The sequence below is a fragment of the Styela clava genome, chromosome 13, assembly GCF_964204865.1.
Source record: "Styela clava chromosome 13, kaStyClav1.hap1.2, whole genome shotgun sequence".
In the NCBI taxonomy this organism is placed as follows: Eukaryota; Metazoa; Chordata; class Ascidiacea; order Stolidobranchia; family Styelidae; genus Styela; species Styela clava.
In genome coordinates, this window is record NC_135262.1 from 12,542,530 (window position 1) to 12,746,700 (window position 204,171).

A 204,171-nucleotide genomic window follows, 5' to 3' on the forward strand; every position below is an offset into this window, starting at 1 on the left:
ACTGGAAATAAATTGAGACAAAAGCATCGTCACGCCACGTACCTGGAGTGCATGTGGTCTCGGCTCATTCACCCGTAGCCCTGAGACGAAGCTCGATAACTCTATACCAGGGGTCACCAACGCGTTGCCCGCGGGCACCAAGTCGCCCGCGAAGACCATATGAATCGCCCGCAGGTCTGTTCCAAACTAAGCTTAATAACGGCTCTTATAAGTAAGCTACATCAATTAAATTTTGTCCTGCTATTTTAGTATAAATCACACTTATATGGAACTGAGAATAACACTATATTGATTATTGTAACCATCAACTTTATTTTTATTTGACCCCAGTAATGTGACGGGTCAATTACCACTCTTCCAATTATGACATCACACTGAGATCACTTTCCACGAACCTGCGCTTTTTCTTGTCCGTTGGTTAGCGTAGCAGTAATAATACAATTATTGATTCCAAAGAAAAATCCATCATTTTCACGATGAATGGTAGGTGGATATATTTATACCACCATAAAAACAGCCTGCGTGTGTCTCATTAGTGGGGCGATTTTAGCGACGGCAAAGCGGAGAGATATTTCACATCTTGTCACGTAATCTTCCGCTCTAACTACCCACTGGTCAGCACAGTACGGACAGAAAAAGCTCGCGATTCAAATCATACAGCAATCCTATTTTACGAGACCATCGTTTGTTTCAACCTATCCTTTCGAATCAACATTTTTGACAAACTCAGGATAGGAGGAGATTTACATATTTATCCCGGATGAGAAGATAGCCGATAGGACGGCTTAACCATATGACAAACCACGGCTTTTCGCCGGTTACCATTCGATGTCGGGTATGGAATTATTTGTTTCCGGAAGCCTGGACTTGATGGCGAAGGAAGCCTTAACCGACCAGCGGTTACCTGAACCACCCAACGGCGGCGAGGAGTCCAGCAATCCTTTCGCACATAACTATCCCCGCATGGGATTCTAACCTGCGAACCTAACGCTTAACACGATGGGCCATAGCGCCGCGACTCACTCCACCAGGAACAAACATGGAACACGCCTCACTGATGAAAATCTGCAAGACTCGGTCAGAGTTACAGTGTCAAGTTACACGTCGGAGTATAATACTATGCAACATTTGATAGTACAACTGTTAAGTCCATTTTATCTTCGACTTGTGCAGAGTGTTTGTAAATAATTCAAGTACATTGTTGTTTCCTATGAAAATCAATTCAACACTCAGTTTTGAAATACAAGTGTTATTGATGGAAATTTATTTACAACGTTGTGATAATCGTTTGATTTCTTGAAGAATCCTAAAGTTTATTAATAATAATTGAAGCTTAATCGAGCAACTGATTTTTTTAGAAGTGTACGTTGAACTGGTAGCCCGCAGCTTAATCTGTACCCTAAAAGTAGCCCTCGGCTTCGAAAAGGTTGGTGACCCCTGCTCTATACCGTCCCCTCGGTCCCACATCCAACGTTCATATCCGGTTCTGTTAAATACAAATCCTAGATCTGTTTCAAATGAGCTTCATACTCTGCTGCCACTACCATTCTATGTTTTACTTTACACGCTAATATCTTACTAACCTCCTCATCCAGCCACTGGCTTCTGCATCGACGTATCTGAGTATAGCTAAACGGGGTAGTGAGCGTGATAAGCGGATTCCGGTTCGTGGATAGGTTTTGTAGTTGATAAAACAGAGTTGAGGTTATATTGGCGATTGGTAGAAAGGTAAGTCTGTTGAAAAACAAACAATATTTGATTTTGCATGACTTTTTGTTCTAAAACAGTTTATATATCTTATCGTATAGTTAGATTTTTTGTATAATTCATTGTATGTAGATCATCGACTTGTGGTTTGAATTTATTAAACTTTCGATAACGTTTCAGTAGAATTTTAAGATAGCGTTTCAGATTGAATCTGGACGAAGTTTATGTTTGCACTGCAACGGCTGTCATATTTTTTGATGATTTGTCATTCTTCATATTTGTCCGAATGTATAGTCAAAGGTATTTGTTTATAAGACATTGGTTCCAAAGCAAATTACTCTAAACATACCACGGCGCGACCTTATAGAAAAAAGGTTTGATTTCGGGGATGGCATTCGACACTGAGAATTTCCACATGGTGCACTAGAAATTTGATGATTCATATGCACAAGCAATGAACTGCAAGACAGGCAGTCAAGCAGAGTGTCTCTAAACAGGTTCAATATGTCAATATATTTGGAATCAGTAATGCTATATTTCCCGGGTGTTATAAAACAAACGGGTATTATATATTATGTAAATAAACCTACAACCTGCAGATATTTGTTTTTTCAAACATATATAAACTTGTCTGTAATTATACATGAGTTTTCTGCAAAATGTTTGGAGCACTTCAAACAAATCAGTGGTGCTCTGCCACAAGGAATTAAACTCTTTATTGTTGAGCTAGCTACGGTATTTAGTTAAAACCCTATATTTCCCACCAATTTGAGCCCATTTTAACACCCTTAATTAAAATAGTCATTTCTCTTTGTTCAAACACGCTAGAAACATCACTTAGGTCAGTGCTTTTCAACAGGGGTTCCGCGGACCCTAGGGTTCAATAGTACATGCAGTGGGGTTCTGTGAGTTTATATGGTTCCTTAGGGGTTCCGCGTTTTTTTTTTTTTTTTTCAGGGGAAATCATTTCTTGCTTCCAGCATGTTGATGCGTCATTATAAATATTCTTAGACCACCGCGTCGCATTCAAACTCCAAGTAGGCCAGTTCGTTAAACATGAGGTTTAGTCCCAGTGCAGTTAATAGACAAAACAGAAATATTCTCGGTTTTTGCGTCACTTTAGTCATTGTTATGGAACTAACAAGAACGCTATTGTTGCACCATAGTTACATGATGTTCAAAATATGTAGATATTGCTCGAGACTAGAGAGAATATATACTAGAAACTAGAGCTGTTGTTCAGCTTTTGTTGGAATATATTATAAATAGTGTGAAACCCAACTTTCTAAAATTTAGTCAATACAGATGAAGCAAAATAGTATATTTTCTTATGTGAGGCGAAATAATAACAACGGTGACCTGCTCCTCCTCCGAAGCGAACCAAATGTAATTCAATTGCCAAAGTTAGAATTTTTTTTTTTAATTGGGGTTCCATAAAAAACGAAAAATTATATCAGGAGCACTGACTTAGGTATCTCTAAAAAGATTGTTTTGTACGTATTCTGGCAACCGTTGCTTAAAATACGTAACCGGTCCCTCTAATATACATACGAACATACATGAAACTTTACAAAATTTGTACACATAAAAATCACACTGTTGTAAAAAAATAGATAAATATATACAAAGGTAACACGAAGTTTTTATCTCCAATATTCCACTTTCTTGCGGTAATCTTCAATTCAATTTTTGCGAGTTACTGATACACGTCACTTTCAACGCAAATGATCGTGCTTCGCGAAACCTTCGTACATTTTTGTTGAAAGAACGTCGGCCGCCGATTCTATATCTGAAATATGGAAAACAACATGTAAAACATGTGCATTCGCATATGTTATGAATACTTTCAAAACCAGTAGAGTTTCAAAACCGAATCTTGCTTTGTCGGTTCCTCATCTCATAATGACACATCGTTGTCATCGTAATTTTACCCCTCCACGTCAGACCGAAATACGGCTCAAAGCTTCATCGGCATCGAACTCAACTCGTAATCGCCATTTTTCCATATTTGGTTTTGTTTCAGTGAAAAGTTATGCGGACACTAAAACGCACTTGGTATAATCGGATATGCTTGTTTGACCTTTCTTTTCTCGTCGAATGTTTCCCACAGCGCGAATGATATAGCCCTGACATGACATTGTTATACGCAGCGAGAGAAATATAAGCGCAAATATACGCATGATATGTCATCTACATCGACAAGGAAAACAAACACAAAAAAAGCAATGACAAACTCGTCGCCGGACTCTAACTTGCAACAAGGATGGGCCAAGAATGAACCAAGGATAAACACACACTACAACGCTGTTGTAGGTCGGACGACTCTGAAATACTTTTAACATTCCAAAAAACAATAAGTTAGCAACCTATAGCTAGATTATGGCTTGGAATAACGTGCTCATCTATAATTCACTTTCTGGAACAAAAAAGAACTGTTTAGCGCTGTTTTGATGAATGATGATTCCCGGTATACAAATTGGATATCTAAAACATTTAAAACAGGTTTTGTACCATACCGTAAATAACATCTACCGAAACATGTTTGAATACACATCCCTTCAGGCAGAATACTGTTCCAGTCGTTTTTGAGTAAACAGTAAAGAAATAGCAAACACATGTAAGTTCGGAGCCTAACTTGACTTGATAAGATTGTTTACTAATCTGGTGGATTAACCTACAATATTCGTAGCAAGCAAGTAATGAGTATGTTACATCAAAAAAAAAAAAACAGTGGGCTGTATAAACATATCTTGAACTGACAAGGTTTAAAAATTCCATTTGCTAACTATTGGCATTTGGATATAGTGATAAGCATCACAAGCAAAATGCCTTTGAGATCGAAGCATGGAAATTTTGATATTCCAGAAATATCGTTGAGCGACTTTTTTCTCGAGCGTATAAAAGAATATGGTGACGATATTGCTCTGGTAAGTACCATAATTGTATTTGCTTGTATATTTCTAAACTTGTGCCGCATGCGGATTGTATATATATTATAATTTTTATATAATGTTGATCAAACCCCACAATTATGCAGAATTGAGGTGTCATCTCTACACCCTGAACAATGAAATTGATTTATTACCCAAATACATAGTATATCTAATATATATATATGTAAATTTCACAATAGGTCAGTTGAGGCACAAAAGTCGCTTACTTTCTACATGATTCTGATCAATCGATTCTCGGAATCTGCACAAAAAAATCATCTGTTCTGAGACAGTTGTAACTTCATTTTTAGTTGCTTCACAAAAAAAAAATTAACGTAGCAATGAAAGGCAAAAACCGCTTGTTTTGTGTAATTGTTTAGACACATTTTTTTAATATTTCCTTTTTAATTCAGATTGACAACACCAACGAAGAAAAACAGCTTACTTTTAGACAAGTTTACGAACAAATACAATCCTGTGGGAGATTTTTTCAAAAGCAAATGATAGGCAAGGGAGATGTTGTGTGTCTGATCACTCAGAATTGTGTAGAATATATAGTGGCAACGGTTGGTGTGGTATCTTGTGGGGCGACCATATCACTTTGTAATCCGTCGTACAAAGAAGGTAACTCTTTTTCGTTGAATATTTATTAGCTTCAACATTATGATAGATATGACTGATGAGGGATTGTTTCAGTCAACTATTTGTTCTCATTGACTTGTGGGGTATTGTATGCTACGAGTGCTACTCCTGAATGAGGAGGCTTCGTTGGTCTGTATGCCCGGAAAACAAATTGGAACAATTACTTCACCAATGGTTAATTCTTTTGCTTGAATTGTATTACTTCAATGGTCAGGTTGAGAATTTGATTATGAGAATGCTATTCGCACAGTTCGCTCTGAACAAGGCTATGCGGAAACATTCACTGATATTGAATAATAAGTAAGGAAATACAATTCTATTAGAAGGACCGGAATATTTCGGGTTCGGGATTGCCGCCTGATTTATTATAACTCGGGTGAGGTGGTGGAATGAAGCTATATGACCGAAAAATATTCAAATTCGAAGTTGGGAGCCGAATTGAAGATATCTGTCAATCGTATACAGTGTAGACGTTCTGATGGACAGAAGGATGTTACCTGCGCGAGACCATGAAGCGCAATAAAGTTCCGTTTGTGTGCTTTGGATTTAGACCGATATTTGAACAAACGAACACAATGGTTTTGTTCAAAGTAGAATCATTTCATTGATATGAGTTCTTTCACGAGTTAATTTTGAACAATTTTTTTTGTTTTGCAGGAGAAATACAGCATATCTTCAAAATCACCGAACCAAAAATAGTTATCGCATCTGAAAAAAGCATCGATACTATAAAGCAAGTACTCAATAATAACCCAGAGAATCAAGTTCAGGTATCCTGATTTTTAAATTATAGATATTATTAATAATAAAATACAAGATCTTTTATATTGTCCATGTATTTATTCTATTTTAAATGTGTTAAGAGGCAAATTCATTGACTTAGAATATCGATCGCGGTTGTTTGAGCGTACTGTGTAAACACAATTTTCACTTTTAGAAAATCATAGTCATTGGAAAAAGTAATGAATTCGAAACTTGGGATGACATTATAATCTCAAATAAAAATAACAGAGGTAAGAAATTATTTCTAATTGTAAAAAATATTGATTTCAAATTTTTCTTGATTCAATAATTTTTCTAGAAAACATTGTTCCGACTTGCAAAATATCACCAAAGAAAGATTTAGCGTTCCTACCATATTCAAGTGGAACTACAGGAATGCCGAAATGTGTTATGCACACTCATTATGGTACGATTGCGATGATATTAGCCAGTTGGTAAGAAGAACTTTTCTGATATCGTATCGTTATTCTGCTTAAACCAAAGCACGGAAAATCACTTTATAACAATTAAATTCATTACGTTTGGAAATTTCAATACAATATTTATTAATATACATAAACTATCTCATACAATATATTTGAAATGTGTACTTGTAAGTCATTTTTCAATAAACCTTCGCACAAAATGTTGATGCCAAAGTATTGCTTAGTCGCTTCATTTCGCAAAACTAGATATAAGTATGGATAATTGCATCTTTAACTCAGACAAGTTTTAGTATTTTGTATATAAAAATTTATATGAATAGAAAACGTATTCCTAACTTATGAGCATATAAGATATTTTTAGTTGAGTGATATGTCATTTACTTCATTTTTGGTGTTACAAAAACTATTTCAAAACTTGATATGGATTATGGCAGCGTGGTATGTATCTTTCGCGACGCACGATTGTAAGTCGATGTGATATGTCTAAACATTTTGAATTCTTTTGAGGCACCATTTAAACTATCAACGCGGAGATGTGTTCTACAACGAACGGCCTTTGTATCACGGAGGTGGTTATTTTTTCTTACTTGTTGCACTGCAAGGCGGGTTATGTGTTATCATGGATCAAAAGTTTGACGTTGAAGGTACACTGGCTGCGATACAAAAATACAAGGTAAAAATATCTTTTACCATATACCATTCGTTTGCTATATTATTTACTCTGGTGATAGTAATATGATATTGTAGCGATTTCAAAATCAGACTTCAATGTGCCAGTACATGACCACATATTTGAACGTCGGAAAACATTTGAAAAATTTGGTTTTCATTTGATGGGTATTTGATGCGGATGTATACGTGCATGTTTTCCAACTAAGATCTTTTTACAGTATATTTGGTTTTCATTGAACGCTTCGTCGGACACCAAGGCTTCCAAGGTTACATTATGTTGGAGGAAGAATAATTCTCGCTGCAATTTATTCATATTTTTCTTTATATTCATTCATGTCGTCAAGGCAAATCATATGCTTCTGGTGCCACCAAATTTGCTAAAACTGTCCCAGACAGAGTTACATCACAAGTATGATACCTCGTCGTGGAAATCGTCATTTATTGGAGGTGCATCAATTCCACCCACAGCATTGAAAGAAGTTATCGATAGGTTCAACATTAGAATATTTCCATGTTAGTTGACAAATTTTTATAAACTTTTATAGTAAAGGTGAAAAACAAAGTCTAACTTTATCCAATCAGGTCGGCAGGCAACGTTTCAAGCCTAAAATGGAATGAATTGAGTATTTGGAATAACTCGATAAACGACCGTTTATTACCTTTGGCAGCTTGTGTAATTTGTAGGTTCAACATTAGAATATTTTCATGTTAGTTGACAAATTTTTATAAACTTTTATAGTAAAGGTGAAAAACAAAGTCTAACTTTATCCAATCAGGTCGGCAGGCAACGTTTCAAGCCTAAAATGGAATGAATTGAGTATTTGGAATAACTCGATAAACGACCGTTTATTACCTTTGGCAGCTTGTGTAATTTGTTTTATAAAATCGTTTACTATTATTTTGGAAATAGATATTATTTTAAACATGAACCCGAGCTTAAAGTACAAGTTTGTCTTGGACATAATAGCTGGCTGTTACTGGCGACATTCATTCTTAATTTGAAACTACCTGTCCAATATCACGCTCGTTCTTCTTGTATTTCATCTTGTATGTACATATATCAATTCCAATTCATATATCACCAATTCCGATGCATTCCTAACTTTGCAAGTAGATATGTACCTAAATCATTTAATTTTTAACGTGTTGGTATTTCAGGTTATGGGCAGACTGAATGCTTTCCTGTATCTTGGAATGACAAAGTAGATCAATTCATTGATTCAGCTGGTTCAATTGCAGTCAATTCTGAAATTATGGTGAATTAATTTAACGATTTTTGTAATACAAAAATAGAGTTATATAAAATTTACGTTATATAAAGTAAGACAAAAACTTGAAGATTTTGTTTATTCATTTTAAAATCCTTTGGGCTCTATGTGATTCGTTTTTCAATTCGAAATTGTGCTACCTTCCTATTACGCTTTGAAGTATTTTGACGGTACTGGTATTGTACAAGGTAAAGTAGACTACTGGTCTTCGTTTTCATATATTTGAGCATCGCTGTCTTGTTTTGTATGCGATGACGTCATCAACATTAAAAATTTCACACTGCGTTCGCGTTCGTTGCTATCTGGGGGTCAGGGGAAGTCGTTAAGACTACGGTACCGGTAATCTAAGCAGATTGCTTACCCGTACTAGTTCATTTTGCTCTTCGTGTCCATATATTTAAACAGAGCTCTTTTGTTTGACTCTTAAATGTTTTACAGATTGTTGATCCAAATACGGAAAAAGAGTTGAAATCTGGCGAAGACGGCGAAATTTGGGTCAAAAGTACACATGTAAGGCATGAGATTCTTTCGTCAATATTTTACCACATTTTCTGTAGAATAAATTAGTAGAAGATATATTCACACATTTTAATCTAAATGTATATAGGTAGCGATTCCAATTCAACTGTTAACAACATTTGATCGTAACGATCATCCTTAGAATCAACAAAGACATTGAGAATCAAAGCAATCATTCCAAACTATCTTATATACGTTTTGCTAGATGGCTGCTGGATATTATAAAAATTCGGAAGCAACAGAACAAGCAATAAATAAAGACGGATTTCTTCGTACTGGCGATATTGGACATATTGAAAATGAAATGCTTTTTGTGGTTGGCCGGCTCAAGGAAGTTATCAAATATAACACGTTCCAGGTAAAAAAAACAAACTTTCAATCACATATTTACCCGCCAATGTACGTTTTGATTTTCAAAAAAAAAAATTCGGTTTTCTTCAGAATAGTTTTTTTTTTTTAAATACGTTATTTATCTAAGTTAGTTCTTATGTTGAATTTTATGACTTCTCGATATATATCAAGATATATTTATGATCGTGTTTAAATTGTTTCGCCTTGTTTTATACTATGACATGTTTAATCATTAATATATTGTTAACCCACTGTTACTTAGAAGATTCGACACTTTGAATTTCTAACTATTTCATTTTTTTCTTCATGTTCAGGTTCCACCTGCAGAAATAGAGCATGTACTTATGAAACATCCTGGTTTAAAAGATGCTGCAGCGGTTGGTGTGCCAGATGAAGCATGTGGGGAGTTACCAAAAGCATTCGTTGTACGGAAAATGGAATCGGTCACAACAGATGAACTGCATGAATTGATTAAAAGTACCAACTACATATAAATTTTACTTTATTCCACATGTTCTGTAATAAAAGTACAATTTTATTTTTCTAGATGAACTTGTCGATTACAAACATCTTCGTGGCGGGATCCAATTTGTCAATCATATTCCGAAATCTATACTTGGCAAAATAGATCGCATAGAATTGAAGAAATGGGCGATGAAAAACGAGAACCTATAGCAATGTCCCTCAAGAGATAATTTGAACCCCCAAATGCAAAAATGAAATTTTCTGTAATATTGCCGTAATTTATAATATTAGGATGATTTTGATTTACTACTGAGTATTTTGAAAAAAAGTTTCGAACAAGTAATTAAAATTGTTCATATTATTAATAAACTAGGTTGCATGCATTTTGTTCACTTTTCTTAAGCAACTCATATTTTTGTTTGTATGTTTGAGAAAATAACTGAAGGTGATGAATTTCAAAATCATGGTCAGAAATATTGATTTCAATGCAAACTCGTATATATACTGTTGAATGCGTGTTCAAATGTACTGCGACGCGATCGACCGCGGAACAGATGAAGAAACTATTCAAAATTAGTCGCCGAATGAGAATCTACCAAGATATTAGTATTATAGTCTGTAGTCATATTAGTCTGGTTCTGGGTCACTGGATGAATACGACTTACATTAAAGGATTTCATGGACAAAAAACAATAATCAAACTAGACGTTAAAATCGATGTTCAATCAACATTTCAATATAAATTGTAAATAAAATTATATATGAACAGGTACTGGAAAATGAAAACGTAAATATCAAGCTTGCAAGAGTATGGTATTCCTAAAATGTAAGTATTACAAGGGAACTGTCGACCTAATTGGCGATTTGGGAACCAATCGTTTCTCAAACACAGTCCGCGAATAAGTTGATTGTCTTTATTCTCTGCTAGCGTAACCGCTTGGTTATCGATAGCTATGGTGTTACCGAAAACTCGAAGTTGCGAAGCGCAATGAGACGTTTTATTCTATGTCTTCGAATTGGGTGTTGGACATTGTTTGTTCTTGTTCGACCGCATACATGAAGTCTCTAAAATAATCTACGCGTTTAATCTAGTCCAAACTCGCACAAAAATGGTAATTTTATAACTAACGATACAGTAAACGTATTATCGGAACTGCATGACAAAGAAAATATTTCAAGAAACAAAAAACAATAGTATGAAGCTTGTATATTCACCATTTTTGATTAACACAGTACTAACATAAGTATCTGAGTACTAAATAAAACATATAACATCCTCGTGAAGTACATGTTCACAAATATAATTTAGACATACCGGTATATACTTCGAGAAAAAATATTTGCTTTGAAATTACTATAACTTGAACTCGACCGAATTGCTTATCGTGGATTTGTTTGTTCATGCTTGACGTTAAATAGTTGGTTGACTGGAAAATAGAAGACATCCATCTCTTTTTTTATATATTTACCAAAATGGTTTAGTTCGTAAAATTGGCCTATATACCTGAAATATTTATTAACCACAATCATAAATTCTGAGCGGGAATTACCTGCAGTGTAAGCAAAGAATCGGTTATGAGAAAACTTTAGGACTGAATCATCAGCCTCACTATCATATCAACCTTATGTTATTTCTATAATTATCCCTTATAATCCCGTTGCTTTCATACTATTCAACATTGAAGTTCGAAGACATTATCAAATCGTATTATCTACTAGCAGTATAATGGCTTTCCCGTGTAAAAGCAGTCGTGCTTTAAAGACGCACGCAATTACATGTGATTACACGATATGAAGTAATTTATAGCTTTCTTTTTAGGCATCATTTTTAATTTTTTCCCGATGATTTTTTGAGACAATGTTACGGTAAATAGCTATAGCGTGGACACCGCAGCGTTGGTAGTCAGACTTTCGAACTTCATAACATCTTAAATAGTGTCGTGATATTGCATTGAATATACACTATACACTTAATTTCAAATGGATACTTGAATTATAGCAAATAAGAATAAGGATTCTTCTTTTTGTATTAAATATATTTCTTTCTAATTAATCATAAAAAGTTGAATACAGATTGCGAACGACACGGTTAACGATGTTGAATTAGGTTCGTAGAAGATATAGCAAATCATCAGAGTAAAATATGCTTGAATACCCAAAAATATTTTAGTGCTCATAAAGTTGAACCATGTATAATTGTTGATATTCAATTAATTATAAAAAATCTATCACGGAACCACGCAGAAATATTCACGAAATGAATCTAATTATTCGTAGCGCTATGAGGTCAAATATGGAAACATGACCAATCGGAGTAGTTCAACAGCTACCTATAACCATACGATTTACACGTACGCGTTTTTGCTTCTTCCATCACGGACGTCACGGACTTGAGAAATTGGTTTTTAGTCCTTGACATATCATCCAGATTTCTTGAATCAATATAAAATTGAATTGGCCCCATCTCTGAAGAACCATCGCGGTGATCATTCAAAAATTCAGAATCAAGCAATAGTAATATAGATTTTGATTCAACTCAAATTGTTTAAAGTCATTGAAAGCATGGTGCGAATAACAGTGCATTTAAAGTTTGAACACGAAAGCTGAGGATTATTCTAATGACAGTTTACGAGTTCACACGTCTGTCTCTCACATGCTTTTTGCGGCTTGAGTGATTTATATCAATGTTCCTTTACATTCCTATCACATCATATTCATGTCCGGTATCCGATATGTGCACGTACCCAATGACTAGAATTCGAAGTGATATAAATTCACCGAAACAACTTATTTACAGTTTATGCAATGACCGAATGTTGTCCCATATCATGGACGGATAAAGCTGATACATTCACGGATTCAGTTGGCTCTGTTCTGCGTCAATTCGGAAATTATGGTAATGTTTTAATATGAGTGTGAATTATCATCAGTGAAGAAGATGTAGATAATAACCAGCACACAGACAAAATGACAAAAACTATTTTTCACTATCGAAATAATGTTTGATAATGTTTTACAGATTGTTGATCCAAATACAGAGGAAAAAATGAAACCTGGTCAAGACGGAGAGATTTGGGTCAAGGGACCACAAGTAGGCGAACTTTTTGTACGATGTACACAAGTCCATGTGTTTTGAAATACTATTAATGGCAATTTGCTCTCTTTATTTCTTTTTGAAAGAAAATAATTAAATTGAAAAAATCAATTACAATACATTTAATCAAAGAGATAATCGTCAGTCATGCAATCAAGGAGTCGATCATTTCGAAGTTGCAACTAAATTGAGAAAATGTGACAAAGTCTATATTTCAAAAGTAATTCCTAGTTGTGCCATTTACTAGATGAACGTTGGATATTATAAAAATGCCGAAGCAACGATGAAGTCAATCAATAAGGATGGATTTCTTTGTACAGGCGATATCGGAGTTGTTAAGAATGAAAGGCTATATATATGTTATTGGCCGATTGAAGGAAGTTATCAAGTATAACACATTCCATGTATCTGTTCTATATGGAAATGGGTCATCTAGACTAGACACATAAGTTAATTGAATCCATCAATCAGACAGTTTACTGGGCGTTCATATACGATAAGAAACATGTTTCATCAATAACTGACTAGCAAAAGAAGATTCTTACGACATTGTAAAAATATGAGGCCGATTTTTTTTTACCCACAGGTTAAATTGATTCGTGTAGCGATTAATTCGTATACTGTCTGTTTAGGTACCACCTGTCGAAATAGAAAATGTACTTTTGCGTCACCCTGGTGTTAAAGATGTTGGAGTGGTTGGTGTTCCAACCCCGTTTGTGGAGTGTTACCAACGTTTGTTGTAAAAAAAATCTTGAATCGGTCACAGCGAACGAACTTCAAACTCTGATAAAAGGTGAAAAAAAGTATATTAGTTTTACTTTAATCTACGTGTTCAATTAATATTATTCAAAGTATTTAGTTCAATTTCAGATGAGATTGTCGATTATAAACAGTTGAGAGCAAGTATCCAATTTGTCAATATGATACCAAAATCAAAACTCGGAAAAATTGATCGCATAGAATTGAAATAATGGGCTATGAAATAGGCGAACTAAACTACACAATCACTGTATGCTCAATTACAAATTCACGTCATCTTATCAAGTTTCAATTTATACAGTGATTTCAAGTAGATTTAAGAATGTGTATTAATTTAGGACTTTGTCGAAATCTCTATTTTATTGCATGCAAACAAAGAACAATGTCGTACATGGAGAACAACATTGAGCTCTAACGATAAATCTAGTTTCCCGAGAGTAAAATTACCCAATAAAGCATTATTAACATGACTAATAGCTAATTGTCTTTATTGGTGTTGAAAAAACTGCATTTTCATAAGCCGGAAGTACAAATAAAAATATCATCAAATTCCCTTTGTAATATTATTTATTAACAAATCATTATTATTATTAAATATAACATATGCCTGGGATGAGTATAATTTTCTGCATTCATTTCGGAGTTTGCCTACATTTATCATATAGTTGCTACTCATATAATTTTGTCATACTTGTATTATTTTATTTATATTCCTGTTAATTTGACAAGCCTCATCCAAAGATTGGCAACAAAATGAACATACGTTTAAAGCTATTCTTCCCTTTACCCGTGCATAATGCATGCTTTATAAAATACCATTTATATTGAATAATTTTAGTCCAGTCCGCAACTGCTTGGTTGAATACTTAGATGTGTTTCAGAGTTTTATATTAAATTTGGGTGTAAACATATATTTGTAAATGAATTGAGCATTGCTCGAATTTTTTGACACTATGCATTCGCGAGAGTTAATTCTGGAAATAAATTAGATTGTAAAGAGTAAAACGGCTTTGAGCCATCAGACGTTTAGAATTTTATGTTAAATATTTACTAGTCGTTTCAAATTAACTCGCGGTATTTTGCGAAGGACTGCAACTCACGAAAAAAAGTTTACGAGGTTACAGTCGGGCGCATTCCCTTGTACTTTTGATCTCACACAAAAATAAAATCCCAAGTATCCAAAGCGGGGAAAATATAATCTTTAAGCTCCAAATTTCAAACAATTGGTTCATTAGTTACGCAGAAACCTTTTTTTTAACAATAAAAAGGAAAAAGATACCACCAACAACATAATAACAGAACGGTCGGTCCATAGGTCTTTTCGTGTCGAAATAAATGAAGCAAATCACCTAAAAGGGATTCGATGAGATTATTTATTGATTTCGAAGAAACAAAAGACTATATTAAAAGACTATTGCAGACTATATTAAAAATTATAAATAAGTTTTGCCAAATGCTGCACCTGTATGTGGCTGGGTTCTTCAAGTCGTCAGGGGTTTTGTCTATTTGCGATTGATTAAGCATCCCATAAATGTAAATTTTAGAATTAGGTAAAATCTTCAGATGCGCATCAGTCAATAAAACAAAATTAATGTTATTTCACTTTTTAACTTAGGTTGTGAAACATGTTCAACAAAACGCATCGATATGCGTTATTGAAGGTCCCACGCTTTATCAGTCTTAGCCTAAAATAATAGATCGGTAAGACAGACAACAAGCAGCCTTGAGAAAAAGATTCCAAGGAATATATTACAAGCACGTCGTGGTGTCCGAAACAAAGAGGAGCGGAACTACGAAGGCCTTTCAAATCGATGATTTACCAATTCTGTTGAATAGACACGCAGGAGGCCCTTCAGGTACATGAAAAGAAATTCCTATTGCTACGCGTTGCATCATGTTGACATTGTAGAATTTGTGTAATTTGATTCCAAGGAATACATTACAACCACGTCATGGTGTCCGAAACAAAGAGAAGCGGAACCATGAATGTCTTTCAAAATCGATGGTCTATAAATTCTGTCGAATAGACCCGCAGAAGATCCTTCAAGTACATGAAAAAAAAACCTAAATTTAACAGAATGCTGATTGCTGACGTCTTGAAAAATTCTTGTTTAAAAGCATATTTTGTCGGTTGTGGTGATGAATTCTCTTTTTTTTTCAACTTGTGATAATAGCCGCAAACTTATTCTCAATTAGGTCTAATATCCGAAAGGAACAATAAAAACATAGTTATTATATTGGTTAGGATTGGGGGAGGTAGGTGATTGATATCACAATCATATGTACCCACTAAGTGACAAGCGTCTAGATCTCTTTATAAATAGGACGCACATCCATCGTTTTTGAGAAACATTAGTTTGAGTTCTAATTTTCATTTTGTATTTATGTTTAAACTTTAGTGGTCAGAAATATTAATTGCAGCTCTCATAATGTCGACAAAAAAACTGGTCTCAAAAGAAATTAAAAGCTCCAAAGATTTGGAAAAAATCAAAAAAGATTTGAATAAAATTAAGCAACCGTTTTTTCTCAAAGTCATCAAGTTGGATCGTATTGAATATCCAGAGTTAATTCTGCTGATTAATTTGATGAAAAGAAATCGACTGCAGGAAATAAGTGTACGAGAATGCTGTGAAACTGCGGATGATCTGGCAAGACTACTTCAGGCTATTTCAAGCAACCCGTACGTTGACACAACGGTGAGTAGTGATATTCGTTTAATTATTTCATTGTGTACAATTTCCCTTCAGAATCGTATTTATTCACACTGATCCTATTCCATGAAATTTCCATCTGCAGTATGAAAATGTAATCTTTTTTTCAAACAACAAAACAGCCGTTGTCATTGGATATCAGGGAAAATCAATGTGATGGTAGATGTGTCGAACTTCTCCGTGACATGATTGACCGAGGGATTATAGCAAGTTTGGAGCTTCCGTCGAAGCAGAAAGAAAATCACATTTTCACGTTATTGCGTTCCATTCGTTACTGCGAAAGTCAGGTTATAAAGTAATTAGTTGTTAAACGTGCGTAAACACTAGCTATCTATATGTATTCCCTACATGTATTCTTCTATTTGCAACAGATGCAACTACTTAATATAAATGACAATGTTATTGATGAAAAAAGTTTTGAATTACTGATGAATATCTTGATGGAAAATAAAGTTCAGAAGAAACTTTACTTGAAAGATTGTAGAAAACCCAAAGAGCAGTTTACTGAAGCAGACAAACAATCGCTGCAACAAGCACAATCTTCAAAGGTAGTGATACAAATTGAAACGTTTTAGATTCTTACCTTTATTATCTTTTCTAATGTACCAAAAGTCGTATCGACAAGTTATCCTGTCAGCGACATCTTTTGTAAATGGTCGAAGATCTAACTACAACCAAAAAAATTTCAGAAATTAGCGATCAAATGGTTCAAGACTAAGCCTGCAGTGAACAGCTCACTCATAGCATATCAGGTTTGTGGATTCAATGATGATTTTATATATCTGGCTAGGATAAGCATTTGCCAGTAACATCCGTATATAAAATACGTTTGGAAGTACAGAGCCACAAAATGGGTTTTACACTTTTTTAAACTTAAGCTGCAAGAAAAAGTCAGTAAAAAATCAAATAAGTGGGATACTGAATAACACATTTCAACGTTTTGAACAAATTCAAAATTTTTAACAATATTAGATTTGTTTTCCAGAAATCGAGATTTATTATGATTTTAATAAAATACTGTAATAAATTTATCATTAAGCACAGGTAAATGTATTTTCAGGATGGAAATAGATTACTTAGAAGAGTGACTGATAGATTGTTGTCATATGTACCTGAAAGTCACCGGGAAGCCGCAAAACTTTCAATTTCTAACCAATTCCGTCCAAAAGTATTAATTTAATTTTGTTATTCGAGCGACTATACTATACTATTTGTTGGCATTTATTGCGCTACAAAATGTTTATATATCCTCAAAGTGCAGTCACCATAGCAACTTCTTATTTTGAACAAAAGTTCCTATACAATTTCACACAAACCAAATATTTTGCCGTTTACACTCAGCTTAGAGATAAAGTTTAAATATACTTTATAATATGGCAATTATATAGATTACCATTCTTAAAATATTCATCCGATTTATCAATTCGGAGTACGCCATGTAAAAAAGTGGTTTGGAGTCGATATATTATGATGTTCCGTGGCTCACATGTTTAGATTTGATTATTATGAATAATACGTATAAATAAATGAAACAATCTGACTCTGACGTGCTTACATAGTCACATTTATGTACATTTCGTCTAATGCTAGTTGTAGATATGGATGTAAAGTGCGTTCATTTTTAGAAAAAACGCAACAAACACAGATATCCAGTTTATCAAGTAAGGTTTTTATTTATTTTTTCTATGTATGTGTGTAATATGAAATGCAATAAGCAATATTACATTTAAATTTTATAATTATTAAAGTGAAAACGATGCAGAAAATTAGAATTTTTATAAAATAAAAGTGTTTAAAACTTTCATTTCTAGTATTCAAGTACTTACCTATCGTAGTTATACTTGATTGAAACCGAAAAGATTCAAAATTTTCAACAAAAAAAAAACGATACAGAGAAGCAGTATTGTATTTCCTATTTATTACAGGACGATATTTCGTCAAGTGAAGATCAGTATTGTTCGGAGGACGAAGAAATGATCGATAATTGTATGTACCGATTACAACTAATTACCATATTTCTTTGTGAATAATACGCACCTGTGGATAATACGCACCCAGGTTTTAGTACATTTTTAACGAGAATTTTCCATGCACTCCATGTATGATACGCATATCAAAATTCCGTCCTCTCTTGCCTTGTAGGTATTTTTATATATATATATGGTAATATGTTTATTGTATTTGCCTGTGGAACATCTGCCAATCATGATGTGATGTTATTTGACATTAAGTATCTTGTAAAGTTATTTGTCCCTCCCCTTTATACGCGGAGAAATACGGTATTTTTGAAGTGCCCCATCACCGTAAGAAACTAGGTTTTAAGTATAAGGTCACTTACGTAGGCGTAAAATTACCGAAGCTTACCTGCAAATTTAAATAATTACTGGAAAAAGCTTAAAAAAATTAATGTGAGTGTAATATTAAACTTAAACTAAACAGTAATGAATTATTGTATTGTCTTGATTTGTTGAAGTTTGTCAAAATGAACACATTGCGACGACTCTCGCTTGTTCTCTTTACGGTTTTTTAAGAACGGTGTTCTGATATATTTTTATTATATCCAAAATTATATAAATTTAGCTTTTTGGTATGTACCGGTTTGGCTTGCACTCCTTTTTGCTTTTTGTTGTTACAATAGATGCTAATTAGTTTACCACATTATTTAATTCAATTTTTTTTTATTTATATGATAATCATTTTACTTCATTTAAATTTTTATACAAAAGGTCCCACTGACAGTGAAGACATGGATACTTCATCCGCCATTGATGCTTTAACAACGCCGAGATTTGAAGGTGGCTTAATATTATTGTTACCAATACCAAAATAATATAAAAAACGAATAGTCAAAACGTGAATTCCTATATATGAATGTTATTCAGTTTGAAATCTTCTGGTCTGGCATGACTTTATCTTACAAATTTCGACAATATTCATTGTCAAAAAATGTGAGAATAAAATCGTCAAATTAAATAACCATACAGAAAATATGAAGATAGCAGACTCCCAAAGAAAATAGTCAATTTGTAAGCCCTTTGGCTACTATTAACGCATCTGACATGATTATTTGATACGCTTTTCTGCTCTTTGAAATTCATTTTCGATTTGATTTTGCGTAGCGAATGAAAAATACCACTAATACCGAAAATATTCAAACACAAATAATATTAACACATCATAGTAAGAAAAAGTAACTCGTGTGTGAGTCTGGACAAATAATCTGATTATTTAGAAGTGACATAAAATATTTTGGGTGCAGCGCGAATTGACAAATCCAACGTAAATAAATTTTGATTTTTATAGAAGGGTACCCAATAAAAAATGACATTGGAAAGAACAACAGCAGAAGATGGCCAATGAATTACGGAGAAATGTATTATACGCCCCTAGGTAGGTCTGTCACATAACCTGGTACATAAATTTCCTATGATTATTATTACTATTTTTTATGTACTTTGTTCTCAAAAGCGGGTTCTCATGAGGGTTTTCATATCTCTCATGAGGGTTTTCATATCTCTAGAGAGTCCAGACACAGACTTGATCTCCGTGGGCACAACGAATACCACATAAACCATTTACTTTTTTAACATATGAATAAGAACAATCACGAGGAATATTAGAACAATCGTAAATATCCCACATGATGAATATTTATCATCATATTTTACTAAAAATTGCATTTTAATAAAACCATATATTTTTTTCCATATTTTCTTGGCGTGGTTCCTAAATTCAGTATACATTTCAAGTATATTATACGTTGACAGATGATCGTCAAGAAAAAACATTTTCAAGAAAATCCAGAGCTGGTATTTTTACAAACAACCCAGTCTATCCGAATTCGAACCAAGGTTGGTATCTAAATATGATTAAATATAATGTGAGTATTTGGATTTCTGCTTGGCAATTTTTACGTGTCATTCATATTGTACCGCGAATTTAAAATATTTTCCAACGTCTCTTTTAAAATCCTTTGACTTTTATTATTAATTTGAAAGGCTTTTGCCAGCGATTGGTGGGTTTCATTGATCTCATCTAATCTATTTACCCTGACTAGTAGTGGTCATGGTCGCAAAATAGATGTCTACGACGACTCAACATAGTTTAATCTCTAATTTATGATTGAACATTTTAACACAATTTTATAGACACGTACTCACACGAAAACATTAATATTTGCAGGTGAACAATATACGAACCAGCAACTACACTCGTCGTCGAAAGGTTAGTGGTTTGAAACATAAGAATTGTATCCCTGCGACGTAACACGCTTGTCACAAACATAATATACTGAATTATACACCAGATTGGGTAGTACAACAATTTCATTTTTTAACGCTTTATAATTCAGTTCAAGAAGAACCGAATGCTAGATATGTGCATCAACAATACTCTGATTACAATCAAAGCGAAGAGTACCGACGGAATCAATACGTTGCGAGAACAGGTGCGGGGAGATATTCAATGCCTTTACTTTTAGAACATAATAGCTTTTTATAATTTCACTCCGCTTGTATAATCATCCTTTTGGGAAGCATGACAATGAAGCAATAATGAACTTGTTTCATCAATAGATAGTCAATTATCTTCGCACTGAATTTGAGAACTCTGCTCAAAATTTAGCGTTGTATACCAATTCTTTACAAAAGAGAAAATGGGTCAAAAAATATGGCAGTACCTCAATTTATCATTGTATATTTACAGAATTTGATGCGCATGAAAGACAGTTTCCTGGATATCGTATTTCAAGTGGTATGTAAAATATAATGGTTGTATTTCTGTCAAATAGAATTAAGGAATTTATTTGTACCCTTTGTCTTCGCTTCAGACCCCCTCGTTCGAATTGTTATTCTGTTAAGTATAAATAAAATTAATACTCATACTATGTACCCAAGTTGTGATAAATATTGTCAAGTCGTCATAAAAATAAAAAGTAAATTGATGCCATATTGTTACAGTAGAATTTGAAAAGCTAGCAAAAGTGCGACAGATGTTTGCTTTTTTACGAATGTGATCAAACTGTTACATCACCATAACAAACACATTTTAATTTACTGATACGGCATCGATTTTTAACAGGTTTTCTAAATCTGTTAAGAGATTTTGAGAAAAAATTTTGGTTGAAGAATATGCTCAACGTAGAATCGTAGATAACAGTTAAGCGCACAAAAAGGAATAAGTCAAAATTTATTTTCAGTTTCTCCCGACTACCGCCAGGAGATGAGTCGTATTCCACCTCCCACCGCAGACTACACTGTGCCCCCAACAGTTGCATATCCATCAACTGACGGACCTGGTTAGATTATTTCATTTCTTACAAATTAATATTTCCATAAGTATAATCAAGTACAAAAAAATGGGTCTTTGATACGATTAAAACATTTTAGCGCGGGGATGGGGTAAATGAATCGAATATTTTACTCTATAATAGGTAGAACCATTGTGATGTAGCTGAATTCTGCCTACATCTATCGAATCACATACTCACAAGTTTATTTGAAAATGTAAGAGTTGAAGATTATGAGATATCCCATGACAAAGAAGTATTTAGGAATCATGTAATAGTGACAACAAAAAGATTTTATTTTCATATTGTGCCTGTATCTTATCAGTAACGGCATGACATTGTTCTATTTGATACCAAAATATTTCCCACCTCAGGTCCAAAACGAGGAACTCATCGGAGGAGACAAACTAGAGAACGCCACCATCCACTTGGTTGGTAATTCAATCTACTCCTCGAATTTATAAAATCATTATATGCATAAATAAATAAACACGTATTCTAACGCAGATCTATAGTTACATTTCCCTGTATTCAGCTTTTTATAATACGCCGTTTCTATAAGATCCTATGAACTGCATTATCAATGTGTGTGGACCAACTTATTATTACCTACTAAATCGTCGAACATAGCTCAACAAAATGTAGTCGGATACTTTTGATATCCACAATAAAATTAGAAAAGCAAATTTTACATTCTTGATCTATTCAATCTAGAGGATGGACACAACAGAGGAAGACGGGAAACACTAATGACAATGAGATTCGACGTTTCCAACAATGACAATGGATGAAAATTTTTTTAAAAGGAATAGACTGCTGAAAGAATGTTTTCCCGCTGTACATATATATATACTTCTTATTATAATGACATTCATTAACATAGCATACTTCGACTGTGAAAGCATTTTGAATTGGATTGTAAATAAGACTTGAATTAAGATTGAATGGGATAATGAGAAAATAATTCAAAACCATGTATGTCGACAATATATTGTTATGCGCAAAAACATGTAAGAACATCTACTTTAAAACTGTTAATTTATCATTTCAATGAATTGTCGTTTTGTAGTTTCTGTTAACGAAAAAACACTACCATATTTTGTCTATTAGGATAGCTAAATAGCGCATTATCAATGGAAACCCAAAAGTTACCCAAAATCGTTAAAAACTATTTATCTTTGTCATGAACGAATTATGCAATAAATTTAATTTCAACCATTTTGGCAAGCCGACTTCAACGAAACTAATATTATCCCACAATAGAATGTACATTTCCATGGCTACGACTTAAATAATTACTTTTCAATTAACCCATAATAGGATTTGTAGAATTTGTGTTGATGATCGTAAAATCAAAAATTGTCAGAAATGTATCAATGAAGCGAATTTACGATATCATGTTTGTTTTTAATAATTTGAGGTCGACGTAAATGGATATAATTTGCAATTTTTTTATTTTATTTTTTATAGTGTTAGTCATTGTAGGCATAGAGCGTTTTGATTGGAGTTTTGTATATACTATTCGAAATCTAAAATAAAATCAATGAAGGTGTCTTTGTCTACACTGTAAAAAATATTAAGGGCGATTTACAACCAAACGCGCGGCAGCAGCGATGCCATGCACTTCGTTGTGAACACAATATACAACTTCAGATGTATTGTATCGTTGCAAGCGCTTGTAATTTTACAACCAAATGTATGTACTAGGCAAAAGCAGTGGGTTGGATGTCTCCGATTTTTACAGCCGTAGCGATGCTAACCTTAACTACAAGAAGAAGTTGTAAAACTAAACAACATCCGCAAAGTAACTCGATTAACCCTCATGCCAGCACTTGAAGAAATGAAATACAATTGAAAAGAAATCACTTTTAATAAAATATGTGATCAAATATCAGCAACGAAATCATAGGCGTAGCCAGGGGGGGGGGGGCCAGAGGGGCCATGGCCCCCCCCAAAATTTTCAAGAATTCCATTCCTAATCCACCAGTTTTGTGGCATCTCGTCTCGTCACGCTTGTTGATTGTCATTGTTACGTCACAAAGACTTGACCGTTCGCTCTTATGAGCAGTATGGGAAAGACTGTTTCGCAAGCTTTCGGTCAGTTGCTCGGTCTTGATTTGTTCTCGCCGGATTTTTATTCGAAACGCTTGAATTTTGATGACCAAATTACTTCGATCAAATTACAAAATGAAATTCTCAAGGTAGCAAGCAACATGATAGTGCAAGATATCGTTATGGAGGCTAATAAATCGTTTGGGTCCGTAATAGCCGACGAATCATGTGATATTTCTGGGAAAGAACAACTAAGCATCGTTTTGAGGTATGTGAAAGGTGGTGAAGTGTGCGAGCGCTTCACAGGATTAGTGGAAATGGATTCTGTTTCTGCCGAATCAATTTCCTCAAATATTTTGACCCACCTCTCTGGTATAGGAGTGGATGTGCAAAAACTTGTGGGGCAAGGCTATGATGGTGCAACGACAATGGCAGGTCACGTCAGCGGTGTGCAAAAACGCATTCGTGATAAATATCCGCGCGCAATATTTGTGCACTGCGCTTCTCATTGTTTGAATTTGGTCATAAATGACCAAAGTAAAGTTGCAATCATCAGAAGCACCTGTGATATCATTCGTGAGACTATTCGTTTTTTCAGGGAGAGCCCTAAAAGGCGCGCGGGTTTAAGAATTAACATCCCTTTGTTCTGCCCCACCAGATGGTCTGAGAAGTACAAGAGCATCCGAATCTTCAAATGCAACTTCAAACGAGTACTTGAGGCTCTTGATTCTTTGGCGAGAGATGCTAACAGTGAGACGCGGGCGAAGGCTTTTTCTCTGAAATCTGCTCTAGAAAAGTCGTCGGTTATCTACGCCGTATGTTTGATTGGTCGATATTCGGCACTAATGGAGTCACTAGCGCGCGCACTTCAGGCGGTCGGAGTCAGTGTGCCGTCAGTAAAGAACCTCACATCCTCTCTTCAGAGCGTTATCGCTGAAGAACGCAATGACTCTGAAATCGCATTGAATATTTACAAAGAAGCTTGTGAAATAGCTGGCTTGAAAGAGTTGACAATACCCAGAGTAGTCGAAGTACAAGTGTATCGCGACAATGTCTGTGCTGATTCAGCATCCCAGTATTTTAAACGTTCCGTATATCTCCCATACGTCGACGGCTTGAGCTGCTCTATTCGGGAACGCTTCATTGACAACCCATCATTTTTTTCATTGCTATCAATTCTTCCACCGAACAAACCAGTTCACGTGGATGAGGTAGAGCATCTGTATTTATTGGATAACCTCCAGAATGAAGTGAGACTGTGGAGAACTTTTTTAAGTTCCGACGTTGACGACGAATGTTTGGAGGGGCTTCTTCTGAGCTCTCGAGATTATCCAAGCGTGTACACCGCAATACAGATCGTTATGACGCTACCAGCAACCATCGTTGAGGCTGAGCGGTCTTTCTCCTGCATGAAACGGGTAAAGACATGGCTGCGCTCATCAATGACGTCCAATCGCCTTTCTGATTTGTGTGTGCTTCACTGTCACCGTGAAATGGTCACCGAGGAGAAAATTAATCGAGTTGTGTCGAGCATAGTTATCGGGAAGCGAAGGATGGACTTTTAATCGGGGCGATGTATTTTACTTATTTAAATTGCGTTGTTAATATTTGTTGTTTCAAATAAAAAATTGTTTATTAATGGATTTTGTATTCACAATATCCAGCTGAGTAATTGAATCAGTTTGCTTGTTGACCAACTGTTGTTGTTTTGCGCTTGAAGAACGGGTGTTTTAAACTCAATATAATTTCTAAAATTTTCAAATTTGGCCCCCCCCAAAATTTTGGGCTGGCTACGCCACTGAACGAAATAGTATCAAATACACTCGAGAAGTGATCGTCTCCGCCAGCAAAATAGTTCATTTCATCTCTTCAAATAGGTGGAAACCATCTAAAAGATTCAACATTGCAGTGGCCCTCTGTCACTTTTTCTTGCACAGGCTGTTTATCTTGGCAATTCGGCTGAAAAAAAAGGGCATAGCTGGTATAAAATGTAAGTAGTTGAGTGAGAAGTCAACATATTTACATATGTTATAACTTGATCTGCTGGGGTAAAATGATTCCATTAGCAAAGTGGTAGATTCATAGTATATTCAATGCTCAGAAGAAGTTAAATTTATTATAGGCTATATCATTTCTGAAGCTCGCAATTATATCATTATTTCTCCAAACAATGAAAATTGTTATATAGAAAGACAAAAAACTATATTTGAATTTTTTTGTCTATTCATTGCACAAAAATCAACTTAGTGCAAGGAGGCTCACTATATACAGGTCAGTAACATGATGCTCATATTTATAAGCAAGGCTTTTTTTATTAAACAGTTAAGTCCATACCATTGCCATCGAAAAAAGAAACACCAATAGGCTACCAGTTCCTCATCTTTCCAGAAATTCTTTTGTAGTGTTGATACAATGACAGACTTGATAAGGGCCAAATGTGAATGCCCCAGAGGTAAAATGGCAGAATATGTTTGTCCACTTTCGAACTGAAAAGAATTAGCAGATTGAAGATGTATGAAAATGATATAGGCATGAAAAGTTCATGACTGTCTACTGCAGTAGCTAATCTTGCAGTTTCACTAGAGATGTCTTTCCAGATGCATTTTATTTTAGATTAGTCTAGTTCAAATCTCGAATCAGTCATTTCAAATCGCAGGGTAACTGAAATTACAATTTTACCAGTCTGCTAATAGGCTATTGTAAATCCTTTTCTGCTTTTTAAGAATTAGGCTAACATTGTCTGAAATTTTTAAAAAATAAGAGACCTTTCTGCATTGGTGTAGACTACCTTGGTTTAGAACTCCAATAAATAGAATACCGGTAACAAAGATTAAACATGAGCAATTAAAAGTAAAACAACAGAATATGGTACAGTACAGCAGTAGGCCTACAATAGCTCATTGTCTAAATGCAGGGATGGGACATCTAGTACGGCAATGCTGTAGTTAACAGGCCAATCCAATTAATGCAAAATTGATTAATAATGACAGATGTGGCATAAATTAACTCACCTTCCAAAACCTGAAGATCTACCGGTAGTCTACAAGCACCAGTAGTCCAGAGTTTACAACCTAGGTAACGGTACTTCTTTCTCCATACTTTCTGTTTTACAACCTTCAGATTCGCCAGTAGTTGGAGTCGTGACTGCCGTTTGAGAATGAGTGCTGTCAGTTGAATCAGAGCCATTATATAATGGCTCTGGTTGAATCACCAGTTTACATGATGCCTAAAATAAAATATCCTTCCACTCGATATAATATTAAGTGCAATATTAGGATTTTTTTTTATCGTAAGCTATAAATTCTATGTGGAGATGACATACGAAGCCGCAGGTTTACGTAGCATTGTATGACTTGCGCCTTATGACGCGAAGCCAAATTTGTATCAGTTTGGAACCAAATTCGTCGCACCAATGTATTTTTTATTGGCATGCATTTTGCTGATAATATGTGGAAGACTGTCTTCTGAGCTCTATGCTTTTGATTACTACCAAGTGGACTTATTTTAACATAACCGCGAGATAGCTGTTTTCAGTACAGCCGTTTTTGTATGTTACGTATAATTCATTGTATATTTAACAACCGTATGTTTGTTTTATGATTATGCAACAGTATATGTAATTTTACATCGTACAAGCGGTGAAATTACAACACGATGATGTAAAAATACGTATAAATAGTTGCTCGTCCAAAATACTGCCAAACCATCGTATTTTTTACAAAGAAATGGCTGTAAAATTACAAAATTTTTTACAGTGCACCAATTTGAGCCTATTTTAACACCCTTAATTGAAATAGTCATTTCTCTTTGTTCAAACACGCTAGAAACATCACTTAGGTCAGTGCTCTTCAACAGGGGTTCCGCGGACCCTAGGGTTCCATAGTACATGCAGTGGGGTTCTGTGAGTTTATAGGGATCCCTAGGGGTTCCGTGTTTTTTTTTTTCAGGAAAAATCCTTTCTTGCTTCCAGCATGTTGTCCAAGTCCAAGTAGGCCAGATCGTTAAACATGAGGTTTAGTCACAGCGCAGTTAATGGACAAAACAGAAATATTCTCGGTTTTTGCGTCACTTTAGTCATTGTTATGGAACTAACAAAAACGCTATTGTTGCACCATAGTTACACAATGTTCGAAGTATGTAGATATTGCTCGAGACTAGAGAGAGTATATACTAGAAACTAGAGTTGTTGTTCAGCTTTTGTTGGAATATATTATAAATAGTGTGAAACCCAACTTTTCAATATTTAGTCAATACAGATGAAGCAAAATAGTATATTTTCGGGGCTCCCGAAGTATGCGAACCAAGATGGCGGACATCGGAATGTAATATGTGTACTAGGTTAGGGTTAGGCCATAATTTTAGGTATAAATACTACGGGAGGCTCTTGGCTAGTCTTTGAACTGATAATAGGACTAAAATAAGAAAAATTGGAAAAAAATTATCGCCTAACCCTAACCTGTTACCCATGTTACGTTCCGATGTCCGCCATCTTGGTTCGCATACTCCGGGAGCACCATATTTTCTTATGTGAGGCGAAATAATAACAACGGTGACCTGCTCCTCCTCCGAAGCGAATCAAATGTAATTCAATTGCCAAAGTTAGAATTTTTTTTTAATTGGGGTTCCATAAAAAACGAAAAATTATATCAGGAGCACTGACTTAGGTATCTCCAAAAAGATTGTTTTGTACGTATTCTGGCAACCGTCGCTTAAAATACGTAACCGGTCCCTCTAATATACATACGAACATACATGGAACTTTAAAAAATTTGTACACATAAAAATCACACTGTTGTAAAATAGATAAATATATACAAAGTTAACACGAAGTTTTTATCGCCAATATTCCACTTTCTTGCGGTAATCTTCAATTCAATTTTTGCGAGTTACTGATACACGTCACTTTCAACGCAAATGATCGTGCTTCGCGAAACCTTCGTACATTTTTGTTGAAAGAACGTCGGCCGCCGATTCTATATCTGAAATATGGAAAACAGCATGTAAAACATGTGCATTCGCATATGTTATGAATACTTTTAAAACCAGTAGAGTTTCAAAACCGAATCTTGCTTTGTCGGTTCCTCATCTCATAATGACACATCGTTGTCATCGTAATTTTACCCCTCCACGTCAGACCGAAATACGGCTCAAAGCTTCATCGGCATCGAACTCAACTCGTAATCGCCATTTTTCCATATTTGGTTTTGTTTCAGTGAAAAGTTATGCGGACACTAAAATGCACTTGGTATAATCGGATATGCTTGTTTGACCTTTCTTTTCTCGTCGAGTGTTTCCCACAGCGGGAATGATATAGCCCTGACATGACATTGTTATACGCAGCGAGAGAAATATAAGCGCAAATATACGCATGATATGTCATCTACATCGACAAGGAAAACAAACACAAAAAAAGCAATGACAAACTCGTCGCCGGACTGTAACTTGCAACAAGGATGGGCCAAGCCTGAACCAAGGATAAACACACACTACAACGCTGTTGTAGGTCGGACGACTCTGAAATACTTTTAACATTCCAAACACAATAAGTTAGCAACCTATAGCTAGATTATGGCTTGGAATAACGTGCTCATCTATAATTCACTTTCTGGAACAAAAAAGAACTGTTTAGCGCTGTTTTGATGAATGATGATTCCCGGTATACAAATTGGAGATCTAAAACATTTAAAACAGGTTTTGTACCATACCGTAAATAACATCTACCGAAACATGTTTGATTACACATCCCTTCAGGCAGAATACTGGTCCAGTCGTTTTTGAGTAAACAGTAAAGAAATAGCAAACACATGTAAGTTCGGAGCCTAACTTGACTTGATAAGATTGTTTACTAATCTAGTGGACTAACCTACAATGTTTGTAGCAAGCAAGTAATGAGTATGTTACATCAAAAAAAAAACACAGTGGGCTGTATAAACATATCTTGAACTGACAAGGTTTAAAAATTTCATTTGCTAACTATTGGCATTTGGATATAGTGATAAGCATCACAAGCAAAATGCCTTTGAGATCGAAGCATGGAAATTTTGATATTCCAGAAATATCGTTGAGCGACTTTTTTCTCGAGCGTATAAAAGAATATGGTGACGATATTTCTCTGGTAAGTATCATAATTGTATTTGCTTGTATATTTCTAAACTTGTGCCGCATGCGGATTGTATATATATTATAATTTTTATATAATGTTGATCAAACCCCACAATTATGCAGAATTGAGGTGTCATCTCTACACCCTGAACAATGAAATTGATTTATTACCCGAATACATAGTATATATATATATATATGTAAATTTCACAATAGGTCAGTTGAGGCAATAAAGTCGCTTACTTTCTACATGATTCTGATCAATCGATTCTCAGAATCTGCACAAAAAAAATCAACTGTTCTGAGACAGTTGTAACTTCATTTAAGTTGCTTCACAAAAAATTTAACGTAGCAATAAAAGGCAAAAACCGCTTGTTGTGTGTAATTGCTTAGACACATTTTTTTAATATTTCCTTTTTAATTCAGATTGACAACATCAACGAAGAAAACCAGCTTACTTTTAGACAAGTTTACGAACAAATACAATCCTGTGGGAACTTTTTTCAAAAGCAAAAGATTGGCATGGGAGATGTTGTGTGTCTGATCACTCAGAATTGTGTAGAATATATAGTGGCAACGGTTGGTGTGGTATCTTGTGGGGCGGCGATATCACTTTGTAATCCGTCATACAAAGAAGGTAACTCTGCTTCTTGAATTGTATTATTTAATGGTCAGGTTGAGAATTTGATTATAAGAATGCTATTCGCGCAGTTCGCTCTAAACAAGGCTATGCGGAAGCGTCCACTGATATCAAATAATAAGTAAGGAAATACAATTCTATCAGAAGGACCGGAATATTTCGGGTTCGGGATTGCTGCCTGATTTATTATAACTCGGGTAAGGTGGTGGAATAAAGCTATATGACCGAAAAAACGAAAAATATCCAAATTCGAAGTTGGAAGCCGAATTGAAGATATCTGTCAATCGTATACAGTGTAGACGTTCTGATGGACAAAAGGATGTTACCTGCGCGAGACCATGAAGCGCAATAAAGTTCCGTTTGTGTGCTTTGGATTTAGACCGATATTTGAACAAACGAACACAATGGTTTTGTTCAAAGTAGAATCATTTCATTGATATGAGTTCTTTCACGAGTTAATTTTGAACAATTTTTTTTTGTTTTGCAGGAGAAATACAGCATATCTTCAAAATCACCGAACCAAAAATAGTTATCGCATCTGAAAAAAGCATCGATACTATAAAGCAAGTACTCAATAATAACCCAGAGAATCAAGTTCAGGTATTCAGGATTTTTAAATTATAGATATTAATAAAAAAAAAATACAAGATAATTTTTATTGTCCATGTATTTATTTTATTTTATGTGTGTTAAGAGGCAAATTCATTGACTTAGAATATCGATCGAGGTTGTTTAAGCGTACTGTGTAAACTCGTATTTTCTTTTTAGAAAATCATAGTCATTGGAAAAAGTAATGAATTCGAAACTTGGGATGACATTATAATCTCAAATAAAGATAACAAAGGTAAGAAATTAATTCTAATTGTAAAAAATATTGATTTCAATTTTTCATGATTGTCAATAACGTTTTAAGGAAACATTGTTCCGACTTGCAAAATATCACCAAAGAAAGATTTAGCGTTCCTACCATATTCAAGTGGAACTACAGGAATGCCGAAATGTGTTATGCACACTCATTATGGTACGATTGCGATGATATCAGCCATTTGGTAAGAAGAACTTTTCTGATATCGTATCGTTATTCTGCTTAAACCAAAGCACGGAAAATCACTTTATAACAATTAAATTCATTCCGTTTGGAAATTTCAATACAATATTTATTAATATACATAAACTATCTCATACTCGCTATATTTGAAATGTGTCGTTGTAAGCCATTTTCCAATAAACCTTCGCAAAGAATATTGATGCCAAAGTATTGCTTAGTCGCTTCATTTCGCAAAACTAGATATAAGTATATGGATAATTGCACCCTTAACTCAGACGAGTTGTAGTATTTTGTATATAAAAATTTATATGAATAGAAAACGTATTCCTAACTTATGAGCATATAAGAATATTTTAGTTGAGTGATATGTCATTTACTGCATTTTTGGTGTTACAAAAACTATTTCAAAACTTGATATGAATTATGACGACGCACGACTGTAAGTCGATGTGATATGTCTCAACATTTTGAATTCTTTTGAGGCACCATTTAAACTATCAACGCGGAGATGTGTTTTACAACGAACGACCTTTGTATCATGGAGGTGGTTATTTTCACTTACTTGTTGCACTGCAAGGCGGGTTAAGTGTTATCATTGATCAAAAGTTTGACGTTGACGGTACACTGGCTGCGATACAAAAATACAAGGTATTGGAAAAATATCTTTTACCATATACCATTCGTTTGCTATATTATTTACTCTGGTGATAGTAATATGATATTGTAGCGATTTCAAAATCAGACTCAAATGTGCCAGTTCATGACAACATATTTGAACGTCGAAAAGCATTTGGTTTTCATTTGATGGGTATTTGATGCGGATGTATACGTGCATGTTTTCCAACTAAGATCTTTTTACAGTATATTTGGTTTTCATTGAACGCTTCGTCGGACACCAAGGCTTCCAAGGTTACATTATGTTGGAGGAAGAATATTTCTCGCTGCAATTTAATCATATTTTTCTCTATATTCATTCATGTCGTCAAGGCAAATCATATGCTTCTGGTGCCACCAAATTTGCTAAAACTATCCCAGACAGAGTTGCATCACAAGTATGATACCTCGTCGTGGAAATCATCATTTATTGGAGGTGCATCAATTCCACCCACAGCATTGAAAGAAGTTATCGATAGGTTCAACATTAGAGTATTTCCATGTTAGTTGACAAATTTTTATAAACTTTTATAGTAAAGGTGGAAAACAAAGTCTAACTTGAAAGGAAATGAATTGAGTATCTGGAATAACTCGATAAACAATCGTTTATTACTTTTGGCAGCTTGTGTAATTTGTTTTATAAAATCGTTTACTAATATTTTGGAAATAGATATTATTTTAAACATGAACCCGAGCTTAACGTACAAGTTTGTTTTAGACATAATAGCTGGCTGTTACTGGCGACATTCATTCTTAATTTGAAACTACCTGTGCAATATCATGTTCGTTCTTCTTGTATTTCATCTTGTATGTACATATATCAATTCCAATTCATATATCACCAATTTCGATGCATACTTATTTTTGCAAGTAGATATGTACCTAACTCATTTAATTTTTAACGTGTTGGTATTTCAGGTTATGGGCAAACTGAATGCTTTCCTGTATCTTGGAATGACAAAGTAGATGAATTCATTGATTCAGCTGGTTCAATTGCAGTCAATTCTGAAATTATGGTGAATTAATTTAACGATTTTTGTAATACGAAAATAGAGTTATATAAAATTTACGTTATATAAAGTAAGACAAAAACTTGAAGATTTTGTTTATTCATTTTAAAATCCTTTGGGCTCTATGTGATTCGTTTTTCAATTCGAAATTGTGCTACCTTCCTATTACGCTTTGAAGTATTTTGACGGTACTGGTATTGTACAAGGTAAAGTAGACTACTGGTCTTCGTTTTCATATATTTGAGCATCGCTGTCTTGTTTTGTATGCGATGACGTCATCAACATTAAAAATTTCACACTGCGTTCGCGTTCGTTGCTATCTGGGGGTCAGGGGAAGTCGTTAAGACTACGGTACCGGTAATCTAAGCAGATTGCTTACCCGTACTAGTTCATTTTGCTCTTCGTGTCCATATATTTAAACAGAGCTCTTTTGTTTGACTCTTAAATGTTTTACAGATTGTTGATCCAAATACGGAAAAAGAGTTGAAATCTGGCGAAGACGGCGAAATTTGGGTCAAAAGTACACATGTAAGGCATGAGATTATTTCGTCATTATTTTACCACTTTTTCTGTAGAATAAATTAGTAGAAGATATATTCACACATTTTAATCTAAATGTATATAGGTAGCGATTCCAATTCAACTGTTAACAACATTTGATCGTAACGATCATCATTAGAATTAACAAAGACATTGAGAATCAAAGAAATCATTCCAAACTATCTCATATACGTTTTTCTAGATGTCTGCTGGATATTATAAAAATTCGAAAGCAACAGAACAAGCAATAAATAAAGACGGATTTCTTCGCACTGGCGATATTGGACATATTGAAAATGAAATGCTTTTTGTGGTAGGCCGGCTCAAGGAAGTTATCAAATATAACACGTTCCAGGTAAAAAAAAACTTTCCAATCACATATTTACCCGCCAATGTACGTTTTGATTTTCAAAAAAAAAAAATTCGGTTTTCTTCAGAATAGTTTTTTTTTTAAAAAATACGTTATTTAAGTTAGTCCTTATGTTGAATTTTATGACTTCTCGATATATATCAAGATATATTTATGATCGTGTGTAAATTGTTTCGCCTTGTTTTATACTATGACATGTTTAATCATTAATATATTGTTAACCCACTGTTACTTAGAACATAGGTTCTCAAAGTGCTCCGTACGGAGCCCCAGGGCTCCGCGAGAGGAACCCAAGGGCTCCGCGAGCTATTCGATTACTTTTTAAAATACTGGCTAATTTTGTAACTGTTCAAAGAAGCAAGAACAGCTTTGATAAAATTTGACAATAATATAGCCTTGAAATATGGTAAAGATGCGGAATTAAAAATGACGTTATTTATGAGCTGGAGCGCAGTCAGGTTTCTTGAAAGGGTTCAAAATTGAAATCGGAAATTTCCGCGCAACATCATTTAGCAATTGGAAAAAAACGGATAACGAGATTTCTGTTGCGTAAAATATTCATTGCATGACGATGCGAGTATTTAAAGTGTCTTGTCGTAATAATTTATTTCTGCTCAACTTTACTCACGTTTCATTCGAAATTACTATTAGGATTGCTAAAAGGAAAGAATACTTTTCTAAAATAACATAAAATACGTGATAAACTGCCAACTATGAATAAATTGGAGTTGTATTTTTGCGATTTGTCAAACTTGATTTGTTTTTTCGCACTCGAGATTATTTTTAAGCAAGATAAGATCGCTGTTTGAAAAATCACAAGATCTGGGCAAAATACGAATGATTGAAATTTATTTTATTGCATGCGGCTCCGTTGGTAGTTTCAGAGTGAAAAAAGTTACACCATGCGTACAATTGACTGTGTTTCAATTTCGCAGTTACTACGATGAATAACCAATAAAAAACTAACAAAACATCAAATTTTGTGATTTACAATGCCTATAAAAGCATTTTTAATCTGACATGAGTCTGCTGAAACTAAACTTATAGTGTGATTTTCCATTTCAAGTTTTAATATTTTAGAATACCGTTTTTCAATCAAGAAATTTGAGCTGCGGATTTACCTCTTTAATAATTATTATCTTTAGCATTTCGTCGCAGATGACTATAATACGGTAACATGTTTTTCACATTGAACTCATAATTCCCCACGAGAACAAATAAGCAATTATCGTCGTCATTGTAGAACAATACATGTATATATATGCCGAAGGAAATTTTTGATTTAGGGAGAATAAACACCGACGTAAAGATGTTTAAAAACACGCCATGCTGACGAAAACAATCGGCGATTGTAACAAAATGCAATCGCGCACATTATTAGTGGCCTTTCAAGTCCTCCGAAAATGTCAAAAAGTAAAAGATTCGACCCCCCAATTTATTAATATGTTTGTCAAGTGTCAAATTTACAGCTTTAGTATATTTAATTTATTTTTGAAATTGACATTTATATATGACTTGTATTACCCTATTAAAAAGGTTTAGCATTTAAGTTAGGTAAAGTACGTTTAACTTACTCAGGAATATTAATCGGAAAGTAACAATTTTAACATTTATTTTGGGGCTCCGTGAATGATAGTCAACTCTTCAAGGGCTCCGCAACACCAAAAGTTTGAGAACCCCTGACTTAGAAGATTCGACACTTTCAATTTCTCACTATTTTATTAATTTTTTTCCCCATGTTCAGGTTCCACCTGCAGAAATAGAGCATGTACTTATGAAACATCCTGGTGTAAAAGATGCTGCAGCGGTTGGTGTGCCAGATGAAGCATGTGGGGAGTTACCAAAAGCATTCGTTGTACGAAAAATGGAATCGGTCACAACGGATGAACTGCATGAATTGATTAAAAGTACCGACTACATATAAATTTTACTGTATTCCACATGTTCTGTAATAAAAGTACAATTTTATTTTTATAGATGAACTTGTCGATTACAAACATCTTCGTGGCGGGATCCAATTTGTCAATCATATTCCGAAATCTATACTTGGCAAAATAGATCGCATCGAATTGAAGAAATGGGCGATGAAATAAGAGAACCTATAGCAATGCAAGCAATGTCCCCCAAGAAATAATTTGAACCTCTAAATGCAAAAATGAAATTTCCTGTAATATTGCCGTAATTTATATTATCAGTATGATTTTGCTTTACTACTGAGTATTCTGAAAAGAAGTTTCGAACACGTACTTAAAATTGTTCATATTATTAATAAACTAGGTTGCATGCATTTTGTTCACTTTTTATAATCAAATCATATTTTTGTTTGTATGTTCGAGGAAAAAAGTGTCAAATTTTAATTTCATTATTAAAAATGTTGATTTCAATGCAAACTCATATATGTATACTGTTTAATGCGTACTGTATCTTCGTCATCTTCTCTTATTCTAAATATAGCTGCACAACTGACCTTATTTTTGGTTAGAGATCGCAACAAATATCCACCAATACACAATTACCGAAACATCAGCTACCGAAGCATCAGCTAATTACCTATCAGCTACTTCTATTAGGCCTGGCATATCCATTTTTGCATATGTTATTTGTAACTCGCACCTGACTAAGTCATCCAAAAATTACGTCACTACAAAGTCACAGTGTCGAGATAAGGCTTAAAATGTACGGATTGTCGTCTGAAACGCGCAGACGATCACCCGAAATCAAGCAAGCTATTTCTCATGTTTCTCGTCGGAACAGTTCCTATATGAGAGAGATTGCTGGCGTTGGCTTTTATTGCGGGCGATCGTAACTTTTTTTGGCAAGCTCTATACGTGATTGGGACGTTTCAGTGACGTAATGTTTGGATGACCTACCTAGTCAGGTGGGAGTTAGGAATACTAAATGCAGCAAAATTTGTGCCATGCTAACTAGAAGTACTTACAGCGTTTAGTGAACATGCATGCGCCTTCATTTTTGATAATGAAAAAGCTATCATGAGGCGAATTCAATTTTACATGGATTCACAAATCAAGATAATATGGCAAGGACTAAAATTGAATCTTTCCAGTCTAAAACAGCAAGACCGCGTATCGGGTAAAACGTTTGGCTGACTATTGGTAGCTGCTGAACTACTTTGATCGGTCATGTTTCCATATTTCCAACCTCATAGCGCTACGAATATTTAGATATTTTTAGATTCATTTCGTGAATATTTCTGCGTGGATCCCCCCTCTCTGAAGGGCTATCACGTTTTTCATTCAAAAAATCAGAATCAAGCAATAGTAAATCGGCAGATTTTGGTTCAACTCAAAATGTATAAAGCAATTGTGTTACAGCAGTTACGAAAACTGGAAGCATGGTCCGAATCACGTGGCATTTAAATTTGAAAACGGAAGCTGAGAACTAACCTAGTATATTCTGACACCAGTTTTCAAACTCAAGTTTCGTGTTTTTTTCATGTGCAGAAGTTGGGATCGGGTGTCAGTTTTCGAGTCTCACACGTCTGACTCTTACATGATTTTTGTGGCTTGGGCGATACATATTAATGTTCACTCTGCATTCCCATCACAGCATATCCATGTCTGGTATCCGATATTTGCATACACAATAACTTGAATTCAAAATGATATGAATTAACCAAACCAATCGTAGGCTATTTATAGTGAATGCAATGACCCAATACTGATTCATTCACCGATTCAGTTGGCTCTGTTTGCGTCAATTAAGAAATTATGGTTATAAAATTAGGATTTTATTATCAGTGTGAAGTTAAATAATAATAAGGACATGCTCTGGAGGAAGCTGTAACTAGTAACCAGAAAACAGACAAAATGAGTAACAGTTTTTCATAATCGAAATATTGGTTGGTATTTGGATGCTGTTTTACAGATTGTTGATCCGAATACAAAGGAAAAAATGAAACCTGGTCAAGACGGAGAAATAGGGGTCATGGGACCACAAGTAGACAATCTCTTTGTGCAATGTACACAATATGAACTGACATAAATGAATATTAAAATTCTATGTGTTATGTTATACTTTTAATGGCAATTTACTATTTATTTATTTTTGAAAAAAGAAATTGAATTAATTAAAAGAATCTCAGTACATTTTTCAAAGCGACATTCATACAATAAAGGAATTATCAATTTGTAGTTGCAACTGAATAAGAAAATGTGACAAAGTCTATATTTCAAAAGTAATTCCTAGTTATGCCATTTACTAGATGACCGTTGGATATTATAAAAATGCCGAAGCAACGATGAAAACAATCAAATAAGGATGGATTTCTTTGTACAGGCGATATCGGCGTTGTTAAGAATGAAAGGCTATATGTTACTGGCCGATTGAAGGAAGTTATCAAGTATAACACATTCCAGGCGAGCAGCATGTTTATCGTTTTTTCCTCCAGTACGTACTTAGACTCAAAGCGACAAAGCTGTTTAATGACAGAAATACTTGACTGACACATCTGGACATGGGGATTTTCTAGAACTTGATGATTTAAGAATTGAATAGAATATTTTTTATCAAATTAAATTGAATCTTCTCGAATACTGTTCAAGACGTGTAATTGTATCTGTTTCATATGGAAATGGGTCTACTAGACTAGACACACAAGTTAATTGAATCCATCAATCAGACAGTTTACTGAGCGTTCATCTACGATAAGAAACATGTTTCATCAATGACTGACTAGCAAAAAAGAGAAAATTCTTACGACATTGTAAAAATATGGTTGAGGCTGAATTTTTTTACCCGCTGGTTAAATTGATACGTGTAGCAAATATTGCGTATATTGTCTGTTTAGCTACCACCTGTCGAAATAGAAAATGTACTATTGCGTGTTAAAGATGTTGGAGTGGTTGGTGTTCCGATTCCGTTTGTGGAGAGTTACCAACGCCTGTTGTAAAAAAAAATCTTGAATCGGTAACAGCGAACGAACTTCAGACTCTGATAAAAAGTGAGAAAAAGTATATTAGTTTTACTTCAATCTACGTCAGGGGTCGGGAACCCATGGCTCGCGAGCCATATATGGCTCTTTTGGTGACGGCATATGGCTCTCAGAAAAATCTAATATTCTAAGACTAAGCTTACTATTGTTACGAGATCCCAAACTCTTTTATAGCCGAATTTGGCAGGAAATTCCCAATACGTTTTAAAACACGCGTCCAGCACATGTCTATGTTATGTAAGATATGTACTAGAGAGGCATTGAGACAAACAAGGGGATTCTGGAACATATATTGTGACATCACAAAGCGATATAGTTTAAAAACACTACGGAGATGTCTAAACGAAAAAGGGTGATGAGTATCGTAGATTTCTACATTGGGCTGCAGGTGAGCAACCGTTCAAGGCCCGCAGCGCCTACATGCAGCATCAGAAATCACATTAAATGTATATTGACATTGTATGTGTTGACTTTCGAGTAAACATTTCAGGTCTGATTAATTGAAGAAATGTTATATGGCTCGCACGGAAATGCAATTGAAAATATGTATATTTTATGGCTCTCTTGACCAAAAAGGTTCCCGACCCCTGATCTACGTGTTCAATTAATATTATTCAAAGTATTTAGTTCAATTTCAGAAGAGCTTGTCGATTATAAACAGTTGAGAAGAAGTATCCAATTTGTCAATATGATACCAAAAACAAAACTCGGGAAAAATTGATCGCATAGAATTGAAATAATGGGCTATGAAATAGGCGAACAACATGGAGCTCTAACGATAAATCTAATTTCCCGAGAGTAAAATTACCCAATAAAGCATTATTAACATGACTAATTAGCTAATTGTCTTTATTGGTGTTGAAAAAAATGCATTTTTATAAGCCGTAAGTACAAATGAAAATATCATCAAATTCTCTTTGTAATATTATTTATTAACAAATCATTATTATTATTAAAGATAACATATGCCTGGGATGAGTATAATTTTCTGCATTCATTTCGGAGTTTGCCTACATTTACCATATAGTTGCTACTCATATAATTTTGTCATACTTGTATTATTTTATTTATATTCCTGTTAACTTGACAAGCCTCATCCAAAGATTGGCAACAAAATGAACATACGTTTAAAGCTATTCTTCCCTTTACCCGTGCATAATGCATGCTTTATAAAATACCATTTATATTGGATAATTTTAGTCCAGTCCGCAACTGCTTGGTTGAATACTTAGATGTGTTTCAGAGTTTTATATCAAATTTAAGTGTAAACATATATTTGTAAATGAATTGAGCATTGCTCGAATTTTTTGACACTATGCATTCGCGAGGGTTAATTCTGGAAATAAATTAGATTGTAAAGAGTAAAACGGCTTTGAGCCATCAGACGTTTAGAATTTTATGTTGAATATTTACTAGTCGTTTCAAATCAACTCGCGGTATTTTGCGAAGGACTGCAACTCACGAAAAAAAGTTTACGAGGTTACAGTCGGGCGCATTCCCTTGTACTTTTGATCTCACACAAAAATAAAATCCCACAAAGTATCCAAAGCGGGGAAAATAGAATCTTTAAGCTCCAAAAGTTCAAACAATTGGTTCATTAGTTAGGCAGAAACCTTTTTTTTAACAATAAAAAGGAAAAAGATACCACCCACAACATAATAACAGAACGGTCCATAGGTCTTTTCGTGTCGAAATAAATGAAGCAAATCACCTAAAAGGGATTCGATTCGAAAATCTTCAGATGCGCATCAGTCAATAAAACAAAATTAATGTTATTTCACTTTTTAACTTAGGTTGTGAAACATGTTCAACAAAACGCATCGATATGCGTTATTGAAGGGCCCACGCTTTATCAGTCTTAGCCTAAAATAATAGATCGGTAAGACAGACAACAAGCAGCCTTGAGAAAAATATTCCAAGGAATATATTACAAGCACGTCGTGGTGTCCGAAACAAAGAGGAGCGGAACTACGAAGGCCTTTCAAATCGATGATATACCAATTCTGTTGAATAGACACGCAGGAGGCCCTTCAGGTACATGAAAAGAAATTCCTATTGCTACGCGTTGCATCATGATGACATTGTAGAATTTGTGTAATTTGATTCCAAGGAATACATTACAACCACGTCATGGCGTCCGAAACAAAGAGAAGCGGAACCATGAATGTCTTTCAAAATCGATGGTCTATAAATTCTGTCGAATAGACACGCAGAAGATCCTTCAAGTACATGAAAAAAAAACCTAAATTTAACAGAATGCTGATCGCTGACGTCTTGAAAAATTCTTGTTTAAAAGCATATTTTGTCGGTTGTGGTGATAAATTTTCTTTTTTTTTCAACTTGTGATAATAGCCGCGAACTTATTCTCAATTAGGTCTAATATCCGAAAGGAACAATAAAAACATAGTTATTTATATTGGATAGGATTGGGGGAGGTAGGTGATTGATATCACAATCATATGTACCCACTAAGTGATAAGCGTTTAGAACTCTTTATAAATAGGACGCACATCCATCGTTTTTGAGAAACATTAGTTTGAGTTCTAATTTTCATTTTGTATTTATGTTTAAACTTTAGTGGTCAGAAATATTAATTGCAGCTCTCATAATGTCGACAAAAAAACTGGTCTCAAAAGAAATTAAAAGCTCCAAAGATTTGGAAAAAATCAAAAAAGATTTGAATAAAATTAAGCAACCGTTTTTTCACAAAGTCATCAAGTTGGATCGTATTGAATACCCAGAGTTAAATCTGCTGAATAATTTGATGAAAAGAAATCGACTGCAGGAAATAAGTGTACGAGAATGCTGTGAAACTGCGGATGATCTGGCAAGACTACTTCAGGCTATTTCAAGCAACCCGTACGTTGACACAACGGTGAGTAGTGATATTCGTTTAATTATTTCATTGTGTACAATTTCCCTTCAGAATCGTATTTATTCACACTGATCCTATTCCATGAAATTTCCATCTGCAGTATGAAAATGTAATCTTTTTTTCAAACAACAAAACAGCCGTTGTCATTGGATATCAGGGAAAATCAATGTGATGGTAGATGTGTCGAACTTCTCCGTGACATGATTGACCGAGGGATTATAGCAAGTTTGGAGCTTCCGTCGGAGCAGAAAGAAAATCACATTTTCACGTTATTGCGTTCCATTCGTTACTGCGAAAGTCAGGTTATAAAGTAATTAGTTGTTAAGCGCGCGTAAACACTAGCTATCTATATATGTATTCCCTACATGTATTCTTCTATTTGCAACAGATGCAACTACTTAATATAAATGACAATGTTATTGATGAAAAAAGTTTTGAATTACTGATGAATATCTTGATGGAAAATAAAGTTCAGAAGAAACTTTACTTGAAAGATGTAGAAAACCAAAGAGCAGTTTACTGAAGCAGACAAACAATCGCTGCAACAAGCACAATCTTCAAAGGTAGTGATACAAATTGAAACGTTTTAGATTCTCACCTTTATTATCTTTTCTAATGTACCAAAAATGTACCAAAGTTATCCTGTCAGCGACATTTTGCTACTGAACCATATTGCACCCCAAAAAAACCTCATAGACCGAAAAAGCCAAAATATATTAATGAATAGTAGTAATATATGGATATTAAATATATGTAAAATGCAAAATCATATTGTTGAATATATAAATAGATATTGTAGAACGTTTGTAAATGGTCGAAGATCTAACTACAACCAAAAAAATTTCAGAAATTAGCGATCAAATGGTTCAAGACTAAGCCTGCAGTGAACAGCTCACTCATAGCATATCAGGTTTGTGGATTCAATGATGATTTTATATATCTGGCTAGAATAAGCATTTGCCAGCAACATCCGTATATAAAATACGTTTGGAAGTACAAAGCCACAAAATGGGTTTTACACTTTTTTAAACTTGAGCTGCAAGAAAAAGTCAGAGAAAAATCAAATAAGTGGGATACTGAATAACACAATTCAACGTTTTGAATAAATTCAAAATTTTTACCAATATTAGATTTGTTTTCCAAAAATCGAGATTTATTATGATTTTAATAAAATACTGTAATAAATTTATCATTAAGCACAGGTAAATGTATTTTCAGGATGGAAATAGCTTATTTAGAAGAGTGACTGATAGATTGTTGTCATATGTACCTGAAAGTCACCGGGAAGCCGCAAAACTTGCAATTTCAAACCAATTCCGTCCAAAAGTATTAATTTAATTTTGTTATTCGAGCGACGATACTATACTATTTGTTGGCATTTCTTGCGCTACAAAATGTTCATATATCCTCAAAGTGCAGTCACCATAGCAACTTCTTATTTTGAACGAAAGTTCCTATACAATTTCACACAAACCAAATATTTTGCCGTTTACACTCAGCTTAGAGATAAAGTTTAAATATACTTTATTATATGGCAATTATATAGATTACCATCCTTAAAATATTCATCCGATTTATCAATCAAGAGTACGCCATGTAAAAAAAGTGGTTAGGAGTCGATATATTATGATGTTCCGTGGCTCACATGTTTAGATTTGATTATTATGAATAATACATATAAATAAATGAAACAATCTGACTCTGACGTGATTACATAGTTACATTTATGTGCATTTCGTCTAATGCTAGTTGTAGATATGGATGTAAAGTGCGTTCATTTTTAGAAAAAACGCAACAAAAACAGATATCCAGTTTATCAAGTAAGGTTTTTATTTATTTTTTCTATGTATGTGTGTAATAAGAAATGCAATAAGCAATATTACATTTAAATTTTATAATTGTTAAAGTGCAGAAAATTAGAATTTTCAAAATAAAGATGTTTAAAACTTTTATTTCTAGTATTCAAGTACTTACCTAACGTAGTTATACTTGATTGAAACCGAAAAGATTCAAAATTTTCAACAAAAAAAAAACGATACAGAGAAGCAGTATTGTATTTCCTATTTATTACAGGACGATATTTTGTCAAGTGAAGATCAGTATTGTTCGGAGGACGAAGAAATGATCGATAATTGTATGTACCGATCACAACTAATTACCATATTTCTCTGTGAATCGCACCTGTGGATAATACGCACCCAGGTTTTAGTACATTTTTAACGAGAATTTTCCATGCACTCCATGTATGATACGCATATCAAAATTCCGTCCTCTCTTGCCTTGTAGGTATTTTTTCCGGACGTTTCAGGCATTCAGGCCTTTTGTTAACTATATATATATATATATATATATATACATCTATTTGCTGCATTTCGGTCACATGTTATTTTTTGCTGCAGTTGGGCTACTCGTTTTCTGTGGCATATGGTGAGCCACTCACAGCGTTATTTTTAGCGGTTTTCAATAAAAAATGGTATGACGAAATTTCACGCAAGTAATACAGTTCGTTTTAAATATAGTGGAGTTGGTGCCCAATCGTCGTCGCCCAATTCCGAGGGACTACGTTATTTAGCCTATTTGCGGGAATGAGGAACATCATTGGATATGGTCGACACCGCGAGCTGGCTATTTAATCATAGTCCATTATTAAAAACGTTCGCGCTTCCCCTAAATGCTTTGATTGTAAGCCACTGCCCACCCCGTTGAATATATTTGTGAAAATATAGTCTGCAAAACGCTCTGCCCGGAAACAGAGCTCAATGACCTGTAAACATTGAAATCACTCGAGTGTGACTAGATTGACGGGTACTCGCATCCGAGACCCAAAAACCCGATTTTGCAAAAAAAAAAAACTCTTCCTTTGGCCTGATCACTTTTGTGGGTTTTGTAGACATCGTGACAGACCTTCTTGCCAAGTTTGGCACGGATTAGTTCCCTGTAAAATGTTCGTTTGTTCCCGAAACCCCGAATATACTTTCGTATCAAGTTTCTTCGTGCGTAACGACATCTGACTCCGACTGCGCTTTCGAACTGAAGTGCTCTCGGTTGCCTAATCATAAATAACCATAAATTCTCGTGTAACAGACGATATTAGACCATGCACATGAAAATATGAGACTACTCATTTAATTATTTTTATACTCGTAATAGATGACACACATGGAAAAATAATAAATTGACAGTATACATACTGAAAAGTATTGTTCAGGAATTGTTCAGAACTAAAATCTCATCGTCTACAAAATTATATTTTGCGAAGTAATTGCAATTTCAAAAATAGAATAGACTATTTTATTGAGATCAAAGTGTAACCTGAAAAGAGATCTAATAGCGATTTTTTGAAAGTTGTTCATAGTGGAGTTTTGAATACCACATGACAAAATTTCCATAATTTCATAAATTGGATTATCTGTTAAATGACTTATTGCTGAAAGTTACGAAGTCGTGAGTTGAACTTCAAACACATATAAATGAGCGAATTTTCAGTCAAACTTAATTTTTTTTTGCATTAGTCGATGTGGGAATTTTATATTTATATCTTTATATTTGACCTCGGACTCCAAAATGGAAAATTTGTTCTATTGCATTTGGATTAAAATTTTTAGTATATTCGGATATATTTCAACATAAGAAAGCTAAAAATGTTATCATCAATGAAATTCGAAAAAATTGGATTTTGAATTTATTTTTTTATCGTTTTTTTCGGCCATCACTTTTGATATATTTGATGAAAACCAATGATGTCAATACCAATCACTTGGTATTTCAGAGACGCATTAAATTCGCAAATAAATGGGGTTAGAAAACTAATTATCGCATATCGAAGTTACTATAGGGTTTCATCGATTATCTCAATTTTGTGCGTTCGATGTCGTTTTTTGTTGTATTCAAATGTATTTGTCTATAATAAGTGCATTACACGTGCTTTACATCACTTTTAGGCAAAAGAACTAGAAAATATCGATTCATGATGTTAAGGTCTTGAAATCGCCATAATTATTAAGTTGTTTTGCGATAATTTATTGTATTAACAATTGGAAGTGTTTATATGAGCAAGTTAAAACTACACGTTGTATTATGGTACCTCCCACCATTAAATCGAACCATCACCTGAATAATTACCCGTTCTTTGAAATAAAATATATTCTTTCAAATATAGTTACCATTTCCAGAAAACTTTTACCATTACCAGAAACTTTTCCTAATAAATGCAATATTTCGTGTTCTGATGACCGTAAGTTGCATAATTATATATTTAAAACGGGAGAACAGAGGGAATGGGGGTGGAAAACGAAATAACTCGGCATCGTCAGGAGCAATTCAGACTTTCCGTACATAGACGTGTCCTAATTCCTACGTTGCCACAAGTCTCAGCAACAAATTGTAACCCATTTGTTTAATTAGGAATGCTGTCGCTAAAAGAATAACATGAGCTTTTAAATATGCCAGAGTTCCAGTTCGTTAGAAAAATTTCAAGAGCTAAGTAAATCTTTTTAATCTGAATTTCAATTTCAGGCAATATATATATCTGAGTGAGATGCGTCCAAATTAGTCCACAGTGTATAGGCCATTAACTGATTTGCTTATTTGATAGTCGGAAAATAGTTACGCCAGTTAATGTAATTAATATTATGTGTTTACAACAATGCGGAAAAATCCTAGTAAAAGTACACAGTAATCAAGAATAAATATCACGATGACCGCTATATATCACGCACCACACTTTTTCTAGTATTTCGTTGTCAGCGATTCAAAGTCCAGAAACGTTATGAAGGTATTTCGAACAATTTTTACAAAATGAATAAAAATAACCTATATTCATTTGCCGAAATGGGCATGGTTTCAGAATCCAGTTTCATTTTTAAGATAAGGGAAAATCAATATGTAGATCAAAAATTGGTGCGCGTGTTTCGTGCCGAAATTTTAAAGAATTTAAAAACCAATTGAAAGATGCATTATCAGAAACTTAGAAAAGAGGGGCGATATTACATATTAGAAAATAACCTGAGTATCTTTAAGAGAGAATGTAAGAGTAAATTTATTTCTCATTTACTTTTAGTTTCACACCAATCGCTTATTCACTTCCTCATAAAGCATAAGGTACATGTATAGGTACATAAATTTTGAGTTTGAGAATTAGATACAGATGTTAAAAAAAGACATTCCTTGTCGATCACCAACATATTTTACCAGGCTCGCACCAATTTCGATTGTAGTTTTGTTGGCATACTCAGAATCAACACTCACTTAGAGGCCAGCTTACAATGCTATATCACTTATATTCATGAATGGTAATAGATAAACTTTTATAGTGCACAAGAGGGGTTTGGCTGATAATTAACTTTCCAATCATACCAACGGTTTGTGGATATTCTGCCAATATGTCTTTTTTCCGATATTTGCTGAACAACTTCTTTTTTCAGATCAACCATATGATTTTTCTTGCGATATTTACTAGTTTTATCCTCAACGAATTCTTCATTCTCCAAATACCACCTTTCCTTCCACATGTTTTTGAATGACTCCGAATTATCTTATATACTGTACAATGAAGCACATATTTCTTCAATCATTTATTGAACCGCTTTAACGTCTTTCATTTATTAAACCCTCAAAATGGAAGCAAAGCGCTTTGTTTTTTGTCTGTTTTCTTGTTAGCATCGTAATTCACCACATCTGCGATTAGGAAAACCACGCTAACGTTATTTGATCTAAAATGCATCTTCAGCAAAAAAATGATTTTGTTGATTTGGTTTGGGAAAATATAAGTAGTATTTGTTCCTGAAATTATGGCCTAACCCTAACGTTGTACACATACAATGTTTCGGTGTCCGCCATCTAGGTTCACATACTTCTGGAGTACTGAATGTTTCATATTCATTTATCGATATAGATAGGTACCAGTTTATGGGACGACGTCGCCGCTTTTTTGTTAGCTTTAAAGCAAAATATAAATAAGGTCGGCAATAGTCAAGCATGTTGTTAAGAATATGGAATATGTTGCCAAATCAAAAATTGTTATCATATGTATTATGAGTTAATTTTCTGATTGAGCAATGCTAGAATGTACAGAATTGATTGGTTTGAAAAACTTAATCTTTAATGCTCAAAACAAAAATTAATCGGGTGTCTATGAAACTAATGAATATTCGACATTATGATAGTTGTTCAATAAATTATATTCACCTTCAAGTAACGAATTGAACTTTGGCAACTTCATTCCCAAGTTGTGGCAAAAAGTGATTCATATCCAGGAGTTCAAATAAAACTATTAATATGCAACTTACTAAATATTAGCTGGCAGAACAAAACAACATAATAAAGTTTTTATATATGGTCCATTGAATTGATATATCAGCAAAACCCTGAAAAGAAACTCTGTAAACACTCCTAATAATATCACGAAAAGACTCTATTCTGTCACTCTGGAGAGGATTATTATGTTTGCTCCATATATTCTCATGGCTGCCATAATTAGATAGTGAGATACTTTGCACACTTGAAGTGATATCCCCACCAATTCGATTAATTATGGGAAATCCTTACCAAGTACGGTAAGGCGAGCAAGATCCGACTGAATTTATCCTTTATTTGAATCGATAACTAAAACCGACTTCTCATCGCTCCTGACTAAGCAGATACATACTATATATGACGTAATAGGTCCAGTCTGCAAGTTTGCACATTTAGGGTGAAATTTACCATAACAGTATTCCAAGTTCCAGATATGTTTCCAGCGAATTATTGGAATACAATACGATAGCGAGAAAAATTTCCTGTTAATCCTCAAAATCTTGTCAAAAGATAACCGGGTCTAAAAAGAGAAATCATGATATATATTTGTAGCCCCAACTTAGCAAAAACAACTACAAGATAGATAGCTGGGCCTAGAAACTGTCGACAAGAACCAGAATCACAAAAAGTTTCACACTCTTTGCTCCTAGAGAAAATAAAGTCCAAACTATTTGTGCGACAGCAAAATGTGGCCCAAATATTACCGTCGCCCAAGTACAGCGAAAATAACCCCGTGTTGTCGATCAAATCGATAAAATAGGAATACATATATATAAATTGCATATTTGCTATTTTACAACCGACCGTTATGAATATTTTCGATGGGTGCATTGGTTTCACCACGTGTCACCACGTGCTATTTTTGTCAGGTTTTGGCGTGATCGTTTCAAACTAATTCCATAAGAGGAGAAGGCTGAAGTATTAATCGCAGTTCATGTTATGGATTTTCCTCAAAATCGCATTAATATATGTAAAGTTCGACTGGTTTCTATTATAGTAGCACAAGATACTATTTACCTCTGGAAATAGGAAATGTGATAACAATGATTAGCGTATTGCAAACCATGTCGAGTCAATCAGTACATTTGTGATCATGACCATTCCAAAAAATTGTATTCGAAATTCAAGTAATGTGAAAATTGTGGTGTAGTGTACGAATTATATCAAGAAAGGCTAAAACATCATCAATTTACAACTTTACTCGAAGAATATAAATCAGTACATAGCCATATTTTTTTTTTATTCAGTTGTTAATCTTGGGGATAATACAGGGCTTGGCATTCAGTTCCCGAGATAAATATAGCGAGAAGTTTAGAGAAATTTACGTCTGCTACTCGTGTATGATGATTAGGGTGCTCGCCGCACATGAAGTTTGTGCATTCCTTCTATATGCAATCAGAGCAAAGTGTGTGTGTTTGTATAAGCAAATCTACTGAAAGCAAAGTTACGCGCATCACTCAAAAATATAGAACAATGATCTCTGAGCAAAGTTACAAGAGACAAATGAAGTTGAGCGAACTTCTGATACATTTTTGCACTTTTTAGCAAGGTTTCTAGTGCTTTTTGACGGTTTTTTATTGTTTTTACACGTTTTAACAAGATAATCACGGCGTAGAAATAAGAATTGTAATTGGTTAGGACTGCAACACAAAATAAAAACTTCATCACAAAACTTAGATTTTGAAATGTTTGTTTGTCGAATTCAAAATTTACCGCAATTGTAAAATTTGAATTATTTGTTTGCTGAATATGAAAATATTTATAAAACTTCGAATTCTAAACCTTTGTTTACCGAATATGAGATATAATCTTCACAGCTGTTTGCAAGTTCACTAAATGTTTCGTTTCTGCACTTGTTTCAGTCCTATACATCGTTCAAAAGAATATGAGACAAAATAAGCATATGGTTTGCCTTGAAGTGGTGGGATTGACGGTGTCGTAGCAATTGTGTTCATTAGACAGTGGGTAAAAATTTATAATTGAGTACGTTGTGAACAATCAAATGGCGATAAACAAGAGAGTTATGCTCAAATTTATGAGCACATAGCTCAACATAGTGGCAAAATTGTGATGACGTCATATCACACGAAGAAACGAATCCCATACGGCACACCGGGATACTTGAAATAAATGAAAGTAATAGCGTTCTAGCGAAAAGTTTAGTTTCAAATTGATTAGACCAGTAATCAAAGAGTTTTTTTCTGCTACAAAGAACAAGTACAACAACAACATAATAACAAAACGATCGTTATGTCCACTAACGTGTCCAATAATGCAGAATGCAGCCAGCCTTGCACAATGGATATGACGGCAAATAAATGACATGAAAGAGGAAACACTTAAAAGTTAGATATCAACCCTAGCGGTCTAGATTCACGTTGGATGGATCGTTTACAACGTAACGATTTGTATATGTGACGAATGAGAATGTAGTTATGATAAGTCTCCGCGGTCATTTTCTCACGGTGTTTTGTATTTCCACTCAGAACGAGGCTTCACGGAAACTGTAACTCTTACGTAAAAATCTGAAACTTGCGGCTTGGTAGGAATATACTGCTAGACCAAGCAGGTTTCGAACCTAAAATACTTAATTCACAACAGCCGTGTGTAGAGGCAGGGTGTGTGGTAACTACATATGCGTGTTATTTGGGTTTTTAAAAAACTTCGAAGTCTTCTCAAGATCCACTGCATATTTTAATCCGTCTCCTGTTCATTTTAATCGGTTCATATATTACTCGATTCCACACTTTTACGCTTTAAATTGAGCAACTTGACATTTGAAATGTCTATCTTCATTATCTCCACGTTTTAGCAACGGATAAAATTACTTATCTAGAATTAAAAAAAAAATCGGTGATTTGACAACTATTTTCATTTATAAGTTTACCGCAATACTTCCCACTGAAGTTAAACTTTAATTACTTATTGTATTTGAGATGTTTTTAACAACTGATTAATTTCAGCATTTCAACCCATTTTTCCTAAATGTGTGATAATTATGATAAAAATACATTCGGTTATTATCGATTGTTCGAGCAAATATTCATTTCATCTTAAAAGTATTTCGAGATATTAGGAGGAAGTAAAAATCTACCACGAAGGGTTAATTTATACTTTAAAAAGGATACCTAAGTTCATAATATGCACCATTTCTTACGGCGATGAACGAGATCCGTCAAAGATTTTAGGCTAGAGCGAAATGTTAACAGGAAAACATGTTTCTCACTTTGGAAAGACCGTTTGCAAACGCGATGACCACTACACTACGGAAAGACATCAGGGTCGGTTTCAAGCCGATTTCACGAACCACTGGTGTATATGTTTCCCTATATAGAAGTCTCCCAAGAGTATTGTTCATTTCAATATGACCCACCGGCGTATGCGTTTCTGTAATGTAGTGGTCATCACGTTCGCTTTACACGCAAACGGTCCGCATCGTTTAAAAATTGGTATTTATCTAGTTAGTGTTAGGAATGATTTGAAAATTGGAATTTCTTGCGCAATCTTTTTTTTTTTTTTTAATTTTGAGTGGTAGCGAGTGTGTTTATTTTTTTCCCTAAGATCCGAAATTTTGAAACAAACGATTTCATGGCATTTAAAGTTAGACACAAAGTGGTAAGGACGTCTTTTTCAATACTATTTTGCTCTATTCTAGAGCTATTCAGTGATATTTGGCCGTTTTGGGGCTTACTATCAGTTCATCCTCCAAAGACTTACGCTCAGCGGCACCTAGTCGCTACCCCTGCGCTACGGTGACTGACGAGGACACCGCCGTCAAAATATTACTTATAGGCAGATTTTCCTCGAGGCAAATTCGGTAATTAACATGCTGCGTTTGTTCGTGCGGTTATATATGTTTATTGTATATTATTACTAAAAGTTTGTAAGAAAGGGATAGGATTTACATATTGGTCCGGTGTATGTATGTATGTTTATTCGTCTCGTAAAAGCAATATAAAAGAATTAGTAATTATAAATACTGAATACAGTATGTATGCACAAGATCATACTGGCCTAAAACACGAATGTGCGTCATACATCCCTTTTGATATGTATAAATTATATTACGGTACATCAAATACGTATAGTATGGTCCTTTATACAGACAGTTGTGCAAGGAGGGTGGGTGGCTTTGGTAACAGAGGTAAGAGTGGAGTATCCAAAACTGTGTGTACAATGGAGTTTGTATAACAAAACAACATCTATATAAATACAGACACAACACAACATGAAACACACTGCATGTAAATATAGTAATAAGATTAAGAATTTGGATGTAAGTACAATACCATTGAGTGATGATACCACATATATACTATAAAACGGGGAAATGGCCAAGTTTAAAGGATGTGTACATATATGGTATGCACCACACAAGGGTGATAGTGTTGTGAGTGGTCTATGGCTGTTCTGGCAAAAATGTGACCCTTTGGTGCAATGTGATAATGTTATGTATCAAATTACTCACTCTTCTAAGGTATTTTCGATTTTTGGATTCTGCCAAAAGCGATGAAGTTTCAAAAAAAACAAATATGAAATTTAATAAGAAGCATTTCCACACACAATCCGGTGGGGGTGATGAAAGCCGAAATGACTGCATAATCAAACCTGAGTACCACGCCCTTTTGCCAGGTTACCAGTCCGTGTGGGTTATGCGATTGAAAATCGGTTATGCTGTCCAGTTAGTCAAGTTATCAAACATGGAATCATTTATTGATGCAACCCAGTGGTTTTGAATTTTTTTTTTTTTTGGTGAAGCATAATCCCAGTGGAACATTTAAGGGGCCCGAGGAATCCAATAGTGCGATAGTTCAGTTGTTTGAATAGTAGGCTACATATAGAAAATATAATACTGGAGACACAAAATTATATTTATGCAAGTGTCGTAAGTTTTATAATATTGGCGAATCTAAATGGATTACGAGTTGGATTGCGCGAGACCAACTTACTTTACTTCCAACATGTGGTCGACTATGTCGAGTATATCATGTATTTTTTTAGTCTTTCTTGGCAGTTTAGTGTGTTGGCCTGTAACTTTGCTCAGATATCGGTCTCCTGTATTTCTGCGTGAGTGCGCGTGATGTTACCAAGTTAGGCTTTTTCAGCTCATCCTCTCATTGGACACTGAGTGTACAAATGGATCTTTACAAGTCAGTGTATTATTTTTCCATTTCCAACTGGAGATCCAGAGTTCAGACCTCAGTCCAGTCGCGCTTATATGAAGATCCTACCCAAAGCGAAACCCATAAAGGCACAAGTAAGCTTTCCTCACTGCTTCAACTTGTAATGGGCCGGAATCTATTCTCTTGCGTACTTCCTTAGCTTGGAAAGTTAGTAGAGAGCCTTCAAATGATCAATGAAATTGTGCAAGATGATTAATGAAATCCATCAGTCGATGTTATGGTTGACACGAACCATCCAACTGAGCGAAGTCGGGCCAATTTTGCCAACCAGTAAAATTTAGGCTAGCCCTACTCGCGGCCAAAGTTAAGAAGTTGAGACGTTGAGCCCTAGTTTCGTGGAGCTGATGACTTTATGTAAATGTTTAATCTATGGCTGCAAAAATTATACATAATGAGATTTTTTCCTCCGGTAGTGGGAAAGCCTACAAGAAAAGATCTTTTTTATATGGCGTTCGCTTAGGGCTAAATTGGTCGCCATGTCAATCACGTCATCGTAAAGTTGTCGCCCAACTAACGACTGTTGAATATCGCGTCACCGTCGACCTAAAGCTGACAAACTTTTTGCGGGTGGTGGCATTTTCGTTAACCGTCGGCCTAGCTTTTTGATTGTCAAGTTCAATATCAAGTTTACAGCTTTTGGTTTTGCTGTAGGTAAACATGTATGCCTAAAGGATAATGGCAAAAGATCAACTTTTCTTCCTCCACCTTTGCCTGGTTACACTTTAAAATGCGGAAAAAATTACCTTTGTTTGCTAAACTCGATTCAGTGGATAAATAATAATAGATTGAGCAGATAAATAAAAGTACTTCATTGTTACGTAACATTAAAGGCACACACTACGTGATGAAAAGTAATCGACATAGAAAGGTGAAAATAATTTATTAATTCATATACCCAGCATTTAAATTATAAAACAAAACAAAAATATCCAATCATATTTTAGGTATTCGCGGCGCATTTAGCAACTCGCTGCATTGCATCATTTTTCTTTATCAATTTCATTTTTGGTGTTCCGCGAAGCGACCTAAAAAGTGCAAGTGTTTTGTGGCTTGGGGTAGGGGTGGCGGGAGGAAGCCGCCAGCAATCCTCTGGTACTAAATTATCCCCTACGGGATTTGAACCTGCGAATCTAAGCGGGGTAGTCTTAGGTTAGAAATCAAGCGCATTCCTAGGGCTTAGCACGATGCGCAACTCAACGCAAACGTAGTCAGCTGCAGTGCACTGGCTGACATAGATACTAAATACATTAAAATACGTGTATACCCTTCCGCTGGATGTTGAAATCTCAGGAATGTTCTTTACGGCCTTACATTCCTGTATCATGATCGTTCTTTACCAAGAGGTCTAATCTAGAGACAGATTCAAAGTGCTTCAAACGGACCTAAGGTCTCCGCGATCTATTCGTCTACTCAAAATGGCATTAATAAAATTTAAGCAGCAGCAAATACATCCGAGGTATTAAATAGAGTAATTTCAATTCACCCATCAATATTGATCGCTAAGTAACAATTTGTTTTTGTTACCTTCTTATTGTGGGGCTACGTCAATAACAGTCCACCTCTTCACGAGCTCCATAACACCAAATATTTGAATGGTCTCGAATAGTTGATCTATATATCATCAGTTGTTGTCGTCGGTATGCTCTTGTCTTGAGCAGTCAATTATTTACTTCACATAGAACCGTGATTAATCTTGTTGCTGATATTAGGTCTCCGCCGTTTGGTTTGGGCGAAGAAATTACTATATAGTAGGCATCGAAACAACGTCACAATATGACCTCCCTTTTAACGACATCGCCCGCACGTTATAGTAAGAAAACTTAAAAGTATTCTTGGCTATGCGCCAGTTAATGAGCTAAGATTTGTACGCCAATGCAGAGAATGCATTGATATAACGCTGAACCTGTACACGCCGTTATTCTTTCATTGAGTTGTAGGACGGTTACATTTTTGATGGCATTCACGTGCGCGTTTACACTCGACAAATGTAAACAGACAAATATAATGGAATTGCTGGATTCTTTGTACTAAGCTCCCGTCACTGATGCAAAAATGTGTGATCTGAGCTAAACACCCCTGTCAAGTTTTAAAATAAAAAATGAGTAATTATGCAGTTAGGGTTTTGGGTTAGAACGATTCGAAAATTTGAATTTCCGGCTGAATCTGCATCCCTCACCTTAACTGAATAAGTACTATTTTTATTTAATTCGAGCGTTGGCGGGGTGTTGTTTTGGGGCGGGGCTTGTTACAAAAGATCCTGAGAATATTACTGTGAACTAGGTATTATACTACGAATAAAGCAAATCCAACCGCCATTTGCATTCTGCAACTTTGAGATCATGCGTCAGAAGCGTGATCGGCTCTTAACGACAACCTGGAGTAATTAAAGTAATCAGGTAAAAACATTTGATTACCAACAATCAGATAGCTTTTTTCGTCAGATATTTTTGCGCGGGAAGCCACAAGCGACATCGCTTTCAGTCAGTCACAAATGTTAGTGATAGGATAAGATTTGAGTTTGTGTAGGATGTATGGATAAGCTGCCTGTTGGGTTAGGACAGCGAGTTCGAAACAATATTCAGGTGAGTTAAATGTTCTTTATACCCATTGTTTTCATTGCTATTATATTGCTTTCATTTTACTATTGTATAAGTGGTAAATTAGAGGTTTTCGGGCCTATACGGATTGGACTTATTAACTAATACAGAAGTCTAGATTGATGGATGATTCTCTTTTGCACCCAACTCACTAACAGCGGGTTCCATCGTTTTCTCACAAATAGGCCAAACTTAAAACCTATATGACAATACATAAGCTTATCATGAAGAAACTTAAACTTAATACACTGATCTACGTAACTACGCAAGCTGCATTCAACATGGTACGTTTAACATGAATGTAATGCATTACTTTCAAAACTTTTCTCAAATGTAGCGCAAAATCCATGGTTTAATAGAGATTCGCCATAGCCTTTTTACTTTAATATATTATTGTGTATAGATTGGATCTTTGTACAAAGACCCTACCAACGTTCAAAATAAGAGAATTAGTAATTATCCAGTTTAAGTTAGGAATGCAGATTGCACTGGAAATTCAAATTTTTAAATCCTTCCTGACCCCAAATGGATAATTACTAATATGCCATTTTAAAACGTGGCGGGAGCTTTGTGCAAAAGATCCGATGAATTCAGTCCCACTGTCCATTGATCATGCTAGCTACAGTTCTGCGACAATTTATTTATCAATATCTTAACTTTTTTTCAGATGAAGAAATATTGAAGGTTAAAGATTCAAAGACACGAACTAACGAACGAGGAATATTACAAGTAAATATTATTTGAACATTTTATTTGACTTCCGACGCCTATTGATTCCTGTATACCACTGTTTTTGTTTAAAATGCTAAAAAATTCGATGCGAGCGCACCGCGTCTCTGGTCTTGCGATCAGAATCAGCATTGTTATGCCACTTATCTGATCATGTGTTTTCTCTCGAAATTGTAAGATTTATATAAAAAAGTCAGACCCACGTTCTCGTTTAAAATGCTAAATAGTTCGATGCAAGCCAACATTGGGTGCTCCTGATGTATGCGCACCAAAATGTCGCATAACCTGAATCCTAACCAGGTACACAACCTGAGTTCAGGTTGTGCGCCATCTTGGTGCGCATACTTCAGGAGGTCCGAACATTGTCATGCCGCTTTTTTGATCCTGTGCATTCTATCGAAATTGTAAGATTTAGATTTTGCACAGGCTTTAATAATTGTGTTTCGAAGCAGAAGTCCAAAAAAGTACTATAAATATAGTATATATCCCCAGTTTGCGATCTCTACCGTGAACAATGTGATAATGCTACAAATTACTGATCAGAGGTAATTAATTAGTCATATACTCCATGAAAGAGTTAAATAAATTCATTGAGTATTTTATTGTTATTGTAATATTTGCAATTTGTGCAGTTTGAAGACTACACCTGATATGTTATAGAGTTTATATTTGAAATTTAATGTCAATCGCTGAATAAATTTTATTCGTCTATTCGTCTAAATTTTCTAAATTTTAAATTTTATGAAATTAAATGTCGAAATTTACCCGTTACGTATTTTATTAAAACTTACGTATATTTTTAGAAGAAAATATTCAGAAAAGAGTCTCACTTTAACAATACAAAATGAGGTACAATATGATACACTAACATATCATTTTAACTAAAGGATGTAATTTTGGTGAAATCAGCGACATAGTTGAAAATGACCTCAATTGAATTACATAGTTGGTTTTTTTGTATCTTTAGCATAAGCATAGCTTTGTAGTGTCTCTGTCAAATAACATTTGTGTGAATTAACTACCTGAAAATGGCATAGTTGGCTCCACGAAATTTAGTTTAATTCAAATTTAGAATTGGCTTACACAAAATCACGATCTATATATTGATTTTCAGCGTTTTAAAACACTGCTTGAAAGTCGACAGAACAATTTATCATTGCACCAAAAAAAATTCGTGAAGTGTCAGATTTTCATCACTGAGTGAGATGGAGGCCTATCAAGTCTGAAGAGCAAGTATGTAATCATATCATTTGAAATCTTTCAATTTACATGTCTATAAATAAATAATATGTTGTATTTTTTTTCGGGAAATCGACAGACAAATTATTACTTTTAATGTTTTGAGTATAATCGCGAAATTAACTATTCTGTACTACAAATTAACTATAGCAATATCCGGTGAATAATGGCGTAGTCAGTATAGCGCTGCACGTTCAGGGGCTAACTGCTGTGTTGTCCCATCTGCTGTTGTTTCGTTTAATCGTCCAAACCGAAAGACCAATTACTATCTTGTAATGTCAGTTTAGGTAAAGTTCATTGGGTCAGCATAAATAAAAGGCGTTTCATCGCAATAGGGCGTCACGTTGTGATTACTACAAACAGTGAATTTTTTTAAAGTGATACTATAAGTTAATCCAGCAGTGTATAACTGCAGAGATACTGAAAAGATTTGAACTATGCCTCCTTAAGTGCAATTCGGTTAAAACACACCCCAACTTAATAACCATGCAAATATTAAAACTTATTGTTTACCTTGTTGTTTATCATGGGGTGCCTATATACACACTAATATGCCTAATTTCCCTGAAATCGTAGTCCTGGCCTTTTTTATTAATCTGATGAGCGTTTTTGCCACAAATGATAATGGTAATCAGACTAATGTCTTAAATTTAAATGTAGCTCATCGTGACCTGCACGCTCTGGTAGTAAACAGTTGATGTTCCCAACTATACTTCAAACTGAAATCGCCCCAAATTTCCAATAATGATATTATAAGAGTGAGTCATACTAAGTTTATTAAGATAGCCGTTAATCTTACACCTTAAAGAACTCGTGTCCCAACTAAAATTTTCAAAAACAATACTGTGTAAATTATATTCAACCAAGTGTAAACTTTTTTTGGTCCATATCCCCTTGGTAAAAGTGCTAAGTATTCATATGTTCATGACTGTTTAAATTTAGAGACATGGAAATATATGTCATATTTTCCCTATTGTTGGTGCGGGTCACGTCGTGTTATGCCTAATCACGTGTGAAGAGCTGAATTCATATAAACTCTCGTTTATAATCTCTACTGAATGGTGTTAGTTGGATCGTTTATACGGCACACGCCGTCAATATGAGATATAGTAGTTTCAAAACTCTGGAATTCTTATTTTTTGGACACGTAGTGGACATAACGATCGTTTCAATATTATGTTGTTGTTGTTCTTGTTCTTGTTCTTGTTCTTTGACACGTTTTTAAAAAGTCGCTTTTCTCTTTGATTACTGGACTAATTGCTTTGAAATTTTCAGTGGTTGAAGATGAAATTTTTCTCCAGAAGGCTATTACTTTTATTTATTTCAAATATTTCTGTTAGCTCTGTAAGATTTGTTTTTGTTTGCTATGACGTCATAGGTTCTGCGGATATCGGACGCCATTTTGTGTCCAACGGACCATCTTGCAATTTCAATTCACGCTGTCACAAGACAGGACCTTCTAAAGATAGAGAAGTTCTGGTACCGTAACACAGCGCGGTGACACTGAACTAACTCGTAGCTGTCAAAAGCTTGAAAATCCATACAAATATGAAAAATAAAAAGATGAAACTTGGCAGGTGGGTAGAGTTGTGTTTCTTTTAACCATATTTGAAAGTTTCGCGTTTCTACATTTGAAGGAGGGGGAATAGGGGGTGTGCATTTCCGATACGTCGATAATATCTTTGTCAACCAATTGGCGGCCACCGTGTTTTCGTCTGTTTGATTGCTGTGATAGGGTGCTTTGTTTATAATTTAACGAGTTTTGTTCGAAATAACCGTGTTCTTGAAATATATGACGGTCAGAAATGCAATTAGAAGCCCAATGTTTTCACGCTGTCACAAGACCAACAATTGTCAACCAATTTGCGACCACCGTGTTTTGTCTGTTTGATTGCTGTATGGCTGCGTATGCGATAGTCTCGACGCAGCAGAAACGATGATTAAGGCTTGAAATCGGTCGCACACTGGTCGTTCGGTCGCAAATACATCTTTCCAGTGCCGTACTTTGGGGATTTGTATAGCGTTAACCCTTTGTCGTAGAAATTTAATACGAGGTTTAGCGTGTAGAATAAATGCCGCCAATGCACCCACGGTGAAAAAATTAACGGGTTAGATATATTGGTTTTTGTTTTATAGCGTTTTGAATGAAATTGTCCGCAGACTGGCTACACCACCCTAGGCCTGGTGAGTTGTCCGTGTAGTCGAATTGTCCAGCAGCCCTAAACGGCTATGACAGTCACTGTACCAAAAATTGTACCCCGATTCGGCTGGTGTTAAGTTGACGCATGTTATTTAGTAACGTTTTTATGTGAAATGTTTGACTGTGGTTCGGTACCTGATCCGATAATACGGTACATAATTGACTCATATCACGAGATATTTCAACTGATGTTTCAATTGTCACAGGACCTAAAATATCTATGACAGTCCCTGTAACGTCACGGTACCCCGATACAGGTACTGGTAAGTCACCGCCGGTATGTTAGTCGTTGGTCACCGCATATGATTTTTGGGGAATTGTTCTGCGTGTCCATATATTTGAGCATTGCTCCCTTGTTTAATTAAATATTAGAAACTTGGGTGTCGCTGCTCGATTTCAAATTCAAAATAAGTAATATTTATAATATTGAAAATCTGCAAATAATATAGAATGAATGTAAATGGATATCAGTATGCTACAAGTTGTCGTCTTCGTATCTTTAGAATAAGCATAGCTTATCACAAGGGCGTGGACAATTTATTGAGGGGCGTAAAAGAAAAATTTGTTAGATTTTATCTTTCCCGCCTTATTTTCGATATTTTCCTTTCTTGAATATGTAGCCGTATTTTCAACGTGCCATTCATGAATATAAATATATTTTACATGATGTATTGCAATATTATACGCTGACAAATCATTCCAAAGTAATATTTGTAATTTAGAGGGAAATCTGTGAATAATTTGTCAATGAACTGAAAATTAATATTTTCATTTTTATGTATCTAAACTCTAAAGCATAAGCATAGTTTCTCTGTGCTCCTGTCAAATTACATTTTCTGTAACTTATAAACCTCAAACTTAATAATGACGTAGTTCGAACATCTATACATAATTCAAACCAATATCATACGAAATTTACCTACATTTCATTATCTCATACAAATTTCAGCTTTCTGAAACACTTCTTGAAAGAGGGAAAGACAATTCATCATTATATCTAAAGACATGCGGGGTTATTCGTCCGATTATGCATCACTGAGAGAGGTGGCTGCCTCGAGTCTAAAGAGCAAGTATGTTATTAAAATCTTTTGAATCTTTCTAATTTACATTCATCACCACTATTCACGGATTCCCACAATCAATTTTAAAATTGGTATCTATTACTATTCCTAAATAAGTTAAAATTACTTTACTTAATTTAAATGCTAAACATTTTAATAGGCTTAATACCAGGTGAATTCGCAACCCAATTTCTTAATTGAAAACCGGCATTATAAAATATTAAAACTAAAATCTAAAACGGAAGATATAACCATAAGCTTTGTATTAGCAGTCTCACAGCAGATTGAAAACGCTTTTCAGACATTGTAAATTTGTGTTATGTTAGGATTTCTTTAAAATGTATACCATATAGGAACTGAAATGGAAACACTGTAAATTGTTCGCGCGATGTACCTTTTGTCTATTTTGAAACTACCGATGGAGCCCAATACGACTTTTTCTCTGTATGTGACGATATATAAGATAATTAATGCAAAATATATCGAACATTTTTTTTTTGCAATATTTTAAATTACAATCGTTCGTATTTTGTCGATATCTTTAAAATAATTTTGAGTGCCGAAAAAACAAATCAAATTTGATTAACTTCAAAATACGATTCCGGTCTACTTATAGTTGGCAGTTTGGGACGTATTTCGTGCAATTTTCAAATAGTGATTTTTCATTTATTAAATAATCGTAAAAGTTTTCCCGACTAAAATTCGAGTAACGAAGAACACAAATAAATTACTATGACCAGATATTTTGAATGCTCGCACCGGCTATGAATTGAATATTTTACTCGAGAGAGAACTTTGTATCCACTGCGATCTTACTTATATATAATGTCACATTTGAATTTGCGCTCGTTGTCATATTTCGACACTTCTGATGTCAAATTTTATTAATGATGTTATTACTTCTTTGGACAGTCACAAAATTGGACAAGTCAGTATTTTATTAAGTAATCGGAGCGCCTAAGTTTCTTTCACGGAGCACTTTGAGAACCTATGCCTTAATAGACCAGAGTAGAAATTTTCGTAAAAGTGTTTGAAGTATCGTTGTACATGTTTATTGGCTGAGTTTTAGGCAGAATATTGTACAATTTTAAAATCTCTTTGAAAATTGCTGTTTGCATCTAATAATTAAATATTCACTCCAGCTCGCCCTATTAAGATTTTGTGGCAACGCTTCCGAATGGCCAAAAACTTAATATGGATACGCATTATCGCAAAGTTACCTTATGTCCAGGCTTGTCCATGGGAAACGTGCCATGAGATGGGATGGGATAACACACCTTTGTATTTCCCATGGGACGCGTGGGACACGAAAACCATATGATTTTCAGGGAAATGATGGTAAAAAATTTCGTTATGGATTTCGTGTCCATATATTTGAGCATAGCTCTCTTGTTAGTTATAAAGAGCAAAACATATTCAGCATTAACAATATACTTTGTGAAAGGGCTGATGGACACATATATAATAGTTATGAATAAAAAGTTAACTGAGTCCGTTTTTTCGGGAAACCTGCTGACAAAGTATTATTTTTATTATATTGAGTATAAGCTCAGCTTCGGTTTGTCTGTCAAATGGAATTTTTTCTGGTAAACCCCCCAAATACTTTATAATATCATGATTCGGACAACTATCGTTTTTTTGTGGCTAATGAGCGAATAAGACAAGAATGAATTTTAGCAATAAAAAAACGTGTTTTTGTCATATTACCGCCCAATATTCGGAATAAAACTTGCATTACTTTGTTCCAAATTTTGTCAAATTTTCGTCATTGTTGAGAAGGAACTTTTCCCCTTGTGTTTGCAGTAATACTGTTAGTTTAGGCACCAATGCGCGCTAATAATTTTATATGACAAAGTCTTTAGAACCGGACCAGTGTTCATTTCTTAGTAACGTTGGCATGAAGTTTAATAGTATCAGCAATTATTCACTGGGGAAATGGTATTCAAAGGGTGGGGCGCGCTTTGCAAAAGGGGCGTAGACAATTTTTGAGGGGGCATGTAGCTAATTAAATCTATTTTTTGTTTGTTGGACTTAATCGTGCATTTTTTGGATATTTACATTCCATCCCCGTCCATCCCCGTATTTTCAAGGTATTTTTGAATGAAACATAATATTTGTTATATGTAGCTTATTGCTAGCTAGTTATTTTTGAGTTGTTGCGAGCATTTTCATAACAAGAGTTACATTGTAATCACCACAATTCGTAAAAATATTTTCATAGTTATACTATACTTATGAAAAAAAATTATACTCAAGATATAAGTACCAGTACTTCTTTATCGATTTCTCCCTGAATACTCCCTTGAAAACGTCTACCTAACTGCTACAACAGCATTGTATCAATAATAATATAGAGAGGAAATCATTAATTCTAAAACATTGAAACTCATTTCTATGTATAATGAATTAAATTGAGTACACACTGAGTTTTGCGGATACAAGGATGTCTATATATCCTGTGTCATATTTATATGTATATTGCCTTCTTTTATTGATAGCATAGTCATTATTTTCTTGCATAGAATTTATTGATTTTATTTTCTGGGCCAATCTGGCTAATCTTATATATGTAATTTGAAAGTATCATGGTCTATGACCATGGTAGTAACCAGTTAACCGTGTCATTCGTGTTCCAAGCTAGAATTACATTAGCTTTCCAATAACGATATTATATAAGTAATTCCAACCGAGTGTATCAATGTGAATTCTATACCATTTGGCACTGGTTAACTACGCCATGCAAGCCCTAAACTAAAATATCGTTTCCAGTGGCGATACTGTAACGCAGTGGTTCTCAAACTTCTTCGTATTGTGACCCCCTCCAAAAAATATGCTCAAGTTGCGACTTTTTGTGGAAACCGTATTAAACCTTACCTTCCAATAAAGGACCTTTTTTGCAATGAGTTTTATTTAAACGATCAAAGAAAACTAAACCAACGTCAGTGAAATTGCATTTAATGGGATGGGAATACTTGGGTCTTTTTACAACTGTTACTAAACCTTGGTAAGATTTGTGAGAGCCGCACGCATTTCTCTCTCAACATTTACTCGAGATCGATATTTTGTTCGTATTACGACCATGGTCGCAAAACTTGCTTCGCATGAATACGAAATCGCAAAAGGGATCAGAGTGCGCAACGCTTTTTTTACCAATGAAGGATGATCCTTATTGAAGAAAATCCAAATTTCTTTTTACATCGATTTCGTTTAAAAACGACGAAGAAAAGCAGCAATGTTTTGTTGAAGCAAGATTTTGGCCAGTGAAACATGTTATCTAATAAGCCCAAACGGCATTTAGTATCATCGCATCCCCAGTTGCAACAAAATCACGGAGCTTTACTACTTGAACGATCCAAAGTCAATGTAGCCTACGTCGTACTTGCGTTTTTAGCCTTTTCTTGTTTAGTATCATTTTCACGCTTGTATTATTACTTTTTCTACGCGCCGCAAAAGAGATTCCGCAAAAAAAAAAAATTTACGACGCCCACTTTGAAAACCACTGCTGTAACATATCAATATAGCCGTAAATCCTATTGGTAATAGTTCGTTCATGTTCATAACTGTCTGAATCTAGAAATATATTTCCTATTGGTAATAGTTCGTTCATGTTCATAACTTTTTGAATCTAGAAATATATTTCCTATTGCTATATCGTTGATTGCAGGTACTAATATGTTAGGTTATTATGTGTGTACATCTATATAAATGATCCAATAGAATAAATACACGGATTTGTCTATATTTCTTGTGTTTTATTTATATGGGTATTACTTTATTGATAACATGGTTCTGAATATTCTGTGTAGAATTCACTTGTTTTTTTCCACAAAATAGTATCATACTATAAAAAAGAATCCGACTAAGCGCAGAAATGTATCTGTAAATTATCATGGTCTATATCAGTGGTTCCTAAACTTTTTATTCGCAGTAATATATACCCACCCAGTTAACAAAAACATTTGAGGTCAGAAACGAATATAATACAGAACAAATAAACAAGGTAAATAATAGTTTATAGTGTTTTATTCAATGAGATATATAAGCTTATTGGTCTTCCAGAGAGTATTTTTTTTTAAATTTTTGGTGACATTTTCGTCAGCCACAATCTCAACTCACCCCGTTTACTAATTGAATGGCGATGTTTTTTTTTTTGATAGCACTTGTTTCATTATTACAAACCCCTTCTCTACCACAAACGAGGTCGTAAATGAAAGAATCCAGGTTTCTGCCTTCTGCCATTTTTGCATGGGTTGTCAAATTATGAGAGATTTTCATTAAAAAGATACATCTTTATAAAAATCACGTATCGATGCATTTCTCAAATATAACATATGGATTTTATTTCCTCATTTCATTGCATTTCAAGGAGCTCCATTTCAATTAAATATTTTCTGCGCTATTGAACCCCTGCCCAGTGCAGCGTGTTCTCATTCGTCTTATTATATTTAAATTGTAGGCTTGTTAAACGATTAACTCTTCACTAAATTATCAGGTTATAATATAATTATAACCGCCCACTTTGGGAATCCCTGGTTTATACCACATGGTAGTAAACAGATAATAACCATGCCATTCATGTTCCAATCCAGAATCGCAATAAATTTTCAATACTGGTAATATTGGAGTGAGTCTAATCAATAGCATTAATATAACCGTGAATCTTACTACCTTCGGTACTGGTTAACCATGTAATTTGTGTCCCAAACTGAAATTTTCAATAAGGATAATATATAAATTAGGCCAATTGTACACCCGACTTATACTTCCCTTGGTAGTCCTAGTAACCAATAACCATACAATTCATATTGATAAGTGTTCGAAGCTGGCAATCGATGGTAGTCCAAGTAACCATACGATTCATATTGCTAAGTGTTCGAAGCCGGCAATCCTTGGTAGTCCAAGTAACCATACGATTCATATTTATGAATGTTCGAAGTAGGTTGATAAGTGTTCGAAGCTGGCAATATTCCTAATGCGCTGTTATTAAGTGCGAGTATTCATATCTTATATTCATGCGTGTATGTAATATGTATGACGCTTTATTATTGCAAATATTACGACTCTAAAATCGTTTATCATGAGGTACCAAAGCTAACATGTCCTTATCATTCGGCATACCATATACCATTTTTTTTTTATCTTGAAACCCGTTTTCACCAGAGGGTATTAATGTAGTTGTTAATCCCCTCTCCCAATATTCGTGTCTTAAAATTAAATTTCCTATGATATACTATAGCCGCAATTTATTGGACGTGGCGTGGACAATTTATTGAGGGGCGTAAAGGAAAAATTTGTTAGATTTTATCTTTCCCGCCTTATTTTCGATATTTTCCTTTCTTGAATATGTAGCCGTATTTTCAACGTGCTATTCATGAATATAAATATATTTTATATGATGTATTGCAATATTATACGCTGACAAATCATTCCAAAGTAATATTTGTAATTTAGGGGGAAATCTGTGAATAATTTGTCAATGAACTGAAAATTAATATTTTCATTTTTATGTATCTAAAATCTATTTTTATGTATCTAAAAATCTAGAAGTATAAGCATAGTTTCTCTGTGCTCCTGTCAAATTACATTTTCTGTAACTTATAAACCTCAAATTAATAATGACGTAGTTCGAACATCTATATATAATTCAAACCAATATCATACGAAATTTACCTACATTTCATTATCTCATACAAATTTCAGCTTTCTGAAACACTTCTTGAAAGAGGGAAAGACAATTCATCATTATATCTAAAGACATGCGGGGTTATTCGTCCGATTATGCATCACTGAGAGAGGTGGCTGCTTCGAGTCTAAAGAGCAAGTATGTTATTAAAATATCTTGAATCTTTCTAATTTACATTCATCACCACTATTCACGGATCCCCACAATCAATTTTAAAATTGGCATCTATTACTATTCCTAAATAAGTTAAAATTACTTTACTTAATTTAAATGCTAAACATTTTAATAGGCTTAATACCAGATGAATTCGCAACCCAATTTCTTAATTGAAAACCGGCATTATAAAATATCAAAACTAAAATCTAAAACGGAAGATATCACCATAAGTTTTGTTCTAGCAGTCTCACAGCAGATTGAAAACGCTTTTCAGACATTGTAAATTTGTGTTATGTTAGGATTTCTTTAAAATGTATACCATATAGGAACTGAAATGGAAACACTGTAAATTGTTCGCGCGATGTACCTTTTGTCTATTTTGAAACTACCGATGGAGCCCAATACGACTTTTTCTCTGTATGTGACGATATATAAGATAATTAATGCAAAATATATCGAACATTTTTTTTTTCAATATTTTAAATTACAATCGTTCGTATTTTGTCGATATCTTTAAAATAATTTTGAGTGCCGAAAAAACAAATCAAATTTGATTAACTTCAAAATACGATTGCGGTCTACTTATAGTTGGCAGTTTGGGACGTATTTCGTGCAATTTTCAAATAGTGATTTTTCATTTATTAAATAATCGTAAAAGTTTTCCCGACTAAAATTCGAGTAACGAAGAACACAAATAAATTACTATGACCAGATATTTTGAATGCTCGCACCGGCTATGAATTGAATATTTTACTCGAGAGAGAACTTTTTATCCACTGCGATCTTACTTATATATAATGTCACATTTGAATTTGCGCTCGTTGTCATATTTCGACACTACTGATGTCAAATTTTATTAATGATGTTATTACTTCTTTGGACAGTCACAAAATTAGACAAGTCAGTATTTTATTAGGTAATCGGAGCGCCTAAGTTTCTCCCACGGAGCACTTTGAGAACCTATGCCTTAATAGACCAGGGAAAAAATTTTCGTAAAAGTGTTTGAAGTATCGTTGTACATGTTTAATAGCTGAGTTTTAGGCAGAATATTGTACAATTTTAGAATCTCTTTGAAAATTAGCTGTTTGCATCTAATAATTAAATATTCACTTCATCTCACCATATTAAGATTTTGTGGCAACGCTTCCGAATGGCCAAAAACTTAATATGGATACGCATTATCGCAAAGTTACCTTATGTCCAGGCTTGTCCATGGGAAACGTGCCATGAGATGGGATGGGATAACACACCTTTGTATTTCCAATGGGACGCGTGGGACACGAAAACCATATGATTTTCAGGGAAATGATGGTAAAAAATTTCGTTATGGATTTCGTGTCCATATATTTGAGCATAGCTCTCTTGTTAGTTATAAAGAGCAAAACATATTCAGCATTAACAATATACTTTGTGAAAGGGCTGATGGACACATATATAATAGTTATGAATAAAAAGTTAACTAAGTCCGTTTTTTCGGGAAACCTGCTGACAAAGTATTATTTTTATTATATTGAGTATAAGCTCAGCTTCGGTTTGTCTGTCAAATGGAATTTTTTCTGGTAAACCCCCCAAATACTTTATAATATCATGATTTGGACAACTATCGTTTTTTTGTGGCTAATGAGCGAATAAGACAAGAATGAATTTTAGCATTAAAAAAACGTGTTTTTGTCATATTACCGCCCAATATTCGGAATAAAACTTGCATTACTTCGTTCCAAATTTTCGTCATTGTTGAGAAAGAGCTTTTCCCCTTGTGTTTGCAGTGATCCTGTTAGTTTAGGCACCAATGCGCGCTAATAATTTTATGTGGCAAAGTCTTTAGAACCGGACCAGTGTTCATTTCTTAGTATCGTTGGCATGAAATTTAATAGTATCAGCAATTATTCACTGGGGCAATGGTTTTTAAAGGGTGGGGCGCGCTTTGCAAAAGCGGCGTAGACAATTTTTGAGGGGGCATGTAGCTAATTAAATCTATTTTTTTGTTTGTTGGACTTAATCGTGCATTTTTTGGATATTTACATTCCATCCCCGTCCATCCCCGTATTTTCAAGGTATTTTTCAATGAAACATAATATTTGTTATATGTAGCTTATTGCTAGCTAGTTATTTTTGCGTTGTTGCAAAAATTTTCATAACAAGAGTTACATTGTAATCACCACAATTCGTAAAAATATTTTCATAGCTATACTATACTTATGAAAAAAAATTATGCTCAAGATATAAGTACCAGTACTTCTTTATCGATTTCTCCCTGAATACTCCCTTGAAAACGTCTACCTAACTGCTACAACAGCATTGTATCAATAATAATAATATAGAGAGGAAATCATTAATTCTAAAACATTGAAACTCATTTCTATGTATAATGAGTTAAATTGAGTACACACTGAGTTTTGCGGATACAAGGATGTCTATATATCCTGTGTCATATTTATATGTATATTGCCTTCTTTTATTGATAGCATAGTCATTATTTTCTTGCATAGAATTTATTGATTTAATTTTCTGGGCCAATCTGGCTAATCTTATATATGTAATTTGAAAGTATCATGGTCTATGACCATGGTAGTAACCAGTTAACCGTGTCATTCGTGTTCCAAGCTAGAATTACATTAGCTTTCCAATAACGATGTTATATAAGTAATTCCAACCGAGTGTATCAATGTGAATTCTATACCATTTGGCACTGGTTAACTACGCCAGGCAAGCCCCAAACTAAAATATCGTTTCCAGTGGCGATACTGTAACGCAGTGGTTCTCAAACTTCTTCGTATTGTGACCCCCTCCAAAAAATATGCTCAAGTTGAGACTTTTCATGGAAACCGTATTAAACCTTACCTTCCAATAAAGGACCTTTTTTGCAATGAGTTTTATTTAAACGATCAAAGAAAACTAAACCAAAGTCAGTGAAATTGCATTTAATGGGATGGGAATACTTGGGTCTTTTTACAACTGTTACTAAACCTTGGTAAGATTTGTGAGAGCCGCACGCATTTCTCTCTCATCATTCACTCGAGATCGATATTTTGTTCGTATTACGACCATGGTCACAAAACTTGCTTCGCATGAATACGAAATCGCAAAAGGGATCAGAGTGCGCAACGCTTTTTTTACCAATGAAGGATGATCCTTATTGAAGAAAATCCAAATTTTTTTTTACATCGATTTCGTTTAAAAACGACGAAGATAACAGCAATGTTTTGTTGAAGCAAGATTTTGGCCAGTGAACATGTTATCTAATAAGCCCAAACGGCATTCAGTATCATCGCATCCCCAGTTGCAACAAAATCACGGAGCTTTACTACTTGAACGATCCAAAGTCAATGTAGCCTACGTCGTACTTGCGTTTTTAGCCTTTTCTTGTTTAGTATCATTTTCACGCTTGTATTATTACTTTTTCTACGCGCCGCAAAAGAGATTCCGCAAAAAAAAAAAAAATTTACGACGCCCACTTTGAAAACCACTGCTGTAACGTATCAATATAGCCGTAAATCCTATTGGTAATAGTTCGTTCATGTTCATAACTGTCTGAATCTAGAAATATATTTCCTATTGGTAATAGTTCGTTCATGTTCATAACTTTTTGAATCTAGAAATATATTTTCTATTGCTATATCGTTGATTGCAGGTACTAATATGTTAGGTTATTATGTGTATACATCTATATAAATGATCCAATAGAATAAATACACGGATTTGTCTATATTTCTTGTGTTGTATTTATATGGGTATTACTTTATTGATAACATGGTTCTGAATATTCTGTGTAGAATTCACTTGTTTTTTTCCACAAAATAGTATCATACTATAGAAAAGAATCCGACTAAGCGCAGAAATGTATCTGTAAATTATCATGGTCTATATCAGTGGTTCCTAAACTTTTTATTCGCAGTAATATATACCCACCCAGTTTACAAAAACATTTGAGGTCAGAAACGAATATAAAACAGAACAAATAAACAAGGTAAATTATAGTTTATAGTGTTTTATTCAACGAGATATATAAGCTTATTGGTCTTCCAGAGAGTATTTTTTTTTAAATTTTTGGTGACATTTTCGTCAGCCACAATCTCAACTCACCCCGTTTACTAATTGAATGGCGATGTTTTTTTTTTGATAGCACTTGTTTCATTGTTCAAACCCCTTCTCTACCACAAACGAGGTCGTAAATGAAAGAATCCAGGTTTCTGCCTTCTGCCATTTTTGCATGGGTTGTCAAATTATGAAAGATTTTCATTAAAAAGATACATCTTTATAAAAATCACGTATCGATGCATTTCTCAAATATAACATATGGATTTTATTTCCTCATTTCATTGCATTTCAAGGAACTCCATTTAAATTAAATATTTTCTGCGCTATTGAACCCCTGCCCAGTGCAGCGTGTTCTCATTCGTCTTATTATATTTAAATTGTAGGCTCGTTAAACGATTAACTCTTCACTAAATTATCAGGTTATAATATAATTATAACCGCCCACTTTGGGAATCCCTGGTTTATACCACCTGGTAGTAAACAGATAATAACCATGCCATTCATGTTCCAATCCAGAATCGCAATAAATTTTCAATACTGGTAATATTGGAGTGAGTCTAATCAAGTACATTAATATTACCGTGAATCTTATTACCTTCGGTACTGGTTAACCATGTAATTTGTGTCCCAAACTGAAATTTTCAATAAGGATAATATATAGATTAGGCCAATTGTACACCCGACTTATACTTCCCTTGGTAGTCCTAGTAACCAATAACCATACAATTCATATTGATAAGTGTTCGAAGCTGGCAATCGATGGTAGTCCAAGTAACCATACGATTCATATTGATAAGTGTTCGAAGCTGGCATTCCTTGGTAGTTCAAGTAATCAAACGGTTCATATTGATAAGTGTTCGAAGCCGGCAATCCTTGGTAGTCCAAGTAACCATACGATTCATATTTATGAATGTTCGAAGTAGGTTGATAAGTGTTCGAAGCTGGCAATATTCCTAATGCGCTGTTATTAAGTGCGAGTATTCATATCTTATATTCATGCGTGTATGTAATATGTATGACGCTTTATTATTGCAAATATTACGACTCTAAAATCGTTTATCATGAGGTACCAAAGCCAACATGTCCTTATCATTCTGCATACCATATACCATTTTTTTATTATCTTGAAACCCGTTTTCACCAGAGGGTATTAATGTAGTTGTTAATCCCCTCTCTCAAAATTCGTGTCCTAAAATTAAATTTCCTATGATATACTATAGCCGCAAATACCTTATAACCAGTATAGACCTTCATTGGTAGTGTTCCTAGAACCCATGCCCCTCATGTCCATAAGTTTTCAAATCTAGAAATATATTCCCTATTTCTTCATAGTTTATTTTGAGTATTAATATGTTATGTTCTTATAATGAATGTAGAATGTCTACAATCCCTGTGGCTAATTTAGAGGACCTCAATATTAGGTAAATATAACGCACAATGCCTGTGGTACACAAACATTTTAAGCCGTCCAAGTTTGGAATATCTCGCGTCTCGTGTAAATTACTTGTATATCTATCAATAAATAATATCTGCAATTTTTTCGGGAAACCTGCTGACAAAGTATTATTTTTATTATATTGAGTATAAGGTCAGCTTTGGTTTGTCTGTCAAATGGAATTTATTTTGGAAAATCCTCTAGTCTAAATACTGTATAATATCATGATTCGGACAACTATCGTTTTTTTCTGGCTAGTAAGTAATTCCAACCGAGTGTATCAATGTGAATTCTATACGATTTGGCATTGGTTAACTACGCCATGCAAACCCCAAAATAAAATATCGTTTCCAGTGGCGATACTGTAACGCAGCAAATCAGAAAATAATTTTATTTAAACGAAAAATTAATATTTTTATTTTCTTAAACTTCTAGTATAAGCTTAGCTGTTAGCTGTATTTCTGGCAACTAGCATTTTCCCAGGTGGTTGAGCATGACCTTTGATGTCATCAGTTTCAGGTGACTGATCATGACCAACCACCTGTGAAGGTGATTTGGCCATGTGCACTGGGGAGTCGGTAGCACAGCTCAGTTGGTGGTGTTTATGTCTGTATGTGTTACTTTGGTTATTGCTTTGGACATTTATTCGCTGTATAATTAAGACATTTATTAAATATACTGGAGTCGCTTTAACATTAGCTACTCTGTGTCCCTGTTAATTACAGCTCCAAAGATTGATAAAGACATAGTTTAAAAGACTATGTCTTTAACCAAATCTCTTTTCTGTATTTCTGTTAAATAGCATTTTTTGTGATTTAAATAACTTAGTGTCTTAGGTCAACGAAATTTAGTTTCACCTAAAGTTAGATGGACTCGGTATACACATGAACATAACATTGGATTGATGTATTTTTAATATAAGTTTACCTTTGCTTTACCTCTGCCAAACAGCACTTTTTGTGATTTATAAATCCCAAACTTGATAATGAAACTATATATTTATTTTCAGTTTTCTAAAACACTGCTTGAAAGAGTCATTGCATCAAACAGAATCGACATTGTTAATAGTCTGGTGCATCACGGAGTGAGATTGACGCCTATATAGTCTAAAGAGTAAAGAGAAGGTATATATGTAATCTTATAATCTTTCAATTCATATTTTGTCACGTATAGACTGATATATATATCATGTTCAATCCCGCTAGTCAGGAAGAGCTGCAAATATTTCAATTATCGCACAAGATGTCCAAAATATTATCCATTGGGAACCACTACATTAGACCGTTTTCCTTTATCAATTTTACCCTTTCATTTTTGTTTCGCGAGGCGAGATAAAAAGTGTAAAAGTTCCGTGGCCGAAAAAGTTTGGGAAACGCTGGTCTAGAACAGTAGTTTTTTTTACCTGGGTTCAATCGAATTTTTGGTGTTCGTTGGAGCTGTTCCAGGGGTTCGACGAGGGTCCTTCAAATTAACACAGTTTTATATTATGGCACTTTTCTATCACATCGTCTACAAATTATGCAAATTTAGCTACCGTTCATCTCAGATATTAGAACTTACACGTTCAACAACTAATAAATTAGCGATCAGTAGAGGTTGCGCGAGACTAACTCCCAATCCTTTCTCTATGCCTTTGTGCTAGTGGAATTTACCAATGTGTTTAACATTTATCAATGTGTTCTAGGCTCAGATCTTGATAGCCAGGGTCCTTTTAATGTGATTCTTTTAAAGGCGTTGAATTATTTTTAGTATTGCTTCTAAATGCTTTTCTTGTGGTAGTTGTCGAGTTCGGAGTTTGGCAGGATCCATTCGGATACAGAAGTCAGGCGAAAAGACTAATATAACGATCAGTAGAGGTTGCGCCAGACTAACTCCCAATCCTTTCTCTATGCCTTTGCGCTAGTGGATCCGTATGCATGTAATGCAAGGATGCTGTAGCAAGAATAAAATACCATAATATGCAATTCAAGAGTCTGCTGTGCACACTAACACAAATATATTTCTGTAACGTTTCGTCTGCCAAACAGCATTTTTTGTGATTTATAAATCCAAAACTTGATAATGAAACTATATATTTATTTTCAGTTTTCTAAAACACTGCTTGAAAGAGTCATTGCATCAAACGAAATCGACATTGTTAATAGTCTGGTGCATCACGGAGTGAGATTGAAGCCTATATAGTCTAAAGCGTAAAGAGCAAGTATGTAATCTTATAATCTTTCAATTCATATTTTGTCAGGTATAAACTGATATATCATGTTAAATTCCGCTATTCAGGAAGATCTGCAATTAATCGAATTATCCTCACAAGATGTCCAAAATATTTCTCCCAATTTTATTTATATAATTTTGTAAAGTTATGTAATGCGGTGGCAGGGGCGTAGCCAGAAAATTTCAACCCGCAAAACCACCCCCGAGCTACGCCACTGTGCAGTGGGGTTCACAGTGCAGTTCACGGGCAGGTGTGCAGTTTTAGCCGGTATGCAATAAATTTTTCTGCTTTGTTAATTATATCCAATTCCAATATATCCAATTCATATCTAATTTATCAAATTACATTTTCTGTCATTCATAAACCCAAAACCTGAAATAGTTCATATAGTTCACATAATGACATAGTTCGAAAAATTATTGGTACATTCAAATTTTTACCCCCCAGCCGAAATTAGATCAAAATAATTAAATATTTTTTTGAAATTAATCACATTGAGCCACCACAACTTTTTGTTGAATCAAGTTTTTTATATTAGTGCTCGATTTAATGAAATATTCAAATTTTCCCCCGCTATTGTGTTTCATTCTCAATTTCGTTTGCACTGTATATTAAATATTTAAGTATATTACCACAGTTGAAAATGTTTCTTTGGAAAAATGAGATTTCGGAAAACACCCCCGCTCGCTTTAAAATAACAAAAAATAATAGTTGTTCAGCTTGGGTTATATGGTTCGGGTTAGGAATGATTTGAAAATTTGAAATCTGCATTCGGGTGTTTTTTTTTTGAAGTTGATGCTTCCATTGGATTGAATTTAAATCTGTCATTAACTTAACTCAATCTACCCGCCCTCCATTTGAGCCAAATCTCATCGGAAAACTTGATTAGGGCGCTTTGTGCCAGACGCTTCCGGATACGCGTGTGCCTTTCGCTCAGCCGTGTCGCGTTGAAAATGAGAGAAATTTTTTATTTATTTTTTTTTTAAAGTTTTGTTTTGGTACCGCTCTGATAAATACAAGCGAAATCGACTCGACAACAAAGTCTCTCACGAAAGAAAAAATTACGTCACCGTTCTGGCAAGCCCAAACCTTGCTTTTGAAGCAAAGTGAATATTCAATTAACAAAGGGCGCATGTTTTAGCGAGTAATTTCGAGTGAGCGCATTTAATGTTTGGTTATTATTGTGCGGGTAATGATTACTAGCTTATATACGCGCTGAAAACGATTGCTCGCTAGCTCAAATTACTTTCTTTCAAGTAATAACATATTCCTCTGTATATTTCTAACTTTGAAATACTTACAGACATAAAACTCGGAGAATTGAAAATATGATAAAGAGAAATTACGTGCTACCGTGGCCACAAACAATCGGACAAGCATATATCATGCTTGAAAACGACGCAAAAGTTTCTTATTGCTTTTGTTTTGATTTACTCTTTTGACTTAGTACACGATGAGACGTATACGTAAAGGATATTAACTCTTACTCAACAAACATATTAGGGTCACATTTTTATGAGCACCTAAGTGCTTTCCCGGCATAACAAATTAGTAGTTGTTCAGCTTGGGTTCGGGTTAGGAATGATTTAAAAATTTAAAATCTTATTCAGGGATGTGTTTTTTTTTTCTGAAATTAATTCTTCCCTTGAATTGAATTTAAATCTGTCGTAACCTAAATGCCCGACTCAGATTTGTGTTTGGTGAATTTGAATTTTTATTTAAATAGAAAAAAATTCTGATAAATAATAATTTATTTCTAAGTCATTGTCGCATGGATGTCTTAGCCGTACAAAAATACATTGGAAAATGCCCAATGATGTTTATTGTTCTTACTTGAGTAAAACAGTAAAGATGGAAAGTAATAATGTTAAGCTAAATATTGGAGAAATGCAAGCAAACGTATCAACAAAAAAGCGCTGAACGTTTCCACGAATTTAAGAAAGAAATGAAATGGTCACTTCTAATTCTCTGATAAAGCGTAATAAATTGGTAGATTTAAAAACACGCAACATGAGGACTTTTCTTTATTTTTCTAGAATTTTCTGATTTTGTCGTATTGATACTGATCAGTTTGTTTTTCATTAGAGCTTGCGAGTACTTTTGCAGAACAATGCTTTATTACACAATGGTATTTTGCGAAAATCTTAAGCTACGTGGTGAAGAGATGAAAAAGACTGCATAATTCTTGTTCCTAATACCATGTTTTATTTATACAAGATTCCCCACAGTCCAGTGTTAACTCTAAGCGAATTATGAGTGCGAAAGTGCTTCGCAGTCGAAAAAAAAAAGTGCGAAAGTGCATTTGCCGATTTTAACAAGTTAGGTGGATAATTTGTACAAAACCCGTGCAAAATAATTCCCCCCCCTCCCCCAAATATAAATAGCAATCAACTAATTACGGTTAGGTGCCCTGGAAATTCAACTTTTCGATTTATCACTAAACCTAATCTGATAATTATGAATTTGTGATTTTGAACCACTTTGAAAGTCGCCACCCGCTGTTGTAAAAGATAGGTTAACCTACGTTCCCTCCGAAATATTACGCAGGATACTCCCCTTTTAGGAGATAGGTTGACCTACTTTCCTTTCAAACTTTTTTCTTCGAAATATTACACAGATCACTTTGAAAATTCTCTCGTTTCGTGAGCTAGCGTGACCTAGTTTCTCATTTATATTATACTATTTTAGAGTTTACCCAAAGACCAGTAATTCTTAAATGTCGACATGCCTTGGCTTGCGTGCGATTTCGGGCAGAAAACATCATATATTGGCAAAATGTTTAGTATTGCCGTGTACTTTCAGCATTCATAAATAGCACTCTTTGTAATGCTGCTGACCTAGTATCAAATATTCGCATCACAACGCCACTTGCGAGGTTTCCATATATTTCAATTACACTAATAGGAACGATGACACCAAAGAGTTTTCTTTTGCGAGATACACGAAATATAACAGGGTGATTCTTGAAAAAAACATGAATATCGAAAATAAACGAATGATATGATAGTGGATCCCAAATAATTTTGAGAGTGTCTCGAAATACCAATCCATTTGATAAATAATTTTTATTCGACCACATGAACGCTGATATCCTGAAAATTAATGTTGAAAGAGAAGTACGCATTCTCAGATATCGGACATCCAGTCGCGATATTCTATCGTTTATATGCACAAATCTCACATTAATAGTAATTGCTACCAAGTTTGTAAAGTTTAGAAACCAACAAACAGAAAATAACTTACGGTATTCTAAAACACAATTACAATTCAGTCGGCAATAAATTGCGCCAAGACGATGCCATACAAAACGAAAAAGATTTGGTCGCGAGAGTTACGTTAGAGGGCTGCAAAACGACGTTGTTTTTTAAGCAGAATGTAAAACAATCAAATAAAAAAACTGTGTATTAAACCTCCCTGGTAAGTACTTTGGTTAGTACTATTATTATTGTACTTATACACCTGTTGGAGTATTTCGGACAGTTTCGAATTTAAAATAAATGAAAACCCGGCATACAATAAAGACGCAAAAGTAAAATGAACATTTATTGAAAAAGTTATTATTTAAGAAAGACAACATGATCGTACAATTCCGCCAAAACCTCGATGTTCGCAAGTGAGATGATAAATAAATAAATAAATAAAAAAATAAACTTTCCTGTATTCGATCAATTAACTTTAGCGTATCGTTGTTCTGCCAACAAACAGCGGGGTGCAAAATATTTCCGTCCTGTGATATGCTCACAAATATTCTCGATATTATTATCATACCCTCGCGTATGTACTTTCTATTAGCTCTTTAGTGATCCCTTTCATCCTTGGCCAAGTCATGTTTCGAATATGTGAACATTTTATTCGACCATACATGGCCGGCGGGATGTTAAAATTGTAAACAAGAGAGAGGTAAAATCAATCGCGAATTTCGTTATAACGGCTCGTTTACGAATTGTTGCGCTTGTCATTGTCGAAAATGATTACATTTGTTGTATTTTGAGGCATTTAAGCAGTAATAATTAGGGCATGACATCAAAATCGTCAAGTGAGATCTTGAAATTGCAAATTCCGTGAATAAAATTGTGAATTACTCGGTAACGAATTCAGCTTTAATGACCGTCGGGGTATTGTTTTGTTGAAAATTATTATTAATGTGAGAGCGCCAAAAAGATACAGTGCATACCGATGCGACTGCAATTTATATGGCCGCACTTGGTGTGGCGCGTTTATTAATAGTGTAAAATAAATTAAACGGATATCAATTATAACCAAGCCTGTCGGCGTGTTTATTTTCTATGGTCAAGAATCGTAAAATACCATCTTGAGACAAATTCACTCCTATTGCAAAATCTTAATTTTCAGTTATTATCGTTATACAAATAACGTGTGGCAACTTTTTAATTTATCGTCGACCAAAAAACCGCCCCACACTCACCCAAACGTGTGTCGAGCTTGAACGACAGGAACAATTTCATCGACTTTAATTAGGGAAAATATGTATTTTATTGGGAATGCAAAATAAATGTAACAAAACGCATTTTTTGTGATATAACTTTGTATTCTCGGAAACGGGTTGCCGTGAAAGGTAAAATTTGATCTAAATTAACCGCGTTAAAATCGTCAAGTGAGATCTTGAAATTGCAAATTCCGTGAATAAAATTGTGAATTACTCGGTAACGAATTCAGCTTTAATGACCGTCGGGGTATTGTTTTGCTGAAAATTATTATTAATGTGAGAGCGCCAAAAAGATACAGTCCATACCGATGCGACTGCAATTTATATGGCCGCACTTGGTGTGGCGCGTTTATTAATAGTGTAAAATAAATTAAACGGATATCAATCATAACCAAGCCTGTCGGCGTGTTTATTTTCTGTGGTCAAGAATCGTAAAATACCATCTTGAGACAAATTCACTTCTATTATAAAAACTTAATTTTCAGTTATTATCGTTATACAAATAACGTGTGGCAACTTTTTAATTTATCGTCGACCAAAAAACCGCCCCACACTCGTCCAAACGTGTGTCGAGCTTGAACGACGGGAACAATTTCATCGATGACTTTAATTAGGGAAAATATGTATTTTATCGGGAATGCAAAATAAATGTAACAAAACGCATTTTTTGTGATATAACTTTGTATTTTCGGAAACGAGTTGCCGTGAATAGTAAAATTTGATCTAAATTAACCGTAAAAATGTTTTATTTTAAATGTAACAAAACACATTTTGCGATGTAACCTTGTATTTTCGAAAACGAGTGTCCTGAAAAGTAAAATATAATCTGAATTAATCGCAAAAATGTTTTATTTTAAATGTTACGAAACACATTTTCGCGATATAACCTTGTATATTCGGAAACGGATGTCGTGAAAAGTAAAATATGATCTAAATTAATCGCAAAAATGTTTTATTTTAAATGTAACAAAACACATTTTTCGCGATACAACTGTATTTTCGGATACCGGGTGTCATGGAGAGTAAAATATGATCTGAATTAACCGTAAATAATGTTTTATTCCAAATGTATCGCATGGTTGCAAAACGCATTTTTTGCGATATAACTTTGTACTTTCGAAAACGGGGCGTCATTATTAATATAATGTTTTATCTATCGTCTGACTATCGTGTCTGGTACACATCATATTCGGGGGGAACTCTAGCCCGCGAAACGTCATTTAATTTAAAATAGAGAACGTTTCACCCATTCCAAAACGGAAAATCGCCAGTAAGTCGACAGGGATTCAACCCTCCGGATTCAGTATTCTATATCCCCCGTGTCAGAACTTTCTGAAGAATGGAACAAAGAACCCGTCAAACCGCCGCGGAAGAAGGGGAGTATTTTTTGCACGAATAATTAGGGCGTGACATTATCAAAATCGTCAAGAAACTGGTGAATTTGCAAATTCCATAAATAAAATTGTGAATTGCTGGGAAACATTTTAGCTATAATTATCGCCGGGGTATTGTTTTGTTGAAAACACGTTGAAACTTGAGGGAATCAGTTACAATTAGCGCCTGACCTCTATTAGGCACTCGAGCACTCGAAAAAAAAGCACTCGAGCCCAATCTTTTAGCATTAAGTCGCATACGTAAAATATCCTGTAAAAGAAGTGCTGTTCATTAACGTCATCTCGTCTTATGACCACGCAGAAATGCCTTTATTGCCGAATTATTCAATCACTATTTTAAATCAACATTCAGGATTGGCACAATTTCGGATTTGCGAACTTTATCACCATAGAAAAACATGAGAAAGTTAATTATCGCCTTAATAAATATCTGCATCACGGTATCGACAATAATATTACCATTTGCATAAAATTGGGACGGTAAATATACAAATCTTGATAGGTTTTAAAGCAAACGCAAATGTTAATTTGAGTCCTCAATGTCTTCAACAGCTGCTGCCGATGTGAACCAACGGGTAAACCCGAAATATAAAACTTCGATGTCCGCCGACCCCCAAGAATTCATATTTGTAAAAAAGAGAGGGCGGGAATATAGATTACCAAAACCTGGATATCGCCGCCAAAACGATCGGTTACAAGAACAATTAGCGATTACAACGGAATTAACCAGTAAAAAGGCTTTGTTGCAGATTTTTTACCGACGTTCCAAAAATATTTGTTATTCGGTACTCGGTTAAAAATATTCGATTCAAAAAAGTATTGAATTTTGCCCACCCGTACTCGTATATTAATGAGAAATAGTTGTGTAAATATCGCAAAATTCCGGAAAATGCCACGTGCTTTCAACATTGTGATTACAATAAAATGGCACTCAATGGTATTTTGTGAATTTGGTGATTTTGCAATTCTGTGACATGCAGCTAAAAGTTTCGTCTGATTTGAAAATCGTGCACTTTGGTCACAATTCATCCAAAGTGACTATAACACTTTACTGACACTTTTATAGTCATTTTGAATTCATCGATATCATTGATAGTCACATGACCACTCTCGTTCAAAGAAACGCACTATGTAGTATTCCAACATCTGGTTTCAAAGACGCCGGGAGCGTTTATGCGGGAGAAGCGGAATCCGTGTGCTTGTATAATAATCATATTATAAACAAGAATTTTGCCGTTAATGCATAAGCTTTATCTCCTATGTCTGCATCTCATAGGTTAGAATTCTGGTAAATATCGTTATGATATGCAGAATTGAGTTACAAAAGTACTAGTATGTTACTTATTTGTCAACTTAATACTCGAAAATATTTGTTAACTTTGAACTTTTATTCCATTCAAAATCGGAAAAAAGTGCTATTTCTCTTCAAAGTCGGAAAAAAGTGCTATTTCGCAGTCCCTAAAAAAAGTTGCGAAAGTGCTTCGCAATTTTCGCAAAAAAGTGCGCTAATAGTGAACACTGCCCCACAATATATCTCCGCCATAACAAAAACGCTTGATCAGATGTTTGAAAGCCATGCACAACAACAGATTCATAAAAAAGCCCAATTTATTGGTGCAAATATTTGACTGAAAACATATTAATTGAAAGCGAAAGTTTTTCGGATTTTGTATCCATTAGTAAATTCATTAGAACCGTTAAGTTTTAATGTCAGACACGACATAGTTTTGGTGGTAAAAAATGTAAATCAAACAGCTGGGGTGTACAAATTATAATACAGGAATAATAATACATACATTCATATAGTTTTTGATTGTTATCAAATTGTTGTGTTTGATTATTATTCGATCTGTTTATCCTGGGTTTGTGCGCTTGATATTCCAATGTTGATGTTTCTGACTCCTTTTCAAAAGGTGCAGTCTGTCGGGTATCTAATGTAGCAAAGAAAAGTGATTTCTTGTGATTGGTTGCTAAATCTGTTGAAGGCTGCAATGTTGCATATTTGACGCTTACACTGGATATTCATATTTTTGAGCGCATAGAAAACAGTTCCAAACAGGGTGGCAGGCCAGAAAATATCCAATTTAGACTGCACACATGCCGAGTCATATTAATTAAGCCCTCGCTCAATCGTTTGTTCTTCTATTTTAGCTGATCCTCTGCTAATAAGTGGACATTTAAAAACTTGTTTGAGTATACCAAGGGCATGCCACTATAATGTCGTATTACCATACAGTTCTTCAAATAGCCGCGTTTTCATTACTTTAACTTGTTTCTAATTTCAATGTTGGATAGTGTTAGATTAATTTAGGTTAAAACACGTCCAACTAACTGTTAACTGAAGGCGCTTATATTCACCCAATATGCTGGATAATGCCTCTGCTACAAATGCCTAGCACTGGTTAAACTTGTGCGTGGACTGAAAAATATACACAAAAGGAAACTAATTCATAATTTAAAGCCGAGATAAAATAATGATTATGAGACAGAATGTGCTTGGGCGCTAAACTGTGTTTGGAAAGACAAAGTTTTGGCGTTGGATAGTTTTAAATTTCGCCGACGGAAATGCTTTGCTTTAATTCATTTCGTATCACATTAATGAAATTTGAAGCGCCAAAAAATAAATAAAAATACGCTCGTTGCGTAAATGAGCCTTGTTGGTTGTAATTGTCACAAAATTATACTACTTTGAGCATTTGAAAAAATAGAAATGCGGATTCTACTTGCTTTCATGCAGAGGAAAATATGAAATACATGTAAAGAAGAAAAATGTCTGTCCATTCCACATTTTTTTTCTGTAGCTCCTTGCGTTTCAGACTTATTCATTTTTTGTTGTTGTCAAGATCGTTTTTGATTTTACAGTTTTTTTTCTCTTGGTTTTAAAAAGACCATTTATTGTGAATGTTTACACGCATTTTCTACTTGAGTCTCTTGCTTATCGTTTGTTCTCCTTTTCCCCCTAATAAGAGGTAATCTATGAACTTGTCCTGGAATCACGATGCCATGAAAATATAATGTAATTGTAACTTACGGATCGTCTTCTGATAGTCTCGTTTTTATTACTTCAACTTGGTTCCAATTTTATTGCTCGATTCAAATTAGAATAATTTTAAGTTGAAACACGTCCAAATATTAACTGAGGGCAGCTAAACTAACACAAATTGCTAGGTTGATTTCGCAATAATATCGTCTGGCTTGAATATTAATTTTTTAACGAATGTTCATACTACTATCGTGTATTGTTTACTTGTTTTATTTCATTATTAATTGAGGTATATTGGCTTTTCATTAATTTCAATTTCGGGTTGGAGTGGTTAAATGAGTGTTCTACCTTCTGCTTAAAACAAACATCAATGTCGTTATACAGTCAGTGCTGGTCAAAACTAAATTAAAAGGCTTTCGGTAAAAGGTATCGGGCATCGGTGATAATATTTGGTATCGGTATTCGTATTGATATCGGCTAAATGTAGACTGATATTTCCACGATAAGTAACTTTTCGATCAATTCCAGAATGTTTTTAAAAAGTAGCTCGAAATACTGATATGAAAATTATTTTTTGCTTTCCACGGTATTAGCCTCGTTAAGTATGAGCAATGCTGTTTCCCAACCGCGCGAATAGAAACGGGAATAGGATTATGACCTGATTTTAGCCATTTATCAGCCCAACTAATTTGGCTATTTTTGCAGCCCATTTTTTATATTGACATTTTTAACATTACATGGAAATTATGAGGAAATATATCAAATGGGAATTTTTAGATTTGTAAAATACAAAATACGACGTTATAATGACATAAAATTCTGCGCACGCAACTCGATGTATCAGTTAGATAGAGTGAGTAAACATTTATTTATTTTACCCCCCACAGTAGCCAAACCCGATGAGTTTTCTAACCGAACACCGATATTATTAGCGTCAGTGTGCAATGTATTTAAACCAAAAAACGTATCAGGATTCAAATATTAATTTCTTATTATCTGAAATATGTCTCTTTCAATCTGAAAAATTGTGTGGCATGAATAATGCTTGTAAACTGTTACTTCAACTAGTTTGGACTGCACACTTGAAATAATAATTACATAGCATGTAAATGTCGGCAATTTCTGCTTTAAAATATTGATATCGGCGTTTTATCGTTGTTGTCGGATCGGTATCGGCGACAAGTGGTATCGGTACATCTCTCTTGTTGGAATCTCTAGTATAATGTAATGGACGTTAATGTTATGTTTAAAATAGACATCCATCCCATGCGTTATTGTATCAAATGATATGTTGTGAAAACAATGTACTGTTTTACTGCAAACATCAAAAACTCGTATGATAACGAATAGCATCCTTTATTATGCCACAATAGCATCCCTTATTATGCCACAATAGCATGTAATTGGTTACACATACTAATAGTAAGATTCATTTCCTCAGCTACAGACAAAGTTTAATTGTTTTATTCCGTATATATGTTTGATCCGAGGTTATTTTGAAAGTTATCGGCCATTGTACTTTTGGTGAATGACCATTCATAGACTACTCCCTTTAAGGCAATTTAATCTCCTGTTCGTGGGACGAAAATAAGCATGTTGACGTAAACAAAATCTTGTATCGTCTTGTCTTCTCATATTCTTGTTTGTTTATTATTATTTCGGTATTTCGGATCATTGCAAGTCGGCTATTTAAGAGTTAATGCTCGCATTAGAAGTTTGTCGTTTAAGTAGTGTTAATTTGATTGCCGTAATAAACGGATTGTTTGCTTGTTTTATATTTTGGTTAAATAGGTTCATTCATATTACATAAAATTAATGTTGCTATTGTTTGCATCTTTTGAAATTAAGTATGTTGTCGACATACTTAGGTTGGACGTAAACTTTAGCAACCCTATACATCTACAATATGCGTTTCGACCTCTACAATAATCATTTTTATCACCACACTATTTGTCGTATTTCATCACATTATTCGTCTCTCGTACATTGTTCATGCAGATTGGATATTTCATTGCCAGTAATGGACTACAATCATATTCAAAGTTGTGGAGTTGTTAATATTGTGAAACTAGAAGGTTATGGAGTTGATGACGCGCAGCGTCACCGCCCAACACGTTATAGGCGCCTTGTAGAGCCTCATCATACGTAATAAGTTTCTCATAATTTACTTCCTCTACTATAAAAAGGCATAATAACTAAATGTATATATTTTTTTACAGGATTACTCAATTATGAAACTTGACGACTCTTTCTGTTTTTCAAAAGAAAATGAAACTCAATTATTCAAATAGGAAGAAGAGTTTTATTGAAGATAACTAAGATGTGCTAGCCACCAAATGCGTTGAGTCCACACACAAGACTTTGATATAGAAAAATTGACTGTTGGTTTGAAACTGTATCCTATTGTCCTACGTACTTTGAGATCGTATGCATGTGCACTGATTACCAATATGTGGTCGCAAACAAATGCACTGGGCAGTACACACGAATGTATTTATATCAAATAAGACTGTTGTTTAAAACTATACCCAAATGCCATACACACTGTAAAAGGATTATAAGCGGAAGTTCAAGATGGCTCGACCCGTGAAGAACTATTTATGTAATTTGAATAATTGCAAACAAACTCTTGATTATATATTCATTAATGAATTGAATAATAGCTCAGAAAACTAAATACAATTGTTATTTGTATTTTAACACCCTGTAATGCAATCGTTTATTTGATGTCCTGGTATGAAAAAATTAAAATATTTCTTTCGTTTTACGTTATACTTATATTTTTATTACTGTTATTGTATATTACTGATTTATTATTTATATTGTTGTTTTTCACTGATATTGTACATTTTTTAATAAGCTTTTTTTGAAAATATGCTACTTCCATGTTTGGCTATCTTATTTGTTATAATCATTATTTTCTATAGTATTTTTAGATATTTTTTAACAGGAAAACAAGATATCGTGAAGACAAAGGAAAAGTATTGACAGGGATTGCCATGGCTTAAATATTTGTTTCGTTATAGATAAATTTAGACCCATTCCCGCCATTAGGAAAAATAGGGTTTTTATTAGGCTTAGATATTTTTAATGTTATTCTAGCTTCTCAGGCACAGAACTATGAAGGGACCTGGAAAAATTAAGAAAAGACGGATACAAGGAAAATCTACAAATTACATGTAAATATCTTAACTGATTTTATTAGGCTTAGATATTGTTAATATTATCTTAGCTTCTCAGGCACAGAATTGAAGAAATTGAAAAAAGACGGAACCAGAGACAAATCTAAAATACCGGTAAATATGTTATTATTATTATTGAATAATTATTAATAAAGCTTTTTTCGATAATATGCTGTATCCATATTTGCCTATCTTTTTGTCAAAATCATTATTTTCTCTTCTATTTTAGAGATATTTTCAACAGGAAACAAGATATTGTGACACCGACAAAAGAAGAAAAGTATTAACAGGGATCGCCATGGCTTTTTCACTATTAACATTTTATTTGTTATAGATAGATTTAGACCCATTCCCGCCATTAGGAAAAATAGGGTTTTTATTAGGCTTAGATATTTTTAATGTTATTCTAGCTTCTCAGGCACAGAACTATGAAGGGACTGGAAAAATTAGGAAAAGACGCATACAAGGAAAATCTACAAATTACATGTAAATATTTTTACTAATTTTATTAGGCTTAGATATTGTTAATATTATCTTAGCTTCTCAGGCACGGAATTTTGAAGGCACTGAAGAAATTGAAAAAAGACGGAACCTGAGACAAATCTAAAATACCGGTAAATATGTTATTATTATTATTATTATTGAATATTTATTATTAAAGCTTTTTTAGTAATATGCTGTATCCATATTTGCCTATCTTATTCGTCATAACCATTATTTTCTCTTCTATTTTAGAGATATTTTCAACAGGAAACAAGATATTGTGACACCGACAAAAGAAGAAAAGTATTAACAGAAATCGCCATGGCCTTTTTACTATAATCATTTTATTTGTTATAGATAGATTTAGACCCATTCCCGTCATTAGGAAAAATAGGGTTTTTACTAGGCTTAGATATTTTTAATGTTATTCTAGCTTCTCAGGCACAGAACTATGAAGGGACTGGAAAAATTAAGAAAAGACGGATACAAGGAAAATCTACAAATTACATGTAATTATTTTTACTAATTTTATTAGGCTTAGATATTGTTAATATTATCTTAGCTTCTCAGGCACGGAATTTTGAAGGCACTGAAGAAATTGAAAAAAGACGGAACCAGAGACAAATCTAAAATACCGGTAAATATGTTATTATTATTATTGAATATTTATTAATAAAGCTTTTTTTGATAATATGCTGTATCCATATTTGCCTATCTTATTTGTCATAATCATTATTTTCTCTTCTATTTTAGAGATATTTTCAACAGGAAACTAGATATTGTGACACCGACAAAAGAAGAAAAGTATTAACAGGGATCGCCATGGCTTTTTTACTATAAACATTTTATTTGTTATAGATAGATTTAGACCCATTCCCGCCATTAGGAAAAATAGGGTTTTTACTAGGCTTAGATATTTTTAATGTTATTCTAGCTTCTCAGGCACAGAACTATGAAGGGACTGGAAAAATTAAGAAAAGACGGATACAAGGAAAATCTACAAATTACATGTAATTATTTTTACTAATTTTATTAGACTTAGATATTGTTAATACTATCTTAGCTTCTCAGGCACAGAATTTTTTGAAGGCACTGAAGAAATTGAAAAAAGACGGAACCAGAGACAAATCTAAAATACCGGTAAATATGTTATTATTATTATTGGATATTTATTAATAAAGCTTTTTTTGATAATATGCTGTATCCATATTTGCCTATCTTATTTGTCATAATCATTATTTTCTCTTCTATTTTAGAGATATTTTCAACAGGAAACAAGATATTGTGACACCGACAAAAGAAGAAAAGTATTAACAGGGATCGCCATGGCTTTTTCACTATTAACATTTTATTTGTTATAGACAGATTTAGACCCATTCCCGCCATTAGGAAAAATAGGGTTTTTATTGGGCTTAGATATTTTTAATGTTATTCTAGCTTCTCAGGCACAGAACTATGAAGGGACTGGAAAAATTCAGAAATGACGGATACAAGGAAAATCGACAAATTACATGTAAATATTTTTTACCAATTTTATTAGGCTTAGATATTGTTAATATTATCTTAGCTTCTCAGGCACAGAATTTTGAAGGCACTGAAGAAATTGAAAAAAGACGGAACCAGAGACAAATCTAAAATACCGGTAAATATGTTATTATTATTATTGAATATTTATTAATAAAGCTTTTTTTGATAATATGCTGTATCCATATTTGCCTATCTTATTTGTCATAATCATTATTTTCTCTTCTATTTTAGAGATATTTTCAACAGGAAACAAGATATTGTGACACCGACAAAAGAAGAAAAGTATTAACAGGGATCACCATGGCTTTTTCACTATTAACATTTTATTTGTTATAGATAGATTTAGACCCATTCCCGCCATTAGGAAAAATAGGGTTTTTATTGGGCTTAGATCTTTTTAATGTTATTCTAGCTTCTCAGGCACAGAACTATGAAGGGACTGGAAAAATTCAGAAAAGACGGATACAAGGAAAATCTACAAATTACATGTAAATATTTTTTACCAATTTTATTAGGCTTAGATATTGTTAATATTATCTTAGCTTCTCAGGCACAGAATTTTGGAGGCACTGAAGAAATTGAAAAAAGACGGAACCAGAGACAAATCTAAAATACCGGTAAATATGTTATTATTATTATTGAATATTTATTAATAAAGCTTTTTTTGATAATATGCTGTATCCATATTTGCCTATCTTATTTGTCATAATCATTATTTTCTCTTCTATTTTAGAGATATTTTCAACAGGAAACAAGATATTGTGACACCGACAAAAGAAGAAAAGTATTAACAGGGATCGCCATGGCTTTTTCACTATTAACATTTTATTTGTTATAGATAGATTTAGACCCATTCCCGCCATTAGGAAAAATAGGGTTTTTATTAGGCTTAGGTATTTTCATTGGTATTCTAGCTTCTCAGGCACAGAACTATGAAGGGACTGGAAGAATTCAGAAAAGACGGATACAAGGAAAATCTACAAATTACATGTAAATATTTTTTACCAATTTTGTTAGGCTTAGATATTGTTAATATTATCTTAGCTTCTCAGGCACAGAATTTTGAAGGCACTGAAGAAATTGAAAAAAGACGGAACCTGAGACAAATCTAAAATACCGGTAAATATGTTATTATTATTATTGAATATTTATTAATAAAGCTTTTTTTGATAATATGCTGTATCCATATTTGTCTATCTTATTTGTCATAATCATTATTTTCTCTTCTATTTTAGAGATATTTTCAACAGGAAACAAGATATTGTGACACCGACAAAAGAAGAAAAGTATTAACAGGGATCGCCATGGCTTTTTCACTATTAACATTTTATTTGTTATAGATAGATTTAGACCCATTCCCGCCATTAGGAAAAATAGGGTTTTTATTAGGCTTAGGTATTTTTAATGGTATTCTAGCTTCTCAGGCACGGAACTATGAAGGGACTGGAAGAATTCAGAAAAGACGGATACAAGGAAAATCTACAAATTACATGTAAATATTTTTTACCAATTTTGTTAGGCTTAGATATTGTTAATATTATCTTAGCTTCTCAGGCACAGAATTTTGAAGGCACTGAAGAAATTGAAAAAAGACGGAACCTGAGACAAATCTAAAATACCGGTAAATATGTTATTAATATTATTATTATTGAATATTTATTATTAAAGCTTTTTTAGTAATATGCTGTATCCATATTTGCCTATCTTATTTGTCATAATCATTATTTTCTCTTCAATTTTAGAGATATTTCCAACAGGAAACAAGATATTGTGACACCGACAAAAGAAGAAAAGTATTAACAGGGATCGCCATAGCTTTTTTACTATTAACATTTTATTTGTTATAGATAGATTTAGACCCATTCCCGCCATTAGGAAAAATAGGGTTTTTATTGGGCTTAGATATTTTTAATGTTATTCTAGCTTCTCAGGCACAGAACTATGAAGGGACTGGAAAAATTCAGAAAAGACGGATACAAGGAAAATCTACAAATTACATGTAAATATTTTTTACCAATTTTATTAGGCTTAGATATTGTTAATATTATCTTAGCTTCTCAGGCACAGAATTTTGAAGGCACTGAAGAAATTGAAAAAAGACGGAACCAGAGACAAATTTAAAATACCGGTAAATATGTTATTATTATTATTGAATATTTATTAATAAAGCTTTTTTTGATAATATGCTGTATCCATATTTGCCTATCTTATTTGTCATATTCATTATTTTCTCTTCTATTTTAGAGATATTTTCAACAGGAAACAAGATATTGTGACACCGACAAAAGAAGAAAAGTATTAACAGGGATCGCCATGGCTTTTTCACTATTAACATTTTATTTGTTATAGATAGATTTAGACCCATTCCCGCCATTAGGAAAAATAGGGTTTTTATTAGGCTTAGGTATTTTTAATGGTATTCTAGCTTCTCAGGCACAGAACTTTGAAAGGACTGGAAGAATTCAGAAAAGACGGATACAAGGAAAATCTACAAATTACATGTAAATATTTTTTACCAATTTTGTTAGGCTTAGATATTGTTAATATTATCTTAGCTTCTCAGGCACAGAATTTTGAAGGCACTGAAGAAATTGAAAAAAGACGGAACCTGAGACAAATCTAAAATACCGGTAAATATGTTATTATTATTATTATTATTGAATATTTATTATTAAAGCTTTTTTAGTAATATGCTGTATCCATATTTGCCTATCTTATTTGTCATAATCATTATTTTCTCTTCTATTTTAGAGATATTTTCAACAGGAAACAAGATATTGTGACACCGACAAAAGAAGAAAAGTATTAACAGGGATCGCCATACCTTTTTTACTATTAACATTTTATTTGTTATAGATAGATTTAGACCCATTCCCGCCATTAGGAAAAATAGGGTTTTTATTGGGCTTAGATATTTTTAATGTTATTCTAGCTTCTCAGGCACAGAACTATGAAGGGACTGGAAAAATTCAGAAAAGACGGATACAAGGAAAATCTACAAATTACACGTAAATATTTTTTACCAATTTTATTAGGCTTAGATATTGTTAATATTATCTTAGCTTCTCAGGCACAGAATTTTGAAGGCACTGAAGAAATTGAAAAAAGACGGAACCAGAGACAAATCTAAAATACCGGTAAATATGTTATTATTATTATTGAATATTTATTAATAAAGCTTTTTTTGATAATATGCTGTATCCATATTTGCCTATCTTATTTGTCATAATCATTATTTTCTCTTCTATTTTAGAGATATTTTCAACAGGAAACAAGATATTGTGACACCGACAAAAGAAGAAAAGTATTAACAGGGATCGCCATGGCTTTTTCACTATTAACATTTTATTTGTTATAGATAGATTTAGACCCATTCCCGCCATTAGGAAAAATAGGGTTTTTATTGGGCTTAGATATTTTTAATGTTATTCTAGCTTCTCAGGCACAGAACTATGAAGGGACTGGAAAAATTCAGAAAAGACGGATACAAGGAAAATCTACAAATTACATGTAAATACTTTTTACCAATTTTATTAGGCTTAGATATTGTTAATATTATCTTAGCTTCTCAGGCACAGAATTTTGAAGGCACTGAAGAAATTGAAAAAAGACGGAACCAGAGACAAATCTAAAATACCGGTAAATATGTTATTATTATTATTGAATATTTATTAATAAAGCTTTTTTTGATAATATGCTGTATCCATATTTGCCTATCTTATTTGTCATAATCATTATTTTCTCTTCTATTTTAGAGATATTTTCAACAGGAAACAAGATATTGTGACACCGACAAAAGAAGAAAAGTATTAACAGGGATCACCATGGCTTTTTCACTATTAACATTTTATTTGTTATAGATAGATTTAGACCCATTCCCGCCATTAGGAAAAATAGGGTTTTTATTAGGCTTAGATATTTTTAATGTTATTCTAGCTTCTCAGGCACAGAACTATGAAGGGACTGGAAGAATTCAGAGAAGACGGATACAAGGAAAATCTACAAATTACATGTAAATATTTTTTACCAATTTTATTAGGCTTAGATATTGTTAATATTATCTTAGCTTCTCAGGCACAGAATTTTGAAGGCACTGAAGAAATTGAAAAAAGACGGAACCTGAGACAAATCTAAAATACCGGTAAATATGTTATTATTATTATTATTATTGAATATTTATTATTAAAGCTTTTTTAGTAATATGCTGTATCCATATTTGCCTATCTTATTTGTCATAATCATTATTTTCTCTTCTATTTTAGAGATATTTTCAACAGGAAACAAGATATTGTGACACCGACAAAAGAAGAAAAGTATTAACAGGGATCGCCATGGCTTTTTCACTATTAACATTTTACTTGGTATAGATAGATTTAGACCCATTCCCGCCATTAGGAAAAATAGGGTTTTTATTGGGCTTAGATATTTTTAATGTTATTCTAGCTTCTCAGGCACAGAACTATGAAGGGACTGGAAAAATTCAGAAAAGACGGATACAAGGAAAATCTACAAATTACATGTAAATCTGAGCTTCTCAGGCACAGAATTTTGAAGGCACTGAAGAAATTGAAAAAAGACGGAACCAGAGACAAATCTAAAATACCGGTAAATATGTTATTATTATTGAAGATTTATTATTAAAGCTTTTTTAGTAATATGCTGTATCCATATTTGCTCTTATTTGTCATAATCATTATTTTCTCTTCTATTTAGAGATATTTTTAACAGGAAACAAGATATTGTGACACCGACAAAAGAAGAAAAGTATTAACAGGGATCGCCATGGCTTTTTCACTATTAACATTTTATTTGTTATAGATAGATTTAGACCCATTCCCGCCATTAGGAAAAATAGGGTTTTTATTAGGCTTAGATATTTTTAATGTTATTCTAGTTTCTCAGGCACAGAACTATGAAGAGACTGGAAAAATTAAGAAAAGACGGATACAAGGAAAATCTACAAATTACATGTAAATATTTTTACCAATTTTATTAGGCTTAGATATTTTTTATGATAAGAAGTTCAATTAGGTGAATTTTATTAATAAGTTCGATTTTATTGAATATTTTATTAAATGATATTTTTTTCAGAAGATTACTTACCAAGAAATAGAAGAAGCCGAACAATATCTGTGAAGACAATCACGATAAGGTATAATATAATGCATTAATGACTGGGTATTTATAATATTGGTAAAGTCTTGTTTCCCAAATTAGTTAATTCGTTTGGAATTTAAATATGGGCATAGGGCGTTTCAGATTTTTCTGGAGCGCGATAGGACCCCATCAACAAGTCCTAACGAGTGGAAAAACCGACACCTCTTGGGTCCACATGGAAGATCGGTATTTTATTTTGACAATTTAGAAAATACTTTTTTATTTTAATTATTACAAAATACAATGTTACTATTTGCAATGAGTATATATTACTTATTATTTCATTAAATATGTGACTACTGCACTTACTTTGCAATATGTTTTAGTTATAATTTGCATATATATAATAAATGAAAAAATAGATCTGTTTAATAAAATAACGATTTTGACTGTTTTGTTCTATTCCGTATCGAAATGGCAGATATAGTCGGGCTATTGAATAATATAAATCTACCCAGCATGCTAAGTTCGCAATTGATGAGGGTTCCCGAAAGACTACAAAAAGAAATGCATTGAAAGGTCTCCAAGAAAATGGGTGAATTTTACTTTTTTTTTTACAATTTACAACTTCATGAATGGGTGGTGAGCATAGTCAGTGTTACTTTGAAACGTGGGTGAGCATAGTTAGTTTTACTTTCCAACTTCATGCATAGCAGTTTTGTAACTTCATGAATGGGTGAGAGTTTTACTATGTATCTTCATGCATGAGTGAACATCACTTCATGCATAGATGAATGTAGTCAGATTTACTTTATAACTTCCGTCAATTTTACTTTGTAACATATAGTGAGCGTAGGCAGTTTTACTTTGTAACGTCATGCATGAGTGCATGGGTGAGCATAGTCATGTTTACTTTGTAACGTCATGAATAGCTGAGCGTAGTCAGTTTTACAATGTTATGTCATTCATGGGTGAGCGTAGCCGGTTCTACTTTGTAACTTCATGCATGAGTGAGCGTAGTCAGTTTTACTTTAAAGCGTCATGCGCGAGTCAGCGTAGTCAGTTTTACTTTGTAACGTCATGCATGAGTGAGCAAGTCAGTTTTACTTCGTAACTTCATGCATGGGTGAGCGTAGTCAGTTTTACTTTGTAACTTCAAGCATAGTCAGTTTTACTTTGTAACTGCATGCATGGGCGAGCGTAGTCAGTTTTACTTTGTAACTTCATGCATGAGTGAGCATAGTCAGTTTTACTTTGTAACTGCATGCATGGGCGAGCGTAGTCAGTTTTACTTTATGAGTCGGTTTTACTTTGTAACTTCATGCATGGGTGAGCATAGTCAGTTTTACTTAGTAACTTCATGCATGGGTCAGCGAATCAGTTTTACTTAGCAACTTCATGCATGAGTGAGCATAGTCAGTTTTACTTTGTAACTTCATGCATGGGTCAGCGAATCAGTTTTACTTAGTAACTTCATGCATGAGTGAGCATAGTCAGTTTTACTTTGTAACTTCATGCATGAGTGAGCATAGTCAGCTTTACTTTGTAACGTCATGCATGGGAGGGCGTAGTCAGTTTTACTTTGGAACTTCATGCATGGGTGAGCGTAGTCGGTTCTACTTTGTAACTTCATGCATGAGTGAGCATAGTCAGTTTTACTTTATAGCGTCATGCGTGAGTCAGCGTAGTCAGTTTTACTTTGTAACGTCATGCATGAGTAAGTAAGTGTATTAGGTTCAATTAGTTTTACTTTGTAACTTCATGCATAAGTGAGCAAGTCAGTTTTACTTTGTAACTACATGCATGAGTGAGCGTAGACAGTTTTACTTTGTAACTTCTTGCATGGGCGAGCGTAGTCAGTTTTACTTTGTAACTTCATGCATGAGTGAGCATAGTCAGTTTTACTTTGTAACTTTATGCATGGGTGAGCATAGGCAGTTTTACTTTGTAACTTCATGCATGGGTGAGCGTAGTCAGTTTTACTTTGTAACTTCTTGCATGGGTGAGCGCAGTCAGTTTTACTTTGTAACTTCATGCATGAGTGAGCATAGTCAGTTTTACTTTGTAACTTTATGCATAAGTGAGCATAGTCCTTTTTTACTTTGTAACATCATGCATGATTGAGCATATAGTCATTTTACTTTGAAACTTTATGCATGGGTCAGCGAATCAGTTTTACTTAGTAACCTCATGCATGAGAGAGCATAGTCAGTTTTACTCTGTAAATTCATGCATGAGTGAGCATAATCAGTTTTACTTTGTAACTTCATGCATGGGTGAGCATAATCAGTTTTACTTTGTAACTTCATGCATGGGTGAGCATAGTCAGTTTTACTTAATAACTTCATGCATGGGTCAGCGAATCAGTTTTACTTAGTAACTTCATGCATGAGTGAGCATAGTCAGTTTTACTTTGTAACTTCATGCATGGGTCAGCGAATCAGTTTTACTTAGTAACTTCATGCATGAGTGAGCATATTCAGTTTTACTTTGTAACTTCATGCATGAGTGAGCATAGTCAGTTTTACTTTGTAACTTCATGCATGGGTGAGCGTGGTCAGTTTTACTTTGTAACTTCATGCATGGGTGAGCGTGGTCAGTTTTACTTTGTAACTTCATGCATGAGTGAGAATAGTCAGTTTTACTTTGTAACTTCACGCATTTTGTAACTTCATGCATGAGTGAGAGTAGTCAGTTTTACTTTGGAACTACATGCATGAGTGAGCATAGTCAGTTTTACTTTGGAACTTCATACATGGGGTTGTACTTTGTAGCTTCATGCGTGGGTGAGCATAGTCAGTTATACTTTGTAACATCATGCATGAGTGAGCGTAGCCAGTTTTACCTTGTAACATACTCAGTTTTAATATAAAACTTCATGCGTCGGTGAGCGTATTCAGTTTTACTTTGTAACGTCATTCATGCATGAGTGAGCTTAGTCAGTTTCACTTTGTAACGTCATGTATGAGTGAGCGAAGTCAGTTCACATTTTTAACGTCATGCATGAGTGAGAGTAGGCAGTTTTACTTTCTAATGTCATGCATGAGTGAGCATGGTCAGTTTTACTTTGTAACGCCATGCATGAGTGAGCGTAGTCAGTTTTTCTTTGTAACTTCATGCATGGGTGAACGTAGATACACCAAAGAAATTGCTGACTAGCATGACGGAGTATAGCAAGGTAAAAACCATAAAGGGGGGATTCGTTTTTCGTGCTTTGGAAGAATCAGATAAAATAAATATTTGACGAGAGAGTCGTGCTTGAGGGGACCCAATAAAATTTATATTTGACAAAAGAGAGACACCACCATAAGTATATCTCATTCTGCATGTACACTTGTGCAAGTGATCATTTCTATAGAAAATTTTCTTTCTAGGGTCACTTTGGCGACGATCTCCACGTTTAAACCAGAAACGTGACAATTTATACCAACCAATTTCGACACGAAGTTTTGTACATATATGTTGAGCAATACAACAGAGTGTGTAAATATGATATGTAGGGTATAAGCGACTTAGTACTTATGATGAGGATCTACATTCTACAAGAAGCCTATGTTGAGCAATACAACAGAGTGTGTCAATATGATATGTAGGGTATAAGCGACTTAGTACTTATGATGAGGATCTACATTCTACAAGAAGCCTATAACGTGTTGGGTGTATAACCTGCCAGATTTCTCGATAATTAAAAACGCCACCAATTTGAATATGATTTAAATATATTGCAGTCGATGAAATACCGACAAGTAAATGTGATGAATGAAACAACAAAATTGTGTGGTGATAAAAACAAATGATTCCAGTATCGTAGATATAGACGTGTAAATAATTTTTGCAATGTAGAAGGCCCAATAAATGGATATAGTAATGTTGAGGGTTGCTAAAGTTTACGACCAACCCAACAGGCAGGTTAAAACATACTTTATTCTAAAATATGCAAACAATAGCAACATAAAATTAGGCAAAATAAATCAAACTTCTAACACTAAATAAATAGTAAACAGCCGACTGGCAATAATTCAAAATAATAAATAAACAAGAATGAGAGAAAAAGAAAAGACCTATAAAGGGTTTTGTTTACGCCGACAGGCCTATTCCTGCCCACAAACAGATGGTGAAATTGTTTCAAAAAAGGGAGTAATTTATGAGCGGTCAACCAAATAACAAAGCTCAATGACCGATATCTTGAAATAAACCCTGTCAAATATATACAAAATAAAACAAAGAAACTTTGTCTGTAACATGCTACGTCGAGATGGTAATCAATTAATTTTAGTCTCTGCTTAAGATAGTTATTTAACCCAATGTCAGGCATTCAAACTTGCCCAAGGTTTTAAAATGCCAGATCAAGCCCCATAAACGGCGGTCCAGAAGTGTGTGTACAAATATGAAGGTAACTAATTTTGTTGGGCCACTTTACATCAAGGACAAAAACCTATGTTAAGGAGTATATTTACTTGGCCAACACAGGCAGCCCGATTTCAAAATATAACTAAAATAAGGAAAATCGGAATGAAGGTATGGCTTAACCCAGTTCACATACTACGGAAATATATAACTTATAAACTTATGGCATTGTGTAAAATATGAACCAGCTTGCAATTTTATTTACAATTACCAGAATAATAATGAACGTGAAAGACTTCTAACATTTTCCCCCCATGTTTGTTTTTTGTCACAATATTCAAACATAGGTGAAGCAAGTATTTGCCTGAAGCAGAGGGCTAAGATTTTTTGCAATCTTGTAATTTCCATGTCATACGATGCATCAAATCGTACGGTAGCCTACTTTCAGTTGATTAATTTTTGCTGGCATAGTTTCGGAAGAATCACAAAGTTGCAAAATAATCGCAATAACGTTTGTAAATTAGATTGTAGTCTATTATTTATAGGTCAAGAGCAGTGGAATAAAACGTAATGAAGACTTGGATAATGCTGTCAGAAGAAAGAAACATATATAGTCCAGTACCGACAGGCTGTGGCTGCTAGGACGTGTTACCGTAAATGATTGGGAACCACTGCATTAAGTGATAGAATCAGGTGCTTCTGGCAATAATGAAAATGGGCACAACAGAAATATCTGCACTTTAGTAATTTCCATAGACGATTTTTCAATGGGCTCAGTGTTTAGAATTAGACTAATTGGCAGATTCGAATCAGTCAAACGACATATACCTCGATATTGGCCGGTTGAAATAAAATACTCAAATAATAACTTGAATCTGTTTGTGAAGGATGAAAAAGCTGACTGAACGTAAGAAATTTGGTTCGCGGATTCACTTCTCAAATTATCTTACGCATCTTTTCGCAATTATGTATTTTTATCGAAAAAACCAAAATGATCAAGAGCTAAAATGAGATATCATTTTATTTCCACGAATACTGTAAAAGTGTAAAGCAAACGCAAACGATAGTTTCAGATGAACGACTTCCATTCAGCTATAACAACACTTCCTTTAAAACAATCCAGTATGTGTATTGTAATTTTTGAGAGTTAATTAGCCTAGTCGTGGGTTGTCATGCGTGACGTCATTGAATAAGCTAGATTCTGATACACCAGGGCAGGGCAGGATCAGCACACGATACAGGTGGTCGTGGTAAAAAAGGGAGGGCATGACAGCAGGCCAAGAAACATAAAAATGGTGGTGGTAGAAACCTGGGTAGAGAATAGAAATCAGCGTGTGCGGCCCCGCGGAGGAAATTAATAAAAACGAGCAAGCAAATCGTCAGTCGATAAATAATACAATACAAGTAAAATGAAATATGGCGAACTCGGCGACCACATACACCACATAACGTTTGCACCTAATATATGACTAAGTATTCGACTTCGGTACTCCCGAAGTATGTAAACCAATATGGCGGGCACCGGGACGAAGTATGTGTATCAGGTTAGGGTTAGGCCATAATTTTATTCCAATTTTTCTTATTTTGTTCTATTTCAAGTCAGGGGACTAGCCAAGATACTCTCGTAGTATTTGTACCTGAAATTATGGCCTAACCCCAACGTGGTACATATACTACGTTCCGATGTCCGCCATCTTGTTACGCATACTTAAGGAGCACCGGCTATCGTGTCCATCTATTTGAGTATCGTTCTTTTATTATTTCAAATATAGTCTGATGGTGAAGATGAATAGAAGGAGGTAAAGTAATTGCTGACGTGTAAGTATGTCCATGGTGCAATATACTGCAAGGAAGTCTTGGCTGAAGTAATGAGGTAGCTAGTGGCACATTCTAGAGCCCATATGCTGTAGGCAATATGCTTTGTGTATGAAAAAAGTGCAAAGCGAAATAAAGATCGCAGAAAATCGACTTTCAAAGTATACAATGCAGTAAATGTCTACTAGACTCCGTATAGCGAGTGACTCATACGTTGAGTAAGTCTGTTGGCGCTCTTCTAATTTGGTGTTGGCATAATATAATTTGGTGACGTTTCAATGCAGACAAACTCAATCAAGGAATAATGATATGGTAAGAACGCTGGCGAATAATGAAAAATATTATCACAGGGTAAAATCAAATCTAGAAACACATTTATTTATAGAAGTGTGACATTCCTCAAATTCTCGTCTTTGTTCATGTGTCGCAATTCGAAAAATATTCTTTTCCTTTGATGTGTCTGAATAGCTGAGTCAATTAACTGGCCAAGTTTAATTTAAGTGGCCAATCCGAATCAATAAAAAAAGATAGTTCCCAGGTTATTCGTTCCTAATGCGAAGTCTTGAATAATTAGAAAAGCCATGGGCATCTCGAACAGTGATTATCAAAATTTTAATATATATCGTAATTTCTACAGTCTGTACGGCAAAGTATATTATATGTCCAAACCGCATAACTATATGACCAGGCTCATTGACTAGATTCGAGCATTGAATTTCCAACTTTTTCGCGGAATATATCGATTCAAGGCTCTCTCAATTCTTTTCTTACACAATTTAGATGAATCGTTTAACTTTAGAAAGTTAGATAAGTCTTCGGCAATATTTAATTAAGCAAATTCACAAAAGGGTAATTTACCCTGTACAAAGATCTGCATAATGAATTTCAACACTTGTGACAGGAGTCGTTGTAAGGTAGGTAGAAGTTGCCTATTTTCGTATATAATTTTTGATAAAATTATAACGCACTATAGTGTTTTTGTTTCTAATAATTACGTGCATCCCGCCCTTTCTTTACCTCATATATATTTTGACATTTCAGTTTTGTAATGCGAGAATTATCCTCTTTTACTTTTAAGTTGACCTGATATGACTCAACAAGGTATGTAACTATGATTTTTACAATATAATATATATTTTCCATTATTTGTTCTTTCAGGGAAAAAATGGGCTTGAAAAATATTCGCAAAGGGTTGGAGATATCGTTCAACTCTTCCTATCATATAAAGAGGTATTAAAAAAGCTATTGTGGACATTCCAACATCTTGTTCAATATTTGCATCATTGCGGTTGACATACAGACAAACGAAATTAATCAAAATTACATGAAGATTGTATTACAGGAACAAAACAAAACAGCACCATTTGTTTTGTGAATTATTGAGGAGCTTTAAAAAAATCATCCAATTAGTTTTTGATTTTCAAAAGAATTCTTTACGGCTTTATGCTTAGCAAGAGTTATTTGCAAACTTCAGAATGTGAAATTCAGCTACAGAGCAACAACATTAAAAAATCCAGTTAGATAGCAAGATTTCATTTTAGGTAAATAATGATGCATCATTCACTATAACAGATATTATTAAAGTTGTAGGAGCAATTTACAAGGTAAGGAAAATATTACATTTTGGATATTGTCGTTGAATAGCCATAAATTTGACTTGATAAATTCATAAAAAATATTTTTTTGTTATTATTTGCTATACACTATCAAATACATCTATTTTGAATCATTTTTAGTTTGAATTGAGTTTCAATTTGAAAAACAAACAAAAAAATGAAAATTTCTCCTGTTTTTCAGAATAGAATCTTATATTACACGCAATGGGTCAGTAAAACAGTTGAAAACTCCGGTCTGTGTTGTATTGTGTTCGAGCATTTTCTGGAAAAGGGCGAATGCTGCTTAATCTACGTTGTAATTGTTTGCACCAAAATTGTTCAGGGAAGAAATATTGTTGGCGCTGAAAATATCTTGAACTTGTCCCATCCAATTCGTTTTCAATCATTTCCAAAATCATATAATGCTGTCAGAGTTCATCAACCCTGTTAAAGATACTAATGACGTTATTTTCCAGAATTCGTATGACCCAGCCGATGAGGAATATATCATAAATGAATTCCTTCGGCGATTAAATGAGGCAGCGAATACAAATATTGAATAGAAGTTGATTTTTTGTCGGGAATATATGCTCACAAAGCCGGCTTCATAGAAAACTAAATTCGAATGAGGAATCTATTAGCGTTGGTTGGCTATGCCTGATAACTAAATATTACTGAAAATGAAGCTGACCAATTGAGACAGACAATCTTAAACGGGAACTTTCACAGGTATGAGTTTGAAATCTTACACTAAATGTAGATATAATGAGATTTTTGTACGTTTTAGTGAGTTTTTCGGTAGTTTTTGCATGTTTTAGCTTGATAAATGACAAATAACGATCAATGTGTTTGGAAAATATTCTATACAAATATTGAATAGAAAGTGATTTTTTGTCGGGAATATATGCTAACAAAGCAGGCTTCATAGAAAACTAAATTCGAATGAGGAATCTATTAGCCTTGGTTGGCTATGCCTGATAACTAAATATTAATGAAAATAAAGCTGACCAGTTGAAACAGACAATCTAAAACGGAATCTTTCTCAGTTATGAGTGTGAAATCTTACACTAAATGTAGATATAGTGAGATTTTTGTACGATTTAGTGAGTTTTTTGGTAGTTTTTGCATGTTTTAGCTTGATAAATGACAAATAACGATCAATGTGTTTGGACAATAAAAGTGCTTGTTTTGTATTGCACTGTTTACCTATACTTGGCACTATTGTGGCCCGCAAACAATACAAAACTAATTGTGGGGCCCGTGTGTACCCAGTGTATATAGAACACGTCAGCGTCGGAAAGTTCTCAACAACTTTTATCATTTTTTTGCTGTTCCGGTGAAGATATCCGGTAGATATCTTTTGTTAAGTCACTTTCATATTTCTTCCTATCTCTATTCATGAATCGATATTTTCTTCCGTCTATGTAATCAGAATGTAGAAGAAACGTTTTAAAACTGCATTTTTCGATATTGTAATCGTACAAATGTGAAGATACTCCACGTTCGGTTGATTTATAGTCGATGTTTACAGCACATCCTGCGATACTGTCGATCGTTATGTTAGTATTTAGAACATTGAACCATTCTCCGTTTGATATGTCAAAACTCAATTGTGCTGGATGCAAGAGAATAACATGTCGTTTTGCTTTATGTGTGTTTTCATTCCGATTGTAATGATATTGAAGACGTACTTAGGGGTAAACAGTACATCTCGCTTTTTATGTGCGATTCAAGCATGGATGAAACTTTTTTAAGCAAGGAATGTATATCGATATACCGTGAATTCACACGACCATCTGATGTATGTTTTCTAGGCATATATATGATAGAACCAATTTTAAGCATATCTTGAATGCATATTTCAAACGTATTTTGCGTATATTATGTAGTTTCTATAATCAGTATAAATAAATCTACATCTTATCTTAGAAAAAGTTTCGACAAGTTCTTTTTCAATATCTCGTTGTTTTGGTAAAATTTCATCTATACCGCCTTCAAAGCCAATTTCCATTTTTTCTAAATTTCTATTTATCAACCGATATTTTCCGTCGTCTATATATTTATAATAAACTGGAATTTTTTTGTATTTATTTCGTTCGATGTTGTGCCAATCGTATCAGCAAATCCTCCGCGCTTGGGTGATTTGTAATTGCCCATTGCCATACATACTTTTATCCTTAGTAATGCAGGTGACAGGGGTACCATCCAGACAAATGCAAAGGATAAATAGCAGCAAACTTGTGAATGATATATATATCTATTTTCATCATTAGCAACCAACGTTAAATTGTTGAATCCTTGCGTCTGTCGCTACGACAAGAAGGGCATAATCATGATATGTTCATTGTTTGCGCGTTTTATTGATTGCAAAAGAAACGTGAAATGATTTGTCGGCAACATTTTTTCGTACAGGGTCTGTAACCTCAAAAAACATACACTATCATCGCATACTTTTGTATGTAGCTAATCAATTGACACGCAGCCCCTGCTCACAGCAACTATAGGGTAATCTATGTCATCCATGCAAACCACGGGAATTTGCACTACAAATATGAATTTTTATTCTGAAATCTGAACGAATCTAGTTAGTGCACACACTCTCAATCTTAAGAAATGGATTGGAAGAGGCATCATGGATTTTGCATTACTGGATGCATTACAAAACGATTACAAGCGCGAAGGATTTGCGTATGAGGCTGACTATAACATCGAAAAAGAAAAATACAAAAAGTTTAGTTTATTACAAATATATAGACGCCGGAAAATATCGGATTATGCATAAAAATTTGGAGAAATTGGAAACAGGCTTTGAAGGCGACATTGATGTAATCTTACCGAAACAACGTAAAATTGAAGAAGAACTTGTCGAAAATTATTCAAAGATAAGATATAGATTTATCTATACTGATTATAAAAATTACATAATGAATGCAAAATATTGACAAAAACATCGAAGGAAACTCGAGAGGGGTTGGGTAGGCATGCGCAATCGATATCCGACTGCAGAAGATTTTTTGCGAGTCTTCAACAAAATGATCGAAATAGGAAATGGATGGAATGCCGTATAATATTGTATTTTTAAATTTGTATATGTAGGAAACTAATAAAAATAATTTTTCCGAAGAACGATGTGTTGTATGACATTACTCTCTCTAAAATATTCAGTGGAGTGTTAAAATATATTCAAGTCAACTTTTATCTTTGATGAGTAGTTAAATACTTGATATATATATTATACAGGGTGCCTCAAAGTAAGTAAGGGAAGGTGGGCCACGGGGCACAACAGAAAATCAACTCTCACACTCATACTATACCCGAAATCAGGTCTGCGGTTCAACATTTGAATCCGTCCTTCGTTGAGTTACAACGTCCTCGCAAACAGACAACGGCTGTGAGCGACGTAAGTTATGGGATAAAATTTGTTTGAAGGGTTGAAACTAAAATTTTAGCATTGAAGTTTTATTGTTTTTCTACCATAGCCTTTCCAACATGACAAACCAACGTCTGATATTTTTCAGCTTCAGTCCGCTGTAAAATATTCAAAACGTTGGCGTTTCGATGTGCATTCCTAATCTCGACGTGGGGTAGTCTGAAAATATTTGTTCCCTGTGGGAAACAATGGACCGGGGTTTAGTGGGACATGCTCCACTGGGCACAATTCGACAGTTTTTGATTCATCAAGTGCTTGGAAGTCTAGAAATGCGTTATGTTTTGAGCACTATTAGGATACCTTTTGACCCATAGCCCAATATGAAATGTAAACCAGATTCAATTTTTTTTTGATGCAGGTTCGAAAAAGTAAATAACTTGCCTTTGGCCGAAATTAGAAATTTTGCTTGGTAATATATAAATGCCGGTTTTATTTTAAATATTACATCATTGTTATTTGTTCTTTTAGAATGTCCCCAGGGCCTGTCCGAATGTGTCCCACAAGTGGAACACTTCACAGACGTTTTTAAAAGCATTTTGGTGAAAAGACGTGTGTCGCTAGGGAATTTCTTAGTTAATAATACTTTGCCTTCCTAATTTATATGCTTCTTGCCAAACAGCAATTTTTCACCTCATTTCTTGGGTCAATCTCCTTGTCATTCTGTGGGTTGTTGAAAAAGGCAAACAATATCAAATTTTTACTTTTAGGATGTTTCCTGATGAAATGAACGCTCTATGATGAGTACCTGAAAAGAAAATCATAATTAAAAGTGTATACTTACTTTTGAGACACCCTGTATATATATGCTTTATATTTAGGCTTACGTCCCGTTTTAAGCGGGACATTCCCACTATTTCACGTCTTGTCCCGGCGTCCGACCTTTCAGCCAAAAGTTCCGGTTTGGCGTTAAGTCAGCATAATACACGAACATTACCAATCAGCATGTTCTTGGTACTGTTGTTGCTGTGTAGCGTGCCGGAAGCCTATACTTACTGAAGGCGGTTTTGTTTGTTCCGTTGTTTTCCGCTAACATTGTTGGCAGTTCATTGGTACAATTTTGTTACGTGTAAGCCCTGTACGTCAAGAGGTTGCTAGTCAGCAGGACGTAAAAGTCGTACGCAAGAATGTAACATTGAACAACGTCTTTTTAAAGAAGGTGTTATCTACAGAACAATATGGTTGGGCGAATAAGTAAATTATCATTGCTTGAAAGCGTACATAAAAAATTCTGAATTCGAATTATTTTGTATCGTTAGTAAACAGTAATATAGAGTATAATGAGTAAATTCTCATTGCTTGAGAGCGGCAGGCAATTTTATTATTTTTTTTCTTTTTGCTGTACATAAAAAAAATCTAAATTCAAATTATTTTGTATCGTTAAAGTCAATTCCTTGCTATTTTCGAACTGAACCGGAAAATCGGTAAAATCGGAAAATGTGAAGTCAAAAAAATCACAGCTAACGGGTCTTGGTCTTTGGAGGCGTCCCGCTTTGAAGCCATTAAAATATGGTAACTCTATATATATTTCATGTGAATGTAATGAAACGGATAGAAGTAAATCACAGCTATTTGCTCGAATTCGGGGTGAGTTTGTCTTGAAGTAACACAGGGCTTTGTATTTTTTTTGTAAGAAAAGCAACGTATGGCAATGAGGAAAGTGTTCAGGGACATGATACTGCGTATCAGATAAACTGGGGCAGATTGGACGGTAAATGGTTCGATGTTCTGAATGCTAACCTAAGGATCGACAGCATCTCAGGGTGTGTTGCAGCGAACGAATATAAATCAACCGAACGTGGTAGATTCTTTTATCAGTTAGATTACAATATCAAAAAGAGAAGATTTAAAAAGATTCCCCCAATCTCTGATTATATAGGAGACAACAGATATCGAATTATGAATGGTGATCGGAACAGGTTTGAAAGTGAATTAACAAAAGATATCGACGCATCTTCGTCGGAACAGCAAACAACTGATGAAAAAGTCGCAGAGGATTTTCCGACGCTGATGTGTTCTATGCATAATGATTACGAAAATTATATAATATAAACGGGAAATCTTATTAACAATGATATCGAAGCAAGCTCGAGAAGTGTTTGGTTACAAATGCGCAATCGGCACCTGACAGCAGAAGATTTGTTGCGAGTCTTCAACAAAATGATTGAAATAGGGAATGGATGGGAAATTGTGAAATTGCATTTTTCCAAATGTGTTTATGTTGATAACTTAGACAATTATACCAAAGAATTAAATTGATGGCTAATATTACCCTCTCAAATATATTCATTATCTGGAGCGTTAAAATATATTCAAATCATGAATACAACGTTTTGACTTTGGTGTAGTTTAAAACTCAAAATATGTATATATTAGTATGCTGTGTATTTCCAATTAAATGTAATAAAATTAGTATAGATAAAAACACAGATATTAGCTCAAATTCTGGCTTGAGTTTGTATTGAAGTAACACGTTGAATCATTAGTCGCAGTCGCATGTTGAGAGATTTAGTTTTATGTTTTTGATAATACTACAAATATTTCGCGCGATACAACCACAAGTTAAAACAAGCCGACTTCTTGAACACGAACCGACTGTAAACAACATAAAAACACATATCTTTGAAGTTTGATGAATATGCGCCATATAGCAAAATATTTGTGGATGAGGATGATTTTGTGTACGATCATCTTGATATTTAGGCGTTTTTTGGTAAGTCTGATAAACGGTATTCTTGCTACTAAATGGTCTCTTTCTAACCTTGTACTGGCCAAATTCGAGAGAGACTGGTGCAGATTGGTGCGGTATATTAACTCCTTGAACTCTGAATCCCCAGAACGACGCTACACTCTCACCCTGACATCCCTCGGCGTCTCATCAATTCGACGCGTTAAAAATTTGTAATATTCCTAATTTTAAATCAATGTAACTTCTAACCCATTAGATATCAGATGGTATGTAATATGTCTTATAAAAGCTAATCTAGTCTTTTATTTATAACTGGCATCATTTCTTACGAGATGTTTTGATGAGATGTGTAAGCCTATTTTTAGCCCCATCTACTAATTTTTTGTATTTTGGTAAGATTTGACAACTTTTTTAGAAATGTGTCATCAATTTATATAAAATTTTGGAAAAGTATACTCAATTACCTATCAGGAGATATACGGATGACTTTCTTAAATTACGCATAACTCATTTTATTGCAGAATTTGTGCTATCGATTCCAATGGTTTGTGAACAAAATTGATCAACTATTTTGACGCCAAGTTTGCGTAACAACGCAAAGGGCGACGACGACTTTGTTGTGATAACGTTCACGCGACGTTTCGTGCGTAACGCTTTGCGTAAGGTAGATTGCGCAATTGCGCATTTGGTTGTTCACAACTTGAGTTCAGATTGTGCCATTATTGCATCAGTAAAATATCCTCGGACGCAGATGAAACCTCTATATTCAGACGAATCTTGATCGAACATAGATAAAATTGCTAAAAATTTAAAGGCCATTCTATATATGTTTATTATCTGAATATGGGACGCAAATGAATGGCCAAAGTGAAATATTTGATTCTCATGCATGTATGAGGTTCCGCCGGAAACACCAAGGCTAATTCTTCACCTTTGGATATCATGAAAATTGAAAAAAAAAATGCGAACGTGAAAGACATGGTGGCACCAGTAGCTCACCTGGTCAGTGTTTTACATTTTGCGGCCTCATTTGATTTTCGAAATTTATATTCATGAATTCGTTCATTGTGGGCATCGTCTATTATAGGATAAAATTCGCCTCATAGCTATTTGACATGAATACAAATAACTCGTGTCTGTTTATATAGGCGCTAATTATGAGGACCTAATTATCTAAGGAAATTTACTTTTGTTATTTTGACAACTTCTCTGCACATTCTGTCGCATCAACCCATAATCTTACCGAAGCATTGAATGAAAATCACAAAATGTATGCAGGTTTTCAAATTGAGTTGGCTTGTCTGACAATATTTCTCTTACGGAATATTTTTTATCTTTGCTTCAAGTAAAGTTATGATGTTTGACGACTATAACTAGATAAGTATAAATCACTATTTGTTTATTAGGCTATCAGTAAACAATGAATGAACAGAAAGTATATGGTGAATAACGAATACCAATAAATATATATACAAAAAGAAATGCATAATGCTACTGATAATCCACTATGCGCTCCCAAGTTTTTGGATAGCGTTTCAGTTTAGACAAAGACTGATATATAAATGAGCATTGTGACAAATAAATGTTTGACACAATTTTGCAATATCAATAATTGCAAATTATTTTAAATTTGTGTCATTAGTCGGTTTTCTTGTGTCTTAATGACCGAAGTGGTAGGTCTTTATTTGGCAAGGTATTAGGCCTGTGTGAAGGTATTCGTGGCTATTCGTGTAAACCAGGGTTGTTATAAGGTTGAAGCCTGGATAACGCTCTAGGTCATGGTGATCCAAGGTTGTCGGCTCCGCGGGCCACAAATTTATTTTTTTATTGTTTACGGGCCACAATAGTGACAAGAATAGGTAAACAGTGCAATACAAAATAAACGCTTTTTTTTATTGTGCAAACACATAGTTATCAGACATAGCCATTCCAGGCTAATAGAATCCGCATTTGATTTTCAGTTTTCTATGATGCCTATATTGTTAGCATATATTCCCGACCAAAAAGATAGAAAGCCACATAATAATTTAGACTGTCAAGCACATCATTCCACTTCGCCAATTGCCTCAGCTAGCCATAACACTTTAGTCAATTCAGTGACATTAATATGTAACAATATGTTTTTCTGATTAATTTGATTACAAAACAACACGAAATGCGATTTATTGATTACTCTCCGAATGTGACGCGGGCCACAGATAATGGAGCGGCGGCGGGGCTGGGTTTGGACCACCCTGCTCTAGGTAGTTTCTTATAGTTTGAAGATGTTGGTGTCATCGGGGACTCAGTTGTTGGTTTCTGCGGGTGGTTGGGTTCGCTCTCTGGTGTTTATTCTTTTGGAGTACGAATTTTTGCTTCATCATCGGGTGGTATTGTTCGTGACCGGTCAACGCTTTTGGACGTGCGCCATGTTGAATTTGTGGCATGTATGGGGATGCCATATTTTGAAAGAGGTCGATAATTGGGCTGCTAAGATACATTGGTACATATCGCCTAAGAAATTTTCTGTTCCTCAAGATAATTCGACCAGATCCGTCAACTTTAACCATGTATTGGTCAAACTGTTTCACCTCTATGATAATTCCAGTCTTATCCCATTTATTCGGATGTGTGCCAGTTCGATTTTGGATTCGGATATGATCTCCAAGGCAGGGAGTTGTCGCATGTGTTCAGTCCAGCGTTCCGCAGTCTTCATGTGACGATTCCTCAAGGCTTCCTCTCTGGCTGTTCTTGTTTCTCCTAAGATACATTGGTACATATCGCCTAAGAAATTTTCTGTTTCTCATGATAATTCGACCAGATCCGTCAACTTTAACCATGTATTGGTCAAACTGTTTCACCTCTATGATAATTCCAGTCTTATCCCATTTATTCGGATGTGTGCCAGTTCGATTTTGGATTCGGACATGATCTCCAAGGCAGGGAGTTGTCGCATGTGTTCAGTCCAGCGTTCCGCAGCCGTCATGTGACGATTCCTCAAGGCTTCCTCTCTGGCTGTTCTTGTTTCTCGCCATGTCTGTTGAGGTACGTATTTTCCGGGTGGAATAGGAATAAAGTCCCGAATTGGCCTACCAAATACCTGCATGGCCGGAGACATTTTAGTATCCTGATCTGGGATGTTGCGATATTGTAGCATCGCTCGCTGGAATGCATCCGTGTTTAATTCTCCATTTGTGAATATCTGTCGACTATGAAAGGGTAGGTAAACACTTTATAGTGAAAATAGTTTGCACATATAAATTGGAATGGATATACTGGTTGGATTGTGGGCGCAGGTGGGTTGCTTGGCTGAGATGGTGCCATACGATTGCAGTGCTTGCATCTTGTCTTCGCAGCTATGATACCATTTGGGATGCCTGGCCAGTAAACGGATGTCTCTGCTCGTGATGTCATGACATAGATCAGGGATGGCGAACCACTGACCCGCGGGTCACAAAGTGACCCACCGCGTTTTATTCGTGACCCGCCAAGGCCCTAATAAAATAAAAACTGCTAACATATCAGTGATAAAAATTGATAAAACCGGCTTTGAATTAATCTAACAATAACTAAACTATTATAATGTACCAGCAGTTGCACAGTCAGGGCTGCGATCGCTCATATTCAAATTGTTAATTTTCGGGCAGGTAATTTTCAAAACCCCTAATCTTGGACGCATGTATGCACTGCTGTGTACCATTATTCAGCTATTGGCTCTGACATCGTTTATGACATAACAATGCAATAGATCTGTTCATTTCTCGGTCTCTTTCAGATGTGCATCTGCAGTCTGTTTTAGGGGCTATACGAGAACTAGATGTTACATTACATTTTATTTGTTTCTAGCCTATAATTCCATTGAGAAAACAAAATCTTTCAGACTTGAAATAAAAACCTAGAAATCTGAAATAACAATGGGGCAGTGTAAAAGTGCCTTAATGTGATTGAAAGCTGATAGGATAATATAACTCTATCAAAGTGGAATTCCCTCCAAACTCTTTGGAACCGTGAAATAATTTGTACTGCATAAGTAAAGCCCAAAACTATACCAACTCCGACAGAAGCTTAGAAGATTTGTTTCAGAAGTTCCTTGTATAGATACTAACATTGATTAAATATCTGTGACCCACTCTCTTCTGTTCCGCGATAAAAATATAATTTTTGACCCATTCATTGAAAAAGGTTCGCCATCCCTGACATAGATGATACCCTTGATGGGCCGAATGAGTGGATTTTAGGATGCGTTTCCTGAGGTACGGTGGAACCACAATCCGGTTCTTGTAGAGCAGGGTGGGCCTTTTTCGGCTCGGGTGCCAAAATCGGCTGAATTTAACGACATAACTCTTCCGCGTGCCTACCAATATAGAAACAATGCTTTGCTACTGTCAAAACAAAAAACTTTTTAAACATGTACAGACAGATCCACTATTCGGTAAAATATTAGTCCGGCAAATAGATTTGATTACCTTTCTTATTCTATATCAGTGAGCCATCTGCTGCTGCATTACCGCTGATTGAGATTTTACATTGGTTTTATATTTGGTAACTTTCAAAAAAATAGACAAACTACTCGTTTCATCTTTTGGGATACTCCTGTTACAAGACTTAATAAAGTTCATAACTGAGAACAGAGATTCACAAGCATATGTAAATGAAAACATACATGAGTAATACAGTTGCAAAGTTTTTAAGACACGAAATATTTTTGGCAATGGCATTCTAATCATGCAATAATTCGTTTTCTGCACTTCTCTCTTGTATTCCCTTCCCTAATCGCTTATAGTTCTTTCGAAATCAATTTATAACAGTAAGGTAGCAAATAGTAACTCTAACCAACATGAGCTATACTTCATAAATCAGGCAGAAATGAAGAAAAAGGGCAGCACAGACGAACTATATTACGTAGGAATGTAGCCAAATGAATGCTGCGCTCTTCTCGACAAAATTTCTCGGGACCTCACTCTTTTGTTACGTCATAATATAATTCTTTGTAGTCAATTTTGGCACGCGTGCCAGGGGTTGCCCACCCCTGTTGTAGAGTATTATCCCGTCGTAAGTGTGGAGGTCGTTACGAAATCTATGATTTTCGCGTAGTTCCACGGGGAGTTCATACGGAATTCTGGGATGCCATCTTTGATCATAGTCATGAGTTTTGACATGCCTGGGTCGCTATTAGTGGCTACTTTTACGTCGTCCCATGTAACTGATTGTAGGCTGTTGAGAGCATGGATTGTGGTGGCATTTTCGCAGGATGTGAGAAACTTCTCTGATTCATTATATATGCAGATGTTAGCAATGAAAGAGCCAGGTAGAAAGGGTATCGATTGCGTTATCTAATGCAGATATGTCATCAATCAATGTCATCTTTGTTGCTTTACCAACTGGATGTCTTGACATGCTGTCAGCCGCTAGGTTTTTTAGGCCTGGAACGTGTATCATTTTGAAATGGTAGCGTAGCAACTTTTCTTTTAAGTTCATTAGGTGAGGGTTCGAAATGTTCTCCAGTGATCTGTCTCCAAATATTTTCAAGAGTGGTTTGTGATCAACAGCAACTGTTAGGTTCTCACCCAAGAACAAAATAGCGCGCTCTCTCAATGGCGTCAACAACAGCTAGGGTCTCGCCTTCTACTGACGCATAGCGTGATACCGACAAGTGTTATTTTTCATCCTGATTTGCAGCAGAATGGGTTTTGTGTGGGACATGAACAGTGTTTTTGAAGAAGCCGGAATCCTATTCCGGTTTTGCTCCAATCAGTGGTTAGACATGTGGGTCTATCTTTGTCATAGATTTCGATTCAATTTCTCTGATGATTGTTTTTTTCGATTCCTCGAAGAGCTGGTTGAGTTCTTCCGTCCAGACAAATTTGGTCGACGGCTGGAGCTATTGGCGGAATGGTAACATCTTTTTATCTGATGCAAAAGCGTATGATACCTGGTTCACCATGCCAAACCAGGACCGGGCATCGGTTAAGCTCGAGCCACTGAACAGCTTGGAAAAATGCTTTTTCAATGCTGTCCGACCATAATAATGTGTCATCGATACACTTCGTTTTGTCAGAAATATCAGAGGCGATTTCGTCAAAACGTCTGCTGTAGCCATCGCCAGATGCAATATATATCCCTGTGGGGCCGTTTTGTAACGGTATCTGCCCCAAGGTGTGATGAAACTTGTTAGATGGCGGTCATCTTTGTGTAGGGGTAGGCTATGGTAGCCGCTCCAAGCATCGAAAACTGTCTTCTTTGTGTTACGAGGTACCTGGTGAGCTTGGTAGAAAGGTGATAAAGTGTGATGTGTTTCGCGAGTAGCAAACTTGTTCAGGGGCTGTAGATCAACAGTTCGTCGAGGCTTACCATTTTTCTTTGCGCATATAACCAACCACCATGTGACCGATAGGGACAGGTTCGATTACTCCTAGTTGAGTGTTTAGGGAACAAATCAGTATTTTCTATTGTTTTTGTATTTGCGGTTGTTTCTGGCTATTTCTGTTGCTCTCTGATCTGATCTTATGAAGACATACTCCTGGTTCCGAATACATGTATTGCAATTGTATATTTACAAATACGAAGATCAGTTCAAGTCATGACTGTTAAATCTAAGTTTCACTGCAAGCCCGAGTTCGTTAATTACTTGTCTATCGTTATCCCCTTTTTCTCTCCTAACGAATGGTCGCTTTTATGCTGGTTTTGGTATCCTTTGGGCATGACGCATTATCGTCATCGTACCCTACAGCAAGGGTCCGCAACTACATTTTAGCGCGACCCAAAAAAAAAATTTTCAACTTCTCGCGACCCAAGCATTTGGTAAACATGTAATTAGTTATAAATTTTAAGACTATTGTCGACACTAGCATTTTTCTTGCACAAAATTATATGAAACTTATCACATAAAATTGTGAATAATAGCGTTTATTATGACTAATGCAAATTATAAGCTTTGTGTATAATACACAACATATCAAATCGAGGTTTAATTTAATAAACTAATCACTAATAAAATTTGACGACGGTGGTTTCGAAATGTGGTAGTGATTCAAATATAACATTATCTATAACTAAGGGCGCAGCAGCCATGGTTTTCTATAAGCAGGGTTGCCATCTACCCAGAGCCAAAAATAGGCATGAAATCATACACGAGTCTCCCACTTTTTATCATTAGAAGTCGCTTCGAACATGGTTGTACCGTAAATATATACTACTACGTTGTACGCAGCTCTAAAATTGCAAAAAGCTATGGAAAGAGACGAAGTCACTGCCACACGCAATCTCTAAGACAAGGGTCGGCAACTTTTGTCGCTCCCGAGCCAAAACCAAGTGTTACGAATCTTGGCGGGCCGCACATATTTTTTTAAGAAAGTTAAAAACTATTCATACAGATTAGAAATTCAAATTTCGGACTTTAATAGCAAGCGAACACTGCGACAACTCGTTCACTCAAGTCGTCTTATTATACAAAATATTTACAAATAATATTTAATGCGACACTAGATGACACACTAGATAAAATCAAAATTTTCTAAATGTCTATCACTAATCCTAGTTCTTCGCAAGGAAAATTTTATTTTGGTTAAGTAATTGAAAACAAAAGCGATTTTTTTTCATAAAGATTGGAAAACGAATTATTAATGAAGAACAAGAATAACATAATAACGATCCGTAGGTTTAAGTGAGCACTGTGGGCCGGATTATTTTACTCCGTGCGGCGGATATGGCCCGCAGGCGTCCGACCTCTAACCTAAAGTCCTCATACTTTGGTTTCCCACAATGCTTCTTGTGTTTTTATGGTAGTATTGTGGGCACCGATTACTGTTTTCTACCCTCGATGTCGCAATAGCAGTAGTTAACAAAAAAAAATTCTTTTCATGTTCGAAACAGAACTCATGGTTACGCTTACTCTAAATTGCAGTTTGTCCCTAAAAACAGTATTTCTAAAAACTAGCAGCAACTATTGTGTGTGTCACAGTTTGCCTGAAAATACCGCAAACCCCATTGTTGACAGAAAAAGTTCGTCCATCGTTTCCACGCAAGCTTTGTACGCAAAACAAGTATTGGTCATCCACGTTTCTAAGACCAAATAAGCACGCGACTCAAAAAAACGCACTTTACTTAGAAATAAGCACATCGTTACTTTATAAGACGCGGGCTTGAAAATAAGCAAAAATCTTAGAAATAAGCACGGTATGGCAACCCTGTCTATAAGGGAGGGGGTTCAGAATAGAAAATTCCCGAGCAACACTCATCGCTCAATCCATGGCCGACCCGTGAATTTAAAATGTCTTGTCATATCAATCCAATTGTGTTCATCGTTGCTCGCCTTTGAGTTGACTAATATACTACACTACGGCGACCATGGAATACTTTTTTAACCTTCTACTAGCAAGGAATGGATTGAAATCGTATTTTTGAGTTGCTCTTTCAGCACTTAGGATTATCGCAATGTTTCGTTGTTAAGGGAGAGTTTGCAGTTATGAAGCCAATCATATTTGATACTTTCATATCAAATTCGGTCTATGCATAAATGTATCAGTGAATTCTAGATGCAGTGATGAGACAAATATCGGCCGACACAGTAAAATGATCAAACGTTCATTGGAGGGTTTAAATATGGGGTCGGCAAACCACTATCGGATTCGGCCCGCGACGCTTCACTGAATTATATTAACAAAACAGCTTTATTGACGAATATATGCTTTACGTGTCAAAATTTGTTTTGAGAAACTAAATTATACTATAACCTAACAAGTATATAATTCACATTCACTCGTTTATTAAGCCTATAATTGATTATAATTAGAGAAATGGCAACAGAACGTAAAAAAGTTGATGCTGAGCGCAAATTGTTTAATGACGCTGAAAATATTCAAATAATCAGTCTTCGCGCACTGCTTGAAATTTCTGGGTGAAAAAATGTGAATCATTGGTCATTCCTTTGGTTTTTAACTTTCTAAAATACGTGCGGCCCGACAATGACTTGCAACCTTTATTTTGGCCAGCGAACGACAGAAGATTGCCGACCTCTGATTTAGACTTTAGAGCCAGTGAAGTTATACAGTCATTCCAACTCAAATCCTCGACCCACTGCCCTATCTCCCTCCACTTTCCTATCTTCGATCCGCTGCCCTGTCTCCCTCGCCTCGGCCAACTGCTCCACCTCCCTCAACCTTCCTATCCTCGACCCACCGCCCAATCTCCCTTAACCTTCTTATCCTCGACCCACTTTCCTATTTCCCCAACCTTCCTATCCCCTCCGACTTTTTTATCCTCGACTCATTGCCATATCTCCCTCAACTTTTCTACCCTCAATCCCCTGCACTATCCGCCTCAAACTTCCCACCCTCGACCCACTGTCCGACCTCCCTCAACTTACTTATCTTTGACCCACGACGCTATACCACTGAGTACCTAATCTAACGGCGCTAAAAATACGACTCGACCGTCAAAATGAACTTTACCACCTTGCGACCAACTCCCATGTGTTATACTGGTCGAGTATGCCAATGAGATGATTCAATTGTACGTCGACAAAACATGATTTACGGCATTCGTAAATGTAGGCTGGAATCTCAATTGGTAATCAATAACCATAATTAGTGGATTAAAAATGTGCTACTAATTAGGCTACTGATGGCATCGGGCTTGGAGTCATTGTTTTTTAAAATTTTAACAGGCCTTTCGATATCGAAATATCTGAGTTCCTTTTTCAGAAACTCATTTAATGTCGCCTGTATTTCCGTGCAGGGCAAAACGACGAGGAAGTAAGCACGCTTAGTCTTTTTCAACGAATGTTCTGCCATATCCTTGTTGTATATACAAATTTTTTTTACGTGGCTGAGGAGGCTGAATAGTCAAAAACAGTCAAAAATATAAGTCGCTCAGTGAGTGTAATTCCTTCCAAACTATTTTTAAGCCATGAAATGTTTTGTCGTAGCTAGCGTTGCCAACTGCCCTCCAATCCAGCGTGTAGTCCCAAAATTTGAGCTTATCTTATCTGAAACTTATGAAGCTGCAAAGGACGCAGCTTTTACTATAAAATGTAAAAGAAAAATACTTTATACGAACAGGAGCACTATTGCTCAAACGGCTTGTTAAAATTTAGAAAACTGTCATTCCCAGCAAGAAACCATCAGTAGCCCAATTAGTAACACATTTTTAAACTGTCAATTATGGTTATTGTTTACCATTTGAGATTCCAGCATACATATTATACGAATGCCGTCAATCCTGTTTTGTCGACGTGCGATTGAATCATCTCATTGGCATACACGACCACTTTAACCCATAGAAGTTGGTCGCAAGATAGTAAAGTTCAAACAATAGTACTGAATAGTATAGCACCGTAGGTCAAAGATAGGTAAGTTGTAGCAGATAGGGCAGTGGGTCGAGGATAGGTAGGTATGTTGAGGGAGATAGGGCAGTAGGTCGAGAAGGGAGAGGTTCAGGGAGATAGAGTGGTGGTTCGGGGATGCGAAAGTTGGGGGATAGGGCAGTGGGTCGTGGATAGGAAGGTTGAGGGAGATAGGGCAGTGGGTTGAGGATAGGAAAGTTGAGGGAGGTCGGGCAGTGGGTCGAGGATAGATAAGTAGATTGAGGTAGGGCAGTGGGTCGAGGACAGTTTTCAAGTGAACGAATAGCTCGCGGAGGTCTAAGTGTCTTTAACGGAGTCCTGAGGGTGCGTACGGAGCATTTTGAAAACCTAAAGTCTACGTAGTAGGATGTAACAATGCGAACAACTAAGTAACGAATGTTTCCTCGACTTTTGATCTCTTGAATTCTTCCTCTTGAATCTACACTCTACCATTGCAAAATTATTGGTTCCTATTTCAAGAATTAGGACTTAGTTATTTGATTAGGACGTATATTTACCAAAACACAACTAACTGTCTGAATGGAAAAAGTATCTGAGCGCTTCTGAAACGTTTATTGTTACTTCATTTTTGCAATTATGCTGATTGGCCAATGTTACGACAGTAAATAAGGAAGTGTATACTCGGGGAAACATTCATAATTATAATCAGTGATTTATAAAGTTGTTATACATAAATACGCTACACAGACGCAATGCTCATATTTATAGAAAATTTAAATTGTTTCGCGATCCAGAGCGGGGGGTTTCGCGTCCCAAATTTGGGTCGCGACCCCGTAGTTGCGGACCCCTGCCCTACAGTACGTCTAATTGTTACGTATTTTATGACTAAGATATTATTAGAGTGACTAAGTTTAAACACGTAACCTATTAACCATAAGCAGATAGTTTACCCAATATCCTATAGTCCTATAAGTGTCCCTGTCTAGGCCGGCTTTTACCTCTTCTTTCCAGTGGAGGGGTACTGGTACTGGTGTGTGATGAACGACAGGCTTTGCTTCAGGGTCTATCATAAGTTTTATTGGCGGCCCTTCCATCATAGGGAGCGGTTGGTGTTCGCAGGTGTTGAAAGTGCTAGATTTGTATTATTCGACGTTGGGATTGGTGGGGGAAGTTTGCGGCGGGGACATGTGCATCTTTATATGTCACCATTCTTAGTCCCTGTCAAAGTTTTGTCCGTCATGTTAATTGATGTCATTTCCCTGTTGACTCCGCCAATCTTTGAAAAATTAAACCAAGTTTAATGCATGCTTTTCTGCTCAAGAACAGCTTGTCCGAGCTGTCGGTAATGTAAATGATCTGACGGGTACGAACTATTTTCCCGTTATCAGTTGTTCCTGAAAATCTTGCAACTAAGGCGCCAAGGATATGTATCCATTTGTTATTGGTCGCAGTCATTGTTGTTGGGGTTTGAAATTCTTTTTAAACCCCAATTTAGCAAAGTCAGATGGTAGTATGTCGATCATAATATCAAAAAATGGCTGTGAATCTGACTTGCGTTTTTCCCATCTTTGGCACATATTGGTGGTGGTCCAGAGCCATTCCGTTGGATGAATTCTTGTAAACTGAGCATAATGAATTGGACATAGAGTTCTCCATGTCATCAGGTTCCTGTGATGGTTTGACAATTTTTGACGATGTTTTGCCTCTACAAACTGATTCAAAATGGTGTAGTTTCAAGCAGTGGTAGCAAGTCTGATTGAAAGCAGGACAGGAACGTTATTTGATTCTCAGTGGAGAACTTTTGCCGTGTCCTGTTTCTCCGCAGTAAGTACATGTGGCTTGCATCTTATCGGATGTGGGCTTGACTTGAATTTCGATATGAGCTGATGGCGTCTGTGGACTGGGAATCGAACAGTCTGAAGGCGGATCTGTTGCCCGATTCTTTGGCTTCGACGAATTTGAAGACTTCTTCCAGGGTCATGTTTTGGTTCGGGTTCCCAAGAAGATCTAGTTGAAAGTCGGAGTTACCTATTCCTCTAGAGAGGATGTCGCGCATAATTTCTTCTGTATAATTCACATCTTGACTGCATGAGGGACTGCATTACAGACTGTCGCTTGGCCACGAATGCGGGCGCCAAAGTTTCTTACAGGTTCGTCTCTGTCTTGTTTCATGTTGGCGAGCTTGACTCTGGCGATCATGGCATTTTCCTTTGATAGCGTTCAGTATGTCTTGTTCTGATTTTCCTGTAAGATTAGGTGAGGTGCGAGTTAGATCTTTGCGCAGTGGATCGCCACAGCATTCCAATAGTTAAAAAATTATGTCTTGGCCAGATATTTTTGTGGCAGCTTTGTAGTCTGTCCATCTTGATTCAAAATATGTCCATTCTTCAGGTGAGCTAGCAGATGTGATGGTTGGACGTTTTACTTTCTCAACTTGGGTTGTGGGTTGTTGAGTTTTTTGTGCGCTGTTTGTGGTAGCGTGTAAATTCAGCAATGCAGCAACAATAGAGGCCTCATCCTCTGTTTCAAATTCACATTCGTTGATTGGGCATCTGATCTTTGGCATCTTGATGTCACAAGGTATCCCACATAGGGTAAATCATAGATAATTATATATCACTATTTGTTTATTAGACTATCAGTAAAGTATGATTTACCCACTATATGAAAAGAAATATGGTGAATAACGAATACCAATAAATATATAAACATAAAGAAATGTACAATGCTACTGATAATCTACTAATAACTTTGTCTTTTTTTAGCTCTCATTCTAAAAATAAGTTGGCTCTGGTTTTACTTGCGAAATCCTGTTGACCAGACCGAAAGCTTTGTACGCAAAACAAGTATTGGTCATCCACGTTTCTAAGACCAAATAAGCACGCGACTCAAAAAAACGCACTTTGCTTAGAAATAAGCACATCGTTACTTTATAAGACGCGGGCTTGAAAATAAGCAAAAATCTTAGAAATAAGCACGGTATGGCAACCCTGTCTATAAGGGAGGGGGTTCAGAATAGAAAATTCCCGAGCAACACTCATCGCTCAATCCATGGCCGACCCGTGAATTTAAAATGTCTTGTCATATCAATCCAATTGTGTTCATCGTTGCTCGCCTTTGAGTTGACTAATATACTACACTACGGCGACCATGGAATACTTTTTTAACCTTCTACTAGCAAGGAATGGATTGAAATCGTATTTTTGAGTTGCTCTTTCAGCACTTAGGATTATCGCAATGTTTCGTTGTTAAGGGAGAGTTTGCAGTTATGAAGCCAATCATATTTGATACTTTCATATCAAATTCGGTCTATGCATAAATGTATCAGTGAATTCTAGATGCAGTGATGAGACAAATATCGGCCGACACAGTAAAATGATCAAACTTTCATTGGAGGGTTTAAATATGGGGTCGGCAAACCACTATCGGATTCGGCCCGCGACGCTTCACTGAATTATATTAACAAAACAGCTTTATTGACGAATATATGCTTTACGTGTCAAAATTTGTTTTGAGAAACTAAATTATACTATAACCTAACAAGTATATAATTCACATTCACTCGTTTATTAAGCCTATAATTGATTATAATTAGAGAAATGGCAACAGAACGTAAAAAAGTTGATGCTGAGCGCAAATTGTTTAATGACGCTGAAAATATTCAAATAATCAGTCTTCGCGCACTGCTTGAAATTTCTGGGTGAAAAAATGTGAATCATTGGTCATTCCTTTGGTTTTTAACTTTCTAAAATACGTGCGGCCCGACAATGACTTGCAACCTTTATTTTGGCCAGCGAACGACAGAAGATTGCCGACCTCTGATTTAGACTTTAGAGCCAGTGAAGTTATACAGTCATTCCAACTCAAATCCTCGACCCACTGCCCTATCTCCCTCCACTTTCCTATCTTCGATCCGCTGCCCTGTCTCCCTCGCCTCGGCCAACTGCTCCACCTCCCTCAACCTTCCTATCCTCGACCCACCGCCCAATCTCCCTTAACCTTCTTATCCTCGACCCACTTTCCTATTTCCCCAACCTTCCTATCCCCTCCGACTTTTTTATCCTCGACTCATTGCCATATCTCCCTCAACTTTTCTACCCTCAATCCCCTGCACTATCCGCCTCAAACTTCCCACCCTCGACCCACTGTCCGACCTCCCTCAACTTACTTATCTTTGACCCACGACGCTATACCACTGAGTACCTAATCTAACGGCGCTAAAAATACGACTCGACCGTCAAAATGAACTTTACCACCTTGCGACCAACTCCCATGTGTTATACTGGTCGAGTATGCCAATGAGATGATTCAATTGTACGTCGACAAAACATGATTTACGGCATTCGTAAATGTAGGCTGGAATCTCAATTGGTAATCAATAACCATAATTAGTGGATTAAAAATGTGCTACTAATTAGGCTACTGATGGCATCGGGCTTGGAGTCATTGTTTTTTAAAATTTTAACAGGCCTTTCGATATCGAAATATCTGAGTTCCTTTTTCAGAAACTCATTTAATGTCGCCTGTATTTCCGTGCAGGGCAAAACGACGAGGAAGTAAGCACGCTTAGTCTTTTTCAACGAATGTTCTGCCATATCCTTGTTGTATATACAAATTTTTTTTACGTGGCTGAGGAGGCTGAATAGTCAAAAACAGTCAAAAATATAAGTCGCTCAGTGAGTGTAATTCCTTCCAAACTATTTTTAAGCCATGAAATGTTTTGTCGTAGCTAGCGTTGCCAACTGCCCTCCAATCCAGCGTGTAGTCCCAAAATTTGAGCTTATCTTATCTGAAACTTATGAAGCTGCAAAGGACGCAGCTTTTACTATAAAATGTAAAAGAAAAATACTTTATACGAACAGGAGCACTATTGCTCAAACGGCTTGTTAAAATTTAGAAAACTGTCATTCCCAGCAAGAAACCATCAGTAGCCCAATTAGTAACACATTTTTAAACTGTCAATTATGGTTATTGTTTACCATTTGAGATTCCAGCATACATATTATACGAATGCCGTCAATCCTGTTTTGTCGACGTGCGATTGAATCATCTCATTGGCATACACGACCACTTTAACCCATAGAAGTTGGTCGCAAGATAGTAAAGTTCAAACAATAGTACTGAATAGTATAGCACCGTAGGTCAAAGATAGGTAAGTTGTAGCAGATAGGGCAGTGGGTCGAGGATAGGTAGGTATGTTGAGGGAGATAGGGCAGTAGGTCGAGAAGGGAGAGGTTCAGGGAGATAGAGTGGTGGTTCGGGGATGCGAAAGTTGGGGGATAGGGCAGTGGGTCGTGGATAGGAAGGTTGAGGGAGATAGGGCAGTGGGTTGAGGATAGGAAAGTTGAGGGAGGTCGGGCAGTGGGTCGAGGATAGATAAGTAGATTGAGGTAGGGCAGTGGGTCGAGGACAGTTTTCAAGTGAACGAATAGCTCGCGGAGGTCTAAGTGTCTTTAACGGAGTCCTGAGGGTGCGTACGGAGCATTTTGAAAACCTAAAGTCTACGTAGTAGGATGTAACAATGCGAACAACTAAGTAACGAATGTTTCCTCGACTTTTGATCTCTTGAATTCTTCCTCTTGAATCTACACTCTACCATTGCAAAATTATTGGTTCCTATTTCAAGAATTAGGACTTAGTTATTTGATTAGGACGTATATTTACCAAAACACAACTAAAAACTAACAAACAACACGCGAAAATTGCCAAAACGAGATAATATCCACAACCACGAAAGACTGTCTGAATGGAAAAAGTATCTGAGCGCTTCTGAAACGTTTATTGTTACTTCATTTTTGCAATTATGCTGATTGGCCAATGTTACGACAGTAAATAAGGAAGTGTATACTCGGGGAAACATTCATAATTATAATCAGTGATTTATAAAGTTGTTATACATAAATACGCTACACAGACGCAATGCTCATATTTATAGAAAATTTAAATTGTTTCGCGATCCAGAGCGGGGGGTTTCGCGTCCCAAATTTGGGTCGCGACCCCATAGTTGCGGACCCCTGCCCTACAGTACGTCTAATTGTTACGTATTTTATGACTAAGATATTATTAGAGTGACTAAGTTTAAACACGTAACCTATTAACCATAAGCAGATAGTTTACCCAATATCCTATAGTCCTATAAGTGTCCCTGTCTAGGCCGGCTTTTACCTCTTCTTTCCAGTGGAGGGGTACTGGTACTGGTGTGTGATGAACGACAGGCTTTGCTTCAGGGTCTAGCATAAGTTTTATTGGCGGCCCTTCCATCATAGGGAGCGGTTGGTGTTCGCAGGTGTTGAAAGTGCTAGATTTGTATTATTCGACGTTGGGATTGGTGGGGGAAGTTTGCGGCGGGGACATGTGCATCTTTATATGTCACCATTCTTAGTCCCTGTCAAAGTTTTGTCCGTCATGTTAATTGATGTCATTTCCCTGTTGACTCCGCCAATCTTTGAAAAATTAAACCAAGTTTAATGCATGCTTTTCTGCTCAAGAACAGCTTGTCCGAGCTGTCGGTAATGTAAATGATCTGACGAGTACGAACTATTTTCCCGTTATCAGTTGTTCCTGAAAATCTTGCAACTAGGGCGCCAAGGATATGTATCCATTTGTTATTGGTCGCAGTCATTGTTGTTGGGGTTTGAAATTCTTTTTAAACCCCAATTTAGCAAAGTCAGATGGTAGTATGTCGATCATAATATCAAAAAATGGCTGTGAATCTGACTTGCGTTTTTCCCATCTTTGGCACATATTGGTGGTGGTCCAGAGCCATTCCGTTGGATGAATTCTTGTAAACTGAGCATAATGAATTGGACATAGAGTTCTCCATGTCATCAGGTTCCTGTGATGGTTTGACAATTTTTGACGATGTTTTGCCTCTACAAACTGATTCAAAATGGTGTAGTTTCAAGCAGTGGTAGCAAGTCTGATTGAAAGCAGGACAGGAACGTTATTTGATTCTCAGTGGAGAACTTTTGCCGTGTCCTGTTTCTCCGCAGTAAGTACATGTGGCTTGCATCTTATCGGATGTGGGCTTGACTTGAATTTCGATATGAGCTGATGGCGTCTGTGGACTGGGAATCGAACAGTCTGAAGGCGGATCTGTTGCCCGATTCTTTGGCTTCGACGAATTTGAAGACTTCTTCCAGGGTCATGTTTTGGTTCGGGTTCCCAAGAAGATCTAGTTGAAAGTCGGAGTTACCTATTCCTCTAGAGAGGATGTCGCGCATAATTTCTTCTGTATAATTCACATCTTGACTGCATGAGGGACTGCATTACAGACTGTCGCTTGGCCACGAATGCGGGCGCCAAAGTTTCTTACAGGTTCGTCTCTGTCTTGTTTCATGTTGGCGAGCTTGACTCTGGCGATCATGGCATTTTCCTTTGATAGCGTTCAGTATGTCTTGTTCTGATTTTCCTGTAAGATTAGGTGAGGTGCGAGTTAGATCTTTGCGCAGTGGATCGCCACAGCATTCCAATAGTTGGAAAATTATGTCTTGGCCAGATATTTTTGTGGCAGCTTTGTAGTCTGTCCATCTTGATTCAAAATATGTCCATTCTTCAGGTGAGCTAGCAGATGTGATGGTTGGACGTTTTACTTTCTCAACTTGGGTTGTGGGTTGTTGAGTTTTTTGTGCGCTGTTTGTGGTAGCGTGTAAATTCAGCAATGCAGCAACAATAGAGGCCTCATCCTCTGTTTCAAATTCACATTCGTTGATTGGGCATCTGATCTTTGGCATCTTGATGTCACAAGGTATCCCACATAGGGTAAATCATAGATAATTATATATCACTATTTGTTTATTAGACTATCAGTAAAGTATGATTTACCCACTATATGAAAAGAAATATGGTGAATAACGAATACCAATAAATATATAAACATAAAGAAATGTACAATGCTACTGATAATCTACTAATAACTTTGTCTTTTTTTAGCTCTCATTCTAAAAATAAGTTGGCTCTGGTTTTACTTGCGAAATCCTGTTGACCAGACCGAAATCCTGTTCACCAGACCTTGCATATATATATAGCTAAGGCAAAACGAGACTGCTGTTCATGTCCACAATGGGTAGAGAACAAACGTTTGAACTCAATGGAAGGAGTATTTATATTCCGGTATTTGTACTAGTTCATGATGCAACAACAAATACTTCGACTTGGTAATTTAATTTACAATATCTTCCAGTACTTAAAAAGTTTGATATAAGTTTTCATACCTTTGTCGAGTGGACATAACAAAGCCGCAAAATAATTTTCGTAGTCAGAAAGAAAAACTATAGCTGCATTGTCTCAAAGGTTGTCTGATTAAAACAAATAGAATTAAATGAGTTTAACTGCAGACCAACAAAAGAATAATAATTTATCTATATATCGAATATTATATTATATATGTACATGTATTAGTAATTTTACCCATATTTGACACAGCTTCATTCTCAAGTCCGTTCATTTCCTCTCCGTGCTCGAGGTGAATAAATTCTGCAAACGTTCAATTTGTGTCAAAAAATTAACAAATGTCTTAAATTAGAAGGAAAATAATAAAAGAGTTTACTAGTACTTTTTATTGTTATGCTAATCAATAACTTTCCACGACGTTTTGAAAGCATTCAATTGGGATACATTTTGTGTACACAACATACCATCGTTTGATTTCCTAATATGATAAATTCCATCTCCTTCATAGTCAACATGAAATTCAAATTCAACATATCTGGCAAATAAAACGGTGTTACAAAAATTTTCCTTCTATGCAACCTGTTATCTAATTTTATAATTGTGTTTTCGAGAATTTATTGGAAAGCATTATTAATTAGTATGCTACCAGATCCGAGGCGATAGACTCGAAACTCTTGGACGAGTACTCAGGTAGATTTGGTAATTTAAACAACATATGAAAATGTAGAAGAATCACTATAGGTAAATAATTTATTTTTAATTTTAGCTATTTTCAACAATATTTTACTTATTGTAACACATTTATACTCTGTAGATTTTGCTTTTTGTTTTCATATATTTACCTGGACCCATTTTCCTTTGAAACAGCTTGGAATCCAGTTTCTGTAGACGTGATATTAGTGAATCTGGCACAAGAGACCATAGACGTTATTTCATCAGTCCAGAATACCACGTAGTTTTTGATAACTACAAAATGGAAAAAACTTAAATTACGGTGTTTCCCCGAAAATAAGTCCTTTAGCCTGAAAATAGGCCCTATCCCAAATTTAAAAATGATTTTAATCCAAGCCTTACCCTTAAAATAAGATCTAGCCGATAGCGTGAAATTTGTTTTGACCTAATCGAAGGCTAGAAATCTCTCTTACACGTTTCAAATGGTTAAACTAAAACGCGTGAGAAAGGAAAAGGTTCAATGAGTGAAATCTTCATTGGAATTTATGAATCTAGTGACTGGCATGACATTCCAGAGGATGATGATATGGTCAATTTTGAATAATGGCAGTTTTTTGTTTAATAAAAACGTGTTATTTTTAAGTAAATGGATATCGGGTTTCATATTTTGTATATTTGAAAATCTCGTAATTTTCTACTTCGTAATTTTGGTTTTGATAAATGGCATCCTCCCATATAAGCCCTAGTGTTATTTTTCGAAAGAAAATTAAAATAAGACCCTGTCTTATTTTTGGGAAACACGGTGTATGTTAGCATTGGTTGATTAGAATTTAATACTAGTTACACGAAAATGGTTTTGACTAATAACGGATTGGAAGTAATTACTTTAATATTAACTTAAAGAGTCATGTTTTTCTTTAAAATCAGCAAAAACAAGTGGGTTCAACACACTTCTCTTCAATTTAGTCTCAATTTGAGTTGTTATCTTCATCCCCACCGTACCTTTCCAGCATCGATTTCCATGCCCTCTGAAATACAGCTTTTCTGTAACTGACTTGCATTTGTTATCAGTGCAATTGATGACAATAGTAAGAGTAATTCAACAATTGAAATCATGCTCATTATGACCATAAACGCTTCGTGATTTTTCTAATTTACCTGTAACAAATAGGAAAACGTGTTGTTCGTATATGGGTATGCTTTGTATAAAAGTTCATCTGTATTATATGTATCAAACACAGGTTCTTTAAAACGCCTTATTCAAAACATCTCAACTATATTATCAAAAATTAGAAGTTTATTTCAATGAAACAACCAAAAATAGAATGAACTGTTGTTCACATAGCTGCAATGTGAATGCTGCTTTTATGCCTCCCAAGGCTCTTTTTCATTTCATAGTTCTTGAGTAGAATCTTACCCATTGTTTTGTTCTATCCTTCTATGTTTACTTGACGTCAAAATGAACTGTTTATAATTTGGGGGAAGATTCTCTGAGTCAGAGGACGCACAGGATACACGCAAAAAATCAATTCATGTTGTGACGATACAAATCTGTGGCAGTTCCACATAAAATATCCTGATTCAGTAACATTTGAATGAACTAGTTTGAATGAAATATATTTTATTCGCATTGCTCCAATTTTCTGTATATATATATATATATGTGGTAATATGTTTATTGTATTTGCCTGTAAAACATCTGCCAATCATGATGTGATGTTATTTGACATTAAGTATCTTGTAAAGTTATTTGTCCCTCCCCTTTATACGCGGAGAAATACGGTATTTTTGAAGTGCCCCATCACCGTAAGAAACTAGGTTTTAAGTATAAGTTCACTTACGTATGCGTAAAATTACCGAAGCATACCTGCAAATTTAAATAATTACTGGAAAAAGCTTAAAAAAATTAATGTGAGTGTAATATTAAACCTAAACTAAACAGTAATGAATTATTGTATTGTCTTGATTTGTTGAAGTTTGTCAAAATGAACACATTGCGACGACTCTCGCTTGTTCTCTTTACGTTTTTTTAAGAACGGTGTTCTGATATATTTTTATTATATCCAAAATTATATAAATTTAGTTTTTTTGTATGTACCGGTTTGGCTTGCCCTCCTTTTTGCTTTTCGTTGTTACAATAGAAGCTAATCAGTTTACTACATTATCTAATTCAAATTTTTTCTTATTTATATGATAATCATTTTACTTCATTTAAATTTTTATACAAAAGGCCCCACTGACAGTGAAGACATGGATACTTCATCCGCCGTTGATGCTTTAACAACGCCGAGATTTGAAGGTGGCTTAATATTATTGTTACCAATACCAATAATATAAAAAACGAATAGTCAAAATGTGAATTCCTATATATGAATGTTATTCACTTCGAAATCTTCTGGTCTGGCATGACTTTATCTTACAAATTTCGACAATATTCATTGTTAAAAAATGTGAGAATAAAATTGTCAAGAAAAATAAACATTCAGAAAATATGAAGATAGAAGACCCCCAAAGAAAATAGTCAATTTGTAAACCCTTTGGCTACTATTAACGCATCTGACATGATTATTTAGTACGCTTTTTCTGTTCTTTGAGATTCATTTTCGATTTGATTTTGCGTAGCAAATGAAAAATACCACTACTACCGAAAATATTCAAACACAAATATTATTAACACATCATAGTAAGAAAAAGTAACTCGTGTGTGAGTCTGGACAAATAATCTGATTAATTAGAAGTGACATAAAATATTTTGGGTGCAGCGCGAATTGACAAATCCAAACTTATGAATAAATTTTGATTTTTATAGGAGGGTACCCAATAAAAAATGACATTGGAAAGAACAACAGCAGAAGATGGCCAATGAATTACGGAGAAATGTATTATACGCCCCTAGGTAGGTCTGTCACATAAACTGGTACATAAATTTTCTATGATTATTATTACTATTTTTTATGTACTTTGTTCTCAAAAGCGGGTTCTCATGAGGGTTTTCCTATCTCCAGACAGAGACTTGATCTTCGTGGGCACAACGAATACCACATAAACCATTTACTTTTTCAACATATGAATAAGAACAATCACGAGGAATATTAAAACAATCGTAAATATCCCACATGATGAATATTTATCATCATATTTTACTAAAAATTGCATTTTAATAAAACCATATTTTTTTTTCCATATTTTCTTGGCGTGGTTCCTAAATTCAGTATACATTTCAAGTATATTATACGTTGACAGATGATCGTCAAGAAAAAACATTTTCAAGAAAATCCAGAGCTGGTATTTTTACAACAACCCAGTCTATCCGAATTCGAACCAAGGTTGGTATCTAAATATGATTAAATATAATGTGAGTATTTGGATTTCTGCTTGGCAATTTTTACGTGTCATTCATATTGTACCGCGAATTTAAAATATTTTCCAACGTCTCTTTTAAAATCCTTTGACTTTTATTATTAATTTGAAAGACTTTTGCCAGCGATTGGTTGGTTTCATTGATCTCATCTAATCTATTTACCCTGATTAGTAGTGGTCATGGTCGCAAAATAGATGTCTACGACGACTCAACGTAGTTTAATCTCTAATTTATGATTGAACATTTTAACACAATTTTATAGACACTTACTCACACGAAAACATTAATATTTGCAGGTGAACAATATACGAACCAGCAACTACACTCGTCGTCGAAAGGTTAGTGGTTTGAAACATAAGAATTTTTTCCCTGCGACGTAACACGCTTGTCACAAACATAATATACTGAATTATACACCAGATTGGGTAATACAACAATTTTATTTTTAAACGCTTCATAATTCAGTTCAAGAAGAACCAAATGCTAGATATGTGCATCAACAATACTCTGATTACAATCAAAGCGAGTACCGACGGAATCAATACCTTGCGAGAACAGGTGCGGGGAGATATTCAATGCCTTTACTTTTAGAACATAATAGCTTTTCCTAATTTCACTCCGCTTGTATAATCATCCTTTTGGGAAGCATGACAATGAAGCAATTATGAACTTGTTTCATCAATGGATAGTCAATTATCTTCGCACTGAATTTGAGAACTCTGCTCAAAATTTAGCGTTGTATACCAATTCTTTACAAAAGAGAAAATGGGTCAAAAAATATGGCAGTACCTCAATTTATCATTGTATATTTACAGAATTTGATGCGCATGAAAGACAGTTTCCTGGATATCGTATTTCAAGTGGTATGTAAAATATAATGGTTGTATTTCTGTCAAATAGATAAGAAATTTATTTGTACCCTTTGTCTTCGCTTTAGACCCCCTCGTTTGAAATGTTATTCTGTTAAGTATAAATAAAATTAATACTCATACTATGTACCCAAGTTGTGATAAATATTGTCAAGTCGTCATAAAAATAAAAAGTAAATTGATGTCATATTGTTACAGTAGAATTTGAAAAGCTAGCAAAAGCAGGAATCATATCGGATTATGCGACAGATGTTTGCTTTTTTACGAATGTGATCAAACTGTTACATCACCATAACAAACACATTTTAATTTACTGATACGGCATCGATTTTTAACAGGTTTTCTAAATCTGTTAAGAGATTTTGAGAAAAAATCTTGGTTGAAGAATATGCTCAACGTAGAATCGTAGATAACAGTTGAGCGCACAAAAAGGAATAAGTCAAAATTTATTTTCAGTTTCTCCCGACTACCGCCAGGAGATGAGTCGTATTCCACCTCCCACCGCAGACTACGAGGTTACAGTCGGGCTCATTCCCTTGTACTTTTGATCTCACACAAAAATAAAATCCCACAAAGTATAAGTTTTGCCAAATGCTGCACCTGTATGTGGCTGGGTGCTTCAAGTCGTCAGGGGTTTTGTCTATTTGCGATTGATTAAGCATCCCATAAATGTAAATTTTAGATTTAGGTAAAATCTTCAAATTCGCATCAGTCAATAAAACGCAAAATTGATTTTATTTCACTTTTTAACTTAGGTTGTGAAACATGTTCAACAAAACGCATCGATATGCGTTATTGAAGGGCCCACGCTTTATCAGTCTTAGCCTAAAATAATAGATCGGTAAGACAGACAACAAGCAGCCTTGAGAAAAAGATTCCAGGGAATATATTACAAGCACGTCGTGGTGTCCGAAACAAAAAGAAGCGGAACTACGAAGGCCTTTCAAATCGATGATTTACCAATTCTGTTGAATGGACACACAGGTGACCCTTTAGGTACATGAAAAGAAATTCCTATTGCTACGCGTTGCACCATGATGACATTGTAGAATTTGTGTAATTTGATTCCAAGGAATACATTACAACCACGTCATGGTGTTCGAAACAAAGAGAAGCGGAACCATGAATGTCTTTCAAAATCGATGGTTTATAAATTCTGTCGAATAGACACGCAGAAGATCCTTCAAGTACATGAAAAAAAGTCCTAAATTCAACAGAATGCTAATTGCTGACGTCTTGAAAAATTCTTGTTTAAAAGCATATTTTGTCGGTTGTGGTGATAAATTCTCTTTTTTTTCAACTTGTGATTATAGCCGCGAACTTATTCTGGATTAGGTCTAATATTCGAAAGGAACAATAAAAACATAGTTATTTATATTGGATAGGATTGGGGGAGGTAGGTGATTGATATCACAATCATATGTACCCACTAAGTGACAAGCGTCTAGAACTCTTTATAAATAGGACGCACATCCATCGTTTTTGAGAAACATTAGTTTGTGTTCTAATTTTCATTTTGTATTTATGTTTAAACTTTAGTGGTCAGAAATATTAATTGCAGCTCTCATAATGTCGACAAAAAAACTGGTCTCAAGAGAAATTAAAAGCTCCAAAGATTTGGAAAAAATCAAAAAAGATTTGAATAAATATAAGCAACCGTTTTTTATCAAAGTCATCAAGTTGGATCGTATTGAATATCCAGAGTTAAATCTGCTGATTAATTTGATGAAAAGAAATCGACTGCAGGAAATAAGTGTACGAGAATGCTGTGAAACTGCGGATGATCTGGCAAGACTACTTCAGGCTATTTCAAGCAACCCGTACGTTGACACAACGGTGAGTAGTGATATTCGTTTAATCATTTCATTGTGTACAATTTCCCTCCAGAATCGTATTTATTCACACTGGTCCTATTCCATGAAATTTCCATCTGCAGTATGAAAATGTAATCTTTTTTTCAAACAACAAAACAGCCGTTGTCATTGGATATCAGGGAAAATCAATGTGATGGTAGATGTGTCGAACTTCTCCGTGACATGATTGACCGAGGGATTATAGCAAGTTATAGAAAGAAAATCACATTTTCACGTTATTGCGTTCCATTCGTTACTGCGAAAGTCAGGGGTTATAAAGTAATTAGTTGTTAAGCGTGCGTAAACACTAGCTATCTATATATGTATTCCCTACATGTATTCTTCTATTTGCAACAGATGCAACTACTTAATATAAATGACAATGTTATTGATGAAAAAAGTTTTGAATTACTGATGAATATCTTGATGGAAAATAAAGTTCAGAAGAAACTTTACTTGAAAGATTGTAGAAAACCCAAAGAGCAGTTTACTGAAGCAGACAAACAATCGCTGCAACAAGCACAATCTTCAAAGGTAGTGATACAAATTGAAACGTTTTAGATTCTTACCTTTATTATCTTTTCTAATGTACCAAAAATGTACCAAAGTTATCCTGTCAGCGACATCTTGCTACTGAACCATATTGAACCCCAAAAGAACCTCATAGACCGAAAAAGCCAAAATATATTAATGCATAGTAGTAATATATGGATATTAAATATATGTAAAATGCAAAATCATATTGTTGAATATATGAATAGATATTGTAGAACTTTTGTAAATGGTCGAAGATCTAACTACAACCAAAAAAATTTCAGAAATTAGCGATCAAATGGTTCAAGACTAAGCCTGCAGTGAACAGCTCACTCATAGCATATCAGGTTTGTAGATTCATTGACGATTTTATATATCTGGCTAGGATAAGCATTTGTACAGAGCCACAAAATGGGTTTTACACTTTTTTAATACTGAATAACACAATTCAACGTTTTGAACAAATTCAAAATTTTTAACAATATTAGATTTGTTTTCCAGAAATCGAGATTTATTATGATTTTAATAAAATACTGTAATAAATTTATCATTAAGCACAGGTAAATGTATTTTCAGGATGGAAATAGATTACTTAGAAGAGTGACTGATAGATTGTTGTCATATGTACCTGAAAGTCACCGGGAAGCCGCAAAACTTTCAATTTCAAACCAATTCCGTCCAAAAGTATTAATTTAATTTTGTTATTCGAGCGACTATACTATACTATTTGTTGGCATTTATTGCGCTACAAAATGTTTATATATCCTCAAAGTGCAGTCACCATAGCAACTTCTTATATTGAACAAAAGTTCCTATACAATTTCACACAAACCAAATATTTTGCCGTTTACACTCAGCTTAGAGATAAAGTTTAAATATACTTTATAATATGGCAATTATATAGATTACCATTCTTAAAATATTCATCCGATTTATCAATTCGGAGTACGCCATGTAAAAAAGTGGTTTGGAGTCGATATATTATGATGTTCCGTGGCTCACATGTTTAGATTTGATTATTATGAATAATACATATAAATAAATGAAACAATCTGACTCTGACGTGCTTACATAGTCACATTTATGTACATTTCGTCTAATGCTAGTTGTAGATATGGATGTAAAGTGCGTTCATATTTAGAAAAAACGCAACAAACACAGATATCCAGTTTATCAAGTAAGGTTTTTATTTATTTTTTCTATGTATGTGTGTAATATGAAATGCAATAAGCAATATTACATTTAAATTTTATAATTATTAAAGTGAAAACGATGCAGAAAATTAGAATTTTTATAAAATAAAAGTGTTTAAAACCTTTATTTCTAGTATTCAAGTACTTACCTATCGTAGTTATACTTGATTGAAACCGAAAAGATTCCAAATTTTCAACAAAAAAAAAACGATACAGAGAAGCAGTATTGTATTTCCTATTTATTACAGGACGATATTTCGTCAAGTGAAGATCAGTATTGTTCGGAGGACGAAGAAATGATCGATAATTGTATGTACCGATTACAACTAATTACCATATTTCTTTGTGAATAATACGCACCTGTGGATAATACGCACCCAGGTTTTAGTACATTTTTAACAAGAATTTTCCATGCACTCCATGTATGATACGCATATCAAAATTCCGTCCTCTCTTGCCTTGTAGGTATTTTTATATATATATATATGGTAATATGTTTATTGTATTTGCCTGTGAAACATCTGCCAATCATGATGTGATGTTATTTGACATTAAGTATCTTGTAAAGTTATTTGTCCCTCCCCTTTATACGCGGAGAAATACGGTATTTTTGAAGTGCCCCATCACCGTAAGAAACTAGGTTTTAAGTATAAGGTCACTTACGTAGGCGTAAAATTACCGAAGCTTACCTGCAAATTTAAATAATTACTGGAAAAAGCTTAAAAAAATTAATGTGAGTGTAATATTAAACTTAAACTAAACAGTAATGAATTATTGTATTGTCTTGATTTGTTGAAGTTTGTCAAAATGAACACATTGCGACGACTCTCGCTTGTTCTCTTTACGGTTTTTTAAGAACGGTGTTCTGATATATTTTTATTATATCCAAAATTATATAAATTTAGCTTTTTGGTATGTACCGGTTTGGCTTGCCCTCCTTTTTGCTTTTTGTTGTTACAATAGATGCTAATTAGTTTACCACATTATTTAATTCAATTTTTTTTTATTTATATGATAATCATTTTACTTCATTTAAATTTTTATACAAAAGGTCCCACTGGCAGTGAAGACATGGATACTTCATCCGCCGTTGATGCTTTAGTAACGCCGAGATTTGAAGGTGGCTTAATATTATTGTTACCAATACCAATAATATAAAAAACGAATAGTCAAAACGTGAATTCCTATATATGAATGTTATTCACTTTGAAATCTTCTGGTCTGGCATGACTTTATCTTACAAATTTCGACAATATTCATTGTCAAAAAATGTGAGAATAAAATTGTCAAATAAAATAACCATACAGAAAATATGAAGATAGCAGACTCCCAAAGGAAATAGTCAATTTGTAAGCCCTTTGGCTACTATTAACGCATCTGACATGATTATTTGATACGCTTTTCTGCTCTTTGAAATTCATTTTCGATTTGATTTTGCGTAGCAAATGAAAAATACCACTAATACCGAAAATATTCAAACACAAATAATATTAACACATCATAGTAAGAAAAAGTAACTCGTGTGTGAGTCTGGACAAATAATCTGATTATTTAGAAGTGACATAAAATATTTTGGGTGCAGCGCGAATTGACAAATCCAAAGTAAATAAATTTTGATTTTTATAGAAGGGTACCCAATAAAAAATGACATTGGAAAGAACAACAGCAGAAGATGGCCAATGAATTACGGAGAAATGTATTATACGCCCCTAGGTAGGTCTGTCACATAACCTGGTACATAAATTTCCTATGATTATTATTACTATTTTTTCTGTACTTTGTTCTCAAAAGCGGGTTCTCATGAGGGTTTTCATATCTCTTGAGAGTCCAGACTGAGCCTTGATCTCCGTGGGCACAACGAATACCACATAAACCATTTACTTTTTTAACATATGAATAAGAACAATCACGAGGAATATTAGAACAATCGTAAATATCCCACATGATGAATATTTATCATCATATTTTACTAAAAATTGCATTTTAATAAAACCATATATTTTTTTCCATATTTTCTTGGCGTGGTTCCTAAATTCAGTATACATTTCAAGTATATTATACGTTGACAGATGATCGTCAAGAAAAAACATTTTCAAGAAAATTCAGAGCTGGTATTTTTACAAACAACCCAGTCTATCCGAATTCGAACCAAGGTTGGTATCTAAATATGATTAAATATAATGTGAGTATTTGGATTTCTGCTTGGCAATTTTTACGTGTCATTCATATTGTACCGCGAATTTAAAATATTTTCCAACGTCTCTTTTAAAATCCTTTGACTTTTATTATTAATTTGAAAGGCTTTTGCCAGCAATTGGTGGGTTTCATTGATCTCATCTAATCTATATACCCTGACTAGTAGTGGTCATGGTCGCAAAATAGATGTCTACGACGACTCAACATAGTTTAATCTCTAATTTATGATTGAACATTTTAACACAATTTTATAGACACGTACTCACACGAAAACATTAATATTTGCAGGTGAACAATATACGAACCAGCAACTACACTCGTCGTCGAAAGGTTAGTGGTTTGAAACATAAGAATTTTATCCCTGCGACGTAACACGCTTGTCACAAACATAATATACTGAATTATACACCAGATTGGGTAGTACAACAATTTCATTTTTAAACGCTTTATAATTCAGTTCAAGAAGAACCGAATGCTAGATATGTGCATCAACAATACTCTGATTACAATCAAAGCGAAGAGTACCGACGGAATCAATACGTTGCGAGAACAGGTGCGGGGAGATATTCAATGCCTTTACTTTTAGAACATAATAGCTTTTTATAATTTCACTCCGCTTGTATAATCACCCTTTTGGGAAGCATGACAATGAAGCAATAATGAACTTGTTTCATCAATAGATAGTCAATTATCTTCGCACTGAATTTGAGAACTCTGCTCAAAATTTAGCGTTGTATACCAATTCTTTACAAAAGAGAAAATGGGTCAAAAAATATGGCAGTACCTCAATTTATCATTGTATATTTACAGAATTTGATGCGCATGAAAGACAGTTTCCTGGATATCGTATTTCAAGTGGTATGTAAAATATAATGGTCGTATTTCTGTCAAATAGAATTAAGGAATTTATTTGTACCCGTTGTCTTCGCTTTAGACCCCCTCGTTCGAATTGTTATTCTGTTAAGTATAAATAAAATTAATACTCATACTATGTACCCAAGTTGTGATAAATATTGTCAAGTCGTCATAAAAATAAAAAGTAAATTGATGCCATATTGTTACAGTAGAATTTGAAAAGCTAGCAAAAGCAGGAATCATATCGGACGATGCGACAGATGTTTGCTTTTTTACGAATGTGATCAAACTGTTACATCACCATAACAAACACATTTTAATTTACTGATACGGCATCGATTTTTAACAGGTTTTCTAAATCTGTTAAGAGATTTTGAGAAAAAATTTTGGTTGAAGAATATGCTCAACGTAGAATCGTAGATAACAGTTAAGCGCACAAAAAGGAATAAGTCAAAATTTATTTTCAGTTTCTCCCGACTACCGCCAGGAGATGAGTCGTATTCCACCTCCCACCGCAGACTACACTGTGCCCCCAACAGTTGCATATCCATCAACTGACGGACCTGGTTAGATTATTTCATTTCTTACAAATTAATATTTCCATAAGTATAATCAAGTACAAAAAAATGGGTCTTTGATACGATTAAAACATTTTAGCGCGGGGATGGGATAAATGAATCGAATATTATACTCTATAATAGGTAGAACCATTGTGATGTAGCTGAATTCTGCCTACATCTATCGAATCACATACTCACAAGTTTATTTGAAAATGTAAGAGTTGAAGATTATGAGATATCCCATGACAAAGAAGTATTTAGGAATCATGTAATAGTGACAACAAAAAGATTTTATTTTCATATTGTGCCTGTATCTTATCAGTAACGGCATGACATTGTTCTATTTGATACCAAAATATTTCCCACCTCAGGTCCAAAACGAGGAACTCATCGGAGGAGACAAACTAGAGAACGCCACCATCCACTTGGTTGGTAATTCAATCTATTCCTCGAATTTATAAAATCATTATATGCATAAATAAATAAACACGTATTCTAACGCAGATCTATAGTTACATTTCCCTGTATTCAGCTTTTTATAATATGCCGTTTCTATAAGATCCTATGAACTGCATTATCAATGTGTGTGGACCAACTTATTATTACCTACTAAATCGTCGAACATAGCTCAACAAAATGTAGTCGGATACTTTTGATATCCACAATAAAATTAGAAAAGCAAATTTTACATTCTTGATCTATTCAATCTAGAGGATGGACACAACAGAGGAAGACGGGAAACACTAATGACAATGAGATTCGACGTTTCCAACAATGACAATGGATGAAAATTTTTTTAAAAGGAATAGACTGCTGAAAGAATGTTTTCCCGCTGTACATATATATATACTTCTTATTATAATGACATTCATTAACATAGCATACTTCGACTGTGAAAGCATTTTGAATTGGATTGTAAATAAGACTTGAATTAAGATTGAATGGGATAATGAGAAAATAATTCAAAACCATGTATGTCGACAATATATTGTTATGCGCAAAAACATGTAAGAACATCTACTTTAAAACTGTTAATTTATCATTTCAATGAATTGTCGTTTTGTAGTTTCTGTTAACGAAAAAACACTACCATATTTTGTCTATTAGGATAGCTAAATAGCGCATTATCAATGGGAACCCAAAAGTTACCCAAAATCGTTAAAAACTATTTATCTTTGTCATGAACGAATTATGCAATAAATTTAATTTCAACCATTTTGGCAAGCCGACTTCAACGAAACTAATATTATCCCACAATAGAATGTACATTTCCATGGCTACGACTTAAATAATTACTTTTCAATTAACCCATAATAGGATTTGTAGAATTTGTGTTGATGATCGTAAAAGCAAAAATTGTCAGAAATGTATCAATGAAGCGAATTTACGATATCATGTTTGTTTTTAATAATTTGAGGTCGACGTAAATGCATATAATTTGCAATTTTTTTATTTTATTTTTTATAGTGTTAGTCATTGTAGGCATAGAGTTTTGTATATACTATTCGAAATCTAAAATAAATGAAGGTGTCTTTGTCTACACTGTAAAAAATATTAAGGGCGATTTACAACCAAACGCGCGGCAGCAGCGATGCCATGCACTTCGTTGTGAACACAATATACAACTTCAGATGTATTGTATCGTTGCAAGCGCTTGTAATTTTACAACCAAATGTATGTACTAGGCAAAAGCAGTGGGTTGGATGTCTCCGATTTTTACAGCCGTAGCGATGCTAACCTTAACCACAAGAAGAAGTTGTAAAACTAAACAACATCCGCAAAGTAACTCGATTAACCCTCATGCCAGCACTTGAAGAAATGAAATACAATTGAAAAGAAATCATTTTTAATAAAATATGTGATCAAATATCAGCAACGAAATAGTATCAAATACACTCGAGAAGTGATCGTCTCCGCCAGCAAAATAGTTCATTTCATCTCTTCAAATAGGTGGAAACCATCTAAAAGATTCAACATTGCAGTGGCCCTCTGTCACTTTTTCTTGCACAGGCTGTTTATCTTGGCAATTCGGCTGAAAAAAAAGGGCATAGCTGGTATAAAATGTAAGTAGTTGAGTGAGAAGTCAACATATTTACATATGTTATAACTTGATCTGCTGGGGTAAAATGATTCCATTAGCAAAGTGGTAGATTCATAGTATATTCAATGCTCAGAAGAAGTTAAATTTATTATAGGCTATATCATTTCTGAAGCTCGCAATTATATCATCATTTCTCCAAACAATGAAAATTGTTATATAGAAAGACAAAAAACTATATTTGAATTTTTTTTGTCTATTCATTGCACAAAAATCAACTTAGTGCAAGGAGGCTCACTATATACAGGTCAGTAACATGATGCTCATATTTATAAGCAAGGCTTTTTTTATTAAACAGTTAAGTCCATACCATTGCCATCGAAAAAAGAAACACCAATAGGCTACCAGTTCCTCATCTTTCCAGAAATTCTTTTGTTGTGTTGATACAATGACAGACTTGATAAGGGCCAAATGTGAATGCCCCAGAGGTAAAATGGCAGAATATGTTTGTGGGATAAGTACGCGTAGGGTACGGTACCTAATGTGTCCCACTGCGACTCAAAGATACAGGGTAACTGGAGACGCGTCCTGTCCCTTGGGTCCCCAAATAATGTCTTCAATCTATGCACCAACTGACCAACACACACTGCAACCTGTACACCAACAATTCCGTAGACTTGTGTTGAAAGAAACTTTATTATCTTGTTTAAACACATCTAATGTTGACGTCAGTGATAACAGTGTTAGGGTTAGTGTCGGCGTTAGTGTTAGTGATAAATTGACTGTTTTTGACAAGGACTCAAAGAACAGCCATAAGTATGCTATAATACAAATAAAAAACAATAAGTGACAGACGTATTCGATACAACAAAAAATACAGCAATCCTCACAACCTATCGGACAATATATGGATAAACATAATCATCTCAATTCTAGAATTCCTACCTGATAATCATTTAGTAATATAACCAAAAAATAGTGAAACCTATAAGCTATAATTTCTGCAGTCGCGCAGAATCCTCCCTAATAAGCAAAGCGCAACAAGCGTGACTTATTACGTCACAGTAAAGCTGGGCAATGTAAATCATAAAGCGTGACTAACTAACGGTGCTTAAAGTGAAGGACTCAAGGTTCCATAAAATGCATGCAAACATTTCTTACATACCGGCCCCGAAAATTATATGAAATGTTATATCGATAACAAGAAAAATGATTTTCAAAAACAAGAAAGGTTTGCTTGACTTCCAAAAAACAATTAAAAGGATAAACACAGTAACAAACCGATAAAGATAGCGAAATGTCAATTTCAATGCAAGACTCCAAAAAAAAATAAAAAGGGGGGGTAAAACCAAAAAATTATCTCCCTCAAAAATAATTCGAAATAGACACCTAATATTCCCATAGTGAGAATGTATGTTATGTACGTGTAACTGTGTATATGTGGATGCTTTATATGTAGTGTGTATTGTGTGTAAATGTATCAAACAGCTTCTAGTAGACAAAGCTTCCTTATGTCACGCACATATGTTGAATTGGATGTGCGCACCTTCACTCGTCTGACAACTCCTTGATCATCAGGATATGTTTCTTCTACAATTGCCTTGGGCCAACATCCTCTTGGTGAATTGTCATCGTACATCAGCACAAGATCTCCAACTTGAAAGTTGCGTTGAACATTGAGCCACTTCTGTCGGCACTGTAATTGGGGAAGATATTCTTTTGTCCAACGCTGCCAAAATAAATCGAGTAATCGTTGAACATGCCTGTATCCTCTTCTATATTCATCCGTTCGGAAAAACACATCAGGTGGTAAAGATGGTTCTAATCTGTTTATCAAAATTGAGTTGGGAGAGAGGGCATTCAAGTCCTTCGGATCATCACTCAGTGGTGTGAGTGGTCTATCGTTGAGAATTCCCTCCACTCCTGTAAGAAGAGACCATAATGAGTAGTCATTGAGAGACTGGCCATCCAAAAGAGCTCGGAGAATTCTTTTCACCTCTCGTACCATTCTTTCCACCACTCCATTTTGGTGACTAGAAAGAGGAGGCGAAAAATGCCATTGTGTACCCTTTTGAGATAGAGATGTGTCAATCAGTTTGGAATTCCATTTGTTAATACCATCTGCAATAGCTTTGCTTCCAGCCACCAAGTTGGATCCATTGTCTGAATAAACATGAGCAGGTTTCCCACGTCTAGATGTAAACCTGAAGAATGCTTGCAGGAATGCTGAAGTATCCAAGGATTCTACAACTTCAATATGTATTGCTCTTGTAGCCATGCATGAAAATATACAGCCATATCGTTTATGTTCGCTTCGCCCCAATTTGACTTTCACAGGGCCAAACAGATCAACTGCAGTGTAGAAAAATGGTGGGTTACCTGCAGTAACACGAGAAAATGGTAGATCTGCCATCCACTGCTCTCCTACTTTTGCAGAACGTCTGTTGCAAGCAACACAGTCACGAACAACCTTGGCAACAGCAGATTGTCCCTTCAAAATCCAATATTTGCCACGAACAGAGGAAAGTGTGTGTAATGTACCAGAATGTCCAGTCATTTCATGATGTTTGGTAATAATCAGTTTTGTCACATGATGGTATGGTGGAAGAATAATCGGATGCTTCTGATCAACTGGTAAACCAGAGTTTCGAAGTCGTCCACCTACACGCAGGATTCCATCTTGTACAAAAGGGTTGCATTTGAGAAGTGTTTTCGAAAATTGTGTTTTGAGTTTCTTTTTGTTCTGTAGATTCAACGGTACTTCCTCAGCATCTGTATTATCTTCAAAATATTTGAGCTCCTCTGAGAGGGATGATTGTTGTACTAGTTTCATAATTTCTTTGGTGGCGCAATCTAATTCCTCCACAGATAAAAATCCCCAAGTTGGTGAATTGTCAGAATGTGAGAATTTCCAAGTTGCATATGTACGAAAACGTAGTAGCCATGCAACAGCTCTACATAGCTTTTCGAATAATGAGTAACGCAATAACAGTTCATGTAATGGAGAAGAATCTGTGAGATCTTTCATAGGTTCAGTATAATGAACTTTCATCTCCGAAACAAGTTGTGGGTCGCATGGGACTTTATGAATCCCATCATTAACCATGGTCCATGCATCTTCACTTCCCCATATAAATTGTGGGCCTTTGAACCAAATACCAGCCTTGTTTAGTTTATCTGGCATTAGACCACGAGAAGCAATGTCGGCTGGATTCAGCTTAGATTCGACATGGTGCCATTGATGTGGTTTTGACAAGAGATGAATTGTGTTTATTCTGTTGGCCACAAATGTCTTGAAGCGTTCAGAACGATTATTGATCATCTGGATAACTGACATGGAATCTGACCAATATATAACGCTGTCAACTGTATGGTCCAGTTCTTGTAAAATTGAATTAGCAAGCTCAGCAGCCACAACTGCAGCGATGAGTTCCAATCGTGGAATAGTCAGTGGCTGCTTAGGAGTTACTCTAGCGACTCCCCTGACAAAGGAACAATGAACTTCATCTTTGTCGCCAGTAAGTCGTAAGTAAGCTGATGCTCCATAGCCAGATGTGCTGGCATCACAAAAACAATGTAATTGGATATTGTTGCTTTTGAACTCTTGTGGTTTGTAACATCGAGGGATCGCCAGGCCATTCAATGCATGTAATTTATCGATCCATTTTTCCCAACGGTCCTTTAGTAAACCAGTAATGGGGTCATCCCATGAGTATCCTTCGATACAAAGATCCTGTAGAATTCGCTTGGCAGGTAAGATGAATGGTTGAACGAAACCCAAAGGATCGAAGATTTGACTCACCATTGAAAGAATGCCTCTTCGAGTGAGCGCCTTTGGTTCAATGTTGACATATACTACAAATTCATCAGTGTGCATGTTCCACTGAACACCTAGGGTTCGACTGAGTGAATTACTTTCAAGATTGAGGTCTTTAATTGCAGGAGCACGGTCACTTTCTGGAACTGATTGCAGAACATTGATATCATTGCTCATAAATTTGGTGAGGTGAAATCCTCCAGTTGCCAATAATTCAGTGAGCTGTTTGATTAGTCTTACAGCATCTGATGGATCATCGACAGATTTCAGTCCATCATCGACATAAAAATTACGCATAACTGTGCGTACTGTCATCTCATCTGCATTCGACAGATTGTCTGTGGCTACTTTGTGTAGCGCAAATGTGGCAACAGAAGGTGATGAAGTGTTCCCAAAGTTGTGGGACAACATTTTAAAGTCAATGGGAACACTATCCAAATTATGGTCTTTCCACCATAGGAACCGCTGAGCATCTGTGTCCTCAGGTGAAACTTTAATTCTGTGGAACATTTCTTTTATGTCACAAACAAATGCAGTCAATTCTTGCCTGAATCGAATGAGCACTCCTGTTAGCATGTTGTTGTTGTCAGGACCAGAAAGCAAATTTTTATTCAATGAAGTTCCTTTACACTCAGCAGAACTGTCAAAAACAACTCTAAATTTAGATTGGTGTGTGGCATGATGTGGAATGTACCATGTTTTGTTTGTGGGTGTGAGTGCATGTGATGGGATTACTTCGGCGTAACCATTCTGAATATAACCCTCAATTTTATCTCTATATTTCTGAAATAATTCAGGGTCCCCCATGAATTTACGTTTCAAATACGTTAGTCGCTTCTCAGCGATATTACGGTTATAGGGAAGGCTAACAGTGTCTGACTTCCATGGAAGTCCAATTTGAAACCGACCATCAACCTTGGTCACAGTTTGGTTCATAAAATCAAGTGCCCTTCTATCATCTTGGGATGGCTGAGTAATACATGGGTTAGCATTGACATCAGCAAAATCATGAGCACACATATGACAAATAGGTTCATTAAAATTAGAAAAATCAGTAAAATTACAATCAATTGGGTGTATAGTATTCAAATAATTGACTTCTGCATTGGTCTCTGCAATGCTTACATCTGGGCCAGTAAGGGCCCAACCTAGGATGGTGTGTAATGCAGTGGGGGATCCAGCTGCACCCACCCGGGTTTCAGTGATTGGGTAACGACCCAGGACATCAGCCCCAATAAGCAAATCAATTGGTTTATTCAATAGGGGAAATTCTAGGTCCCGTAGGTGAGGATAACGCTGTGTGGCCTCAGTGTTTGGTATTGAATCTCGTACATCGGGTATCGAGTCAAAGGTCAGGGCATGGTGAACATCAACGGTCTGTGGTTCAAGGACACCCCTAATAGTAAATGAAACTTTCATGCCATCATGAAGTTTTGGACCAGTGGCAGTCCGTATTGTACATCTCTCTGGCTCACCATTGAGAGCCAAATCCCTAGCTAATTTAGTGGAACACAAGGATCTAGTTGCCCCATAATCTAGGAAGGCATATGTCAATGACTTATGGTTCGAATCACAAACTTCTACCTCAACAGGGACAACCATGAGCCTTACAAAACAATCAGTATCACAAAAGTTGACAACATTGGCAAAATAAGAACTTACATTTGTTGAATTGACCTTACTATTAGTGTCCGTGGGTATATTTCCGGTCACAGGTGATCGTGGCCTGGTTGGCATTTCATTCTGATGAAGTAGTGTGTGGTGCTTCCGTGTACACCCATCAGCTTGGCAACGTTTCTGAGACGGACATTCCTTGACGATGTGTCCGGATCTCATGCAGTTGAAGCATAAATTGTTCTCTCGAATGAAATCACGACGATGTTGCAGGTCATATTGTTTGAATGTTGCGCAACGATATAAAGAGTGATCGTTCTTGCAACATAAACATAAAGTTTGTGGGTGCTTTTGGCTAGCACCATGAGCTTGTTGTCTTCCATTGTGATGTGTTGGTCTGTAAGCAGGTGATGAATTCCTCTTCTGTGATGTTGAAGAACTGATTGTAGAATAGGCAGACATTTTCCCAAAGCGAGGTTTAAAATTTTGTACTGCCCTGGGCTTGTTGTCATTTTCTGCCATTAAACGTCCATAAAAATTATTACTGAGATGGGCTCTCAGTTCAACAAATTCCAATAAATGAGTGAATGAAGGAATCGGATGATTCTTCCAAGAAGTGTCATGTACATAATCTGCTTGTAATGTTGGTGGCAGACGACGAAATATATCTTTTAGATAAGCTTGTGCATCCAGCATTTGTTCAGCTTTCCACTGTGTCAGAATAATAAAACAGTTTCTCATCTGTGACGCAAGTCGACACAGTGCTTTAGTATCATTGGCTCTTATTCTAGGTCCTTCTGTCAGTTGGCGGATGTGAGCGTCAATGACTAGTGTACGATTTCCAAATCGATACAGTAAGGTGTCTCGTGCTGCTTGATATCCTTCGCTTGGAGAATCGACAATTACAAGATGCTTAATAGCATCCTTGGCCTCACCAGTGCACATCTGTATAAGTTGAGCTAATTTCACCGCAGGTTCATAGGCGTGATGACCAATAATGTTGTCAAATCCACGCATGAATGCATGATAGCTTTTGGGGTCACCATCAAATGTTATGGGGTCAAGTTTAGGCAGTGTGAAGCCTTGTTTCATGGTGTTTGCCAAAACATACAAATCATCTCTGCTGGGATAATTATGATCCAATTGTTGAGATGGATATTCCGGGAGTACTGAAGTGTGAGGATCAGGTCTTGAAATTACTGGTGGTAGTGCAGGATTAGGAGGAAGATAGGATCTTGAAGGCGGTGGCATCCAACAGTCATCTCTGGCCATTGATGACATAATGGGTCGGGTAGGCAAGGTAGGAAGGGGCTCAGGATAAGTCACAGGGCGAAAAATTTGTGGGTAGGTAAAAGTTGGTTCACAAATAGCAGGATACGAAAATGATGTGCCTATAGATGCCGGCCCCATTGGGGGATATGCAGGTAACGTATTATCATGGTAACTTGATGAGACGGTGGGATATGACAAATTCCTTCTTGCAGTTTGGTGAGATAACGCCATCCCCATAGAGATACCTGGGGTCGTCACAACAGGCAAATTATGTAATGGTGCAATATTATCATGTATAGCTGAAGGTACAACTGGTAAGGTGCCAGTGGTATTTATAATTCTATGCAGCTGTTGGCTCCTATTGATAACAGGAGTTGAATTACACAACGTAAGCTCTGTAATACTAGCAGAAGGCATCGTAATGGCCATACCTGTAGAAGTGTCAATTGCTGAGCTGAGAATGCCAGTTATTCCACCTCCTGTTGAAACTTGAACAGAAGGTTGCATGACGTTACAGGGATATTCCGGAACATAATTTCGCAAATTCAACGCTGGGGGTGGTTCAAACAGTGTTTCATCAAGAGCTTGTACTTCGATCAATGAACTTCTTGAGGATTTTGTGCTACTGGCTGCTATGATCTTTGCTCTTTGTTGTTTATAAAGTGCCTTTCTCACATTTTTTTCAGCTTCAAGTTTGGCTAGTTCAATCTGTGCCTCTTCTAGTTGTTCAGCTGCCTCCAGCTCTAATAATTTTGCTTTTGTGGAATAAGTTGTGCTACTAGTCTTCGAATGGGAACGTTTGGATTTTCTGGTACTTGCTTGGGATTGATCACTAGCAAGGCATTCTTGTTGATAAAGTTGATATTTCATATTACAGGATTTTCTAATATCATATAGCTGAGTTAAATACTGTGAAGCGTTTTGAATATTCATGGCTTCAGATTCTGTTGTTGCTGAATGCGAAGTAATGTAATTGTTCAAATATTCCTCCCAAGTAGCCACTGCATTATCCAGTCTATCTTTTGCAGCAACTACATTTTTTCGATTATTTGGAATATTCATCAGTCTATCAAGACTGGTAAGTAATGTAGTGATGTTTCGATCATGAACGAGTCGAATTGTTTCCAGTGGCTGGATTTCCAATGCTGTGCTGGTGTGAGACACAGCAGATTGAAGAATTTCATCATTTAAAGCCATCAGTCAATTTATTTCGATGTGGGATAAGTACGCGTAGGGTACGGTACCTAATGTGTCCCACTGCGACTCAAAGATACAGGGTAACTGGAGACGCGTCCTGTCCCTTGGGTCCCCAAATAATGTCTTCAATCTATGCACCAACTGACCAACACACACTGCAACCTGTACACCAACAATTCCGTAGACTTGTGTTGAAAGAAACTTTATTATCTTGTTTAAACACATCTAATGTTGACGTCAGTGATAACAGTGTTAGGGTTAGTGTCGGCGTTAGTGTTAGTGATAAATTGACTGTTTTTGACAAGGACTCAAAGAACAGCCATAAGTATGCTATAATACAAATAAAAAACAATAAGTGACAGACGTATTCGATACAACAAAAAATACAGCAATCCTCACAACCTATCGGACAATATATGGATAAACATAATCATCTCAATTCTAGAATTCCTACCTGATAATCATTTAGTAATATAACCAAAAAATAGTGAAACCTATAAGCTATAATTTCTGCAGTCGCGCAGAATCCTCCCTAATAAGCAAAGCGCAACAAGCGTCTACCTCGTGGCAAGGAAAGTTCTAGAAGGCCGTAAAGCGCGGGGAAAGAAGTGACTTATTACGTCACAGTAAAGCTGGGCAATGTAAATCATAAAGCGTGACTAACTAACGGTGCTTAAAGTGAAGGACTCAAGGTTCCATAAAATGCATGCAAACATTTCTTACATGTTTGTCCACTTTCGAACTGAAAAGAATTAGCAGATTGAAGATGTATGAAAATGATATAGGCATGAAAAGTTCATGACTGTCTACTGCAGTAGCTAATCTTGCAGTTTCACTAGAGATGTCTTTCCAGATGCATTTTATTTTAGATTAGTCTAGTTCAAATCTCGAATCAGTCATTTCAAATCGCAGGGTAACTGAAATTACAATTTTACCAGTCTGCTAATAGGCTATTGTAAATCCTTTTCTGCTTTTTAAGAATTAGGCTAACATTGTCTGAAATTTAAAAAAAATAAGAGACCTTTCTGCATTGGTGTAGACTACCTTGGTTTAGAACTCCAATAAATAGAATACCGGTAACAAAGATTAAACATGAGCAATTAAAAGTAAAACAACAGAATATGGTACAGTACAGCAGTAGGACTACAATAGCTCATTTTCTAAATGCAGGGATGGGACATCTAGTACGGCAATGCTGTAGTTAACAGGCCAATCCAATTAATGCAAAATTGATTAATAATGACAGATGTGGCATAAATTAACTCACCTTCCAAAACCTGAAGATCTACCGGTAGTCTACAAGCACCAGTAGTCCAGAGTTTACAACCTAGGTAACGGTACTTCTTTCTCCATACTTTCTGTTTTACAACCTTCAGATTCGCCAGTAGTTGGAGTCGTGACTGCCGTTTGAGAATGAGTGCTGTCAGTTGAATCAGAGCCATTATATAATGGCTCTGGTTGAATCACCAGTTTACATGATGCCTAAAATAAAATATCCTTCCACTCGATATAATATTAAGTGCAATATTAGGATTTTTTTTATCGTAAGCTATAAATTCTATGTGGAGATGACATACGAAGCCGCAGGTTTACGTAGCATTGTATGACTTGCGCCTTATGACGCGAAGCCAAATTTGTATCAGTTTGGAACCAAATTCGTCGCACCAATGTATTTTTTATTGGCATGCATTTTGCTGATAATATGTGGAAGACTGTCTTCTGAGCTCTATGCTTTTGATTACTACCAAGTGGACTTATTTTAACATAACCGCGAGATAGCTGTTTTCAGTACAGCCGTTTTTGTATGTTACGTATAATTCATTGTATATTTAACAACCGTATGTTTGTTTTATGATTATGCAACAGTATATGTAATTTTACATCGTACAAGCGGTGAAATTACAACACGATGATGTAAAAATACGTATAAATAGTTGCTCGTCCAAAATACTGCCAAACCATCGTATTTTTTACAAAGAAATGGCTGTAAAATTACAAAATTTTTTACAGTGCACCAATTTGAGCCTATTTTAACACCCTTAATTGAAATAGTCATTTCTCTTTGTTCAAACACGCTAGAAACATCACTTAGGTCAGTGCTCTTCAACAGGGGTTCCGCGGACCCTAGGGTTCCATAGTACATGCAGTGGGGTTCTGTGAGTTTATAGGGATCCCTAGGGGTTTCGTGTTTTTTTTTTTCAGAAAAAATCCTTTCTTGCTTCCAGCATGTTGATGCGTCATAATAAATATTCTTAGACCACCGCGTCGCATTCAAACTCCAAGTAGGCCAGATCGTTAAACATGAGGTTTAGTCACAGTGCAGTTAATGGACAAAACAGAAATATTCTCGGTTTTTGCGTCACTTTAGTCATTGTTATGGAACTAACAAAAACGCTATTGTTGCACCATAGTTACACAATGTTCAAAGTATGTAGATATTGCTCGAGACTAGAGAGAGTATATACTAGAAACTAGAGTTGTTGTTCAGCTTTTGTTGGAATATATTATAAATAGTGTGAAACCCAACTTTTCAATATTTAGTCAATACAGATGAAGCAAAATAGTATATTTTCGGGGCTCCCGAAGTATGCGAACCAAGATGGCGGACATCGGAATGTAATATGTGTACTAGGTTAGGGTTAGGCCATAATTTTGGGTATAAATACTACGGGAGGCTCTTGGCTAGTCTTTGAACTGATAATAGGACTAAAATAAGAAAAATTGGAAAAAAATTATCGCCTAACCCTAACCTGTTACCCATGTTACGTTCCGATGTCCGCCATCTTGGTTCGCATACTTCGGGAGCACCATATTTTCTTATGTGAGGCGAAATAATAACAACGGTGACCTGCTCCTCCTCCGAAGCGAATCAAATGTAATTCAATTGCCAAAGTTAGAATTTTTTTTTTAATTGGGGTTCCATAAAAAACGAAAAATTATATCAGGAGCACTGACTTAGGTATCTCTAAAAAGATTGTTTTGTACGTATTCTGGTAACCGTCGCTTAAAATACGTAACCGGTCCCTCAAATATACATACGAACATACATGGAACTTTAAAAAATTTGTACACATAAAAATCACACTGTTGTAAAATAGATAAATATATACAAAGTTAACACGAAGTTTTTATCGCCAATATTCCACTTTCTTGCGGTAATCTTCAATTCAATTTTTGCGAGTTACTGATACACGTCACTTTCAACGCAAATGATCGTGCTTCGCGAAACCTTCGTACATTTTTGTTGAAAGAACGTCGGCCGCCGATTCTATATCTGAAATATGGAAAACAGCATGTAAAACATGTGCATTCGCATATGTTATGAATACTTTTAAAACCAGTAGAGTTTCAAAACCGAATCTTGCTTTGTCGGTTCCTCATCTCATAATGACACATCGTTGTCATCGTAATTTTACCCCTCCACGTCAGACCGAAATACGGCTCAAAGCTTCATCGGCATCGAACTCAACTCGTAATCGCCATTTTTCCATATTTGGTTTTGTTTCAGTGAAAAGTTATGCGGACACTAAAATGCACTTGGTATAATCGGATATGCTTGTTTGACCTTTCTTTTCTTGTCGAGTGTTTCCCACAGCGGGAATGATATAGCCCTGACATGACATTGTTATACGCAGCGAGAGAAATATAAGCGCAAATATACGCATGATATGTCATCTACATCGACAAGGAAAACAAACACAAAAAAAGCAATGACAAACTCGTCGCCGGACTGTAACTAGCAACAAGGATGGGCCAAGCCTGAACCAAGGATAAACACACACTACAACGCTGTTGTAGGTCGGACGACTCTGAAATACTTTTAACATTCCAAACACAATAAGTTAGCAACCTATAGCTAGATTATGGCTTGGAATAACGTGCTCATCTATAATTCACTTTCTGGAACAAAAAAGAACTGTTTAGCGCTGTTTTGATGAATGATGATTCCCGGTATACAAATTGGAGATCTAAAACATTTAAAACAGGTTTTGTACCATACCGTAAATAACATCTACCGAAACATGTTTGATTACACATCCCTTCAGGCAGAATACTGGTCCAGTCGTTTTTGAGTAAACAGTAAAGAAATAGCAAACACATGTAAGTTCGGAGCCTAACTTGACTTGATAAGATTGTTTACTAATCTAGTGGACTAACCTACAATGTTTGTAGCAAGCAAGTAATGAGTATGTTACATCAAAAAAAAAACACAGTGGGCTGTATAAACATATCTTGAACTGACAAGGTTTAAAAATTTCATTTGCTAACTATTGGCATTTGGATATAGTGATAAGCATCACAAGCAAAATGCCTTTGAGATCGAAGCATGGAAATTTTGATATTCCAGAAATATCGTTGAGCGACTTTTTTCTCGAGCGTATAAAAGAATATGGTGACGATATTTCTCTGGTAAGTATCATAATTGTATTTGCTTGTATATTTCTAAACTTGTGCCGCATGCGGATTGTATATATATTATAATTTTTATATAATGTTGATCAAACCCCACAATTATGCAGAATTGAGGTGTCATCTCTACACCCTGAACAATGAAATTGATTTATTACCCGAATACATAGTATATATATATATATATGTAAATTTCACAATAGGTCAGTTGAGGCAATAAAGTCGCTTACTTTCTACATGATTCTGATCAATCGATTCTCAGAATCTGCACAAAAAAAATCAACTGTTCTGAGACAGTTGTAACTTCATTTAAGTTGCTTCACAAAAAATTTAACGTAGCAATAAAAGGCAAAAACCGCTTGTTGTGTGTAATTGCTTAGACACATTTTTTTAATATTTCCTTTTTAATTCAGATTGACAACATCAACGAAGAAAACCAGCTTACTTTTAGACAAGTTTACGAACAAATACAATCCTGTGGGAACTTTTTTCAAAAGCAAAAGATTGGCATGGGAGATGTTGTGTGTCTGATCACTCAGAATTGTGTAGAATATATAGTGGCAACGGTTGGTGTGGTATCTTGTGGGGCGGCGATATCACTTTGTAATCCGTCATACAAAGAAGGTAACTCTGCTTCTTGAATTGTATTATTTAATGGTCAGGTTGAGAATTTGATTATAAGAATGCTATTCGCGCAGTTCGCTCTAAACAAGGCTATGCGGAAGCGTCCACTGATATCAAATAATAAGTAAGGAAATACAATTCTATCAGAAGGACCGGAATATTTCGGGTTCGGGATTGCTGCCTGATTTATTATAACTCGGGTAAGGTGGTGGAATAAAGCTATATGACCGAAAAAACGAAAAATATCCAAATTCGAAGTTGGAAGCCGAATTGAAGATATCTGTCAATCGTATACAGTGTAGACGTTCTGATGGACAAAAGGATGTTACCTGCGCGAGACCATGAAGCGCAATAAAGTTCCGTTTGTGTGCTTTGGATTTAGACCGATATTTGAACAAACGAACACAATGGTTTTGTTCAAAGTAGAATCATTTCATTGATATGAGTTCTTTCACGAGTTAATTTTGAACAATTTTTTTTTGTTTTGCAGGAGAAATACAGCATATCTTCAAAATCACCGAACCAAAAATAGTTATCGCATCTGAAAAAAGCATCGATACTATAAAGCAAGTACTCAATAATAACCCAGAGAATCAAGTTCAGGTATTCAGGATTTTTAAATTATAGATATTAATAAAAAAAAAATACAAGATAATTTTTATTGTCCATGTATTTATTTTATTTTATGTGTGTTAAGAGGCAAATTCATTGACTTAGAATATCGATCGAGGTTGTTTAAGCGTACTGTGTAAACTCGTATTTTCTTTTTAGAAAATCATAGTCATTGGAAAAAGTAATGAATTCGAAACTTGGGATGACATTATAATCTCAAATAAAGATAACAAAGGTAAGAAATTAATTCTAATTGTAAAAAATATTGATTTCAATTTTTCATGATTGTCAATAACGTTTTAAGGAAACATTGTTCCGACTTGCAAAATATCACCAAAGAAAGATTTAGCGTTCCTACCATATTCAAGTGGAACTACAGGAATGCCGAAATGTGTTATGCACACTCATTATGGTACGATTGCGATGATATCAGCCATTTGGTAAGAAGAACTTTTCTGATATCGTATCGTTATTCTGCTTAAACCAAAGCACGGAAAATCACTTTATAACAATTAAATTCATTCCGTTTGGAAATTTCAATACAATATTTATTAATATACATAAACTATCTCATACTCGCTATATTTGAAATGTGTCGTTGTAAGCCATTTTCCAATAAACCTTCGCAAAGAATATTGATGCCAAAGTATTGCTTAGTCGCTTCATTTCGCAAAACTAGATATAAGTATATGGATAATTGCACCCTTAACTCAGACGAGTTGTAGTATTTTGTATATAAAAATTTATATGAATAGAAAACGTATTCCTAACTTATGAGCATATAAGAATATTTTAGTTGAGTGATATGTCATTTACTGCATTTTTGGTGTTACAAAAACTATTTCAAAACTTGATATGAATTATGACGACGCACGACTGTAAGTCGATGTGATATGTCTCAACATTTTGAATTCTTTTGAGGCACCATTTAAACTATCAACGCGGAGATGTGTTTTACAACGAACGACCTTTGTATCATGGAGGTGGTTATTTTCACTTACTTGTTGCACTGCAAGGCGGGTTAAGTGTTATCATTGATCAAAAGTTTGACGTTGACGGTACACTGGCTGCGATACAAAAATACAAGGTATTGGAAAAATATCTTTTACCATATACCATTCGTTTGCTATATTATTTACTCTGGTGATAGTAATATGATATTGTAGCGATTTCAAAATCAGACTCAAATGTGCCAGTTCATGACAACATATTTGAACGTCGAAAAGCATTTGGTTTTCATTTGATGGGTATTTGATGCGGATGTATACGTGCATGTTTTCCAACTAAGATCTTTTTACAGTATATTTGGTTTTCATTGAACGCTTCGTCGGACACCAAGGCTTCCAAGGTTACATTATGTTGGAGGAAGAATATTTCTCGCTGCAATTTAATCATATTTTTCTCTATATTCATTCATGTCGTCAAGGCAAATCATATGCTTCTGGTGCCACCAAATTTGCTAAAACTATCCCAGACAGAGTTGCATCACAAGTATGATACCTCGTCGTGGAAATCATCATTTATTGGAGGTGCATCAATTCCACCCACAGCATTGAAAGAAGTTATCGATAGGTTCAACATTAGAGTATTTCCATGTTAGTTGACAAATTTTTATAAACTTTTATAGTAAAGGTGGAAAACAAAGTCTAACTTGAAAGGAAATGAATTGAGTATCTGGAATAACTCGATAAACAATCGTTTATTACTTTTGGCAGCTTGTGTAATTTGTTTTATAAAATCGTTTACTAATATTTTGGAAATAGATATTATTTTAAACATGAACCCGAGCTTAACGTACAAGTTTGTTTTAGACATAATAGCTGGCTGTTACTGGCGACATTCATTCTTAATTTGAAACTACCTGTGCAATATCATGTTCGTTCTTCTTGTATTTCATCTTGTATGTACATATATCAATTCCAATTCATATATCACCAATTTCGATGCATACTTATTTTTGCAAGTAGATATGTACCTAACTCATTTAATTTTTAACGTGTTGGTATTTCAGGTTATGGGCAAACTGAATGCTTTCCTGTATCTTGGAATGACAAAGTAGATGAATTCATTGATTCAGCTGGTTCAATTGCAGTCAATTCTGAAATTATGGTGAATTAATTTAACGATTTTTGTAATACGAAAATAGAGTTATATAAAATTTACGTTATATAAAGTAAGACAAAAACTTGAAGATTTTGTTTATTCATTTTAAAATCCTTTGGGCTCTATGTGATTCGTTTTTCAATTCGAAATTGTGCTACCTTCCTATTACGCTTTGAAGTATTTTGACGGTACTGGTATTGTACAAGGTAAAGTAGACTACTGGTCTTCGTTTTCATATATTTGAGCATCGCTGTCTTGTTTTGTATGCGATGACGTCATCAACATTAAAAATTTCACACTGCGTTCGCGTTCGTTGCTATCTGGGGGTCAGGGGAAGTCGTTAAGACTACGGTACCGGTAATCTAAGCAGATTGCTTACCCGTACTAGTTCATTTTGCTCTTCGTGTCCATATATTTAAACAGAGCTCTTTTGTTTGACTCTTAAATGTTTTACAGATTGTTGATCCAAATACGGAAAAAGAGTTGAAATCTGGCGAAGACGGCGAAATTTGGGTCAAAAGTACACATGTAAGGCATGAGATTATTTCGTCATTATTTTACCACTTTTTCTGTAGAATAAATTAGTAGAAGATATATTCACACATTTTAATCTAAATGTATATAGGTAGCGATTCCAATTCAACTGTTAACAACATTTGATCGTAACGATCATCATTAGAATTAACAAAGACATTGAGAATCAAAGAAATCATTCCAAACTATCTCATATACGTTTTTCTAGATGTCTGCTGGATATTATAAAAATTCGAAAGCAACAGAACAAGCAATAAATAAAGACGGATTTCTTCGCACTGGCGATATTGGACATATTGAAAATGAAATGCTTTTTGTGGTAGGCCGGCTCAAGGAAGTTATCAAATATAACACGTTCCAGGTAAAAAAAAACTTTCCAATCACATATTTACCCGCCAATGTACGTTTTGATTTTCAAAAAAAAAAAATTCGGTTTTCTTCAGAATAGTTTTTTTTTTAAAAAATACGTTATTTAAGTTAGTCCTTATGTTGAATTTTATGACTTCTCGATATATATCAAGATATATTTATGATCGTGTGTAAATTGTTTCGCCTTGTTTTATACTATGACATGTTTAATCATTAATATATTGTTAACCCACTGTTACTTAGAACATAGGTTCTCAAAGTGCTCCGTACGGAGCCCCAGGGCTCCGCGAGAGGAACCCAAGGGCTCCGCGAGCTATTCGATTACTTTTTAAAATACTGGCTAATTTTGTAACTGTTCAAAGAAGCAAGAACAGCTTTGATAAAATTTGACAATAATATAGCCTTGAAATATGGTAAAGATGCGGAATTAAAAATGACGTTATTTATGAGCTGGAGCGCAGTCAGGTTTCTTGAAAGGGTTCAAAATTGAAATCGGAAATTTCCGCGCAACATCATTTAGCAATTGGAAAAAAACGGATAACGAGATTTCTGTTGCGTAAAATATTCATTGCATGACGATGCGAGTATTTAAAGTGTCTTGTCGTAATAATTTATTTCTGCTCAACTTTACTCACGTTTCATTCGAAATTACTATTAGGATTGCTAAAAGGAAAGAATACTTTTCTAAAATAACATAAAATACGTGATAAACTGCCAACTATGAATAAATTGGAGTTGTATTTTTGCGATTTGTCAAACTTGATTTGTTTTTTCGCACTCGAGATTATTTTTAAGCAAGATAAGATCGCTGTTTGAAAAATCACAAGATCTGGGCAAAATACGAATGATTGAAATTTATTTTATTGCATGCGGCTCCGTTGGTAGTTTCAGAGTGAAAAAAGTTACACCATGCGTACAATTGACTGTGTTTCAATTTCGCAGTTACTACGATGAATAACCAATAAAAAACTAACAAAACATCAAATTTTGTGATTTACAATGCCTATAAAAGCATTTTTAATCTGACATGAGTCTGCTGAAACTAAACTTATAGTGTGATTTTCCATTTCAAGTTTTAATATTTTAGAATACCGTTTTTCAATCAAGAAATTTGAGCTGCGGATTTACCTCTTTAATAATTATTATCTTTAGCATTTCGTCGCAGATGACTATAATACGGTAACATGTTTTTCACATTGAACTCATAATTCCCCACGAGAACAAATAAGCAATTATCGTCGTCATTGTAGAACAATACATGTATATATATGCCGAAGGAAATTTTTGATTTAGGGAGAATAAACACCGACGTAAAGATGTTTAAAAACACGCCATGCTGACGAAAACAATCGGCGATTGTAACAAAATGCAATCGCGCACATTATTAGTGGCCTTTCAAGTCCTCCGAAAATGTCAAAAAGTAAAAGATTCGACCCCCCAATTTATTAATATGTTTGTCAAGTGTCAAATTTACAGCTTTAGTATATTTAATTTATTTTTGAAATTGACATTTATATATGACTTGTATTACCCTATTAAAAAGGTTTAGCATTTAAGTTAGGTAAAGTACGTTTAACTTACTCAGGAATATTAATCGGAAAGTAACAATTTTAACATTTATTTTGGGGCTCCGTGAATGATAGTCAACTCTTCAAGGGCTCCGCAACACCAAAAGTTTGAGAACCCCTGACTTAGAAGATTCGACACTTTCAATTTCTCACTATTTTATTAATTTTTTTCCCCATGTTCAGGTTCCACCTGCAGAAATAGAGCATGTACTTATGAAACATCCTGGTGTAAAAGATGCTGCAGCGGTTGGTGTGCCAGATGAAGCATGTGGGGAGTTACCAAAAGCATTCGTTGTACGAAAAATGGAATCGGTCACAACGGATGAACTGCATGAATTGATTAAAAGTACCGACTACATATAAATTTTACTGTATTCCACATGTTCTGTAATAAAAGTACAATTTTATTTTTATAGATGAACTTGTCGATTACAAACATCTTCGTGGCGGGATCCAATTTGTCAATCATATTCCGAAATCTATACTTGGCAAAATAGATCGCATCGAATTGAAGAAATGGGCGATGAAATAAGAGAACCTATAGCAATGCAAGCAATGTCCCCCAAGAAATAATTTGAACCTCTAAATGCAAAAATGAAATTTCCTGTAATATTGCCGTAATTTATATTATCAGTATGATTTTGCTTTACTACTGAGTATTCTGAAAAGAAGTTTCGAACACGTACTTAAAATTGTTCATATTATTAATAAACTAGGTTGCATGCATTTTGTTCACTTTTTATAATCAAATCATATTTTTGTTTGTATGTTCGAGGAAAAAAGTGTCAAATTTTAATTTCATTATTAAAAATGTTGATTTCAATGCAAACTCATATATGTATACTGTTTAATGCGTACTGTATCTTCGTCATCTTCTCTTATTCTAAATATAGCTGCACAACTGACCTTATTTTTGGTTAGAGATCGCAACAAATATCCACCAATACACAATTACCGAAACATCAGCTACCGAAGCATCAGCTAATTACCTATCAGCTACTTCTATTAGGCCTGGCATATCCATTTTTGCATATGTTATTTGTAACTCGCACCTGACTAAGTCATCCAAAAATTACGTCACTACAAAGTCACAGTGTCGAGATAAGGCTTAAAATGTACGGATTGTCGTCTGAAACGCGCAGACGATCACCCGAAATCAAGCAAGCTATTTCTCATGTTTCTCGTCGGAACAGTTCCTATATGAGAGAGATTGCTGGCGTTGGCTTTTATTGCGGGCGATCGTAACTTTTTTTGGCAAGCTCTATACGTGATTGGGACGTTTCAGTGACGTAATGTTTGGATGACCTACCTAGTCAGGTGGGAGTTAGGAATACTAAATGCAGCAAAATTTGTGCCATGCTAACTAGAAGTACTTACAGCGTTTAGTGAACATGCATGCGCCTTCATTTTTGATAATGAAAAAGCTATCATGAGGCGAATTCAATTTTACATGGATTCACAAATCAAGATAATATGGCAAGGACTAAAATTGAATCTTTCCAGTCTAAAACAGCAAGACCGCGTATCGGGTAAAACGTTTGGCTGACTATTGGTAGCTGCTGAACTACTTTGATCGGTCATGTTTCCATATTTCCAACCTCATAGCGCTACGAATATTTAGATATTTTTAGATTCATTTCGTGAATATTTCTGCGTGGATCCCCCCTCTCTGAAGGGCTATCACGTTTTTCATTCAAAAAATCAGAATCAAGCAATAGTAAATCGGCAGATTTTGGTTCAACTCAAAATGTATAAAGCAATTGTGTTACAGCAGTTACGAAAACTGGAAGCATGGTCCGAATCACGTGGCATTTAAATTTGAAAACGGAAGCTGAGAACTAACCTAGTATATTCTGACACCAGTTTTCAAACTCAAGTTTCGTGTTTTTTTCATGTGCAGAAGTTGGGATCGGGTGTCAGTTTTCGAGTCTCACACGTCTGACTCTTACATGATTTTTGTGGCTTGGGCGATACATATTAATGTTCACTCTGCATTCCCATCACAGCATATCCATGTCTGGTATCCGATATTTGCATACACAATAACTTGAATTCAAAATGATATGAATTAACCAAACCAATCGTAGGCTATTTATAGTGAATGCAATGACCCAATACTGATTCATTCACCGATTCAGTTGGCTCTGTTTGCGTCAATTAAGAAATTATGGTTATAAAATTAGGATTTTATTATCAGTGTGAAGTTAAATAATAATAAGGACATGCTCTGGAGGAAGCTGTACCTAGTAACCAGAAAACAGACAAAATGAGTAACAGTTTTTCATAATCGAAATATTGGTTGGTATTTGGATGCTGTTTTACAGATTGTTGATCCGAATACAAAGGAAAAAATGAAACCTGGTCAAGACGGAGAAATAGGGGTCATGGGACCACAAGTAGGCAATCTCTTTGTGCAATGTACACAATATGAACTGACATAAATGAATATTAAAATTCTATGTGTTATGTTATACTTTTAATGGCAATTTACTATTTATTTCTTTTTGAAAGAAAAGAAATTGAATTAAAAGAAACTCAATACATTTGTTCAAAGTGACAGTCATACAATAAAGGAATTATAAATTTGTAGTGACAACTAAATAAGAAAATGTGACAGAGTCTATATTTCAAAAGTAATTCCTAGTTATGCCATTTACTAGATGACCGTTGGATATTATAAAAATGCCGAAGCAACGATGAAAACAATCAAATAAGGATGGATTTCTTTGTACAGACGATATCGGCGTTGTTAAGAATGAAAGGCTATATGTTATTGGCCGATTGAAGGAAGCTTTCAAGCATAACACATTCCAGGCGAGCAGCATGTTTATCGTTTCTTTCCTTCAGTACGTACTTAGACTCAAAGCGACAAAGCTGTTTAATGACAGAAATACTTGACTGACACAACTGGGCATGGGGATTTTCGAGAACTTGATGATTTCAGAATTGAATAGAATATTTTTTATCAAATTAAATCGAATCTTCTCAAATACTGTTACAGACGTGTAATTGTATCTGTTTTATATTGAAATGAGTCATCTAGACCAGTAATTTCCAAAGTGGGCGATATCGCCCCCCGGTGGGCAATAACGCTACAGAGGGGGGCGAAAAAGTCGAACGGGGCGATTTCTAGAAACCTGTTTTTGTTCGGCGCATCGTGCACTTGATTACTGTACTCTGCGTGCTTTCGTATGTTTGAATGACGTAGGCGATTATCACACGCGAAAGAATTGCTGGACTCGTCTTCCCAGTAAGATACGGTCGTTTCCGTATCCCAGTGGTCGGCAAAATACGGCGGCCGAAGTAAAATAATCAGAAAATTTTTCCTATACTTTACCATTTTAAAATTTTCGGAGCGTATTTTAAGAGTGGTTTTGCGAGTTGTTGCCTGTAAAACGGGGTATTTGTTTCAAACTATCATTCTAATATCTAATTCATACCATTCAACAATCTGTTTTTTAAAAGTACCAGTAAAGAATTTTAGCCTAGTCTATCAAAGATATTTCTACACCAAACTTTTGCCTACTGTAAATAAACTGAAACTTCTGGGGAGACAAAGTGATCTTTGACTTATTTTATTTATATTTAAATTTCCGAAAAACAACTAAAAACTAACGAATATAATTCAAAATCGCCAAAATGAGGTAATTTTCACGACCACGCTTGAAAATCTGACTGAGTGAGAAATGTGTCTGAGCGGATGCAAAAGGGGGCATTGTTACGTTTATTTTTGCATCTTGCTGATTGGCCAATGTCACGAAGTAAACAAGGAAGTCTTTGCCCGGGGAAGCATCCAAACGGCGGTTTTGGCGATGAATTAATTGTATTTACAATCTACGCTCGAGGAGTAAATTACATTTTTTTATGTAACAGAATTTATCGTGAGGCACGTTCAGACAAAATTTTATTATATCCTTAAAATTATATTAAACAGCTTCTCGTTTAACGAGCCTACAAGCTAACGAGCCCTAAATGTAAAATGGGGTGAATTTAGGGAGTTGAATGCTATAAGGCAAGAATACACGGCGGTTTTTGAGGAGGTAGAACCCTAGATTCTTTCATTTCCGACCGCTAATATGATGAGGGGTTTTCAGCTGTGCTACTATTGCTATCAAAACAACGAAATCGCCTTTCCATCAGTAAACAGGGTAATTTTAGATATTATAAAAATCTCGCTGGACACCAAGCTCATCCATCTCATTAAAAAATACTATAAACTATGATTTGTCTCGTTATTCGGTCTGTAATATATTCGTTTCAGACTTTACATTTTTTTTCGCAGTGCCGGGGCGATGAACTTGTATAAACTACTGTAGGGGGGTTTACAAAAAGTTTGGGAACCACTGATCTAGACTAGACACATAAGTTAATTGAATTCATCAATCAGACAGTTTACTGAGCGTTCATAAGAAACATGTTTCATCAATAACTGACTAGCAAAAGAAGATTCTTACGACATTGTAAAAATATGGTTGAGGCCGATTTTTTTTACACGCAGGTTAAATTGATTCGTGTAGCAATCAATGCGTATACTGTCTGTTTAGGTACCACCTGTCGAAATAGAACATGTACTATTGCGTCACCCTGGTGTTGAATATGTTGGGGTGGTTGGTGTTCCGTCCCCGTTTGTGGAGTGTTAGCAACGTTTGTTATAAAAAAATTTGAATCGGTAACAGCGAACGAACTTCAAACTCAGGTAAAAGGTGAGAAAAAGTATATTAGTTTTACTTAAATCTACGTGTTCAATTGATATTAGACGTGTTCAATTTCAGATGAGCTTTTCGATTACAAACAGTTGAGAGGACGTATCCGATTTGTCAATATGATACCAAAATCAAAACTCAGAAAAATTGATCGCATAGAATTGAAATAATGAGCTATGAAATAGGCGAACTAAACTACATAATTACTGTATGCTCAATTACAAATTCACGTAATCTTATCAAGTTTCAATTTATACAGTGATTTCAAGTAGATTTAAGAATGTGTATTAATTTAGGACTTTGTCGAAATCTCTATTTTATTGCATGCAAACAAAGAACAATGTCGTACATGGAGAACAACATTGAGCTCTAACGATAAATCTAATTTCCCGAGAGTAAAATTACCCAATAAAGCATTATTAACATGACTAATAGCTAATTGTCTTTATTGGTGTTGAAAAAACTGCATTTTTATAAGCCGTAAGTACAAATGAAAATATCACCAAATTCTCTTTGTAACATTATTTATTAACAAATCATTATTATTATTAAATATAACATATGCCTGGGATGAGTATAATTTTCTGCATTCATTTCGGAGTTTGCCTACATTTATCATATAGTTGCTACTCATATAATTTTGTCATACTTGTATTATTTTATTTATATTCCTGTTAATTTGACAAGCCTCGTCCAAAGATTGGCAACAAAATGAACATACGTTTAAAGCTATTCTTCCCTTTACCCGTGCATAATGCATGCTTTATAAAATACCATTTATATTGGATAATTTTAGTCCAGTCCGCAACTGCTTGTTTGAATACTTAGATGTGTTTCAGAGTTTTATATTAAATTTAAGTGTAAACATATATTTGTAAATAAATTGAGCATTGCTCGAATTTTTTGACACTATGCATTCGCGAGAGTTAATTCTGGAAATAAATTAGATTGTAAAGAGTAAAACGGCTTTGAGCCATCAGACGTTTAGAATTTTATGTTAAATATTTACTAGTCGTTTCAAATTAACTCGCGGTATTTTGCGAAGGACTGCAACTCACGAAAAAAGTTTACGAGGTTACAGTCGGGCGCATTCCCTTGTACTTTTGATCTCACACAAAAATAAAATCCCACAAAGTATCCAAAGCGGGGAAAATAGAATCTTTAAGCTCCAAAAGTTCAAACAATTGGTTCATTAGTTAGGCAGAAACCTTTTTTTTAACAATAAAAAGGAAAAAGATACCACCAACAACATAATAACAGAACGGTCCATAGGTCTTTTCGTGTCGAAATAAATGAAGTAAATCACCCAAAAGGGATTCGATGAGATTATTTATTGATTTCGAAGAAACAAAAGACTATATTAAAAGACTATTGCAGACTATATTAAAAATTATAAATAAGTTTTGCCAAATGCTGCACCTGTATGTGGCTGGGTGCTTCAAGTCGTCAGGGGTTTCGTCTATTTGCGATTGATTAAGCATCCCATAAATGTAAATTTTAGAATTAGGTAAAATCTTCAGATGCGCATCAGTCAATAAAACGCAAAATTAATGTTATTTCACTTTTTAACTTAGGTTGTGAAACATGTTCAACAAAACGCATCGATATGCGTTATTGAAGGGCCCACGCTTTATCAGTCTTAGCCTAAAATAATAGATCGGTAAGACAGACAACAAGCAGCCTTGAGAAAAAGATTCCAAGGAATATATTACAAGCACGTCGTGGTGTCCGAAACAAAGATGAGCGGAACTACGAAGGCCTTTCAAATCGATGATTTACCAATTCTGTTGAATAGACACGCAGGAGGCCCTTCAGGTACATGAAAAAAAATTCCTATTGCTACGCGTTGCATCATGATGACATTGTAGAATTTGTGTAATTTGATTCCAAGGAATACATTACAACCACGTCATGGTGTCCGAAACAAAGAGAAGCGGAACCATGAATGTCTTTCAAAATCGATGGTCTATAAATTCTGTCGAATAGACACGCAGAAGATCCTTCAAGTACATGAAAAAAAACCTAAATTTAACAGAATGCTGATTGCTGACGTCTTGAAAAATTCTTGTTTAAAAGCATATTTTGTCGGTTGTGGTGATAAATTCTCTTTTTTTTTCAACTTGTGATAATAGCCGCGAACTTATTCTCAATTAGGTCTAATATCCGAAAGGAACAATAAAAACATAGTTATTTATATTGGATAGGATTGGGGGAGGTAGGTGATTGATATCACAATCATATGTACCCACTAAGTGATAAGCGTTTAGAACTCTTTATAAATAGGACGCACATCCATCGTTTTTGAGAAACATTAGTTTGAGTTCTAATTTTCATTTTGTATTTATGTTTAAACTTTAGTGGTCAGAAATATTAATTGCAGCTCTCATAATGTCGACAAAAAAACTGGTCTCAAAAGAAATTAAAAGCTCCAAAGATTTGGAAAAAATCAAAAAAGATTTGAATAAAATTAAGCAACCGTTTTTTCTCAAAGTCATCAAGTTGGATCGTATTGAATATCCAGAGTTAAATCTGCTGATTAATTTGATGTAAAAGAATTCGACTGCAGGAAGTAAGTGTACGAGAATGCTGTGAAACTGCGGATGATCTGGCAAGACTACTTCAGGCTATTTCAAGCAACCCGTACGTTGACACAACGGTGAGTAGTGATATTCGTTTAATTATTTCATTGTGTACAATTTCCCTTCAGAATCGTATTTATTCACACTGATCCTATTCCATGAAATTTCCATCTGCAGTATGAAAATGTAATCTTTTTTTCAAACAACAAAACAGCCGTTGTCATTGGATATCAGGGAAAATCAATGTGATGGTAGATGTGTCGAACTTCTCCGTGACATGATTGACCGAGGGATTATAGCAAGTTTGGAGCTTCCGTCGAAGCAGAAAGAAAATCACATTTTCACGTTATTGCGTTCCATTCGTTACTGCGAAAGTCAGGGTATAAAGTAATTAGTTGTTAAGCGTGCGTAAACACTAGCTATCTATATATGTATTCCCTACATGTATTCTTCTATTTGAAACAGATGCAACTACTTAATATAAATGACAATGTTATTGATGAAAAAAGTTTTGAATTACTGATGAATATCTTGATGGAAAATAAAGTTCAGAAGAAACTTTACTTGAAAGATGTAGAAAACCAAAGAGCAGTTTACTGAAGCAGACAAACAATCGCTGCAACAAGCACAATCTTCAAAAGTAGTGATACAAATTGAAACGTTTTAGATTCTTACCTTTATTATCTTTTCTAATGTACCAAAAATGTACCAAAGTTATCCTGTCAGCGACATTTTGCTACTGAACCATATTGCACCCCAAAAGAACCTCATAGACCGAAAAAGCCGAAATATATTAATGAATAGTAGTAATATATGGATATTAAATATATGTAAAATGCAAAATCATATTGTTGAATATATAAATAGATATTGTAGAACTTTTGTAAATGGTCGAAGATCTAACTACAAGCAAAAAAATTCCAGAAATTAGCGATCAAATGGTTCAAGACTAAGCCTGCAGTGAACAGCTCACTCATAGCATATCAGGTTTGTGGATTCAATGATGATTTTATATATCTGGCTAGGATAAGCATTTGCCAGCAACATCCGTATATGAAATACGTTTGGAAGTACAAAGCCACAAAATGGGTTTTACACTTTTTTAAACTTAAGCTGCAAGAAAAAGTCAATGAAAAATCAAATAAGTGGGATACTGAATAACACAATTCAACGTTTTGAATAAATTCAAAATTTTTACCAATATTAGATTTGTTTTCCAAAAATCGAGATTTATTATGATTTTAATAAAATACTGTGATAAATTTATCATTAAGCACAGGTAAATGTATTTTCAGGATGGAAATAGCTTATTTAGAAGAGTGACTGATAGATTGTTGTCATATGTACCTGAAAGTCACCGGGAAGCCGCAAAACTTGCAATTTCAAACCAATTCCGTCCAAAAGTATTAATTTAATTTAGTTATTCGAGCGACGATACTATACTATTTGTTGGCATTTATTGCGCTACAAAATGTTTATATATCCTCAAAGTGCAGTCACCATAGCAACTTCTTATTTTAAACAAAAGTTCCTATACAATTTCACACAAACCAAATATTTTGCCGTTTACACGCAGCTTAGAGATAAAGTTTAAATATACTTTATTATATGGCAATTATATAGATTACCATCCTTAAAATATTCATCCGATTTATCAATCAAGAGTACGCCATGTAAAAAAAGTGGTTTGGAGTCGATATATTATGATGTTCCGTGGCTCACATGTTTAGATTTGATTATTATGAATAATACATATAAATAAATGAAACAATCTGACTCTGACGTGATTACATAGTTACATTTATGTGCATTTCGTCTAATGCTAGTTGTAGATATGGATGTAAAGTGCGTTCATTTTTAGAAAAAAAGCAACAAAAACAGATATCCAGTTTATCAAGTAAGGTTTTTATTTATTTTTTCTATGTATGTGTGTAATAAGAAATGCAATAAGCAATATTACATTTAAATTTTATAATTGTTAAAGTGCAGAAAATCAGAATTTTTAAAATAAAGATGTTTAAAACTTTTATTTCTAGTATTCAAGTACTTACCTAACGTAGTTATACTTGATTGAAACCGAAAAGATTCAAAATTTTCAACAAAAAAAAAACGATACAGAGAAGCAGTATTGTATTTCCTATTTATTACAGGACGATATTTCGTCAAGTGAAGATCAGTATTGTTCGGAGGACGAAGAAATGATCGATAATTGTATGTACCGATCACAACTAATTACCATATTTCTCTGTGAATCGCACCTGTGGATAATACGCACCCAGGGTTAGTACATTTTTAACGAGAATTTTCCATGCACTCCATGTATGATACGCATATCAAAATTCCGTCCTCTCTTGCCTTGTAGGTATTTTTTCCGTACATTTCAGTCATTCAGGCCTTTTGTTAACTATATATATATATATACATCTATTTGCTGCATTTCGGTCACATGTTATTTTTTGCTGCAGTTGGGCTACTCGTTTTCTCTGGCATATGGTGAGCCACTCACAGCGTTATTTTTAGCGGTTTTCAATAAAAAATGGTTTGACAAAATTTCACGCATATAATACAGTTCGTTTTAAATATAGTGGAGTTGGTGCCCAATCGTCGTCGCCCAATTCCGAGGGACTACGTTATTTAGCCTATTTGCGGGAATGAGGAACATCATTGGATATGGTCGACACCGCGAGCTGGCTATTTAATCATAGTCCATTATTAAAAACGTTCGCGCTTCCCCTAAATGCTTTGCTTGTAAGCCACTGCCCACCTCGTTGAATATATTTGTGAAAATATAGTCTGCAAAACGCTCTGCCCGGAAACAGAGCTCAATGACCTGTAAACATTGAAATCACTCGATTGTGACTAGATTGACGGGTACTCGCATCCGAGACCCAAAAACCCGATTTTGCAAAAAAAAAACTCTTCCTTTGGCCTGATCACTTTTGTGGGTTTTGTAGACATCGTGACAGACCTTCTTGCCAAGTTTGGCACGGATTAGTTCCCTGTAAAATGTTCGTTTGTTCCCGAAACCCCGAATATACTTTCGTATCAAGTTTCTTCGTGCGTAACGACATCTGACTCCGACTGCGCTTTCGAACTGAAGTGCTCTCGGTTGCCTAATCATAAATAACCATAAATTCTCGTGTAACAGACGATATTAGACCATGCACATGAAAATATGAGACTACTCATTTAATTTATTTTATACTCGTAATAGATGACACACATGGAAAAATAATAAATTGACAGTATACATACTGAAAAGTATTGTTCAGAACTAAAATCTCATCGTCTACAAAATTATATTTTGCGAAGTAATTGCAATTTTAAAAATAGAATAGACTATTTTATTGAGGTCAAAGTGTAACCTGAAAAGAGATCTAATAGCGATATTTTGAAAGTTGTTCATAGTGGAGTTTTGAATACCACATGACAAAATTTCCATAATTTCATAAATTGGATTATCTGTTAAATGACTTATTGCTGAAAGTTACGAAGTCGTGAGTTGAACTTCAAACACATATAAATGAGCGAATTTTCAGTCAAACTTAATTTTTTTTTGCATTAGTCGATGTGGGAATTTTATAATTTTATCTTTATATTTGACCTCGGACTCCAAAATAGAAAATTTGTTCTATTGCATTTGGATTAAAATTTTTAGTATATTTGGATATATTTCAACATAAGAAAGCTAAAAATGTTATCATCAATAAAATTCAAAAAAATTGGATTTTAAATTTATTTTTTTATCGTTTTTTTCGGCCATCACTTTTGATATATTTGATGAAAACCAATGATGTCAATACCAATCACTTGGTATTTCAGAGACGCATTAAAGTCGCAAATAAATGGGGTTAGAAAACTAATTATCGCATATCGAAGTTACTATAGGGTTTCATCGATTATCTCAATTTTGTGCGTTCGATGTCGTTTTTTGTTGTATTCAAATGTATTTGTCTATAATAAGTGCATTACACGTGCTTTACATCACTTTTAGGCAAAAGAACTAGAAAATATCGATTCATGATGTTAAGGTCTTGAAATCGCCATAATTATTAAGTTGTTTTGCGATAATTTATTGTATTAACAATTGAAAGTATTTATATGAGCAAGTTAAAACTACACGTTGTATTTTGGTACCTCCCACCATTAAATCGAACCATCACCTGAATAACTACCCGTTCTTTGAAATAAAATATATTCCTTTAAATATAGTTACCATTTCCAGAAAACTTTTACCATTACCAGAAACTTTTCCTAATAAATGCAATATTTCGTGTTCTGATGACCGTAAGTTGCATAATTATATATTTAAAACGGGAGAACAGAGGAAATGGGGGTGGAAAACGAAATAACTCGGCATCGTCAGGAGCAATTCAGACTTTCCGTACATAGACGTGTCCTAATTCCTACGTTGCCACAAGTCTCAGCAACAAATTGTACCCCATTTGTTTAATTAGAGAATGCTGTCGCTAAAAGAATAACATGAGCTTTTAAATATGCCAGAGTTCCAGTTCGTTAGAAAAATTTCAAGAGCTAAGTAGATCTTTTTAATCTGAATTTCAATTTCAGGCAATATATATATCTGAGTGGGATGCGTCCAAATTAGTCCACAGTGTATAGGCCATTAACTGATTTGCTTATTTGATAGTCGGAAAATAGTTACGCCAGTTAATGTAATTAATATTATGTGTTTACAGCAATGCGGAAAAATCCTAGTAAAAGTACACAGTAATCAAGAATAAATATCACGATGACCGCTATATATCACGCACCACACTTTTTCTAGTATTTCGTTGTCAGCGATTCAAAGTCCAGAAACGTTATGAAGGTATTTCGAACAATTTTTACAAAATGAATAAAAATAACCTATATTCATTTGCCGAAATGGGCATGGTTTCAGAATCCAGTTTCATTTTTAAGATAAGGGAAAATCAATATGTAGATCAAAAATTGGTGCGCGTGTTTCGTGCCGAAATTTTAAAGAATTTAAAAACCAATTGAAAGATGCATTATCAGAAACTTAGAAAAGAGGGGCGATATTACATATTAGAAAATAACCTGAGTATCTTTAAGAGAGAATGTAAGAGTAAATTTATTTCTCATTTACTTTTAGTTTCACACCAATCGCTTATTCACTTCCTCATAAAGCATAAGGTACATGTATAGGTACATAAATTTTGAGTTTGAGAATTAGATACAGATGTTAAAAAAAGACATTCCTTGTCGATCACCAACATATTTTACCAGGCTCGCACCAATTTCGATTGTAGTTTTGTTGGCATACTCAGAATCAACACTCACTTAGAGGCCAGCTTACAATGCTATATCACTTATATTCATGAATGGTAATAGATAAACTTTTATAGTGCACAAGAGGGGTTTGGCTGATAATTAACTTTCCAATCATACCAACGGTTTGTGGATATTCTGCCAATATGTCTTTTTTCCGATATTTGCTGAACAACTTCTTTTTTCAGATCAACCATATGATTTTTCTTGCGATATTTACTAGTTTTATCCTCAACGAATTCTTCATTCTCCAAATACCACCTTTCCTTCCACATGTTTTTGAATGACTCCGAATTATCTTATATACTGTACAATGAAGCACATATTTCTTCAATCATTTATTGAACCGCTTTAACGTCTTTCATTTATTAAACCCTCAAAATGGAAGCAAAGCGCTTTGTTTTTTGTCTGTTTTCTTGTTAGCATCGTAATTCACCACATCTGCGATTAGGAAAACCACGCTAACGTTATTTGATCTAAAATGCATCTTCAGCAAAAAAAATGATTTTGTTGATTTGGTTTGGGAAAATATAAGTAGTATTTGTTCCTGAAATTATGGCCTAACCCTAACGTTGTACACATACAATGTTCCGGTGTCCGCCATCTAGGTTCACATACTTCTGGAGTACTGAATGTTTCATATTCATTTATCGATATAGATAGGTACCAGTTTATGGGACGACGTCGCCGCTTTTTTGTTAGCTTTAAAGCAAAATATAAATAAGGTCGGCAATAGTCAAGCATGTTGTTAAGAATATGGAATATGTTGCCAAATCAAAAATTGTTATCATATGTATTATGAGTTAATTTTCTGATTGAGCAATGCTAGAATGTACAGAATTGATTGGTTTGAAAAACTTAATCTTTAATGCTCAAAACAAAATTAATCGGGTGTCTATGAAACTAATGAATATTTGACATTATGATAGTTGTTCAATAAATTATATTCACCTTCAAGTAACGAATTGAACTTTGGCAACTTCATTCCCAAGTTGTGGCAAAAAGTGATTCATATCCAGGAGTTCAAATAAAACTATTAATATGCAACTTACTAAATATTAGCTGGCAGAACAAAACAACATAATAAAGTTTTTATATATGGTCCATTGAATTGATATATCAGCAAAACCCTGAAAAGAAACTCTGTAAACACTCCTAATAATATCACGAAAAGACTCTATTCTGTCACTCTGGAGAGGATTATTATGTTTGCTCCATATATTCTCATGGCTGCCATAATTAGATAGTGAGATACTTTGCACACTTGAAGTGATATCCCCACCAATTCGATTAACTATGGGAAATCCTTACCAAGTACGGTAAGACGAGCAAGATCCGACTGAATTTATCCTTTATTTGAATCGATAACTAAAACCGACTTCTCATCGCTCCTGACTAAGCAGATACATACTATATATGACGTAATAGGTCCAGTCTGCAAGTTTGCACATTTAGGGTGAAATTTACCATAACAGTATTCCAAGTTCCAGATATGTTTCCAGCGAATTATTGGAATACAATACGATAGCGAGAAAAATTTCCTGTTAATCCTCAAAATCTTGTCAAAAGATAACCGGGTCTAAAAAGAGAAATCATGATATATATTTGTAGCCCCAACTTAGCAAAAACAACTACAAGATAGATAGCTGGGCCTAGAAACTGTCGACAAGAACCAGAATCACAAAAAGTTTCACACTCTTTGCTCCTAGAGAAAATAAAGTCCAAACTATTTGTGCGACAGCAAAATGTGGCCCAAATATTACCGTCGCCCAAGTACAGCGAAAATAACCCCGTGTTGTCGATCAAATTGATAAAATAGGAATACATATATATAAATTGCATATTTGCTATTTTACAACCGACCGTTATGAATATTTTCGATGAGTGCATTGGTTTCACCACGTGTCACCACGTGCTATTTTTGTCAGGTTTTGGCGTGCTCGTTTCGAACTAATTCCATAAGAGGAGAAGGCTGAAGTATTAATCGCAGTTCATGTTATGGATTTTCCTCAAAATCGCATTAATATATGTAAAGTTCGACTGGTTTCTATTATAGTAGCACAAGATACTATTTAACTCTGGAAATAGGAAATGTGATAACAATGATTAGCGTATTGCAAACCATGTCGAGTCAATCAGTACATTTGTGATCATGACCATTCCAAAAAATTGTATTCGAAATTCAAGTAATGTGAAAATTGTGGTGTAGTGTACGAATTATATCAAGAAAGGCTAAAACATCATCAATTTACAACTTTACTCGAAGAATATAAATCAGTACATAGCCATATTTTTTTTTATTCAGTTGTTAATCTTGGGGATAATACAGGGCTTGGCATTCAGTTCCCGAGATAAATATAGCGAGAAGTTTAGAGAAATTTACGTCTGCTACTCGTGTATGATGATTAGGGTGCTCGCCGCACATGAAGTTTGTGCATTCCTTCTATATGCAATCAGAGCAAAGTGTGTGTGTTTGTATAAGCAAATTTACTGAAAGCAAAGTTACGCGCATCACTCAAAAATATAGAACAATGATCTCTGAGCAAAGTTACAAGAGACAAATGAAGTTGAGCGAACTTCTGATACATTTTTGCACTTTTTAGCAAGGTTTCTAGTGCTTTTTGACGGTTTTTTATTGTTTTTACACGTTTTAACAAGATAATCACGGCGTAGAAATAAGAATTGTAATTGGTTAGGACTGCAACACAAAATAAAAACTTCATCACAAAACTTAGATTTTGAAATGTTTGTTTGTCGAATTCAAAATTTACCGCAATTGTAAAATTTGAATTATTCGTTTGCTGAATATGAAAATATTTATAAAACTTCGAATTCTAAACCTTTGTTTACCGAATATGAGATATAATCTTCATAGCTGTTTGCAAGTTCACTAAATGTTTCGTTTCTGCACTTGTTTCAGTCCTATACATCGTTCAAAAGAATATGAGACAAAATAAGCATATGGTTTGCCTTGAAGTGGTGGGATTGACGGTGTCGTAGCAATTGTGTTCATTAGACAGTGGGTAAAAATTTATAATTGAGTACGTTGTGAACAATCAAATGGCGATAAACAAGAGAGTTATGCTCAAATTTATGAGCACATAGCTCAACATAGTGGCAAAATTGTGATGACGTCATATCACACGAAGAAACGAATCCCATACGGCACACCGGGATACTTGAAATAAATGAAAGTAATAGCGTTCTAGCGAAAAGTTTAGTTTCAAATTGATTAGACCAGTAATCAAAGAGTTTTTTTCTGCTACAAAGAACAAGTACAACAACAACATAATAACAAAACGATCGTTATGTCCACTAACGTGTCCAATAATGCAGAATGCAGCCAGCCTTGCACAATGGATATGACGGCAAATAAATGACATGAAAGAGGAAACACTTAAAAGTTAGATATCAACCCTAGCGGTCTAGATTCACGTTGGATGGATCGTTTACAACGTAACGATTTGTATATGTGACGAATGAGAATGTAGTTATGATAAGTCTCCGCGGTCATTTTCTCACGGTGTTTTGTATTTCCACTCAGAACGAGGCTTCACGGAAACTGTAACTCTTACGTAAAAATCTGAAACTTGCGGCTTGGTAGGAATATACTGCTAGACCAAGCAGGTTTCGAACCTAAAATACTTAATTCACAACAGCCGTGTGTAGAGGCAGGGTGTGTGGTAACTACATATGCGTGTTATTTGGGTTTTTAAAAAACTTCGAAGTCTTCTCAAGATCCACTGCATATTTTAATCCGTCTCCTGTTCATTTTAATCGGTTCATATATTACTCGATTCCACACTTTTACGCTTTAAATTGAGCAACTTGACATTTGAAATGTCTATCTTCATTATCTCCACGTTTTAGCAACGGATAAAATTACTTATCTAGAATTAAAAAAAAAATCGGTGATTTGACAACTATTTTCATTTATAAGTTTACCGCAATACTTCCCACTGAAGTTAAACTTTAATTACTTATTGTATTTGAGATGTTTTTAACAACTGATTAATTTCAGCATTTCAACCCATTTTTCCTAAATGTGTGATAATTATGATAAAAATACATTCGGTTATTATCGATTGTTCGAGCAAATATTCATTTCATCTTAAAAGTATTTCGAGATATTAGGAGGAAGTAAAAATCTACCACGAAGGGTTAATTTATACTTTAAAAAGGATACCTAAGTTCATAATATGCACCATTTCTTACGGCGATGAACGAGATCCGTCAAAGATTTTAGGCTAGAGCGAAATGTTAACAGGAAAACATGTTTCTCACTTTGGAAAGACCGTTTGCAAACGCGATGACCACTACACTACGGAAAGACATCAGGGTCGGTTTCAAGCCGATTTCACGAACCACGGGTGTATATGTTTCCCTACATAGAAGTCTCCCAAGAGTATTGTTCATTTCAATATGACCCACCGGCGTATGCGTTTCTGTAATGTAGTGGTCATCACGTTCGCTTTACACGCAAACGGTCCGCATCGTTTAAAAATTGGTATTTATCTAGTTAGTGTTAGGAATGATTTGAAAATTGGAATTTCTTGCGCAATCTTTTTTTTTTTTTTTTAATTTTGAGTGGTAGCGAGTGTGTTTATTTTTTGCCCTAAGATCCGAAATTTTGAAACAAACGATTTCATGGCATTTAAAGTTAGACACAAAGTGGTAAGGACGTCTTTTTCAATACTATTTTGCTCTATTCTAGAGCTATTCAGTGATATTTGGCCGTTTTGGGGCTTACTATCAGTTCATCCTCCAAAGACTTACGCTCAGCGGCACCTAGTCGCTACCCCTGCGCTACGGTGACTGACGAGGACACCGCCGTCAAAATATTACTTATAGGCAGATTTTCCTCGAGGCAAATTCGGTAATTAACATGCTGCGTTTGTTCGTGCGGTTATATATGTTTATTGTATATTATTACTAAAAGTTTGTAAGAAAGGGATAGGATTTACATATTGGTCCGGTGTATGTATGTATGTTTATTCGTCTCGTAAAAGCAATATAAAAGAATTAGTAATTATAAATACTGAATACAGTATGTATGCACAAGATCATACTGGCCTAAAACACGAATGTGCGTCATACATCCCTTTTGATATGTATAAATTATATTACGGTACATCAAATACGTATAATATGGTTCTTTATACAGACAGTTGTGCAAGGAGGGTGGGTGGCTTTGGTAACAGAGGTAAGAGTGGAGTATCCAAAACTGTGTGTACAATGGAGTTTGTATAACAAAACAACATCTATATAAATACAGACACAACACAACATGAAACACACTGCATGTAAATATAGTAATAAGATTAAGAATTTGGATGTAAGTACAATACCATTGAGTGATGATACCACATATATACTATAAAACGGGGAAATGGTCAAGTTTAAAGGATGTGTACATATATGGTATGCACCACACAAGGGTGATAGTGTTGTGAGTGGTCTATGGCTGTTCTGGCAAAAATGTGACCCTTTGGTGCAATGTGATAATGTTATGTATCAAATTACTCACTCTTCTAAGGTATTTTCGATTTTTGGATTCTGCCAAAAGCGATGAAGTTTCAAAAAAAACAAATATGAAATTTAATAAGAAGCATTTCCACACACAATCCGGTGGGGGTGATGAAAGCCGAAATGACTGCATAATCAAACCTGAGTACCACGCCCTTTTGCCAGGTTACCAGTCCGTGTGGGTTATGCGATTAAAAATCGGTTATGCTGTCCAGTTAGTCAAGTTATCAAACATGGAATCATTTATTGATGCAACCCAGTGGTTTTGAATTTTTTTTTTTTTTGGTGAAGCATAATCCCAGTGGAACATTTAAGGGGCCCGAGGAATCCAATAGTGCGATAGTTCAGTTGTTTGAATAGTAGGCTACATATAGAAAATATAATACTGGAGACACAAAATTATATTTATGCAAGTGTCGTAAGTTTTATAATATTGGCGAATCTAAATGGATTACGAGTTGGATTGCGCGAGACCAACTTACTTTACTTCCAACATGTGGTCGACTATGTCGAGTATATCATGTATTTTTTTAGTCTTTCTTGGCAGTTTAGTGTGTTGGCCTGTAACTTTGCTCAGATATCGGTCTCCTGTATTTCTGCGTGAGTGCGCGTGATGTTACCAAGTTAGGCTTTTTCAGCTCATCCTCTCATTGGACACTGAGTGTACAAATGGATCTTTACAAGTCAGTGTATTATTTTTCCATTTCCAACTGGAGATCCAGAGTTCAGACCTCAGTCCAGTCGCGCTTATATGAAGATCCTACCCAAAGCGAAACCCATAAAGGCACAAGTAAGCTTTCCTCACTGCTTCAACTTGTAATGGGCCGGAATCTATTCTCTTGCGTACTTCCTTAGCTTGGAAAGTTAGGAGAGAGCCTTCAAATGATCAATGAAATTGTGCAAGATGATTAATGAAATCCATCAGTCGATGTTATGGTTGACACGAACCATCCAACTGAGCGAAGTCGGGCCAATTTTGCCAACCAGTAAAATTTAGGCTAGCCCTACTCGCGGCCAAAGTTAAGAAGTTGAGACGTTGAGCCCTAGTTTCGTGGAGCTGATGGCTTTATGTAAATGTTTAATCTATGGCTGCAAAAATTATACATAATGAGATTTTTTCCTCCGGTAGTGGGAAAGCCTACAAGAAAACATCTTTTTTATATGGCGTTCGCTTAGGGCTAAATTGGTCGCCATGTCAATCACGTCATCGTAAAGTTGTCGCCCAACTAACGACTGTTGAATATCGCGTCACCGTCGACCTAAAGCTGACAAACTTTTTGCGGGTGGTGGCATTTTCGTTAACCGTCGGCCTAGCTTTTTGATTGTCAAGTTCAATATCAAGTTTACAGCTTTTGGTTTTCCTGTAGGTAAACATGTATGCCTAAAGGATAATGGCAAAAGATCAACTTTTCTTCCTCCACCTTTGCCTGGTTACACTTTAAAATGCGGAAAAAATTACCTTTGTTTGCTAAACTCGATTCAGTGGATAAATAATAATAGATTGAGCAGATAAATAAAAGTACTTCATTGTTACGTAACATTAAAGGCACACACTACGTGATGAAAAGTAATCGACATAGAAAGGTGAAAATAATTTATTAATTCATATACCCAGCATTTAAATTATAAAACAAAACAAAAATATCCAATCATATTTTAGGTATTCGCGGCGCATTTAGCAACTCGCTGCATTGCATCATTTTTCTTTATCAATTTCATTTTTGGTGTTCCGCGAAGCGACCTAAAAAGTGCAAGTGTTTTGTGGCTTGGGGTAGGGGTGGCGGGAGGAAGCCGCCAGCAATCCTCTGGTACTAAATTATCCCCTACGGGATTTGAACCTGCGAATCTAAGCGGGGTAGTCTTAGGTTAGAAATCAAGCGCATTCCTAGGGCTTAGCACGATGCGCAACTCAACGCAAACGTAGTCAGCTGCAGTGCACTGGCTGACATAGATACTAAATACATTAAAATACGTGTATACCCTTCCGCTGGATGTTGAAATCTCAGGAATGTTCTTTACGGCCTTACATTCCTGTATCATGATCGTTCTTTACCAAGAGGTCTAATCTAGAGACAGATTCAAAGTGCTTCAAACGGACCTAAGGTCTCCGCGATCTATTCGTCTACTCAAAATGGCATTAATAAAATTTAAGCAGCAGCAAATACATCCGAGGTATTAAATAGAGTAATTTCAATTCACCCATCAATATTGATCGCTAAGTAACAATTTGTTTTTGTTACCTTCTTATTGTGGGGCTACGTCAATAACAGTCCACCTCTTCACGAGCTCCATAACACCAAATATTTGAATGGTCTCGAATAGTTGATCTATATATCATCAGTTGTTGTCGTCGGTATGCTCTTGTCTTGATCAGTCAATTATTTACTTCACATAGAACCGTGATTAATCTTGTTGCTGATATTAGGTCTCCGCCGTTTGGTTTGGGCGAAGAAATTACTATATAGTAGGCATCGAAACAACGTCACAATATGACCTCCCTTTTAACGACATCGCCCGCACGTTATAGTAAGAAAACTTAAAAGTATTCTTGGCTATGCGCCAGTTAATGAGCTAAGATTTGTACGCCAATGCAGAGAATGCATTGATATAACGCTGAACCTGTACACGCCGTTATTCTTTCATTGAGTTGTAGGACGGTTACATTTTTGATGGCATTCACGTGCGCGTTTACACTCGACAAATGTAAACAGACAAATATAATGGAATTGCTGGATTCTTTGTACTAAGCTCCCGTCACTGATGCAAAAATGTGTGATCTGAGCTAAACACCCCTGTCAAGTTTTAAAATAAAAAATGAGTAATTATGCAGTTAGGGTTTTGGGTTAGAACGATTCGAAAATTTGAATTTCCGGCTGAATCTGCATCCCTCACCTTAACTGAATAAGTACTATTTTTATTTAATTCGAGCGTTGGCGGGGTGTTGTTTTGGGGCGGGGCTTGTTACAAAAGATCCTGAGAATATTACTGTGAACTAGGTATTATACTACGAATAAAGCAAATCCAACCGCCATTTGCATTCTGCAACTTTGAGATCATGCGTCAGAAGCGTGATCGGCTCTTAACGACAACCTGGAGTAATTAAAGTAATCAGGTAAAAACATTTGATTACCAACAATCAGATAGCTTTTTTCGTCAGATATTTTTGCGCGGGAAGCCACAAGCGACATCGCTTTCAGTCAGTCACAAATGTTAGTGATAGGATAAGATTTGAGTTTGTGTAGGATGTATGGATAAGCTGCCTGTTGGGTTAGGACAGCGAGTTCGAAACAATATTCAGGTGAGTTAAATGTTCTTTATACCCATTGTTTTCATTGCTATTATATTGCTTTCATTTTACTATTGTATAAGTGGTAAATTAGAGGTTTTCGGGCCTATACGAATTGGACTTATTAACTAATACAGAAGTCTAGATTGATGGATGATTCTCTTTTGCACCCAACTCACTAACAGCGGGTTCCATCGTTTTCTCACAAATAGGCCAAACTTAAAACCTATATGACAATACATAAGCTTATCATGAAGAAACTTAAACTTAATACACTGATCTACGTAACTACGCAAGCTGCATTCAACATGGTACGTTTAACATGAATGTAATGCATTACTTTCAAAACTTTCGCAAATGTAGCGCAAAATCCATGGTTTAATAGAGATTCGCCATAGCCTTTTTACTTTAATATATTATTGTGTATAGATTGGATCTTTGTACAAAGACCCTACCAACGTTCAAAATAAGAGAATTAGTAATTATCCAGTTTAAGTTAGGAATGCAGATTGCACTGGAAATTCAATTTTTTAAATCCTTCCTGACCCCAAATGGATAATTACTAATATGCCATTTTAAAACGTGGCGGGAGCTTTGTGCAAAAGATCCGATGAATTCAGTCCCACTGTCCATTGATTATGCTAGCTACAGTTCTGCGACAATTTATTTATCAATATCTTAACTTTTTTTCAGATGAAGAAATATTGAAGGTTAAAGATTCAAAGACACGAACTAACGAACGAGGAATATTACAAGTAAATATTATTTGAACATTTTATTTGACTTCCGACGCCTATTGATTCCTGTATACCACTGTTTTTGTTTAAAATGCTAAAAAATTCGATGCGAGCGCACCGCGTCTCTGGTCTTGCGATCAGAGTCAGCATTGTTATGCCACTTATCTGATCATGTGTTTTCTCTCGAAATTGTAAGATTTATATAAAAAAGTCAGACCCACGTTCTCGTTTAAAATGCTAAATAGTTCGATGCAAGCCAACATTGGGTGCTCCTGATGTATGCGCACCAAAATGTCGCATAACCTGAATCCTAACCAGGTACACAACCTGAGTTCAGGTTGTGCGCCATCTTGGTGCGCATACTTCAGGAGGTCCGAACATTGTCATGCCGCTTTTTTGATCCTGTGCATTCTATCGAAATTGTAAGATTTAGATTTTGCACAGGCTTTAATAATTGTGTTTCGAAGCAGAAGTCCAAAAAAGTACTATAAATATAGTATATATCCCCAGTTTGCGATCTCTACCGTGAACAATGTGATAATGCTACAAATTACTGATCAGAGGTAATTAATTAGTCATATACTCCATGAAAGAGTTAAATAAATTCATTGAGTATTTTATTGTTATTGTAATATTTGCAATTTGTGCAGTTTGAAGACTACACCTGATATGTTATAGAGTTTATATTTGAAATTTAATGTCAATCGCTGAATAAATTTTATTCGTCTATTCGTCTAAATTTTCTAAATTTTAAATTTTATGAAATTAAATGTCGAAATTTACCCGTTACGTATTTTATTAAAACTTACGTATATTTTTAGAAGAAAATATTCAGAAAAGAGTCTCACTTTAACAATACAAAATGAGGTACAATATGATACACTAACATATCATTTTAACTAAAGGATGTAATTTTGGTGAAATCAGCGACATAGTTGAAAATGACCTCAATTGAATTACATAGTTGGTTTTTTTGTATCTTTAGCATAAGCATAGCTTTGTAGTGTCTCTGTCAAATAACATTTGTGTGAATTAACTACCTGAAAATGGCATAGTTGGCTCCACGAAATTTAGTTTAATTCAAATTTAGAATTGGCTTACACAAAATCACGATCTATATATTGATTTTCAGCGTTTTAAAACACTGCTTGAAAGTCGACAGAACAATTTATCATTGCACCAAAAAAAATTCGTGAAGTGTCAGATTTTCATCACTGAGTGAGATGGAGGCCTATCAAGTCTGAAGAGCAAGTATGTAATCATATCATTTGAAATCTTTCAATTTACATGTCTATAAATAAATAATATGTTGTATTTTTTTTCGGGAAATCGACAGACAAATTATTACTTTTAATGTTTTGAGTATAATCGCGAAATTAACTATTCTGTACTACAAATTAACTATAGCAATATCCGGTGAATAATGGCGTAGTCAGTATAGCGCTGCACGTTCAGGGGCTAACTGCTGTGTTGTCCCATCTGCTGTTGTTTCGTTTAATCGTCCAAACCGAAAGACCAATTACTATCTTGTAATGTCAGTTTAGGTAAAGTTCATTGGGTCAGCATAAATAAAAGGCGTTTCATCGCAATAGGGCGTCACGTTGTGATTACTACAAACAGTGAATTTTTTTAAAGTGATACTATAAGTTAATCCAGCAGTGTATAACTGCAGAGATACTGAAAAGATTTGAACTATGCCTCCTTAAGTGCAATTCGGGTAAAACACACCCCAACTTAATAACCATGCAAATATTAAAACTTATTGTTTACCTTGTTGTTTATCATGGGGTGCCTATATACACACTAATATGCCTAATTTCCCTGAAATCGTAGTCCTGGCCTTTTTTATTAATCTGATGAGCGTTTTTGCCACAAATGATAATGGTAATCAGACTAATGTCTTAAATTTAAATGTAGCTCATCGTGACCTGCATGCTCTGGTAGTAAACAGTTGATGTTCCCAACTATACTTCAAACTGAAATCGCCCCAAATTTCCAATAATGATATTATAAGAGTGAGTCATACTAAGTTTATTAAGATAGCCGTTAATCTTACACCTTAAAGAACTCGTGTCCCAACTAAAATTTTCAAAAACAATACTGTGTAAATTATATTCAACCAAGTGTAAACTTTTTTTGGTCCATATCCCCTTGGTAAAAGTGCTAAGTATTCATATGTTCATGACTGTTTAAATTTAGAGACATGGAAATATATGTCATATTTTCCCTATTGTTGGTGCGGGTCACGTCGTGTTATGCCTAATCACGTGTGAAGAGCTGAATTCATATAAACTCTCGTTTATAATCTCTACTGAATGGTGTTAGTTGGATCGTTTATACGGCACACGCCGTCAATATGAGATATAGTAGTTTCAAAACTCTGGAATTCTTACTTTTTGGACACGTAGTGGACATAACGATCGTTTCAATATTATGTTGTTGTTGTTCTTGTTCTTGTTCTTTGACACGTTTTTAAAAAGTCGCTTTTCTCTTTGATTACTGGACTAATTGCTTTGAAATTTTCAGTGGTTGAAGATGAAATTTTTCTCCAGAAGGCTATTACTTTTATTTATTTCAAATATTTCTGTTAGCTCTGTAAGATTTGTTTTTGTTTGCTATGACGTCATAGGTTCTGCGGATATCGGACGCCATTTTGTGTCCAACGGACCATCTTGCAATTTCAATTCACGCTGTCACAAGACAGGACCTTCTAAAGATAGAGAAGTTCTGGTACCGTAACACAGCGCGGTGACACTGAACTAACCCGTAGCTGTCAAAAGCTTGAAAATCCATACAAATATGAAAAATAAAAAGATGAAACTTGGCAGGTGGGTAGAGTTGTGTTTCTTTTAACCATATTTGAAAGTTTCGCGTTTCTACATTTGAAGGAGGGGGAATAGGGGGTGTGCATTTCCGATACGTCGATAATATCTTTGTCAACCAATTGGCGGCCACCGTGTTTTCGTCTGTTTGATTGCTGTGATAGGGTGCTTTGTTTATAATTTAACGAGTTTTGTTCGAAATAACCGTGTTCTTGAAATATATGACGGTCAGAAATGCAATTAGAAGCCCAATGTTTTCACGCTGTCACAAGACCAACAATTGTCAACCAATTTGCGACCACCGTGTTTTGTCTGTTTGATTGCTGTATGGCTGCGTATGCGATAGTCTCGACGCAGCAGAAACGATGATTAAGGCTTGAAATCGGTCGCACACTGGTCGTTCGGTCGCAAATACATCTTTCCAGTGCCGTACTTTGGGGATTTGTATAGCGTTAACCCTTTGTCGTAGAAATTTAATACGAGGTTTAGCGTGTAGAATAAATGCCGCCAATGCACCCACGGTGAAAAAATTAACGGGTTAGATATATTGGTTTTTGTTTTATAGCGTTTTGAATGAAATTGTCCGCAGACTGGCTACACCACCCTAGGCCTGGTGAGTTGTCCGTGTAGTCGAATTGTCCAGCAGCCCTAAACGGCTATGACAGTCACTGTACCAAAAATTGTACCCCGATTCGGCTGGTGTTAAGTTGACGCATGTTATTTAGTAACGTTTTTATGTGAAATGTTTGACTGTGGTTCGGTACCTGATCCGATAATACGGTACATAATTGACTCATATCACGAGATATTTCAACTGATGTTTCAATTGTCACAGGACCTAAAATATCTATGACAGTCCCTGTAACGTCACGGTACCCCGATACAGGTACTGGTAAGTCACCGCCGGTATGTTAGTCGTTGGTCACCGCATATGATTTTTGGGGAATTGTTCTGCGTGTCCATATATTTGAGCATTGCTCTCTTGTTTAATTAGATATTAGAAACTTGGGTGTCGCTGCTCGATTTCAAATTCAAAATAAGTAATATTTATAATATTGAAAATCTGCAAATAATATAGAATGAATGTAAATGGATATCAGTATTCTACAAGTTGTCGTCTTCGTATCTTTAGAATAAGCATAGCTTATCACAAGGGCGTGGACAATTTATTGAGGGGCGTAAAGGAAAAATTTGTTAGATTTTATCTTTCCCGCCTTATTTTCGATATTTTCCTTTCTTGAATATGTAGCCGTATTTTCAACGTGCCATTCATGAATATAAATATATTTTACATGATGTATTGCAATATTATACGCTGACAAATCATTCCAAAGTAATATTTGTAATTTAGAGGGAAATCTGTGAATAATTTGTCAATGAACTGAAAATTAATATTTTCATTTTTATGTATCTAAACTCTAAAGCATAAGCATAGTTTCTCTGTGCTCCTGTCAAATTACATTTTCTGTAACTTATAAACCTCAAACTTAATAATGACGTAGTTCGAACATCTATACATAATTCAAACCAATATCATACGAAATTTACCTACATTTCATTATCTCATACAAATTTCAGCTTTCTGAAACACTTCTTGAAAGAGGGAAAGACAATTCATCATTATATCTAAAGACATGCGGGGTTATTCGTCCGATTATGCATCACTGAGAGAGGTGGCTGCCTCGAGTCTAAAGAGCAAGTATGTTATTAAAATCTTTTGAATCTTTCTAATTTACATTCATCACCACTATTCACGGATTCCCACAATCAATTTTAAAATTGGTATCTATTACTATTCCTAAATAAGTTAAAATTACTTTACTTAATTTAAATGCTAAACATTTTAATAGGCTTAATACCAGATGAATTCGCAACCCAATTTCTTAATTGAAAACCGGCATTATAAAATATTAGTACTAAAATCTAAAACGGAAGATATAACCATAAGCTTTGTATTAGCAGTCTCACAGCAGATTGAAAACGCTTTTCAGACATTGTAAATTTGTGTTATGTTAGGATTTCTTTAAAATGTATACCATATAGGAACTGAAATGGAAACACTGTAAATTGTTCGCGCGATGTACCTTTTGTCTATTTTGAAACTACCGATGGAGCCCAATACGACTTTTTCTCTGTATGTGACGATATATAAGATAATTAATGCAAAATATATCGAACATTTTTTTTTTGCAATATTTTAAATTACAATCGTTCGTATTTTGTCGATATCTTTAAAATAATTTTGAGTGCCGAAAAAACAAATCAAATTTGATTAACTTCAAAATACGATTCCGGTCTACTTATAGTTGGCAGTTTGGGACGTATTTCGTGCAATTTTCAAATAGTGATTTTTCATTTATTAAATAATCGTAAAAGTTTTCCCGACTAAAATTCGAGTAACGAAGAACACAAATAAATTACTATGACCAGATATTTTGAATGCTCGCACCGGCTATGAATTGAATATTTTACTCGAGAGAGAACTTTGTATCCACTGCGATCTTACTTATATATAATGTCACATTTGAATTTGCGCTCGTTGTCATATTTCGACACTTCTGATGTCAAATTTTATTAATGATGTTATTACTTCTTTGGACAGTCACAAAATTGGACAAGTCAGTATTTTATTAAGTAATCGGAGCGCCTAAGTTTCTTTCACGGAGCACTTTGAGAACCTATGCCTTAATAGACCAGAGTAGAAATTTTCGTAAAAGTGTTTGAAGTATCGTTGTACATGTTTATTGGCTGAGTTTTAGGCAGAATATTGTACAATTTTAAAATCTCTTTGAAAATTGCTGTTTGCATCTAATAATTAAATATTCACTCCAGCTTGCCCTATTAAGATTTTGTGGCAACGCTTCCGAATGGCCAAAAACTTAATATGGATACGCATTATCGCAAAGTTACCTTATGTCCAGGCTTGTCCATGGGAAACGTGCCATGAGATGGGATGAAATAACACACCTTTGTATTTCCCATGGGACGCGTGGGACACGAAAACCATATGATTTTCAGGGAAATGATGGTAAAAAATTTCGTTATGGATTTCGTGTCCATATATTTGAGCATAGCTCTCTTGTTAGTTATAAAGAGCAAAACATATTCAGCATTAACAATATACTTTGTGAAAGGGCTGATGGACACATATATAATAGTTATGAATAAAAAGTTAACTGAGTCCGTTTTTTCGGGAAACCTGCTGACAAAGTATTATTTTTATTATATTGAGTATAAGCTCAGCTTCGGTTTGTCTGTCAAATGGAATTTTTTCTGGTAAACCCCCCAAATACTTTATAATATCATGATTCGGACAACTATCGTTTTTTTGTGGCTAATGAGCGAATAAGACAAGAATGAATTTTAGCAATAAAAAAACGTGTTTTTGTCATATTACCGCCCAATATTCGGAATAAAACTTGCATTACTTTGTTCCAAATTTTGTCAAATTTTCGTCATTGTTGAGAAGGAACTTTTCCCCTTGTGTTTGCAGTAATACTGTTAGTTTAGGCACCAATGCGCGCTAATAATTTTATATGGCAAAGTCTTTAGAACCGGACCAGTGTTCATTTCTTAGTAACGTTGGCATGAAGTTTAATAGTATCAGCAATTATTCACTGGGGAAATGGTATTCAAAGGGTGGGGCGCGCTTTGCAAAAGGGGCGTAGACAATTTTTGATGGGGCATGTAGCTAATTAAATCTATTTTTTGTTTGTTGGACTTAATCGTGCATTTTTTGGATATTTACATTTCATCCCCGTCCATCCCCGTATTTTCAAGGTATTTTTGAATGAAACATAATATTTGTTATGTAGCTTATTGCTAGCTAGTTATTTTTGAGTTGTTGCGAGCATTTTCATAACAAGAGTTACATTGTAATCACCACAATTCGTAAAAATATTTTCATAGCTATACTATACTTATGAAAAAAAATTATACTCAAGATATAAGTACCAGTACTTCTTTATCGATTTCTCCCTGAATACTCCCTTGAAAACGTCTACCTAACTGCTACAACAGCATTGTATCAATAATAATATAGAGAGGAAATCATTAATTCTAAAACATTGAAACTCATTTCTATGTATAATGAATTAAATTGAGTACACACTGAGTTTTGCGGATACAAGGATGTCTATATATCCTGTGTCATATTTATATGTATATTGCCTTCTTTTATTGATAGCATAGTCATTATTTTCTTGCATAGAATTTATTGATTTTATTTTCTGGGCCAATCTGGCTAATCTTATATATGTAATTTGAAAGTATCATGGTCTATGACCATGGTAGTAACCAGTTAACCGTGTCATTCGTGTTCCAAGCTAGAATTACATTAGCTTTCCAATAACGATATTATATAAGTAATTCCAACCGAGTGTATCAATGTGAATTCTATACCATTTGGCACTGGTTAACTACGCCATGCAAGCCCTAAACTAAAATATCGTTTCCAGTGGCGATACTGTAACGCAGTGGTTCTCAAACTTCTTCGTATTGTGACCCCCTCTAAAAAATATGCTCAAGTTGCGACTTTTTGTGGAAACCGTATTAAACCTTACCTTCCAATAAAGGACCTTTTTTGCAATGAGTTTTATTTAAACGATCAAAGAAAACTAAACCAACGTCAGTGAAATTGCATTTAATGGGATGGGAATACTTGGGTCTTTGTACAACTGTTACTAAACCTTGGTAAGATTTGTGAGAGCCGCACGCATTTCTCTCTCAACATTTACTCGAGATCGATATTTTGTTCGTATTACGACCATGGTCGCAAAACTTGCTTCGCATGAATACGAAATCGCAAAAGGGATCAGAGTGCGCAACGCTTTTTTTACCAATGAAGGATGATCCTTATTGAAGAAAATCCAAATTTCTTTTTACATCGATTTCGTTTAAAAACGACGAAGAAAAGCAGCAATGTTTTGTTGAAGCAAGATTTTGGCCAGTGAAACATGTTATCTAATAAGCCCAAACGGCATTTAGTATCATCGCATCCCCAGTTGCAACAAAATCACGGAGCTTTACTACTTGAACGATCCAAAGTCAATGTAGCCTACGTCGTACTTGCGTTTTTAGCCTTTTCTTGTTTAGTATCATTTTCACGCTTGTATTATTACTTTTTCTACGCGCCGCAAAAGAGATTCCGCGAAAAAAAAAAATTTACGACGCCCACTTTGAAAACCACTGCTGTAACATATCAATATAGCCGTAAATCCTATTGGTAATAGTTCGTTCATGTTCATAACTGTCTGAATCTAGAAATATATTTCCTATTGGTAATAGTTCGTTCATGTTCATAACTTTTTGAATCTAGAAATATATTTCCTATTGCTATATCGTTGATTGCAGGTACTAATATGTTAGGTTATTATGTGTGTACATCTATATAAATGATCCAATAAAATAAATACACGGAATTGTCTATATTTCTTGTGTTTTATTTATATGGGTATTATTTTATTGATAACATGGTTCTGAATATTCTGTGTAGAATTCACTTGTTTTTTTCCACAAAATAGTATCATACTATAAAAAAGAATCCGACTAAGCGCAGAAATGTATCTGTAAATTATCATGGTCTATATCAGTGGTTCCTAAACTTTTTATTCGCAGTAATATATACCCACCCAGTTAACAAAAACATTTGAGGTCAGAAACGAATATAATACAGAACAAATAAACAAGGTAAATAATAGTTTATAGTGTTTTATTCAACGAGATATATAAGCTTATTGGTCTTCCAGAGAGTATTTTTTTTTTTAATTTTTGGTGACATTTTTGTCAGCCACAATCTCAACTCACCCCGTTTACTAATTGAATGGCGATGTTTTTTTTTTGATAGCACTTGTTTCATTGTTCAAACCCCTTCTCTACCACAAACGAGGTCGTAAATGAAAGAATCCAGGTTTCTGCCTTCTGCCATTTTTGCATGGGTTGTCAAATTATGAGAGATTTTCATTAAAAAGATACATCTTTATAAAAATCACGTATCGATGCATTTCTCAAATATAACATATGGATTTTATTTCCTCATTTCATTGCATTTCAAGGAACTCCATTTAAATTAAATATTTTCTGCGCTATTGAACCCCTGCCCAGTGCAGCGTGTTCTCATTCGTCTTATTATATTTAAATTGTAGGCTCGTTAAACGATTAACTCTTCACTAAATTATCAGGTTATAATATAATTATAACCGCCCACTTTGGGAATCCCTGGTTTATACCACATGGTAGTAAACAGATAATAACCATGCCATTCATGTTCCAATCCAGAATCGCAATAAATTTTCAATACTGGTAATATTGGAGTGAGTCTAATCAATAGCATTAATATAACCGTGAATCTTACTACCTTCGGTACTGGTTAACCATGTAATTTGTGTCCCAAACTGAAATTTTCAATAAGGATAATATATAAATTAGGCCAATTGTACACCCGACTTATACTTCCCTTGGTAGTCCTAGTAACCAATAACCATACAATTCATATTGATAAGTGTTCGAAGCTGGCAATCGATGGTAGTCCAAGTAACCATACGATTCATATTGCTAAGTGTTCGAAGCTGGCATTCCTTGGTAGTTCAAGTAACCATACGGTTCATATTGATAAGTGTTCGAAGCCGGCAATCCTTGGTAGTCCAAGTAACCATACGATTCATATTTATGAATGTTCGAAGTAGGTTGATAAGTGTTCGAAGCTGGCAATATTCCTAATGCGCTGTTATTAAGTGCGAGTATTCATATCTTATATTCATGCGTGTATGTAATATGTATGACGCTTTATTATTGCAAATATTACGACTCTAAAATCGTTTATCATGAGGTACCAAAGCTAACATGTCCTTATCATTCGGCATACCATATACCATTTTTTTTTGTTATCTTGAAACCCGTTTTCACCAGAGGGTATTAATGTAGTTGTTAATCCCCTCTCCCAATATTCGTGTCTTAAAATTAAATTTCCTATGATATACTATAGCCGCAATTTATTGGACGTGGCGTGGACAATTTATTGAGGGGCGTAAAGGAAAAATTTGTTAGATTTTATCTTTCCCGCCTTATTTTCGATATTTTCCTTTCTTGAATATGTAGCCGTATTTTCAACGTGCTATTCATGAATATAAATATATTTTATATGATGTATTGCAATATTATACGCTGACAAATCATTCCAAAGTAATATTTGTAATTTAGGGGGAAATCTGTGAATAATTTGTCAATGAACTGAAAATTAATATTTTCATTTTTATGTATCTAAAATCTATTTTTATGTATCTAAAAATCTAAAAGTATAAGCATAGTTTCTCTGTGCTCCTGTCAAATTACATTTTCTGTAACTTATAAACCTCAAACTTAATAATGACGTAGTTCGAACATCTATATATAATTCAAACCAATATCATACGAAATTTACCTACATTTCATTATCTCATACAAATTTCAGCTTTCTGAAACACTTCTTGAAAGAGGGAAAGACAATTCATCATTATATCTAAAGACATGCGGGGTTATTCGTCCGATTATGCATCACTGAGAGAGGTGGCTGCCTCGAGTCTAAAGAGCAAGTATGTTATTAAAATATCTTGAATCTTTCTAATTTACATTCATCACCACTATTCACGGATCCCCACAATCAATTTTAAAATTGGTATCTATTACTATTCCTAAATAAGTTAAAATTACTTTACTTAATTTAAATGCTAAACATTTTAATAGGCTTAATACCAGATGAATTCGCAACCCAATTTCTTAATTGAAAACCGGCATTATAAAATATTAAAACTAAAATCTAAAACGGAAGATATCACCATAAGTTTTGTTCTAGCAGTCTCACAGCAGATTGAAAACGCTTTTCAGACATTGTTAATTTGTGTTATGTTAGGATTTCTTTAAAATGTACACCATATAGGAACTGAAAAGGAAACACAGTAAATTGTTCGCGCGATGTACCTTTTGTCTATTTTGAAACTACCGATGGAGCCCAATACGACTTTTTCTCTGTATGTGACGATATATAAGATAATTAATGCAAAATATATCGAACATTTTTTTTTTGCAATATTTTAAATTACAATCGTTCGTATTTTGTCGATATCTTTAAAATAATTTTGAGTGCCGAAAAAACAAATCAAATTTGATTAACTTCAAAATACGATTCCGGTCTACTTATAGTTGGCAGTTTGGGACGTATTTCGTGCAATTTTCAAATAGTGATTTTTCATTTATTAAATAATCGTAAAAGTTTTCCCGACTAAAATTCGAGTAACGAAGAACACAAATAAATTACTATGACCAGATATTTTGAATGCTCGCACCGGCTATGAATTGAATATTTTACTCGAGAGAGAACTTTTTATCCACTGCGATCTTACTTATATATAATGTCACATTTGAATTTGCGCTCGTTGTCATATTTCGACACTACTGATGTCAAATTTTATTAATGATGTTATTACTTCTTTGGACAGTCACAGAATTAGACAAGTCAGTATTTTATTAAGTAATCGGAGCGCCTAAGTTTCTCCCACGGAGCACTTTGAGAACCTATGCCTTAATAGACCAGGGAAAAAATTTTCGTAAAAGTGTTTGAAGTATCGTTGTACATGTTTAATAGCTGAGTTTTAGGCAGAATATTGTACAATTTTAGAATCTCTTTGAAAACTAGCTGTTTGCATCTAATAATTAAATATTCACTTCAGCTCACCATATTAAGATTTTGTGGCAACGCTTCCGAATGGCCAAAAACTTAATATGGATACGCATTATCGCAAAGTTACCTTATGTCCAGGCTTGTCCATGGGAAACGTGCCATGAGATGGGTGGGATAACACACCTTTGTATTTCCAATGGGACGCGTGGGACACGAAAACCATATGATTTTCAGGGAAATGATGGTAAAAAATTTCGTTATGGATTTCGTGTCCATATATTTGAGCATAGCTCTCTTGTTAGTTATAAAGAGCAAAACATATTCAGCATTAACAATATACTTTGTGAAAGGGCTGATGGACACATATATAATAGTTATGAATAAAAAGTTAACTAAGTCCGTTTTTTCGGGAAACCTGCTGACAAAGTATTATTTTTATTATATTGAGTATAAGCTCAGCTTCGGTTTGTCTGTCAAATGGAATTTTTTCTGGTAAACCCCCCAAATACTTTATAATATCATGATTCGGACAACTATCGTTTTTTGTGGCTAATGAGCGAATAAGACAAGAATGAATTTTAGCAATAAAAAAACGTGTTTTTGTCATATTACCGCCCAATATTCGGAATAAAACTTGCATTACTTCGTTCCAAATTTTCGTCATTGTTGAGAAGGAGCTTTTCCCCTTGTGTTTGCAGTGATACTGTTAGTTTAGGCACCAATGCGCGCTAATAATTTTATATGGCAAAGTCTTTAGAACCGGACCAGTGTTCATTTCTTAGTATCGTTGGCATGAAATTTAATAGTATCAGCAATTATTCACTGGGGCAATGGTTTTTAAAGGGTGGGGCGCGCTTTGCAAAAGGGGCGTAGACAATTTTTGAGGGGGCATGTAGCTAATTAAATCTATTTTTTTGTTTGTTGGACTTAATCGTGCATTTTTTGGATATTTACATTCCATCCCCGTCCATCCCCGTATTTTCAAGGTATTTTTCAATGAAACATAATATTTGTTATATGTAGCTTATTGCTAGCTAGTTATTTTTGCGTTGTTGCGAAAATTTTCATAACAAGAGTTACATTGTAATCACCACAATTCGTAAAAATATTTTCATAGCTATACTATACTTATGAAAAAAAATTATGCTCAAGATATAAGTACCAGTACTTCTTTATCGATTTCTCCTTGAATCCTCCCTTGAAAACGTCTACCTAACTGCTACAACAGCATTGTATCAATAATAATAATATAGAGAGGAAATCATTAATTCTAAAACATTGAAACTCATTTCTATGTATAATGAGTTAAATTGAGTACACACTGAGTTTTGCGGATACAAGGATGTCTATATATCCTGTGTCATATTTATATGTATATTGCCTTCTTTTATTGATAGCATAGTCATTATTTTCTTGCATAGAATTTATTGATTTAATTTTCTGGGCCAATCTGGCTAATCTTATATATGTAATTTGAAAGTATCATGGTCTATGACCATGGTAGTAACCAGTTAACCGTGTCATTCGTGTTCCAAGCTAGAATTACATTAGCTTTCCAATAACGATGTTATATAAGTAATTCCAACCGAGTGTATCAATGTGAATTCTATACCATTTGGCACTGGTTAACTACGCCAGGCAAGCCCCAAACTAAAATATCGTTTCCAGTGGCGATACTGTAACGCAGTGGTTCTCAAACTTCTTCGTATTGTGACCCCCTCCAAAAAATATGCTCAAGTTGAGACTTTTTATGGAAACCGTATTAAACCTTACCTTCCAATAAAGGACCTTTTTTGCAATGAGTTTTATTTAAACGATCAAAGAAAACTAAACCAAAGTCAGTGAAATTGCATTTAATGGGATGGGAATACTTGGGTCTTTTTACAACTGTTACTAAACCTTGGTAAGATTTGTGAGAGCCGCACGCATTTCTCTCTCATCATTTACTCGAGATCGATATTTTGTTCGTATTACGACCATGGTCGCAAAACTTGCTTCGCATGAATACGAAATCGCAAAAGGGATCAGAGTGCGCAACGCTTTTTTTACCAATGAAGGATGATCCTTATTGAAGAAAATCCAAATTTCTTTTTACATCGATTTCGTTTAAAAACGACGAAGATAAGCAGCAATGTTTTGTTGAAGCAAGATTTTGGCCAGTGAACATGTTATCTAATAAGCCCAAACGGCATTCAGTATCATCGCATCCCCAGTTGCAACAAAATCACGGAGCTTTACTACTTGAACGATCCAAAGTCAATGTAGCATACGTCGTACTTGCGTTTTTAGCCTTTTCTTGTTTAGTATCATTTTCACGCTTGTATTATTACTTTTTCTACGCGCCGCAAAAGAGATTCCGCAAAAAAAAAAAAAATTTACGACGCCCACTATGAAAACCACTGCTGTAACGTATCAATATAGCCGTAAATCCTATTGGTAATAGTTCGTTCATGTTCATAACTGTCTGAATCTAGAAATATATTTCCTATTGGTAATAGTTCGTTCATGTTCATAACTTTTTGAATCTAGAAATATATTTTCTATTGCTATATCGTTGATTGCAGGTACTAATATGTTAGGTTATTATGTGTATACATCGATATAAATGATCCAATAGAATAAATACACGGATTTGTCTATATTTCTTGTGTTTTATTTATATGGGTATTACTTTATTGATAACATGGTTCTGAATATTCTGTGTAGAATTCACTTGTTTTTTTCCACAAAATAGTATCATACTATAGAAAAGAATCCGACTAAGCGCAGAAATGTATATGTAAATTATCATGGTCTATATCAGTGGTTCCTAAACTTTTTATTCGCAGTAATATATACCCACCCAGTTTACAAAAACATTTGAGGTCAGAAACGAATATAAAACAGAACAAATAAACAAGGTAAATTATAGTTTATAGTGTTTTATTCAACGAGATATATAAGCTTATTGGTCTTCCAGAGAGTATTTTTTTTTAAATTTTTGGTGACATTTTTGTCAGCCACAATCTCAACTCACCCCGTTTACTAATTGAATGGCGATGTTTTTTTTTAATAGCACTTGTTTCATTGTTCAAACCCCTTCTCTACCACAAACGAGGTCGTAAATGAAAGAATCCAAGTTTCTGCCTTCTGCCATTTTTGCATGGGTTGTCAAATTATGAGAGATTTTCATTAAAAAGATACATCTTTATAAAAATCACGTATCGATGCATTTCTCAAATATAACATATGGATTTTATTTCCTCATTTCATTGCATTTCAAGGAACTCCATTTAAATTAAATATTTTCTGCGCTATTGAACCCCTGCCCAGTGCAGCGTGTTCTCATTCGTCTTATTATATTTAAATTGTAGGCTCGTTAAACGATTAACTCTTCACTAAATTATCAGGTTATAATATAATTATAACCGCCCACTTTGGGAATCCCTGGTTTATACCACCTGGTAGTAAACAGATAATAACCATGCCATTCATGTTCCAATCCAGAATCGCAATAAATTCTCAATACTGGTAATATTGGAGTGAGTCTAATCAAGTACATTAATATTACCGTGAATCTTATTACCTTCGGTACTGGTTAACCATGTAATTTGTGTCCCAAACTGAAATTTTCAAGAAGGATAATATATAGATTAGGCCAATTGTACACCCGACTTATACTTCCCTTGGTAGTCCTAGTAACCAATAACCATACAATTCATATTGATAAGTGTTCGAAGCTGGCAATCGATGGTAGTCCAAGTAACCATACGATTCATATTGATAAGTGTTCGAAGCTGGCATTCCTTGGTAGTTCAAGTAATCATACGGTTCATATTGGTAAGTGTTCGAAGCCGGCAATCCTTGGTAGTCCAAGTAACCATACGATTCATATTTATGAATGTTCGAAGTAGGTTGATAAGTGTTCGAAGCTGGCAATATTCCTAATGCGCTGTTATTAAGTGCGAGTATTCATATCTTATATTTATGCGTGTATGTAATATGTATGACGCTTTATTATTGCAAATATTACGACTCTAAAATTGTTTATCATGAGGTACCAAAGCCAACATGTCCTTATCATTCTGCATACCATATACCATTTTTTTTTTATCTTGAAACCCGTTTTCACCAGAGGGTATTAATGTAGTTGTTAATCCCCTCTCTCAAAATTCGTGTCCTAAAATTAAATTTCCTATGATATACTATAGCCGCAAATACCTTATAACCAGTATATACCTTCATTGGTAGTGATCCTAGAACCCATGCCCCTCATGTTCATAAGTTTTCAAATCTAGAAATATATTCCCTATTTCTTCATAGTTTATTTTGAGTATTAATATGTTATGTTCTTATAATGAATGTAGAATGTCTACAATCCCTGTGGCTAATTTAGAGGACCTCAATATTAGGTAAATATAACGCACAATGCCTGTGGTACACAAACATTTTAAGCCGTCCAAGTTTGGAATATCTCGCGTCTCGTGTAAATTACTTGTATATCTATCAATAAATAATATCTGCAATTTTTTCGGGAAACCTGCTGACAAAGTATTATTTTTATTATATTGAGTATAAGGTCAGCTTTGGTTTGTCTGTCAAATGGAATTTATTTTGGAAAATCCTCTAATCTAAATACTGTATAATATCATGATTCGGACAACTATCGTTTTTTTCTGGCTAGTAAGTAATTCCAACCGAGTGTATCAATGTGAATTCTATACGATTTGGCATTGGTTAACTACGCCATGCAAACCCCAAAATAAAATATCGTTTCCAGTGGCGATACTGTAACGCAGCAAATCAGAAAATAATTTTATTCAAACGAAAAATTAATATTTTTATTTTCTTAAACTTCTAGTATAAGCTTAGCTGTTAGCTGTATTTCTGGCAACTAGCATTTTCCCAGATGGTTGAGCATGACCTTTGATGTCATCAGTTTCAGGTGACTGATCATGACCAACCACCTGTGAAGGTGATTTGGCCATGTGCACTGGGGAGTCGGTAGCACAGCTCAGTTGGTGGTGTTTATGTCTGTATGTGTTACTTTGGTTATTGCTTTGGACATTTATTCGCTGTATAATTAAGACATTTATTAAATATACTGGAGTCGCTTTAACATTAGCTACTCTGTGTCCCTGTTAATTACAGCTCCAAAGATTGATAAGGACATAGTTTAAAAGACTATGTCTTTAACCAAATCTCTTTTCTGTATTTCTGTTAAATAGCATTTTTTGTGATTTAAATAACTTGATAGTGTCTTAGGTCAACGAAATTTAGTTTCACCTAAAGTTAGATGGACTCGGTATACACATGAACATAACATTGGATTGATGTATTTTTAATATAAGTTTACCTTTGCTTTACCTCTGCCAAACAGCACTTTTTGTGATTTATAAATCCCAAACTTGATAATGAAACTATATATTTATTTTCAGTTTTCTAAAACACTGCTTGAAAGAGTCATTGCATCAAACAGAATCGACATTGTTAATAGTCTGGTGCATCACGGAGTGAGATTGACGCCTATATAGTCTAAAGAGTAAAGAGAAGGTATATATGTAATCTTATAATCTTTCAATTCATATTTTGTCACGTATAGACTGATATATATATCATGTTCAATCCCGCTAGTCAGGAAGAGCTGCAAATATTTCAATTATCGCACAAGATGTCCAAAATATTATCCATTGGGAACCACTACATTAGACCGTTTTCCTTTATCAATTTTACCCTTTCATTTTTGTTTCGCGAGGCGAGATAAAAAGTGTAAAAGTTCCGTGGCCGAAAAAGTTTGGGAAACGCTGGTCTAGAACAGTAGTTTTTTTTTACCTGGGTTCAATCGAATTTTTGGTGTTCGTTGGAGCTGTTCCAGGGGTTCGACGAGGGTCCTTCAAATTAACACAGTTTTATATTATGGCACTTTTCTATCACATCGTCTACAAATTATGCAAATTTAGCTACAGTTCATCTCAGATATTAGAACTTACACGTTCAACAACTAATAAATTAGCGATCAGTAGAGGTTGCGCGAGACTAACTCCCAATCCTTTCTCTATGCCTTTGTGCTAGTGGAATTTACCAATGTGTTTAACATTTATCAATGTGTTCTAGGCTCAGATCTTGATAGCCAGGGTCCTTTTAATGTGATTCTTTTAAAGGCGTTGAATTATTTTTAGTATTGCTTCTAAATGCTTTTCTTGTGGTAGTTGTCGAGTTCGGAGTTTGGCAGGATCCATTCGGATACAGAAGTCAGGCGAAAAGGCTAATATAACGATCAGTAGAGGTTGCGCCAGACTAACTCCCAATCCTTTCTCTATGCCTTTGCGCTAGTGGATCCGTATGCATGTAATGCAAGAATGCTGTAGCAAGAATAAAATACCATAATATGCAATTCAAGAGTCTGCTGTGCACACTAACACAAATATATTTCTGTAACGTTTCGTCTGCCAAACAGCATTTTTTGTGATTTATAAATTCAAAACTTGATAATGAAACTATATATTTATTTTCAGTTTTCTAAAACACTGCTTGAAAGAGTCATTGCATCAAACGAAATCGACATTGTTAATAGTCTGGTGCATCACGGAGTGAGATTGAAGCCTATATAGTCTAAAGCGTAAAGAGCAAGTATGTAATCTTATAATCTTTCAATTCATATTTTGTCAGGTATAAACTGATATATCATGTTAAATTCCGCTAGTCAGGAAGATCTGCAATTAATCGAATTATCCTCACAAGATGTCCAAAATATTTCTCCCAATTTTATTTATATAATTTTGTAAAGTTATGTAATGCGGTGGCAGGGGCGTAGCCAGAAAATTTCAACCCGCAAAACCACCCCCGGGCTACGCCACTGTGCAGTGGGGTTCACAGTGCAGTTCACGGGCAGGTGTGCAGTTTTAGCCGGTATGCAATAAATTTTTCTGCTTTGTTAATTATATCCAATTCCAATATATCCAATTCATATCTAATTTATCAAATTACATTTTCTGTCATTCATAAACCCAAAACCTGAAATAGTTCATATAGTTCACATAATGACATAGTTCGAAAAATTATTGGTACATTCAAATTTTTACCCCCCAGCCGAAATTAGATCAAAATAATTAAATATTTTTTTGAAATTAATCACATTGAGCCACCACAACTTTTTGTTGAATCAAGTTTTTTTATATTAGTGCTCGATTTAATGAAATATTCAAATTTTCCCCCGCTATTGTGTTTCATTCTCAATTTCGTTTGCACTGTATATTAAATATTTAAGTATATTACCACAGTTGAAAATGTTTCGTTGGAAAAATGAGATTTCGGAAAACACACCCGCTCGCTTTAAAATAACAAAAAATAATAGTTTTTTTTTTTGAAGTTGATGCTTCCATTGGATTGAATTTAAATCTGTCGTAACCTAAATGCCCGACTCAGATTTGTGTTTGGTGAATTTGAATTTTTATTTAAATAGAAAAAAATTCTGATAAATAATAATTTATTTCTAAGTCATTGTCGCATGGATGTCTTAGCCGTACAAAAATACATTGGAAAATGCCCAATGATGTTTATTGTTCTTACTTGAGTAAAACAGTAAAGATGGAAAGTAATAATGTTAAGCTAAATATTGGAGAAATGCAAGCAAACGTATCAACAAAAAAGCGCTGAACGTTTCCACGAATTTAAGAAAGAAATGAAATGGTCACTTCTAATTCTCTGATAAAGCGTAATAAATTGGTAGATTTAAAAACACGCAACATGAGGACTTTTCTTTATTTTTCTAGAATTTTCTGATTTTGTCGTATTGATACTGATCAGTTTGTTTTTCATTAGAGCTTGCGAGTACTTTTGCAGAACAATGCTTTATTACACAATGGTATTTTGCGAAAATCTTAAGCTACGTGGTGAAGAGATGAAAAAGACTGCATAATTCTTGTTCCTAATACCATGTTTTATTTATACAAGATTCCCCACAGTCCAGTGTTAACTCTAAGCGAATTATGAGTGCGAAAGTGCTTCGCAGTCGAAAAAAAAAAGTGCGAAAGTGCTTTTGCCGATTTTAACAAGTTAGGTGGATAATTTGTACAAAACCCGTGCAAAATAATTCCCCCCCCCCTCCCCCAAATATAAATAGCAATCAACTAATTACGGTTAGGTGCCCTGGAAATTCAACTTTTCGATTTATCACTAAACCTAATCTGATAATTATGAATTTGTGATTTTGAACCACTTTGAAAGTCGCCACCCGCTGTTGTAAAAGATAGGCTAACCTACGTTCCCTCCGAAATATTACGCAGGATACTCCTCTTTTAGGAGATAGGTTGACCTACTTTCCTTTCAAACTTTTTTCTTCGAAATATTACACAGATCACTTTGAAAATCCTCTCGTTTCGTGAGCTAGCGTGACCTAGTTTCTCATTTATATTATACTATTTCAGAGTTTACCCAAAGACCAGTAATTCTTAAATGTCGACATGCCTTGGCTTGCGTGCGATTTCGGGCAGAAAACATCATATATTGACAAAATGTTTAGTATTGCCGTGTACTTTCAGCATTCATAAATAGCACTCTTTGTAATGCTGCTGACCTAGTATCAAATATTCGCATCACAACGCCACTTGCGAGGTTTCCATATATTTCAATTACACTAATAGGAACGATGACACCAAAGAGTTTTCTTTTGCGAGATACACGAAATATAACAGGGTGATTCTTGAAAAAAACATGAATATTGAAAATAAACGAATGATATGATAGTGGATCCCAAATAATTTTGAGAGTGTCTCGAAATACCAATCCATTTGATAAATAATTTTTATTCGACCACATGAACGCTGATATCCTGAAAATTAATGTTGAAAGAGAAGTACGCATTCTCAGATATCGGACATCCAGTCGCGATATTCTATCGTTTATATGCACAAATCTCACATTAATAGTAATTGCTACCAAGTTTGTAAAGTTTAGAAACCAACAAACAGAAAATAACTTACGGTATTCTAAAACACAATTACAATTCAGTCGGCAATAAATTGCGCCAAGACGATGCCATACAAAACGAAAAAGATTTGGTCGCGAGAGTTACGTTAGAGGGCTGCAAAACGACGTTGTTTTTTAAGCAGAATGTAAAACAATCAAATAAAAAAACTGTGTATTAAACCTCCCTGGTAAGTACTTTGGTTAGTACTATTAATATTGTACTTATACACCTGTTGGAGTATTTCGGACAGTTTCGAATTTAAAATAAATGAAAACCCGGCATACAATAAAGACGCAAAAGTAAAATGAACATTTATTGAAAAAGTTATTATTTAAGAAAGACAACATGATCGTACAATTCCGCCAAAACCTCGATGTTCGCAAGTGAGATGATAAATAAATAAATAAATAAAAAAATAAACTTTCCTGTATTCGATCAATTAACTTTAGCGTATCGTTGTTCTGCCAACAAACAGCGGGGTGCAAAATATTTCCGTCCTGTGATATGCTCACAAATATTCTCGATATTATTATCATACCCTCGCGTATGTACTTTCTATTAGCTCTTTAGTGATCCCTTTCATCCTTGGCCAAGTCATGTTTCGAATATGTGAACATTTTATTCGACCATACATGGCCGGCGGGATGTTAAAATTGTAAACAAGAGAGAGGTAAAATCAATCGCGAATTTCGTTATAACGGCTCGTTTACGAATTGTTGCGCTTGTCATTGTCGAAAATGATTACATTTGTTGTATTTTGAGGCATTTAAGCAGTAATAATTAGGGCATGACATCATCAAAATCGTCAAGTGAGATCTTGAAATTGCAAATTCCGTGAATAAAATTGTGAATTACTCGGTAACGAATTCAGCTTTAATGACCGTCGGGGTATTGTTTTGTTGAAAATTATTATTAATGTGAGAGCGCCAAAAAGATACAGTGCATACCGATGCGACTGCAATTTATATGGCCGCACTTGGTGTGGCGCGTTTATTAATAGTGTAAAATAAATTAAACGGATATCAATTATAACCAAGCCTGTCGGCGTGTTTATTTTCTGTGGTCAAGAATCGTAAAATACCATCTTGAGACAAATTCACTCCTATTGCAAAATCTTAATTTTCAGTTATTATCGTTATACAAATAACGTGTGGCAACTTTTTAATTTATCGTCGACGAAAAAACCGCCCCACACTCGCCCAAACGTGTGTCGAGCTTGAACGACAGGAACAATTTCATCGACTTTAATTAGGGAAAATATGTATTTTATTGGGAATGCAAAATAAATGTAACAAAACGCATTTTTTGTGATATAACTTTGTATTCTCGGAAACGGGTTGCCGTGAAAGGTAAAATTTGATCTAAATTAACCGCGTTAAAATCGTCAAGTGAGATCTTGAAATTGCAAATTCCGTGAATAAAATTGTGAATTACTCGGTAACGAATTCAGCTTTAATGACCGTCGGGGTATTGTTTTGCTGAAAATTATTATTAATGTGAGAGCGCCAAAAAGATACAGTCCATACCGATGCGACTGCAATTTATATGGCCGCACTTGGTGTGGCGCGTTTATTAATAGTGTAAAATAAATTAAACGGATATCAATTATAACCAAGCCTGTCGGCGTGTTTATTTTCTGTGGTCAAGAATCGTAAAATACCATCTTGAGACAAATTCACTTCTATTATAAAAACTTAATTTTCAGTTATTATCGTTATACAAATAACGTGTGGCAACTTTTTAATTTATCGTCGACCAAAAAACCGCCCCACACTCGTCCAAACGTGTGTCGAGCTTGAACGACGGGAACAATTTCATCGATGACTTTAATTAGGGAAAATATGTATTTTATCGGGAATGCAAAATAAATGTAACAAAACGCATTTTTTGTGATATAACTTTGTATTTTCGGAAACGAGTTGCCGTGAAAGGTAAAATTTGATCTAAATTAACCGTAAAAATGTTTTATTTTAAATGTAACAAAACACATTTTGCGATGTAACCTTGTATTTTCGAAAGCGAGTGTCCTGAAAAGTAAAATATAATCTGAATTAATCGCAAAAATGTTTTATTTTAAATGTTACGAAACACATTTTCGCGATATAACCTTGTATATTCGGAAACGGATGTCGTGAAAAGTAAAATATGATCTAAATTAATCGCAAAAATGTTTTATTTTAAATGTAACAAAACACATTTTTCGCGATACAACTGTATTTTCGGATACCGGGTGTCATGGAGAGTAAAATATGATCTGAATTAACCGTAAATATTGTTTCATTCCAAATGTATCGCATGGTTGCAAAACGCATTTTTTGCGATATAACTTTGTACTTTCGAAAACGGGGCGTCATTATTAATATAATGTTTTATCTATCGTCTAACTATCGTGTCTGGTACACATCATATTCGGGGGAAACTCTAGCCCGCGAAACGTCATTTAATTTAAAATAGAGAACGTTTCACCCATTCCAAAACGGAAAATCGCCAGTAAGTCGACAGGGATTCAACCCTCCGGATTCAGTATTCTATATCCCCTGTGTCAGAACTTTCTGAAGAATGGAACAAAGAACCCGTCAAACCGCCGCGGAAGAAGGGGAGTATTTTTTGCACGAATAATTAGGGCGTGACATTATCAAAATCGTCAAGAAACTGGTGAATTTGCAAATTCCATAAATAAAATTGTGAATTGCTGGGAAACATTTTAGCTATAATTATCGCCGGGGTATTGTTTTGTTGAAAACACGTTGAAACTTAAGGGAATCAGTTACAATTAGCGCCTGACCTCTATTAGGCACTCGAGCACTCGAAAAAAAAGCACTCGAGCCCAATCTTTTAGCATTAAGTCGCATACGTAAAATATCCTGTAAAAGAAGTGCTGTTCATTAACGTCATCTCGTCTTATGACCACGCAGAAATGCCTTTATTGCCGAATTATTCAATCACTATTTTAAATCAACATTCAGGATTGGCACAATTTCGGATTTGCGAACTTTATCACCATAGAAAAACATGAGAAAGTTAATTATCGCCTTAATAAATATCTGCATCACGGTATCGACAATAATATTACCATTTGCATAAAATTGGGACGGTAAATATACAAATCTTGATAGGTTTTAAAGCAAACGCAAATGTTAATTTGAGTCCTCAATGTCTTCAACAGCTGCTGCCGATGTGAACCAACGGGTAAACCCGAAATATAAAACTTCGATGTCCGCCGACCCCCAAGAATTCATATTTGTAAAAAAGA

The 204,171-nt window shown here is 34.9% G+C and overlaps 10 protein-coding genes and 4 long non-coding RNA genes across 20 annotated transcripts; 12 read left to right on the plus strand and 2 right to left on the minus strand.

Annotated features, from left to right (window-relative positions):
* The first annotated feature begins 4,396 nt into the window (after positions 1 to 4,396).
* Positions 4,397 to 10,363, plus strand: LOC120333252 (putative 4-coumarate--CoA ligase 2). Its single transcript, XM_078119214.1, has 12 exons — positions 4,397 to 4,634; positions 5,054 to 5,264; positions 5,940 to 6,052; positions 6,220 to 6,295; positions 6,364 to 6,499; positions 6,998 to 7,163; positions 7,507 to 7,675; positions 8,321 to 8,418; positions 8,869 to 8,940; positions 9,155 to 9,307; positions 9,615 to 9,777; positions 9,848 to 10,363. The coding sequence occupies exons 1-12, from the start codon at positions 4,533 to 4,535 to the stop codon at positions 9,973 to 9,975; spliced, it is 1,587 nt and encodes a 528-aa protein (XP_077975340.1). The 5' UTR covers positions 4,397 to 4,532; the 3' UTR covers positions 9,976 to 10,363.
* Positions 10,364 to 15,656: 5,293 nt separating this feature from the next.
* Positions 15,657 to 23,168, plus strand: LOC120333041 (uncharacterized). 5 transcript variants are annotated; one of them, XM_078119590.1, is made up of 16 exons: positions 15,688 to 16,314; positions 16,452 to 16,616; positions 16,701 to 16,877; positions 17,019 to 17,081; positions 17,390 to 17,497; positions 17,955 to 17,990; positions 18,255 to 18,315; positions 19,056 to 19,124; positions 19,633 to 19,719; positions 20,097 to 20,180; positions 20,512 to 20,553; positions 20,681 to 20,776; positions 21,034 to 21,081; positions 21,527 to 21,625; positions 21,991 to 22,047; positions 22,331 to 23,168. In XM_078119590.1, the coding sequence occupies exons 1-16, from the start codon at positions 16,048 to 16,050 to the stop codon at positions 22,405 to 22,407; spliced, it is 1,536 nt and encodes a 511-aa protein (XP_077975716.1). In that variant the 5' UTR covers positions 15,688 to 16,047; the 3' UTR covers positions 22,408 to 23,168. The 5 variants fall into 5 exon arrangements, with proteins under 5 accessions (XP_077975719.1, XP_077975717.1, XP_077975716.1 ...); XM_078119593.1 differs by lacking the exon at positions 16,452 to 16,616 and having other exon boundaries at positions 15,657 to 16,314; XM_078119591.1 differs by lacking the exon at positions 21,991 to 22,047 and having other exon boundaries at positions 15,666 to 16,314.
* A 517-nt stretch (positions 23,169 to 23,685) lies between these two features.
* LOC144431380 (zinc finger MYM-type protein 1-like) lies at positions 23,686 to 25,233 on the plus strand. The gene has a single exon (XM_078119451.1). The coding sequence runs from the start codon at positions 23,686 to 23,688 to the stop codon at positions 25,231 to 25,233; it is 1,548 nt and encodes a 515-aa protein (XP_077975577.1).
* A 259-nt stretch (positions 25,234 to 25,492) lies between these two features.
* On the minus strand, positions 25,493 to 26,817 carry LOC120336724 (uncharacterized). Its single transcript, XR_005568860.2, has 3 exons — positions 26,680 to 26,817; positions 26,003 to 26,154; positions 25,493 to 25,627 (listed from the first exon to the last, which is right to left on the minus strand). It is a non-coding gene; the product is annotated as an uncharacterized LOC120336724 (long non-coding RNA).
* Positions 26,818 to 28,498: 1,681 nt separating this feature from the next.
* LOC120336715 (putative 4-coumarate--CoA ligase 1) lies at positions 28,499 to 35,225 on the plus strand. The gene is made up of 11 exons (XM_078119452.1): positions 28,499 to 29,783; positions 30,197 to 30,407; positions 30,898 to 31,010; positions 31,179 to 31,254; positions 31,324 to 31,459; positions 31,941 to 32,106; positions 32,446 to 32,614; positions 33,031 to 33,128; positions 33,579 to 33,650; positions 33,865 to 34,017; positions 35,178 to 35,225. Exons 1-11 carry the CDS (start codon positions 29,682 to 29,684, stop codon positions 35,223 to 35,225), a joined length of 1,344 nt encoding a protein of 447 aa, XP_077975578.1. The 5' UTR covers positions 28,499 to 29,681.
* Positions 35,226 to 35,779: 554 nt separating this feature from the next.
* Positions 35,780 to 36,362, plus strand: LOC144431474 (uncharacterized). The gene is made up of 2 exons (XM_078119642.1): positions 35,780 to 35,939; positions 36,010 to 36,362. The coding sequence occupies exons 1-2, from the start codon at positions 35,807 to 35,809 to the stop codon at positions 36,123 to 36,125; spliced, it is 249 nt and encodes an 82-aa protein (XP_077975768.1). The 5' UTR covers positions 35,780 to 35,806; the 3' UTR covers positions 36,126 to 36,362.
* A 4,956-nt stretch (positions 36,363 to 41,318) lies between these two features.
* LOC120332918 (uncharacterized) lies at positions 41,319 to 131,029 on the plus strand. Its single transcript, XM_078119453.1, has 9 exons — positions 41,319 to 41,858; positions 43,077 to 43,184; positions 43,643 to 43,678; positions 43,932 to 43,992; positions 129,028 to 129,096; positions 129,607 to 129,693; positions 130,041 to 130,123; positions 130,421 to 130,496; positions 130,974 to 131,029. The coding sequence occupies exons 1-9, from the start codon at positions 41,592 to 41,594 to the stop codon at positions 131,027 to 131,029; spliced, it is 843 nt and encodes a 280-aa protein (XP_077975579.1). The 5' UTR covers positions 41,319 to 41,591.
* On the plus strand, positions 55,879 to 86,769 carry LOC144431320 (uncharacterized). 2 transcript variants are annotated; one of them, XR_013479941.1, is made up of 9 exons: positions 55,879 to 55,917; positions 56,600 to 56,661; positions 57,776 to 57,894; positions 59,279 to 59,477; positions 61,050 to 61,170; positions 66,862 to 66,982; positions 73,483 to 73,597; positions 74,559 to 74,673; positions 85,729 to 86,769. It is a non-coding gene; the product is annotated as an uncharacterized LOC144431320 (long non-coding RNA). The 2 variants fall into 2 exon arrangements; XR_013479942.1 differs by lacking the exon at positions 66,862 to 66,982.
* LOC144431462 (uncharacterized) lies at positions 130,744 to 139,738 on the plus strand. Of its 2 annotated transcripts, XM_078119616.1 has the most exons (15): positions 130,751 to 132,863; positions 133,238 to 133,414; positions 133,699 to 133,761; positions 133,991 to 134,098; positions 134,556 to 134,591; positions 134,856 to 134,916; positions 135,659 to 135,727; positions 136,234 to 136,320; positions 136,677 to 136,760; positions 137,092 to 137,133; positions 137,261 to 137,356; positions 137,614 to 137,661; positions 138,126 to 138,224; positions 138,590 to 138,646; positions 138,930 to 139,738. In XM_078119616.1, exons 1-15 carry the CDS (start codon positions 132,597 to 132,599, stop codon positions 139,004 to 139,006), a joined length of 1,371 nt encoding a protein of 456 aa, XP_077975742.1. In that variant the 5' UTR covers positions 130,751 to 132,596; the 3' UTR covers positions 139,007 to 139,738. The 2 variants fall into 2 exon arrangements, with proteins under 2 accessions (XP_077975743.1, XP_077975742.1); XM_078119617.1 differs by lacking the exon at positions 138,590 to 138,646 and having other exon boundaries at positions 130,744 to 132,863.
* A 1,998-nt stretch (positions 139,739 to 141,736) lies between these two features.
* LOC144431381 (uncharacterized) lies at positions 141,737 to 148,156 on the minus strand. Its single transcript, XM_078119454.1, has one exon. It carries the CDS (start codon positions 148,154 to 148,156, stop codon positions 141,737 to 141,739), a length of 6,420 nt encoding a protein of 2,139 aa, XP_077975580.1.
* Positions 148,157 to 151,824: 3,668 nt separating this feature from the next.
* On the plus strand, positions 151,825 to 158,008 carry LOC144431382 (putative 4-coumarate--CoA ligase 1). The gene is made up of 11 exons (XM_078119455.1): positions 151,825 to 152,566; positions 152,980 to 153,190; positions 153,681 to 153,793; positions 153,962 to 154,037; positions 154,107 to 154,242; positions 154,724 to 154,889; positions 155,229 to 155,397; positions 155,814 to 155,911; positions 156,362 to 156,433; positions 156,648 to 156,800; positions 157,961 to 158,008. Exons 1-11 carry the CDS (start codon positions 152,465 to 152,467, stop codon positions 158,006 to 158,008), a joined length of 1,344 nt encoding a protein of 447 aa, XP_077975581.1. The 5' UTR covers positions 151,825 to 152,464.
* Positions 158,009 to 158,562: 554 nt separating this feature from the next.
* LOC144431473 (uncharacterized) lies at positions 158,563 to 159,145 on the plus strand. Its single transcript, XM_078119641.1, has 2 exons — positions 158,563 to 158,722; positions 158,793 to 159,145. The coding sequence occupies exons 1-2, from the start codon at positions 158,590 to 158,592 to the stop codon at positions 158,906 to 158,908; spliced, it is 249 nt and encodes an 82-aa protein (XP_077975767.1). The 5' UTR covers positions 158,563 to 158,589; the 3' UTR covers positions 158,909 to 159,145.
* Positions 159,146 to 166,059: 6,914 nt separating this feature from the next.
* Positions 166,060 to 168,094, plus strand: LOC144431428 (uncharacterized). Its single transcript, XR_013479998.1, has 5 exons — positions 166,060 to 166,298; positions 166,583 to 166,645; positions 166,954 to 167,061; positions 167,520 to 167,555; positions 167,809 to 168,094. It is a non-coding gene; the product is annotated as an uncharacterized LOC144431428 (long non-coding RNA).
* An 11,638-nt stretch (positions 168,095 to 179,732) lies between these two features.
* Positions 179,733 to 184,790, plus strand: LOC144431399 (uncharacterized). Its single transcript, XR_013479978.1, has 4 exons — positions 179,733 to 179,771; positions 180,453 to 180,514; positions 181,629 to 181,747; positions 183,126 to 184,790. It is a non-coding gene; the product is annotated as an uncharacterized LOC144431399 (long non-coding RNA).
* The last annotated feature ends 19,381 nt before the right edge of the window (positions 184,791 to 204,171 follow it).

Coding starts and splice junctions, on each gene's coding strand:
- LOC120333252 (XM_078119214.1), top strand. CDS start 4,533: ATGCCTTTGAGATCGAAGCATGGAAATTTTGATATTCCAGAAATATCG. Junction 6,296..6,363: donor CTCAAATAAAAATAACAGAG/GTAAGAAATTAT, acceptor TAATTTTTCTAG/AAAACATTGTTCCGACTTGC. Junction 9,308..9,614: donor TCAAATATAACACGTTCCAG/GTAAAAAAAACA, acceptor CTTCATGTTCAG/GTTCCACCTGCAGAAATAGA.
- LOC120333041 (XM_078119590.1), top strand. CDS start 16,048: ATGTCGACAAAAAAACTGGTCTCAAAAGAAATTAAAAGCTCCAAAGAT. Junction 18,316..19,055: donor CGAAGAAATGATCGATAATT/GTATGTACCGAT, acceptor TTTATACAAAAG/GTCCCACTGACAGTGAAGAC. Junction 19,125..19,632: donor AACAACGCCGAGATTTGAAG/GTGGCTTAATAT, acceptor TGATTTTTATAG/AAGGGTACCCAATAAAAAAT.
- LOC144431380 (XM_078119451.1), top strand. CDS start 23,686: ATGGGAAAGACTGTTTCGCAAGCTTTCGGTCAGTTGCTCGGTCTTGAT.
- LOC120336715 (XM_078119452.1), top strand. CDS start 29,682: ATGCCTTTGAGATCGAAGCATGGAAATTTTGATATTCCAGAAATATCG. Junction 30,408..30,897: donor TAATCCGTCATACAAAGAAG/GTAACTCTGCTT, acceptor TTTGTTTTGCAG/GAGAAATACAGCATATCTTC. Junction 31,255..31,323: donor CTCAAATAAAGATAACAAAG/GTAAGAAATTAA, acceptor TAACGTTTTAAG/GAAACATTGTTCCGACTTGC.
- LOC144431474 (XM_078119642.1), top strand. CDS start 35,807: ATGAAACATCCTGGTGTAAAAGATGCTGCAGCGGTTGGTGTGCCAGAT. Junction 35,940..36,009: donor ACTGCATGAATTGATTAAAA/GTACCGACTACA, acceptor TTATTTTTATAG/ATGAACTTGTCGATTACAAA.
- LOC120332918 (XM_078119453.1), top strand. CDS start 41,592: ATGTCGACAAAAAAACTGGTCTCAAAAGAAATTAAAAGCTCCAAAGAT. Junction 43,185..43,642: donor CAAACCAATTCCGTCCAAAA/GTATTAATTTAA, acceptor GTTCATTTTTAG/AAAAAACGCAACAAAAACAG. Junction 43,679..43,931: donor ACAGATATCCAGTTTATCAA/GTAAGGTTTTTA, acceptor TATTTATTACAG/GACGATATTTTGTCAAGTGA.
- LOC144431462 (XM_078119616.1), top strand. CDS start 132,597: ATGTCGACAAAAAAACTGGTCTCAAGAGAAATTAAAAGCTCCAAAGAT. Junction 135,728..136,233: donor AGTAACGCCGAGATTTGAAG/GTGGCTTAATAT, acceptor TGATTTTTATAG/AAGGGTACCCAATAAAAAAT. Junction 137,357..137,613: donor TCAATACGTTGCGAGAACAG/GTGCGGGGAGAT, acceptor GTATATTTACAG/AATTTGATGCGCATGAAAGA.
- LOC144431381 (XM_078119454.1), bottom strand. CDS start 148,156: ATGGCTTTAAATGATGAAATTCTTCAATCTGCTGTGTCTCACACCAGC.
- LOC144431382 (XM_078119455.1), top strand. CDS start 152,465: ATGCCTTTGAGATCGAAGCATGGAAATTTTGATATTCCAGAAATATCG. Junction 156,434..156,647: donor TTTGGGTCAAAAGTACACAT/GTAAGGCATGAG, acceptor ACGTTTTTCTAG/ATGTCTGCTGGATATTATAA. Junction 156,801..157,960: donor TCAAATATAACACGTTCCAG/GTAAAAAAAAAC, acceptor TATTATCTTTAG/CATTTCGTCGCAGATGACTA.
- LOC144431473 (XM_078119641.1), top strand. CDS start 158,590: ATGAAACATCCTGGTGTAAAAGATGCTGCAGCGGTTGGTGTGCCAGAT. Junction 158,723..158,792: donor ACTGCATGAATTGATTAAAA/GTACCGACTACA, acceptor TTATTTTTATAG/ATGAACTTGTCGATTACAAA.